This window comes from Girardinichthys multiradiatus, chromosome 6, assembly GCF_021462225.1.
Source record: "Girardinichthys multiradiatus isolate DD_20200921_A chromosome 6, DD_fGirMul_XY1, whole genome shotgun sequence".
NCBI classification, from domain to species: Eukaryota; Metazoa; Chordata; class Actinopteri; order Cyprinodontiformes; family Goodeidae; genus Girardinichthys; species Girardinichthys multiradiatus.
Genome location: NC_061799.1, coordinates 34,456,228 through 34,703,132, shown reverse-complemented (window position 1 = coordinate 34,703,132; position 246,905 = coordinate 34,456,228). Strand labels below are relative to the sequence as shown.

At 39.5% G+C, this 246,905-nt stretch overlaps 2 protein-coding genes across 2 annotated transcripts; both read right to left on the bottom strand.

Annotated features, from left to right (window-relative positions):
• Positions 1–24,612: 24,612 nt before the first annotated feature.
• LOC124869423 (noelin-3-like) lies at positions 24,613–43,684 on the bottom strand. Its single transcript, XM_047367258.1, has 6 exons — positions 43,054–43,684; positions 40,003–40,146; positions 36,051–36,206; positions 31,129–31,348; positions 30,177–30,283; positions 24,613–26,309 (listed from the first exon to the last, which is right to left on the bottom strand). Exons 1-6 carry the CDS (start codon positions 43,120–43,122, stop codon positions 25,632–25,634), a joined length of 1,374 nt encoding a protein of 457 aa, XP_047223214.1. The 5' UTR covers positions 43,123–43,684; the 3' UTR covers positions 24,613–25,631.
• A 16,182-nt stretch (positions 43,685–59,866) lies between these two features.
• Positions 59,867–193,510, bottom strand: LOC124869853 (collagen alpha-1(XI) chain-like). The gene is made up of 67 exons (XM_047368016.1): positions 193,157–193,510; positions 181,000–181,164; positions 177,907–178,120; positions 175,284–175,446; positions 153,869–153,997; positions 151,020–151,109; positions 148,718–148,816; positions 147,623–147,922; positions 145,824–145,889; positions 142,334–142,375; positions 141,901–141,963; positions 137,805–137,879; positions 137,348–137,431; positions 134,989–135,045; positions 132,355–132,408; positions 132,211–132,264; positions 130,560–130,613; positions 130,371–130,424; positions 129,732–129,785; positions 129,586–129,630; positions 127,870–127,923; positions 127,726–127,770; positions 125,021–125,074; positions 124,188–124,232; positions 123,862–123,915; positions 123,725–123,769; positions 121,771–121,824; positions 121,646–121,690; positions 120,805–120,858; positions 120,577–120,684; positions 118,772–118,825; positions 115,103–115,156; positions 113,845–113,889; positions 113,556–113,609; positions 113,280–113,324; positions 111,900–111,953; positions 111,710–111,763; positions 111,062–111,115; positions 110,840–110,947; positions 110,365–110,454; positions 107,194–107,247; positions 103,309–103,416; positions 103,104–103,211; positions 100,858–100,911; positions 99,070–99,123; positions 85,167–85,274; positions 80,741–80,794; positions 76,310–76,363; positions 76,145–76,198; positions 75,851–75,904; positions 74,461–74,568; positions 74,226–74,279; positions 74,073–74,126; positions 73,670–73,723; positions 68,967–69,020; positions 67,583–67,690; positions 66,681–66,734; positions 66,357–66,410; positions 65,723–65,830; positions 65,541–65,594; positions 65,416–65,451; positions 65,239–65,292; positions 63,303–63,564; positions 63,012–63,124; positions 62,772–62,840; positions 62,336–62,569; positions 59,867–61,457 (listed from the first exon to the last, which is right to left on the bottom strand). The coding sequence occupies exons 1-67, from the start codon at positions 193,263–193,265 to the stop codon at positions 61,311–61,313; spliced, it is 5,460 nt and encodes a 1,819-aa protein (XP_047223972.1). The 5' UTR covers positions 193,266–193,510; the 3' UTR covers positions 59,867–61,310.
• Positions 193,511–246,905: the final 53,395 nt, after the last annotated feature.

Genomic DNA, 246,905 nt, shown 5'->3' with positions numbered 1-246,905 from the left:
AAGAGGCGTGTCAATCATGACAGCCCTACAACATCCAGAGACTTGAGGTACTCAGGGTGGATCTCATCCACCCCCAAAGCCCTGCCACCGTGGAGCTTTTTAACCACCTTGGTGACTTCAGCCTGGGTGATGAAAGAGTCTAACCCCAAGTCCCCAGGCTCTGTTTCCACCAGGGAATGCGTGAAGGCAGGATTGAGGAGATCCTCAAAGTACTCCTTCCACCACCCGATAATGTCCCCAGTCGAGGGCAGCAGCCTCCCACCCCCACTGTAAACAGTGTTGGCAAAGCACTGCTTCCCCCTCCTGAGGCGCCGGACGGTTTGCCAGAATCGCTTCGAGGCCAACCGGTAGTCCTTCTCCATGGCCTCACCGAACTCCTCCCAGGCCCGGGTTTTTGCCTCTACCGCAGCCCGGGGCACGGCATGCTTGGCCTCACGGTACCCATCAGCCGCCTCAGGAGTCCCACAAGCCAACCACAGCCAATAGGACTCCTTCTTCAGCTTGACAGCGCCCCTTACTGCCGGTGTCCACCACCAGGTTCGGGGATTGCTGCTGCGACAGGCACCGCAGACCTTACGGCCGCAGCTATGACCAGCAGCATCGACAATAGATGCGGAGAACATTGTCCACTCGGACTCTATGTCTCCAACATCCCTCGAAATCTGGTCAAAGCTCTCCCGGAGGTGGGAGTTGAATACATCCCTGGCCGAGGGCTCCGCCAGGCGTTCCCAGCAGACCCTCACTATGCGCTTGGGCCTGCCAAGTCTGTCCGGCTTTCTCCTCTTCCAGCGGATCCAACTCACCACCAGGTGGTGATCAGTGGATAGCTCAGCCCCTCTCTTCACTCGAGTGTCCAAAACATGCGGCCGAAGGTCTGACGACACGACAACAAAGTCATCGACCTCCTGGCTATTGTGTCCTGGTGCCAAGTGCACTGATGGTCATCCTTATGCTTGAACATGGTGTTCATTATGGAAAATCCATGACAAGCACAGAAATCCAATAACGAAACACCACTTGGATTCAGATCGGGGAGGCCATTCCTCCCGATCACGCCTCTCCAGGTGTTAGTGTCGTTTACCATCTGTGCATTGAAGTCCCCCAGCAGAATAATGGAGTTCCAGGGAGGGGCACTATCCAGCACCCGCAACAGGGACGCCAAGAAGGCCGGGTACTCCGCACCACTACCCGGCCCATAGGCCAAAACGAAAGTCATAGACCTGTCCCCAACCTGAAGGCGCAGGGATGCAACCCTCTCATCCACTGGGGTAAACCCCAACATGAGACGGCTGAGTTGGGGGGCAACAAGCAAACCCACCCCAGCTCGCCGCCTCTCCCCGTGGGCCACTCCAGAGTAGAAGAGTATCCAGCCCCTCTCGAGGAGATGGGTTCCAGAGGTGAGCCCGACTATTTCTAGTCAATATCTTTCGACCTCCCGCACGAGCTCAGGCTCCTTCCCCCCAGTGAGGTGACATTCCAACGTCCCAAGAGCCACACTAAGCATCCGGGGATCGGGCCACCAAGGTCTCCACCTTCGTTGCCGCCCAATCCTCTTTGCAAGTAACCCTAACCTTAGCAGATATATTAAAAGTTAGATGTACATTTTTAAAAACAAAGGCTTTTCTGATTTAATCATAAACATTGAAAGATTCATGAAGAAGTGAAACATCTTTAAGCGTAAAGACTGTCGCTATAGAGGAAGAACTTTAACAACCAGCAGCATGATGCAGAACAAAATCTAAGTATAAAGGTATGTAAGCAGAACAGGCTGGAATCACAGTGTGTCTCAATAAAATCTCAAAAATTACAAGGGGACAATTTTTGAAAAATTTATGAAGATAATCATTTAAGTGAATCCATTTTGCTGCCGAACTTAATGTTATCCAGTACTGTATAATACTATTTAAATTTTACAAGACAGTTATTAGATCAGCTTTGCATATTTTGCTGTTACCTGACACCACATGAAATGTTCTCATTTTGTTAGCTCCATTAGTGATTTTGTCAAATGTAGATTTAGATAAGCTGAATCACTGAAGTAATTGAAGAAAATTGAAAAGACATGGTGCCATTTAAAAGGTCTTTCATGCCTCATTTACAGAACATAATTAAATGATTTGCCAAAGTAATGCCTGTGACTCTAATGGATTTCTAACTGATTTAATTTAAGACAATTACCAAAAAGGAAATCAGAAATTAGGATGAAGTTGAGTTTGGCTAAAATTTAGCACAAACGCTGAGAGAAGTTACACATCCAGAAAATGGCACGTGTTGATGCTGGTTTGAGGCAAAACCAGGAAGCTAAAATCCTGCTGATAGATGCAAATTGCACGATCTGTTAGACTTAGGGTTTTGTTTAGTCATTTTGGTCTGTTTAAGGTCTGGTTTTAGTGATTTTTCTATATTTACATTTTCAGTGATTATAGGGTTCTGTTTTTCTGTATTCCCTTGTTTACTCAGTACTTCTCCTCAGTGCCTTAGTTTCAACCACTCCCACAGCTGTTTCCATTTACTCACCAGTTTAGCATTCAGTAATCTTCCCAGTATTTATAGTCCTAGGTTCAATTACTCCAGGTCATATCCTCTGTTGTCCATATCCTGCTGTTTCCAGTCCGTTCTGTTCATTAAAATCATTGCTGCTTTGTGTCTGATCTTGGTCCCCAACAGCACCAAAACTTGACAGCAAAACTAGAGTGGTTTTTGTTCTTGAATTTCTTTAGATTTGGGCAAAATGTTTTGCACTTTGACATCTTTGAATCTACTTCAGGTTGTCAGACAAGTTCTACTAAATTGATTCCTTGATCCTACTGGTCGGGTCGTAAATAGGTACAGCTGTAACTAGTGAAACAGAGCCAAGAAAAGGTAATTTTACAGAGGCTTCAGAGGAAAAATGTGACACAGATATGTTTTTAGTTTGAATCACCTTGGGAGAGAGTTGGGGTATACCCTGGACGCGGCGTGAGCCCATCACAGGGCAACACAGAGACACACAGGACGAACAACAGTGCACACACACATTCAAACCTAAGGCCAATTTAGAATACCCAATTAACCTAACAGTTATGTTTTTAGACTGTGGGAGGAAGCCAGAGTACCTGGAGAGAGCCCAAATGTGCTCGAGGAGAACATGCAAATTCCATGCAGAAGATGTGTCCATTTTCAATAAATCAGTAACAATAATTCAGAGATTATAGATAATTAGTCAGGATAATCAAATATATGTTTTAAGTAAAATGAAATGAGAAGAGAATGATCTAGAGAAAATGCACATGTACCAAACAGTTTGACAGTGTGTGTGTGTGCTTGTGTGTGTAAACAGAGCCTACACACGTTTTGGAAGTAATTTATAAAACTACCCTCTCTCCCTTCCTCTTTCGCTCTTTTAATCATTGTCTTTCCCTCAGAACCCAGTAGGGTTTTCCCTTGAAAGAATAAATCCAATCTATTTTACAATCTCCACACCAAGGTCTTGACAGGCTGTGGCATAGATCAATCTTTGAGGCTTGAGACTGAAAAAGTCAATCTGGAACAGCAGCCCATTCTTCCATGCCTTGACATGCTCGGCTGCCACTCAAAAGATCTCAAAGCACCTGTCCTGATAAATGTGGGAGCTAACACCTGAACAACCCTCCAAGGACCCATCGACCACCGTCTTTTTATCGCTCGTCAGCACCATTAAAGTTGCTCTGAAAAATTGAGATTTGACAAAGTACTCTCTGTGCTGCTAATGTGCTGTTAAATTTACATTTAGATTTATTGTCTTAGTGCACATCCTGAAGTGTAGATAGTGTACATACAAAACCAGTCCAGAGTTTGGATTTTGGACTGGATCTACCCATTCATTTTGCAATAGCTGATGTTTGTACAATCTCACCAGAATGGCAGACACAGAACCAGATAATGGTTGTTAAATCCTAATTATTTATCTTAATCATTAAAAAAGTAACTGGGGCCTATTTGGGGTTTTCCTCATTTTCTTTAGGTAAAAGATTACCAAATTGCCCATAAAAGATAATCAATAGAAAAAAATATTTATCTGCATTTTATGGCACAACTGTCTTCTTCTGATTGCTTACCAGCTTACCACATGTATTTTGACTATATATCTTGGGTGTTGACCTCCAACTATTTGAGGTTGCAAAGTCTCCTCATCATCATCCTAAACTTCAGCTCCCTCCACAGATTCTCTATTGGCTTCAAGTCAGGATTCTGGTTGGGCCTCTCTAAAATATTAATGTCACTTCAAGTCAGAAGAAATATGTTGATCAAATTAAAAGATTACTTTAAGCCTAAATTTTCCAGGGGTTTGAATGATCCTGAACATCATAATTGTATTCACTGGATGGTAAGATGTACCACTGAAAGCAGGTAATAAATTCAGTACAACCAGAAAGATTTTCACACAGCAGTCATTTTATTCTGACACCTCCCCAGTATTCAAGTTAGATACTAATTGTATATAGGGAACCCGCTTTGTAGCCCTGCTCCTCTAACAATCCAAGAACAAAAAGTTCTGTTCAAAATGAACAGCACTACCATTAAAAACAAATTAAACATAAAAAAGCAGTCAGCGTGAGAAAATGCGGTAGACACCAACACTTATTTGATTCATTTTCTTTCAATTGTTAATACATTTTAAGCATATAAGCAAAGTCCTACTTTTTAAGACTAATTCTTGGTGTCAGTACCCAATTTTTGCTGACTTTGTCTTGGCTCTATACCAGAGTGTACTTACTTTTTTTTGTCTTTTGCAGCCGTTTTTACCTTAAATGTATATAGCACATTTCAAAACATTCATGATTAACAAGTCTATACATTAGAATTAGATTAACCACTTTTTTTTTATGTAACCTGAGTTAATTTTTACTAAACACATCCTGTTTGTATTATTGCCAGAACCTGTTTGACAACACGACTATAGCTAAACAATCCCAAAAAGCAACACATCATGCCCTGATCTAAAATAAATCAGGAACAGATGAAAAACAACATCACTGACATTTATCAATCTGGAAAGAATCACACATCTGTTTCTAAAGTGTTGGGATGGTAGCAGTCTGCAGTGAGAGCCATTATTCACAAATGAGGAAAACATGGAACAGTGTTGAACCTTCCCAGCTGTGGTTGGCCTACCAAAATTTCTCCTAGAGCAAACTCAAGAGTCCTCTAACTAAAGAATCAATAGCAACATCTAAAGCACTCCTTGTCTCACCTGCCTTAAATAAGCTCAGTGTTCATGATACAACAATAAGAAAGAGACTGGGCTAAAATGGCACCCATTGGGTGAAAAACAATGCTGACCAACATAAACATATGTTTTTCACATTTGTGGGAAAAAAAACAAAAAACATCTTGATCTTAAGACTTTTGAGAAAACATTGGACTTAAATGTTTTCAATGTTAACCTTTTTTGAAGCATTATATCTTGCAATAAAAAAAATATAATTTTGTTCTTTTAAAGACTTTTGGCAAAATATTTTGTGGACTGACCAGACATAAGAGAAACTCCTTGGAAGGTGTGCATCTCATTATATCTGGTGTAAAATTAACAGCATTTCAGGAAGAGAACATCATATCACCAGTCAAACTTGGTAGAAATGTGGTGGTATAGGGTTGCTTTGCTGCTTCAGGAACTCAAAGACTTACCAAATGTGATGGAACCATGAAGTTTGCTCTCTGCGAGACATAGCATTACCCTGCTGCTGGAAACAAAGTAGCCGGCTTCCATTTTATGATGCAGTTGGGTCATACAAAAACGACCTAATCAAAGTCTGAATTTAAATCTAATTTAATCTAATTAAGGCATGGCCTTAAACAGACCATTTATGCTCAAAAAGCCACCAATGTGGCTGAAATAAAATAATTCTGCAAGAAAAAGTGGCTAAAATTCCTCCACAGAGATGTAAAAGACTTATTGGCAGTTATCGCAAATGCTTGATGCTTTTTTCCTTTAACAACATGAATCACTGTGTCAAAACTGCATTTGCTTCAGTGGAAATCCCAAGGGAGGTGCAAACCAACATTACAATTTCTGAAACACTTTTACAAGTCGCAAAACAAATTTACATTTAAGAAAACACATTTCAATTTCAGAAAACAAATTCACATTTCAGAAAACACTTTTACAAGTCCCGAAACACACTTACAAATGACAAAATTTTATGGAAAGTGACTGTACCAACTCGGATGCTGACCCGGAAGTTGTAACGGGAGTGCTCATGGCGACCCAAGATGGACAGCAAACGAGTCGCGTTTGCCCTGTTTTCGGAACTACTCCTTCAGTTGTTTAGATGTCATAGTTTGGTTTTTTAATGGACCAAAATGGAGGGAAGAACTCCTGAAGCTCGAGGTTTTCAGGTAAGATGAGTCTTTATTATCTATGGCAGGACACAAACAGGGTAGCCAACACATGAGATTGCACATACACATAACATTAGGAACCAGCGGGGAACAATGGAAACAAATGGGCTTAAATACAAAACTGAACAGCAAGGGGAACCAATGACAAACGTGACAAGATAATCGGGAAAACACAGAACAGGTGTGGTCTTAGGGTGCAGGGAGACAGAAAACAAAATACTAGACCAGGTAATTTACCAAAAACACACGCTCAAGAACTCAAAACACAAGCAGGTATGACATAGCCCCTCCCTTTAAGGGTGGATCCCAGACACCCACAAAACAAAAACATAACAAACATCCGACCAGAGTGGGCGGAGGGGGTCTCGGAAGGAGGGCAAGAACCAAAAACAAAACAACCCGACCAGGGTGGGTGGAGGGGGCCTTGGAAGGAGGGCAAGAGTTCAGGCGGCCGGCCCAGAGGCCGTTCCCGGCAGACCCAGAGTTCAGGCGGCCGGCCCGGAGATCGTCCCGGGCAGATCCGGTGATCAGGAGGCCGCCGACATAGGGGGAGGCGATCAGCAGGCCGGCAACGTAGGAGAAGACGATCAGACGGCCGGCAACATAGGAGCCGATGATCTGATGGCTGGCGGCGGGACCAGAAGAACCCACGGTGGAGCTCAGAGGCGTGGTGCGGAAACCACTGGAACCCAGGCGAGCGGTACAGAAACTGCTGATCTGACCGCCGGCGGCGGGACCAGGAGAACCCACGGTGGAGCTCAGAGGCACAGTGCGGAAACCACTGGAACCCAGGCGATTGGTGCAGAGACCGCTGGGACCTTCAGCGAGGCCGTGGAGATCTGTGTCGGAGCCGCCGAGGAACAACATGCAGAGAGGGTGCTTCCTCGCACTCCTCAGAGACAGGAATGGGAAGTGGAGACAGGTTCTCCACAAACTCCTCCAGAACGGGAACCCGGTATGGAGACAGTTCGTCCTCCAGGACAGGACTGGGTACAGGAGCAGGGAGTGGAGGTAGTCTATCCATGAGCCCCTTACAGACAGGAACAAAGGGCGGCTCGGCTTGGGACCCCTCCGGAACAGAACCAGGAACAGGATCGGGATGTGGAGGCGGTTCATCCGAGAACCCCTCTGGAACAGGACCAGAAACCGGATTGCGGTGTGAAGGCGGTTCATCCATGAACCCCTCCCGAACTGGACCAGGAACAGGATTAGGAGTCGGAAGTACCGGCGATGGCTGATCAGGAGCTAAACCATGAACTGGAAAGCCGCCTCCAGCTTCAGTGGAGAGGCAGGAGGCCTCCTCATTGAAGCAGCGATTTCTCCCAGGGCCCTTTGTCGCTCGGCCTCAATCATGTGGTGAATCCGAGGATAAGGAAAAAAATCTTTCCTCACCTCGAGCCAGTCTTGGAGGCTGCCAGCTATCTCCAGCCTCCTCCATGGGGAGCTGGGTAGCAAGGTGGGAAAACAATTTGACCAGAATCTCACCCCTTTTGAATTCCCTCTCCATCTTCCCTGCTTGGTCCCATTGGCCGGTTCCTTCTGTCATAGTTTGGTTTTTTGATGGACCAAAATGCAGGGAAGAACTCCTGAAGTTCGAGGTTTTCAGGTATGATGAGTCTTTATTATCCATGGCAGGACACAGACAGGGCAGGGTAGCCAACACACGAGATTGCACATACACATAACAGGAACCAGCAGGGAACAACGGAAACAAACGGGCTTAAATACAAAACTGAACAGCAAGGGGAAGCAATGACAAACGTGACAAGACAATCAGGGGAAAACACAGAACAGGTGTGGGCTTGGGGTGCCGGGAGACAGAAAACAAAAGACTAGACCAGGTAATTTACCAACAACACAAGCTCAAGAACTCAATGTATGACATTAGATACTGGACTGCAATAGATGCGGCAGTCGCATACAGTCATCCTTAAAACATATTTCTAGTGCTAAGGAATCACAAATCGGACAGTAAAACATGATATAAATATATTTGGTAACTTTGTAAAAGATAGAAATAAAGAAATGTCTAAAATTGACGGACTTTAATTTTGAAATTCCACAGCAGACCTTGATGAAATTCGATGAGTGGAATCTGGAAGTTTTCTCTTGTCACCCTGAAGTAAGAGTGGAAACACTGGAAACACTTGTTGCAATAAACACAGAAACATGGGGAAAATAAACGTAAAACGACTGTCAAAACGTGTTTGATGATCTGGAACAATTAAGTCTGACAGAAATAGCAAAAAGAGAAAGGTTCTGGTTGGGAGTAAATACTTTTTCACAGCACTTAATGGTGCTGATCATTTGTAAAGAAATTACAGAACAAGTAGCTGCACAGTTCTTTTTGCTTTAAATGTGATACAGGCTAAATCAGCTGAGAGGTACAACAATCATTTTAGGTTTTTATTATGTGTGGCTAAAGCAAAGCCAAAAGGAAGCTAATAAAACGGATTCATCCCTATAACCCGAGTCAATACAAAGTCAACCAGTCTGAGCTGTGACAGGTTTATTGAGCTCATTCATTCAGAGAGAATCCTCAGCTCCTGTGCCCACAGATAAGAGATGAGGGCAGCAAAAAACAAATGCAAACTAGTAACGTTTAAAATGAGTACCACTAGTGTGAGATGAGGATGTGAGGCGCCTAGTTATCTGCATCCATGTATTTCTATGTAGCTTTGTGCAGCAGCAAAAAATCCACTAATTTAAGCAGCGCACCCTTATTTTTCTCCTACTGTGAAACATCTCAGGCTTAGATGGCAGTTGCTGTTTGTGCTTGCAGTAACTCTCTTTAGTGGACCTGCAGACCAGGTTTTGATCTATAATACCACTTTGAACAGATGTGACAGCAGCTCTGTACATTAGCATCTTTGTTGGTGCTTACTGTTAAATTAATCAGGGAGCAACGCTCTAAATTAAGTAGTAATGGTGCTGACAGATTAAAAAGTTGTTTTTCTTATTCTTTCAATTATCAAAAACTTTTTCTTCTTGTATTCCTTAGGTTTAACTAAAAGACCAAGCACTGGGCTGGCACTGTGGCACAGAGTTTGTCTAAGGATGCTTTGCTCCCCAGCTGTGATTCCAATGAAGTAAGGACTGTTATGAATTTGGTGAGGACAGTTCTCAGTCTATAGTAATCATTGTTTATGTGATGTAAATCGCCCAGAGGCACAGATACAGAAATTAATTTTCTAATTTAATTCCAAGTGGATGTTGACAAGCTTGTATCGAAAAGTCAGCTTGAATTAAGATTAGGGTTTAATTTAGTAAAGATATATTATGAGAATTAAAATACAATAAATAGGCAAAGTGCAGAAGTCTATTAACCTTGAAGCTAAATTGTTAAACTAAAAAAAAAAACAGCACTAAAATAAATATTATTTTGTCATTTAAAATGGCTACAAATGACTACCAATTTATGAGAACAAATGTTAACTAGCAATACAGGCTTATATCTTTGTGCTCAGTATGTTTGCTGTATTTGGTGATTCAGTTTATTGTTAGACTTTTGTGATTGAAAAGAGGATCTGACATGTCTTTGTTACACAATGTGGATAAAGGCTGTATTGTGTTTGTAGATACAATTGTTTACAACTCTCTTGTCTTTTCACACGAACTTATTTGGCATTATTATTTTGACAAGTTGGCTTTTTCACAACCAGTGTCTGGTGGTAAAAATGATTAACCTTGACAGGTTTTTGCTCTAAATTAAATTAATCATCAAATATGAAGTGGCTTACGATATTGTTCTTAGACATTCCTGTATGTTCTGTCACACAAATTGTGCGTAAATGAGAATAATTTTCCTCAAGTTCTGTGCTTGACCAGGAAGAACCTTTGCTTGAGGTGGCAACAACAATAACATATTGCTTCTAGCGAAGACATTTCACACTTTACAAGAAGCTCTAGTGCAGTTCTCCTAGTAAATCCTCTTCGGTCCCGCCCACTACAACACACATAGTTGTCAGATAAAACATTTTCTGCCCAGATGATGTGTCAAGAACAAGCTGCAAAACTCCCAAAGACTCCCATGACTGAAGGAACATGATGTCCTTTCTCCTGGGGGGCATAAGAAAGTTCACTGTTCAGGTGGAGTATGTAGAAGCCTTATTAAGAATGCATGAGGACATTACATGAGTTAAAGGTATGAGTACAATGACTAGATGAAATTTCACCAATGTTTTTGTGAAAACAAAGAATTCACGTATTTTGTTGCCACAAAGAGTCGAGATTTAAGAAACCACAGATTGTGCTTTAAGAATCTTACAGTGTAGAATGTATGGATCTGCACAAGCAGATGCTAACTTTAGTGTCATTAGAGGCTAATGGTTAGAAAATTGCTGTATTCTCAGTGCTTAAAACATTGTTTGTATCTTATCTTATCTGTCACTGTTTCTATTTTTCTACAAAAAGAGAGCACTAACCTTCATATGCATGGCCAATAATAACACCTTACATTTATTTCAGCACACAAAGTCACATAATGACAGCAACTGAGCAGGGTTCTGATTTTTCTAACAGGACATGCTTTAGAGGTGCTTGCTTTCTTCAAACAAACCATTAGCTTCAGCCTCTGGAACAAGCTAAACTGGATTTAAAACAAAAGAAATATAAATGGCACTAGTGACCTTTATTGACAGTTACCAGACAGGAAATGGGCAGAGAGAGATGGGGGGAAGACATTCAAAAAGGGTTGGTAATCGAACCCAGAATGGCTACGTTGAGGACTACAGCCTCAGTATATGGGGCGTCCACTCTACTGCCACACCACACAATCAGGATTTATGACATTTGTAGACACTAGCAAGGTCATCTACAGCAGGTAAGATACCAGCTTAATTTCACTTCAAAACTTTTCCTTTAAGTATGTAACATTCGTCCTCTTATTTGGATATTTTTTCTTTGTCAACTTTCTTCCATTGATATTGATCTTACAGACACAAAGTGTCTCAAATCTCAAGGTGTATTTATGGTAAATAAAGGCAGGTTGACAAAAGAAAAGGACTTATGGAAAGGAGTACACAGTAGTCCTATTTGGTAAAATGTTCTGCAACCTGAGGTGTTGAAAAAAAAAGGGTTTTATTATTTGCTTATTAGAAGTGGACATAGGTATAAATAGAGTAAAAAGTTGATGCAGCTTTGCATTGTGGTTTAAAATTTTCCCCCATTATTTTGATTTCAGATAAAAGGAGAAACGTTGCGTTTGTAAACTAAAACCTTGCTTCAAGTTACTTTTAATCCATAAGGGTATAAGCGCAGTGTACAACAGACACCACTGCAATTTTTGCTTTGAGTGGGTCCATGATGCAATAGGAGAGACAGAGAAATGTAAGCACTCAGAGCTTATGAGGAGGCAGTTAATGTAGTTCAAAGCAAAAAACCAAGACTGCAAAAATGAAAAAGCTGAAAATCATTTACCTAGTCTGGTACTATAGGAACAAAAAAAGCTAAAGAGTTAGTGATAGTATACGGGTATACATAATAATAAAGAAATCCTCACCTAATAAAGGTGCTATAGAAGTAATCCCAGGAAAAGAACAAGTTGACAAAGGTTTAAAAATGTTATATCAGTTGAGTTTATTTATAAAGAACTGATCCAGATCCAGTTCTAAACACTTTCAATTCCAGTCAGTCAGTCATCAGTCATTTTCTACCGCTTATTCCATAGTGGGTCGCGGGGGAGCTGGTGCCTATCTCCAGCAGTCTATGGGCGAGAGGCGGGGTACACCCTGGACAGGTCGCCAGTCCATCGCAGGGCAACACACAAACAACCATGCACACACTCATTCATACACCTAAGGACAATTTAGAGTGACCAATTAACCTAACAGGCATGTCTTTGGACTGTGGGAGGAAGCCGGAGTACCCGGTGAGAACCCACGCATGCACGGGGAGAACATGCAAACTCCATGCAGAAAGACCCCCGGACAGGAATCGAACCCGGGACCTTCTTGCTGCAAGGCAACAGTGCTCCTTCAATTTCATTCAATTATAATATATTGAACATGGACTTTGTTTAAACGTAAATGTAAATGAATAAAAGCTAGTTTAAGAGGCAACTGTGGAGAGGAAAGCATCCTTTTATCATGAAGAAAACACAAGCAGATCCAAAGTCAGAATGAATGGCTATCTTGGCTGTGAGTTGAGAAGAGAAAACACAACGTTGATGGCAGCAATAACTGCATAATGTTCATAAATTGTGAGTAAAGAAGAGTGAGGAAAAGTGGCCTGTATGACCTTCAGCAGCCCAAGTCTATAGGTGCTAAATTATATAAATGGGATGGTTTAGAATAACCCAAGACATAGACAGAGGTCTGCCTCACAGACAGAAATTGGACGGTGGTTCCATAGCAGAGGCAAAACAGTGGAAATATCTACTCCCCATTCTACTTTTAGAAACTTTAGGGACTGCCAATACCTGCAATCTGGGAGCACCTGTACTCCTTTATTACAAAACATTACAACTGCTAGTTATTTAAGATATAAAGCTTTATTTATAAGAGGTAGGATTTCAAACCTAATCTGGACATCAAATAACATATTTTCTCACCACAGTTTGTCAAAATTATGCAGGAAATATCAAGCATCTAAATTCATGTCACACATACCACTGGTTTAATCTGCTGAGACTTGTTTAAACCCAAACCTCTCATAATAAAACAACATCTTGGTCCATAGAGTTTGTCAACAAATAGTAGCTGCAACATCGTTGCCTCTCTGATGCTGCAGTTATAACTCCCAATACCAATGAAGTTGGGATGTTGTGTAAAACATAAACAAAAACAGAATACAATGATTTGCAAATCCTGTTCAAACGATATGCAATTGAATATACTACAATTCGGTTTTTATGTACATTTTAAACATCCCAACTGTTTTGGAATGGGGGTTGTCCATAGCTTTATTTTTTGTAAGTTTGCAGCTTATTCATGCTGTTATTAGGCTGTCCTTAGATTATGTCAAATTCTCTATCAAAAAGTGTAATTTCTATAAATGTTTTGTTCCTTAACATTTGTCTCTGTCTTTGTGGTATTAAAGGTATAAACTGCTTTATTAATGATGTTTGTGAGAACACAAATCTGTGTGATGGATGATTTGGAGGTGAAAAGTCTGGGGAAAATGGAAAAATGGGCACATAGAAAGAAACAGGCAAGAATTACATTGACTAACATGACAGAGTGAACACAATAAAACAATTAAAATGATGAGATATAAAAAAAATCGTAAAGCAAAACAATAAAATAATAATGAATAACCCAACCTTAGTAAAGTCAATAAAATTGGATGCCGTGACATTCTGCTCTGTTAATATTGGCTAAACACAAAATAAAATTTTAGTTAGTTGAAAATATTAATCTAAAGATTCTCATTTTGAAGTCTTTCCCATCCCCCGTAGTTTTAATTCAGTATTTAAATAACATTTTATTGACAGTTTTTCCTTATGAAGCATCTGTATGGGTAAGAACGCTGTCAAAAACAATGTGTATGTAAAGACGGAAATGTGTGCATATTAATCAATAGTTGTGCAGAAGTAAAATCCAAAAGAGGTATTGTATATTTTCTCTATAAGAATACAAAATAAAATGTTACAACTTCAAGAAATTACAAACACAAAGTTCAAGTTTACAGTTGTGGTTTATTCTTTATGAATACAATATGCTATAACAGTTTGTGAATACGATTTATTTTCTATGAGAATACAAATTTACATCAGCGACTTGGTGTCACGTGATCTCAGGCTCAGAATATAATGGGTGGAGTTATACAATGATGTACAGTAAGTGGCAGTATGCACCTCTGAATTTGTTGCGAACCGCCAGCAGAAGAAGAAGCAGCACTAGCGCCAAAAGGACGGACCAATAAACTACGGTACAAAGCCAAATAATGTTAAAAAGTTTATATATGTCTAAATGTCGTAAATATATGTTCTTGGTCCGTTCTTTTGGCGCTAGTGCTGCTGCTTCTTCTTCTTCTCTTCTTCTGCTGGCGGTTCGCAACAAATTCAGAGGTGCATACTGCCACCTACTGTACATCATTTATAACTCCACCCACTATATTCTGAGCCTGAGATCACGTGACACCAAGTCGCTGATGTAAATTCGTATTCTCATAGAAAATAAATCGTATTCACAAACTGTTATAGCATATTGTATTCATAAAGAATAAACCACAACTGTAAACTTCAACTTGGTGTTTGTAATTTCTTGAAGTTGTAACATTTTATTTTGTATTCCTATAGAGAAAATATACAACACCTCTTGGATTTTACTTATGCACAACTATTGACTAATATGCACACATTTCCGTCTTTACATACACATTATTTTTGACAGCGTTCTTACCCATACACTTGTGACTGGCTTAAACATACTTCTGTTTTCCACCTGAGAAGTGGAGGTAGATATAGCAATCTGAAATGAAGCAGGTCATGTTGGAGGGATTTTATATCAATCCCTACTCCTAATTAATTGGTCTGAAATGGCACTTGATATGGTGGACCCTCTACACTGGGGCATGCTCAAGACTGTGAGATCATTTTGAGCATGCACCCACAAATTTAGTTAACTTCTTCAGACAAGTGACGCTAGTCGGCTGGACAATATTCTGACCACTTTTCCTCACTCTGATTTTATCATGCTAACTTTGGGTTCCAACATTGATTTCCTTTTAATTTTCAATTATTGTTGCCATTAATGCCCTGTGATGAATAAATAAACTGTTCATCATGTACCAACCCATCGGAGGCCCTGCACTGCTTAATCAGGAAAAGAAAAAAGTTCGATGGCTGAATGGATGAATTTTGCTATCAAATACATGTTTTTTCTATCTGTTTTTCTTCCCATAGAACGTAGCTTGCTCAGTGCTGCTGTTTTTAGTTGTGTCTCATTCCTGGACAAAGCTCTTGATGGGACTATTGTTGCCATTAACATTGTGTTGTCTGTTTTAAGTACTTAAGGCTCAGTTCTTCTTTGTTTAGTTGTGTCACTATCCTGGATAGAGCTGTCGATTAAGCTAGTACTGCCAATACCTTTTTGTCTTGTTGCTTTTTCCCTTAGAAATGCCTCTGTATTTAGCTGTGTTTTTTTCACTGATGGAGCCATTGTTAAAGCTATTGCTGCCATTTCCTTGGGGCTCTCTTTTTCTTTTCGTAGAAAGTACCTCTGGCTCAGCATTTCTGTGTTAAGCTGTGCCTCTTTCCTAGACAGAGCCACTGATGAAGCTAATGATGGATTTACCTTTGTGTTCTCTTTTTGCTTTTTTTTACGAAGAAAGTACTGATGGTCCAGGACGTCTGTGTTTAGCTGTGTCTCAGTTGCGGTAGCTGCAGAAAAATTATGTCGCAGTTTACTGATTTATGGTTGCACTGTTCAGACCACAGAGACAATTAAATTTCTGCTCAAGACCCATCTTTATGCCTTGGGTTTTGATTCTAATAGAGCGTGAGATTTTAGTTGATATGTATTGTGCTCTATTTTTGACTTTTTTGTTTTTTTAATGGAAGTATTTTATTTTAGGTTGACTGTAAAGTAGTTTCATCAACTTTGGTTGTTTTTAAAATTTGCTATAACAATAAATTTAACATCCACTATGGCATTGTTTTTTTAAGAGATTAAGCCATTGACAAAGCAATTGCTTTTATTAATTCTGTGTGTTTTTCTTTTTTCATAAAACGTAATCCTGAATAAGTGCTTCTGTGTCATATCTGACTGTATAATTTGATTATATTGGAATGAATTGGGCTGATTCTAGTTAAATTTGGACTAATCTGGATTCTATTAATAAGAAATGACTTACACATGTTTGTCTTTAAATGTACATTGAGATGACATTAGCTGTGAATTGGTATGACCTATAAAAATAAACTGAATTTTAAAAAACACGTAAAGAAAAATAACGAAAATCTACAGTTCATAGTATTTTACATTAGGCCTATTTTAAAAGTCAACAGTAAAAGTTGTCATGATGATTTATAACATTCAGAACTATTATTTCCTTTTACAGCTTTAAGAAACCTCTATAAATCCGGCAGAGCTGAACATGTGACATGATTCAGACCATTAATGTCTTGAATGATGGTCTCACAAGTTAGTCACCTACAGGTTTGGTCAGCAGCTTTAGTCAGATGCAACAGTCATGACTAAAGCTTCCCACTGCAGACTTGTAAACTGATACTGAAGGGATCATATATGTGATAGTAAATGGTGGCTTTACGTAAAAAGTTATTGTATGTTACAAAGGGGCCCTTTCTTTATCATTATTCCCATTTTGCCCTGGTTTGGTTTATTTATTGGTCCCTTGCATTTTAGAAATCAACATACATGAAATCCAGTTGTTACTTATTTCACATAAAAAAATTGAGAATTTGAGGCTAATCCTTAAATCCAATTATGCCGAGTTTAAGTGTATGGTTTGTTGTGTGGTTTTTGTGTTGCCATTTGAGTCTGTGATGTTTTATTTAAAGAATTTCATTTGAGGCAACTAAAGAAAACACAGAAAGAAATTTAATTAAATGACAATATCAATAATGTAATTTTAATATCTGCTTCAAATCAGACATTTAGCTGAGATTTGTAATAAAAAGCTCAAAGAATAATAACGAGAAAATGGTTGTACAGGTCCTTCTCAAAATATTAACATATTGTGATAAAGTTCATTATTTTCCATAATGTAATGATAAAAATTTAACATTCATATATTTTAGATTCATTGCACACTAACTGAAATATTTCAGGTCTTTTATTGTCTTAATATGGATGATTTTGGCATACAGCTCATGAAAACCCAAAATTCCTATCTCACAAAATTAGCATATTTCATCCGACCAATAAAAGAAAAGTGTTTTTAATACAAAAAATGTCAACCTTCAAATAATCATGTACAGTTATGCACTCAATACTTGGTCGGGAATCCTTTGGCAGAAATGACTGCTTCAATGCGGCGTGGCATGGAGGCAATCAGCCTGTGGCACTGCTGGGGTCTTATGGAGGCCCAGGATGCTTCGATAGCGGCCTTTAGCTCATCCAGAGTGTTGGGTCTTGAGTCTCTCAACGTTCTCTTCACAATATCCCACAGATTCTCTATGGGGTTCAGGTCAGGAGAGTTGGCAGACCAATTGAGCACAGTGATACCATGGTCAGTAAACCATTTACCAGTGGTTTTGGAACTGTGAGCAGGTGCCAGGTCGTGCTGAAAAATGAAATCTTCATCTCCATAAAGCTTTTCAGCAGATGGAAGCATGAAGTGCTCCAAAATCTCCTGATAGCTAGCTGCATTGACCCTGCCCTTGATAAAACACAGTGGACCAACACCAGCAGCTGACACGGCACCCCAGACCATCACTGACTGTGGGTACTTGACACTGGACTTCTGGCATTTTGGCATTTCCTTCTCCCCAGTCTTCCTCCAGACTCTGGCACCTTGATTTCCGAATGACATGCAGAATTTGCTTTCATCCAAAAAAAGTACTTTGGACCACTGAGCAACAGTCCAGTGCTGCTTCTCTGTAGCCCAGGTCAGGCGCTTCTGCTGCTGTTTCTGGTTCAAAAGTGGCTTGACCTGGGGAATGCGGCACCTGTAGCCCATTTCCTGCACACGCCTGTGCACGGTGGCTCTGGATGTTTCTACTCCAGACTCAGTACACTGCTTCCGCAGTTCCCCCAAGGTCTGGAATCGGCCCTTCTCCACAATCTTCCTCAGGGTCCTGTCACCTCTTCTCGTTGTGCAGCGTTTTCTGCCACACTTTTTCCTTCCCACAGACTTCCCACTGAGGTGCCTTGATACAGCACTCGGGGAACAGACTATTCGTTCAGAAATTTCTTTCTGTGTCTTACCCTCTTGCTTGAGGGTGTCAATAGTGGCCTTCTGGACAGCAGTCAGGTCGGCAGTCTTACCCATGATTGGGGTTTTGAGTGATGAACCAGGCTGGGAGTTTTAAAGGCCTCAGGAATCTTTTGCAGGTGTTTAGAGTTAACTCGTTGATTCAGATGATTAGGTTCATAGCTCGTTTAGAGACCCTTTTAATGATATGCTAATTTTGTGAGATAGGAATTTTGGGTTTTTATGAGCTGTATGCCAAAATCATCCGTATTAAGACAATAAAAGACCTGAAATATTTCAGTTAGTGTGCAATGAATCTAAAATATATGAATGTTAAATTTTCATCATGACATTATGGAAAATAATGAACTTTATCACAATATGCTAATATTTTGAGAAGGACCGGTATATCTGAAAGCAGGAATAACAGACCCTTTATTTCTGAAAAAACAAGTCAAATAATACAGAACAAAAACCTAAGAGCATAGACTCATTGTTTATGTTAGGAACTGTGATTTGTGCAAAATTCTACCAGTGAAATATCATCTCTGATTACAGGAACCTGCAGGTATAAAAATGTGTGTAACGCTAGTTGAAGTCTGTTGCATTTGCTCGTGTTTGGTTTGGATGGCCCCTCTGCCTAATTAATGGCTGGCACTGCAACTGCTTGTATCTATGCCAACACAACAGCTTTTACATGCAAATGTAGCTGTATGAGCTTTTAGTCAAACTAATAACCAAGAAAGAAACCTTAATTCCTTTACAGTTGAAGAAGGAAGAACTTACTTTAAGTATCATCATAATGTGGAGCAAGCATGAAAGAGGAAATTTAAACGACGTATTTCCTCAATCATCAAGAGGATTATAATATCTCTGAGTAGATAAATTAAATGAGTTTCGATGTATGGTCTAGCTTCAGTGACAAAAATAATTTACATCATTTATGTCTCACCATCATAACTTTGTCTTCTGGATTTTTCCTTTTCATAAGTTCACATTTGATGACCCATTTTCCACCGACTAAAATTATCAAAGAATAATAAAATCCTATTTTGCCGATTCATAGCTTAATTTAGCAATGAATGAATATAAACTTTATTTCTAACATAAAAGAAACAAATGTTAATAAAAAATAAGTGATGATCATAATAATATGAAGAACAAACTAATTTGGTTAAACTACATAAATTGAGATTATAAATTGTAAAAAGAAACAAAATACATTTGATCTGTAGGAGCAAGCAAATGCTTATTACTCTCTGCCTGTATTTAACTCATCACATATAAATCAAACAAAATAAATTCAAGCCTTATTGACATTCTGCCTTGCAGAGAATCGTAGTGCTGCAAAATGAGAAAACATTTTTCCAGGGTCAGCATAAGAAATTTAAAACTCCTAAAACATCTGAATCAGCTTGTGTGGTTATAAATAATAAAAACCAGAACTAAAACACTGCCAGAGACACTTGGTGTAGTTCGGCATTCTAATAGCAAGTGGGAGGAAGCTGTTGATCAGTCTGGAGGTTCTGCCTTTTATACTGCAGTACCGTTTGCTGGATGGCAAATCGCCCTGCTCTTGCTGTGGTTTTGGAAGATATCTTGGACGAAGGGGAGGGAAACTCCAATGATCTTCTTAGCCGCCCCAACTATCTTCTGCAGGGCCTTTTTATTTGACATACTGCAACTGGAATACCAGACCGATAAACAGTATATTAGAATGCTGTCAACCCTGCCTTCGTACGAAGTTCCTCTATCATGAGCCATCAATAAGTAATTATCCTTATACACAATCCCTTTTATGTATTTAGTCATACATATTTATATGATGATCTTTTATCAAAATGAAGTAATAGTTAACGAAAAAAAAAAAACACCTTCCCTGGAGTGACTGGCCTACCAAACACCCACCAAGAGCACATAAACAACTCATCCAGGAGGTTGTTGAAGAACCCAGAATAACCTCTAAAGCTCTTCAGTCCTTACTTGCCCACTTAAGGTCAGGGTTTATAATTTAACAATAACAAAGAGGGCATCAATTGCACACATCAACAGTTCCAAGGTGGAAACCACAGGTGACCAAATCAAACACAAAGACCTGACTCACATTTGTTAAGAACATCTTTATGACTCTGGGGGAAATATTATGTGGACTTGTGAGACAACAATTAAACTTTTTGGGGGTGTGCAGCCTGTTACATCTTTGATAAAACTAGCAAATTATTTCAGTAAAATGCCAACAGTCAAACAGGTGGTTGTTGTGTGATGCTCTGGGTTGCGTTGCATTATCACAACCTAAACCTGAAACAGAAGGTCCTCCTAAAAGTTTACGACATTATGATCAATGGACTTAGGTATTGCAGCAGGGCAATGAACCAACGTGTAACAGCATTTCCCCCCGTTTATATCTGAACAAAGTTGGTTTTGGAGTGGCCTAGTCAAAGTTCAGACTGAAATACAATGTAGACGCTAAGGCAGGACCTTAAACAGACTGTTTGTGGTGATAAACCCTCAAATGTGGCTAAATTAAAACAATTTTGCAAAGAGGGCTGAAATCCCTCTATAGTCATGTAAAAGGCTCATTGTAAGTTATTTCAAACCCTTTATCACAGACACTGCCTCCAAATGAGGTACAACCAGTTATTAGGTTTACGAGGTAATTCGTTTTTCATATAGGCAAGGAGTAGGAGCAAGCAAATGCTTGGTTTAGGTAGTTTTGTTCCCTTAATAACTGAAATCATCATTTGAAAACGGATTCCATATTTGCTTAGGTTATCTTTATCTGATGTTAAACTTTATTTGATGAACTGAAACATTTTAGGTTGAAAAAAAGCAAAAACTGAAAAATCTGTGAGAGGGAAAAATGTTTTCACAACTGTATACAGTAAATATGTGAACTCCATACTGTATTAACTTCCCAAAAGATTTCACTCAAGTTGCACTCTGATTTACCTCATGTTCGTTGACATCTGTGCTCTCATGACATCAATATCTCATGAGATCTATGCTTGTCTCTTCTTCCTATGGTGTAGACTCAGTGCATTCTTCTTTGACCTTTGTGATGTTTCCGGTCTAGCTGGCATACATTGATCTGACATGGAGAGGAGTTTCTGCATCCAACCTGTAAAAGATGAAGGTATAATAGCTCTGTGCTCACTCTAGTGAAAATACTTTGTCAACAGTGATTTCTACAGAGATACTTGTGTGATGATTGTGTTTGGAATCTACCTTTGCACCACAAGATCTCATCAGTCCTTAAGGTCATCAGGCAATAATGCCCACAAACGATTGAAAATGTTTCCTAAAAAGAAAACAAACTTCTGCGAAAGTGTAGAGTGAATGATATGGAGAGTTTAGTTAGAGTTTTTGATATTTTTGGGCACAAAATTAAGGATTTGTTTTTAGAATTGTCTTGTGAAAGACCTGCCTCCCTCAGTAATCCTAAAGAATTTGTAAAATGTGTATTTGCCAGATAATTAACTTCTATTCTCGGACTTCACTGTGTGCAGAATACTATTTACAGTTAGAACTATTTATCTCAAAATCCATTTTCCAGTTTTCATTTGCTAATCTGTTCATCTTGCATTCATTATTTCTGCATTGCAAAACTCTGATTTGGCAGACGATAATTTCACTCCATCTTTTCAAAGCATCAGCTTGTTTGGCTCAACTAACAGGCAGAAAAGTAGGAGAGAAAAACTTACAATTCTTGTCTTGGATGCTTGTGAGAGAGGATTTGCCATCATGTCCAGGGATTTGCACATATTATCCTCCTTTAAAAACCAAAAATGTTGAAAGAAAAAACAAAAAAAGCATCTTAACTTCTTAACTTCTTATTTGTCATGAAACCGGTAGGAACAAAGGATTTCTCAGTAAGTTAACATCCTATATTTCAAATTGTTATATCATACAAAGACACGTTAAGTAAATACAAAATAAAGTTTACTAATGATGATTTTATTTTTTATGCAAAAAAGATATCCACACCATCCTCCAGACCAACTTGGCCCTGTGTGAAAAGACAATTTCCCCCAAAACTAATAACTGTTTAGGACATACTTGGCTGCAACAACTGTCATCATTCAGTTTCAATACCTATCAATAAGACTTTTGCATTATTGCAAAATAATTTTCAACCAACTCTTCCTAGAAAAATGTTTTTAATTCTGCTGTGCTGGATGGTTTTTGGGTATGAATGGCCTGTTTCAGGTCATACCACAGCATCTTGGTCAAATTTACAACCCTGATGCATAACACCTACCAGAAAGTCCCAGTCAGTTCTAGGTAAGTTGTTGTTGCACATTTGGAGTAATTTTCATAGGTCAGCCAATCCTCAGGAGGCTCACGACTCTTCCATGTTTTTGGTATTTTTTTTTCTTACTCTAATTATATGTTCTTAATTTTTTGGGATCAGGGCATGATGTTTTGCTTTTTGAGATATTTTAGATTGCTTTAGGATGTCAGACATGATTTCTTGATTCTATTGGTCTGGCAGTATTCAGGGCTGGGCTTGGCTAGTAAAAGTGAACAAAAAAATGTGTCTAATCACAGTTAATTCATGATTTCACAAGAGGGCAATTGCATTTTCACTTAGGTCCAGGTTGGTTTGGATAGTTTTTTTTCCCCTAAATCATTAAAATCATCATTTGAAAACTGCTTTTTGCATTTACGTTGTCTATTTTTGTCCAATTGTCATGATTTGAAGGTGTTTGAGTTTTGTTTTTGTTTTTTTGTTTTCTAATCATGACTATGTTCTTTAGTTTCGCCCCCATCATGCCTGCCTGTAAGTTTTCACTTTTTTGTTTAATAAAATCTTTAAATCATAGAACCTCTCCCGCCTGCCTGTCTGCATTTGCGTCCTACTCCAAAAGTGACCACCTTTTTGACACTGATATTACAATTTATTTGAAACATTTAATTGTGACAAAAACACATAGGTTTTTACAGTAATAATAACAGCAAAGAGAACTTCTTGTATAACAACACTGTGCTTTACAGAGGCGCAACAAGGAGTTTTGGCCACAACAGAAAAGCAAATGTGATGACTAAAAGTTGCTTTATTTAAATTTTTTGAGCTTCAATCTTTGCCTGCTTTGGAACATATAGGATTTGGAAATGTTAGCAGCCTGTCGGAAGACTTTGACACAAGGTAGGAATGTTGCAATTTAAAAAAGCACACAGACACAAACAAGTTATAGCTTCAATAAGCATTGCTAATAGCACAAATGATCTTGAATGCTCATAATAGTTGTCAAAAACACTCAGAATGATTTGTTCTTGGCTTTGTTTTACGAGAATAATATAATATTAAGCTGTTTGGTGCAATGGTTATCAATCTCCTGCATACACAGGGTGCACCATGACCTCTGTTCATTAATAAATAATGACAATTAATAGCCCACAGGCTCATTAAATTACTGTTATAGAGTAATTTTGTTAATGAAAGTATATGCTTTTCAGACCATTTCAGTTGCTTTTCCTGTCTAAGAGGCCACAGAGTTAGAAACCTCGAGCCTCCAACACTGTTGCCAACTACCAAGCAAGCGAAGTAGTTATTAGTGCCTTATTGGATGCTTAAGGCGAGAGGAATACAGGCATGTAAGAGACAAAAAATGTGAGTTAAAAAAAAACCCTAAATATGTTTAGAACTTCAAATGAACTTTTTTCTGTAGACTGTTGTTTTTTTATGTCACAGTTCTCCTAGGTTTACTCCTGCAGTGACACAAAGGGGACACTGTAGCAGAGTAATTATTTGTATTTTCTAATAAATTTTTATTTATTGTTACATAGTCTAATTAGGGTCTCATTTAGCACATGTGTAAATCATTGGCAGTCTGGATGCGTAGGGGTGTAACATCTACTCTGACTACAGCTGGGAGGGACTGCTGCATGGCAACTTGGCAGCCTGTGGGTACTTTTAGATGGAATAGGAGGTAAGAGCAGCCCCTGCTGTTTGTTGAAAGCATAAAATCTATAGATTTATTCACTTTAGAGTCTCTAAAAGTCTCCAGTAACACCAGAAAAGTCACTAGAGTCTTTTCTTTTTATGCTAGTTTCTTTTTTGAAACACATTCATTAATGGGGTCTGAATACTCTCTGAATATAACAACTAAGTCACTTATTTGACAACACTACTTTAAAATTAAGATATTGTTGCTGCTGACATTGAATAAGTGTAGGATATAAAATAGGGCATGACAAAAATAGGTATAACATACATTATTCTGAGTGAATTCCAGAGACTACGTAGATGCAGATTTGTTCATAAGCATGAGAGATATCTTTCAAAAAAAATTATAGTAGTGTAGCCAAGTCTTGAAAGAATAGTATATTAAGTCAGTTCTTTTAGAACTGCATCGACCCTTAACACTTGTTGCCATCAGTGTTTTAAAGAAAGTAACCAAATTTTCTTTACCTAAGAAAACCCATTGACCATCCTACGGAAAACAATATTTTTATTTGCTTATGGACACCATCTTATTTACACAACAAATACATAATAAACTGAACTACTGCAGTGTGTAAAATGGATCATGACAAGTATAGCTTCATTGGAGGAAAATGCAATGTTGTGCAAATACAAAATACACACAAATACAGTAAAATGCCTTCAGGATAGCCAACATTCATGCACAAGAAATGTTATCCTTTGGCTTACAGAACATACTACACAGAATAAGGCATACAACTTGCTGCTAAAGTTACAAAAAAGCTACAATATCTCAGAGTACTAAGTTAAAGGCAGTTAGATATTAATGTTCGCAAAGTACTTGACTTGGTACTTCAAGATATCCAGTGACCATGATGGCCACGTAATCCCCACATAAACACAAAAACAGCCAAGTACATTTACTGTACAGGGGCATTATGGTCCCTCCCCACATTTCCTTATTGTCTTGTCACGAGGTCAAGTGCATAAGCTGAGATGGGAAAAAATACAAAGCTAACCGCAGGCAGTGAAAATTAGGAATAATTTATATTAACATAATGAATTAATGGCAACAATTAAATAGAAACAATTAATGATCACAGACCAAAATTTGATTAAATTAGCAAGGATGAATAAGTGGACTTACTGCACGAGAGAGTAATTATTAATAAGAAGAGTTATTTTTTTTTAAAAAGCTTTAATTTTGCTAAGGAGAAAAAGACACAGAAACTACTCACAAAAACTACTCAAAGTATACTTTAGGTGTCTAAAAATTACATTTTTAAAGAACTGTTCTTCATTTTATCAGTATAATAAATATTAATTAGAAAATCAGTGTACAACAATAAATTAAAGTTTAATATTCAAAGAAGTAAGCTGATGGCAGTGAATAAAGGCAAAACTAAAAAAGTTAGAAACTGGGGAAAATAAAATAAATTAAAAGTTGAATGAATTAATCTTAATATTTTTTAGGCACAACCTTCCAGTTTTTTATGCTGTCTTTTTTTCTCTGACTCGCAGAGTGTCTTTAAGAGTCATCCTCAGTTTTAATAATGTGGAAAAGTGTAACGTTAAACAAGACCTGGTGGCCGTTATTCCAGCCGTAAAGGGCCCGGTCCCTTGCGTTGTAGTCCAGCATGGACATGTGGAAGTACTGGTTATGAAAGGGAATGTCTGTGTACTCGTACGTGGACGTTTTGGTGGAGTAGGCGTAGTACACCTTGGCGCCAGTCAGGTGGGAGTTGGTGATGTAGAGAGTCCCACAGATCATAAAAGACTCGCCCGCATTTCTCTTGGAGTATTCCGTGTTCCACGTGTTGAGGATCTGAAGGGTGTCTGGGTTCAGCCGGCTGATGACGATGTTCCCCGCATTCTGATTGGTCGCGTACACGGCCCACAGGCCCAGCTCATCCGTCATGAGGTCGATGTCTGAGAAGCCTCCCCATGTGTACGGGTACACGTTATGGAAGCCCGCTGACTCCAGCGCCCTCTGGGTTATGACACGGCCTGTCTCAAAGCTGTACCTGACAATGATGTTGCTTTGCATCTTGTTGTAGTACAGAGATCCGTTGTACACCACATGGTTGGTTCCGGCCCATTTAAAAGGCAGGTTGTAGGTTCTGGATTCAACTCCTGCCACAAAGTCACTGATGGATTTGTATTCTTTTACTATCTTATTGTTGGTGTAGCTGTCCATGTACCAAACCTGCATACAAATATGGAAAACAATCGTGTAATGCTTGAAATTGGAAACATGGAAGGCGGTTACAGTACATTTTACAGAATAATGGATTTTAAGCAACATCATTTTTGTTGGAACTGACAATACATTGTAAAACTTAAAAAATAGCAATTTTATTGTGTTATCAACTTTGTATTAGTTCAACTGCAGTAGACAAGACTTAGACAACATTAGTTTCATTCTTCCTTAAGTTTGTGAAAAAAAAAATTAACATGTCTGTTAATTGCTTGTTTACAGTGTCTTCCAAAATTACTCCTATTCTTTGAACCTTTACACATTGTGTCACATTACAACCACAAACTTCAGTGTGTTTTATTGAGATTTTATACGATAGACCCACATAAAGTGGTTCATAGGTATTCAGGGCTCTTTACTCAAATATCTCTAAATAAACTCTAATGCAACCACCGGTTTTTAGAAGTCACCTAATTGGTTAATGCATTCCAGTGGACACATGAAATTCACCCTGGATGAATTGAGGGAGCATTAACAATATTGGCTGATGTTTGTTTTCTGAGGCCCACAGTCACCTCCTCTTTCTCAAAAAAGGGAAAGTGGTCTGCCAAAGAAGAAAAGGAAGAATGTAGAAGGATAGAAAATTGAGGGGAAGCATGCGTTTACCATTCCTTTGAGATATAGGTAAACAGCAGAACTGAACAAACACAGACAGTTTGAATTAAATCCAGCAGCAGTTTTCTCAGAGTAAAGACAGCTTGTTAACTCTTTATTTTGACAATTTTGACAACATTAGCTACTAATATAAATTAATCAGCATCAATGTTATTACCGCCAATCATTTGACACTGAGAGGTTCTGGACCTTGTGGTAAAAACAGTTCAACTTATGTATCAATACTTAGCCCTTTCCCAGGGATTATTTTTAGTATCAATAGATTCCCTTTGATCTGAGGATTTTGAAGATGTAATATTGAACACTGACTAAATGGACCTTCTTACAGAGGGTTCAAATGGTCAAAAATATTATATGATATGGCTCAAATGTATTGCCTCATTAAACTATTTGGTCTTGAAAAAGGATTACCTTATAATCATTACATAATTAATGATTGAATTAATTGCATTTACTAGAAAAAACATTGTCAGAAAATGCCATGTACAAGAAGGGTGTGCAGCCTGCTTGGATGATAAGATTCACAGTAGAATGAATTTACAGTGAAACAACAGGTATAATACAAAATATGACTCATGTGTCTTTGTAGACATAGCCTAGCAAATGGTTTCTTGCATTGCAAACATGTGTATCTGACCTTTCTTTGCCACTGAAAAACTGCATAATACTAGTATTATATCATCATGTCCAGATGACACCTAGGATGTGGGAAAAGGTGAACTCATGTAGGCATTTAGGTTATTCAACTTGTTTTCTGCAGAAAAAAATGATGAGTGAAGTTTAGCCATTTGACTTGTTTTTGGTGACAAGTAAAGAAATTACAACCTCTCCCATGTTTGATTTTGTTGTTGAGTAAGTATGCAAAAAAACAAAACAACAGTGCTGCATTAAGTAAAGAAAGCGACAAAAGCTGCTAATGTTGAAACATGGAAACAATGCAAATTTTGTATGATCTTGCAATCAATCAAATTGTTGCCATCTGAACAGCCAGAGTATAGTTGGTATAAGTAAATTAGTAACCTTAAGTTTGCTTCAAGACATTCAACATAAACAACAGAGCATTTTCTTTGAATAAACATTTCAGCATGGCTCAGATGAGGGTTTGTTTGGCATCATAATGACATTCACCACAACATGGAACTTAATGATACTGTTCTCCTCATCCCAGCAATTATGTGCCTAATATTAATATTTGTATATTTGCATCATGTGTGAAGCATTAAAGAGGACATATCATGATTTTAAATTCTTCTTTTTCACCCTTAAATCATTCAGTTGTGGTCTATATAAAGTGGAAGTGCAATGCTTTGGTCTGAATTTCTTGTTATTGTAGCTTCACAGACCCTGTTCTAAGGTACGTCTGAGAGCAACAAGTTTTAATGCAGTCTCTTTAAGTGCTGTTGAGGCACTTCACACCCCGCCTCCCTCAAGGTCGAAGAGCGCTCTACTTTAACCTGTTTGGCTATTTTTTGTAGTTTGATAACAATTATCTACCACCGCAAAAACAAGACAAAACGGCAAAAATAATGCAAAACTGTTTATGTAATAATAACATTTAAAACATGCAGTATGGTTCTGTCCTCAAGGAGCTAGAAGCAGCACACAGCACTAACATAAGCAAAAGGCACAATGGCAAACAATGGCCATGGTGTCATATCAACACATAATAAATTCATAGCTAAAATAAAGTGTTTTATCATTTTTGCGTTATTTGTAGCGTACCGCTTTTCTGTATCCATTGTTTCCATAGACAGAAGGAACTGACCCCTTAATAAGTATTTCAGCAAATCCTTCTTGATACTGGCGGAGGTTGCTGAAGGCACTCATACTTGAAGTGGGGGAAAAAGGAATTTACCCACTGTTGTGGGTATATTTCCATGAAAAATAAAATGTAACCAGGCACTTTGAAGAGGTTCTGATCCTGGGGGACAGTGTAATGAATTGTGTGGGTTAATACACCCAACAACCGAACCGGACTTATCCTCTTTCAGCGTAGGCATACTTGAACTTGGACTACAAAATCACAGCGAGAAATAGATATGATGGATACACGAAACTGATCAGCCAGAAGGCCATGACCGTATTTAGCTATTCCACAGCAAATACTGTGACGTAACAGTTAGAAAAACGTAATAGATGATAGAGAAAACTGAACAGACTGAAAAATATGACCCAAACAGAATATAAAGATATCTCCGCAACACCTGGAGAGACTAAATTAAACATTTCAGCATTCCTACAGACTCCAAGAACACAACAAAATGTATTTAAAGGATAAACAAGTGGATTTTGCATGATATGTCCCCTTTAAGTTCCAGGTTTATGTTTATTAGCCTGCCATACAATAACAAGAGGGTGTTCTGATCCAATTCTGATCCAGGTATTGGATTGGGGTCCCAGTCAAGAGATTCAGTCAAGACATTTTAACTTATCTGCATCAGATTCATTGGCTAAACTCAACTAAGTGACATATTGTACATCCAATTTTCCAAAACTCATGCCTTCTTTTCACATACGTAGTTTGCCAATCTCAACAATATTTGTTGATCTAGCAAATCTGGACTTGCCCTAATAATGTAACTGTTTTCCACCTTTCCCAGTGTGCTTACAGTGACGAGAGACTGTATTGGCTGCTCCACCTTCCTTCCTGTCAACATATGTTCAGTGACCTGTGTGCTGTCCTCAGACATCTGTCCCCATGGAGCAGAGCTACACAGAATTTTACGTTAAAAGAAATCTTCTGACTTCGATTTGTTGAATTTAATTAAATTTAATTAAACATATTAACCGTGTAATAATATTCACCTTTTTTCAGAAACGCTGACTTGAAATGACTTTTTAAAGAGAAAATCTCAGATAAATTATATATACCTTAATCTATGTTCAAGTGTACACCTCATTTTTAATAACTTAACCAAATAAACCAAGGACTAAGCTAAAGATTAGACACTCTAGAGTTGCCTATCACAGCCCCTTATGCATGCAAGGTGAATGCAGTACATCATAAGCTTGAATTTTTTGCAAATCATATAGCACTGAACACATGCTGAATAAACCAACAGGGTAAGATGAAAAAAAAAAGCAATAAATCTGCTTTTCAATCATAAATTATTTTCCTCTATATTTAAAGAAAATGTTAAGTACATTAGACCCTTGACAAATATCTTATAAATGTCCATTTACACAGTAGAAAAGACTTACCCTGTTGTTCTTTGGAGAAGCCACTGGATCAGTCATCCAAGCTCCAAATCTGGTCCCTGAAGTCTTCACTGTCTGCGGCCCAGTGATCTTCATCAGCTTGCCACATGCTGTAAACACGTCACATGGCTCTCATCACTTATGTTCTCATATTATGACAACACTTCAGATCTTCTTATTATTAAAGAAACAAAAGGACAAGGTAACACACACGTGCTGTAGCATAAATACACCCAATCTGTCTGAATTTGGGGAAACATTTTTTTTTGATGGTTTATTATCAGAGGTGCTTGAGTTGTGTTTCAACTGGCTAGACACTTTAATTCTTGTAAATACCAGCAACGCAACACTTGTACACAGGTTTTCCAGTTTCCTATTAACTATTTTACTGAATCAATCAAATACTTCAGCCACACACTATACATAAATAATCCTTTATAAGCTCCAGCTGTTAGAATGCACCAGTTCGTTCTTTATGTTGACACTTTAACTGATATCATGCCAACCTAAAAAGAAGCAAAGGGGAATTGGAGATCTAGTTATGCAAGCCTTTGACAAAAAACAATGCAGCTCTGGAAGCAGAATTGATCTTATTAGCCCAGTTAAACCTCAGCAGGTGGAGTGATGTGATCACACTTTCCTATAGGCCTGCTAGAAATGTCAAAAAAGAGAGAATCAAATCTGAGAACAGAGTTAAACTTTTAGGGAAAATTGTATTTTGTTCACTTTGAATAAGACTAGTATGCACAATGCTATGGTACAAAGTTGCACAATTTTACAGCAAAAAAAGTCCTGTGACTCCAAATGAGTCTTTTCTCAATCAACTAAAATCATTTTGGCTCTGGCTATAGCGCTGCCGTGCCCCCTGCTCTCAAGCTGAAATGCCAATCTGCTCGCAGCAGCAGGAAATGTGCCAGTTATCCTTTTTGTTTTGCCATTGATTTGAGAGACTCACTGAGTTTGTTCATGCAGCTGTGAAGCCTGTTTTCCAAGTTCAGGACCCTCTGCTGTAGCTCATCATAGTCATAGGCTCCCATCTCCTCCTGGATGCCCATTAACACACTGGACAGGTTTTTGATCTCTTCTTTGAACTGAGAGATTAACTTGGCATCCGTCTTGTACTGCTCCAGGACAGGGATCAGTGGCTGCAAGGATTCCATCTTGCCCTTCAGCTCCTGGAATTGTAATACAGCAAAGAACTATCAGTCTTTAACTGCAATTCCTTTTCCATTTGTTGTCATGGCACTTACCGTTTTGTGTCTTCTATAAAATACCAGTTTTACAATATTTCACGTCAAATCCAATTCAAAAATCAGCGAATGTTCAAAACGTTTTTTATTTGTATGTATATATGATATCTCCAAAGTTGGTCCAAGACATGAGGAAATTACCCTGTTCCTTAGGGTCCCTGGGCTAAGAGTGGGGCCAAAATTCCTTGAATTCTCCTGCAGAGTAGATTTAAAAACAACCTATTTTTAGTGTGTCAAGAGTGATCCTACTTATACATTTTCTTGAGTTAATTCGAGTAGAATTTAAGATTCTAAGAATTTATTTATAATTTTTTAGAGTTAAACAGCCAAGACAGAAGAAAAACGACAACAAAAAGTAAACAAAAACAACAAGAACAAAAATCAACAAGACAAAACAGTCAAAACAGTGTCAGCTTAGAGGATAGAATATGAACACATCAGACCGTAGAGTATAATCAAGCGTGAGACAAGAGTCAAAGGGAACAACAGACCTTTCTGGAGACATGGTATCAAACAGTTCACCGTAAAACACGGAATATCAATAAAAGATGAAAGCAATAAATGATAATGACAATAATAACAATAATAATAAAGAAGAAAGAAAATAAAAAAATACAGGTTCAGATGAGTGCGACAGTCATTTTAGCCCATTATTTTGTATGTATCTATTAAAAGGACCCCACACAGTAGAATTTAAGATTCTTAATTAATAATGTATACATTCCCCAAAGATTTACAAGAATTTACTGATGTCTCATTTGTAGTCATACAATTAAACATTCTCAGTGTTTGATAGTTGTTGCAATTATTATGTCAACAGAGACATAATTAACTCCTACTAATTTGATTGTTTCTACAGCTTGTATCTGAGGGTTCAGTGTTTAAGCACAATATAACTGATCTTGAAATGGACAGTGCATTCATGAAACCTTTTCACATTTTGTTGTGTTACAACCCTAAACTTGAGTTGGAAATTAAGTAATAGAGCAACACAAAGCAGGTAGTTATTGATAAGAGGAAGGAAAATAACACAAGTCAAAGTCTGAAAAGTGTGGCATGCCTTTGTACTCAGGCCAACTTGCAGAACCACCTTTTGCTGCAGTTGCAGCTGCAAAACGCTAAAGGGGTTATTTCCATCCAGCTTTGCACATCTAGAGAATGCCATTTTTAACCAGTGTGGATGGGTTGGATGAAGAGCATCTGTGAACAACAGTTTTGAGACAAATTCTTAAGTGGATTTAGATCTGGACTTTGGCTAAACTAATTTGACACATGAAAATACTTTGATATAAATAGTGGTTGTCAGCCCTGGTCCTCAGCCCCACTGTTCTGCAAGCCGTAGTTGTTTTCCAGCTTCCAAATGCCTGACTTAAATGAATGGGTATTTCCATTGCAGCCCTAGCTGTATTTTTAGGGTCATTGTTCTGTTTGAATGGGAACACATGTCCCAAGCTCTTGCTGCCTCTAATAGGTTTTATTCATTAATTGCTTTGTATTTAGTTCCATCCATCTTCCCATTAGCTCTGACCACTGTTCCTATTCATGCAAATGAAAAGCACCTCTACAGCATGATACTGCCACCTGTTATGATTCTGGCCCGTCTGCCTGCTCTGTCTTCATGTAATCGGCTAATCTGCTTCACCTGTCTGCTGCTGCACTGGAGTGCAATCAATCATGCCATGCACCTGTTTTTCTGCAGTTATATTCAGCCCTCAGACAGGCAGATCTTTCCCCCTGTCGGCAATCCGACTTCTGGCTGCGGCGTGTTCTGCACCGATCCTCCCGGTCTGGAGACTGCCAGGACCGCACCCCGCAAAGGAGCCTATTCTGATTCCTCCGTCCTACACGGACTCTGTTAAAGTGGGTGGCTTCTTTGGAATCATATATATTTACCTAAGCTTTTTCAAGCCACTAACCTGCCTCTCCGTTCCCAGTGATCCCGGGTTCCCGGCTGGTGGAGTCCTGAGTATTTGTGCGCTGCTCCTGAATAAATCGTTTAACTTTTATTCTGTTTCTGGCTGAAATTCTGGGTCCTCCGTCCTGAACTTCACAGCCACCACCCTAACATCTGAAAAATTATACCCTAATATTGCTGCCTTCGAGCAATTCTTTCCAACTACGACATTGCAAACACTGATACTGCAATGGCAATTGGGAATACATTGGGAATACATCAGCTCTATCTTTTTTTTTTTTCTTACCGTGTCCTGTCTGGCAGAGTATCGCTCAGAATTGTTGTCTGAGTGCCAAGAAATTGCCCAACAGATTTACTTTCACAGGCGGAGCATCATAGCTAATGTTTTAAAGCTCTGCTTGATATTTATAAAATAAACTTTATTATAAACTTCTTTGGGAATATTTCAATTGTTACAGACACGGAGACTGAAATGAAAAGGAAAAAAGAAGCTAAAAAAAGAGAGAGATGGGGCAAAAGGGAAAAAGGGGAGAAAAGAAGGAAAGAGTGGAGGAGAGAAAGAAGGATGAAGAGAATAAAAGATTACATCCTGCTTGCTTATACACTTGCAGCTGTTTTTTTTGTTTTTAACAAAATTGCACATGGTATTTATGAATGTAAAATGTACTTAGTGAGAGGTGGAGCCCAATATAAAACATCTGTGTATCTGTCAACACCTGAAGCTTAACACCTGTGAGTATGAGTGTGGATGCGCTTTTGTATACAAGGTTTCTCCAGAAAAATATGCAATAGGGAGTTTGAGGACCCACCGACCTGCCCCGTGGTCCCCGGGCGGACACCGAGGAGATCCGAGCCACAGACATCCAAAGGTCCCCAAAGCACAGGAACCCCTGGAGAACCACCGCCGGGACTACCGCAACCCCCCCAGGGAAGAGCAGTGGAGAGTCCCAGGGGAGCCACCCAGCTGCGACAGTGCAGAAGCCCCAGGGAGCCGCAGCGACAAGCCCACAAGCCCCGCCGGCAGCCGTCCACGCCTGAGCAGATCCAGCCATGGACCCAGAGACCCAAGACCCCGGGACACACCAACCCCCAAGCAGAGGTCCGACATAGCCCAGGGGGCCAGGCCCCGGCAAGCAGACACCGGGAGTGAGCCAGCACACACCAAAGCACCCGGCCCCGGACACCAAGAACCACAAGTACACCAGCGGGCAGAGACTCCAACCACCGGCAGGTAGTATGGCGGGGAGGAAATAGGCCCCCCATAAGATGGGGGAGCCTAAGCTGATCCAGGAAAGGGAGCAGTCCAAGACCCAACCTGTCACAAAAAAAAAAAACAGGCACTCACAGTCACAATCACCCACTCCCACCCTCATGCATACACATAAAATCACTCGCACCCAACGTAAAGACAAACAACAATGGACGTCATACACTCATTTACACTCCCCATGCATACTCTATACTCCCAGGTCCAGGCGCCGGTACCCCCTAGGGGCAACCTGCCCTCGGACCCAGGAGGTGGTCCCCTTCCCTCCTGGGGCAGAGACAGGCAGACAGCGCCGGCACCGCCCAGACCCGGGCGGCCCCGGCCCGTCCCCCGCCCCGAACCCAGTCCCCAACAACCCCCATCCACCTCCGGAGAGGGGGCTATGTACAAAAGAGGGGTCCACATGGCCCAAACCAGCCCGCCAACCAGAGTCTCCCCAGGACGGAGCATTCCCGACCCCCCAATGAGCTCCGATCCCAACCCCATGAGCCTCCCACCCCCAGTGAACCCCAACATGAACCTCCCCACAGGGCCACCCCCAACAAGGACACCGATATCTAACACACGCACCCGAACCCAAACGCCACGAATCCCCTCCCCCACAGGGGAACACCCCCACAGGTGAACTCCATAGCCAAGAGGCCGATGAAGCCACACCCACCCAGCGCAAGCTCCACACTTAGCCCCGTTCTAAGCACCCCTGCCACACCCCGCTCCCCCACCACACAGCGCGCCGCAACACCAAGGCAAGGGCCTCGCGCAACCCCACCTCCGCCCACCGGCACAACAGGGCAGACCCCACCAAGCACCGCACCCACAACAGGACCCCCGACCCCGCAGCATGACGGGACAATCTCACCCACCCAGTACCCGGGGCCAGTGTCCCGCCACAAACCCCCCCCCCCCCCCCCCCCCAAACCCCCCCCCCCCCACTACATCTCTGTATATCTGAACTAATTTGTGTTGATCTATGACCTAGTGTTGCCATAAAATACGTAGCAGTTTGTGGCTCTAATGTGATAGAATGTGTACAAGTTTAAAGTTTGCTGATGGTCTCTTACAACCCCAAGCTGGGCATGCAAATGAAAACTGTTGAATTGCCACGTAGTAACGGAAATAAAAAAATAAAAAAATAGCTGGAAAGTAAAAAAAAAAACTTGCAAATGCAATGTAACCTAATAGATAGAAGGTAATTAAGTCAGTAATTTTTCATTCTATGAGAGTGCTCTCCTTGGTCAGTTATGTAAAACATTTGATGTTCTTTTACAAATCAAAAGAATCCCAAGGTTTTAAGGTTTATTGCTGCAGTCAAACTGTCTTACTTTTAAAACTTGTCCTTGTTTGGGCAGAGGTTGACCTTTGATGATCTTTTCAAGGATGTGTATCTTTTCCAGACTGCTCCCCTTTATGTTTCTCACACAGATCAAGATCAAACAAAAATATACCTGAAAGTTTGTGTTGACGAGGGTCTTCCTGTCCGACTCGATCTGCCGGAACTTTGACCGCAGCCCTTTGATCTGGCTTTCCATCCTCATGATGTACTGAAAGTCTCTCTGCGTCCGCAGGTTCAACACCTCGATTGACTGTGACATGTTCTGTACCTTTTAAAAAGAATCAGATGGTGCAGCATTGATTTTTACGTCCACCACCAGATTAAAATGTCCTTCTTCTTCAGCTGGTTAGTAGCTTAGCAGCACGATTTAGCAGCACGATTGCCTTTCAACAAACAAGGAAGATATAGCTTTAGATGTACAATTGAAATCAGATTATATACATTGTATAAAAAGACACATGGCCATTCTCTTCCTCACAGTCTGGCATTGAAAAATTGGCTATTTTTTAAAATAAATGCCAGAATAATGATTATCTTTTTACTTTCTTCAAATTCTATTCAAATTGAAATTGGACTGAAATAAGAGCTCTGCAATGGCCACTCAAAAACATTGACTTTGTTGTCTTTAAGCCACTTTAAGCAACTAATTTAGCCGTGTGTTGAGAGTCGTTCATATGGCAGTCCTTTTTTTGCCCACCATTTAATGTCCTGGCTAATGTCTTGAGATATTACTTCAATATTTCCACTTAATATTCTTTCCTCATGATGCCATCTATTTTGTGAAGTGCACCAGTCTCTCCTGCAGCAAAACAACCACACAACAGGATGCTGCCATTCATGTAATATTTCACTGTTGGGATTGTGCTCTCAGGCTTCCAAGTCTCCTCTTTTTTTGTAACAATAGTCATTATTGCCAAACACTAATCAGATCATAGAACGTTTCTTCAGAAATTAAGGTCTATGTCCCTTAATGCATTTCTTCTCATTCTCTCAGTGGCCTTTTAACTCATGCCGGTATGAATCCTTTCATTTTATAGGCTTCTGCCAACTTTACAAAGATCTTTGCGATTGTTTTGAGGTTTATTCTTTTATTCTGCACCTGAATACTTTCATCAGTAAAACACAGAACCATATTCGTGGAGGATTTTCATTTGATCTTTTTCATGATTTCGCACAAGAAACTGTGTTTGAATTCTATCTTAAAATACATTCACAGGTGTGCTTTCAATTAACTCAAATGTTGTGAATTAACTTATCAGGAGGTATATAGCAAAAAAACATTATTGTCTGATTACACGTCAGATAGTGAGAAAAAACAGGTTTGATGTCTTTCTATACTGTGTGTAAACATTTGATTTCAATAAATATCTGACTTCAGCTGTATTTTTACGCTACATTTTAGTCCTTGTTAAGTCACAGTTTTTTCTGTTTCTGTTGTGCTGCTTTTGTATTTTTTTTTTTCAGAAAAATCAATAAATCTACGGCATTTGATAGCTTATTTTAGAGAAGAAATAGTAAACTGGGATCTTTTTTCTGGTTTAGCAAAGGTTTACTAGGTTTATAGGGCACACAAACAAGAAAAAATTTGATCCTTTCTTCTCTCTTTGGCTCTAATTGTAATAAGGCCTACATTATTGGAGCACATCAGAAGCAATGCAGCACAACCCTCATACACTGTGTTCTTTCCTGGCTTGGGCAGAGGGATACTGAAATGGCCTTTCTGAAACCCTGAGGCAGCTTAGTACATTAGTGTCAGAGGCCCCTGCAAATGACAAAGAGCACACATTGGCTTACAGTGTTTAAATGTAGGCTACATCAGAATATAACAGTCACTTAGGAGAGAGACTCCAGTGCTGTGATATTTGTTTGTTAGTAGATGTGTAAAACTTAAACTATTGTGGGGAAAACATAATACTATACACACATACACACTATGTCATAGCTGGTTTGTAAATAATGTGTAGTATGCACATAAAACTTGAGGAAAATTAAAGATGCAAATTCAAAAAAATCTATGTTAGTAAATATTGTTCTTTGGTTATATGTAATCCGAAGAATGAACATGATCCTCTCACAGTGTAACCCTTCACAGGGTAGTTTAGGATTTTTAAAATAAGGATCTGTAAAAAGGTTGTAAGCAGAATTAGGTTGGTTAATTAGTTGGACCCAAAGCCTGAAGCTAACAGCTAGTCAAAGAAGGGTTAGAACCAAAGTGGAGACCAAAATTGGACAGTTCTGGAAAACCACTCAATGACTAAGAAAGTGTAAACAGGGAGCAACATAGGTTGTGTTTTTTTGGGTTTGGAACTACCCACTTAGAATAAGGACATTGTCAGGCTGGGAAGGGAGTCCATTCAGGCGCTCCCTAATTTAGTCACCATGTCCTCTGTAAAGGAGAGAGACTCAGGAGAATAATGAGAAGGCGATTCCATGTTCATTGCTGAGGTCACAGAGGTTGTTAAAAAGTTCCCCTGTGCTACAGCACCAAGTGTGGAATAGATGCTTCCTGAAATACTTAAGGCTTTAGACATGGTTGTGTTGTTGTGGTCGAAAACCAAGACCCCTCAGGCATTTTGTGTGCTGCAGGATTATAGTGTGAAAGCAATGCTATCCGGTCCTAGAATAATCAAATCAAGAGCTGTTTCTGCACTCAAGCCATGACCTTCACTATACACTAGAGTGGTTGACAGAAGAGTTTGGATTGCCTGGGAAGATAATCAGCTCCTCAAAATCTGAGGGCAAAGACCAACTGGTAAAAGGTGGATTGTTCTCTTTTGGTCAGGGGTCCTTCTTTGCCTCATTTGGAACTGTTCAAGTATCTTAGTGTCTTTTTCACAAGTAATTGTAGGATGGGGCTGGGGATGAAGAGATGGATTTTGCCTCTTCTGCGGTAGTGCAGGTGTGGTTCTGGTCTGTTGTGGTGAAGAAAGAGTTTTTCATGTTCACTCCTCTCCAGTTGTCAAGAGATATGGATCATGACCAAAAGACTGAGATCCTGGATACAAGCAAATGACATCCAAGCTAACTCCAAGGACTAGCTAACTCCACAGTGTGATTGGACTGTACCTTAAAGATATGGAGAGGAGCTCTGTAATTTGGGGACAGTAGAGCCTCTACTCTTCTGCAAAGGATTCGGAGTCATCTAACTATGATGCCTCCTGAGCACCTCCTGCTGAAGGTAATTTCAAGCATGGCCCAAGAACTGATCTACATCCGAGGAACTTTTTCCATTCTGGACAAGAAGTTCTATGTGATACCCCAGAATGAGCAGGAGAGTTTCAATGAGTAAAGCAGTGTCTGGGTTCCCTTTGGGACAGCTGGACAGAACTATCTAATAGCAAGCGGCATAAATGGCAACCACCATAATATTTTTACTTCTTACGCTGCCTTACTTTTGACCAGAAATGTTTTAGATCTTCCATTCTTAGAATGTGTTTCACATTAGTGAAACACATTCTAAATCACATTCAAAATCCCTAGTTGTGAACTGCTACCTTCCCCCATTCCCATTGTAAATAATTACTGGCTTTTTTTATAAAATGATGAGCTAATGATGCAAATGCAATAGTTTTAAAGTGTCTGCATTGACCACTCTAAGCCAACTAATCCTATTAAGTTGTCTACTGCAGGTATGGTGTTAACCATACCGTCATTTCTTTTTAAAGAACCTCACTTCAAAAAAAAAAAGCGCTACCCTTTGAGAATACAGTTCAATTTTCCCCATTGGCTGCAGAACACGGGACACTCCAGTTCTGTTAAGGTAGACTAGAGAGCAATCTCTTCTTCACAACCTGTCATTTAGCTGATCTCATCCATGCAATAGATGAAGAGGTAGAAAACAGTATTGCATATCTGGCTGGTACAATCTATGGGAGGATTACAGCAGCAAAGTGATATGGGTAACAATTGAAAATCAATGTCTGTATGAATTCAGGTGTGCTGATTGGCTAAGGAGTTTCCATGCACTTCAGTGTGTGTGTGTGTTTGTGTGTGTGTGTGTGTGTGTTTGTGTGTGTGTGTGTGTGTGTGTGTGTGTGTGTGTGTGTGTGTGTGTGCGCTCATGCCTTTTCCAGGAGCTGGCGGAGCTGTCTGCCTTTGGCATCTCTGGAGCAGAGATTCTGTTCAGGTGCCACCACTGTGCAGATACAGCGCCCATCTGCATCCTGAGCTGAGCTGTACACCTGCCAACCCTCCTTTGGTCTGATGGTCTGCACACAAACACGCAAAGCATAAATTCAATGCACATACCTCTGTGGAAACAAAACAAAAAAAAAAGAATACTGATGATATCCACTATTATTAAAGTAGCTGCTATGTTTTGTTATTTCTTTCCTCCTTTGTGGCATTTTCATTTATCCACCTTATTTCCCAGAAGCTTTGACATTAACCAGTTCCACAAACCTACTCAGTCTGCCGTTTTGAAAATGCTTTTGATGTAAGATACTCTTTTGCTCAAAGTGCATTGTCTCCAGTGAATTGCTTCTTCAACAATACAACAGTGTTTCCTGGCCTTGATGAATACCACATGTTTAAATTATATTGATATCTGATTGTTTAAAGTAAAATCCTGCAGGGAGAAGCAGAAAAACATGAATTCTGGTATCTTTTTCTTCTTTTTTTAGAACATTCAATATGATCCCCAGAGCAATAGCGTAAATTCTAAAAAAGCAAACATTTGTTTTATGATCAGCCTTAAAAACCTTGCAGTGCTGCACTATTAACTAATACGAAGGGTTTCTAGGCAGTCCAGAAAAGTGTAGAAAAATGTAGAAGAAGGTTTAAATATTTACCAGGCCTGAATGAGAATGTAAAATGAAAATTATTCTATTTCCTGACTTATATTTCTTAGACTTACCAAATCCATTGTTAAAAAGTTCCATCCATCCATCCATCCATCCATCCATCCATCCATCCATCCATCCATCCATCCATCCATATAAGACCTGAACTATAACAATGGAATTTTTACATTAAAAAATGTTTGGAACAGTAGAGGTGACAAACTGATCTAAAGGCAGTGACCAGCATCCTACAGTGTTTCAAACTGAGATAACTCTCAGACCTAAGCCTGCTCTGTATTGTCAGCATGTGTAAAATAGTTTTAATTGTGGATGGCAGATTTATCCCCAAAATTTGCTTTTCTGACAGCCTACAAGTTTCTGTCTGAAATGTGTTCAACATCATGAAAATGAAGCCCTGAGGGGGAATGCAGTGCAAACCATGCGCTGTACTCTAAAGCCTATGGATTGAAATAAAAGTCGAGCGCCCTGATTTTTAAGTGCAGCCATCATTTCACCCTCCCATTCATCCCAGTCTGTCAGCCTGAGCAGTTCGAAGAACATTTGGCACAGGGCACGAGTGAACAAATCCCCTCTGAGCAAGCAAAAACTTCGCACCATGGAGACAGTTCAACCTCTGACTCATCCTTTCACGCAGCAAGCGCCAAGAGGCGACTTTTCGTCTCTGTATACTTTAGTTCTAAACTGAATATTTAGCTTAAATTATATATATATATATATATATATATATATATATATATACATATATATATATGTATATATATATATATGATAGCATTATAAATATGGTAGCACTAAGAAATTCATGTTTTGAACTTAACTCTTTTTGTAACTTTGTTAACACTTCAATCTCACATTAGAAAGGGTTATTTGAATAAAGTATCTTATATTTACATGCAAATTAGAGCTTCTCTGCTAGATGTGTGCTCAATAAAATTTAGAAAACTGCAAAGATTAATTGAAAAATGTGTTAAATGATTACATCATGATACTGTAAATTATTAGGGGACAAGTGCATATACTGAGAAATTGTTTACTGAGGGAAGTGATATAATGCCTATCGTATGCAATTTGTTTGGATAACAGTAGAGAGGAAAAAGAAGAAAAAAAAAAAAACTCCCCAACTCTGATCATTTTTAAGACCTGAAATTAATTGGTGTCAGTAATCTTTTAAAGAGCTCTTTTTCCTGTCTCTTGAGTGACTCACATCATTTCACCCCTTTTCACTCTCACATTTCCTCATATTAAAACTATTCTGATGCCCAGCCAAGCCAGATGCTCTCCCCACTTTAGCTTTTTGTTTAAAAGGAACACTGCACAAAGACCTTTTCTGTTCCCCCATTAAATAATTCAGACAGCTGGTCCCTCCTTTGTTTTGAGCACTCATTATCAGTTTTTCACTCCTTTCTTTAAGGAAGTATTTCTTCAGTCTGAAAATATTTCCTCTCTTTCCAAGCACCACTATTTCTGGAAACGAGACAGCCAGTCATGGCAAGGTAAGGAAACTGCTTTGCAAACAAGGCAGTGCATGGGTGGGATGAACTTAATTGAACATTGTTTGTGTCCAAATGGCTTTGTGACCAGTAAGCTGCTGGTTCTAATATCTGGACTACTCCCAAAAATATTATAAAACGCTGTAACTATATACTGAAATTGGAGTAGTATTGGATTTTTATGTCGCATGAAACACCAAAGTTGATATATGTGCACAAATCCATATTTTGCAAACATGTAATTATTAGAAGTGGTCAATGTACAACATTGCTTTACTGCTAATGTAAGCCATAAAGCAAACGATCACCTAACTTTAGTATTTTTGTAAAATTAGAAGAATAGATTGTAAATCTAATAATAAGTAATAGTATTATTGTTATTATTAATAATAAATATTGTTGTTGCTGTTATTATGAAAGATAGATAGATAGAGATAGATAGATAGATAGATAGATAGATAGATAGATAGATAGATAGATAGATAGATAGATAGATAGATAGATAGATAGATAGATAGATAGATAGATAGATAGATAGATAGATAGATAGATAGATAGATAGATAGATAGATAGATAGATAGTCTTGTTTGTGCTGAATACAGGTAAAAGAAATACACAGAATATTGGCAGAAAGCTGAAGTGACTCATTCTTGTGTTAATGAACAAATGAATCATAACATAATGACATAATTCACCCAAAACAAATGCATGCCAAATCTCCCAAACTTCACATTTCTAACAGCGAATGTAAAACAGGTCCACTCGTGTTAAAATTATGCTTCGGGTGTAAATGTGAGGTAGTTTCGTGTATTGGTAACTCACCACAGTAGGGCAGTATCCGAACAGCAGCAGAAACAGCAGTGGGTTAAGAACCACGGACAGCGACCACATTATGCTCCACCTTCACCTCAACAACTCCTAGATTACAAAAATCTTAAGTTTTGTCCCTTTTTATATCCGTGCGCCGTGACCGCCGAGTCCACTACTCTGTGGGAAAAAACGAGACTTCCAGTGAAGCAGGAGGAGGGCGGCACGTCCATTCACTCGTGCCCATCACGCATGCCATCCGGCCGAACGGTGAGAAACCTTGCATCCAGGAGCAGGGAAAAAGTTTGTGGGCACGCATGCGGCGAAAATCCGAGTTGATCGTTCACAGCACCCTACTCCACGGATGTGACATCATCCAGCCGCCTGGCTTGGCTCAAAATGAACCTAGCTTGCTTGTGTGAGGAGGATCCGCGGCAGCTGCGCAGCGACAAAAGTTGCAGCTGGTTGTATTCTTCGGAAAATAAGAAGGTGGTGCTGAGATGCTGCTGCGTCTTTGCATAGATGGGAGAAGGAGTTGGGGGATTGGCAGCTACATAAAATTCAATTCAATTCAAAAATACTTTATTAATCCCAAAGGGAAAATGTTATAGCTCATTATGAAGGTTTCTTCAAAGAAATGTTGTAGATGCTGATGGTTGTGGGCAGGAAGGATCTCCTGTAGCGCTCCGTCTTACAGCAGATCTGAAGAAGCCTCTGACTGAAGACACTCTGTTGTTGTAGGACAGTCTCATGAAGAGGATGCTCAGGGTTCTCCATAATGTTCTTCATTTTATGAAGAATCCGTCGTTCCACAATGATCTCCAGAGGTTCCAGAGGAGTCCCCAGAAAAGGCATACAAAATAACTTGGTTTAGTTTCAACAAATGTCTCAGAGGTGAACAAGGCTTGGAAACTGGCAGTCTTCAACATTTTAACAAAGTGTTAAACAGTGTATGGAAATCCGTTTTGTCTAGAAAATTAAACAACAAAAAGTAAAGGATGAAAATAGTTATTTATTTATTTTCATATATAAGGCAGCTTTTGGTTATGTCTCATGTTCTGTGGAGCATAAGAAAATACACATCTAAGCCTAATCAAATGAGCACTTTGACTTTGTCTCCTTGAGTAGTGACTTTTATGGCCACATAGCATGATGTTGTGGGAAATGACGAACTGTGTGCCTTAGAATAAAGTTTCGACAACTATATTACTTTAGAGGAAGTAAAACTTCACAAATAAAACACAGACTGATTATGTGTAGAAAAGTGAGAAATTCAGCTGCTTCTTTTTACTGCTCCAAATTTTACAAAATCTCTGCATGGGTCACTGATATAAAGTATCCTGGTGACGTAGTTGTTGGGAGGAAAAAAGAGTACTGATGCCAGACTAACTGTGCTCATTAAGAAACAGAGCAGAAAATTACAACATCTTTCGTGGATTATGCCAGAGTTTTAGTTTTTTGCATTACAATTTTTGTAATTCTCCAATGTTTTGAATTACAGGTAGACTGAGTTTGCCCAAAGAGCGTTTGGATTTCCAAGTAGGGTGCCAGTCTGTTAAGTCATTAAAGTAAAGTACTGCTCTTAAACAACATTTCTCTTGACAACATCTTCCTCATTGGAAAAACCTCAATATAAATCTTTTTCTTAGGAACTCATATTTGAAATGGAGACTTTGGAGCTGCTGCTTTTGTCTTAGGTGGCCATTGTTTTGCATATTGATGTTAAATGTTGGTTTCTCAAGCGTTTCTTAAGCAACTTTCAACTGCGTTCTCACTAGCCTTGTGCTTCATTGTTTTCTTTCTGCTTGTTTATTCACTGTGGCATTTCAAGCAGTAGAAGAACAGACGTTTACCTTGTCTTAAACAATACAGAGTATTAGTGAGAAAATGGCTCACTGAGCACAGTCAAAAAAACTTTAATTCTCCTTAAAAGTCTGTACCTATAGCTATTTATTTCTAAAGACATACTGCACTGTGGAAATTAAATTTCCCTATTTCTTACTGCCTTGTTAAAGAGCAAACAGGAGGACATGAGGAATAGAGCTTTATGTTACTTGATGGATCTGACCTGAATGTAACATGGGAAACATTTCTGATGAGGCAGATCTCATTACCGCATGAAGGGATTTAAAACCTGTCATATTACTGAAACTAATGACACAAAGCTCTTTGTGGTGCAGTGCAGTCATAGTGTGCCTGTCTGGCTAGAGCCATAGTCACATACTCTAATATGACACATTGTTTTCAAATAACCTAGAGATGGTATTAAATAATGTGTGTGGCAATCATTGTGCATACAAATAGAATTTACTGTTTTGTCAGCCTCAGTGCTCAAGCTGTTTCACCTGAGCTGATTTTTTTGAAAATTCCTCAGGCAATTTTTTTTCCTGTCAGAACAATAAATATTTGATTTCTTAGATTCAGTATTTGCGTACATCTGTTTGAATTTGGATTGTGTACAGCTTCTTCAGTATGTGCTATAACATTTTATGCAATTTTCACTTTTTTCATAGCCACATCTTGCTTGCAGAATCACCTGCTGTTTGTGTCAGTCACTGGGACTAATGTATAGCAATCCATCCATCCATCCATCCATCCACTCCATCCATCCATCCATCCATCCATCCATCCATCCATGTAATTTAAGTTCAGTATAAATACATTTGATCTCCAAAGCCCTCAGAGGCTTATTAAAGAACATTACTGAACAACATAATGAAGACCATATAACACAGCAGACAGGCCAGGGAGACAGCTGTGGAAGTTTAGGTTATAAAAACACATAGCAAGCATATCTCACAGTTCTGTTCAGTCCAACATCTGAAAATGCAAAGAGTCTGGCATTATGGAAAACCTATCAAGACTTCCACAGAAACTGACAATCCAGGCAAGGAGATCAAGTCATCATCCAATGGCCTTTGAGTTTTGATAGTTACCTTGGTGTTGCATGTTGATTTTTCGGGGTTGTGATAATTTTGGGTTTTGTTGCCTACAATGTTGCGTACAAGGTTCACTCTTGTTTTGAGATTATTTATTCTCGCTTGTTTTTTTCTTTATGAGATAAATTACATTCATTTTTAGTGTTAGTCTTTACCTTTTCGCTTAGCAGATCCTTTGCTGTTGTTTTATAATCACAGTATATTCAAATTTGTGTTAATTCATATTTTTAACTTAAGTCCTCAGTTCAGGTCCTCCAACATCTGCACTACGTTCTGTTGCATGCACTGTCCTCTTTTTGTTTCCTGGTCACTGATAACCTCACTTGCAGTTATAAGTCAGAAAGTATCCATCGTTCCTCGTCAGATCCTTCCATAACCTGCCATGTCTGTCTGCCTGTCCTTTCCTTGCCTTGTCTGCTTACCGTTGTTCAGTGTGTAAATTGTCCTCACCAGTGTTTTCTAGTTACTGTTATGTGTCTAGCCTCGATCAAAAAATATTTCCATCATAAACTCGCTAAGATTAGCAGGCTGTGAGACACCTCTGTCCTTTCATAAATCACAAGTGGAGACACCAATATCTCACACAGCTGTGAGCATTTAGAAACGACACCAGTGGTGCAGGATGACAGACAGTGTGGTGTAGGATTCGATTTTAGACGACACATAAAATGTGCTTTGGAAATCCCTCCATGTAAATATATTTTTAAAACAGTAATGGTGAACAAACCTTTTTTTCTTTTTTTTCTTGGTGAACAAACTTACTGTAGCCATCATGTTGATCGCTAAGCAGATGCTTCAAATTGACAGGATTTATCTCACATTCTTAGTCTTCTTGTTGAAAGTCTTGTTTACGCTTATAAATCCCCATGGCTGGCTGGTGGCACAGAGCATACATCATCACTACATCACTCTCCTGATATGTGAAACCGGATTGCCACCATACAAGACAGCTGATGCAGTACTAGGACCACCTCAATTGGAGAGTCAGAGGAAAAACAGAGGCGGGCTGACTTCTATCCCCCTCGCCATCACATTCCTTTCATTAAACACATGAATACGGCAAAAAGGGCCTTAATCCCGCTTCAACAACAAATCATGATGGACCATTAATATGAAAAACAGCCAAGATGCACATGGTGACTTCGGGAGAGCTGCACAGATCCATACCTCAGGTGAGAGAATATGTTGACAGGACAGTTGTTAGTTGTGCACCCAAAAAATCAAACCTTATGGAAGAATTGCATGAAAAAAAGGTCATTGCTGAAAGAAACCCATAGGAAATCCAAGTAGTAGTTTGTCGCAAGCCAGGTTGGCGATTCTTTCCTCAGATGAGACCAAAAATGAGTGTTTGGCCTAAATGCAAAAAGCTTTCAAAGATAACTAATGCCCCCCACATTAACCCACAATGGTGGTGAGACTGGAATGCTGGTCAGAGTTGATTTTAAGATCAATGCTGCTAAATAGAGGGTAATCCAGGAAGTTAACCTGTTAGAGGCAGCAAAAGACTTGAATCAGGATAACAACTTTAAACATAAAGCCTAAGGTACAATGGAAAGGTGTAGATCAAAACATATTAATGAATTCGAATAGCCCAGTCAAAGTACAAACATAAATCCAATTGATAATCTGTTAAGACTTAAAAACTACTATTTGCAGAAAATCTATGACTGAGTTTAAAATTTGTTTAAAAAAAGAATGGACAAAAACTTCAGACTCTAGATGTCCAAAGCTGGTAGAGACATACTCTAAAAGACTTGCTGCTGTAATTGCAGCAAAAAGTGCTTCTACACAGTATTGAGTCTGTATGTCTGAAATTTAAGCCTGACCTTTACCTGAATAACTGTTGAAAATCACTTATCATTGTTCTTTCACTTCCTAATTGTGCTGCACTTTAGGTTGGTCTATAACCAAAAGTTCTAAAAAAAATGTATTGATATTTGTTGTGACAATGATACAAGATGTGTAAAGATTCAGGGTATCTTTTGCAGGGCACTCTATCTTCCATCTTTTTATTGGAAAACCCATGCAGTTTACAAACTTCTGAAAATACTCTAGCATCATGTCTTATATCAAATCCACCTTGAACCAGGCTTAGATCTATACCATGACTTCTGTCCTTAGATGTTTTTTTACTCCTTTTGAAGCTTTTCAAAGGCTGCAGCTGGAGCATGGCCTCAACAGCAGGAGTCACCTTCAGCCTTCTGAGTAGCTTGTTTTCCTTTGTCATTGGCAACAGACATATCCTCAGAAAAGGTGTGAGAATCCTGATCTCTCTCTCAGGCTGGGAGAATCGTTACGGTTACAAAAATTAGCACAGCAGTGAGCTTTTTCAGGGTATCCCAGGTGAGGAGAGAAACTGTAGCCAATTGGAACAGGGCTGTCTCCAGACTCTCCCCACATAACCAGTCAGCAGCAGAGTTTATGGGCTGGGTGAAGAATCGTCTAACAGAGCAGCTAGGCTGTTTCCCAATGAAACAATTGATTACTTAAAATGTTCTTAACAGGAGAATGATGGCACATCATGCCCTGAACTCCTTATGAGATTTACCTTAATACTACTTCACTTGCAAGGACCATGTCATAACAAGTTAGTTTAAAGGTTTAATGACACAAGAGAATTGGAGATGAGTCACACAGGATGAGATCAATGGGGAGACTTGCTGTTGGAGCTTTGGGAGAAGGAGACTGAGCATTGGGGTATGGTCTCAAGGAACCACATTTTCCAGAGCTAACTTAGGACCCCCCAGATTGAACCTAGAACAAGGATGAGGGAGAATAGAAGTGAAGATTGAGGCAGATAAGTCGGGGAAGATAAGGATGATAAAGGCAATGAAAGAATGTGACAAATTGAAGTTGATGGGTGAGTCTGATATAAGTGGAATGCTGGGTAATTAGAGGTGTGATTAAAGCGTGGCCCTGCTCCAGAACCTATTTAAACATATTAACTTCATAAGTGGCAGCCTTTTGCTATTTCGTTCACTACAGTTTAAATATATCGTTCAGGATGAGTGCAGCCTCTCTTTTGTAGCTCAAACCAAAAAGTTATGTATTTGCAGACGTGAAGAAAGAATACATGGAGGAAAAACAAGCAATTATCTAGAAAAACACGCTGGTCACTATAAGCTGTTTTGTAAATAACTGAAGATTACACACTTTGGGCTTTACTAAGCAGGCTATCTTACCTTTGTACTGAAAAGACTGCACTTGTTTTATTTTGTCCCTTATATACGTTTAAACACACAACTTTTCCAAGACAACAGCTGTTTTCATCACTTGGTCAATAAGCAGCTCAGTGGAGGAGGTTTTTGATCATTCTTTTTAGCTAAGAGCAGCAGCAACAGATTGATAACATCTTTTTCCAGGTTTTACACCCATCTGTTCATGGCTTTAAGCCCGCTAAATATGCTAAGTTAAATGTACAGTATCAAAGGTTGTATTGTACTGCGTAATGGATCTTTAACAGGCACCAAGGACAAGTTTGAGACATCATGAAATAATCATATTATTGCTACATGTCATTCCTTAGTGTTGTCAGTAATGTCACAGTTGCAATGTTACTTTTCCAGGAGAGAGAATCACTGTTTGCTTGGAAGTACACTCCTGTTCTCTGTTTCCTTACCAAGCTGACTGAACAACACCATTATACAAACTGAAAGTGATTGTTTTGAAAATAGTGAAAAAAGACATCATGAACAATTGGACGGGGTCCTCAAAGACTAACTCAAACTGTTTTGATTTTTCAGCTGAGAGCAACCATATATCAATGTTACTATTTAATGATAAAATATAATTTGTATAATTTTCATGAAAAGAACAACAAAGGTTTATAGAAAATGAAAAAACTTAGCGCCTTGTCAAAATAACCATGAGCCACTTGTCTGTCTGGGGAAGGAGGAACAGTCATGTCTGGGTAGGTTGGTATATGTACCACACTCTTTGCATTTTCAGATGATAGACTGATATATTTTCTGTGAGATATTCAAAGCTTGGCATAAACGAGCTGTAAACTTATCCACAACTGTATCCCTGTGTTCCTCGGTCTTCATGATACTGTTTGTTCACTTGTATTCTTTAAGAAACCTCTGAGGCCTTCACAGAACAGCTGGATTTATAGTAAGACGAAGGCCTAGTTCACACAAAAATGAAAACAATATCGTGTCAAAAGCAATTTTGAAAAAATGTGCATCCACACGAGTGCAAGCAGCAGCACTGAAAACGTATACTTGCTGACACTGTCACAGAAACTCTTTAAAAACAGTGGACATAAACATCTGGGATGCGAGGTAAACACAGCAACAGGGCAGCAAAGAGGCGCATGAGGGTTGGAGCTATGACGTCATCATTTCAGAAAAGACGTGTTTCACATGTACAACAGGAACTCAGAACTTGGGTTTTGAAGACCCAGTTTCAAAAATGATCTGTTTGCCAAAACGCCAAAACGCTGGATCTGTGTGGAAAGAGTGCCTATAAGACAAAATATCTTTGCGGATACACCTAAGCTCATCTCCATGTGGAAGGGGCCTAAATTACTCACACATGGACTCTAGATACGAACTAGGTGACCCTTGAATGCAATTGATTGCACTGGATTTAACTTAGAGGAATCAGAGTAAAATGGACTAAATACAAATGCATGCCACACTTTTTAGATTTGTATATGTTTACAGAGACTCTCCATTTAATCTGAGTGAGCTTGAGCTATTTTACAGTTAAGCTCTTGATGTGTAAAGCTGGTAGAGACATACCTCAAAAGACCTGCATCTGTAATTGCAGCAAAAAGTGGTTATTGAAAGTGTTGACCCTAATGGACTGAAATGCATATTACACTTTCAGTTTTTTAATTGTAATTTTATTTTTCTAAAACTATGTATAATTTTCCTTCCACTTAACAATCATGCTCTATTTAGTGCCAGTCTATCACCTGAACTCCTAACAAAATAGAATGAAGTCTGTGGTTGTAACATGGCAAAATGTGGAAAAGTTCAAGAACAATAAATAGTTTTTCAGAGCACTGTATATTGTTTTCATGTAGTACATTTATCATACGTGTTTTTATATAGGACTGCACGGTGCCACAGTTGGTAGCCCGCGGTCTTAGCATGCTCTCGCTATGTATGCATGTTTTCCCTCCCAATACTCTGGCTTCCTCTCACAGTCCTACAAATCGACTGCTAAGTTAATTGATTTCTCTAAATTGCCCTTTGGTATCAGTGTGTGCTTGCATGGTTGTCTTACCTATGCACATCTGTGTTTTCCTGTGATGGACTGGTGACCTGTCCTTACAAACAACACCCGGGAATCAACAGTGACTGCCATTGCACAATTAAAATGATTTGTGACCATTTCTTTGCTCACTTAATCTCACTGACACCCCTACAGGCATTCTGTCATGAAAACTTTACAAATATGTCATGGTCAGCTTTATAAACTATAATAGAAGGTTATTAGAGTGTCAAAAACAGCGGCATACTGTTGCCTGCCTTTGCGATTTTGTCCTCTCTGCCAGTGTCAAGTTGTCAGCGCAGTTTCCTACAGCAGCCTACCAGTATTCTTATGAGAACACATAGGTTCATGATGTTTTATGGAACATTTTGCCACTATTTCACACAGAGCTTTTAACATTGGGTTGGTTTTTGGTTTGGAAATTTTTGATTTGAGATGTTTTGTGTCTCAGATCTTGGCTATAGAATCCAAATCTCGATTTGAGCTAATTTACAGGCAGCACATGCTGTTTACAACCCTCTGTACCGCTGCTTCACATGCCTTCACATTTTCTAATTGATTTTATACTAAAACCCATGTTTATTGTTGCCTCCTCCAAAACAGTTTTCACTCTGCTGCATGAATCATTGCATCTGTTAGCAGAGATCTCTACTTCTCAATCCTGAAAGCTGTCGCTGTGTAGCGCTCAGCGAAGGCACATATGGAGGTGAGTAATAATCGTGTTTATGTGCCTAATAGTTTGTTAATGCTGATGGATGGTAGCCATTCGTTTTGATGAACGCAGAATCACTTGTTCTATTTTTTGTAGGAATGTAGGAACATATTCTGTGAGCTTCAAACATTTAATGGAAAAGAGTTTTAAAGCTGCTGGAAAGTGTACTGTTGATTTTGTCCTATGAAAGCATCCCAAACTTCTGCCTGACGCAAACAATTAAAAGCTCAGACGTTGGGTAGTTCACACTGAAATACCAGGTCTGCTAAATTGGATCTCCTCCATATAAAGGAAGTGCAACATTCCTTATATACAATCTGTACTCATTCTCTGTCTGCTTGCATTATGAACAACTGAACACCATCACAGAATAAATTAAGCCAGAGGACAAGAAGGGTTTTAACATAATCCCATTCAAGGAAATTAACAATTTCTGACCTTAATGCCTAAATGCACTGAGTAGCTGCCATGTGACTGGCTAATTTGAAATTGGCTTTAACGAGCAGTTGGACAGGTGTACCTAATAAAGTGGCCGGTGAGTATATATATATATATATATATATATATATATATATAGAGAGAGAGAGAGAGAGAGAGAGAGAGAGAGAGAGAGAAAGAAAGAAAGATAGGAAGATTGTGTTCCAGATTTTGGTCATACTTACAAAATAGATTGTTCAAAAGCATTTTTTCTTAAATTGCCTTTCAAGAGTTCCATAGAGTGGTCTCTCTCTGTCTTGCCATTAAATATCCTTATAACATATGTCTAACTTTACTGTTTGACGCCGAGGCTAACTGAACCATAGAGAAGAGCCATTTCTTGGCTTACCACTTGGCTGAGCAGGACAAAAGGCAGCCAGACCAATGAATGCCAGTCATCAATTGTTTTCTGCAGATAACTGTACTGGAGCGACTGCATGCCGATTCCAGTCACACCACAACTGGGAAATGTTCCAGACTGCAAGACACAAACTACTCTCAGTGTAACAGGAAGACACAGCAGACCTTGGGCTGTACGCATGTGTACACAAGGAAACTTTCTATTACAAATATATTTAAAGTGGCACCAAATTTCAGTTAACAGTGTGGAGTTAAAAGAACGGAGATTTGGGAAGATGAAAGCCATTATAAGTTATAAGTTATATAAAGTTAGCCTTAAACCATGCAGGGGAAATAGAAACGTGGAAGAAAACTGTACTTTTTGGCCTTTGTGAAAAACTAGTGAACTAACACTGTGCATCAACATACAGGTCCTTCTCAAAATATTAGCATATTGTGATAAAGTTAATTATTTTCCATAATGTCATGATGAAAATTTAACATTCATATATTTTAGATTCATTGCACACTAACTGAAATATTTCAGGTCTTTTATTGTCTTAATACGGATGATTTTGGCATACAGCTCATGAAAACCCAAAACTCCTATCTCACAAAATTAGCATATCATTAAAAGGGTCTCTAAACGAGCTATGAGCCTAATCATCTGAATCAACGAGTTAACTCTAAACACCTGCAAAAGATTCCTGAGGCCTTTAAAACTCCCAGCCTGGTTCATCACTCAAAACCCCAATCATGGGTAAGACTGCCGACCTGACTGCTGTCCAGAAGGCCACTATTGATACCCTCAAGCAAGAGGGTAAGACAAAGAAAGAAATTTCTGAACGAATAGGCTGTTCCCAGAATGCTGTATCAAGGCACCTCAGTGGGAAGTCTGTGGGAAGGAAAAAGTGTGGCAGAAAACGCTGCACAACGAGAAGAGGTGACCGGACCCTGAGGAAGATTGTGGAGAAGGGCCGATTCCAGACCTTGGGGGACCTGCGGAAGCAGTGGACTGAGTCTGGAGTAGAAACATCCAGAGCCACCGTGGACAGGCGTGTGCAGGAAATGGGCTACAGGTGCCGCATTCCCCAGGTCAAGCCACTTTTGAACCAGAAACAGCGGCAGAAGCGCCTGACCTGGGCTACAGAGAAGCAGCACTGGACTGTTGCTCAGTGGTCCAAAGTATTTTTTTCGGATGAAAGCAAATTCTGCATGTCATTCGGAAATCAAGGTGCCAGAGTCTGGAGGAAGACTGGGGAGAAGGAAATGCCAAAATGCCAGAAGTCCAGTGTCAAGTACCCACAGTCAGTGATGGTCTGGGGTGCCGTGTCAGCTGCTAGTGTTGGTCCACTGTGTTTTATCAAGGGCAGGGTCAATGCAGCTAGCTATCAGGAGATTTTGGAGCACTTCATGCTTCCATCTGCTGAAAAGCTTTATGGAGATGAAGATTTAATTTTTCAGCACGACCTGGCACCTGCTCACAGTGCCAAAACCACTGGTAAATGGTTTACTGACCATGATATCACTGTGCTCAATTGGCCTGCCAACTCTCCTGACCTGAACCCCATAGAGAATCTGTGGGATATTGTGAAAAGAACGTTGAGAGACTCAAGACCCAACACTCTGGATGAGCTAAAGGCCGCTATCGAAGCATCCTGGGCCTCCATAAGACCTCAGCAGTGCCACAGGCTGATTGCCTCCATGCCACGCCGCATTGAAGCAGTCATTTCTGCAAAAGGATTCCCGACCAAGTATTGAGTGCATAACTGTACATGATTATTTGAAGGTTGACGTTTTTTGTATTAAAAACACTTTTCTTTTATTGGTCAGATGAAATATGCTAATTTTGTGAGATAGGAATTTTGGGTTTTCATGAGCTGTATGCCAAAATCATCCATATTAAGACAATAAAAGATCTGAAATATTTCAGTTAGTGTGCAATGAATGTAAAATATATGAATGTTAAATTTTCATCATGGCATTATGGAAAATAATGAACTTTATCACAATATGCTAATATTTTGAGAAGGACCTGTATACTCACAATTCTCAGTGAAAAATGTTGGTGGGAATATCATGCTGTAAGGATAATCTTTCATACACAGGGACATGGAGGCTGGTCAGAGCTGATGGGAGATGGATATAGCTAAACATTAGACATTTTTGGAAGAACATCTGTTATCCTTTGCACAAGTCTTAAGACTGAGGTGGAGGCTGACCTTCAAGCAGGACTAAATAAACATACAGCCAGAGCTACAACGGAATGGTGTTGAAACGGCCATACCTAAATCCAATTGAGATTCTGTGCCAACACTTGAAAATACTTCTTTACAATAAATTTTCAGGGTCTTTAATTCTGGTGGACCTTGAGCTATTTTCCAAAGAAGAATGGGAAAACTTCCAGTCTGTAACAGTAGCATGGACTTTTGTAATTCAAAACAATGAAAAAAACAAAAACATTACTGATAAGCAGCATCCTTCACTTCAACACACTTTCATACCCCGGTGAAAACACCAGGCTCCCATGGAAAGAAAAGATAATTACTGCAGATTTGCATTTTTTATGGACGCTTGAGTGGCACAGATACATGTGTGGGCTATTACTGCATCAACATTATACGATATATGCTCTTAGTTACGCTTCATGCAATCTGTGTGTGTACATCTAACAAAGTTTAAAATGGAAATCAAGATATGTGAGCACAGTTGATATTTCTTCTACCTCTCTTGATGTGGATGAACATGACACCACCATTCTGTTTGAGTTACTGTGGACAAATCTGGCTTTTGGAAATAACTTTATTATTGTTGACAACACAAACTCACAGGCAGCATGGGATTTTCCACTGCAGTTTCTCAAAAGCTGCTGCAGTTCGTGGTTCTCGGAACTAATCCAGGAAGTTGGAGAAAAATAAATGGGTTAAACCTCCACATGCATGTGGCCCAAGCACAATTGCCTCAGTAAAAACTGAAACCAAACCAGGCAGTGTATGGTATTATACACACACTGTCTCGCAAACGTTTTTACACCCCTTGAGCTTTTCACGTTTTGTCATGTTACTACCACATATTTAAACATATTTTATTGGTAGTTTATTTTATAGATCAACACAAAGTAGTGCATAATCACAAATGGGAAAGAAAACAATCCCTGGTTCTCAATCATTTTACCAACATTTTTACAAACCATTCCATTATAGCTCTGGCAGTATGTTTAGTCTCGTTCTGCTGGAAGGTGAACCTCAACCCCAGTTTCAGGTTTTTTCAAGCCTCTAACAGGTTTTCTGTCAGAATTGTCCTTTGTATTGCTCTATCCATCTTCCCCAAACCAGCTTTCCAAACGCACAATGCTACCACCTCCGTGTTTGATGTAGGGTGCGGTGTGTCCAGGGTGTATGCAGAAACTTCTGGCCAGACCACCTTCTTCCAAATGTTTGCAGAGTCCCCAATATGCCTTATGACAATTATAAAGGGAACTTCTTGTGGCTCTCTTTACAAAGTAGCTTTGTAAAAAAACTAATAGTTGGTTTATCAACATATTCTCCCACTTGACATATGGATTAGAGACCTGCATTGGGTGTGGGATCCCGAAGGACCCAACACAAAAGATTTTTGAGGGTCGGGGTGGGCGGCCTAAAATAGAAAGGATGGAAAGTACATCTGAGATTGGGAATAAAATCAAGAATGGAAAAAAACACTAATTGTATAATCAAACACTATAATGATTAAATTATTATTTAAAATAATAAATAAATACTTAAATCTATTGATGAATTTAAATATGCCTAAAAAACTGCAGATTGGAAGAAGATTCCTTGTTCAGTTTAGGCTCAAGGTCCAATGATGAAGAAATAACAAAATACCTCAGCACCCGACCTTCACACAATCCAGCTTTAATCCAGCCTGAAATATGAGAAAAACTCTTCTGTGATATCAAAGCTTGCAAAGTTCATTTTGAGTGTGAGTCCAATACGCTACTAGAGAGAACATTTAGCCTACTGTGCGAGCGTATTTTATAAGAAACCTGCAGTTGAATGACACCAGAGTCTCTCAGCAACTCTTCTTGCACATAAATCTCAAGTAAGACAGCCATTTTTATTTATTTGTATGTTCTGAGCCATTATTTAGTGTTAATGCTCAGCATTTCTGAATCAAGCTTATTTTTTTGCAAATGTTTCTTGGGGGTTTCATCTGTTTTTGTGTGTTACAGATATTATTTTTTTAAATTTCACTATATCGCCAAAAGTATTTGTCTACTTTTTCATGTACATGAACTTTGATGACATCCTACACTTCATCTACAGTGCCTTGCGAAAGTACTCGGCCCTTTGAACTTTTCAACATCTTGCCACATTTCAGGCTTCAAACATAAAGATATAAAATTCTAATGTTTTGTGAAGAATCAACAAGTGGGACAAAATCGTGAAGTGGAATGAAATTTATTGGATGTGTCAAACTTTTTTAACAAATAAAAAACTGACAAGTGGGGCGTGCAATATTATTCGGCCCCCTTGCGTTAATACTTTGTATCGCCGCCCTTTGCTGCAATTACAGCGGCAAGTCGCTTGGAGTTTGTCTCTATCAGTTTTGCACATCGAGAGACTGAAATTCTTGCCCATTCTTCCTTGAAAAACAACTTGAGCTCAGTGAGGTTGGATGGAGAGCGTTCGTGAACAGCAGTCTTCAGCTCTTTCCACAGATTCTCGATTGGATTCAGGTCTGGACTTTGACTTGGCCATTCCAACACCAGGATACGTTTATTTGTGAACCATTCCATTATAGATTTGGCTTTATGTTTTGGATCATTGTCTTGTTGGAAGATAAATCTCCGTCCCAGTCTCAGGTCTCTTGCAGGTTTTCTTCCAGAATGGTCCTGTATTTGGCCCCATCCATCTTCCCATCAATTTTGACCATCTTCCCTGTCCCTCCTGACGAAAAGCAGGTCCAAACCATGATGCCGCCACCAACATGTTTGACAGTGGGGATGGTGCATTCAGGGTGATGAGCTGTGTTGCTTTTACACCAAACATATCGTTTTGCATTGTGGCCAAACAGTTCGATTTTGGTTTCATCTGACCAGAGCACCTTCTTCCACATGTTTGGTGTGTCTCCCAGGTGGATTGTGGCAAACTTTAAATGAGACTTTTTATGGATATCTTTGAGAAATGGCTTTCTTCTTGCCACTCTTCCATAAAGGCCAGATTTGTGCAGTGTACGATTGATTGTTGTCCTATAGACAGACTCACCAACCTCAGCTGTAGATCTCTGCAGTTCATCCAGAGTGATCATGGGCCTCTTGGCTGCATCTCTGATCAGTCTTCTCCTTGTTCGAGATGAAAGTTTAGAGGGACGGCCGGGTCTTGATAGATTTGCAGTGGTCTGATACTCCTTCCATTTCAGTATGATTGCTTGCACAGTGCTCCTTGGGATGTTTAAAGTTCAGGAAATCTTTTTGTATCCAAATCCGGCTTTAAACTTCTCCACAACAGTATCTTGAACCTGCCTGGTGTGTTCCTTGGTCTTCATGATGCTCTCTGCGCTTTGAACAGAACCCTGAGACTATCACAGAGCAGGTCCATTTATACGGAGACTTGATTACACACAGGTGGATTCTATTTATCATCATCAGTCATTTGGGACAACATTGGATCATTCAGAGATCCTCACTGAACTTCTGGAGTGAGTTTGCTGCACTGAAAGTAAAGGGGCCGAATAATGTTGCACGCCCCACTTTCAGTTTTTTATTTGTTAAAAACGTTTGACACATCCAATAAATTTCATTCCACTTCACAATTGAGTCCCACTTGTTGTTGATTCTTCACAAAAAATTTGAATTTTATATCTTTATGTTTGAAGCCTGAAATGTGGCAAGATGTTGAAAAGTTCAAGGGGGCCGAGTACTTTCGCAAGGTACTGTATCTGGTGTAATTTGTTGATGAACCCACCGTTGCCAACAATAGCAACTTTAGCTATTCTTTAAACATGTTCCACAAGGTTTGGGAGTGTGTTTATAGTTAGCTGAGAAAACCAGAATTGCAGCTTTCGCTCTAATTCATATCAAATGCTAAGGTCAGGACTCTCTCCACACCAAACTTTATACACCTGCAGCTACGAAAGTTGTGAGACCGGAATTCATTGATGTGGTGTTGTGACTCAATGCTTTTGGCAATATAGTGTAGTTATATTTAACAGCAGATATGTCATTTTTGCTTTTAGCTTCCGTTTACAAGAGAATTTGTGATTCAAAGCGAAGAGATTTTCATTGAATACTTTTTATTTATTCTGCTCTTGTTCAACTGCAATAAAACATTCAGTGGAAATATTTGTTGAGGTGTACAGTACATCAAAGTGGTGGGTGGATCGGTTGCAAATACTGCGGGAGCGGGCAGGAGTGAAAGACAGGCAGCGGGAATGTGTAGGATTAAATGGATGGATTAGATGGATTGAAAAAATTGCCCCGTGCAGACCTCTAACATGGATCTCTGCCGTTCCTCCAGAGTCAAGTAGGGACTCTTGTTTCTACCCCAATTAATGCTCTCTTTGCCGAGTTGTGAGGTTAGGTGGACGGCCATGTCTTGGTAGGTCCGTGCTTGTAGTCCACTTTTTACCTTTTTTTGATGAAAGACTAATGCTCTGTGACACTTTCAAAGCTTTGGGTTTTGTTTTACAACCGAAACTCTGCTTCAAATCTCTCCACACCTTTATCCCTAACCTGCCTGCTGTGTTCCTTGGTCTTTGTGTACATGCTCAGATTATATTACATGGGGGTATGGCTTGGACTTTATTTAGGGGTATCAGAGAAAAATGTCTTTGATAAAAATATATATATACGATTTTTATATGTGAAAAGAAAAGCCTTTTCCTAGGACTCATTTAAGTGCTACTTTGCGTGGGTTTGTCACATACAATCATGGAATTAATACTTTGATTTGGTCAAAATATAGCATAATGAGCCAAATCCTGAACCTGCACAGCTTTTAGGAAACCATAACCACAGTGGAGGTAGAAATGTTGTCATTCAGCATTGATCTCAGTGTTAACTGGGAAAGTATGCACTTCAGCATTAAAAAGTGGCCCCAGTTTACTCTCAAAAAATTTATATTGCAAGTGAATGCAAAAGGATTGCAGTGCGCACTTGGCAAAGCACCAAACATTTATTGCAGTTGTACATAGGTTGTAGACATACTGTAATTACACAGGTTTTTGCAATAGTGCTTTGAAGCTTTGCTTTTTAGAGCTTTTAAGCTAAGAAAGGTGCAAACAGAACTTGATTGAAGTCAAATCTGAGTCAGAGAGAGAAAGAGGAAAAAAAAAACAAGTGGAAAAAGCTCAAAGAGTCAGTAAATGTACCCAAACACAAAGAATCAATTATCTTTCTTTTTCTATCGTGATAAAGGATGGAGATATGAGTCTTGTAGCACAGAATCACAAAAAGTGAATACTAGTTATTTCTGAGCTCAAACAGCCAACAACACAAACGGTCAACCCAATGTTTTTCAGAACCCAATTTTAATATACATATTTTTAAATGAACAATTTAAAGCACATGGAAACATTTTGTTCATTGCTACAAAGGAAATATCCACAGGGCCTCTTTGGGATTGTATGAAAACAACTGGACATACTTTACCCATACAAAAATATTAGTTTTATTAGTTATAAATCACAGAAAATGTAAACTTGACTGTGTCTAACTTGTTCAGATTTTTAAAGGAAACTGAGGTATATCAGCTGGAAGAATAAGCCCCTTCTTAGAATATTTATATTATAATCTCATTTTATTATGGCTTAATTTCCTACCTGGTACCTTAACAAATTATTTTGTTAGATCTCATGTTTGGATTGATGTCTAAGCTCATGAAAGAGGATAGGAGTCATAATATTTACAAAATGATTGATTCATACGTACAAATTGAAACTTTTGTCAAATGTATGTCATAGATGTTTTCAAACATGTTCTAAGAAACTTTAAATATCTTAATAAAATGTGTTCTACCAAAGTTGACCAAATATTTCATTAAAACTGAAGAAGCACATGCAAGTTTTTAGAGTGGATTCAGAGAGGAACAATAATGTACAAAATTCAAATATTATTAATTACAGTTTCATCAAATGCACTAATTGTAGCACCTTAAGTGTTTTGTGATTCTGCACAAAAGCACCTCTGTGATTGTATTCATAGCATTACTTGGAGCATGCAGAGAGGATCAGGAGGTGGGAGGGCTAAAGAGGAGGGAGGGCGGGGCTTGAGGTGAGTGGATCCTCTCTTCAATGCTGAAAGTATGCCACTGTCCACCATGGCATCAAAAGTCCTTTTCCTGATGTCATTCCCATTACAAGTAAAAGTCACGTGATTCTGGCCCTACGAGGGCAAGGAGGAGTTTCCCCTGGTCAGTGCTTTTAAGGCAGGGTCAAGGTGTGCTCTTCTGCTTCTCCCAGCTTGTTGGGTCTTCTTTGCAATAAAGGAAAACAGGTTTTACTTTGTTGGGGAGAATAGGCGTTGGCTGAAAGCTCTCTTTATGTGGGTGTTACTGTTAACTCTCTGACCCTGTCCTTCAGTAGGGGGAAGAGGGGCGTTTCTAGCCAAGGAAACACACGGGGCCGACCTCAAAGCCAAACCTCTGGTTGGATTGCCCAAAGTCATTCAGCATTACATCAATGATGGGTAACTGGTCGATGCGAGGTGTGTTAATTTCCAACACTGTCCTTGAATAACCCTGCTTCATCTGCACACAAAAACAATGAGAAGAGGTTTTCACCATACAATCCTAGAGCAGTTTCCAGTATCTTTTATAGCAGATTCTTATTCAATACCAGCTGGATTTTTTACAAAACAAGCAGAAATTTCCTGCAATTGATGTAGTTTTGTTGGCTCAACCAACTCATTTAGGAATATCCAAGCTAAGAAGGAATGATATAATGTAAACATTGGTTGCTAAAATCACTGAACTTTAAGAATCCTGTTTTGGATATAACTAAATCTTTATCATGTAACGCACTCTGTACTGTCTTGTTGCTGCAATGTTCTATATAAAGAAACTTGCCTTGCCTAGAGCATGAGACCAAGACAGGTTTGGAGTTGAAGTCCAGTTCCAATTCTTTGGGTGACATAACCAATTTTAAGACTCTTGTTCTATGTTAGGGTTACATAAATGGCATTATAACTTTTTTTTTTCTTCTTTATAAGCTATACTATGTACCTAGGGTAAAGTATAACTAGGGTAAAGTTTTTTACTTTGTGCTTAAAAAGCACATGATCTTTAAAGAATATAATTTTTAGTAACAACAAATTTAACTAAATAAATATGTATGTATTTTGAAACCAAATAATCAAGATTCTTGGAATTTCCACTTATTTATTTCCTTTTAATTTGGATAAATATCAATCATGTGAGAAACCAATTTCTCCCTTATGTTACTCTCTCAAAGCTTGGATATTTCTTATATCGGGGTACTGTTTCTGCAATGTCAAATATGAAACACTTTCTGATACTTTTTCTGTAACTCTCTACATGTCTATGAGGATTAGTGGGATTTCATGGGATTTAGAAAAAAGTTTAATTGCAAACTGAAACTTTGAAAGTGAGTAAAACTGTCTGTTTACCGAGCAGCCATCCATCAGCGACTTGATGAAGGGATTATTGTCATAAGACAGTTCCTCATCATTGGAGCCCAGGAAGCGCAGCGCTCTGTCGTAGTTGTCGGCTTTGGCGTCGTACCAGGCCACAGACTGATGGCAAATGTACGTGAAGTTCTGCCGTGCTGAGGAACTCAGCAGCTTCAGGAAGGTCATCTGCACGGCATTAAGGCTGTTGTCACCAATATCCACATAGTTCAGCTGGGAACAGTTGGAGGAAAACAAAATTAGGGAAGTAACAGAATTAAAAGAAGTCAAGCAGGATGGAAAAAAAAATGAATGATAGATATATAGGTATGAGGTGCAGTGACTGTAAACTTGGGAAGTGCAATCTTCAAAAACTTATTTGGACTTATATCAGCGTATTCTGAAAGGTATAGGAAAATATATAGGTTAGACTCACAATTTTGCCACGCTTAAATTCACTAAACCATGAACCTGGAGATTCCTTAGGCCAGTTGGATATTCTGACCTAGAATAAATACCCGCAAGAAAAATCAAGTTAATACTTGTGATTAATATTTCAATGTCAAAAAGCAACTCTTCTATGGTTTCAAATGTTACTAAACAACCTCATGGGTTAAACACTACAACAAGCACGCTTTAAATGACCAATCTAATGTGGTGTTCACAGTATACTCACTCCTGTTGATTTCTTGTCTGGGTAAATGCATGTTTCTCCACCTGCTGTGAAGTTACAGAACACTTTGATGGCGTCTCCGATGCAGCCCTGGTTCGGATCAATCCAGTATTCACCTGAAAGAGAAAGATCTATGAAACACTCCCAAGGCAATAGTCTGCAAGAGCTTTAATCCTTTTTTGCCTGTCTTGTTCCTCTTTTCATGTTTTACTGAACTAAGTCATTTAAAAGTCTACTAATTACTGCTATTAATAAGTTGCGCTGAAATCACATTAAGGAATTTCTTCATTGTACCATCCGGGATTTCAGGCTGACTGAGGTGCAGGTCATTGCAGGTCCGAGCAGGGTTGTCCTGGGTGCCCATGGGAAACTTCATGCGCTCGATATCCTGTTTGAGGTTGTTGAGGGATCCAAAGACATCATCCATTCCCTCCATGCCTGGCCCCTCCATGCCATAGTCTGCTAAAGCCTCATCTCCCTGCAAGTCAGCCTGCCGCCTGCTTTTTTTGCCAGGCTGCTGAATGGGGAGCGACTGGATTATATCACCAGGTGGACCCTGCAGTACAGAAGGTAAATATTAGTTCCTAATAAATAAAATTGTGCAATATTATCATTAAATGTACTCTCAAACTGAACTAAATGACTCAATGAAATCTCTTGTTGTTATTCCTCACTCTTCAGAGTTCTTTTCTTTCATTTGTAATGCTTTAACAGTTTCAGTTACCTGCATAATAACATGATTGCCACCCACTGCTTTTCCCAATGATCAAACCATCTCGATTTCTCAGTTTTAATTCAGCTTAACTTCATTCATTGTGTGATTTTATATATAGCTTTCTGGTCACAAGCATTGTGCAACTATACAGATTATTTTTTCGGTTACATAAATGCCACAGCAGGCGTCCCTCAAGGCTTTGCGTTTGGCCCAACACTTTTTACAATTTACATCAGTCATAGGGGTCAGAATGTTTCTGATGCATCTCCCCATGGAGATGTTAAAATTCTCTATTGTCATGTAAACACACTTCGCCTGGTGTTTAATTCTCTGCAGATTACATTTGATGTTATTCAGTCTTGTTTGCTCCACTTAAAACTGTACCAAAACAAAACAAAAAAAACGTTTTTAAGTCCCATTTTGAAAATCATTTAAAAACCTTTATATCCAAATGACAACAGTAACATTTATTTTATTGCTTCTGTCTGAACAAAAACTTTTACCAGGTTACAACCACACACTTAAGTTAATATATTAGTGGGATTTCATGTGATATACCAATGTAAAGAGTTACCCAATTGCAAAGTAGAAACATCTTTGACAAATAAAAATATGTGGAACTATCTTTTGCAGAAATTGCCATTCCAAGTGTTTTGGGTATAGGTACATCTAAAGATTTGTTTTCTTTTACTAATCCCTTGCAAAATAGCTCAGACTGTTATATTGGAAAGAGAGTGTCTGTGAACAGCAAATTTGAACTCTTAACACATAAATATGCTTTGGTCTAAATCATTCTATTAGAGCTCAGGCTGTATACTGTATGAAGTGACATTCCCTTGCTTTCTTTCGGGATTGCCCTGTATTAAGCACCAGCTGTCTTCCCATCAACCAAGCTTCCTTGTCCTTACTAAGGAAACACATCCCACAGCATAATGCTGCAAAAACAGGGTTCCACTATGGGGAAGTTGTGTTCTTTGTGATGTGCAGCATTTAGTCGATTTTGAACTTATCTGACCAGAGAATCAGAATCAGAAAAGCTTTATTGCCAAGTACGTTTTTGGACATACAAGGAATTTTTTCCACATGTTTGCTGTGCCTTCTACACGGTTTGTGAAAAACGTTTAATGACACATCTCATGGCTTTCTATCAGCACAGGTTTTCTTCTTGTCACTCTTTTATAAATGCAAAACTAATGATTTTCCTGGAATCATAGATTTTCTCTTGGCCGTGTCTCAGACTAATGCTCTCCTTGACCTAGTTTGTGGTGATAATATGACAAAACACACTGTAACTTCCTACATTTCACTAAAACAAAGTAACTACTCCTTTCACTCAATTGTGTCTTGGGTGCGTACAGAACTGGTAAACAAAGCTTAAAATAACTAAAGAATAATAAACACATTTTAGAGACAACACAAAAATTATGTAAAAGTAAGGAAAAACAAATAAAGTCTCTATTAACTGACTCTTTAAAACTTAAAACCTTTTAGATTAAAGATAAAATTATAACTTACAGGTGGTCCAGGTGGCCCTAAGAGTCCAGGGTCTCCCTTTTGACCAGCTGAACCCTAAAAAAAAAAAAAAGGAAACACATGATGGAGATGCTAAGAATGCTTAAATACATTATTCCAATATCTACACTTATGTAAAAAAGATTCAAAAGATGAATTATTGTAAGAAAAGTAACTTACAAGTGATCCCTTAGATCCTTTCTGTCCTTGCGCACCCTTGAGCAAATAAGTCAATACTAATGTAAGAACAAAGGTGAGGAAAAATGGAGGACAAAAACATTTTGTCAAAAGGAACTACAACTTACAGAAATTCCAGGAGGACCAGGAGGCCCGAGTGGACCTTGTGCACCACCAGTGCCCTTATGACACACAATAGGATGAAATTAAACAGTACTGCAATAGTATATTATGTTACCAAGAAACTCATAAAACCATATCAAAAATGTTCAAATTAATGAATATTCCTTTAAAATAACCGGATACTTACAGATTCTCCTTTGCCACCTGCAGCACCCTGAGGCCCGGGCAGACCTCTGTCTCCCTTCTCTCCAGGTTCACCGGGAGGCCCGATCAAACCAATCAGACCAGGATGACCCTGGAGCAGGGAAAGAAGTATTATTTCATCAAAGATAATGAAACAACATTCTTACATCAACAAATGCTTTCTCTTTGAGTCTTTATCACTTGGGGGGGTAGAGTGAAATAAATATGCAAATTCACATGCACATTATAAAAAGTGTCAGGCCAGCCAAACGTTTGGCCAGAGTCTTGCATCTGCCTATAAATAATTTGTATGTTTATTGCAGTCTGTCTCTGCACCTGCCATTGTGCAGAGTTATGATCATCTGCTTTTGAATGCTGCATGCTGGCATTAAACCAGTGAGAATTACAAAGACGATGTCTTTGGTCATATACATATTCATTTAGTGCATTAAATCACTGAGTAAAAACCCTCCTCACAGAGCAGAGTTGCTTTTTATCTTGCTGGGAGGGGGTAAACAAAGCAAAGATGTGCAGGCATAGATGTCTGTCTGCTTTGGAAGCTTCAGATAAGGTCCATACGTGAATGTTAGAAATGCACTATAAAGCAATATAAGATTAGCATTAGAATATTGTCTTGCCTTTTCTCCTTTGGATCCAGAGTCACCTTTCATGCCAGGAAGTCCAGGGGGTCCCTGAGTAGAGGAAATCAGTGCAAATGACAAATCATGTTTATCAATTACAGGAAATGCTTTTCTTTGCAAAAAATGTGCCTTTTTATGTGTTCTACACAACAACTGAGTTTATAAATCATGCAAAGGCGAAAACACATGACAAAATAGTACAAATGAAAAGGATTTTGGCTTCCAGTGCAGAAATTTAACAGCTGCTTTTGCAATGTGTACTTGTACTGAATTGGATTTAAAAACATTAATGAAGTCTAGTAGTAGAAAAGAATGCCTTACAATAGGTCCTGGAGGACCATCTTGACCAGATGCACCTGGCAGTCCTTGCTCACCCTGAAAAACAAAAAAACAAAACATATTAGTTTTTTTGGCTAAGGCTGGGATTTTCCAAATGGCAAGTTAACCTGGACCAAGTCCCCACCGAATATATCAACTTCGGCAAATTGATTATTTGATCATTGGTTTATAGATGTCTGAAACAAGTGTATCATAAATGAAACATTTGATGTCATAGCTTTAAATTCTGTTTATTTTGTTTATTCTTGTGTTTAAATAAATGAGCTCTATTTGTTGAAGTAGTTAAGTCTTTCAAGTTAAAACTTAATTAAATTAGAATGCTTATTAGGATGGGCTTTTTTCAAATTTTTCTTTGTATCGTTTATCGGTTCTTATAATGATAAGAATTTTGAGTTATAGTGACAATGATGTATGTATGTTTTTATTTATTTATTTACTTCAAGATTTATTTATTTATCATTTATCTGAGGTTTAGTTATGAAAATAACACTCCTTTATGTAACTGTTGTCCTGAAGAAGCCCATTTTAAAATGGATATATTTTTCAAAAGCAGTATTTGTGTTTGTGGCGCTATGATTGCTGTGACATGCAGTCACAGGCACACAATTACCTAGAAAAAGACTTACAATAAGTTTTAAATAGTTTTTAGAATCACTTTTATTTGTACCACAATAGTTCCACAAAATATCTATAAGATTTTAAGTCCATATCGCCTACCCCTAGTGCTCATCTGAGGAGCTTAAGCTCACAAATAATTGCAGATATTATATTTTATTTCCTTTGCTTGTGTGTTGGTTATCACAAATATATTTGTGACACAATATTATGTCAATATTTGGTTATTTCTTGGGATATTAAAATATTTTTGTGTCTTCCAAACTCACAACAGGGCCAGGAATTCCACGCAGACCCTCAGCACCAGGTTTTCCAGGAGGACCCTGAGGTCCCACAGGTCCAGTTTTCCCAACAGGTCCCTCTGCTCCAGCTTCTCCCTGAAAAACATAGAACATGATAATCTGCTCCAATCCCATGGATATAATGCAGAAATAATAAAAAACAAAAAAACATGAAGTATGTACTCAGTTCAGTGACCTTTACCCAAACTTTACAACATTTGAAGCATCACTTTAACAAAAATATTTTTCCATACATGACAATGTTCCTTGCTGCAAATGATAACAGAGAGAGGACTGGAGCATTTGTAACATCCTAAAAGATGAAACCTTTCCACAAGAAACATCAAGTTTCCATGTATTGAAGCCAGAGGTGCATAATATTGACCAGGATGATTGATTGGGGAGGATTACGCTTTTCTGACAACCAATTAGGCCCAGATTTGACAGTCTCAAATCATCACCCAGGCTTTGCCTTGTCTCTGTTAAATCATCTGTAATCCTTTACCTAAACGTTGCTAGAGTGTCGGTGTATGAGGCGAAGTGTGGGAAGAAGTGAAATAAGAGAAGAAAGAAAACAAAGAGTGAAACTATGCCTGAGATTTGTCAAGTTATCTGACTTAGAAGTCAAACATGGTCTTTATGGCTTAAAGAGACATATTCACCTTGATCCTCGTACAAACACAGTGAAATGTTTTGATCATCAGGAGACTTTTCTGCCTCTTATGTATACATAATTTGCAGATTTTTATAAGTATATAGGACACCTCAGCATGATATCGGGTGAAAAGAGTTGGAGATTAGTGTCTTTTCTGCTTTTTGGAACACTATGAGAGTTTTTAGGATATTTTTAAAAAGATCATCCCAAGCAAAACACAATGACACTAATCCAACATAATACTGCTGCTGGTGTTGGAGCCAATATAATGAGCTAAACTTCTAAAGTAATAATCATGAGAAATTAAATAGTTTTTAAAAATAAAACACAATTGCATGTCTTTAACAAAATAAATAATTAAATGTCACCTGGCTTCCTAATTTTTTTGTATCATAACTGATACCAAATAGATACTTTTTCCCATGTCTTCTACATTTTTTTATAGGATGAGTAAAATATGTTTATTTGTTGGTTGTATATTGTATAAGTATTTTCAGAAAGATGCTGACTTTGTTGAAGACGTAGAAGTCTCCAAAATATTTGTATCAATAGTTATACATTTGGAGTTAAAGAGCTGAAACAGAACAAATGCACACAAGCTTAAAGATCCAAGAGATCATTTTCAGTAATATTGTAACAGTCTTAAATATCCAAATGCAAACCCACTAGAAATCCTAATTAAAAATAAATTAGATAATCCAAATTAGTAGAACGTACCTTAGATCCCTTTTCTCCTTGTCTTCCTTCCTGACCTGCAGGTCCAACAGCTCCCTAAGAAGCAAAACAACCAGACACCATTAAACGTTCTTCGTCTAATTCCTTAAAGCAAACTTTTGTAGCCTATTTAAAAGAACAACACTACAGGTAAAGTTTAATCTAGAGTGAAATTATCCAAAATCAACTGAAAAGAAGTGGCTCCTAATTCACACTAATCATTTAGCGAAAGCATGTTCTGACCTTGAGAGAGGGAGAGGTTTGCAAGGCCGGCCAGCATAAGTGCGAGTATTGTCCTACATTCTAAATACACGCTGATAAAAATGCATCAGCATTCTCCCACAATAGCCTCTGGTCAAAAACTTGAAAGTGGGCCGACATGTGGCATTAGAAGCTATAATCGAATGGACCAAACAAAAGCCACAGGTCCTCAATGTAGGTTATGAGTCCTTGCAAATGTGTGTATGCAGGCACTAGTGAATGTGTGCTAATGCAGTCAAGGAGCTACATGCATCAATGGGCACCAAACCAGAGTCATTTTAAGGAGATATTGGGAAGGAGGCTTAGCCAGAATTACCCTGTGAAGGATGAAAAATTATATCACAAAGTCCATTAATATGGACACGGAACCAAAGTCTAATTTATTCAGTGTTAGCCAGAGGAATACAAATTATAGGGATAAAAAGTGCTTACCAACGTCTTTAAAATGTATGATCAACAATACCTGTCCTGCATTTAAGTGAGGCCATAGAAGTACATTGTAAACTAATGTGTATGATGCTAGTCAAACCTCTCAGCTTGGAAAATAAAAAGCACAACAAAGAAATATTTAATCATTGATAATGCAATTAGAAAACACCCACGGTACCCAGTGATCATGTTCAGGTAAAAGCCTCCAAAAGTACAGTACAGACCAAAGGTTTGGACACACCTTCTCATTCAAAGAGTTTTCTTTATTTTCATGACTATGAATATTGTAGCTTCACACTGAAGGCATCAAAACTATGAATTAACACATGTGGAATTATATATTGAACAAAAAAGTGTGAAACAACTGAAAATATGTCTTATATTCTAGGTTCTTCAAAGTAGCCACCTTTTGCTTTGATTACTGCTCCGCACACTCTTGGCATTCTGTTGATGAGCTTCAAGAGGTAGTCACCTGAAATGGTTTGCCAACAGTCTTGAAGGAGTTCCCAGAGATGCTTAGCACTTGTTGGCCCTTTTGCCTTCACTCTGCGGTCCAGCTCAACCCAAACCATCTCGATTGGGTTCAGGTCCGGTGACTGTGGAGGCCAGGTCATCTGGCGCAGCACCCCATCACTGTCCTTCTTGGTCAAATAGCCCTTACACAGCCTGGAGGTGTGTTTGGGGTCATTGTCCTGTTGAAAAATAAATGATGGTCCAACTAAACGCAAACCGGATGGAATAGCATGCCGCTGCAAGATGCTGTGGTAGCCATGCTGGTTCACTATGCCTTCAATTTTGAATAAATCCCCAACAGTGTTACCAGCAAAGCACCCCCACACCATCACACCTCCTCCTCCATGCTTCACGGTGGGAACCAGGCATGTAGAGTCCATCCGTTCAACTCTTCTGCGCCGCACAAAGACACGGTGGTTGGAACCAAAGATCTCAAACTTGGACTCATCAGACCAAAGCACAGATTTCCACTGGTCTAATGTCCATTCCTTGTGTTCTTTAGCCCAAACAAGACTCTTCTGCTTGTTTCCTGTCCTCAGCAGTGGTTTCCTAGCAGCTATTTTACCATGAAGGCCTGATTCACACAGTCTCCTCTTAACAGTTGTTCTAGAGATGTGTCTGCTGCTAGAACTCTGTGTGGCAATGACCTGTTCTCTAATCTGAGCTGCTGTTAACCTGCGATTTCTGAGGCTGGTGACTCGGATGAACTTATCGTCCGCGGCAGAGGTGACTCTTGGTCTTCCTTTCCTGGGGCGGTCCTCATGTGAGCCAGTTTCTTTGTAGCGCTTGATGGTTTTTGCGACTGCACTTGGGGACACTTTCAAAGTTTTCCCAATTGTTTGGACTGACTGACCTTCATTTCTTAAAGTAATGATGGCCACTCATTTTTCTTTACTTAGCTGCTTTTTTTTTTGCCAAAATACAAATTCTAACAGTCTATTCAGTGGGACTATCAGCTGTGTAGTGTATCCACCTCTTGCACAACACAACTGATGATCCCAATCCCATTTATAAGGCTTGAAATCCCACTTATTAAAGCTGACAGGGCACACCTGTGAAGTGAAAACCACTTCAGGTGACTACCTCTTGAAGCTCATCAACAGAATGCCAAGAATGTGTGGAGCAGTAATCAAAGCAAAAGGTGGCTACTTTGAAGAACCTATAATATAAGACATATTTTCAATTGTTTCACACTTTTTTGTTCAGTATATAATTCCACATGTGTTAATTCATAGTTTTGATGCCATCATTGTGAAGCTACAATATTCATAGTCATGAAAATAAAGAAAACTCTTTGAATGAGAAGGTGTGTCCAAACCTTTGGTCTGTACTGTACCTCCTATCATACCTCTACATTATAGCATTATATGCCCTGAGAAATTGGATAGTGATTATAAACACAAACTTTTTCTGATCAGTGAACACATTCTATCCAAGTGCTGTTACTGAGGATGGAAGACTCAGTTCACTATTGTCACTGAGGTGTTAAAAAGGAAGTTAAAGGAATAACAGATGTAAGAAGCCAAGGGAAACTATTTTCTATGGCATGTCGGTGGTTCATTCACGCTGCAAGAGAGGGCGAGACGTAAAGCAGATAACAGGAAGGACGAATGATGTACAACCAAGACACTCTGGTTTACCCTTTTAAGCTTTCAGTATGTGCCTGTCAAAACAAAATCCGTTAGATATGCAAATGTTGGCAGCCTTTTGGATATCTCAGAGAAACTGTAAGGACCTATATACACTAGGCAAACATATGACTGTAAACCACTCAAACTGCAAACATATGGTGTAAAGTGAAAAAAACAAACATTCAAAACACCAAATTTGTGACTACATTGTCTTTGTTTTGAAATAGGAACCACAACAACTCTCTGAAACTCATCTCTGCTTCTAATATAAATTACCAATGGCTCACAGTAAGAAGACTAAAATATACGTAACACCTATAAGTGGGACTGTTGTATTATTTATATTATTTTATGTTTTTGCTCTCATTTATTTTGTGTTTGTTTATTTTGTAACTTAATGTGACAGTAAATCTGTTTGCATGTCAGTTTTGGTTTTGCTGACATGTACTGTCAGTAGGTGGTATGAGGTAATGCGCTATGTGGTTTACATAACAGGAAAGAGGAGTAAAAGAAGAAACCGTAGCAGGCAACAGCACATGCTGTGTGTAAGCTAGTTACGGTCAATGCTGATAAATTCCAGTCACGGCTGGTGGGAAAAAATTACAAGTTATCTCATCCTTATAGTTAGACCAATATTTGTGATTTTCTCCAATGTGTTTTTATAGATTTGCAACCTGCAAATCTACAAAAACTAATGCTAACTGGCATCACTGTTACAGCTCTGTATGTTCAAACGAGGAAAAAAAAACCGGTAAAACCAGAAGTGTGTAACATTAGAATATGATTTTTACTATATTTTATCATGGTTAACATGCAGTGTGTTGAGTATATTTTCTGCTGGCTTGCTACTAGTTTATATTTTTTTGCTAAGGGATTTACGCTCCTGCATATTTTTGGACGTTAATAGTTAATTGAATTCTATATAGATATGCAGGCTGGCTTTTTGAGAACCACATTCAGTTTTGGACATTGCCTAGCTGCATGCATCTGCAGGCATGGACTGAACCCCTGGTTACATCACAGGACCTGGGACCACTGGATCCACTCCTGCCTTTCATTGGCAAGTATTTAAAGCCACAAGGTCAGCAAGAAACTTCCTGTGGCAAACAGCTCCTTTTCATACCCAAAAAGGTAGGGTTTAAAATGACCAAAACAGCAAAAATATTAATTTAAAAAGGATTTCAAAATGTCTTAGGGACTAAACCCTGATTATTTATTATTCCAACAACTTAGGAAAATGTTTGTAGTTGTGCACTATGTACGTGGTCTGCTTTTAAATACATAAATTGCAGTAATATTTGCACTTTCTGAAGCTTAGAAGAAAAGTTTGAAATTTCTGCAAAAAGAAACATTAAATCAATACACTATAAAACATATGAATCAATTATATGAACTTCCATATTCTTTTATCATGTGTTGGTTTTTAAATGGTACAAGAGTTGGATGCTTTATTGTTGAAATCACAATACTCCCAAAGAATTATAAAATGTGTTTTTAGTAAAATTAAATAATCGTTGTTCAGGTTTAACTGACTAAAGGCAATAAGTGATACAATTTTATGTTCACACCAAATTTCCAGCAATAATCTGTTCTCATTACTCTGAGTTAGAATCTTGAAACATTTTGTATTTCCTTACAAAATGATTGCTATCTCCAATCACTGCAAACTCTGGAGACTCTATGCCTTCTCATGGGAATAATTTTCAGTGAAACGCAGGGAAATAAGTTCAAAACCTAAGCATACAATCATAAATATGTATCAGTGCGTAATGAAGTAGCTTGGGGCTTGCTAAGAGCACTTTAAAAATAGAGAACATCTTAAAAGCTGAACAGGACTATCTTATCTGATGCATCACTTCAAGAATTACTCACCCTTTTGCCAGGAGGCCCTGGTACTCCAGCTTCACCAGATGGGCCTGGAGGACCCTACATTAGAGCATATAGGGACACTTAGCTCCACTTTATAGAAATTAAATGCTGTTAGGTAATGAGCTCTGCATGTGATTGGAAAAAGAATAATATTCTCTTACACAGGATGAATATTCAACACTTAAACTCAAAACATTTTCATGCTTTTCTGATTCAACTCATTGCAATTACTGCCAAAAATGTATTTAACATTTCTACTTTAAAGTTTAGTAAATGCTGAAAAGGGAAAGCTTAAAGGGAGAAAATCTTTGTACATTTTTCAAATTGTAAATAAAGCCGAATAGGGCTCTATGGTGATTTTTTCTTTGTACTAGCAAAGAAGAAAATGTCATTAAATTAGACTTACTGGTTGTCCAGCCTCTCCATCATCACCTTTATCACCAGGTAAACCATCAAGACCCTAAAATAAACACATAAGTGAGCCAGACTGGACTCATTTAATTATTTCTGCACCCATAGTCCTGTTAATACAACACAAAATTTAAAATGCAGCACTTACCCCAGCACCAGGCTCACCAGGGGGACCAGGGTCTCCGGGGAAGCCGACAGGTCCCTACAGACAAATCGAGATACTGAGATGAGAGTTTGACTCAGCCGTGTCCGACAGTGTCAACAACAGTTCTGGCAGCAGACAGCTCAACTGAGAAATATGACAAAATCAGGCTGTCGCTGACAGCTCTAATGATGCATCAGGCATAGCTCTGTGTGTGTGTGTTTAAGAGCAGCCCACATACTGGGTTTCCCTTGGGACCATCGTCTCCGGGGGGTCCTCGTCCACCAGGGGGTCCAGCAGCTCCAGGTGGCCCGGTTTCTCCTTTCTCACCAATCTCTCCTCGAAGGCCCTGAGGAAAATTGCATCAAAGCTCTGTCATTGTAGGCTAAATACGTCAATTAAAACCCTGAGCAAGACAAGTGTGGTTACATTTTTCAGCACAGCTGATATCAAGACAAGCACAAGATAATCTATGGAGAGAAAACTGACTAAACTATGTCTAACTATTTAGCCCACATCATCTGCTTCACAAAATGTAACCACATAATACTAAGTGTTAGTAGATTATTTTGGCTCTACTAAAAGCAGAAATGGACACTTAAAGTATTGGCTATGGCTAAGAGCAGTTGCTGAAGCATTACTGCAGGTCTAAAATCATGAGTTTAACTATCGGAGATCAGCTCTTTTCTAGACACTGCCAGCAGAGCACCTTTGATATTGACCTTGATTTGCTCTGCTACACTACGTCTATTCATCACTGTAAACAGATATGAGGCAGCAGGGATCAATACCCTCTGATGGACTGACACACAAGGGACCTCACGTCCATCATTAAGATGAGGCGTTTTTAGTCACAGGCGAACAGTAGGTACCGTTTGCCTAGATCAATGACAACTATGAGATTTACACATCTAATCCAAATATTAAATATCCATTTATAACAGTGAGCTCCTCCTTTTGCACCCAATCCCCACACCCTCCAGGCCACGCCCTCAATCCCTATTACAAAACACTGCAAAAACCAGAATCAAAACTAAGCTAATTCACCTTGGTTTGTGTAATTCATGTAGCATTTTTGGTGGTCTAACACAACTGCAAAATAATAACTATGAGCCCATTTTCAAAATTATGAATTAAACTTGCTTTATATAATTCCCAACGACCACCCCTCTTAAGTTCTTTCACAAATCTTGCTTGACTCCTTTTCTGCAGCATGAATGGAAATCTTCACAAAACAGAAGACACTCACTCTACATAGACTTGACATGCAAATAAGCAACTGAGAACTCATTCAGGGCACAAATGTTTTTTTTTTTCCTCAAACATTAATGTTGCCCCCAATAACATGCAACCCTAGAAGGTGGACTATTTTGCCAATATCAAGACGAGGCCAGATGTAGATAAGAAAAAGTTGGCTAAAAAAATCCAGATGGGTAAAACGTAAAATAATGATATAACATATCAAGTTAAAAATAAGATTTTCAAATTACCAGGAAAACTTTGAACATGTGGACAAACTGTGTTATTGCCATATCATGTGTTAAATATGCAGCAGAGATTTTTTGAGTTTGGTACAAAAATGCTTTCAGTATCATTTAAGATGGAATTTTATTTTCTCAATCTAAACTTACTTGAATACCAGGCTCTCCAGGTGGTCCCGGGTTACCGGCTTCACCAGTTTCTCCCTGTAAAATCACATAAAAAAATGTATTAACATCTGCATACTTACTGTGTCAGATCAGACACCTTTACATCTTTTGCAGCAATGCACATTAAAGGTAGAATGACAAACTCTATAAATATTTTGACTTTTGAGGCATAGTATGCCCTAAGGAAATAAAAATGAAAAAATAATACATTTCTACCGCAGAAGCTGGGAAGAACATCACTTTTGCTATAACAGTCTACGGTTTCTTGGTTCTTACCTTCTCACCAACACCTCCCATTGAACCAATACCTCCAGGGGGACCTTGTGCACCCTAAGGACAAATTCCAACCATATGAGGTGTTACATCTTAGTTTTGTTTATGATTTCTATTTAGATCAAAGTCTAGAAACATTAAACACATCAGAATAAAAATGTTACTTACATCAGATCCACTGGGGCCCTGTGGACCTCTGGGACCGGGAGGACCTGGTGGACCCTGTCAGAAAGAGTGTTCAGAATGATATGCTGCCACTGGACTCATTAGCAGATTTACAGGGGTTGGACAATGAAACTGAAACACCTGTCATTTTAGTGTGGGAGGTTTCATGGCTAAATTGGACCACCCTGGTAGCCAGTCATTGATTGCACATTGCACCAGTAAGAGCAGAGTGTGAAGGTTCAATTAGCAGGGTAAGAGCACAGTTTTGCTCAAAATATTGAAATGCAAACAACATTATGGGTGACATACCAGAGTTCAAAAGAGGACAAATTGTTGGTGCATGTCTTGCTGGCGCATCTGTGACCAAGACAGCAAGTCTTTGTGATGTATCAAGAGCCACGGTATCCAGGGTAATGTCAGCATACCACCAAGAAAGACGAACCACATCCAACAGGATTAACTGTGGACGCAAGAGGAAGCTGTCTGAAAGGGATGTTCGGGTGCTAACCCGGATTGTATCCAAAAAACATAAAACCACGGCTACCCAAATCACGGCAGAATTAAATGTGCATCTCAACTCTCCTGTTTCCACCAGAATTGTCAGTCGGGAGCTCTACAGGGTCAATATACACGGCCGGACTGCTATAGCCAACCCTTTGGTCACTCATGCCAATGCCAAACGTTGGTTTCAATGGTGCAAGGAGCGCAAATCTTGGGCTGTGGACAATGTGAAACATGTATTGTTCTCTGATGAGTCCACCTTTACTGTTTTCCCCACATCCGGGAGAGTTACGGTGTGGAGAAGCTCCAAAGAAGCGTACCACCCAGACTGTTGCATGCCCAGAGTGAAGCATGGGGGTGGATCAGTGATGGTTGGCCCAATACTTGTGCTAGATGGGCGCGTCACTGCCAAGGACTACCGAACCATTCTTGAGGACCATGTGCATTCAATGGTTCAAACATTGTATCCTGAAGGCGGTGCCGTGTATCAGGATGACAATGCACCAATACACACAGCAAGACTGGTGAAAGATTGGTTTGATGAACATGAAAGTGAAGTTGAACATCTCCCATGGCCTGCACAGTCACCAGATCTAAATATTATTGAGCCACTTTGGGGTGTTTTGGAGGAGCAAGTCAGGAAACGTTTTCCTCCACCAGTATCATGTAGTGACCTGGCTACTATCCTGCAAGAAGAATGGCTTAAAATCCCTCTGACCACTGTGCAGGACTTGTACAGGTCCTTCTCAAAAAATTAGCATATTGTGATAAAGTTCATTATTTTCCATAATGTCATGATGAAAATTTAACATTCATATATTTTAGATTCATTGCACACTAACTGAAATATTTCAGGTCTTTTATTGTCTTAATACGGATGATTTTGGCATACAGCTCATGAAAACCCAAAATTCCTATCTCACAAAATTAGCATATTATTAAAAGGGTCTCTAAACGAGCTATGAACCTAATCATCTGAATCAACGAGTTAACTCTAAACACCTGCAAAAGATTCCTGAGGCCTTTAAAACTCCCAGCCTGGTTTATCACTCAAAACCCCAATCATGGGTAAGACTGCCGACCTGACTGCTGTCCAGAAGGCCACTATTGACACCCTCAAGCAAGAGGGTAAGACACAGAAAGAAATTTCTGAACAAATAGGCTGTTCCCAGAGTGCTGTATCAAGGCACCTCAGTGGGAAGTCTGTGGGAAAGAAAAAGTGTGACAGAAAACGCTGCACAACGAGAAGAGGTGACCGGACCCTGAGGAAGATTGTGGAGAAGGGCCGATTCCAGACCTTGGGGGACCTGCGGAAGCAGTGGACTGAATCTGGAGTAGAAACATCCAGAGCCACCGTGCACAGGCGTGTGCAAGAAATGGGCTACAGGTGCCGCATTCCCCAGACCTGGGCTACAGAGAAACAGCACTGGACTGTTGCTCAGTGGTCCAAAGTACTTTTTTCGGATGAAAGCAAATTCTGCATGTCATTCGGAAATCAAGGTGCCAGAGTCTGGAGGAAGACTGGGGAGAAGGAAATGCCAAAATGCCAGAAGTCCAGTGTCAAGTACCCACAGTCAGTGATGGTCTGGGGTGCCATGTCAGCTGCTGGTGTTGGTCCACTGTGTTTTATCAAGGGCAGGGTCAATGCAGCTAGCTATCAGGAGATTTTGGAGCACTTCATGCTTCCATCTGCTGAAAAGCTTTATGGAGATGAAGATTTCATTTTTCAGCACAACCTGGCTGGCACCTGCTCACAGTGCTAAAACCACTGGTAAATGGTTTACTGACCATGGTATCACTGTGCTCAATTGGCCTGCCAACTCTCCTGACCTGAACCCCATAGAGAATCTGTGGGATATTGTGAAGAGAACGTTGAGAGACTCAAGACCCAACACTCTGGATGAGCTAAAGGCCGCTATCGAAGCATCCTGGGCCTCCATAAGACCTCAGCAGTGCCACAGGTTGATTGCCCCCATGCCACGCCGCATTGAAGCAGTCATTTCTGCAAAAGGATTCCCGACCAAGTATTGAGTGCATAACTGTACATGATTATTTGAAGGTTGACGTTTTTTGTATTAAAAACACTTTTCTTTTATTGGTCGGATGAAATATGCTAATTTTGTGAGATAGGAATTTTGGGTTTTCATGAGCTGTATGCCAAAATCATCCGTTTTAAGACCATAAAAGACCTGAAATATTTCAGTTAGTGTTCAATGAATCTAAAATATATGAATGTAAAATTTTCATCATTACATTATAGAAAATAATGAACTTTATCACAATATGCTAATTTTTTGAGAAGGACCTGTATATGTCAGTCCCAAGACGACTTGACGTTGTATTGGCCGCAAAAGGAGGCCCTACACCATACTAATAAATTATTATGGTCTAAAACCAGGTTTTTCACTTTCATTGTCCAACTCCTGTATTTCCTTCCTTACACAGATGGAAGAAAATATGAAATAATGCTGTTGATAGTTGTTTTATTTCTATGTAACAGCACAGCACACTTTTAAGTAAATGCAGGGTTTTTATTTAATATTAAAGCTGGGTTTATTTTGTTGGGACATTTTCATCAAAGAATGGGTCCAAAATACTGACCTGGTTGGTTTGGTTAGAGACACTAGAAATAACATCATTATTCTTCAATGACTGTTATTTTCAACTAACAGAAATAACTTGATCAGACTTCACTGAACCTCTTTCACAGGATGAAATTAGACATGGTAAGAGAAATAAACTACCTTCTATAATAAAATCAATAAAATGTTCTGGTTATGACTTTAGTTGAAACTGGAGAACAAGGGATTTGTTTAACATTCAAAAATTTTGGTTATGATTTCTTTTTTCAGACCACTGTTCTGTAGCCTTTATGTTGCACCATAGTCCCAGTAAACCATTTTTGAGGATAAACATCTAATATTGGTGTGCTGGGTTAAACCCATAACCTAATTGCATTTTGTGAAATTAACCCAGGAATGGATCAGTCCAGGACTGTTTTGGCAAAATACCCCAAACAGGATTTTTAACCCAGCAATTTTAGAGTGCATATGTTGCAGCAACTACAGGTGCATCTCACCAAGTAAATTTTTATTCAAAAAAGCAAATTTGTTTTTGGTAATCAAATTCAAAACATGATCGTTAAACATTAGACTCATTACACACACACATTATGGAATATAGCTAAAGGAAAACCCGAAAGACAGTTTCTGAGAAAGTTTGAAAATTACATAAGACTGAAACTTTCCATTAAAATGATTACATACAAAGCTCTCTGAACAATGACCTTTTGGGGTTAGCCTTCATGTGAAGAGTTTTAATAACTGTCTGTTGGACATCATATCATCATGTCATGTTGAAATTTTTATTAAGAACTTCTACAAGAAGGGTAAGCCCCAAAAAGAGGGTTGCTAAAGAAGCAGAAGGTTTAGAGTGCTGTCTACCAATCATTTTAGCAGAAAGCTTAGTGAAAGGAAAAAGCTTTTCTGGAGGCAAAATTGATCCTAGTTATCAAACAAAAATAGCTTATTTATGTTATAATGTAATAATTTTATTATTTCTGGCTGTAAGTTATTATGACAAATATCAAAAAATAAAAGCTTGAAATTTGCCACTCTGTCTGCAATTAATCTAGAAAATGAGTTTGCCAATAATTACAAAAATCTATTCATTTATTTATATAAATGTACCCATATGTGCTTGCTGTATATGCATACTACCATAAATATCCATCCTATAAATCTCTAATTCAGCTTGCTCTAGTCAACTGTTTGCACCCTCAGCTCAACACTAAAATCAATACATTTGACACAAATGAAAAATGTTTTCCTTGTTGAGTTGCCAAACTCACCCACCAATAAAAACATTCAAACAATCAGCAGTCCTCTGAAGTGGGACTGCATGTAAAGAAGTTGCAGAAAAAGCTGCACTCACCATTGGTCCGACATCTCCATTCTCTCCCTTCTCACCAGGAGGGCCGGGCAAACCCTGGAAAGATGACAATACCGCTTAGTACACAGAAACTAAGGTAAAATGAGGGAGCAGTCCATATTAAAGAGTTCCCGGACAGGAACATATATACATTTGTGCCGCTCATTACCCGGTACTTTTAGATGACACACTTTGAATAAGAGGGCATTGGGATGCAAAGCGATTGAGTGTGCATTAATACTAACAGAGCCCTGGAGCATAAACACACAATTAGTCAAAAGGGACACCTATTGTAATTAAAGGGTATGGGAGAATTGGGTGTAATCAGCCTGTGTAAATTGCAGGGTGGAAACTATCCATCTACGTCCACAGCAGAGTGGAACGAATGCGACTGTGCAGGCGGTACCTATTATACAGCTTTGGGATTCAGTCACGCTCAACAGACAGAATTTGAATGTACCACGGAAAGGTGGATGTGTAGAAAGGATGAAGAACGTGTCACCTTGCCTATTGTCTGTCTACATAATTGCAGTTATTATGTGTTGTGTTATCCAAACCACATTGATGGAGTATGTATAACACATTAAGGTATGGAAAACAGCTGTAATTATTGGAATGCAAAAACAAAATGACGTGGATATCAATCAGTGCTGTAACATATAGTTTCAGCCTATTTTGTTGATTTACAGTAGCTCTGGAATCAATTTATAATGGGCCCTCAAAGGGAGTTCAGTATTGTGGGTTCTTGGCAAGACTGCAGTAAAAATGGGAAAATAAATTAAGCAGAAGCTCATTTCTTGTATACTACTTTCTCATGTATAATGGTAGAAAATATTTTGATCCATTTTATATGTGTAACTGTTGTTTATTAAACACGAGTACTGAAGAATATAAACTAGGAAGAAAGAAAAGAAACATTATAAGTTTAATTATTAAAGACCATATACACAAACAATCCTTGAACACACATCAGAAGAAATCAATAAATGCTCAGACTTGGCATACACTCCATCTTCCACACTAGCCTTGAATTATAACAACATAAATGTGAAAAATTACTTTCTTCTGCGTCCTCATCGTAAACTCCTATTCAAAAGGATTCATCCTCTCAGGGAGGACTCCACTACTCCACAGCAAACTCTGCGCGAATTGACAAAAGGGTTTCAGGACGAAGACATGCCTTCCCTTTGAGTCAAAAATCATTAATGCTACAGATAATTACATTGAAAAGCTGAACTTGCAACAGCTGCTGCTGTGTATTGAAGGGCAGCGTAGCCAAAAAAATAATTAAGAGTTGAGATGGAGTGCATTATGCCTAATTAAAAGCCAATTGCACTTAATAACAACGTTATCTAGCCCTATTGACCAATGGAGCTTTGCTTATCCTCAGTGGGTCCTTGGATAATTGACTTTGAGGTACTGTGAAGAGTGCTGTTCCTTTATTCATTGTCATCAAAGGAAGTTTCTTCCTTTAGCTCATCAACTTAAATGAATCAATGTACTAATGTTGAGCTTTTTGTTCATAAGCCCCAATTTCTTTTATGTTTACAAAGTGAGATTCAGGTAAAAGGTTATTATCTTACTAGGAGTAGATGACTACCTAGGTGCCTTTAGCATAAAAATCAGACTATTTGGTCCCGGATGTTGAAGTTAACTGCAAGACAAGGAAGGGCCACTACCAAAGCAGACTTCTACTGTCATCATACAATTAAATCTTAAGTAGGTTTATAGAAATGCTGTTTTCTGAACTTTGAACAAATTTTGCCATTGCATTGGGCGGTTATTTTTTAAAAAAAAGCAGATGTAACGCATACTGAGAAGAGGACATGTAAAGCATTTCTTCTCAGAGTGAATTGCCCAATTAAAGTATGACAGCAATTTAAAAGTTCATAACAGTGTTTGCATCTAATTTACAGATTAGATTTGTTTTAAGGTGGTAAAAGTCTACTCTGGTCTTAGCTCTTCTGACACTAGCCATTAGCTTGAACCTCCACTTCTATCTAATCTGGGTTTACAATAAATAAAAATAACAAGAGAGATTTCCACTGAAGGTGAGATACAAATGCACCTTGATTAAAAAGGATATAATTGTATAACATATTTTCCTTCAGTAAAAGATTTCAAGAAGTCAAATTCATATTATATATGTGCATTTGATACACAGAGTGATGTATTTTAAGCATTTATCTTTCTTAATTTTGATGATGGGGTTTATATTAGGCCAAATTCCTGGCTGATCAAGCAAAGTGGTGCCATGGTCATTAAAAGTCTCAAGTCTCAATGTATATGGCAGTTGTAGGCCATGTTCTTTATAAGTCTATGTGTGGTAGCTCTTAAAAGCTCTGACTCTAGTTGCAATCCACACGTCTTAAATCTCCCTCAAACTAATGGTTGAAATTTGCTGCACAATCCTAAGGCTGTGACTAATCCCTGCTGCTTGTGTACAGTATTCACAGCAGTTTTTCCTTCCATTCAACTTTCAGTTAATATACTTGAACTATATCTCTGTGATCAGCCAGCGTATTTAGCGGTAACCTTTTTTGACTTATCCTATTTTGTGGAAGGTGACAATAGCGAGGGCAGCAGTCTTCCCCATCAATCTGTAGGCCATAAAATAACATCTCTGCATTAAAAATCCTTTCATATTGGTCTGATGTAATACAGTTTTCTAAGAAACTGAATTTGTGTTTTCATTAACTATAAGCCATAATAGTTAACAATTAAGAGAAATAATAGCTTTAAATATATTCTATGTGGATCTATGTGTTTAACATATTTGAATTGAATTACTGACAAACAAAACCAAAAAAACTTTTGATCTTTTTTGAATTCAACGGTGGCATAAAGCTTACTGCTAACACTTGTTGAATAGTCTTTATTTGAGATACTGTCTTAACTTGAGAGTACATTACAGGTCGAATCCTTAATAGAACCTAAGGCTTAACATTATCCTGCAGTCACACTGCAGTCCATACATACTGAGCATACTCTCTCTGATAGTGGCTATGGCAGATTGATCCAAATATCAATAGCATCAATACTGTAGCTGGTGTTGATCAGTGCTGGTGTGATGGGATCATACTGTAGTTTCAGCTTTACCGCTACTCCTCCTGTGTGTTGCTTGCAGTATCATCCATTAACAGATAACAGTTCTTAAATGTTAGCATTTTTATTTTCTCAGAAACATTTCATTATATTACTGGTATTTAAAATGTCTTTACCTAGTAACATTGCTTAAAAAAACTGTGCAAGATTGAAAAAAAGGCCAGGCATGCATGAGAATTGTTTCAGATTTAGCTCTTTGATTATGCTTTGATTTCATACATTGCCACATTTACTGACACCCTTAATAAAAATGTGTACAAAACCTTTAGATCAACACTTGTGTTATTGAAGCAGCATAACTCACACTGGAAAATGTGGGGGAAAATATCTATGCTTTGAGTATATTTAATCAGTGCAGATAAATCCCATGTAAGGAAATAATTGTTTTTAACAAATGACCTGTTGCACAATTATTGATACTCTTTACTAATAGGACGGCACTTGGCCTTCTCCTATAACTTTTTAGAAGGTTGAACTAATAGTCAAGATAACCTACAGGTCATCTGTATGGTATGATCGTGCCTGCAAAACCCCATAGTGGAATCAATTAAGTCAAGGTACATACTGTGTCTATTGCATCATGCTTTCATTTTCATATGGATAAATGTGTCATTGCTTCTTTGATGACAGCAACAGAAATCAATTAACAGCTGGCATTAAAAAAAAAGAGAACTTCAGCTCAACGTGTGTTGAGTTGGAAAATAAAACTGTGGATTAATTATTGATAAAAGCCCTCAGATCATTCTCCTCTTGTGCATTCAATACAAAAAACTTGTGATGTTTCTGATCCTCAGGGAAATGAACCTTGTGTGTAATTTTCCACCAATCTCAAAATAGCCAACATGGAAAAGTAGATTTGAATGCTTTGAATGTTTTGTCATATACAACCTAGGGTCTGTTTTGGACCAAGGGCACTGCAGCATAGACGTTTACTGCATAAATTTAGAGTAATTTCAATAGAAAACAGAAAACACCAAAATGTTAATGATAGTGAAGGATTTTCAGCCCCATCTATACCAAGGAAAGTCCTTGAGTGGGTAAAGCATTATTTACCCAGAGCTAAACAAAGTGCTATTAGGAGTCAAAGCTGCATTAATAAAATATGCTCTGTTTTGATGTATTGCAAACTGGGAGATGAAATGCTATAGGTTCAAGGAGTTTGGAGGAAATATTATTGCATAGAAGGGGTCCGACAGAAGAGCAACTATATGCATACCCGACGGGATGGTGCTCAACGTGACTTGGGTTTTGTGTGTTTACAAAATAAGAGGTAGTGAACTGAAAATGAGGATCTAAAAAAGCAGCAGATTTGATGGAGACTTGCCTGCAGTCCGATGGGTCCCGGCAGCCCTGGAAATCCTCTGGGTCCTTCATCTCCTTTCTGGCCAAACATGCCCTGCTGTCCTCTTGGCCCAGCCTCACCATCACTGCCCTGTGGGAGGGCAGGGTTCATAAAATCTCATTAGCTGTAGCTGCAGCAAATAAAATCCCTCAAACTTGTATCTATTTATTCCTAATACGTTTCAAGGTTACATAGTATATCTGAGCTCACATGGAAAGGCATGGAATCTGCAAATACATTGTAGAACAAATTAGGAAACACATGACAACATTTTTTTAGAAAGCTATATTATTGATTTTATATAATATTACCTTCAACAACTTTGTGATTGTGTGTTGTAGAGTTTTTTTCATGTAGTCATTCTGACCACATCAAAAGCCTTCTCGAAAATTAAACATTTGCTGTCAAAGGTAATTTAGAGCATACAGCAAAGCAGCACGGTGAAAACTATTTGATCCTTTTGAGAATAAAACATGAAGCCAAAACTTGAATCAGAACTGGACGAGGGTGAGGCAACACCTTAATGATACGTCCTTTGGCTGTGCTACCTGAGGGTTTTCCGACTTGAGACTCTCATCAGGAAAACGCAAGATACAGAAGAGAATTGCCACAGGGTTTTGGTATGTGAAAGATGCTGACTTCTGTGAAGTCAGAGGTGCATCAAGCTGCAGAGGATAGAAAGACGAGGCTGTGGGGAAAGAGTGAATTGCTGACAGACTGGGAGTTTTAAGTTCAAACACGTGTCAGCACTCGAAAGTGCTTGAGGAGCTCTTGCTGAGCCCAGGGACATGTAGTGAGCCTCAGGCGATGGTGCTGAATGCAGAACAGTTTAGAGGGAAATGTTAGTTGATTATGGGGAAAACGAGCACAGCTTTGAAAAGAAAAGTCTCAGACAAAGTGGCCTAAAGCTTAGAGACGCTTTAACAAACCAAGTCGCAAACCTAATCTCATGGATACTGGAAACAGAGTTGTGTCTGAGGTTAGAGTGCTTAGATTTAAACTCTGCTCAATTTGTTAGTCACCTTCAAACAGCATTCATCACTGATTTGTCTGAATTTGCTTATGCAAGTGCTACCTCTGACCCATTTAATGGAAACTTTAAAGGAACTGTCACACTATTAAAGAGTCACCAACACACCATCTTATATATGCAATCTTATATATCTGGGTTTTCCCCTGGCAATGTAAGTGTTTTTTCATCCTTTCCAATGACATGTACAGTAAAACAGAGACTGTATTAGCCAGTGGTGCAGTCAAACAGCTGTTGGTTTTTCGGATCGCTGCATAAAGTGAATATGAAGCACTAGTTATTACCTATATTTAAATCAAAGCCCTAAATTTATAAAGTAGGAAGACAAATTTAAGTCCAAGCGGATATAACAAAAACAAAATGTATTAAATCTAGTGTTATCGTCTTTTGAATTGAACATTAGTAAGAACTTAAAATTTTGTTTGCAGATTAAGTCACAACAAAAAATTGTGTATACATAAAGTGAAGTATTTTTTAGCAGAATCAACTTTTTTTGTTTTCTAAAAAACATCTACTAAGAAACAAAATCCAACTATGGCTAAAATGTGATTTAGCAAACTGCTTTGTTGGAGGCTTTATACAAATTAAATGTAAATCATTGTAACTGGAATAAAATTGGACTGATGTGTACTTATTTAGACTAAATTGGAGTTCATATAGTGGAGCATAAATTAGACCTTTTTTTCCTGTAAAGCGCATCAAGATTGTTGTGGCCCAGCCAGAGATAAAAACAAGCCAGAACATGGACTGAACTGTACACAGACACAGATTCTGATAGAAAACTCTGCACCCTTAAATACAGCATTAGCCTACTCTTGTTCCAGCCCAGGAACAATGAGTCACAGCTGGAATCCTTGTGAAGTCATTCAGCTACGATTTTCCTAGCTCTGCCTCATTCTCATTTACCAGTATCAGCCCAGCTGTAACATTGGAGGGGGGAGCTCGTGAAATTGAAGGTCTTTGAAACTTACTGGCGAGGATAAGACTATACTACTTTGAAGAGTTCATGGATTCCAAGTTGACTATGATTTGATGGTATCCATAGATCGAGAACAACCACAAGTAAGTATAATCTGCTATTAGAGTACCCAGTGATCTTGCTAAATGGGCAATTATGACAACCTGTCTTCAACCTTTCTCTTTGAGTTTCTGCAAAAAAGCAATCTGAGCCAGAGATGCCCCAGAAGAGACTCTGTCTCTCTCTCACGTCGGGTGAAGAGGCTTCCTTCCGCCTTCCCGGAGAAGAGACAGGAATCACAGCTCTGCCTTCCTGTGTGCCAACCCAGCATAAACTTCTTCAGCTGCTACTTAGAGTAGCCACCATGGCTTTTTTGTTTGTGCCCAAAGACACCTTCACTAACCAAACCAGCGCCCTTTGACCTCCTGTCCTCCTTCTGCGGAATGGTTCGCGTAAGAAGTGGTGTTTGGACAGAGAAAGTTAGTTTAGGATGAAACAACTTGAATATTGTTTATTTCATGATGTTATTGCTTTGTATTTGGTTGAACTATTTCAGTGCTAGTAGGCAATCTTCTCCGCCATTATAAACCGACCTCTAAGCCTTGCGGCTACTTATTTGTTCCGGATTGGCCATAAGGGGCTGCCAGGGCACATTTACACCTTTAAATTTGTATTAATGGTACTTCAAGGACATGTAAAACTAAGATGGTTAGTAGAAAAACTACTTTGCTTTGTTAGCTAAAACCGCTAAAGCTAGCGTCAGTCAGGGTGAATTTTTTCATTAGACTCGTCGCCATCTTATGAGAGCCCATAGACATTCCTCTCGGCCATTTTATTAGTCCATTACTTCATGTGTTGGCTAGTTAAAACATTAAGATCCTTGATTTCTGATCTAGCGAACATCAGTTTCTAAATATTGTTTACTAAAATATGGATAGCTAATTAAACAACATTAAACAATTATCCAAAAATATTATTGGTTTCACATCCAACAAATAATATTTCCTCAAACATTATTTTACCAAAATAAGGATGGTAAATTAAACATTAAGAATTAATTATCCAAAAAGGTTGATTTCTATTTTGGTAAATCCTTCTTTAAAATATTATTTTATTGAAATAATATTTTACTTACCTTCTGATTTTGCATTGTTACTTGTTGTTTGAAGACATACCAATTGTTATCCTTAAAACTAATTTGAACTCATTTCCAAATTACTCAATATAAACCTTGGTTCTTAAACATAATTATCCACATATCCAACTGTCATATAATTGCATAATTTGTTCCTCGTCCTCGTCGTCTTCCACTCTTCCACATTATCCGGGACCGGGTCGCGGGGGCAGCAGACTCAGCAGAGACACCCAGACGTCCCTCTCCCTAGACACCTCCTCCAGCTCCTCCGGGGGGAGCCATAGGCGTTCCCAGGCCAGCCGAGAGACATAGTCCCTCCAGCGTGTCCTGGGTCATCCCCTGGGCCTCCTTCCGGTGGGACATGCCTGGAATACCTTCCGAGGAAGGCATCCAGAATAGATGCCCGAGCCACCTCAACTGGCTCCTCTCGATGTGGAGGAGCAGCGGCTCTACTCCGAACCCCTCCCGGATGGCCGAGCTCCTCACCCTATCTCTAAGGGAGTGCCACCCAACGGAGGAAGCTCATTTCAGCCGCTTGTATCTGGGATCTCGTTCTTTCGGTCATGACCCAAACCGACCCAAAAAGGAGAGGGTAGGAACGTATAAATCGGTAAATCGAGAGCTTCACTTTTCGGCTCAGCTCTCTCTTCACCACAACGGACCGGCACAGCACCCCCATTACTGCGGCAGCCGCACCAATCCGTCTGTCAATCTCCCGCTCCATTCTTCCCTCACTCGTGAACAAGACCCCGAGATACTTAAGCTCCTCCACTTGAGGCAGGAACTCCCCTCCAACCTGAAGAGGACAAGCCACCCTTTTCTGGTCAAGAACCATGGCCTCGGACTTGGAGGAGCTGATCTTCATCCCAGCCGCTTCACACTCGGCTGCTAACCGCCCCACCGTATGCTGTAGGTCTTGGCTAGAGGGGGCCAGCAGGACCACGTCATCTGCAAAAAGAAGAGACGAAATCCACTGGTCCCCAAACCAGACCCCCTCCGGCCCTTGGTTGCGCCTAAAAATTCTGTCCATAAAATTTATGAACAGGACCGGTGACAAAGGACAAATGGAGCACCCCCCACAGGGCACCATGACGGACACAGTCGAATGCCTTCTCCGGGTCCACAAAACACATGTGGACCGGTTGGGCAAACTCCCATGAACCCTCGAATACCCTGCAGACAGTGTAGAGCTGATCCAGTGTTCCACGGCTGGGACGAAAACCTCTGAACACAAGGTTCGACTATCGGCCGGACTCTCCTCTCCAACACCCTGAGCATAGGCTTTACCAGGGAGGCTGAGGAGTGTGATCCCCCTATAGTTAAAACACACCCTCCGGTCACCTTTCTTATGTCCCCAAAAGCCACTCAATGTTGAAGAGGCGAGTCAACCATGACAACCCTACAACATCCAGAGACTTGAGGTACTCAGGGTCGATCTCATCCACCCCCGAACCCCTGCCACCGCGGAGCTTTTCAACCACCTTCAGCCTGGGTGATGAAACAGTCTAACCCCGAGTCCCCAGCCTCTGTTTCCACCAGGGAATGCGTGATGGCAGGATTGAGGAGATCCTCGAAGTACTCCTTCCACCGCCCGATAATGTCCTCAGTCGAGGTCAGCCGCCTCCCACCCCCACTATAAACAGTGTTGGCGAAGCACTGCTTCCCCCTCCTGAGGCATTGGACAGTTTGCCAGAATTGCTTCGAGGCCAACCGGTAGTCCTTCTCCATGGCCTCACCAAACTCCTCCCAGGCCCGAGTTTTTGCCTCTGCTACAGCCCGGGGCACGGCATGCTTGGCCTCACGGTACCCGTTAGCCGCCTCAGGAATCCCACAAGTCAACCACAGCCGATAGGACTCCTTCTTCTTCAGCTTGACAGCGTCCCTTACTGCCGGTGTCCACCACCGGGTTCGGGGATTGCCGCCGCGACAGGCACCGCAGACCTTACGGCCCCAGCTACGGGCAGCAGCATCGAAAATAGATGCGGAGAACATGGTCCACTCGGACTCTATGTCTCCAACATCCCCTGGAATCTGGTCAAAGCTCTCCCAGAGGTGGGAGTTGAATGCATCCCTGGCCGAGGGCTCCACCAGACGTTCCCAGGAAACCCTCACTATGCGCTTGGGCCTGCCAAGTGCACTGATGGACACCCTTATGTTTGCACATGGTGTTCATTATGGACAATCCGTGACTAGCACAGAAGTCCAATAACAAAACACCACTCAGATTCAGATCGGGGAGGCCATTCCAACTGTCATATAATTGCATAATTTTTATTGGTTCCTTTGTTCCTTTATTTGTAAATAGTTCGTCCGTTTTCTTTATTCCTTTATTTTGCTCGGTAGTATTAGTTGAATTGTACTAGCCTAGTAATACGACGGAGTATTACAGCCTGGGGATGAGATTTATTTTTTTTTAAATTAAGAAAATAAAGTCGTAATTTTTACCAGAATAAAGTTGTAACATTACAAGGATAAAGTGGTAATATTACGGGAATAAAGTCACAATATTATGAAAGTAAAGTCGTAACATTACAAGAAAAAAAGTAACGGCAGCTCATCTTCAAACAGGCTATTTCATCCAAGTCCGTGTGCTTCTTTCTTCGAAACAGACAGTCATATGCACAATCGTTTCAGTCCTGATATTAGTAATAAGTTGATGTGTAAATGATTAAGAATGTCTTAATTTTTGAAGCCGATACTAGTATAACTTCATAAGATGCTCAACATTCCTCATTTTAATGCATGGAAAACCTTTTGTGAGAATTGTCATATAAATTACGACATTATTCTGCCTTTTGTAATTTTCCGACCTTATTCTCGTAATTTAAAAAAATAATGTTAACCTAGCCCTAATACTCCGCCGTAAAGAGTTTAATTGAAATTTGTTTAACTCTGAGATGAATGGAGCACTGCACAGTGCCGCAGTTGGTAGCACTGTTGCCTTGCAGCAAGAAGGTTCCGGGTTCGACTCCCTTTCACTCTCTTTCTGCATGGAGTTTGCATGTTCTTTCATGCGTGGTTCTTTCCGGGTACTCCGCCTTCCTCCCACAGTCCAAAAACATGCCTATTAGGTTGATTTGTTTCTCTAAATTGCATATTAGGCATGAATGAGTGTGTGCATTGTTGTTTTATCCTGTGTGTGTCAGTGTTGCCCAGCGATGGACTGGCGGCCCGTCCAGGGTGTACCCAGCCTCCGGCCCATAGACTGCTGGAGATAGGCACCAGCTTCCCCGTGACCCACTATGGAAGAAGCAGTAGAAAATGTCTGACTGACTGACATTAAATGGTTTCTATTATGTTACACCACCATCAGAGACGCTTATCACGCTTATCACGCCGTCCCACGTGCTGCACTGGGCCAATCCGACCACATCATGGTCCACCTGATTCCTGCATACAGGCAGAAACTAAAGCTCTGCAAACCTGTTGTGAGGACGTCAAGGAAGTGGAGCAGTGAGGCTGTGGAGAATCTCCAGGCGTGTTTAGGCTGTACAGACTGGGATGTGTTCAGGACTACTACCAACAGTCTGGACGAGTACACAGAGGCTGTGACTTCCTACATCAGCTTCTGTGAGGACAGCTGTGTACCATCATGCACCAGGGTGAGTTACAACAACGACAAACCCTGGTTCACAGCTAAACTCAGAAGGTTAAGACTGGATAAGGAAGAGGCCTTCAGGAGTGGGGACAAAGACATATACAGAGAGGCCAAGTACAAGTTTGGCAAGGCAGTGAAAGAGGCCAAACGACTGTACTCTGAGAAGCTCCAAAACCAGTTCTCAGCCAACGACTCTGCGTCTGTCTGGAAAGGGCTCAAGCAAATCACCAACTACAAGCCGAAAGCCCCCCACTCCATCAACGACCGACGCCTCGCCAACGACCTGAACGAGTTCTACTGCCGCTTTGAAAGACAAAGGGACAGTCCTGCAACCATCTCCCACGACGCCCCCCAACAGCTGCAGCCACAATCCACCACCCCCACCTCCCCAACCTCAAGAGGGGCCTTGGCACCTCCAACCCCCACCAGCCCCCTACCCACGCCGAGGACGGCTCTTTCCATCCAGGAGAGGGACGTCAACAAACTCTTCAGGAGACAGAACCCCCGGAAAGCTGCTGGTCCGGATTCTGTCTCACCAGCCAGCCTGAAGCACTGCGCTGATCAGCTGTCTCCAGTCTTCACAGACATTTTTAACACCTCACTGGAGACATGTCATGTGCCAGCCTGCTTCAAGTCCTCCACCATCGTCCCTGTTCCCAAGAAGCCAAGGACCACAGGGCTTAATGACTTCAGACCCGTCGCCCTGACCTCTGTGGTGATGAAGTCCTTTGAGCGCCTTGTGCTCTCACACCTAAAAGACATCACCGACCCCCTCCTGGACCCCCTGCAGTTTGCCTACAGAGCCAACAGGTCTGTAGATGATGCAGTCAACCTAGCCCTTCACTTCATCCTCCGGCACCTGGACTCCACAGGAACCTACGCCAGGATCCTGTTTGTGGATTTCAGCTCTGCCTTCAACACCATCGTCCCAGCTCTGCTCCAGGAGAAGCTCTCCCAGCTGAGTGTGCCCGACTCCACCTGCAGGTGGATCACTGACTTCCTGTCTGACAGGAAGCAGCGCGTGAGGCTGGGGAAGCATGTCTCTGACTCCCTGACCATCAGCACCGGTTCCCCCCAAGGCTGTGTTCTCTCTCCTCTGCTCTTCTCCCTGTACACCAACAGCTGCACCTCCAGTCACCAGTCTGTCAAGCTTCTGAAGTTTGCGGACGACACCACCCTGATCGGACTCATCTCTGATGGTGACGAGTCCGCGTACAGATGGGAAGTGGACCATCTGTTGGACTGGTGCAACCAGAACAGCCTTGAGCTCAACGCTCTAAAGACAGTGGAGATGGTTGTGAACTTCAGGCAGAACCCAGCCCCACCTGCCCCCATCACCCTCTGTGACTCCACAATTGACACTGTGGAATCTTTCCGCTTCCTGGGAACCATCATCTCCCAGGATCTCAAGTGGGAGCCAAACATCAGCTCCCTCATCAAGAAAGCCCAGCAGAGGATGTTCTTCCTGCGGCAGCTGAAGAAATTCAACCTGCCAAAGACTATGATGGTGCACTTCTACACAGCCATCATTGAGTCCATCCTCACCTCCTCCATCACCATCTGGTACGCCGCTGCTACAGCCAAGGATAAGGGCAGGCTGCAGCGTGTCATTCGGTCTGCTGAGAAGGTGATTGGCTGCAGTCTACTGTCGCTCCAGGAACTGTACACCTCCAGGACCCTGAAGCGGGCCGGGAAGATTCTGGCTGATCCCTCCCACCCCGGTCACAGACTCTTTGAGACTCTCCCCTCTGGCAGGAGGCTGCGGTCCATCCGGACCAAAACCTCACGCCACAAGAACAGTTTTTTCCCATCTGCCACCAGCCTGGTTAACAAAGCCCGGAAACCACCCTGACATTCCCCCTTTCCCCCACACCCCCCCTTTTTTTGCTGACAGGACACCTGTAACCTGTAACTCTATGAGTTACATTAACGCTCAACTTGGACTCCTGCTTTACTTGCACAATGATCACCTGCACTGTTGTATTGCTCTTGCATCTTATACTGCTCTATATTTACTCTCACTCACTTAAAACTGTGCACTTATATTTATATTATATTGTAGATATGTTTGTACTGTTTAACTTGTACTGTATTGCACCAACTACGCCAAAACAAATTCCTTGTATGTCCAAAAACGTACTTGGCAATAAAGCTTTTCTGATTCTGATTCTGATTCTGATTAATACATTATTTTATTTTGGAGAGACGTTGTTGAGAATTTATTCTATACATGTGCAGAGTTTGTTGTTTAAGAATGCCAGTGCTCAAATCATTCTTTCATCTATTGTTTCAATACCACCACCATATTGGGCTGGTATTCCCAGAACAACACTTGACAGACAATTGCACAACAAGACGATCTTTGTTTGCACCAAGTATGTAAAGGAAGTATGTAAAGAAGTTCATTAAATATATCAAGTTCTGATAAGCATTCTATACAAAAACTCCAGGTTTTTAACATTTTCCCACGAGGGTTTGCCAAAATTGAGTTTTGGCAAAACTTGAGTTATATTATTGTTAGACTGTGCACCACTTCTTGAGTGATTGCACTTCAGCAACATTATCTTTCTTCAAAATATGGCTATGAAATGCTTCAAAACATTTTTTAAGAGTGTGATAATGGCAAATACTATAAAACAACAGCTCTGCAGATGGTCTAAAACTCTTCAATTGTGTTTATTTTTGTTGAAGGGCAACTGAACAATTTCTCAACCTGGTTCCAGTGCCTAACCCACCCTGATCAAGACAACGTTGCCCTTCTATAGCATTAACACTCAACTCAATTTGACGGTTTTGAAAGTTTGACATGCCATAACTCTGGTTTATTAAAACTCTTATATTCCTGGCATCCTGACTTTTTCTAAACCTGTGTCTTGTGTATTCCTATGTCTCTATTTAAAAAAAATAAAAAAAGTAAAAAAAAAATCTAAGTATTTCTACCTCTAACTACCACAGCCGCTATTTTGACGGCCCTATTATTTACATTGATATTTTTTTCCCACGGCTGAGTATACGCGCGAGCGTTGCCTAGCAACCGCCACTCTGAGAAAGAGATTGTCGGGATCCTACAAATGGCTTCCAGAAGGATATTTTTTGCTCAAGAGGCATTGGAAATGCTTCAAAAATTACATGATTGTGATTCTGGGGTCGAGAGGGATTCTGACGGCTCTTGGTCAGTATTCAGTTCCAGTGACAGCGGGTCAGAGAGTGAGCCTCCGCCGGCTAAAAAACACAAGTCGTCCCATTAGCAGGAGGTTGTGTCGCATTATTTCAAGATAGTAAAAGACTAGCCTATGTAACGATTTTAGCATTTTAGGCTACAGTTTACAGATTAGTAAACTAATAATATATAAACTACAGCAACAGTGCTACAATCAGCGCAGGTTCAGAGATAGGGAGACGAGCCTGGTGCCCAGTGTCCAGCCATAAACCCAGCAATCCAGCTCACTGGCAGGAGAGAAACTAAAAAACAAGGTACTGATAATGGAAAAAGAAATAAACAATAAGTTCGGTCATAGATATAGTAGCCCAGTAACAACAATCTATTCTGTGCTTTACAGCATTTTCAATGCAGGACGAGCGCACACCTGGGAAGGAGGAGGAAATAGGAAAGGATGGCACTGTGTGGACAGTGGTAGGGGAGGAAGAAAGTAGAGAGAGGCATCAGAGCCACAACACGTTGACAGAGCGCCAGTTCCAAGGTGCCCAGACCACGTTCCTCTGCTTGGTGGATACCAAAATGCTCATCCACGTCCAGGGCTGCAGGATGGCTGAGGCCCGCAGAGTTTTAGGAGATGATTCTTCCTCGGACATGAGTGTGGATGAGCTGAAGGCATTTTTAGCACTAGTTTATGTCCGCGAAGTGATAGGGGGGCGGAACATGGAGCTTTCCAGCTTTTGGTCAGATTAGTAAAGCTTTTTTTTTTAAATGTACCCGCTACTCTGTATTATTTTTCAGTACTGTTTATAAATAATAATAAAACTTAATAGGTTTTGATCAAATACTATTACTAATAATTCTTGTCAAAACCATAATTTTATAGCATGCAAGAAAACCTTTAGTATTCTGACCAATGTAATGCTAAGACGTCATCACTTGACAGGCTTAGGAGTTCTAGTGTTAACTAATGCTTGACCTTTGTTGTAGAGTTACCACATCTTTGCTTAAAAAGTTTAAAATGTTAAGCTTAAGAGAAATTCATTTACTTTCTACTTAAACACTAATGATTTCCTAAATTAAAAATCTGGTCATATAGTACACAGACAGATCTAAAAGAATGTTTTAAAGAAAGCAAATTATGTCAAAACTACCCAGCATGAGTCTGGGCTCACTTGTGAAAACATGAATGCACATAACCAGACTGACTCACCAGGATAAACAACTGTTAAATAATTTTCTATTCAGCATGGGTGCATTTGCTGCTTATAGCAATCTGTCTCACCAGGTCCACTGCAGCCTCCACAGAGCCCTGCAGACAGTACATTTTTTCCTGGAACAGTTGGTAAGGCCCTATTATTTTCAGCAATGAGCTGCTAGTTACCCTGAGGCCACCAGTTATCATAGAAGCAGGACTTTCCTTATGAGTAGAGGATGTTCTGCAGCATTTTCAGCTGGCACATGTGCTATTCTGAGTAATATATGAAAATGATAGTCGGCTGGCAGGTACACCATCTTTAGACCTTTTTGTAAATAGAAGGTCATGTCCTAATTTGTCCTTTAAATGTGACTAATGATTCAGTTTTTCAAAATTCAGAGATAAAAAGTAAAAAAAAATTATCACCAACAGTGATGATAAAGATTTTTATGGTCTATTTTAATAATATTGGACTAAAATAATTACTAAAGGATTAAACTAAAATAATGCAATGAAAATGCAGAACAACTGCATCTGAGTTGTAAATGACTTAAAGCAGTTTACAAGTCAAACAGATCCAATTTATATCTTATACTATAGAACCTAAAAAGGTCCAAATGTATTTCAGCCCGATCCAGTTCATTCCAATACACTAACCTTTTCCTGACTAATAGAAGTCAATGTTTCTCATTTTTTGGTAGAGATGTTCTTTTTCAGTCAGCCTACTTGAACCTATCAGAGAGGTTCAAATTAGGTAATTTCTTGATTATACAGGTTTGACAGTAATTGGGGGTGGTGTGGAAATTGAACTAAGCGTTCCATAAAATGTGGTTAACCATTGTTTATTCATGATTTAACAAGGGGTAAATTAGGGGGGTAGATTACTTTCCCACAAAAGGTCAGGCTGGTTTGTTTTTACTGTTAAATTAGATCCTTTAAAACTATTCTGTATTTACTAAGATAATCTTTGATGTAAAAATGTGTTTCATGATTTTCAACATGTAAGTGTGACAAAAAAGTGAAAATATGTTTGCATGGGAGCAAATACTTTTTCATTAGGTAGATTATCTTGCTTTAAAATAAATGTTAAGACTGAGCTACAAAATTTAGTATGCTTGGCTACATAAATACAAAGAAGCAGGGTCTGAGGCAGGTAACACAGCTTGTTAGGCTCCCATTGGTACTTCACAAAGAGTAGAATGAGAATGGCAGAAGAACTAACATCATGTACACATAATGTTTGGTGATAAATTGTAAACCAAGAGTACAGTAAGAGTACTGAAACATAATTTTAGCATTATCGTTAATGTTATTCTAACAAGCAGGAAGGGAATGATTCGTCTTATTTTATTTGCAGTGGTTCCCTTAAATCCCTCACACACTATGTCTGTTTTCACTCATATTTTCAAACACTGACACGCAGATCGGTTGGCAACTTGGGGTTAAGTGCCTTGCCCAGAGTCACATCGATATGTGGCGTGACGAAGTTGAAATCAAATCCCCAACTTTCTGATTGCAAGATGAGTACTCTTCCTATTGAGCCCTAGTTGTCTGTCCCAAAAAGCATCATGTGTAGCAACAATGTTGCAAAAAATAATTTTACCTGAAAAAACTGTTTTATGGACAATCAAGAGCTTGAAGGTAAGAGGTTCAGTTGTGGTGAAGAAGCTTAAGAGTTTCCAGCAGTACAGTATTACGTTGGCACCAGCAAAGGGCTTGCTAAACATTGGCAGCAGGTGGTTATTATTGCATCTGCACTCACAGTAAAGAGCAGACCTTTGAAAGACTTCCTTTGGGCAGGAAGAGCAGCAAAGACATCACTTGACTCGAAGAACATCATCAAGGGCAGATGAAAATGTAGTAGCTTCTCATCCAAAAAGCAGGCATAGTGACGATAGTGATGACTGACTTCATGATCAGAATATTATAAACTCTGGACCTGTCTGAAAATTTACAAGATCACAACTTCACTGAGAACCTCCAGCCATTGGATAAACAAAGACCCAGAGAAAATGTTCAGCCCAAAGCACCAGTATGTAACAGGAAAGTTGACATGCAACATGCCAGAACAAAATGTTTGAGTCATAAAGTAGAGTCAACACTGTTAATATTGAGTCTTTACAGATACACACACACACATGCCTAAGTATGTGGGCGCAGAAAGTTTTACACTTTTTTTTTTAACAGTTTTCAATATACCATTAGCTGGCAGTAATTATGTTACTTTGTTGGTTTTAAATTCTCTGATTTTATCATAGTATACAGAACCTGAGTTTTATACGTTGCTGAGCAAATATTGCACCTACATAAACACGTTTTACATGAACAGATAGGAGGGCATGATCCCACCTATAAATCTGCCACATTATCTCAGAACTGCATATTTCATAAGTAGCTTAGCATTTTCCAGCCCTTTTGATCCTGTTTTAAATAACACTTTCACTGTCTTGAGGAGGCCATGAATGGAGTAAACATTTCAAACCTGTCTCCAGCAATTCATTGTTTTTCTCTGCAGCCAGAGGCAAGCATTAATAGAACAGCCCATTTTTATGGCATGAGAAACATTTTTTTTTTACATCCAAGATCTGCAAAATAAAAGCTGAAAGCCCTTTTTAAAAATATGAAAAGGATATTTGAAGGGAATACTGATGTACCTGCAAAGTCAACTAGTTCTTTGGAGCCTATTTTAAACTGTATGTTTGATTCCTGAATATAAAGTCCATGAAATTAAAACTTTTAAAGCCAAATAAGACTTATTGTTAATATTTCATGGGGTGAACTTCAATAGCTCAGAGGAAGTGATACTTACAGCTGGACCAGGAGCTCCAATCACACCCTGGAGACCTGTTGAGCCTGGTGGACCCTAAAAGAAAAACAAAAGGCAACAACAATGACAGTTTGCTATATCAGCTGTTAATGTGGTGTTATGGAAGTCAATGTCAGAAATGTTGCTTTCTAAACCTGATAATTATGAAAAATGAAAAAACAAATGCATCCATCACCCTGGAACTGATCACATTTTGTAATGTTACAACGTTTTGTGGTAGTGGGTTGGTATTTGGCTGACCAACACTGCCTAGTGCACAACTATCAAGTGGAAGGTAAAATTAGACGTGGCTTTAAAACTTTCTTACAAACAAAAATCTAAAAAATATCTTTGTACTTAAGAACCTCCAGTCAATCCTTTGTAGAATTGCCTATTGGGGCAATTACAACAGTTTTTACAGTCTTTTATGGTTTGGTGACCTGATGTGCACATCCAAATTAGTACTTTTTTGCTTTTTCTGCAGTTCAAAAAAGATCATGCTCTGTCAGATTAAATGAAGGACTTCTGTGAAGATCAATTTTCATCTCTTCCCATTGACTGTATTTTGATCTGACTTTGACTCTTTCATAGCTCCGGCTGTATGTTTTGGGGGTTTGGTCCTGCTTTAGGGTGAAACCCTGCCCCAGACTCAAGTTGTTTGCAACCTCTTGGTTTCATCTGACTGGAGCACCTTGCTCCTCATGTTTGCTGTTCCTAAACAATTTAGCAAGTGAAGAAACTGCTCTCCAACATAAGTTTGTTCCATTTTTAATGTAGGCCAGCAACTTATGTTTTGCTCCCCCCTTTCTTTGACCCCAAAAACTAAATCCCTGTACAACAAATTCATTTATCTGTTCATTTCATTATACTTCTAGATGCTACATTTTAGTTTCACCCTAATTTACCTGTGAGTTGATTGGATCCAGCTCACCCTGTACTCCAAAGATTGATCCTAGTCCTCCATAGTTACCTCTGGGATGATCTCTGACTTAGGCTGTCCTTGCCTAGTCTGTGAGTTTAGCTAGACATCCATATCCTGGTAGGCTTGCAGCTATTTTCAGATGATAGACTGAACAGTTCTCTAAGAGAGGTTTAAAGCTCAGGATATTGCTGTGTAACCTAACACGGCTTTAAACGTCTCCACAATTTTATCCATGACCTGTCTGCTGTGATCCTTGGTCTTCATGATGATGTTCATTGGTGTCTTCGTAAGAAAACTCTGAGGCCTTCCCAAATCAGCTAAATTTATTCTGCTATTCTTTTTACTAATTGTGTGACTTCAAAAGGCAATTGGTTACACTGGATTTTATTATGTGTTGTCAAAGGGGGACTGAATAAGATGCACAAAAACTTTTCAGATTTTTCTTTTTCTTTCTATAGGCCTATGATTGAAAATCCCATGAAAATCTATTTATGTTTGTGGTTGTAATGTGACATAATGTGAAAAATTTCAAGGGGTTTGAATACTTTTGCAACACAATGAATAAAAAAACATAAGTCAGATACTGCATATTTTTTAACTTTAAAACAAAAGCCGAATGCAGAACAGGGTAAAGAGAGAACACACTGCTATTTAGGCTAAAAAAAGTATCTATTGGGTTAATATTTAATAAAAGCTGCAGAGTAATTCAGATGAGCTGTTGCCATATGCCTTTACTTTATATTAATTTCACTTGAGAAATCAGAGGTAAAGATTAGCTCTCCTTGGTCAATTAACTTTTAGAATGATTTAAAACATAATGCTTTCATAGAAACCTCATTGTAAAATATAATCAAAGTATAAAAACTCACTCGTTCACCCTTGTCTCCTTTGCTTCCCTTCTGTCCAGGTCCACCAACGTCTCCCTGTGGTCCAACACAGATTCACAAAAACTCTCATATCTCTCCTTAATGTTGTAAAAACCTCCTGCCTTTTATGTTTTTTCTAAGTCCAATATCTTCAAGTGTCACCTTTATAAGGATTGGCCACTAAACATTTCTCAAGAGATTCTAATTTGATTGGCCCAGAAAGACCTTGGGCGAGTGTTTTCAATTAATTGATTGGCTCCCTGTCTCACCCCATTGGTACTATGATTGACAAAAAGGTGTGATAGAAGACGTGACTTGAATGAAGGAGCTGTAATGGTTACAAATGTTCAAAATTGCAGATCTGCTGCTTAGTGTAGCAAGTGTGGGTGTGGGATTTGCTAGCCTAAGGGTGAAAATTTTGTGTAAACAACAGGCTGATTCAGCGCATGCCTTTGTTTGGGAAACATCTTAATGCCTGTTCAGTTTACATGAAGCGTAAATGTAGTCTAGGTGAGATAACACATTCAGCAGCAGCATTGTCAAATCTAACCAAATAAATAAAAACAACATTGTGTATGTGCATTAAGAGACTGCATTTAAGAGCTGATCAGAAGTTTACATACGTAAACTTTAATGTGAATGTGATTATAGTTTGGGCTTTTATTAATGGATTTAAAACATTGTTTTTCCAGGTTTAAATGAAGTTATTTTTAAAAACAAAAATAGGGTGTGTTAGTTTAATAATTGTTTTGGGATTTTGTTTCATCTACAAACAAAATCCATAACATCCCAATGATCTGAGAGGGTGAGCACCTATGCTAAAGTGGACATCCTGAAGTCCAACTAAAATTTGCAGCCTCCCCCACAGAATACCATAAAATCTTCTGGAGAAAGGTTTTATGGTCAGAGGAAAAAAAATAGCTATTTGGCCACAACGAGAAGAAAGATTTAATGAAACACTTCAAGGCTTTTAAACCTAAAAACACTGTGCCACCTGTCATGCATGATGGTGGATGCATCATGCTGAGGGTCTTTTCTAATGTCAGTAGTAGTGGTGCATTACACCAAATGGATGGAATCCTAAAAGAGAACCGGCTACTGGCATTTTGAGTTGATGATTTATAGGACCAACTTGCAGACAAGAGTGTGGGAGCCACTTGGTGAGTGAAGTATTTACTAGAAGGACTAAAAACGCACAGAGGAAAAAACAGGACATGGAGCATAGGCAATGAGACCGGCATGACAAACAGTAGGATCCAGTGGACAGCAATGAAACCCAGACAGTTTAAAAACAGAGGCAGTGTAGAGAAAAGACTAATGAACCAGAAGAGCTAATTAGATAAAATGTGGTGCAGCTGATGGCAGGAAGAATGCAGAGCAACTCAAGGAGGAAGGCTAATTAACACAGATGAGCAGGAACATATAGAAGTCCAGGCAAGTAACAGAAATATCTAAACACATCAATGAATCAAGAGCCTAAATCTAGAATGAATGAACTAAAATAACAGCAACAAACAAAACAACAGGGTGGAAACAGATACATAAAGAATCTTCAACACCTAACACAGGCGAATCTTGACAGCTCCAAATTATTTACCTTCACAACACATAGATGACCTCACACCTGTCTTTGCCATGGATAAAGCAGGCTAACATTGAATCTATAGAATGGCCCCAATCTCAACCACATTGAAAATGTATGGACTTAAAAGTCGGGTCAAGGACAGGAAACCAACCAATTTCAATAAGCCTATGCCATTTCTGATAAGAAGAGTGGTTATATATCCAAGCAGAATTATACCATGACCTTGTTAATGGACACAAAAAGCATGCAGTTCTTCTCCAACTTGCTAAAAGACATGCATTAAAAAAATAGCATGTATGTATGCATTTTACCCTCTATGCATACTATTGGCCAAAAGAAATCCACAGTAAATTCAAACTTGTGCACCCAATAACTGTTTTTAAAATGTATTGTACATTACACACGTACGTTTCTAAAAGAAAGCCTCGATATGACTTCTAAACTAATCAGTATTTGTAAACTTCTGACCAGCAATGCATGCTGTACATATAATAGTACGCTATATATTTGTCAAAGAAATTATGAAGCTAATGATTAAGAATACAAAATGTAAGACATAGCCTGTATATGTGTTTGTATTTTGTGTGTTGCTTTGAGGATCTTTGTAAAGTAAGGACTGATGATATTTTGTACCAACAAAGAAAGAGTTAGACTTTTACTTTACCTTATCACCGTCCTCTCCTGGGGGGCCCTGAGGACCAGCTGGACCAGGAAGACCTACCGGACCTTGAATGCCATCACGGCCAGCTGGACCCATGGGACCTTTCTCTCCCTGTGAACAGCATTTATCACAATCATTCGATGACACCATGAAAGCTTTAAGTTTAGGAAAGAGTTTAATAGAGAAAAGGCAAGATAGAAGAACTCACAGGGGCCCCCTTTTCTCCAGCAGGGCCTGGTGGTCCTTGTGGGCCATTGCGTCCTGTCTGACCAATAGGACCTCCAGGACCAGCAGGGCCTCTTTCGCCAGGGGAACCCTGTCACCAAAGATCAGTCAGAAATTAGTGCATGAAATGCAAGCTTTAAAGAAACTAAACATACCATTGAAAACTGCTGCCTTTCTTCTTAAAGCATAAAAAGGTTTGACCTTACAAGAAGGGCATGCTTAATTGAAAAAAATGTTCAAGTAATATAATTTCCTCAGACTTTTGCCACAGGACATTTTAAGGTTATTTCCTGAGATGTGTGCTTACAACATGATCCTTCCTGTAAAATTCAAACATAAAGAAAAAATAACACCCTAACAGGCCATAGTAGTAGTTGTGGAACATAATTTATTTTTGAATGAGTGTGTGTTTATCTGTTAATGTTAAAAATAGTTATTAATCATTAATAAACTCAAAACTCAAAATAAGTTGTGAGGTGAACATTTTTAGATAATTTATTAAAAAATAAGACACGTCATATTTTTACAGTCTTTACAACACTGCTTAGGAACCCCGCTAAATAGCATTACCTGCTTTTTTAATATATATTAGTGTAATGATTAAAATAGTAACTTACTGTCACATTATTTTTAACATTAGTTGTATATTAACGAGGACGACAGCCTTAAACTGTTATTCAACTAATAGCAGACCTGCACAGTCAACTGGCCACTCTTTTCCCACATCAGTATGTCTTCTCTCCTGGCATTTCCCTGGTTGGTGCTAATCTCTATGCATGAGGCCCTAAATCTCTCATATTATTGATCAGTACGTCATCATGACACCGTTCTACCCGGGGAGGGTTTTGAGCTAGCTCTGAACAAAATAAACACAATAAAATGTGATTTGCATGTGTTCGGGGCCAAAACTATGACCTGATTCACTCTCACTGAATCGGCTGCTGATGCGAGCTGCCACCTGGCACTCATACGCCTGGCCCATTTCATGACAGCCATTTTATGGTGACACACATTCACAGCTACAAACTGTCATCCAAAAGCTGCCAACCTACCCACCAGGAATCCAACTCACACACAAGCCTCCACGCTAGTTAGTTTGACTGTAACTAGTTTTCTTTCTGTTTCTCATTGTCCTCGTGTTTTCCTCCCACACATTTGGCCAGAACCAAACAAGACGCATTATGTGTAACACTTATTTTTGTTTTTGTGCGAATGTTTTCTTGTCAAACTCTTTTAGAAACACACAAGTCTTTATAAAGACAAGGAAAAAGCAACACACACACACCTCACTTAGACTTCCCCAAAGCACAACAGCAGCTCGATCTGTGGCAGGAAATCGATAGAGGGAAATATCAGATCTCTTGTGTGCATGCACATTCCACATTGGCCCCTTTTTCCTATTAGAAAAATGCTACCAAGGTAGTATTTCACCTGTCTTCAGCCAGTGACTCACTTTCAACACAATTTAAGACAACCACCTCTCTTTGCAGGGAAAATGGCCTTGCTCATTCAGAGGAATACTCTTTTCACTTTCACCATCTTTTCATCCCAGCTATGCATATTTGCCGTCACCTAAACTGGTGCTGCTCTGTCGCTGGTGAGCAACAGGGCAATTATCGGGAGCCTGCGTTTAACGCTTGAACAAAATGACAGACAGTTCAAAGCTGCCCATCAGTCAGATTATGCACAGCATCTCAGCTCCTGGGGATTTTTGTTGCCTATATCTCTAACTGAGGGGCCAGAGACAAAGGCAGGTGGGAAAAATAGTGCCTCACTTGTTCATGCTTTTGCTCTGCCACCCCACGGTCCAACAATGCCGTATGATAGGAACGTATATGATTTGCCTTGTTGCATTATGCAGAATAATTGCAGCTATGATATCTGAAATTACTTACCTTAAATATGATCTAACTGATTTAGGACATTTTAATATTTCTCCAACCTTTATTTATTGGGATTTTCTGGAATAGAGCAACTCAAAGACGCATATAATTGAGAAGTGAGGGGAAAGGATACATGGTTTTTCATATTTTCCACAAGTGAAAACCTGAAAACTGCTGAATGCATTTCTATTCATCCCCAAAACCCCCCCCCCTACCTCCTGAGTCAATACTTTGCAAAGCCGCCATACAAAGCCAAAGTATCTGTCTGACCTTTGCACATCTGGAGAATGAAATTTCAGTTGTTTTGGCAAAATAGCTCAAACTCACGTTTTAAGTCATTTGCAGCCATTTGCAGCCTCTGGCGGGTTTCTCTGTTCCCACTAAACGCGAAGAATCCTGACGGCATGATGCTGCCACCACCATGGGGATGGGTTGTCCATGGTGCAGTGGTAGTTTTAAACTACAAATAACATTTCGAACATAGACTAAAAAGTTCAATGTTGGTGTCATTTGACCAAATCACTTTATTCCACATATTCGCTGTGGCATCTTATTTATTTTCTTTGAACAATGGCTTTCTTCTTGCCACTTTTCTATAAAATCCCAGCTGAGCTGTAAATCTCTGCAACTCCTCCAGACTTACCATGGGCCTCTTGGCTGAATCTGATTATTGCGCTCCCTGCCTGGACTGGCAGTTTAGGTGGACGGCCATGTCTCTGCAGTTATGACATACTTTTTCCATTTTCATTCGAAGGATTGAACATTGGTCTGTGAGATGTTTAAGGATTGCAGATGATGGATTAATCATTTTCTGTGAGATGTTCAAAGCTTGTGATAACCATGCTGTAAATCTCTGCACAACTGTATCCCTGTGCTCCTCGGTCTTTATGATGCCGTTTGATCACTAACGTTCTCTAAAAAAACCATGAGAACTTTACCTAACAGCTGAATTTACACCAAGCTTCAATTCCACACAATGCCAGACTTCTGGACTCCTGGATTTTATTTAAAGGTATCAGATGAAGAGGGTATTTTATGTTTGCCACACATTTCAGTTTTTTTATTTTAAAGTAAAAGATGTTAATAAACATGTATTATTTTCCTTTCAGTTCCCAGTCATTAAGTACTTTGTGTTGATCTATTATATAAAAGGCTTAGAAAATAAATGTGTTGAAGTTTGGTATTGTAGACTGACAACAGCTGAAAAAGTATAAGGAGTATGAATACTTTTACAAAGCAGATTAGATTAAGAGAAGGTGACTAAAATAGGGTTATTGTTGACCAAGCATAGTTTAAACCAAACATTAAAATGTTGGGATATAAGAAACAAAACGCTTCCATCTGTGCCACAATAGTTGCTATAGGAACTGTTATGTGTGTTTGAGGAGAACATTCATGATCAGTCAAGCAACAGGGATAAGACTAGCTGCTCTTCGATTAGACAGTTAAGCAGTGATTAGGTTGTATTTCACTGAAAAAACACAACAAATCAAGCAGGCTTTCATTGAACTGTGGTTCTTTAATTTTACTTGCTAGTCGTATATTTTTATAAATCTGTGGACTTTGCCTTGCACTGGACAAGATCAATGCACTTTAAAGATAAGTAAAAGACAAACTTTCATAATTTGGACTTAAAGACCTCAAAGAGCTCCATATTGAGTATAATCACTTTTAATAAAAAATATTTGTCTTACTATGACTATAAAACATAAAAATGAAAACTATGAACTTCAAGCAGCACTGCCAAATAGCAAGCAGAACACCTCCTCAAAGCCCTCTATTAAATCTTTGGAGAAGCTGAATCCAATCACACCACCATACTCCATTCAGCTATTCTCTATGCCGCAGTTTACATTGCATGCACCGCTGAATCACAAGAAAACGGGGCTGTGCACAACACGGGTGGCTCAATTATCCAAAAGCACGGGTTACTTTTCCTTGCAATCTTTGTAACAACAGAGTAACCATAGTAACTGGCTACTTACGATGGGGCCGGGGGGACCCTGAGGTCCTTCTCCTCCCTTTAGGCCACCAGGACCCTGAAAAGAGAAGGTTAGATATCACTCATTGTGGACCGCCACTCAGCTATCTAGAGACTGACGATTGCAGATGTCAAATAGCTTTTTAAAAACTTTGAGAATGTACTTCTGTGTGCATTTGTATAGATCTGAACAGACTTAAGTGTGGAAAAATTGGAACTAAACAGACCAAGGGAATTGATATTTCTACAGACAAACTATATCTTGCAGTCCCAGAACTGTTTGGTCTGTTGGTAAAGACATTATTATTTACTTTAATCAACATCTGTTTACCTTCTAGTTTTCCTCCTGGTTTGTTGCAGACAATTTTTTAAATCCCAAAGAAAAAACATGGGCTGCCATACATTTTATCTTTGCTCCATGAAAACATGTAAACGCACCCCAATCATACAAATTAAAAGAAAACAATCAGCACCCTGCATGTGTACCAGGGCAATTATAGTTTGTCTCTCCTGATTACAGTCTTGGACGTGATGGGAATATCAAAAGAGTAATTTGCCTTTGATAATTAATATCTACCCATGGTTGATTTAAAAACAATTCACTGAGAAATTTCTGTATAATCTGGATTCTGGTTATATATTTTAACACACTACGTATTACTTAGCACACTTAAATTGGTTTGTTTCCTGGAGCAGATTCATCTTTTGAGCGTAATCCATAAATTTTAAATAAGGCTGAGGTCACCATTATTCCAGAAGCTAAATGTCAACCTGGTTTAAACATTCCAAATAGTTTTTATGTGCGACTGGATTCATTATTCTGTTAGAATATGATGACCCCACATTTTCAAGCATCAGATCCAATCTTTCACTCTAAGATGATTGACAATAAGTCTGGATACTCAAGAACAACCCTGGAACCACCAAGGGGGCAAGGTTATCATAAACTGTAAGATGCTAGGTCATCACTGTCTAAAGTGAAGGATGTTTCACAACAGCATGGACTGAAAGGGACAGAAAGTTCTAAAATCAGTACCTTCAGCCGAAATATCTTCTAGGAAAATTATTTATGGTCACCTGAGACAACGATTGAGCCACAATGACAATAAGTATGTTTGTAGAAAAAAGTGCAAGACTTTCAAACCAACAAACACTTTGCCAACACACTTTAAATGAACTGTACCATTTCTAATTATCTATATCTCTAATTTTGATCAAATTTGGGTTATCAGTCAGTCTGACTGAAATTTGGGTTATATTTAGTGTATTTAGAGTATTAATGTATCAGTGCAATTAGAGTCACTACATGTGCTTCAATCGGACTGAAATAATGAGAAGAGATGACAAGTTTCAAAACACCACTGTGAGTCACAGGTTGAGGTTTTTTTCCCATTTATCTCTAGCCTGTTGTCTCCTCGTCAAGTTCCTGGTCCTTGAATGGCAACGGCTATTCTGACTCACAGCAGAAAAGGAGATTGGGGCTGCATATGGAAAACAGACTTTTATTATAACAGCTAATTTATAGGTTCCAGTAGAGCCAGGGGGTGTGGAGGCTGCCAAGTAGGCACTGCCACTGGCTGGCTTGAATGATTCTCCACAGTGCAGTAAGGGGCTAGAATGTGTATTTGTTTTATATGTGTGCCCACGTCCACACACTGTGTCCTTGTGGCTTTCTGTTTCTGGATGGGATCAGTTTAAGAAGAAGCAAGAGCACGCATGTGTTTGCTCACATATTGTGTTTGTGCTTCCATTATTAAAAGAAAGTCATCCTGCTGCTCACATAGGACAAACACACCAGCTGTAATAAGTCTGTCCTGTGCTGTCGTATGCTCTCTTAATGGTCAGCCTTGAAATTAGGTTCAGCCACAGTCCCCTAAGCTGATCCTGAGTCAGCGTCTAATAGCCATCTGCTCTCACCTTAAACTTTTTCTCGCTCCCACCCACTGCTTCTGAGAATCAGCACAGGTTTCTCAACAGAAGGGAGTGCACGTGATGAAGTTACAAAAAGCTTAAACTGAAAACAACATAACTCTGACTCACACGTTTGGAAGCAGAAAGAGCCTCCTAAATGATTAGGATATTGGAACAACTTTAACTTTTTTAGAAGGACTACTAAATAACTACTAAATACTAAATAAACAATATATACAAAATGCAGCACTGCCCTGAAATTTTTCTAGCATAACTAATTTAGTCTATTTACAATATTGCTGAATGGAATGACACCTGCGACACCTTTCTGGAGAGGGGCATCGTCCAAGCTTCTGCTGGCAACAACTTAATGCTCACCCTCTACCGATGATCCACATGGCCCTGTCTTTTAGTGTCTCTCTCCTAGAAATGGAAATTGACTGAGCTTTTATTGTGACTAACTCTATGTTCTCTCTTTCAGACGCTAACCTTGAAAACTGGCTCAGAGTTTATCTGTTCTTTCTTTCTAGGTGAAACGACTAAAGGAGCTACATCCATTAACATTTACTTTTCTTTCCTATAGAAAGTACTCCTGGATCAGTGCTTCTTTGTTCTGTTTGTGTCTCTGCTCTGTTCTCTCAAACCCCAGTTGGTCGTGGCAGATGGCCGCTCACACTGAGCCTGGTTCTGCTGGAGGTTTCTTCCTGTTAAAAGGGAGTTTTTCCTCTCCACTGTCGCTACATGCATGCTCAGTATGAGGGATTGCTGCAAAGTCAACACCAGTGACTGTCCACAGTCTCTACATGCTCATCCAGGAGGAGTGAATGCTGCAAGTCACTGACTGGATGCAATCTGCTGGGTTTCCTTAGATAGAAAAACGTTTTATCCAATTTGAATAAATAACTGAATCTGACTGCACTGTTCAATTGTTAGGATTAATTGGAATGTATGTACCTGACTTTTGTGAAGTGACTTGAGACAAAATGTGTTGTGAATTGGTGCTATATAAATAAAACTGAATTGAATTGAAAGACAAACAAACACCAATATGCTATTTGTCTGAGCCCTGCACTAGTTCAATGTAAGCCAGTTCTTTTTAATCTGGTTCACTGTCATCCCTGACATTTGGTTTAACAGCAGGTTGTTAGCCTGGTAATTAGGGTTTACAGCTAAATTCAGTTGGGTGGATGCTGAAAATGGGCATTGGCTTTCTGTGTGTACATGTGAAAATTGTTTTCTGTATAATCATGTCAGAAAATGTTACCATGGCTCCTGGGAGACCTCTTGATCCTTGGAAACCTTTTAGTCCAGCTGGTCCCACTTTTCCAGAATGACCTGAAGGACCTGGATCCCCCTGGAGAATAGAAAAGAATACTCTTAATAACTGGTTTGGATAATTATTACCCGGAGGTTTTAAGGAAAACCAAGAGAGATTATGAAAGGTCTCTGATAATAGCTTAATTAGCTTACTATCTTGGAACAAAAGCAAGTGATTAAGTGGTAAAGACAATAAAAAAGCGATTATCTTTTTAGGAGAAAACAATCCATTAAAAGAGGAAGTAAGTTTGCTTTCAAGTGCTATAGTCTGTCAAAGGGCAAAACTGACCTTCAAGAAAGAAGAAACATTTAAAATTCATGACCATAAATACTGCCAATACAATATGCATAAAACTACACATAATTTTCTAAACTACTTGTGAACTTTGATGAAAAAACATTAGAAATACATTCTTTAGCACCTTTCCTCCCTCTTTTCCTGCAGCCCCAGGCAGACCCTGCTCTCCAGGTGGACCAGGGGAGCCTGGGTGTCCTCGCTCTCCATTTGGTCCTGTCTCTCCAGTTGGCCCCTATCAAGAACAATCCAAGCACATGCAGATCAACCTTAAGTATGTAAAGCTCCTTAATTGAATATTTTTGATATATTAACATGTTTAACGAACACAAATTAGTTGCATGTGTACCTGAGGTCCAACCACCCCTCCAGGTCCTGGAGGTCCAGTCTTTCCTTGGAAACCCTAAAAAGACAAATGGATAGCTTGATAGCTTAATGGACAGATCGTTTGATAGACTGATGGATAGACAGCTTGATAGCTCAACAGATAGAGGTTTTAATAGATTGAAGGGCATATAGCATTGCTGCTTGATGGATTAATGTCTTGATACCTTGATGAACAGATAACTTGATAGCTCAATCGTCGGATGACAGCGGGTTAGTTCAATAGCTTGATACATTGCTGAACAGGTAGCCAATAGTTAACTAGAAAAAGCTTCTTAACATTTTTTTTTTTTTTTTATGTTTTAATGTTTCAATCTTGATTTAGTGACAGTACTGTCGGTTAGTGAGGCATTTATTAACTCTAATCCATATTCCTTTATTTTAGTTCAGGTAAAATAAGATTCAAAGTATATGTCATAAGCTACAGCACTATAGGTTAATAAAAGTAATACAGGTACTACTGACTTACAGAGCTGTATTTTTAATGAAACACCGTCCTTATATTACTTAGGATCCCTATCAATAAAGCTCCTCAGCTTTCAAGGTCACAAGTAATGACATTCATTGTCAATATGGCATAGAAACACATTTACAAAGAAAGCTACAAACTTACTGTTTCTCCCCTCTGTCCAGGGTGACCTGGCAGCCCGTCTTTCCCTGGTGGGCCCTGGAGGTAAAGTTGGACACTTCTTAGAAATTAAGATATAAGATGTAGATTAACACTTAAAAGGCTTATCAAAATAGGGTGTCGACATGTCTGTGAGTAATTGCAGCTCACAGGCAGTTTGACAGCAGCCACTTACATTAGGTCCTTTTGGTCCAGGTAAGCCGACAGGTCCCTGAGGTCCTTGAGGTCCCTAAAAGGTATTTGAAATAAAAGGACAATAAAAAGCAAGACATTATGCATGTGTGAAAGGTTTTTAGTTGGAAATTCAACTCATTTACTCATCCATATAAAAAACAAACTACCAATCCCCTTTAGAGTTTAAGCCCCCTAAGACAACACAAAACATAAAAATTAACCAGAACATGCAGGAACATTTCAAGGTCATGGCGAGGCCTTTTACAGCGCATCCATAATTTTGTACAGATAACATCCTTTGTAGAATCATGGTGCTTTATTATCATGTTCTCAGCATTTCTGGGTCCTGGGTGCAGCATGCAAGAACATTAAAGAAGCAGTGGTAGCTTATCCTTGACATGTGACCCACATGTACCAATGTGCAGGTGTAGCAACACTGGCCTCATGCCTGGGCACCAACTGAGTTATGTCCACATTAGCAAAGCAGTGCTTCAACTAATTTTAGCGTTGTAGCTGATAAATGTATTATGATTGGTGGGTGCTCTGGCTGCACACACAATGATCGCGGCAAGTAGCTAAAACAAACAATCCATTATCTACATGCCATTAAATGCAGTCCCATTATCAGGTTCATTGCACACAGAGATCTCTTTGGATCTGGCTGCCAGCGGAATACAGATGAAGAGAAGCGTGCACCCGTCCAAACTGCGCATACACAGTGCACAGGGAGACCAAAGGAAATATTGTGTTTTTCAGGTTGCAGTTTGAATGCAAAATGTATTTGTCAGACTATCGAAGAGATGTTCTGGCATCGTATTTAATAAGAAGGAAGAAACAGGTGGAGCAGGAGAAAAGAGTGTAACTCAAAACAAAAATAACTTCAGGCTTCACGGTACTCTCAATGGTGCACTGCATCTGTACAGAAAAGCCCCACACCTGCATCCTCTGATAGTGTAGTTGCAGAAACCTCCCATACATACACATATGAGAATAACAAAGATTGTTAGGAAATATCCTAGTCCAGAAGTTATACCCACAGCATTAGCGGTGCGGTAGGAATAAAAAGCGTTTTAGCCAATAATGGGGGTACTGTAGTGCCATAATTGCTGGAAATATGATCTATGAAAGTTTGAAAGAGTGTGGGGCAATCATAATCTGGTGTGAAGGCTTATCTTAGAGAACATATAACAAATAGCACAACTCTTCAGTAAATATTAATCAGCCAACAGGATCAGTGGGGGTATTCCTTTTAATTTGAATGCAACAAAAGACATTCAAACGCCTTTGACTCCCAATTTCAACCCAGTGCCCCTTGCGTCCTTTCGCTGCCAGTACAGAAACTATGAGCAGAAACACAGATGAAACAAAATCTAATACCAACCCGCTCTCCAGGTGGGCCTGGAGGTCCATCGCCACCTGAGGTGCCCTGTGGAGAAAGGAAATCCACAGAGGAAGACTGTGAACTTTCTCAGAACTGACAGACTATAAACTATGAATACATTAAAGCAGTGATACTCAGGTTACACAATGAACTATATGAATGCTCATGCTATACAATGTCAAAGAATGTGTTTTACATCAGACACATCAAGCTGAAGATTCAACTTATTAATTTTACTTGTACTTTCTTGCATCAAAATCATGAAAACTGTTTCACCTTTGCACCTGGCTTTCCTGTTGGTCCTCTTGCCCCGCGTCCCCCACGTGGACCCTATTGTTCAGTGTAAATTTATGATTAAATGAAAATAAGGCAGTAATGCAAGGAAGACTAGGAGTCAGGCACTGTTTCTGGATCTCTCATCAATTTTCCACCAAGTGAATATCTTCTTCAAAACACACAAATCAGAACTTATACACAACTAACAAAGCTGATATCTTAATACAAGCCCTATAAATAATTTACGTGAAGGACTTTTGCTCAGTTATCAGACAAATGAGATGCTTACTGTTGGTCCACGTTGTCCTCTTGGGCCTGATTTGCCAGCGATTCCCTGAAAATAAAACACAAAAGCTTTAGTGTGGAACAAAATCATTAATTATACCATCAAGGTTGTTTTTTCTTAAGTTTTTTCTTCAGAAGTTTAAGCGGAGCCACCTTTGTATTTTAAATTACAGAATACACTTTAACACCAGACAGGGACAGCTGCTCTGGGAGTCTTTGTCACAGATTAAATAGAACCATCTGAGCATCCTTGGACAAAAAATAAATAATCAAACTGCTGTGATAAGCGGCTACCCAAAGGCACTTGACAGCTTGAACTACCTGTCAGCTCAAGCGTTCTGAGGCCACGCATGTCTGCCTCTCTATGTGTGAGAGAGCCCAGATAAGCTTGTCTTGTCTATAGCAACCCCAATCCTTCAACATTCCTCACTGTCATCCCTTTAACTGTAACCCTTTTCGCCCTGGTGACTCAACAGCTTTCTTCAAACAGCAGAATTAAGTCGTCAGTCCACCCTCAAAAGTTACTTCTTCATGGAAAACCTTGAGAGGACCTTTCAAAGTAGTATTCCAACTGTTAAGAAAACCTTTACTCTGCTAGTAATACTCTTACTGAAAATTCTAAAGCTCACTATTAGACAACTTCAGCAAAGAGCGGGATCTTGGGTCATCAAGTTTCCAAAACTACCATTAGACACTATCCGCATGCCAAGAACTTATTTGGGAGGCGTACCTGGAAAAAATCTTTGTCCTGTCATTCCAAATGTATACGTGGAGTTTGCTAAATTCTACTTGAACTTTAACAGGAGGTTTTTTGGGAAGAAACACTCCAAGTGTTTCTGACGTAAAACAAAGGGTGGGTATGTGAAAAGGCGCTGCGCGCCCACTGTTCAGTGCAGTGTGGGACCTGTAATGCCATGAGCCTGATTATCTTCCCAAATCCTTGGAAACATTCTCAGGGTGCATGGTTTCATTGACTCTTTAAAATAGTATGAGATTCTTTTAGGCTCCATCAGTAAAATGAAAATGGGTCAACACTGCAGGATGATGCCTCAAAACATATGTCTAAATCAACACAGAAACTGATTAACCAGAACCAAGATCAACCTTTTTTCATGGCCATCCCCGTCCTCAGACCTAAATCTAACAAAAATCGATTGTAACGTTTCTGCTTTGCCATATTCAAGTAGCTTAAACCAAATGTGTTATGTAGGAAAGCTCTAAGTTGCTTATTGCTAGTGAGTTAGCTATTTAGTTTTGCTTACTCTTGCTCCTTTATCACCATTTGCTCCAGGGAATCCAGGGAAGCCATTCGAGCCCTGCAATACAAGTGAAGAAAAACTAATTGAGGAAGATACTTTACTGGGTTTTTCATGCTCTATAACAAAATAATAAAACAGTCTGTATGTTAGCAAGACTAAAAAATTCCCATCGGTTGTCTGGAACGAGGCTATATAACAGAGACACACACAGAAAAGGCTTAAAGAGCAGAGGCTGCCAAGCAAGACAGGACTCTGCTTTCATCAAGCCTGGAGTTAACATTTTTTGACTTTTCACAAAAACCTGAACTCTTTCAAAGGTGACAAAATGGAAAGTTTTGTTATTTACTGACTTAAAAGGAGTCACAGGTTAGATTGTTTGTATACATAAGAGGTATAAGTGAAAGAAAAAAAAAGAGATGGTGGGTACAAATAGGGACAAAGTAAAGGAAAATAGTGAATCCCCTTTGATAACTATCAATCAAGTTACTGGGCTTTTTTAAGGCTGTGCTTCCAGATAGCATTAACAGCGCCAGTCAAACAAATACCAGGTGAGTAATCACTGTTTGCCTAATAGCAAGAGAACCAAGCAGCTCATGAACATAACCTCACTTTATGCTGAATTAGGCAGCATAAATAAGCTCAACCCATCTAGTTTAAATATGCCTTTGCCTCAGCTGCAAACCAAGGTCATGTGCTTATATAATTTAGGTCTCAAAAACATTGATGCAGCGAACACTCATAGTGCTCATTACCCTTCATGTGCATTTGTGTATTAAGCATAATACTGTGCAGAATAGGCAAGTGCACAGCAACAGAGTTGCAAGAGCAGAAATGCCAGAGCTTAAAGAGCAGCAAAGGGAAATCTGTTGTGCGAAATTTGTTTTTCACAGATGTGCAATCACAGTAAACCGAAAGGAGAAGTGCTACTGGACATGCACGACTTGCAAAACGGAGATAAGACAGACCGCTGAAGCTTTTGCAAATAGCAACCACAATTAACGATGTGGGAAAGCTGTTAACAGAGAGTGATGGGCTGTGGACGCCAAAAACACAGACAGTGGAGGAATTCCAGGGCGTGCTGATGGAGAGGAGATAAAGTCTGCTTCCGGGCCAAGATTGTGACCCTGAAGCTACTCATGAGGACAACGTGACATTTGAGACGATACTTTACAATGGAAATATGGGATTCTTTTTCCCCAGTGACTCTTCTCAATCTACAAACCTTTCCCGGTTACAAACAGCTTCACAGCTTCTTTGAAGTAAAAAGAGTGTCAAAATTTTCATATGATGGAAATTACCTTTTTTATGTTGGAGGAAATCTCTTCAAATACAGGTAAAAGAGACGAACTTGAACATTTTATGCAACACCACATGCATGTAGCAGTTTTTGTCTTTCTGATGGTTTGATCTTGGCAGCCAGTTGGACGCTTTGCAATTGTTAAAAGACTGGTATCACTATATAGCTCCTCATTAGTATCTTTTGCACCGCTTTGAATTGAAAATGTGCTGGGATTAATGTTGTGCACAGAAACACTTTTGCAGGTCTCTTCAAAATATCCTGGCCCATAGGTCAGATCCAAAGATTTTGTCAAAAAATCTTCCTTTTCCACATATATATTATTCAAGCGTCTCAAAATGTGAAGAGTGTATGACCTCAGCAGTTGTCATCCTTGAAAAGGTTTGTCTAAGTTCCTGTTAATACATGTCAAACACCTACACATAACTGTCGTTTGCTAATTAGGAAGTGAAGGAAAGTTTAACAAAATCCATAATTAACTGTTATTTCGAAATTCTGCCTGTGATTGTGTCAAACTTTGAATGTGAACATGTCTTTTATTAAATCAAATGATTAAGTGTTTTGAACAAGGAATATCAAACAGCCTCAGTCATGAGATAGTAGTATGACTATGGTGATAGATTATTGACAATTTTGGTTGATCTGAGTTAAAGAAAAGTTGTTTTTGTTTTGTTTCTTTTTACTTTAAATGCTCCATATCATGTGTCTATTTTGTTTTAAATTTCTGCAAGATTTCTAAATATCTAGAAGAGACGTCATTTTAATATTAGTAATTTGGTTCTCCTTTGCACCAAGCTGTCCAATGACCTCATTTATTTTAGTTATATATTACATTTGTTTAAAAGGAGTCAATTAAAGTACAAACTTATATATTCCTATTCCATTACATGACTCAATTTAAAACTACTTTGCTCTTTTTTAAATTATTTTTAAAACTATTTACACTAATTACTTTTTCAAATAGTTTTCTTATTCACTAACAAAAAAAGAAAAAAACAAAACCAAATAATATTTCTGTATTTTTTACTTTCATTACCTTCCTGGATTAAACAGCTGCTCTTCATCTTCATAGCTAGTCCAGAATTAACAGCATGCCTTAGAATTATTCAAAGAGCTGATTAAGGTGTTTTCACCTGTTCTGTTGTTGTGGTTTTGGTCGTAAAAGCTGGTTGGTCCAAGTCTTTGCATTTACCCTCCATTTCTTCCCTTTTCCCTTTCTGATTAAAGTTAGACATTAGACTTTATAATTAGGTCATAAAACCTATTTCTTAAGGCTCAGGAGAGACCAATAAACCTTTGATAAATGCAGGATCTTTATTCAGTTTAGCTAATAATGCCCCCTAGTTTAAATGTCCTCGTTTAGTTAGCCTCTAGAGCAGAATTATTGTAGTATCTTTGTTGTTTTGTGTTTATGTGTTTCTTTGCCTAATTAACTATTAGTGAGAAGTTCTTAGTATGTTTCATAATTTAATGTATACTTTATTTAAGTTATTAGCTCTCACTGATTTATATTATTATTCTTAGTTGATTATGAAGAAATATTAATTCTGGTAAATATACAGCAATTTTCTCATGATTCATTTTGTTGGATGTAAATCACTCGGGGTGGTCAACAATTCAGCCTTCATATTCATTTTAAGAATAGTATAAAAATACTTTTGGCTGTATTATGAGACTAATTGCTCTGTGAATAAAAATATAATAGACATGGCTTCACGTCACTACATTATGAAAAAAAACATTTTGTTACAAATTATTGGAATCTATTATTCTTTATCCCTGTAATTTAATTTGTGGGACATACTTTGGCAAAGCTGGAGATTTGCCAATCTAGATGTGTGAGCAGGCCCCATCAGTGCCAAGATGTCAGTGCTTACAGCAGCAAAGAGGAAGCAGCTGCAGCAGCACATCCAGATAGTGGAGCAGTAGCAAAATGGTCAGAGCTACAGTGCAAGCAGAGCCAGATTCTTAGATAATGGTTTCAGTCTAAGGAAGGAGGACAGCTGATGACTAAAGCAGGCGACCATTCCAGTTAGGCTTTCCTGTAAGAGTCATGGAAGGAGTGCAGTAGGTGTCTACTTGGGTTTGTGGGACTTAGCATTAATCAGCAGGTATCAGAAAGGCATGTAAGAGCAGAGTATAGGTGTTGAGCAAGAAAGAAAAAGTGATCTAATTAATTATGTAAACTATTTGAATTTGGTTTATCATCTTTTTATGTGAACAGTTTTTGATCGTTTTAACACAGGTCTTGGTAAATAAAATAACTTACTTTTTTATGACTAGATTAAATAAAAACATATTTTGTTATGACTATATTATGACTATATTAGTTCCCTGCCTTGCCCAGGGTTTTTGATACTACTCTTATCACCCACCTTTGGACCTTGTCTTCCAGGGTACCCAGGCAATCCAGGGACCCCAAGTTTTCCCTAAAGATGAATAAAGAAAAAAAAAGCCAACAGATTTAAATCATTTTTGTACCATCAGGGACCTCATTAGATGCAGCACTTAAAATTGCATTTAAAATTCACAAAGGGAAAAAAACAAAAACATTCTGTTTACACTTAATCTTTGCTTTGATGGTGGGAAGGTTTGCAATACTTTATTTGTGTAAATTGCATAAATCACTTAAAGTAGTCTCCTCCACTTCAAACATTGTTTATATAAGTACCAATAATTACATGTTTTACTTTGGACATGCACATGTCTAAGGTATGAGTCGACAGATGTGAACATATTTTACAATACTGCTAAATGCAATTTAAGCTATAATGGGGGAGAATTCAGTTAGGTCATTTCTGTGATAGATGAATGAAATAGCATTTAATGTACAAATACTTGCAGCTTTTTTATAGCTTTTACTTTTTTGACAGAGCTTATACTGTTCAGGGTTGTTATTGGAAATACAGTAAATATAGGTTAGATCAAAGCACTGAAAGATGCTATAAAGATGCTGCTTTATGAACTTGAATGTAGCGGATCTCTCGCTAGTATAATTAAAAAGTACTGTACTTCAGAATGAATAAAAGATGTACGCCGAGAAACCTTAAGGACAAAGTTTACCTTCTTTAGGCAGAAAGAGTCGTAACATTTACTCTTAAAGGTAAGAGCTTGGTGACTGCTGTGTTTTTGTTGCTTGAGTGTGAGCAGATGTACATATGTCTCTATGTGGATCTGTTATTGATAATGTTTGCCTCTTCTCTTGCTGTGAACCTGGCTTTAGGACATTCCTCTTTGTTTTGAACCTAACAATATAAATTAAAGGCATGTCCCCAACCCACTTTAAACAGTTGTTACTGTGCAGCAGTCTGATACAGGCTGGTAGTGAGACTTAAACTGTCAGACTTAATGCATTTCATCATTTGTAACTTTGGTCTCTGACTATCGTAGGGTTAAATATAGCTGAAACAGATATGTGCACAAATTTTCCATACACATTTTGTGAGGTAGTATTTTGTGAGCTGATGTGTTTAGACAGAATCAGGATTTTATTAAAGAGGAGCACCAGCCTCAGTGTTCTAAAGGTGGTCACAGTTAACAACATAGTCTTAATGGGCACATTTTCTATAAAATTTTACTTTTTTGTAACTAATACATTAAAACTTCTAAATTACAGTAGCTTTTATGAAAGGTCAGAAACATAAAAATAAAACTTGTGTGAGCAAGGAGAGAAATACATCAATAGAAATAAGCTGGCGATGGCAAGTTTTAATGTTTTAGCTGTCAAAAAGCAAAATGTGGATCAAATGTTGATAGAACATTTGGCCATTAAGGCATTTTTTTTAACTGTGGCCATACTCCAAATACTACTAGGTTGGTGTCAAAAAAATGTCATGTGACCAAATCTTCCTAAAGATCCATATTCTATAGAAGACATCAAAATATTGATAAATCGATCGGAACGTGTTTATTTTGGGACTATGACCTTATTTCAGAATATTTAACACATGAACTATGGATAAAACTTTAACAGAGTGAAAGGAACAGGGAAATTGTTCTTGAAAGGGGTAAACAGGCACAACACTGTTCAGAACTATACAGCAGGATAACTTTAATGATAGAATGAAAGACTTAATGTCCAGCTCACAAAGGTAAAGAAAAATGTACACTTTATTTTGTGTAAAATTATTAATTTATATGTAAAGGACATTTACAGTCTTATAAAGCACCAACTATTTACCTTCTCTCCAGCTAAACCAATGGGTCCAGCTTCTCCACCTGGTCCTGCTTTCCCCTTTGGACCCTCAGGACCATCTTCTCCTCTAGGTCCATGTATGCCATCCTCACCCTGAATAATTCAGAGACCGTCATTTTACATGTTACATACACATTTTTTGTTTCATTCCTGTTATACTTTATGTCTTTGCAAATGTAAAGACATGCCTTCTCCCTAGACCTGATGACCTACCTTGTCCCCCTTGATTCCCATGTCCCCTTTGAAACCAGGAAATCCATCTTCTCCCTGGAAGTGAAAGTTGTTTTGTGAAACGGTGTTATTAGCACCTAGATAACACCAATTACTTATACTAATATCTGTTGCAGCAAAATTTTGTTAAATAGTAATAAATTAAAAATATGTACAAAATTAAATAAACTGGCAAAGTACAACTGAAAAACCAGTAAATATGAGAGGATTACTCATTCTTACAAAAGCTAAACAGGGACATCTACTGGCCATTTAGGAGAAGCTCTGTTGGCAACCACTTAAATTCATTGCTCTGTTGTCTTGTGTTGTCTGTTTTCCTCTGCTGACATCTGGTGGTTTTAGTTAAGAATTAAGTCTTGAAATTAATTTACATTTTTTTTTTAAATGAAAATGGATTCATCTTCATAAAAAATAGAATAAAATAACATTTGTTTTATAAAGATCCTCATCTAGATAAACATCAAATTAGAAGATGCTTATATAGTATGCTCATAATGTTTTTTAACAATTTATAGTGCCTTAATGCTATAATCATTTTCTGTAAAAAAAACAAAACACTATTACTGGAAAATTTACCCAGCAGTAACAGAATATGGCCAGTCACTGAAACCACAGCTCAATATTATTCCAGCCCGATGGTTCACACTCCATTACAGCTCAATGGTATAAGGACTTAAGCACTAGCCTGATAGACATTTAAGAGGTTTTCCACTTTCCAGAATGAGAGGAAGCCCCAATTCAGGAAGAATTACAACTCTGAGGGGGCCATTTGCAGAGGACTGACATCTATAAGCCATGTTGGAGAGGCCGGAGATGATTTTACCTTTTCTCCTTTGTCACCTCTGACACCTCGAACTCCCTCCGCGCCCTGCAGGATGTGGGAGAATACAGTCAGAGCAACATACACAAGAAGAGGAAAAAATATCTACAGCCATTGCTTTAGCTTACTTTTACACCACGAGGACCAGGATAGCCAATGGATCCTATAGGACCAGGAAAGCCCTGCGATTTAAAAACAAACACAAAATGTTAAGAGGCGACTGTGGCTCAGTAGGAAGAGTAGTCGTCTTGCAATCAGAAGGTTGTGGGTTTGATTCCAGCTTCCTCCTGCCATATGTCAAATTGCTCCTGGGCAAGGCTCTTAACCTCAAGTTGCCTACCGATCTGCGTATCGGTGTATGAATGTGTGAGCGTTAGTGAGTGCGATTGGGTGAATGTGGCTCTAGTGTAAAGCGCTTTGAATGGTCTGCATGACTGGAAAGGCGCTATATAAATTCAGTCCATTTACCATTTAAATATCCCTGCTAGTTTTTCCTCATTTTTGGACATATGCAAAGCAGAACTCAAATAATATGAGTGAATTTTAATAAATTAAAATGTCAATAAAAAAGTTATTCAAAATGTATTTAAAATAAAGTCAGTAACTGAATTCAAAAAGTCTAGCTCATATAAATTAATTACATGCAGTATTTTAAGGGTTTATTTCTGTCAAATTTGATGACTATTGCTTCCAGCTAAAGAAACCCTAAAATAAAGTTTTCCAGAAAATTATTGTATAAGACAAATTAAAACAGGTGTATGAATGAGTTTGTGTATGGTTGTATGTGTGTTGCCCTGTGATGGACTGGCGACCTGTCCAGGGTGTACCCCGCATCTCGCCCATAGACTGCTGGAGATAGGCACCAGCTTCCCCGCGACCCACTATGGAATAAGCGGTAGAAAATGACTGACTGACTGACAAATTAAACACAAAAATGTTATATTAAGGCCTTTTTAGTCAGACCTTGTCCAGCAGACAGTCACTAAAACTAATCTCATTGCTAAAGAAGCTTACAGTTCCCAGAGTGGCGTGTCCAAGCATATTAATGGAAAGTTAAGAGGAAGGAAAAAGAGTGGTACAAAAGTATGCACAAACACTTTCTTCTACTGACAGGTTTTATAGACATGCTAATCCAGCCTACTGCAAAAAGTACAAAGTTTGGTTTTAATGACAGTTGTATTACTGTGCTTGATTGGCCAAACTGGCATGACCTAAACCCCACAGGGAATCTACGGAGAAATGTCAAGAGGACAAGCTAAATGCTGCAGTAAGCTGATGTTGCTGTACCTTTTCAAATGATACATGGGCGGAAATTATATAGCATTGTCTTAGTCATACCGACGAATCAAAGTGCTTTACCATAGAGCCACATTCACCCATTTATTACGATCGGCGAGTAACTGGGGATTAGATTCCTTGCCAAGGGGCACATCAAAGTGCATAAGGAAGAAGCCAGAATCAAACACACAATGTCCAGACTACAAGATGACTACTCTACCCACTGAGCCAAAGTTGCCCCAATACATTTATGTTGATATAATGTAATATTCTAATGTTCAGAAAAACTAAACTTTAGACTTCCATTGGCCGCATGCCATAGGTGTCAAATTTAACAGAAATAAATGCTTGAAAAAGGTCACCCAGTGTGCAGTGAAGTTATATAAGTTTGGATTTTAATTCAAATTACAGAAATAAAGGTCAGTGTAATTCATTGAGCTGCACCTGTACTTTTACTATTGTTGGAATAAATTCAAATTATACTCACCACGTCAAAGAAAAAATATTATGGTGTTAAAATGCTTTGAATAATATTTGGAAATTTCTGTTCCCACTTTGTGAAGTCTTGTTAACAGAGGTCCTGATTTACTTTAAACTGCCACCATGTTTATCACACAGGCAAAAAAACATGTATCACTAAATGTTTGGGTAGAGACAGTCTATTTACATTTATTTTGCCTCACATTATTTCATGCGTTAGGTGTTCTTTAGAACTCAGTCGTGTCCAGACCCACCGTCTACCTTGAACAGTACCACTTTTGAACAAATCCACATTACCAAAAAAAAAACACAATTTAAACTTACTGTGGATCCTTTCTCTCCAGGGGGTCCCTCTTTCCCAGGGTGACCCTACAGAAGCACATTTAACTGCTGAATATATGCCAATTAACATTTTACATCAATGAGTGACATATGAAAAGGGACCAAGAACGGTGGCTTACAGGAGGGCCATCGGCACCGGCAAGTCCAGGCAGACCTTGCTTTCCTTGAGGTCCCTACAAAAGACAGGGTAATAAATAGGGACACATTTAGACAGACAGAATACTTTTAACATACTGAAATACATTTTTAAAACCACAACCAAAATGCTCTGCATCAGCCAAACTAAGCTCTTATGCTTATAAAATGTATGATCCTGTGAGTTTTTCTGCCTTTACAGGAGCAAGGTAAGAGCTCACAGCTCAGCCACAAATCTGCAGAACCAATTGACTGAAACATGCACTTATCCGCATTGTCCTAGAGGAGCTTCGATTCCCACTTTACTTACTTTTTCACCAGGAGGACCAATTGGACCTTGAGGACCAACGAGACCCTAGTAGATAAAGAAGAGAAACGTGTTATGAAAGCAAAAGGAATGAGTCCAGTTATGTTAAGTTAGGTTATAACAGAAATGTGATTGGATGTGATGTAGATGTTGATCATTCTACTGTTCACATTTGCTTCTTAAAACGTTTTGAAAATTCAACCCATAAACAAAGATTTGAAACAGTTACTTAAAAAAAAACATTTCCAGAGGTCTTGACCTTTTGCTGGCAAGCATTATTATGGATCTGGGTGTGAATAAGTTATGCTTTCAACCTGCATTCCATCTTGCAGGTTACCACTAATAATTTCTAAAGTAATGACGCAGTTCTGTTCACACAGTGATTGTCAGCAGGACTCAAAATTATACCTGGCAGAGGTCATTCAGCCCTGGCTAAAATACTAAAGTGTCATGTTTCACATTAAAGCTGGCTCAAAAATGGAATTAGGTGTCTAATATGTGACAAATTTCATTTGGATGCATGTTTTGTTGCTTCTTTTAGCAGAAACAATGATTTGCTCCTTTCTTGTGTGAGATTTGTGTGACACAGGAGTAAGAGCTCAGCTGGAGGAGAGCTTTGAGAAAATATGTGCAAAGAGTTTTTGATTTAAAAACCAGAAATGTGGGGGATTATTCAAGATTATACTGCTCCCAGTTGCACTGTCAATATGGCAAAGTGGATATAGAATGATGATAAAAGGAGCAGAGCAGGGAGGAAGAGAGTGAATGAGAAAATATACATTAAAATGGAGAGAAAGTGATCGAAAAGGGCTAATATAATTAAATAATTAACTTACATGCGGACCAGGTAGGCCTTGTTGTCCAGGAGGACCTGGCTCTCCTTGTGGACCCTTAACAGAATAAAAATAAAACAATCCAGCTTTTTTTTTTTTTGTGCACTCCTAACATTTCAAAAAATCAGTAATAAAGAATGGATAAATTAAGAAAGATAACTAATAGTGGTGTAAAGAACAATATATCATGTTCCGGCATTGGCAGGGATCCATTATCAGAGGGCAAACTGACAAAAATCCTAAATACCCTTTTTTTAAACATGACACTGTTGCATTTAGACTTTCACAAAAGAACCACAGTGAAGATGTCAATTCCAGCTGTTACAGCTGACACGTGCAAACAAAGGAAGACTTCGAAGAGATTTAGAGTCACTGACAAAGAATAAAAACACAGTTGGTAAATACAGTACCACAAATAAGTATCAGACCCCTTACAGATTTCTTCTGTTTCTGCTTTTTATCATACCTAAATGCTTTAAATACATTTTGATATCAGATCAAGATAACTTGTATAAATAGAAACAATAGTTTGATGATTTAATTTAATAAGTAAAAAATGATAAATAAGTGAAAAAAGAAAAAGAATTTGCCCCCTTAAACTAATAACTGGTTGTGCGACCCTTGGAGTCAGCAACTGCCATTAAGTGTTTGAAAATACTGGCAATGAGTCTTTTACATTGTTGGCTAGCAATTTTGGCCCATTTCGCCCCACTTCTTGCAAGATTGTCTAAACTGAGCCAAACTGAAGGATTTTCTTACATGAATGGCCTGTTTAAGATTATGCCAAAGCATCTCATTTGGATTTAGGTCTCGAGGTGAACTTGCTGGTGCATAATTTAGGTGTTCGAATTTAAAGTAGCAAACGGATGGTTGGACATTCACCTTTATGATTGCAGTAAAATTAACAGTTCCATCAATTACTGCAAGTTGCCCAGGTCCTGATGCAGAAAACAGCCCCTGGCCATGACACCACCACCACTGGCAGTGTTTTTCTTTTATTTCTTTGTTAGTTTTACTTTGTTCTATCTGTAATGTTTAGGCAAACAAAGCAAAAACAGAAAATTTTAGTTTATAGTCTTTTTACTAAAATGTAATTAGATTTTAGTGCAAATTTTGTTATCTGTAATCATTTTAGCAAAGGGAGGGACTGAGTCACTGTTATGTAAGTAACAAAAAAATCTCAAGTCTTTGTACTCAAGTCTAACGTTAAAAACATGCAAGTCCCGAGTCTGGCCCCAAGCACTACATTTGAATTTTTAATTGTAAATAAAAGCAAAATATGATGGCACAAAACTTCCAGGCTTCCGCTAGAAAGCTAAAGATGAACAACAGCCACCCAAAGCACACATCTAAATCAACAAAATAATGGCTTCCCCAAAAGATCTAAAAGTTTTCAACTGTCAAAACTGAAAAACTGAAACAAAACTGAAACTCAGATAACTATCTGTGGGGTCATCTAGAGTGGGCTGTGCACAGGAAATGTCCACACAATCTGACAGACTGGGAGTGTTTTTGTAAAGAAAAGTGGACAAATAGACCAATCTAAAAAGACTGTGTGCTGTGATAAAATCAAAAGGTTATTTAACAAAGCATTAGTTTAAGGGTGTCCATCACGCAGCTACATTCTGTCATTTTATTTTATATTCTGTTATTTTATTTGACTGTTTACTTTTACTGGTAAAAACCTTTAGTATCTTTTTCAATAGAGTTTAGGTCACAGTTAAGGTAAGAAAAGTCCCAAAATGTATTTGTCTTAGCTTAATTATTTTTCTTAACAAAAACCGGATACTTTAACAGGGGTGTGCAGGCTTGTAATATTTATTGTATTGAGGGCTTCAGATTCTTTAAATCACAGTCCCTCTTACAGTATAATGCTGTCACCACCCTCCTTTACAGATTAGGATGGTGCTCTCAGTATTGCAAGCTTCCCCTGTTTTCGTCCAAATGTAACAATGGTATTTATGGCCACGTGTTTCATTGTTTAGTTTTAGTTCAATCTAACCACAGGACATGTCTCCAAGAATTAGGTCTCAGTCTTTGAGTCTGTTGGCAAACTGTGATCTGTCTTTCTACGTTGGTTATGGCTTCTTCTTTTGTCGGTGGTCTTCAAGCCCATGGTATTAGACTCATTTAGCCTGATTTATGTCAGCAGGCGAGAAAAAAAATGACACTGTATTTTTATACAGTGTATATTAATATGCAGTATCAACTGCATGTGAAAGATTTATATGACTAAAATTGTTATTTTTTTGCGATGCACAGGCTTGAGTATTTTTTTAGTGCGAACAACGCTTTTCATCACTCTGTTTCAGTTTTTTTTTCTGTTTTCATTGGACTTTTTCTAGAAAAAAAAACCTTTGGTGAAAGTTGTTTGATAAAAAAATACCAGTGCCAATCTTATCATTTAAATAAAAAATGTGCAAGTATTGTGTATTCTGTTAAAATCGCAGTAAAACAAAATAGATGAAAGCAAGATAAGCCTTTGAACATACTTTGTGTTTTGAGGGTAAACAATAGTTAGATGAAATAAATGGTGCTTTCATCAACAGCTAAGTTTTGACCTCCTCCCTTGCATTGCTGCACTGGAGTCAAAGGTCACTGGCCTTAAATGAGGTAAGCCTCAAAAACAAACTAGCTGTTTAGGTGGTCCTAAAAAAATTAAATTTTCAACTCTCTGTTCAAACCAAAACAACACAAATATTTCTCACCATGTTTCCTTTGGGACCAGGTTGTCCATCCAGGCCAGAAAGACCCTAAAATGAACAGAATAGGCAGATAAACATTGCTTTTTAGGAAAAAATACATCGTACCACGTAGGATAACTCTGTTTAGAGCAGAAATATCATATTTACAGGTTGTCCTGGAGGACCTGTGGACCCTCTAGGGCCAAGCAAACCTCTGGGGCCCTGTTTATAAAGAGAAATACATATATTTTTTTAAAACATAAAATTCGACCTCAAGACAAATTATTAATTTGCAACAGTAAAAAACATCAATATACTAAAGAAAACACTTAAGCTGCTTTGCACTGAATCCAAATGTTTCCCTGATTATGTGAAATACAGACCCCCATGTGGCCATAGATGGACACTGCAGACACAAAGTTAGGATAAAAGTTGTTTCTCCTTTTAAAATCTTAAGATATGCATTTAATGTAATTTTAAATACTTTGCTCTTTTACCTACTTGCTAGTGTGTGATGAAACACTGTGCAATATTTTTTTTCTCAAAAGGACACTGCTAATTTGGGTATAACAGGGGGCAAATTATTCCTCATGCTACTCTATGGTCCATTTGACCAGTGCTTGGCAGAATTGGAAACTTTCTCATGGATAATCACAGGAAAACACATTTCCCAGTCCTGTTTTTTGGTCTGTTATGCAGAAACTGTTCATTGTAAGGTCAAGATTAGAAAGGCAATAGTCTCTGCATACAGGAATGTCATTATAGTTGCAAGTTAGTGAGGATGGTCTCACTTAAAAAAAGGACTTAAAAAACTAAAGTAAAACCTTAGGAAGGGATTAGAAGGGGATCTTCACACTTTGATTTGGACTGAATGGGATTTAATGGAAAAGATCGACACAACGTAGGGCATAATTGTGAAGTCGAATGAAAATGACAGTTTTCACAACTGAATGTCTGACGAATGTGGCCTGGTTTTGTATTCAGGACCCTTTATTCCGATACACTTACAGGGCATTAAGTGCAGCCAGCTGCCTTCAAAAATCTACTAGTTTGCAAGTCCACAATTAAAAGAGTGGCAAAATCAAAGCTATACCTAAAAGAAACTCACAAGAAATATTCCACAAGCCATGTAGGGGAATCACAGAAATCCAAAACGACAAAACAGGCGAAAACTTCCACATATCAACCAGAACACACGGTCTTCACTATGAAACATGGCGTGAAGGCATCATGTTGTGCTTATTTCCCCAGTATGAACAAAAAAGTTGGTCAGAGTTGATGGGTAGATGGATGAAGCAAAATACAAGACAATTCTGGAAGAAAAGTTGTTCAATTCTGCAACAAAGACTGAGGTGAAAGTTCACCTTCCAGCAGGATGACACTAAACATACAGGCAGAGCTGTAAAATAGAATGATTTTAATCAACGCATATTCCTGTGTTACAATGGGCAAATCCAGTCCTAAATCTAACTGGTAATATGTTTCTGCCAATATGATTTGAAAATTGATGATCACAGGTTCTCTCTATCCCTTCTGACCAAGCTTAAGCTGTTTCACAAAGACGAATGGGCAGAAATCTGAGTTTCTACATATGGAAGAGTCATACCTCAAGAGACTTGGAGCTGTAATTACAGCAAAGATAGTTCTACAAAATATTGAGGGCTGAATAAAGAGGAGCACTACACATAAGATTTTTATATTCAAAATGAAAAAAAAAATCTGAAATAACTCTTCATATTGGTCTATCACATAACAATCACAATAAAATACATGAACGTTTGTTGTGATGTAGCATGACAAAATGTGAAAACATTGAAGGGCTATGAATCCTTTTGCACAGTGCTGTACTTTCAGTTTAATGACCCTGCCACTAAATATACTTACACTCTCTCCAGCCACTCCTCTCTGTCCAACCTGACCATCTTCACCCTTGGATTTAACAGGAAAACATTTGGATAAATCAGAATTAGAATAATTTAATGGACATTTGAGAGTGATACAAGACAGATGGTAAGCGATTCCCAACTCACTCTTGGCCCGTCCTCTCCTGGAGACCCTGGAGGCCCAGTGGGGCCATGTTCTCCCTGGAAAAGATCACATCGGGAAAATATCAACAAAGATTAAGAGTACTGCAATCACAAGACAATCTACAAGCTTGGCTTGGCTGCTGAGAAAAAAAGACTGTAGTATAAATTAGAAATATGACGTTGGTCAGAAATGTGGAAAATTGAGGGTGTAAAAAACACAACGAAAACAAGCAGAAACCGCCTTTAATCTAAAGTTGGCATAGGCACCACAATGGGCATGGACCTGCAATATAAGGTCTGCACTATTCATAGTGCTCTATAAGGACTGGCCTAACTCTGTAATTATCTGGTATAAGATGAGGTTTAAAATCCAGTCTAAAAATAATAGCCTGTGCTTCCCGTTGGTTTCTCTACAACAAACACTAAACTCGAAACACGCTAAATGCATCATTTGCCTCCTGGCCTGGTTATACAAGGCTTAGGTGGATCTGAAGCTGGCCCCACCTTTCATAAGTGGGTTAAATGGCCTAACGAGTTACAGCATCAGAAATGGCATCAATCAGCTTTGTTTCACACATAAATCTTTATTGATGTTTATTTTAAACGTTAACCAGACCCTAAGTTTTCTATTTTCACATTTACCCTGTGTCCTTTCTCTCCAGGAAGACCAGGGAGGCCATCAAACCCTCTGTCGCCCTGGAGTGAATAAACAAAACAAACAAGGCATCTTAAGACAGTAACCTTGTCAGTCAGAACCAATATGTTAATTCCTTAAAAAATGTACGCAAAAAACTTCATTTGATGCTTTTCTTTAGGAAAACTGCACATCACCTTGGCGCCTGATTCTCCTGGCATTCCTCGTGCACCATCAGCTCCATTGCGACCCTAGAAGAAGATGTTCACACACCACTTCAGTTCACTAGTTTACAGTTAAATAAACATGACTTTAGGCATTTAAACACACAGGGGCAACCACTGAATGCACCTAAATTATTTGAATCAGGGCAATGCCTAGAATGTATTGTCCTTCTATTCAGGCACTGATTTTAAAGCTCTGACTAATTTGAAAGCTTGCAAATATGCTAAATTGGACCTAAATTTAAAAAAAAAGATATATAAAAAAAAAAAAAAGAAAAAACAAATTTTCCTTACTTTCTGAAATTAAATCAAACAAAACTTTTCATATTCCAGGTCAGTTAGGATTAGCAGTGTTTTTTTAAGGTGACATGCATTTGATTTGTCTTTGGTAGAATTTCCATTTAAACTGTATGAATTAGGTCAAAATATTTTAGGTATCCTTCCACGGGCGTTCCTTGCTGACATAACTGGTGTTACTGAATAAAGGTTTATGGGACAAGGATCCGGGCTCTGTGATGGCCACTCCAAAACCATGAATTTGTTTTTCTGAAGCCACTTTATAACTCGTTTGGTGCTACGCTTAGGTTCATTGTCCATTTGGATGACCTGTTTGTGCCCAAGCTTAAACTTCCTGGTTGCCGTCTTTAGATGTTACTGCAATATTTCCACATAACGTTCTTTTCTCCTGGTGCGGTTTATTTTGTAAAGTGCACCAGTCCTTCCTGCAGAAACACATTCACACAACATGAACAGGTTTACAAGATCCCCCTATTCCTCAAAATGTAACAGTGGTCATTATGCCCAAACACATAAATTTTAGTTTCATCAAACCACAGAACAATCATCTATCCATTGTCTCGAGCAGTCATTGGGCACCTCTAAAAATGTATATCATTTCCCCTGACTGCATTTATAAACTGTAATCTGGCTTTTTTCTGTTACTTTTGGATAAATGGCTTCTTCCTCTTTGAGTAGCCTTTAAACTCATGTCAGTACAGGACTCATTTCACTATGGATAATGATACTCCCTTACCTGTTTCAGCTAACCCTAACCCACCTTTTTGCCACAAAACCATTCATTTCTGGGACACATAACCTTTCTTCTTTCTGAAGGGTATGATGGCTGGACATTCTCATGCTGTTGATACTTGCATATAACTGTTTGAACAGATGAATGTGATACCTTCATGCATCTGGAAATTGTAGTCAAGGAAAAACCAGGGTATTGATATCATGCCAGATGTTTCTGTTATTTTTCCATGATGTTACATAAGGAAGCAGGGTGTTTGAGGTGGTCTTAAAAGACATCCACACTTGGGACTCAGTTTCACTCAGTGTTATGAATTAAACAGAAACTTCAGAAGCCAATGCATTATAATCTTTGCTTTCACAAATTATTTAAAAGCATAGTAGTCTAAGTGTAGTTAAACTTCTGAATTTGAAGAACCACATTTTCATTACTCTCATTATGCTGACATGTAGGAAACAGAAATAATTTTGGCAAACCTAACAGACATTAAAAGGAAAAGAAATGGTTGTGTTTTCAGGGTATGTATGTTACCATTACAGTGTTTCATTGGAGAAGATTAACCACTGAATAAGTTCTAACTTTAATAACTCTTACCCTCTTTCCTGCTTTCCCTGGGGGACCAGTTGGACCTTGGAGACCTCTTGGCCCCTATAATGATTATGTAAATGTTTAAGTTTTCAGGCAACGAACATCAAAAGTATAATTAGACAAAAACGAACAAAAAGTTACTCCTCTCACCTGTGGCCCAGAGTCACCGCTGTCACCTTTGAGTCCAGCAGCCCCAGGGGATCCCTACATTGAAGCAGAAACCAGAAAAATAAATATTGTGCGTGTATATAATATATATAGATAGATATATATATTTAACCCTTAGATGTACTTTAGAACAGAAAAATGCCTAAAGTTGAAACTGAAAGATGGATGGATTGTGCACAAGCAGCATGGCCAAAGACTAACCAAACTGGTTATGTGGACGACAAACAAATTATTTCTAATACTGTAAAAAATCAGTTGTGAAAAGAAAATTTTTGTAAAAATGAAATTGTCTTCATTTGTTTGTTAATCATTAAATATTAATACCTGTTGCGTGTTTTGAGTAGGTTTCTGTCAACCTTTTAGCAAGTGGATTTTAAATAGTCATGTGTGTATTGGGCTGTTGATGTGATGTATTGTCTTGCGTCACCAGCTACGGACTACATGTACATAAATTAAATGTTTTGGTGACCAATTTTTTTTCAATCAGTGAAAGCACCATACTATGAATTACCAGGTTTCAATGACCAAAACAGCTTTCAGTGTGCTGTCAGGTCTGTCGGTGAGGTGTTTAAAAGGAAGTCAAAGGATGCACAGAACTGTAAGAAGTAATTTAAAGGAAGCTGTACTTTCTAAGACATGTAGAAAATAGGTTGCAGCTCATTCAGGCTATAAAGAACAGAAAGAGAGCAACACTTTTAGCAAATAATAAATAGGCTCAAAAGAGCTTCTAAGCTCTTTCTGTCACTGTCAAGCTAAAGAAGGAGACCTATCGGCTGTGGTTGGCTTGTGGGACTCCTGAGATGGCTGACAGGTACCGTGGGGCCAAGCGTGCCGCGGCCCGGGCTGTGGCAGAGGCAAAAACTCAGGCCTGGGAGAAGTTCGGTGAGGCCATGGAGAAGGACCACCGGTTGGCCTCGAAGCGATTCTGGCAAACCGTCTGGCGTCTCAGGAGGGGGAAGCAGTGGTTTGCCAACACTGTTTACAGTGGGGGTGGGAGGCTGCTGACCTCGACTGAGGACGTTATTGGACGGTGGAAGGAGTACTTTGAAGATCTCCTCAATCCTGTCATCACGCATTCCTTGGTGGAAACAGAGGCTGGGGACTCGGGGTTGGACTCTTTCATCACCCAGGCTGAAGTCACCGAGGTGGTTAAAAAGCTCCACGGTGGCAGAGCTTCAGGGTTGGATGAGATCAACCCTGAGTACCTCAAGTCTCTGGATGTTGTGGGCCTGTCATGGTTGACACACCTCTTCAACATTGAGTGGCGGTCGGGGACATAAGAAGGGTGACCGGAGGGTGTGTTTTAACTATAGGGGGATCACTATAGGAGGATCACACTCCTCAGCCTCCCTGGTAAGGCCTATGCTCAGGGTGTTGGAGAGGGGGGTCCGGTCGATAGTCGAACCTTGGGTTCAGACGTTTTCGTCCCAGCCGTGGAACACTGGACCAGCTCTACACCGTCTGCAGGGTATTCGAGGGTTCATGGGAGTTTGCTCAACCGGTCCACGTGTGTTTTGTGGACCCAGAGAAGGCATTCGACTGTATCCCTCGTGGTGCCCTGTGAGGGGTGCTCCATTTGTCCTTTGTCACCAGTCCTGTGACAAAGGACACAGGAGGGGGTCTGGTTTTGGGGACCAGTGGACTTCGTCTCTTCTTTTTGCAGATGACATGGTCCTACGGCCCCCTCTAGCCAACACCTACAGCATGCACTGGGGCGGTTCGCAGCCAAGTGTGAAGCGGCTGGGATGAAGATCAGCTCCTCCACGTCCGAGGCCAGGGTTCTCGACCAGAAAAGAATGGCTTGTCCTCTTCAGGTTGGAGGGGAGTTCCTGCCTCAAGTGGAGGAGTTCAAATATCTCGGGGTCTTGTTCACAAGTCAGGGGAGAATGGAGCGGGAGATCAACAGACGGATCGGTGTGGCTGCCGTAGAAATGGGTACACTGTACTGGTCCATTGTGGTGAAGAGAGATCTGAGCCGAAAAGTGAAGCTCTCGATTTACCAGTTGGTCTACGTTCCTACCCTCACCTATGGCCATGAACTTTGAGTCATGACCAAAAGAACGAGATCTCGGATACAAGTGGCTGAAATGAGCTTCCTCTGTAGGGTGGCCAGCCACTCCCTTTCAGTTGGATGAAGTGGAAGACGAGGAGTATGTGTAAATAGGCTCAGAAGAGCTTCTAAGCTCTTTCTGTCATGGAACGTCCGGGAAATCTGACATGTTTAAGACATTTTGAAATTACTGTTCTTTAACAGTCTTGTTTTTGTTTTAAGAAAATAGTAAAACCATGTTTTACACTCCTGCTCTCTCACAGCAGCATTATGTTCAATGTTCAGTAATGTTCATATATCATTTTATATAGTAGTTTTTAAAACAGAAATGCTTTATAAAAACTGGAGAATGGAAATTGGCCACAAAATTCTGATCAGTTTATCGTTATGACATAGCAAATGAATTCCAGGTGGTCTTTTGGTATTCATGATTAAGAATTGAATTAACTTGATCTTTTAATATGTCTAAAGAATTTACAACGAGAAGCACTGTGTTTTTTACATGAAGAACTTATCAATGGGAACTTCCTTGCATGTTTACATTTTAAATGTATGAACATACTCACCAAAGGTCCAGATCTTCCCGCCATTCCCACTGGTCCTGGGGGTCCTCTCATTGTTAGCTAAGGACAAATCAGAAATAAAATATAAACAATCAGTTACTATCCATCTATCCATCCATCCATCCATCCATCCACCCATACCCACCCACCCACCTACCTACCTACCTACCTACCTACCTACCTACCTACCTACCTATCTATCTATCTATCTATCTATCTATCTATCTATCTATCTATCTATCTATCTATCTATCTATCTATCTATCTATCTATCTATCTATCTATCTATCTATCTATCTATCTATCTATCTATCTATCTATCTATCTATCTATCTATCTATCTATCTATCTATCTATCTATCTATCTATCTATCTATCTATCTATCTATCTATCTATCTATCTATCTATCTATCTATCTATCTATCTATCTATCTATCTATCTATCTATCTATCTATCTATCTATCTATCTATCTATCTATCTATCTATCTATCTAATTTTATTCACATAAAGAGCTCCGTTTTAACACAGAAAGTTAATGTTGAAAGTTAATTTTGCACTCAACTTTTTTAAAGAACTTCGACCTTCACAATGCTGTTTTTTACATGACAAACTGACAACAATCACTATCATTCACAAAATAAATGTCTTTGTGGTGACCTGTTATTGATGATATAAGCTCTCCCCTCATCTTAAGCCTAATTATATAAGTTGAAGGCACATGCCTTAAGCTTTCTGTTGTTACCACACAGAGTCTGCTGCAGACAAGACTGAGGTGGGGCTTTGTAAGTACAGTAGAGACTAGCAGGACAGCTGATTGCATTCTGCCACCTCTGTTATTTCTCTCCAACCATTGTACAGATCAGTATACCTGATATAACAGTTTAGATGTTGTCATTTATTTGCCAAACAGGCAGGCTTGTTGATGTGGCTAAACCGAATCAGGATTAAATCAGGATTAAAGAGGATCATTAACCTCAAATTGTTGAAAAAGTGGTGATTGCAAGTAAAAACGTGGTCTTGAAAAGTGACATTTTATTTAACAAATTTGGCCTGTTTTTCTTTCTGACAGTTAAAGGAGCAAAATATTTTAATGAGAATGGCTGCAGTTTATTTGAACTAAGAGAATAGGACAGAATTAATCATATATACATGAACTGGCAAAGGCCAAGTTACAAATGCCTCCATGAAACTATGACCTATACAAATTTTTTTCACTTTTATCTCATAAAACAATGTGAATAAACAAGTTAGTTCATGTTGGAGCTGCAAATTTGTTGACAATGTTCGGATGGTGAACTGTGAACATGAATCACTAGTTTTAATCTGAGTGGACAGAACTTAGAACCAGTTCTTGCTTGGGTGAACTGGTCCAAACTGCTGACAGTGCTTCATCCATGTAAAACCATGCTACTTTTACAGCTACTCACAAATTAAAATATAAAAAAAAAATTATAAAGTTTTAAAAAGAAGGCTGCATGTAAATGTTTGCAATTTCTTAGACGTCTGTTGATAGTTAAAAAAAACACACACACAGGATACACACAGAATAATCCTTTTAGCCTCTCTGAGAGTAGGACTCATGTCTTGTTCACAGTTTACCACTTCAGGGTTTTTTTCTGCTCATGGCTGACCACAGTGTAGAACAGCCAGAAACATTGTCTGGCATTTATTTGTAGTGTGATGACAAAATCCTCTAAGAAAGAACCCCATTCGTGGCCCATGGTGTCCTAATTTATGCACAACTGAACCCCAGGAAAGAATGAACAAATATGTACTGTATAGAAAGATTAGAAAGAACAAATCAATACAGAAGTATGGAAAAGTCTTTTTTTTTCTTTTTCTTCCTGCCAAACCAAATTGTTGGCATGACAAGTTCAGTACTGAAAGGTGACAAATGCCTTCTAACCATAAATAAACACCAGTGGTTGAAGCCAATGAGCTCAGCAGAGTTCTACATGTTTAAGTATTCAGTGTTTGAGTGAGGGTTAATCATCTCCATGTGCATGACAATATATCACACCTAGATGAAAGCAGCAAAGTTTAACCTGTTTTCAACAGTGCTATGGTTGTCAGAACTGAGTGGGTATGTACATCTGTTGTGTTGTGCTTTGTACACTACTTGACCTGGGTCCAAAACGTTTTTTATGTGCTGATTGGGACTTCTGCAGTGTAATTTCTTCTATGTTTTTCACTGATGTACTTGCTGATTTGAGCATTTTAGTACTTACAGAAAAGTAACATGCACATTTGGTGCATACTTTCACCTGTGCAAATTAAACCACAGCATCACAGGGCATCTGAGAAACAGTGAGAAATTAAAAATAGAGTTTCAGGATCAACTTTTTTTAATGATACTTACTCTAGTTTGAGACAGGATAGCCTGAGCCTGAGCTTCTTGGGCTGTTATCACAGGTCCCTTATGTGCCTCACCCCCCGCACGGAACTGTAGGCCACAAAAAGTAAAAGAAAAACACGATTAAAAATAAACTAACTTCTCCTTGCTTTTATAGAGTGAGAAATCTAACAGTCACCCTCAGAGGGTATTTTCACATTTGTGCTGTATTCTACTAAACCTGTTAACCCCACACCAAGCATTTCAAAGCCTCCATCACTGGTTCCACTCCATTGAGCTGGCTGACATTTACACGGCAAATGATTTGTTACCCAAAGAAAATAAGGCCACAATCCCTGCCCTACTGCTGGTGCAATGTGGTAAATGTACCCACTGAAGTCAATTTATGGGCAAGTGATCACAGTTACGCAACATTTAAGGAAATAAGACAGCTAAAAGATACATGAAAATCAGCAGGACTTACTGGTAGCATCAGAATGGTACCCGGAGGACCAGGGATGCCATCTGAACCTGGAATACCAGGACGGCCTGGAGGACCCTGCAGAATGAAAATAAAAGATAAAGAGAGGTTACTTCTATAAATATAAGGATAGCATTTCTCAAAGAGGACACAACATAACTGAAGCCATAAAATGAAATCTTGTCATGGCAATATCAACAAGTGCAATGTTAAAATTGCAAAAGACAGCTTAATGGTGACATCGGCTTGGTTTTTACATCTAAAGTAGCCTACTATACATTAGAGTTCTGCATGATAATAACTTGTAAGATTTATCAGTTACAACTTTCTCATACCAGGTTGGACCCCCTTTTGATTTCATTTGGTCCATATTGACCAGATTTCAGAATCAGAATCAGCTTTATTACCAGGTTTGTACATACAAACATACAAACAAGGAATTTGACTCCAGTACACTTTGCTCTTTGGTTTTGTTTTTGCATTACAGAATATACATATTTACAATGTACAATATACACATATATAATGAAAAAGGTGCATTTGCAACATCTGTATGCTGTTGTTTTGTACTCTATTGAATGTTCAACAGAGAAACAGCCTGGGGGAAGATTTGCACAATATATTGACACAATCGTGAAGTGGAATGAAATTTATTGAATGTGTCAAACTTGTTTAACAAATAAAAAACTGAAAAGTAGGGCCTGCAATATTATTCGGCCCCCTTGCGTTAATACTTTGTAGCGCCACCCTTTGCTGCAATTACAGCTGCCAGTCGCTTGGGGTTTGTCTCTATCAGTTTTGCACATCGAGAGACTGAAATTCTTGCCCATTCTTCCTTGCAAAACAGCTTGAGCTCAGTGAGGTTGGATGGAAGCGTTCGTGAACAGCAGTCTTCAGCTCTTTCTACAGATTCTCGATTGGATTCAGGTCTGGACTTTGACTTTGCCATTCCAACACCTGGATACGTTTATTTGTGAACCATTCCATTGTAGATTTGGCTTTATGTTTTGGATCATTGTCTTGTTGGAAGATAAATCTCCGTCCCAGTCTCAGGTCTCTTGCAGACTCCAACAGGTTTTCTTCTAGAATGCTCCTGTATTTGGCCCCATCCATCTTCCCATCAATTTTGACCAGCTTCCCTGTTCCTGCTGATAAAAAGCAGGCCCAGACCATGATGCTGCCACCACCAAGTTCGCTTCACCACGTCTAGCACTAAATTGCTACCATATGACTGGCTAATTAACTGTTTTTATTTACAAGCAATTGAACAGGAGTACCTAGTAAAGTTGTCGGTGCATGTAGATAAGGATGCTTAAGCTCAGGGAGAGTGGTTAGAACATTGTGATAATGGAAAAAGAGATAAAGGAGCCAGCAAAATGTGGATAAGTCTTCATCAAACTACTCAACAAAAAACAAATCTCAATTAACTGTTTTTGTAATATTGTGCAGCCCTGCCCACAGTTGGATGGAAATTCTAATGTTGAGTTTCATCATTAAATCTATTTTTCCCAAGCTATTCCCTCTTCACTATTGCTTCAATTACAAAATCATTTAAATGTTTGTTTTCTCTGTCTTCTTGAAGAGAAGTGCAAACCATGTTAGAAATAATGTTAGTGATTGATGAATCACATTAATACCAAAGCTGGTGTCTCACGTTTTTAGCAGAGAATGTGGAGTGTGAAGAATGAAGAACTGCAGAAATGTATTAAAAAAACTTTCCTTTAAACATTAGTTTCAATGGGAATTTGTTTTTCATTATAGTGTTAATTAATACTGTTAAACTAAATACTCTAAACAGACAGTTACTTAATTCAAGAGGAATTTAACAACTCGATTAAAGGTGAAGACAAATACTACATTTTATTTAGCTCAACAAAGGATGTAGCCTACACAAGACAACTGACTTTATAATTAGGCTATAAATCCAGAAAAACAACACTGTCTCTATAAAACTGGGTAACAATGGAGGGCTTATGCTGGCAGCAACTGACAACCTTATTGTATGAAGGTCATTTAATATGGCTCCAAACGTAAGTCAGGTTACATGGAACTAAATGAAACTAAAACGTTGACAGTCGTAATAGCAATCCCTTGATAGCTTGATGCAAAAGGGAAAAAAAATGTTTTAGTCTCTTGAGTGATTGCTGATTTTATCCTGTGCAATAACATCGCATCCCAGCGTGCTTCAGTTAGCTCCATCCTTCACTTCTGGCTGCCACAACCCCAGAGAGTGAACCAAGATGGCACCCAAATGCTGAGCTTAGAGTTACAAAACACCTCCTCCACCAATGTGTGACATCCCCATGCTACATCTGTCTTACATATAAAGTCAGTGGTTGACACATTGTTTTAAAAGAAACACATTGTCTGAGTTTAGCTACTTGAGGCACTCCCAGAATGTCTGTAACTAATGACATGGCTAACAATCCAGAAGTTGTTGAGATTTTTTAGAGAAACTCCACAAAATGTAAAACTGTTGCAAAAAAATTCACCTTTATAATGGATTATGATCTTAATGTTTAAACAAATAAATACCCAAACATCAGAAATTAATTGAACACTTAAAGCAGTGCCTACTAGAAACAAGGAACTACTTAGCAGTCTCGGCATGTGGTGTAAGCTCTTCCTGGCTTTGATTGATGCCATGTGTTTCCATGTGCTTTTTTCCCAGTAGTAGTGAATTTTTCCCACCCGCAGTTGTGATCATGAGCATAGCGGCATCTAGTGTTAATGTCGGCTGGAAGACAGGGGTTTCTGAAGCGCTTAGGAGAGCGGCGGAAACTGCGTCACGGAAAACCACAAGGAGTACACAAACCATTCAGCTCTAACGTCCCTGTCATTCCTCACTGATTTGGTCTCATGGGAGGAAAGAGAGGAGGGAGGACAGACTTGTTGGATGACCAAAAAGTTGTTTTTTATCACTCTGAGTGTGTAACAATAAAGCTCTTGTACTGATGAAAACTGCTGAATGCGCTAGCAAATGGGCCCTTTGGTCAGCAAGTTGGCTTTTAGAGAGCAGAATAGATTTTAACTGGAAGCAGGGACATATTCTGTAAACCAGTCAATCAAATATGTGATTGGATTCCAACTGTGCTGGAAAAAAATTGACATTCTTTCACAGAAAACTCCAACTTCTCAGCAACCACACTGCTCAGCAGCACAACAGTTTTTTCAAACCTTCTTGCACTGACATTCAGCAGGTGTCTAATTTTCATCCACCCACTAACAACCAGTTTTACAGCACAAAGTCATTCTGGCGGTTTATCAGGATTTTCTTTCAATCCTGATCCAGCATTGTAATACACTAGTATCTAATTCAGGAATTCACTTTAAAAGGGGAGACATAATTCAGTTTCCCCAGAAAATTTAATTTAAAGTAAAACCAATAAATCAAGTATGTTTAACACTAACATGTCATTGCCTGAACACTACAGACTTGACAGTTGTCCAGCAGAGAGTTTGTTGACACCCTCCACAGGTATAGTAAACAACAAAAAATGCCATTAATATAGGAGCTGGCTGTTCACAGAGTGCTCCATCTAAACATTTTGATTAAAGGTTTAGTAGAAGGACAAATGGTGGCAGAAAAAGATGCAAATGCTACAGGGATAACAACCTTGGGAGGACTGCATAGTGAAGCCTGTTCAAGAACTTGGGGCAGCAGGACATTGGCTACAAGTGTCACAATGCTTGTGTTAACCCACTCCAGAACCAGAGACAATATTAGAAGTGTCTCATCTGTGAAAAGGACTGAAATGACTGGACTGGTGCTCAAAATCATTTCAGACAAAAGTAAAATCTTGCATTTTATTTGACATTCAAGCTTCAAGAGTCTGTCGAAAGAATGCACAGGCACAAAATCAAAACTCTAGAAGTCTAGTGTGAAGTTTCCACAAATGGTTAAAGATCAATGGTTATTAAATATTTCCACTCCATTCAAACTAATTTGGAAGCTGAACTGATTGCTTCGAATGCGTTTTATTCTTATTTCACAATATAACTATTTACTTGTCACTATCATGAAGAGAAAAAAATGGCAATCAGAGCGTCTATAACTCAACTGCAGTGAGCTGTAAAATGGGGTCCAGCATTCACTCACCCTCTCACCAGGATCTCCTGGGGTACCTGGGGGTCCTTGCAATCCTGGATTACCAGAAACACCCTGAAAGCAGACGTGAATACATTTAATATGCTACCCCAAAACCACTGCTAACCAGCATTTCCACAGTCAGCGGCGCACGCAGACGCCAACAGAGACAGAGGCAAAGCCATCATTTTGAAAGAAATAAACCTCAAAATAAAGTAAGGGCCTCACCTCACCCCATACCCGCCGCCCCTCGTCTTTCCCCAAAACACACACAGAGTGAGAGACATACACACTACCATGCACATATACACACTTTGACAGTTTGTCTCAGCTCAAGCTCCACTGACAATCCATGCTGACGTTCTTTCCATAAAACATTTTTCCCTCTTTAGCTGTTCTCCATCTGTGAAAGGCAGACAGGAGTGTGGGAGAACGTGATACTTACTGCTGGACCAGGGGCTCCTTGGGGTCCTTCTAATAGCATCCCCTGCAAAAGGAAGAAAAAATTGTGTGTGTGTGTGGGGGGGGAGATACAGTAGCATTAATGACAGCCTGTAAATCATGAGAGAATTAAGAGTAGGTGGAGAAACATAGGCACATTTAGGTTCCTTGGGCTTAAGGTTAAAGAGTTTACTTGCTAAAGCCTCAGGACAGTAAAAACAATTAAGCTATCTGATTTATGTATTTAAACTATTTGAGGTGCCACAAGTGGTACAACTGCTTGCATAGCCAATGTAAATTTTGCTGTACAGTGCTCTTTTAAGCCCTTCTTGGGGATTTTTATATTCTTGTTAAATCACATTGTGGACAAAGATTGATTTAAGTGAAACAATCAGCTCTAATTAGCTTCAAATGTGTTAACTGTGCGGCTGATTTAAAATGTGATCGTATTCAGGTCAGTAACTACAAGCGAACTGGTTGTGTTAAGTGGTATGGAATTTGTTACTGAGGCAATATTTAAAGTTCCCTAGTTTCTCTATCAGTAGGTTGTTTAAAAATAAAGCAGGAGAAAGCACAAAAGAAATAAGAAACTATTTAAAAGAAACATTTTTGTTATGGAGGCACTTTAGCTTTTCAATCATGAAGTTGCTTTTAAGCAGGGAGTAAGACTTCTGTAGATAACAGGAAGACTTAATGAGTACTACATTGCTTTGTTTAATCCTTTTGATCGGTTATGGGACACGCTGGATCTGGAAATGATGTCATCCTTTTGGAAAATCTGAGATTTTTGCTTTAGTAATGATTACTTTGCTCACCATGCAAACCACTGATCTGAAATGATAAAGATAACTTAAAATGTCAACTCCTTAATCACGGCTTTATTTTAAATTGGTAAAACCCTGTTTTACAGCAACTCCTCTCTCACTCATATGAAGTAATGTCACAAAATCTGGAAGGAGATTTGTAAGATCAGGAATCTGCAACAGATCTGGGGTGGGTGCAGTGCTACACTAAATTGTTAAGTAATTGTCTGACTTTGCAATGCTTTTTTCCCTTCAGTATTTACTTGGGCAAGACTAGCTAAGCATAGAACATTGGAGATGGAAATTTACCTTGAAGTAACAACTTTTTAAGTGCATTTACCCTAAGACAAAACAATGATTCTTTTGGTTCTTTTTAGGCTATAAATCCAGAAAAACAACACTGTCTCTATACAACTGGGTAACAATGGAGGGCTTATGCTGGCAGCAACTGACAACCTTATTGTATGAAGGTCATTCAATATGGCTCCACAAGTAAGTCATCGTACATGGAACTAAATGAAACTAAAATGTTTACAGCCGTAATAGCAATCCCTTGATAGCTTGATGCAAAAGGGAAAAAAAATGTTTTAGTCTCTTGAGTGATTGCTGATTTTATCCTGTGCATTAACATCGCATCCCAGCGTGCTTCAGTTAGCTCCATCCTTCACTTCTGGCTGCAACAACCCCAGAGAGTGAACCAAGATGGCACCCAAATGCTGAGCTTAGAGTTCCAAAACACCTCCTCCACCAATGTGTGACATCCCCATGCTACATCTGTCTTACATATAAAGTCAGTGGTTGACACATTGTTTTAAAAGAAACACATTGTCTGAGTTTAGCTACTTGAGGCACTCCCAGAATGTCTGTAACAACTTTTTAAGTGCATTTACTCTAAGACAAAACAATGATTCTTTTCACTTTGTAACACATTATTTTTCAAGCCAGATTTTGTAAAAAAAGAGATAAAAAATAGTCATACATTTAATTAAAGTAACAAAATCATATTAATCTGACTGCTTCTGGTTTAAGCTCAGACATACACCACAGGACCAGAATTTAGGTTTCACAGCCGAACCATAATTTTTCTTCTGTATTAAAGGATGTTAGCTGATTGTCCATAAGTACTTTCAATTGGATTTTAAGATCTTGACAAGGATGAAAAGGGAGCGGTGTAAAAGTTTCCTGCTGGTCACCTCTAAACTCAGCATCAATCTCCAAGCACACTTCATTCTGTGCATTCTTAGTCAGCCCAGTCAGCTGGTTGCTGCCTCTTCAGATGGCCATGCTGCTTGTCCTTTATGACAAGCCACCTAGTATTGTCAACATATATTTTATGCTAGCTCAGATAATAAATGAAAGGAAAAATAATAATATGATGATAATGCATCATGGAACATGGGAACATATTCTGTCTTGAGGAAGCTGCATAAAGCCATTATCAAATCCAGGCCATTCCTTGTAGTCCCAGCTCTGGAACATCTTTAACAAAACATTTCTGTCATATTTCCATGACGAGCCCCTTTCCAACCCTCCCAATGGTGTTTTGTTCTGCTCTTTATAGTGTTATAGCATACTCAAAAACACCCAGTATTACTGAATAACTAGATACTAAAAGTTAAAGTTGTCTTGGGAAAAAGGGTAGAAGCACAAACTCATTGCACAATATTTTCATAGTTCTTCCGTTGTAAAATCATAATAAATCCAACTCTGGTCATAAGAAGGTTAAGCTATCTATGGTTGTTCATTAGCCACTAATCAGGAAAGCCATGTCCCATGCAAATGTAGGCTTGAATAAATGAAGCTGGTATTGTGGCGCCACAAGAGGCATGGAATCTAACTTGCTGGGAATAAAACCTCCCCAAAACTAAATTACTTGGCTCAGTGCTCAGTTCAGTGTTGTCTTGGAGTATTTCTGAGCAAGTCGTCCAATGTGTGTTAATAGAGAGGATTGAGTAACATAAATGATACATTGCATTGCATCCCAGTGTGTTTTCACCAGCTGGTCTCACTGACCATCTGTCATTGCTACATTAGAACCCAAAACTGCAAAACTAGCACAATGTAAAAAAGTCAATATTTGTGACAATGTGGGTTACCTCATTTGGCAGCTCACAGCAGCGAGTTGACTTCAACCCCTCGTTGCCTCATTCATGCTTTCACAAACTCCACAAAGAACCCAAGAAAATATCAAAGTCCTGGCTTATAATGTTTTGTGAAAGTGGGCATTTTGGAGGTCTCATTCAATTACTTGATTTCAGGTTCACTACAGATGAAAACAATTTTTTTTCACATTTTTGTTTAAAATATATTCCTAGTGGGCTTTGTCTACCCAATAATATCCAGGCTTTGGCATCCTCACTAATGTTTTAGCAATCGCTTGTGTAATGCTGACTAAACATGGTTTGGATGGGTTATGCAAATTTGGAAAATCTCCAGCTAAGATTTTCCAAATTTGGCCTTGGTTGAACTAAATGTAATGACTTTATTCTGGGACATGCATCAAATTTAATGCAGGTGAAGCAGTCAGATGTGGGCTAATGAACATAAGCAGATTCTAAAATTTCCATCTGCAGTGGCCAACTTGTTTCACATAGTCTAAATTAGTCAACTGCAGCAATTATGGATACAAATCATTTCAGACATCTAATTCTTTTTAAAAATAGAAAAAGGGCACATTAGAGTGATACTTACAGGCTCAATGACAGCAGGTTCACCTTTCTCTCCTTTCTGTCCCAAGTAATTGTGACCCCCACTCACCTGAAGATATAAAACAGACAATGGGAGTCCCAAAAACCATAATACCATTGTGGTTTTATAAGGAGAAACATCACAAACTGCTGGCTATTATAGTGTGCTTAATAGTAACATTTTTTAAAGGTTTTATAAACAAAAAACATTTCTTTCTCCCTATTTGAAAATTGAAACTCAATGTTCATTCATTTTCGGAGATCCTATAATTTTGAGATTAGATACATCTCTGTATTAGGCATCTATATATTCTGTATTTGCAACAAGAAACGTATAACAGTGCCAAAACCGAAAAAAAGGACTCCAACTGTGGACTAATATAGGGGTTGTTAACTGACACTATTCATACAAAGATTTCAGAAGAAAAGAATTCACAAAGCGACCAAAGTTCTGAGTCCAAACCTCAGTAGACTGTTACAGTTTAGATAAAGAGGAAACCAGAACATGATGAGAAACTCAGACAGTGCCTAGGACTAAAAAGCAATTCAGATTAGTCCTGAGCTGAGATAAATCAACACAATGTTCAGATAACAACTATGACACTTCCTGACTCTGCAAATTAGGATTTCCAGTCAGTGGAAAAATAGACACCAGGCTCAGCAGCATTTTTCCAAATGTGAAAACGACTTTGATGGAAACAAAAAAAAACAAAAACAATTGCCAAGAATTTAGCCATTAGATAAAGCAAACAGGGAATATCCAGGGTGGAAAGGCTACAAAGGGCATGGTAAATGCTGACAGCTGTTTATCTGGAGAAGACAAGGTGTGTGTTTGTACTCGCTTGCATATATTTGGGTTTCTGGCGTGTGAACGTAGGAGGCCTGAGGCTAAAATCATTACAAATCACAAATAACAAAAATGGTACCACCATGTGAAGCTAATAGAGATGCACTGAACATTGGTTTGTGATGGGACTGGCCAATTTTTAGTTTAAATGTGTGATCTTTTTCTAATCAGCTCCACCAGGTTGTGAGAACACCACTTTTCGGTGTGGATGGTGTTTCTGATGGAAGATGACTTGAGGCTTTCAGTATCAGTGAGGTGTTTAAAAATAAATTTAGAGGAAGAGATGTAAAATGAAACCGACATGACTATGGTCCATTCAGGCTCCAAGAGAGTGAGAGAGAACCAGACTTTAAGCAGTAGTTATGAAAAGTTCAACATCTTTCTAAGATTTGGTTTTTGCATTAAAGCCTTTTTCCTTTAAGATTTTGAGGCCCTAGTGGCCTTTTATGACAGCAATCAGATGGGATGTGGACAGAGAGAAGAAAGGTCTCAAGGTCGGATCCCAAACTCCTGATGGCTGACTGTAGTCTGTATGGGGCTTCAGTGCTACAGCATGCCCCACCTCTACAGGGCTTAGTTTTAAAGATTTCTTTGTTACATAAATGCAGTTCCTATTGTTTAATATTTTAGTCAGACCTTTAAAGAAACAGCTGAACACATAACCACACATATCTGTTGCTGACCCTGCTCTGATGGATGCTTTAATTTTAGAAATTCTGCACTCAGCCATGCTGTAAACAGTACAGCCTAATGTTGCTTTGTTTTTGGTTTTCACTCTTTTCTTTACTTTTCTAATGTAAAGAAAAACACGGAATCTTATAGAATAGGTTTTAAAAGGTCAAAGCTTTACAAAAACAGAAGATCGGAAATCTGCCACCCAGTTCTAAGTACATCTCTACGTAAAGTACCTCTAGCACTTTCCACATTCGGTCACGTTCCTATTCATAACCACTTACACTGAAGTCTTTCTCCGCTGGAACACCAGCAAACTCATCCTCATAAGCTTCAGGAGTTGGCTTTGCATCGGTGGGACCGTAATCACCATAATCCCCATAATTGCCATAGTCAGGTTTCTCCACAAACTCCTTGGTATCGTATTCTTTCACGTCGTATTCCTTGAATTCTTTTACATCAGTTTCAGGATCCACTATCACTGTGGGGTCCACAGGAACAGCAGCTTCCACAGGAACGGTGGGGTCCAGTCCGACCTCATCAACACCAGTGATGTAATCATCCACAATTTCCGTATCGTAAGTCTGGGATCATTCCAAGTATTTAAGAGAGGTAGGGAGACATGGAGGATTTGTTAGTGCAACAACTTTAACTTTATTAGCAGATTCACTAAAGTTTTTGTTGTTATTTTAGCAAAATTACTCAACATCAACACTTCAAGCTTTCCAAAGTTTCAGCTTAACTTTGGAAAGAAAACTATGTCACCACCCAGACACAGGTTTGAAAATCAGAATATATTTAGTAAAACAATGCACATACGTATGAATTTCAACAATCACAGCAACCAACGTGGTTTAGACTAGGACAAACTGTGGATTTTCCACACACAAAGTATAAGGTGACCATGCATAGGCCAGTATGACTTTTTCAAGATTTGATCACATTGATCTAAAAAACCATGATTTTGTGCCAAAGACAAACATTTTGAACAGAAATTGGTGATCCAATTACTTTTATTTAAAATTTAAAGGTATATTATTTTTACCAGGGCTGTCCAAAGTGTGGCCTTATAAATTATTGTGTGTGGCCTGTGTCCCCAATACAAGAAAAATACCGATACATACTAAAAGAATTTAGGGTGAGATTAAATTAGAAAACACTGGGAATAAACTAATGACACAGGTGTATTATGACATAAAAAAGTTGCTATCAGCAATCACATAAATCGAATTTAATTTCTGGAGGTCATCTCAGCAAAATTCCTTCATGATATTGCATGACCTTCAAGGAGGTCCCAACCCTAAATTTAGGAATAATGACATGTTCACTAAATGAATACTTTTAAAGCAGACTGAATAAAAAGAAAGTAGAAGGGTTACCTCGCCTTGTTTGGAAGATTCAATCGGAGGTTTAGGCTGACTACCATCCACTATGGTGTAGTCATACTCGTCAGTGTAATATTCTCCACCAGTATTTGTCTAAAATCAGAGCAGGAAGAGTTCAAAAAGTAAAGTCAGAGGTGAGAAAAATAGTTGCTCAATAGGTCTACAGCATCTACCCCCACATCAAGCAAAAAGAAACAACTATACTAAGTATTTTAAATAATACTGATTCTGACCATGATGTTTGGGGTGGCATGTATATTGTGCAGAAATAACAACCCATTAATACAAGAAATTACGCAATCAATAAAGTAAAAGGAGAAAAGACACACATCAACAACTTATACTGCTCAAAAAAATAAAGGGAACACTTAAACAACACAATATAACTCCAAGTAAATCAAATTTCTATTAAATCAAACTGTCCACTTAGGAAGCAACACTGATTGACAATCAATTTCACATGTTGTTGTCCAAATGGAATAGACAACAGGGGGAAATCTTTGGCGATTAGCAAGACACACTCAATAAAGGAGTGGTTCTGCAGGTGGGGACCGCAGACCACTTCTCAGTATCTATGCTTTCTGGCTGATGTTTAGGTCACTTTTAAATGTTGGTGGTGCTTTCACACTTGTGGTAGCATGAGACGGACTCTACAACCCACACAAGTGGCTCAGGTAGTGCAGCTCATCCAGGACGACACATCAATGCGAGCTGTGGCAATAAGGTTTGTTGTGTCTGCCAGCGTAGTGTCCAGAGCTTGGAGGCGCTACCAGGAGACAGGCCAGTACACCAGGAGATGTGGAGGAGGCCATAGGAGGGCAACAACCCAGCAGCAGGACCACTACCTCTGTCTTTGTGCAAGGAGGAACAGGAGGAGCACTGCCAGAGCCCTGTAAAATAACCTCCATCAGGCCACAAATGTGCATGTGTCTGCACAAACGGTTAGAAATTGACTCCATGAGGATGGTATGAGGGCCTGACGTCCACAAATGGGGGTTGTGCTCACAGCCCAACATCATGCAGGACGCTTGGCATTTGCCAGAGAACACCAGGATTGGCAAATTCGCCACTGGCGCCCTGTGCTCTTCACAGATGAAAGCAGGTTCACACTGAGCACATGTGACAGATGTGACAGAGTCTGGAGACACCGTGGAGAGCGATCTGCTGGAGTGTGTCAGCAGTTCTTGCAAGATGAAGACATTGAAGCTATGGACTGGCCCGCCCGTTCCCCAGACCTGAATCCGATTGAGCACATCTGGGACATCATGTCTCGCTCCATCCACCAACGTCACGTTGCACCACAGACTGACCAGGAGTTGGTGGATGCTTTAGTCCAGGTCTGGGAGGAGATCCCTCAGGAGACCATCCGTCATCTCATCAGGAGCATGTCCAGGCATTGTAGGGAGGTCATACAGACACGTGGAGGCCACACACAATACTGAGCCTCATTTTGACTTGTTTTAAGGACATTACATCAAAGTTGGATCAGCCTGTAATGTGTTTTTACACTTTAATTTTGTGTGTGACTCCAAATCCAAGCCTCCATTGGTTAATACATTTGATTTTCATTGATGATTTTTGTGTGATTTTGTTGTCAGCACATTCAACTTTGTACAGAACAAAGTATTCAATGAGAATATTTCATTCATTCAGATCTAGGATGTGATATTTGAGTGTTCTCTTTATTTTTTTGAGCAGTGTATATTTCCCAAAGTATTAGGAGGTACACTACCGTTCAAACGTTTTAGATATACTTTCTCACTTAATGGGTCTCCTTATTTTCATGACTATTTACATTGTAGATTCTCACCAAAGGCAACAAAACTGTGAATGAACACACCTGGAATTATATAGTAAACGAAAAAATCTTTTATGGTTTAGATTATTCAAAAAAGCCACCCTTTGCTTTGATTACTGCATTGCTCTCTTGGCATTCTCTCCATGAGCTTCATGAGGTGGTCACATGAAATGGTTTTTGAAAGAGTCTTTAAAGAACTTCCCAGAGTGCATTGAAAGACGGCCAAAGGTTAATATTTCAGTCATCACAGCAAAGGGCGGCTACTTTAAGGAATCTAAAATATAAAACATATTTGAAGTTCTTTTACAATTTTTTGTTTGCTACATAATTCCATATGTGTTCATTCACTGATTTGACGCCTTCAGTGAAAATCTATGTACAATGTAAATAGTCATAAACATAAAGAAAACCATTCAATGAGAAAGTGTTGCTAAAACTTTTGACCAGTATACATTATTCATAGCACTAATCATGATAACTTTATTAATCACGATTTACCTCAGTCTTTGCTCCAGAGGTAGGGGGAGCATCAGTGGCTACCCCCCCTTCACTGTAGTCATAAAATTCACCATAGTCATAGACTGGATACTGTTAGAAGAAACAACAGATGTTAATAAATCTTGTAAACAAACTGATATTATGCATAATATTCTACAATTAAAACAGTCTGACACTCATGTTTGAACCTTATAACAAATCAAAGATATACTTATTGATTAACATATGCTATGGTTAAATAATAAGGGATAAAGCTTCACATCGAAGAAAAAAAAAAACTGCTTTCTGTATGCATGACTAAATTTCTTTGTTTTTCCATTTTCCAAAACTCTAAGCTTTATGTTTGAGAAACATTTAATGAAAGCAAGTAAACATCATTAGGCCCCATGTTTTTATTTGTTTTTTTCAAACAGTATGTTAAGGCACTCAAATTCGAAGCCAGTGAAAACGTATCTGTCGTTGCTGCTTAATTTTATACACCAAAAAAAGCTGTTATTAATGGCTTTTTAAAAGAAAATTCTTATGCTGTCCTGTATCCCAAATTTATTGAAGTAATAATACAGAGTTTATAGAGCAGAAAATAACACTACTAGTTTAATAGCTAGAGCAATAAAAGGGAAGAGGTAATAAAAGGCTCACTGTGTAATTATAATTTCTATCTTGCAAGACGTAATTACAAGGCATAATGTGACCTTTACTGATCAAAACAAAAAGGGTAAAAATAAAAACAAGAACAGTGCAGTTTAAAGCATTTCCCCTGTTAGCAGTTTTGAAGTGAATAAGGTTAGAGGCAAAGAAACTGAATGAGGACACTGACGTTTGATTCATCCATCCATCCATTGTCTATACCCACTTATACCTATGGGCTGCAAAGGGGCTTGTGCTGATCTCCAGAGATCAATGGGAACAATGTTGGGGAACAGCCTGGACTGGTCAACAGTCCATCACAGGGCAACTCAGAGATACATGCAACAAGAATCATTCACCCACACACGCTCTGAACCTGGGGCGTTCCTTGTTGTACTACCGACATTTTTTTAAGGACCCATACTCGTGTTACTTTCATGTTTGAACCTGCTCTATTCAGAAGTGTTTCAGAATGTGTCTGATAAAACCGTCCATGCCTGGAGTCCAGTCATTTTTTTGTCTCGACACACTTGAGCATGGCCTATCTAATGTGTTTACTCCGGTACACTGATGTTAGTGCCCTTTAATTCCAGATCGTCTAAAATTAAAATTATAATAAATTTGTTAAAGACATATCTGAGTAATTAAAAAAACAAACAAAAAAAAACTCACTACTCCAACTAGTTCTGCCAGTAGCAGACAGGACCAACAATGATGTAACACAAGGAAGATTATAATAACAGAGCAGCCCCTGATATGCAATACCCAATCAGCAAAGGGATAAATATTAGCCTCTAGGCAGCTGTTAAGCTCATAAAAATAATACAAGCTCCAGCACTTGGTGAAAAGCTGGCCTCAGTTATGTGGTCTGGAGGGGGAAAGGTCACATAAAAGAAGCTCTGGCCTTAACATCCAGACAGGCTCAGAGGGAAACAAAGAGTATTTATTTATGGTGTTGAAGTACTTGGCCAGGCTGAATGGATTTACAATGGGGCGGACTGAAAAACATAAATAAATAAGTTTGCTTTTGCACATAAAAAAGATGGCTTTGACTTTCTCTTCTTCCTTTTGCCCAGTTGCAGATATGCTGATGAGGACAGCAAAGTCAGCAAGCTTCATTTGATGAAACATCTTCTTAAATGTATCAAACACATTTTATTTTATTCCGTAAGGCTTTGTCATTACAAAACAATTACTACCTTGTAGAACCTGCAGATTTTAACAAACTGAGCTGGAGTGTAGGAAGAACATTCCTGTCTTAACTGTACAGAATGTGACAATAAATAAACCAGATTTACAATGTCCTTGAAGCCAAACTGCTCCCAGCTGTTTATTTGGAATTGACAATCTCCTTGTGTTGGCTCAAAAGAGTAACTTCATGATGAAGCAATATGTTCCAGTGCTGGTGCCCTCTGTTCTGCCAGTAGCTTTGAATAAAGAATCAGCTTCTCATTTTTTTTTTTTTATTGTAAACCAAAGATCCAAAGTCTGTTTTTCCAGGTACTGGAAGTAGTCGGGGAAGGAAAAGCTTAAATTTCCCTGTGAGTCTGGGCAGAGCCTGCTGAGCTCGTTAGTGATATAAATCTCGGGGCCACTCCAAAGTGGGCTAAGACTTCGAGGCAGGAAAAAATGACAAGTTTCCAAACTGAGTTCATCAGTTATTTAGAGCAAAAAACAAAGGACAATATCAACCATTAGATAAACTGTAAAATAGCACAAAGAGTCTATATGAAAAGAAACACAAGCCTTTACACAAATCTGGCTCTGAGTGATGGTTGGGAGAAAATACTAATAAAACTTTAATTTCAAACCGAGCCATGTATTTTGATATCTCATTGTTTTTCCACCAGTAAAAAAAAGACTGGAGAAAGAGGCGGATCTGACAGTTTTACATAAGCTTCTCTGTATCAAAGTTTTCAGACAGTAGCCGCAGGACTGTTGACATGGCACAATTTCAAGGAAATAGTTTGTGTTTTTCTTTTATTTTATTTGTCAGTCAAGGTTTCTGTTGTTGATCCAAGCCATTTCTAGCAATCTAAGCTTTCTGCTCATTTTGTCAATCGTGATCATTTCTGTTCATGCCATATAAAAGTAAGAAAATGAAAGATTATCTTTCCTAAAACTCCACCTCTCACATCCCTTTCTGACTTATTCTTTTGCAAATCACAATAACCCTTCAAACCTGATCCATATTTTACAAAAATCAAACAAGTGATGCTGACCTCTTCCTCTGGTTCCTGGGCCTGTGGGGTGTCATGGTGGCTGGGTGATTCACAATCAGGGCTGTAGTGTTCACAGTAGTCGTAGGCTGCCCTGGGGTCTGCCGCTATCAAAAGCTGCTGAATATCACCCTGGAAAAAAGAGAAACGAGTCAGTGGAAGCGGAGTAAAGATTCCCACATCTTGGATGTCATTTATCCTGCATGGCTGTTAAGATAAACAGGTAGTCTGCTGGATAATTTACAACCAGTATCCAACAAAAGTCTATAAGATGGTCTGTGGTGTGATTTATTTAAATTTGTTCCAGCCTGGTTTGGTTTGGTAAACGTTTTCAATATGAAGCTTGGAGCTTTTATCACATCAGCTACATGAGAAACAAGTTATGGGTAAAAATGAGCGACTGTAACTAAAAAAGAAAACACCAAGACATTTATTTCTGCTCCAAACACAGTTCTAACATTGCTTTAAACTTTAGTATTAGGTTCCTGCATGGATAAACCTGTAGGACGTTTCAGCTTTTATTTAGAAATGACTGTCAATGACAATAGTAGGAATTTTGCAGTTACCTTTCCTTTCACCAATAACGATTATACAATCATTTATTAGGGTATTTTCATATTCATGTTTTTGATGGTATGTTTTATAATATAATTTCACATTTAAAAACAAAGATTATCCTACACTATACAATACTTTGCAAAATTATTTACACCTCCTGGACCTGTACACACTTTTCTACAAGGTTAAATGTGTTTTATTTGGGGATTTTATGTGATTTATGTGATTAAAAATAAGAAGAATTGTGCACTGAAAAAGAAAAATGATTGTTTTCAAATGTTTTTGCAAATACAAATTTCAAAACTATGACCTGCATTTGTATTCTGTCCATCTGAGTCATTACTTTGTAGAACCACCTTTTGCTGCAGTTATAGCTGCAAGTCTTCTGGGGTTTATTTACTGATTATAAGAATAAAGACAATTGGTTGAACTGAAATTAAATAAATACATACAGTTTATGCTTGTAATGTAATGTGATGAAATGTGAAAAATATGAAGGAAAATGAATACTTTTTAAGACACTGTTCTTTGCTTCATGGCTTCTGGTCAATTACTGAAAGCCTCACTCTATTTCAGTCCAGTCTGCTCTGACTGGTCAGCCTGCTGGTGGAGTACAGGCAGCTCTTCTTTCTCTCTTTGACCTGTGCCAAATTAACCACTGGGGAGTTATTCAATTCAATTGAATTCAATTCAATTATAAAGCGCCAATTCACAACACATGTTGTCTCAAGGCACTTCACAAAAGTCAGGTACATACATTCCTATTAATCCTAACAATTGAACAGTGCAGTCGGAGTTAGCTTTTTATTCAAATTGGATAAAAAGTTTTTCTATCTAAGAAAACCCAGCAGATTGCATCCAGTCAGTGACTTGCAGCATTCACTCCTCCCGGAGTTATCACTGAAATGCGTATGCAGGCATGTAGATTAGATATGTAAAGCTACAGAACAAAAACCAAAACTACAATACAAACGATCTGATTCACGAATTCAGGAACAGTGTTTCAGCCGGCGACGATAACTGCTTCTGACATGGATATTTTAACTTTGCAACTCCACAGACATTGTCATGTCTCAAAAGCTATAAATTGCTGAAGAAAATGGAAAACTCTGAAAGCATAACAAGGATTCTTTAATGCCAATAAAGTGTGCTCCCGTTCCCTTCGGCTTGACGGCCCAAGGTCTTCACCAGCATGATGGTAATAAAATGAGACAATAAAAAACCCAAGGTGGATGTTGAAAAACCAAAGACAGTAGTCTCTTGACAAATAATTAGATGAAGCTTTATAGAATGGTTCTAGGCTGTAGGGGAGTCTGAAAGCCTTTAAAAAGAACTATTCTACAGTTACACTTTCTCCATCATTAAGGTTGGCAAGTTCCTGTACTCAGCAGACAAAAATCCAAAGTCTGTACTTATCTGAAGTCGTCTGTTTTTCATGAGTCTATGGAAAAGGAAATTAGATCTCTTCTCCCAACTGTTTGAAAGGCATATTTTCCATGATACTATCGTGTGTATTTAGGGGAAAACTGGGACATGCCATGCCTCTAATTTTGAAAATGCTATTAATATCTATCTACCTTTTTCAGATTTTTTGGATTCCAATTTAGTGGAAAACTGTGCAAAATAACTTTGAGAAAGTTAAGAGAGTGCACAATCAGGGTGGCCCCTTCAAGAGGAAGCACATACATGCAGAGTGCATTAAATTACAGGAGGCAACATCTGTATAAGCTTAGATCTCTGGAACGCATTAAATACCCATCGCTCTGCACTCCCATCATATGTTACCAGTAAATCTGAGCAGTATTGGAGTAACCTAAACTAAACATTGGCTCATTAAGCTTTTGGGTTTATAGAAGGGTAATCAGTTTGGATCAGTGCTCTTTGGTTGTAAACAGATGTGTCATTTTATCATTTTTAACCTATAGGTTACTTTACAATAAAGCAGCCTCTGTGTAGTACGATTGTTTATGAATCTCTATAGTTCCAGTACCTTGAAAACGTACTTACTCTGGTGGAAACGTTTAACATTTAGTCACATTACAACAAAAATGTATGTATTTTATTTACATTCTATCTGATAGACCAACATAATGAAGTGGGTTCTGTAAAGTTGAAGGAAAAACACACATTACATTTTCAGCTTTTTGCAGCCTCTTTCTTCTCAGATTGCCCTGTATTTAGTTCCATAACACTTCCATTAAATCTGACCTACTTCCGAGTGCCTGCTGAAAAAAAGTATCACCACAGCATGATGCTGCGATCACCCCAATTCATGTTGGCATGGTGTGTTAAACATTGCGTTTTTTGCTCAGATTTGTCCTCTACATGGTTTGTGAAAAACTGCAAACCAGACATCTTTCGGATATCTTTTAATAATAGCTTTCTTCTTGCCACGCATCCATGAAAGCCAGATTTTTGGAGTGCACGATTATTAGTCGTCCTGTCAACAGATTATCCTACCTGAGCAGTGGATCTCTGCAGCTCCTGTTGAATTACAGTGGGCCTCTTGACTGCTTTTCTAATGCTCTCCTTCCACTGCCTGTCAGTTTAGTTGGACGGCCACGTCTTAGTAGGTTTGCCATAGTGCCCTTCTCTTTCCATTTTGGTACAATGGATTGAACAGTGCTTTGTGAAATGTTCAAAGCTCTGCAAATCATTGTATAACCTAACCCTGCATTAAACTTTTCCACAACTAAAATTCCTGACCTGTCTGCTGTCTGTTTCGTTGGTCTTCATGATGCTGTTTGTTCACTAAAGTTCTCTAAGAACCCTCTGAAGCCTTTACAGCACAGCTGAAATTATACTGCAAATAAATTGCCCACAGATGCAGTCTTTACTAATCTGGTTAAATTTGAAGCCAGTTTGTTGCACTGGATTTTATCCAGTGACATTCGAGAAAGAGAGCTGAAAACAAGTCATCCCACCGTTTATTCCCTAAAAATATTTAAAACAATGTACCATGTTCCTTCTACTTCACAATTATACAATACATTGAGTGGCGGCCTGATTGGACACGCATTTTGTTCACCTCCACGCCCATTTCTTTTTTTTATGACGTGCGTCCTCCGGCAAAAAAAAAGCGTTGTTTTCCGGTTGGAACGCGGCTGGGAGAACTGATGCGTGACAGTGGAGTGTGTGGTATTGACAGTTTGTGAGACAACAGAAGCAGATCTTGGATTACCTGAGAGTTCGTCTGGCTCACATCAGAAGCTCACCATTTGGATCGAGTGTTTCAAAACGCCGGTACCGTGAGTGACAAAACAACCTATCAGCTTAAAGATGCTGATACAAGTTGTCTAACTTTATGCGCCGCAGAGCACAGTGTTTGTTTTGCTTCCTTGTGCGTGTATAAAAACCATGAAATGGAGTTTTTTCTTCTATTAGTTTTTTTGGATGGATTGGACTGGCGAGAGGAAAAGCCTGGACTGGCTTATTTTTGTTTGAACTGAAATTGACTGAACTGAGTTAATTCTTATTGTATAGACTATTATTGATTTTTGTTGTTTTTTGCTGGGGACAATTAAATTGTGGCTGTTGGGTGATTCTCCATCAATGTTTCGGGTGATGAGCATGTCTCTGCTTTTTTTCCCTTGTGCGGGATTTTGGATTGCAGAATAAATATGTCAGGAGAGAGACGTGGCTGGCATCCCAGAAAGAATATTTCAAACCTTGACTCCATAATACCGCTACATAAAAGAGTGGCACCCCAGATGGGACACATAAATGAAGAGAAACATTGAATGAATAAACCCACTAAATAAAAACAATAAGAATGTTTGTACTAATACTTTGGGGCGCAGTGGAGTCCTCACACATAAGGTTTTTCTCACTCAGAATGTGCCTATCAAACAAAAACCTTACCGGGTGTCACCCATCAAACGTCAGACCATCAAGGAGCATGTTCAGGAGATGTTGGAGAAAGACATTATAGAGCCATTCACTTCTCCATATGCTGCTCCAGTGGTCCTTGTGCCAAAAAAGCAAGATCCAAAACCAAGATTTTGTGTGGATTACAGAAAACTAAATGCTGCCACACACACTGATGCATATCCCATTCCTAACATCCAGGAAATATTGAAATCACTGGCTGGAGCAGCTATTTTCACAACTTTAGACCTCAACAGTGGCTACTGGCAAGTTTTAATGGACGAAGACAGCCGTGAGAAGACTGCTTTCATCTGTCCCATTGGGTTATACCAATTTAAAGTGTTGCCCTTTGGACTTAAGAATGCTCCTGCCACCTTCCAGCGGTTAATGGAAGTAGTTCTAGGAGACTTAAGAGGAAGTAATTGTTTTGTCTACCTAGATGATGTCATCATCTATTCCACCACACCAGAGCAGCACATGTTTGATCTACAAGCTGTTTTTGACAAAATACAGATGGCAAATCTAACAGTAAATATGAAAAAGAGACAATTTTTCCGTACCTCACTGAGGTTTCTGGGTTACATTGTTTCTTCTGCTGGAGTAGGAGTGGATGCAGAAAAAATAAATGCTGTTCAGGACTTCCTGATTCCACAGAACATCAAGGAGCTGCAACGATTTCTCGAAATGGCCGGATGGTACCATCGTTTTGTGCCAAGATTTTCACATTTCACTGAACCTCTCAACGCTCTTAAACGGAAAGGGGCAAAGTACATCTGGACTCCTCAATGTCAAGCAGCTTTTGAGGCTCTTAAACAACACCTTGTTTCACCACCAATACTTGGACATCCTGATTTTAACCTTCCATTTATCGTCTACACAGATGCCAGTGAAGTTGGTTTGGGTGCTGTCCTCGCTCAGCCAACAAGACTTGGGTCAGAACATGTCCTTGCTTTTGCCAGTCGTACATTAAACAGAGCAGAAATAAATTATTCTACCACATAACAAGAGTGTCTTGCGGTGGTATGGGCTCTTGAAAAATGGCGATATTCTCTAGAAGTAGACACTTTACTGTTGTCACTGACCATTCTTCTCTTGTCTGGGTTTTTAAAACCACAAAACCCAGTACAAGATTGATCAGATGGGCTCTTCGTCTTCAGGAGTTCTCCTTTACAGTAGAATACCGTAAAGGCAGATACAATACAGTGCCGGATGCTTTATCAAGAGCGCCAGTGGACATCAATCAATTCTCCACCTGTGCTGCTGTGTTACATTCCGTGAAGGATACATCACGACAACTACAAATAACAGATGAAGATATCTGGAAAGCACAGCAGGAGGATCCCGATGTGCAGAGTTTTTATGAAAAAATTGTTGAAACCGGAGAAATCAGTGTAAGCCCCACCACCAAATTCACTATTGTGGAAGATAAAGTGTACAAAGTGACGCAATTGCCTCATAAAACGCAGCATCAAATCTACATTCCATCACTTCTTCATCAGGAATTACTTCATTACTATCATGACAATCCGTTATCTGGCGACCTTGGACGATATAAAACCTACAAGCGATTGCAAGCACTTGTGCATTGGCCCAAGATGAGCTTGGACGTAAGAAATTACGTGCGCAATTGTAAGATGTGTCAGCTTTACAAACCTGAAAACCGGAAACCGTATGGGAAGCTTCAACAGACTCTTGTCAGCAAGCCCTGGGAGATGCTGGGGGTAGATCTCATGGGACCATTTCCCCGCAGTACCAGGGGAAATCTGTATTTAATAGTCTTTGTTGATTATTACACTCGCTGGACAGAATTATTTCCTCTTCGCAAGGCAACAGCGGACGCCATATCTCATATCCTGACAAAAGAAATACTCATCCGTTGGGGTACACCAACCTACATTCTCTCGGACCAAGGCCCACAGTTTGTATCTTCTGTGTTTGAGGAAACCTGCAAACGGTGGAATCTCCAGCCGAAGAGAACATCGCCCTACCATCCTCAAACCAACCTAACGGAAAGGATAAATCGCAACTTAAAGACAATGATTGCATCCTATGTAGAAGAAAAACATAAAACCTGGAACATGTACTTATCAGAGTTTCGTTTTGCTCTCAACTCAGCTGTACATGAATCTTCAGGAGTGACCCCTGCTGAAATCAACCTTGGACGTTCTTTGAGGGGACCCCTGGATAATGAGCTTCACCCACACCTTTGTGATCCAGATTCACTTGCTTATCCCACAGCAGTACGACTGATGGAACTCAAACAACTTTTTACCCACAATTTGGAAAAGGCATGCAAGAGGCAGAAGAAATATTATGACAAAAGAAGGAGAGAAGCTGACTTCAAGGCACAAGATCGTGTTTGGCTCCGCACTCACCCCAGCTCAAGAGCAGACATGTTTTATTCTGTCAAACTTGCTCCACGTTGGAAAGGACCATACCGGATTGTCCAGAAACTAGGACCTTTAAACTATGAAGTTGTCATGGAAGACACTGGGGAGAATCTTCGTGTAATAAAAGTGACACAAATTAAACCTTGTTATCCTACCGCTGACGAAATCGACAGAGAGCAGAAAAATGAACAGCGATGAGGAAGAATTTCCTGGATTTTCAAGTGGATGATATGATTTAGCGCCTTCTCAGGTTTCAGCTTTCTTCAGGGGAGGGGGAGTGTGGCGGCCTGATTGGACACGCATTTTTTTCACCTCCACGCCCATTTCTTTTTTTATGACGTGCGTCCTCCGGCAAAAAAAAGCGTTGTTTTCCGGTTGGAACGCCGCTGGGAGAACTGATGCGTGGCAGTGGAGTGTGTGGCATTGACAGTTCATGAGACAACAGAAGCAGATCTTGGATTACCTGAGAGTTGCTGATACAGGTTGCCTAACCTTATGTGCTGTCGAGCACAGTATTTGTTTTGCTTCCTTGTGCGTGTATAAAAAAACATGAAATGGAGTTTTTTCTTCTATTAGTTTTTTGGATGAATTGGACTGGCGAAAGGAAAAGCCTGGACTGGCTTATTTTTGTTTGAACTGAAATTGACTGAACTGAGTTAATTCTTATTGTATAGACTATTATTGATTTTTGTTGTTTTTTGCTGTGGACAATTAAATTGTGGTTGTTGGGTGATTCTCCATCAATGTTTCGGGTGATGAGCATGTCTCTGCTTTTTTTCCCTTGTGCGGGATTTTGGATTGAATAATAAATATGTCAGGAGAGAGACGTGGCTGGCACCCCAGAAAGAATATTTCAAACCTTGATTCCATAATACCGCTACAATTGTGTTTATCTATCACAGACAATTCAAACAAAATAAAATAAAGCTTGTGACTGAAATATAACTGAATGTAGGGGTACGAATGCTTTTGGAAAGTACTGAAGGAGTTGGGAATAAGATGTTGTCCAGTGGAGTGGAGTAAAACATTTGTGAAAGAGGTGCACCGGAAAAATCTCCTTAAGTAACACCATTAACAACTAAGAAACAAAATGTTTCAAAGTAATAACAGCACCCCTGCTACAGCATATCGTTTTTTTCCCATAACTCATAAGTAAGAGACAGGCGTGCTAAAACACAGACACAATGAATCTGGGTTGAGCTATGTCTGCTTCCTTCTCTAAAGCCTGTCCTCTCTGTATGTCTGGGAAGAAACATCTTATTCTTAACAGTTTCCTTTTTTAAACAAGGTTTACTGTGCTAAGCAAACATGCAGTCATTACAACAACAAAATATGCTAAATAAAAATTACACAGAGATGTCGTCAAGAGACCACACGCATTAGACAGTTTAAGCCTCGCAATGATTCAGTCAATCCCGCACTCCTTAATAAAACCCTCATTCCATGCCTCCCTCTGCTTTTCCTTTCATCCTTGTGACTTCCTTGCGCATATCTTAGTTCGATTTGTTGACGTTCATGTCTGGGTCAGGCCGCACTTCTTTTTGGCATCTGTTCATGTTCCTCCTCAGAATCCCAGGAATGATCTAGGGCAATTTGCTCAATCTGCTCAGCACTATTCCAGACATAATGGGATACATTATCCTGTCAAAGATGCTCAACAATAAACCTTTTGTGTGCTATTTGTGCAAATACAACATGTCTTTAAACTGTCAACTCCCATATAAAGAATAAACAAACAAAAAAAGAATGAATTGATTAATGAATTGATTAATAAGGCTGCTCTATTTATATTTCACTCAAAGAGAAAGTAATTGTTTCTTATACAAAAGAGAATAAACAGAAGAGAATAAACAACTCCCTGTTTCTCCCTGAAGCTCATTTCACATTTGATTGTAAACTAAGAAATTTATAGAAGTGGATAGACACTGCTTTGTTCCCGCTGGACTGACGTCTGCTGAGGAGTATCTTTCCTGGCTCACAAAGCTGACCCAAAAGATGCATTAATCACAACGGGCGGAAAAACAACAAGCAGATTTCTTTTTTCCCTTTAACTGCACAGCTGACCATAAAATTTGTCTTTGGAAATGGATCGTTAATAAGGAGTCAAATATATGATTTTGATTGTGAGCAAGAGGTTTGCGCAGTTTGTATTACAAAAAGCAAATCATGAGCCTCTACAGTCAAGTAAACCAAAGCAGAAGAATGAAGATTTGACTTTGATTGGATACAGACAGCTCCTGCTTGCACCACATCCAGGGGGTGGAGGTGCATGACTTTCCTAATCATGTCTTTAAGGGACTTATTTAGAGGCATAAAAAAAATGTAGTTTCTTCTTTGAATCTAGAAAATCAGAAACATGTTGGATTAAGAAACTCAATCAACTCAGAATACTTTAACTGAGACTGGAAGAAATTAAAGCACCTTTCTTTGGCTTTCACAGTGTTTGTCCTACATTTGTTTGTATTGTGGAGGTGTTTGTGTTGGTCTATAGCCAGGATAAATAGAGTCATGAAAGGACTTCCAAAGGGCTTTCCCTTCCATTGACTTACATATAGTCCTTTCCATGAGTTAAATTAAATTACTGACCTCAACATTGGTGGTGTTAACTTTAGGGCAAAGGTGCCCCCAGAAAACAGTGGTAACTGAAGTCAGACAATTTTATACTTTACCAGTACTGATCAGTAGTCAGCCAATGAGAAACTAAAAATCCAATCTTTATACCAATCCTTGAACACACCATACGTAAGTGTGAACAGATCTAACAGCAAAACTCTTCAGTAGTGATGTAGTTATTGAAAAAAGAAGACTCATACAACAATTTTTAGTAGCTATACATATATGTGTAATAATAGGGTTAGAGTAAGTACAAATGAATTAATAAGAAGTAATTTAAAAGAAATCGTATTTTTACACAGGTATATTGGCTGTTCTTTCCGGATGCCACAACAGAGAGTTGGACTTCAGCCTACTACCAGCTCCAAGCGAAAGAGTTTTTTTTCAGGTCAGAATTAGACCACAGAAAAAAAAAAAAACAGTTTATCGGTACGGTTGCAACTTCTGCTTATTGCGAGCAACTTTTACACTTGTTTTTTCTGTAAATTCACTTGAAAATATTTATAGTCATTGATTTTTGGCTTTTTTATTAAAAGTACATGTTTATATAGGCGACTTATTTCCTATGTGCCATGTCTGTCTACTAAATGAGTACACCTAATATTTATGGTTGCAGCCTCCGTTAAAAACCCAGCAGGATGACAAATGTGTGCATGACCTACATCATTCTGCTTCTGACTGCCAAAAGAGAAATGCATCTCCTTCTCTCTTCCTCCCATTTGTAAACACAGGTAATACAGCCAATCACTTAAGTGATTTGGTGACCAATGGGTAAATAAATATATGCTCATTGTGCAAGCTTTGGAAATGGTACAAGAAAGTACAAAAAAGCTTGGCAAAAAGAGGCCTCTTTTTGATGAGCTGGACATGGCTGTGTGATTTTAGCATCCTTTGAAAGGCACAAATAACATTAGTTTATTGTGCAGCTGATGCTAAGACAGGTGATTAAGCAGCATCTACAAAGTGCAACAATTCACTGCAAAACAGTTTAACTGTATTAAGTTCAACTGATGCTGCTGCCACTATTGAAAGAAGACACTGACTGACATGTGGCTAAGCTAAAATAAAGCTATAATAATTTAAATATTCTATAATTTTACTTCTACAAATTGTACCAAATTCACATCATGCATCTGCTGGCAGGCACAGATGTCTTAAAGATCAGTCAGTCAGTCAGTCATTTTCTACCGCTTATTCCATAGTGGGTAGCGGGGGAGCTGGTGCCTATCTCCAGCAGTCTATGGGCGAGAGGCGAGGTACAACCTGGACAGGTCGCCAGTCCATCGCAGGGCAACACACAAACAACCAAGCACACACTCATTCACACACATATCTTAAAGATATTATGATAAAAAGTGTTAAATAATTGTAAGGCCGCAGGGGTGATGGAGCTTCTTTAAGGCTTAGTGTTGTAGGCCTTACCTTAAGAAGTAAGAATTATCTCCAGAATCACTAGAATACAAATATTTTCTTCTGACCAGAAAAAAAGAATGGTCAGTTTTTCAAATATCCAGCCATGTGGCACAGCACGGTGTGAGGCAAAGCGGTAGGGCTAGCGATCCATGTGCAGAGGCCCTCAGTCCAGAACACAGATGTCCTGGGGTCAAGTCCCGACCCAGTGAGACCTTTCCTGCATGCCTTCCCGCTCTCTCCACCCTATGTCAAGATTCCACTAGTGCCACAAAAATGTAATAAATAAATAAAAAATATCCAGCTAAACATGTTTGCAGCACTTTAAAAAGTTCTTTGAAAGAGCTGTTAGTGTTATGGCATCTTAAAATATACTAGAAAAAATTCTAAAAAATGTTAATGCAACATCTGTACTTCCCACCATTACAATAAAGTTTTTGTTGCTTAATATGCATAAGCTTTGAGCTTTGAGGCCCAATAAGAATGTCAAATGCATATTTGTATTAATTATTCAAGCATTAGCTAAAATGCTACAAATAGTGTGCTAGGTAAACTAACATTATCTGCCATGCTAACAGCAAGCTAAATGCAGTGGTGTCAATGCACTGCTACACATTCACTGCTGTGGAAGACACTAACAATAGAAATACATTGCATATGTATTTAATTAAGACTGTAAATCACAAAAAATAACATGACATGTCATCAGAAAAATCCTTCGACTGTCCCACTCATCTTGAAAGAACAAAGAGACAGATGGAACTTAACAGAGAAACTGTATAACTGTAATATTCTCCAGATTTCTTCCAGTGTTTTGTCAATTTCAGCCTTTGCTGTCAGCACAGGGATAACATTTCATTTGGAGCACCGTGGGTGTACAATGTCTTGCAACTTTTGAATGTTTAAACCTATTCCCTCCCAGTAGTAGTCCACAGGACTGTTGATCTACTTGAACCACCTGCTTGCTGGTCTGGATTCTTTTTCTTTGCTTTCTCAGCAACTTAATGTCAGCAAAAGGTTTTGGGAATCATCTTGGTTCTAATATATCTCAACTATTATTTATTACAGTTGAGATATATTTATAATTAAGTGAGGTTTAAAGTAAAACAAATACATTTAGGTCGGATGAAAACAAAAAATTATAAGTAAACTTTACAATTAGACTAACTTTTAAGTGAGCTTTTAGAAATTGACTGAGTAAAAATGTTCTGTAAAGGTATCAGAGGTTTGTTAGAGAGCAGTAGTGAACAAACATCATCATGAGTCCAATATGATAATGGAAAGACTATCGCACAGCTTAAAACAAACTAAAACAATGATGTTTAAGGACTGGAAGAAGACAAGGCTTTTCATAGCTTTCTTTTAACAATGACTTTCTTTTTGCCTTTCTTTCGTAAAGGCCAGACAGTGGATTACACAAATTTTACTTTTGTCCAACCTCACGACCAGGGGTGAAAGTAGTTTTAAACTCTTGCCAGTACTTAGGGGTGGAGCTAGAGGGGGGGCTGGGGAGGCACTAGGGGCATATATACATATATATATATATATATATATATGCATGCATATATGACAATGCAATGATGAGCATATATATGCTCATTTATATATATGTCCATGCATATACAGGTCCTTCTCAAAATATTAGCATATTGTGATAAAGTTCATTATTTTCCATAATGTCATGATGAAAATTTAACATTCATATATTTTAGATTCATTGCACACTAACTGAAATATTTCAGGTCTTTTATTGTCTTAATACGGATGATTTTGGCATACAGCTCATGAAAACCCAAAATTCCTATCTCACAAAATGTGCATATCATTAAAAGGGTCTCTAAACGAGCTATGAACCTAATCATCTGAATCAACGAGTTAACTCTAAACACCTGCAAAAGATTCCTGAGGCCTTTAAAACTCCCAGCCTGGTTCATCACTCAAAACCCCAATCATGGGTAAGACTGCCGACCTGACTGCTGTCCAGAAGGCCACTATTGACACCCTCAAGCAAGAGGGTAAGACACAGAAAGAAATTTCTGAACGAATAGGCTGTTCCCAGAGTGCTGTATCAAGGTACCTCAGTGGGAAGTCTGTGGGAAGGAAAAATGTGGCAGAAAACGCTGCAAAACGAGAAGAGGTGACCGGACCCTGAGGAAGATTGTGGAGAAGGGCCGATTCCAGACCTTGGGGGACCTGCGGAAGCAGTGGACTGAGTCTGGAGTAGAAACATCCAGAGCCACCGTGCACAGGCGTGTGCAGGAAATGGGCTACAGGTGCCGCATTCCCCAGGTCAAGCCGCTTTTGAACCAGAAACAGCGACAGAAGCGCCTGACCTGGGCTACAGAGAAGCAGCACTGGACTGTTGCTCAGTGGTCCAAAGTACTTTTTTCAGATGAAAGCAAATTCTGCATGTCATTCGGAAATCAAGGTGCCAGAGTCTGGAGGAAGACTGGGGAGAAGGAAATGCCAAAATGCCAGAAGTCCAGTGTCAAGTACCCACAGTCAGTGATGGTCTGGGGTGCCGTGTCAGCTGCTGGTGTTGATCCACTGTGTTTTATCAAGGGCAGGGTCAATGCAGCTAGCTATCAGGAGATTTTGGAGCACTTCATGCTTCCATCTGCTGAAAACCTTTATGGAGATGAAGATTTCATTTTTCAGCACGACCTGGCACCTGCTCACAGTGCCAAAACCACTGGTAAATGGTTTACTGACCATGGTATCACTGTGCTCAATTGGCCTGCCAACTCTCCTGACCTGAACCCCATAGAGAATCTGTGGGATATTGTGAAGAGAACGTTGAGAGACTCAAGACCCAACACTCTGGATGAGCTAAAGGCCGCTATCTAAGCATCCTGGGCCTCCATAAGACCTCAGCAGTGCCACAGGCTGATTGCCTCCATGCCACGCCGCATTGAAGCAGTCATTTCTGCCAAAGGATTCCCGACCAAGTATTGAGTGCATAACTGTACATGATTATTTGAAGGTTGACGTTTTTTGTATAAAAAACACTTTTCTTTTATTGGTCGGATGAAATATGCTAATTTTGTGAGATAGGAATTTTGGGTTTTCATGAGCTGTATGCCACAATCATCCGTATTAAGACAATAAAAGACCTGAAATATTTCAGTTAGTGTGCAATGAATCTAAAATATATGAATGTTAAATTTTCATCATTACATTGTTGAAAATAATTAACTTTATCACAATATGCTAATATTTTGAGAAGGACCTGTATATATATATATATATATATATATACACAGTATATATTTTTTATTTATTTATTTTGTCAATTGTTAAAGAACTGCCATGTATGAGGTTTTTATCTAAAAGTCTGTAGATGGTAAGTGATTTATTGTTCGTCCTGTCCTAATGCAAGCGGCGTTTTTTTATGTCTGTGCACCACCTGTGTAAAATCTCCCCGTCCATTAAATCGAACGCACCGATCTCCTTGGCAACCGCTCTGTTTTGGAGGTAAGTGCGCATGCGCTCTTGTGTAGTGTATGTGAAATCTCTGGTCATATGCGGTGTTTTCGAGCTGTACTGTGTTGTTGTAACTCAGCAAAATAACATGAAACACAACTAGTTTCTCTCCCTTTACTTTTAACTGGGCTATTTAGCAGCGAGCAGACAGACATTGAATGGAGCAGTGCTCGTTTTAAAGGCTGGCCGTTCACAAAAGCCTCGAGCTCCGAGGAGAGAGAAGCAAAGCAAGAGCATTGAGGCTCCCGCATAGCAGAACAGTTCAGAAACTATTTGGAATGAGGGGAAAATAACTATATTTATAAACAGATTAAGTTGTGTTGTAGACTGGCTATTAGTAGCGGATCTGTTCTTTGTGTGCTCGTGAGTTTTTGCAGCTGTTCTGGATGACTGCTTCGTAGCAGACAGCCGTTGTTCCCTCTTCCCGGTATAGCGTACCGGCGCAGAATCTTTTAGTGGTACGGAGTACCGGACCTTACCGGCTCACTTTCACCCCTGCTCACGACCCTATGTGTGACGGAAACCTAACACTGAATATTATCCTCAACACATAATCCCTATTGTGAAAAAAAGTGGTAGCAGCATCATTTGGTGGGGATATTTTTGTTCAGATGGGACAGGGAAGCTGGTCAGAGATTGATGTGGTTAAATAAAGCCCAAAACTGGAAAGAAAACTGTTATCTTCCAGCAGGAAAGCAACTAAAAATACAACCAGATATACATTAAAATGCTTAAAATCAAAGCATATTGATGTGTTAGAACGGCCTTATCAAAGCTAACTCCTAAATCCGACAGATGATCTTAGGCAAGACTTTAAAAATGTTGTTCAGATGTGCCATCTATCCAATCTATTTCTCAACTAGGTGACTTTGAGTTATAATCACAGGATTATATGAACATTGTTGCTTAGATGTATCAGAATAAAGGGGGCAGGAAATAAATACATGACGCATTTTTCGGTTTTTACATGCAATACAATTTGAAAACCATGTATTGTAATCCTTTCACTTCACACACAAATAATGCACTTATTTGTATTAAACTCCCAAAAATACACCATAATATAAAATTGTGAATACTGACATTCTCAACTAAATCATTAAATTTAATTATTTCAATAAACTGTATCTAAAACAAAAGAGTGCCTGAGGCATGTGAGAAACAGTCATTATGTTTATCTTCTTTCCAACTCTACTATAAACTGCAAACAATGATTCATTTAAAGCTTGGAGCCTATCAGACTCTTGCTGTTCTCCTGCCAGCATCTGTCCTGCTCGAGGGACAGCATTTTGGAACGACCCGCTCTGCAGTAATAACAGGCACATGAACAAAATACATCCACCTCCCTTTCCTCCTCTTCTTCACCGAGACATACAGACTGACTTTTACTCTTAACTCCTCCTAATTCTGAAAAGTAGCTTTGATTAAAATAAGAATTATGTATTATAAGTATATGTAATAGCACTTAAGGAATGGGTCAGTAAGTATATCTCTTAAGCATCTGTGCACCTCAGGCCAGGACTAAGCGTTCTGCTCATATTTTCCTCTAGCCTTCACTGTTCCCTTCACTTCCAGCTTTGACACCTGGATCTGCAATCGATTGCAGTAAGGTAGACACGTGCTCAAACTAGTAAAGCCAGAGGACATTTTAGAGAAAAAAAATACCTCAATACTTCAATAATTAGAGCCAAACAGGTGTGTAAAGGCAAGTAAATGTTTTTTTTCTTATGGTTTTTAATGACAAAACAATTCTTCCAGAAAAGAAGCTTTAGAAAAGTTTAAAGATTTGTTCTTATTTACAGTATTTGTATTGACTAAAGTCCCATGATTGCTTCAACTAAAAAGCTAACAACTGTTTCAAGCTTAAAGTAATAAAAATAAGCCTGACTAATGCCCCTTTTCCACTGGGTCTATTTAGGTTTCACTGTTCCACTCTACCCGGTCTCTTCACTCGGCACAGAACCTGTTGTGTTTCCATTGACCCACTGACAGCTGGAGCTATGGCTTAAAGCCCCACCTCCAGCCGTCAGTGTAATGCGCTGTGCCACTATTAACATTACTGTGTGACATTGTCACATAAGTAAAGGAATCTGCATAGACAGATAAAAAAAAAAACAAATAAATAAATAAATAGAAAATAAAAAGATAAATAAATGAAATACAAATAATGTTTGTCTTGTACATGCAAGAATGTCTTATATGTGTATAAAACCTTCCACTGCCAGAACTTTAAAATAAAATAAGGCACAGGCGTTTTGGTGTGAGGGAGGTGTGGCAGGAGAAGCGGATAGAAGCAATGCCACTGTCTCGACTGGTAATGCTCCAAAGTTTGCCAAGTTACGATTTTAGGTTTTATAAGGAAGTTCTTTTCTCAGCTATTGCAATAAGGAAGACAAGGACTTTAAAGCGCAAAACTTCAGACTTTTAACCGTGGTGAATGTAGTTTTTGGTTGGATATTGAATATTTGTGCTCAGCGGATTCAGCAGGACTTCCTCCCATTAGGCCCCGATGCAGGAAGTCTGATTACGGGCAGCTACTCTCTGCCTGCTCCCTCATCCTGAACACGCTGGTTCCCTTAAGGACTTTCAATAAATTTCCAAACCAAACATGCTTTTTCCTGGTGTTATTATTTTGTACGTTTTGGGGGAAATGTATGTGTGTCTGACTAGCTGCTTTTATTTTTGATCACCTGGTTTAAGACCATTGTAGTCCTTAAAATTATTGTAGTCGCTCTTGAGTTTTATAAACTTTTCCCTGCATTACCTCTTTGAAAAACGTTTCATTTCTCCTTGTCCCATGGCCAATCAGTGAAAAGCAGTCTGTTCCCGTCACATGTAGTCCCTACTCTGCCCACCGGTACGGAAAAAACAGTAATGGAAACGCTCACAAAGTGGGCCTAGTGGAGGAGTGGAGCCGGGTTAAATAAAGTCAGTTGGAAAGGGGCATAAGAGTAGAGTAGTTCACCTTTAATAACCTTAAAGATATATAAAAGTGTAGAAATGAGCGTTTTACTGGGTGATACTGGATGAGGATGCACCTACTGATACTGCAATGTATACAAACACCTTTACATAAAACCTTTTCAGTTCAGCAATTAACTATGACAAACACTAACTGTAAGACATAAATGTACTGGAGGTCTTTTAATATAGTTCTGGTAACTTTCACTTCAACAGAAAAGGAAGACATTATAAGACAATTTCTAATTTATGTATCAAAGCATATGTCCATAATATTTTATATTTTCACAAAACTTAAAACCAAGTCCACTGAATAGTGAAACATTTGTAAGAACTGTTCAGCATTTCATCATCCAGTCAAGGGAAAATAAATTGGTTTTGATTAATTTTGTGACTGATTGATGCATCACTACAAGGGCCAATTTAAACAAACATCTAAGACTACAACAAGTATAGATGTGAAGGTCAAGACTCTGATCTGAATTTTTCCACAATGTTTGCTCCAGGAATTTATTTAAAAATGCTAAACAGAGCTTATTAAAGGTTGCAATAGGCCTGTTTTGGAAATTTATTTAGGAAATGAGAATCCTTTAACTTTTCAACCAGCATGACAGATAAAACAATTTTTCTCGAAGCTGACAGTAAATATCAACATGACATGAATTGTGTCGTTGGCATAATGGAGGATGGCAACATAAAATGCATTATTCTCTGATAGAGGTAGCAATCTTGGATCCAACAGAAAATAAATGAAAGTATGTGTCCCTTACCTTCATCTGACTTTGTCACACACAAAAAAGTGCATCAAAGCACATGCGGTTACAGAGAGAGTTGTTGGTTTTGATGTATTTGACAAATATGTGCTAAAAAGTCTAATTTTTCACATTCTTTTCATCTGTCAATCACTGATCAGAGCCGATGAAGTGAAAACTGACCAATTCTGATTTCCTTTCAAGCTTGGAATGAAATAATGCCAACTTACTATCAGAAAAAGTAATGATAACTAAAATACGCTGAATTAAATTCAATTTGTGGTTATCTGAGTTGCATATGAAGGCATTTTATACATACATCTGGTCTTTGTCCGTCAGTTTTCATAGAGATGGATATACAACAATTATCTTATAAAACATAAGGAATAGGGCTATGGCTTATTCACAAACAGACCTTTATTATCAACAATTCTAAACATTTTCTACTTGAAAATAATTTAGTTTAGGATTTGTTGGGATATACGTGGTTGCTTTTTTCAATCCCCAATTACAAACATTGTGCAATGAGTGAAATTACCGGACCTTTGGATCAAAAGGTACCACGTTTTAAGATTCTAAAAGGGGCCAAACAAATTACACTGTAATTTAACACTATTTAGTGTAATGGGTCTTTAAACAATGAGCTTTCACAAGAACAAAACAGCTCTTACCTGAATAAAAAGTAGTAACCGCAAGCTCTGCTATTATTTTTCCATCTTCTAATTAGCTGAATTACAATTCAAGTTCTATTCACTCCAATTTCCTGTATGTAATTTACTTTATTATAGTAAATATGTACATTAAGCAGAAAACAAAGATGTAAATAAAAATTGAATTTGATGACCTCATGTCGTCAGTATGCTTAATATCCCTGGAAACTATTTTGACTGCCAAAAACCTGTTCGTGATGAAAAGTCTCTTCAATATTTTCAGCTATCTTCACAGTGGAAAGTCTTCCCTGACCTGGAGTCAAACATCTTGCAGGCTGCTCCACTTTGCATGCACTCCATGTGCTGTGACATCAAAGAAAGCCTGTTTCTTATGGTAGCATTTAGCTTACATTTTCCACACAGCAAGACGCTACCTGTACAATCCTCAAAACTGCAACCTCCATCAGAAAACTAAATGAATAATCCTGCATGTTGTAATTCTACATTCCAACTATTGTGCTGTAAATGTTTAAAGAATATTATTATATATTCTCAAAGCAGACTTCTGTCTTCAATATTTGTCAAGTATTTAAACCAACTCAGTCTGTGCTGAGGGTATAATAACATAATGAATAACACACTGTGCAAGAAGCCTTTTAGGAGACCTGCAACCAAATCCAACATTGTTGTTCTGGCCAATAAAATTCACCACTGAGAAGTATTCAAAGCTTGATCAAAGAAAAATCTAAAATCTATGGCCTTGAAATGTGTCACTGAAATGTTTGGAGCACAAATGTACAATATCTCCTTGTCACAACTGGTAACTGCAAATCAAATGATAAGAACAATTATTCTGCTTACAACTGTGTCCAAGATTAACGAGCATCTAGAAACAGCTAGTATAAAGGCCAACTCCAATTTTAGTTTTGGATCAGTATCCAAAACTCCCTAACTGCAGTCGCTTGAAAGTGTTACACATCCACACATTAAGAATGAAAATAAGTTAGCTAATCACTTTTTAGTTTATCATTTCTATTTTATAATTAACAAAGAAAAACCCTTAAACCCAACTGTAGAAAAAACATATTTCCTTCAGCATGTAAATAGGTTGCTAGCAGATTATCTTTGCAAAGTCGTCACAAATATACGCATTGTTTTCTTCAAAAGTCAAAAGCACTCCTATATCCACACATGTTATTAGTTTCATCTTTATAACTTAATACGTCTTAAAATAAAACTAAAAATAAAATGAACAACTTTAAGTCTTTAAACCATAAACTAAGTAAAAAAGGGCATCTGTCAGATGTACCCAAAATGCATCTTCTGTTGTTTAATTATATTTTATATATATTTACAGTATGACAACATGACAGTACACTCAGTAACCTAGTGCCTATGCAAGTATGTCATTTAAAGTACCTATAATGTTCTAAAATTAAAGCGATGTTTTACAGTTTTTTAGGAATTTGGAGTGCATTTAATCCTCTTTAGTTAGAAACCTAAAATACCGGTCAATCCTGAGCTGAATTATTCTACACTCAACAGAGATTCTTTAAACTACATTTTGAGAGTAATTGAACCGTATTTCTTTTAGATAACCACAAAACAGGCCACTGTAATTTTTTTGACATTAGAAGATTACATTTTGTTATGCATGAAGCTTTATTTATGCTGATCTAAACAAATCTGAACTGAATTAAGTAACAGCATAAAATAGCTTTGTTTTGTCATGTGGACTGTAATTCATTAACCAATCTCTACATGGTTTTCATTAATATGAGGAGAGACATAGCCAATCCAGTTGTGGATATATCACTCATTACTAAAAATCTCTTTTAAAATCTTATACCATCTTTTGAAGAGGTGAGGGACGTCTTGAACCCCCAATGCTATAATGTCACATGCTTCAAAACCAGCACAGTCCAAACATATGTATATATATAAGAAAAGCAAGCATACTTCAGAAAACACAAACATATTATTCAACACATGCCTCGATATGCCAACAATATTGCATAGTTTGGCCAGATGAATTAGATTTTTTCCTCTTTTTGTTAGAGAACTGTACTTTGTTTTTCCGAGAATGAGGAAGTATCTTCCACCTCTCCAATCTCAAAACCTTTGCAGCCTTTCTTTTAGGACTAAAATGTATTTAATTAATTTATCCAATAATTCTGACCAGCTTCCATGTCCTTGCTAAATAAAGCATCCCCATAGCATGATGTTGCCACTACCTTGCTTTACAGTGGAGATGCTGTGTTCAACGTGATGTGTAATGTTACTTTTCTGCCACACATAGTGTATCTCTCCAAGAGCTTAGAATCTTTCCATGACTTTTCCCTAACTTGTCTGCTGTAAACTCTTGGTCTTCATGAGGGTGTTGTTCACAATTGTTCTCCAACAAACCTATGAACCTTTACCAAAACACCCAAATTTAATATATACATAAATTACACACTAACTAGGTGACCTCTGAAGGAACTTGGCTGCACTGAATTTTATTCAGGGGCATAAGAGTAAAGGGGTTCAATACAAATGCACACCGCACTTTTCAGATTGTTATTTATCAAACATTTTTAAAAATCTACATCGACAATGAGGAAAAGTTATGTTTTACATAATACAGATTTTTCCACAAAAAAAAAATTGATATATATATCTATATAGATATATAGATATATATATATATATATATATTTAGATCAAGAGTTACCCCATAGATGTTCAAACTTACCTCAAAGACCTCGTCATCCAGGATTCTGGTGCCGAAGACAGTTATGCCATCAGTGTTGATCATGGCTTGGTCGCTTCTTTTAAGTGGTTTGGTCACCTTCTTCTTACAGTCCACAATGATGGTAACGCTCTTCTTTTCAACGCTGATGGCAACTCTGTGCCATCTGTAGAATAAAAACAGGTCAGAAATCATGGACTATAAGAAATACCTTTCATTCTATGTTTATGGGAATTGGTAGTTCAGGGAAAATTCCAATGCTTTTTTATCTTCCTATGTACAGAAGTAGTTGGAAGGATATGGCCATCTGTCTTATTTTTTTTAAATATAAGAGCCAGTCAGCAGATGATGAAAAACAGCCTTCTAATTGTGTGAAACAAAATCTGCCTGCTAGTTTGTCTAAAGCTTGAGATCAATCATAGGGTCATCAATACAGTCTTGTGTACAGACATGAATAGATTTTTTTTATAGGGACATAGGGAGGGATAAGCCTTAAATTTGCCCTTTTTAAGTAATTATGCCCATTTTGTTTTTTTTATTTCAATAAGATAAGTGATAATGTGACTTTGCATTTTTTAAGACAGGGTTTAACTTTTCCTTAAAGTTAGCTACATTTGGCAGAATGTAGAGATTTTTTCAACATTTACCCTATCTGGATAACCTCTTTCCACCTGCAAAACACCTTAAAGACAACTTAATATTTCCATTAAGTCAAGAGGAAAGTCGAGGGGAATAATGCATCAGTCCTGAAATCATCTCTACAACACAAAAAAGACTCTTTAGTATAGTTTGTTGTTGTACAGTTCTACAATTTCAGAAACAGGAACTGGCTGAAGTTAACACATCAGACAGTGGTTGGTCAACCCCCTGCTGTCAAAACAGCAGTGGACACAGTGAGGCAAACTTTATATTACCAGCTTTCATGTTGTGTGTCACGCTTGTCCGGCAACTTTAGACAGAGTCTACTTCTGCCATTATAAACTGGTGAGGGTAGATCTTGTTTTGTACTCCAGGTATTCAGCTACGAGCTGTAGACTCAGTCCAATTACAACAAGGATGTGAGTCACAAAGAGAAAAAATTTTATTATACTGAGAAGTGGTCTGACCAGACAACAGTAAGGCAATTATAAGAAAAGAAAGCATGCAATTATTTGTGGCATTCAGTGTCTATATATGTAGCAAGGAAAGAGACAATTTTCATTATTCTAAACCTGTCCCTTAGACATTAAAGTCTTTTATTAATATTGTGTTATTAATATTGTACATTATTGTTTTGTTTCTTCAAAAAAATTTTAAATAAACCCAGTTCAGAATGACGTGTGAAAAAGTATAACCTCATGCACAACTACTTCAAAATATAATGTGTAAGTTCTGTGTGTACTGTAAAGAAACCATTCTATAGCTTTCATACCTCTTGAACTTTCATGATGTTTAATTGTTGATCTCATGCAGACTAACAAAGACAAGTGTATGAAATGCATTTGCATGAAAACAACTGGCTTTCTTTTCGCTGTTGCTACATCATGCTGTTCCTGTCCTAGCAGGTGCTGGTCATGTCGTTCCTTTGCCATTTTGTACTTTTGCACTTTTGCTTGTTTCATATTTGACTATTTCCAGGTGTAAAATGGTGCCGTCTTTACCCTGGGATGTTTTGCACCTACGGTACACTAATTCATACTCGTCAGGGGAACCTTTTGCTGGTCTTCCCCTCCTTTTCTGTCATCTTTACCTGCATTAACTTTAAAAACCAAACCGCCTAACATGCTTCAGATTTTGAAAAAGGTGGACAAGCATCAGTCAAACAGAACTTGCAAAAACAATGATTTATGTTGAATGTTTAGATCTTTTTGTGATCATTTGGACCCAAAAATCAGAATTGTTAAAACAGTCAAAATTGAAGGATAAATCCACTTCATTAGGTACAACAATTAATTACTATGGATTTTTTTTACCTCTTCTCTGATTAAAGGTGTCCTAGCATTAGTTTTCCCAAGGCACTGTCTTTACACAATTTTTGTGATGTAATTTAAACTGTACAATATCTACACATGGAAACATTTATATACATTTCTGTTATAATTTATGGAAATGATTAATGGCAACTTTTAACCGTGGTTTGTATTTGCTTCTCGGGAGAGCTATGAAGTTCATAAAGATCCTCAACATTGCTCCGTAACGCTGCACCACGGCTGTAAATTATCAAGAGAAAACAAAGGCTGTCATGATATTGTTAGCTACAATTTATTTGCCATCACTGTCTGACTTGTTCCATGTGCTATTAATGACTAAACAAAACACATGATAATAATTCAACTGCAAAGTAGTAAGTTACTTTAGTAGGCCAAAGGAGCTTGAGAAAATACTTTAGGCAGGCTGGCTTTGTTTAAAATAAAAAACGACCTATCAATCTTATTAAAATTGTTTGAGATGAGGTTTGTATTGAGCTGCTTTCATTGTGAGATAATCCCACAGGATTCACAACAAACTGTGGTATCTAAAATTCAACTCTCAAGACCAGGTTAGGGTCTGACTAAACCATGGGACAGAAGATTCATAAAACACAAAAGTCAGCCACCCACATTATACCTCCTGTGTTTAAAAGCCTGCTGTAAAGGCAGTCACTTACTTGCCATCAGCAAGGTTGATGGAGCGGAACAAAGGGTACTCCTCTGGGACGGGTTTGCCATGCTGGTCCTCATACAGCAAGACGGGGGCCCGGCCCACCTCAACTCCTAGCTGCTGGATGCCTTTTTGGTTGTATACAGATAAAAGGAAAGACTGGAGTCCAGCCTTGGGCTTGATGGTGAACAGAATAGAAAAATCTTCAGGGAAAACCCCTCCTGAAAGTGACAAAAGAAAGAAGGAATGGAGGCTGATATACTGGTAAGCACTTGCACATGTGTAATTACAAAATCAGAGTAAATATTAAAGCTTTACAGCACTGCTCTGCGACACATTCATTCAATAACAGGAATGGCTTAAACTGATTACATTTCATCAAGTTATTCATGGTGCTAAGCTGAGAAAAGATTATTTTGTTCTAAATTCCTGATCCTATTGCTTGATGGAGTTTGATGTTTCATGAAAAATATTTTTCTTTTTTGAAGTTAGATTCTGCATACTTGGCTTTTTGTAAACATTTAACAAAAGGGATAAAACTAGAGACATTTAAAGAATAATTTCTGCTGTAACCATCTTTATACCTAAAATGAAAATGTAAATAACAGGTGGTGGATGGGACAAAGAAACACATGAACTGTGTACTCTCATTGCACAGAGCACTAACCATTAATACACAGTTACTGTTTATAAATGGCAGTTTTGCCATATCACTAATAACTCTAATTACCAATAACTCAACCCTATTGAATACTTGTGGGATCAGTTTGGGTGTACTGTTTGAGAAAAGAATGATAAACAGAACCACACAGGCTAATTTGCATCAAATGCTGGTTGAAAAATGGGATAACATCCCACATCACTGTGTGACCAAGCTGGTGACCAGCATGAGGAGGGGGTGCCAGGATCTTTGATTTGTGCATGGGATTTATTGCCAAGAAGCATTGTTGTAACAAAGTAAAATTAACCAAACAAAAAATCCTTACTTTTTGTGCTAAGTATGTACAGTATGCATCTTCTTCCCTTGCATTACATTTGAAGTTGTTTTGAAGTAATGGAAACAACGGTAAGTCTCTCACTTTTTTCTTTTTGCATCAAAACCTAGTCTAGACCACGAGCTCCCAAACTTTGAAGGTTCTGATCAACTAAATAACAGTAGAAAAGACTTGAGACCGAACTGTCAATTGAGTAAACTTGGATGTAATGACAAGACAAACAGCATAAACAGCCAATATGTTAATATTTATCTTTTTATTAGGGTTTTAATCTCTACAAAGATTCAAGTTAAAAATATGCTTTGCTATTATTATTTTTACTAAGTAGGATTTCTAAAAAGGACATAAGACTTCACACCTGTTGACGTGCAACCCGATCTCAACCTTCATAACCAGTTCGTTTTTTCTTTGCTGCTGGAAGCAATGGCTCTATCACCAGTAAACTGGTGCTATCTCAACCCCAACCCTGAAGTAAACCAAAGAAGTGCTTTCATTGAGACCTGGAGGTAGACTCATAGAGACCAGCAGAAAATCAGAATCCCATGTTTATAACTTTTTAGTTGCCTTCATTTTGATTTACCCAATGTAGGAAAAACAAAAATACAAGGTTTCAACATTTTTAAAAGCCAGATTACTAATGAATTAAGGCAATGATGTTTCCTGTGTTCTATTATTTGCCACAGAGGGTGAGTAGATAAATGGAACATATGGAGCTGCACTAGCAGTTGTTGTTTTCACCATTTCTGACTCAGTTCTTTAATATAATTTATCTTAAAATTACAATGTAATATTTATGTGTTAATAATTCCTGTTCCAAACGCTGTGTATGATTAAAGTTTTTCCAGTACAACTGGTGCTGATCTGGGCTTGACATTTATTGATGCTTTCATGGAACAATTGAAAAAGCAGTTCAAGCAGCAGATGCAATAACCCCCATCATACTATCCATTTTTTGGGGGGGTTTTCAAACATCATCAGATGATCCTCAATGAAAATTCAAACATACACAACGGAACAAGCGTATTTCTTCTTCTTATTTAGGCTTCATTGGGACCCACTGAGTTACATTCTCTTGAGGATCAAGCATGTACTGGATAAGATGTTTGTGGTAAAGAAATAAGGTGGAACTAGTAAAGAACTGGCTCAACCCGTCGGTTAATTTGGTTAACTCTGTTAATCCCGGTTAGCTGCTGGAACTGCTTTAGTTTAAAACGTTGAGGAAGCTCTGAAAGACCATGACAGTGGTAACATTCACATACAAGGGTTGTCAAACAAAACAACTTCAGAAAATTCACATTATGCATATAAAAGTTTGGTTTGATTAAAAAAACCTGAAATAAATAAATGTAAATGTATTCTGAATTGGGTCATATTAATGGCAGCTCAAGTCTCAAAAATATCCACTTTAACTATTCTTCTCAATTATTTTCCATATATAAAAGAAAAGCTGTACCCGCAATTTTAAACTTATGTATGTAATTTTATTTATATACATCATGATCCATAATATCTAAGCATAAAACCATGGTTTTACTTCAATGTCTTAGCTCAGAAAAATCTATTAGTACTTTATTTATTATTGCATAGAAAGTACTCCTGGCACAGTAATTGTGTGTTTGTGAATCTTTCCTAAATGGAATCACTGTCTATGCTAATTGAGCCATTACCTTTTTGTGCACTATTTGTTTTTCTTCATACTGCTTGACCAATAATTCTGTATCTGTGCCTCTTTCAAAGCCATTGACTGAACTATTGCTGCTATTACCGACGAATACTCCCTTTGTCTTCTTACTTATAGAAAGTACTGCTTGAACAGTGTTTTTTTTTTTTCTTCATCTACTTCCTTTCCTCTCAACTCCCACCCAGTCAAAGCAGATGTTCATTTATACTCAGTGTGGTTCTGATGGAGATTTCTTCCCATTAAAAAGGAGCGGTTCCTTTCCACAGTCACCACATGCTTGCTGAGTGTTTGCTGTTATTTAAGTGACTAAATGCAGTTGAGCGATGCACTTTCTGCTGTCTTAAAGCACTCTTGAACAAAAGTTGCTCATAGTTTTGTGAAATTGCTGACCATCCAGAAAAAGCTGAGAAGTGTCTTTACAAACCTGGGAAGAGCTGTTTGGTTGGAGCACTGATCTGAGCACTTTTGGCCACTCTATAAGCTACGTCAGGTTTAGATCCTCTCCGCACTGTGCAGAAACCTTGTGTTTTCCGGACTCCTTCAGGAGAGCTCTGAAAGTCCAGCGCTTTTAGTACATCGACAGGATCAGCTGAGGTGACAAAATAAAACATTTGATTAAATATAAATAATCCATCTACAGCAAAATTAAATAAATGTATTAGAAAATATGCGCTGTTATAAATATTTTGCTATATAAAACACATATTTATTTTCAAAACACACACTTGGAAAAACACTTAAAAATAACATCAACACAGGCTTAGACTAAAATGGAATCCTTACCCCTAATATAATAAATGTTTGTCAGAAAACTCAAATAAAAAAATAACTGTTTTATGGATGCTTTTAATAAAACAAAAATGTTTTTTTAAACATAGGCTTGTCTTTTTGAGTTTGATAAGATGATGTTAAGGAAACAAAGAAATGCTTTTCAAACATTGATTTTTATCATAAATTGTTATAAAGTATAATTAAAATATACTTAGCAACATATTTACATGATACTGCTGATTTTTGAAAAAACAACTAACTTTAATGCTGTGTAAAGTGTTACTATGATCAGAACCAACATTGTGTATGATATATATTATAATTTCCCAATTACCTTTTACAATTCTAACTCTCAGTCAGCAGAAACACATTGTGAGTGTGTTTGTACAAATGAACAACAAACTTACTGCTAAAGGCATAATATGGGGATGTTTTACTCCAATACCTGTTAAATGGAGCAATTTAAACTGGACAAAAGTCAAGTTAAACTAGTAATAACCAAGTCCCAATAAATTAAGGTAGATATGATGGAAAGTGGAATACTACATGCCATTTTTACTGTGCAATGTAAGCATAATCAGACATGGCAAGTTGATGATAAATCAGCATTTGCACCAATTATACCCACTGCTGGACAAATTTGTGAGCAGACCCTTTTTTTATTTATGAGCTGTGTTGGTAAGCAGTAAAAATGGTAGCAACCATTCAACAGGCCTAATTGGTCCCCTGCCTAACCTCTGCTGTTATCCCCTGCAGCTAAAAGGCCTCACCATGTATGTGATGATGACACTAGTTGCTGTTGACCACCAAATCTTCAGAATAAGGAGAACACAGAGGGGGGTTGCTTTACAGGCTTCTAAACACTCTTTTACACTCTCTTAATGCACTTTTGTAACATTGGACCTGGATCAAACAACTTAACAATCTTAAACACTGGTCCTTACTTGTTTTGTTCTCTACTGCTGTCTGTAACTGTCTGTAACTCATGGACAATAATTTTGATTTAAGATGTATGAAGGTTTAGGAGGAAATGGGGACACATTTGTTATTGATGCAAGTGCTGTCTTAAGGTTCGGACCCTTATGATGTCTCACACTAGTTCTGTAGTAATGACAGCAACAGTGTTTATGGGGGTTCTATGATGTGGGTAATGAGTTAAGTAAAAATGTTTGGCAGGTTTATTGAAATATCATCGTGGCTGCATCTTGCTTCAAAGAAAACTTATCATTTTCCATACTGATGTTTAGATATGGGCCAGCTGCTGCTATCAGGGTACACCGAGTTTTTAAAACGCTAGTGTTTCAACCACTGTAATTTTCCATCATACTATGAGATCCCACAGAAAGGACCTGAGTGATGAAAGTCTTTCCTGGCTGTATGTAGCACTCCTCTTGCTGCACACAGCTGGTCAGATGGCTGAAAGAAGGCAAGAGTACTTTTGTCTTGGTTATAAGAAAGGCAAATGCAGCTGTTTGGAAATATTTATGGGAATTGAAAGAGCACCACTATCTCTCTTACAAGGGTAACGTTGTTTTAGAACTACAGTTGGAGAACTGTAAGCGGCATTTCTGTTAAGCATAAGACTGCAGGCTGACAAGCTGGGCAATCTTTTGTTTATCTATTGTGAATCTAATCAGAGCTCTAATAACAACTTGCTACACTTGTGATACTATATAAAGATTGTAACCACAAAGGGGCATAATATTGTGGAAAATAAGAATGTTAATTTGAAAACTACCACTAAATATAGGTGGCTTTATTCAATATTTTTGCATTAGTCTATGTGTCACATTTAAAACAAAAATACACTCTACACATATTATTATAACTCTATAATCAAGACATAGTATTTCAGAAAAACAAGGAATATTTTTTGTTCTTCTGTGTTAAATGAAAGTGGATCATGCACTGAAACCATTTTACTCAAGCTTATCAACCATGAGACTCTCAAGCCAGATCATGTCAACACAGAATCCTACTCAGACAACTGGCTTGAAATGTTGAACAAAGGAATGACGGGAAGCATCAGTATCTGGCCGTCCACTAAAAGGATACCTTATTTCAGATTTGAAACTCATTACTTTTTTTGCCGCAATCCTTTCCCTTCTGGAGCTGCACGGTGGTGCAGTTGGTAGCACTGTTGCCTTGCAGCAAGAAGGTCCTGGGTTCAATTCCTGACCGGGGGTCTTTCTGCATGGAGTTTGCATGTTCTCCCCGTGCATGCGTGGATTCTCACCGGGTACTCCGGCTTCCTCCCACAGTCCAAAGACATGCCTGTTAGGTTAATTGGTCTCTCTAAATTGCCCTTAGGTGTATGAATGAGTGTATGTGTGGTTGTTTGTGTGTTGCCCTGTGATGGACTGGTGACCTGTCCAGGGTGTACCCTGCCTCTCGCCCATAGACTGCTGGAGATAGGCACCAGCTCCCCCGCGACCCACTATGGAATAAGCGGTAGAAAATGACTGACTGACTGACCTTTTTAGCAATTTTTTTAAACATCCCGTATAAAGTATATATGTTACTCAATATATTTTACATAAAAATGTATTTAAAAAAACATGGACAATTGTTTATAGCTTTAGTTAAGCTAGCTACTGTACATGATAGCAAAAGCCTAATGTATCAATGATGATGAAAAAGATATTACAGAAAACCAGCCGATGTTTAAAAAAATGTTTTTGGTGAAACTATCCCATAAACATTTTTCTGACAATTATTTCTTGCATCAGGTTTTTAACAATTGAGAATCTATGTTTTCCTTCAAGTGTCAATATGTTAAATGTAAGGCTTTTTAAGATGATTATTATTTAAAATTTAAGACACACGTAAATTAAGAAAAACAATGCAAGGTAATTCAATAAATGATCTTTTATTTACTTCATAAATTAAGCAAAGTAAATATTTCCTTTTCAACTTATGTTGTTGTGTTTTAACTGGTTTAATTGGGGTGCTTTTACAATAACAAAACCTTAGTGTTTTATTCCAGTAGACCTCCTAACAGTAAGATAACAGATTTTAGCCAATTGTTATAATCTCCATCTTCACTCCAAACATTCTTAAATATACATTTTCCATTAACAAAAGAGCTACCTGTGGATGACATAATGTATCAATTTTAACTGCTTTAAACATGCAATAAATCAGTTTCAGGAACACAAATCTAAACATTGTAAAAAAACAAAACAGAAGATGAACAAAACTACACATTTAAGATGTAAATGAATGTAACTTTAAACATGGACAATCTGGGCATACTTAAGACTGTTTAACCCGAAAACTGAGATTATTAAATTGATTTAAATTGATTATTTAACAATGTTAAAATGTCTACTTTTAATGCTAGGCTTAAAACTTTCCTTTTTGATAAAGCTTATAGTTAGAGTGGCTTAGGTTATCCTGAGCTATCTCTGTAGTTATGCTGCTATAGACTTAGGCTGCTGGAGGACATAATGACCACTTTCACCCTCTTCGTTACATTCTCACACTACTCTCTAATTGTGCATTATTTGCTGTTATTTCAGTTTTTAACTTTATGTTCTCCCTCTTTTCTCTTCCTAGAAGCTACACCTGGCCTGACTCTGTCTACCTGTGACACCTTTCTGGAGAGGGGCATCGTCCAAGCTTCTGCTGGCAACAACTTAATGCTCACCCTCTACTGATGATACACTTGGCCCTGTCTCCCAGTGTTTAACCCTATGTTTCTCCTAGACATTGCTACTGACTGAGCTTTTATTGTGACTAACTCTATGTGCTCTCTTTCATACTCTAACCTTGACAACTGGCTCAGAGTTTGTCTGTTTTTCTTCGTAGATGAAACGACTAAAGGAGCTACATCTATTAACATTTACTTTTCCTTTCCATAGAAAGAACTCCTGGATCAGTGCTTCTGTGTTCTTTTTGTGTCTCTGCTCTGTTCTCTCAAACCCCCAGTCGGTCGTGGCAGATGGCCGCTCACACTGAGCCTGGTTCTCCTGGAGGTTTCTTCCTGTTAAAAGGGAGTTTTTCCTCTCCACTGTCGCTACATGCATGCTCAGTATGAGGGATTGCTGCAAAGTCAACGCCAGTGACTGTCCACTGTCTCTACATGCTCATCCGGGAGGAGGGAATGCTGCAAGTCACTGACTGGATGCAATCTGCTGGGTTTCCTTAGATAGAAAAACTTTTTATCCAATTTAAATAAATAACTGAAACTAACTGCACTGTTCAATGGTTAGGATTAATTGGAATGTATGTACCTGACTTGAAATCTATATGATTCGACTGAATTGAGTTACCCCATTTTAAAGTTACCCACCTTTCACACAATGCAACAGGAAACAACACTCCAATTATTTTTAACGCTGCCTTCCTCCATTCCTGTTGGATGGAGTAAGGGGGAGTCAGGTTTAGCCTAAACCGGCTCAGTTATGGTTGAGGTGCAAACACACCCTCCATTTCTGTTCCTGTTTCTGTCCCCTTCTCTTTTCCAATGGTTATAATCAGTCTGACAGAGAGGTACCCCCAATTCTTGTGGTTTTTAGTATAACAATGGGCACCAGTGGGCTCTACATAGACAAACTTTATCAGTTTATTATTTTACCTAGTACTTCTACACATAGCCCATTTTAAAATGGCCAAACTCTAACACTCAGTAGTTTAATCTAACCTACCCAACAACCCTACACCATTCCAAACCCTTTGTGAAATGCCTTGAGACAAAATGTGTTGTGAATTGGCACTATATAAATAAAATTGAATTGAAACTGAATTGAATTAAATTCAAAACGTTTTAAGAAATGTTAAGACACTGCAGATACCATCCATAATCAGGGTTAGAAGTTAAAAGTAAATGGTTACATGTTGTTGAGATGTGATCATTACAGGCCCATTTTTGCTAATGCTGAAATAGCAGAGGGCACATTCTAGCTCTGGAGTAAGATTTATTTATACATCTACGGCCATGACCATGTCCTGGAATTTTTAAAGCTTTGGTCACACACGCTCAATTAATTTTGAATTATCGGTTGTGACCAAATCGTCCAGCTTTGCAATGCATAATTGCATTCCTCCTCTCTCGCTTCCTTACAGTCCCTTACTTTATGTACTACAGTACTGCAGCTGTTTTTATTCGGCAACTTAAATCTCCCCTTTTCTAGGAAGCCCATCATCAGCTACAGTGTGATTAAGAAGGTACTGCAGAGCCCTGATAGTGTATGTTTTAATGTTCTAGTATAAACAATAACAGTGGTTTCATCTATGATTAAAGCATTTCTGCCTGAGGCTTTGTTAGGTTCTGATTGTGTATTTTCTATCAGTTAAAGATAATTGTCCTGCTGCTGTAAACCGAACTAAAAATGCTGCTGAAAGTGTGACTACAGACTTCATTGTCTTGCATACAATGCCATGCAAAAGTATTCACAGCCTCTCAACTTTTCAAAGTAGTGTGTCATTGTGAAATGAAAGAAAAATAACACGATCTTCGCACTTTTTACAAATACAAATCTGTTGTCAGTCTCCATGAGTCAATACATTTCAACCTTTAGGTACAATTACAGCTGCAGCTATTTTAGCATATGTCTATCAGCTTTGCACATCGAAAGATTGAAACATTTGCTCACTCCCATTTGCAGACTACATGAAGCTCAGTCAGACTGGATGGCAGGGACCTGTGAACAGCAATTTTCAAATTTTGCCACAGATTCTCAATTATAATTAGGTATTCACTTTGACAGTGGCATTCTAACATATTAATATTTTTAGATCTAAATCATTCCACTGTAGCTTTGACTTTATGTTTCAGGTTGTTGTTGAAAGGGGAACCTCCACCCCAGTCTAAAGTCTTTTCCAGTTTCGAACAGGCTTTCCTCTAGGATTGCTTTATTTGGCTTAATCTTCCAATCAAAGATAAACATACAAACTTAACTCAACGTCATAGTTTTTCCAGTTTGTTGAACAGCAATAATGCACTGAAATATGTCTAAGGCAGATCAATACAACAGTTTGACTCAAAGCATTACCTGGCCAATAACCATTAGTTAAACCTCAACTCCAAATCAAATTCTTTCCACCAGCTGTATGTTTTCACAATTACAGAAAGCAAAACAATGAAAAATCGTAACAGCTGTGTCTAGACATGACTTGACTCATTTTTCTTTTAACTGGATTAAGAAACAGGATGTGTCTTTTTCAAGGGCCCACCAGTGATAAACAAGGGTTTGACTGGTTAGTCTGAAATTCCAGAAGACTAAAGTGAACTCAGAGAGATAAGTGTCCATGTTCCCAAAAAATGCAAGATTTACTGGTTTGATACCATTAAAAATACATGTGCATGTGTAAACTTTGAAGGGTTTGAGACTGGATTGTCTGGACAGAAATCGGACTGAAGTGCTGTGTTGAGACCTTAAAACGTGCTATTGATGCTTTCAAACCCTCCAATGTGCATGAATCAAAATAATTCTGCAAAAAAGAGTGGGCTAAAATTCCTGCACAGTGATGTAAATGACTCATTACCAGTTATCTCAAGGATTTGATGGCAGCTCTTGCTACCAAGGGTGGCGCAACCAGCTATTAGGCTGAAGTTGCGATTCCTTTTTTGACATAGGATAAGGTTGGTTTTAAGAGCTTTTTTACCTTAATAAATTAAATCATTATTGAAAAACTGTATTTTTTTATTTATGCAGGTTATGTTCGTCTGACAATAAATGATATTTAATGATTTCAAACATGTAAATGTGACAGATGGAAAAAAATCTCTGACGATGGGCAAGTACCTTTATAGCACAGTAGTATAGCATAAATCATAGCTTATATTATAATGCAATTCACCTTTTCCAAAACCTTTTAAAGTATCAAAAAGTGTAAAAAAGAAATCTTAAATCTCCTCCAGTCAATTTACAGTGCCTTGCGAAAGTACTCGGCCCCCTTGAACTTTTCAACCTCTTGCCCCTTTCAGGCTTCAAACATAAAGATATAAAATTCTAATTTTTTGTGAAGAATCAACAACAAGTGGGACACAATGGTGAAGTGGAATTTAATGTATTGGATGTGTCAAACTTTTTTAACAAATAAAAAACAGAAAGTGGGTCGTGCAACATTATTCGTCCCCTTTACTTTCAGTGCAGCAAACTCACTCCAGAAGTTCAGTGAGGATCTCTGAATGATCCAATGTTGTCCCAAATTACTTATGATGATAAATAGAATCCACCTGTGTGTAATCAAGTCTCCGTATAAATGCCAGGCAAGTCCGAGATACTGTTGTGGAGAAGTTTAAAGCCGGATTTGGATACAAAAAGATTTCCCAAGCTTTAAACATTCCAAGGAGCTCTGTGCAAGCAATCATATTGAAATGGAAGGAGTATCAGACCACTGCAAATCTACCAAGACCCGGCCGTCCCTCTAAACTTTCATCTCGAACAAGGAGAAGACTGATCAGAGATGCAGCCAAGAGGCCCATGATCACTCTGGATGAACTGCAGAGATCTACAGCTGAGGTTGGTGAGTCTGTCTATAGGACAACAATCAGTCGTACACTGCACAAATCTGGCCTTTATGGAAGAGTGGCAAGAAGAAAGCCATTTCTCAAAGATATCCATAAAAAGACTTGTTTAAAGTTTGCCACAATCCACCTGGGAGACACACCAAACATGTGGAAGAAGGTGCTCTGGTCAGATGAAACCAAAATCAAACTGTTTGGCCACAATGCAAAACGATATGTTTGGTGTAAAAGCAACACAGCTCATCACCCTGAACACACCATCCCCACTGTCAAACATGGTGGCGGCAGCATCATGGTCTGGGCCTGCTTTTCGTCAGCAGGGACAGGGAAGATGGTCAAAATTGATGGGAAGATGGATGGGGCCAAATACAGGACCATTCTGGAAGAAAACCTGCAAGAGACCTGAGACTGGGACAGAGATTTATCTTCCAACAAGACAATGATCCAAAACATAAAGCCAAATCTACAATGGAATGGTTCACAAATAAACTTATCCAGGTGTTGGAATGGCCAAGTCAAAGTCCAGACCTGAATCCAATTGAGAATCTGTGGAAAGAGCTGAAGACTGCCGTTCACGAACGCTCTCCATCCAACCTCACTGAGCTCAAGTTGTTTTTCAAGGAAGAATGGGCAAGAATTTCAGTCTCTCAATGTGCAAAACTGATAGAAACATACCCCAAGCAACTTGCAGCTGTAATTGCAGCAAAGGGTGGCGATACAAAGTATTAACGCAAGGGGTCCGAATAATATTGCAGGCCCTACTTTTCAGTTTTTTATTTGCTAAACAAGTTTGACACATCCAATAAATTTCATTCCACTTCACGATTGTGTCCCACTTGTTGATTCTTCACAAAAAATTGAATTTTACATCTTTATGTTTGAAGCCTGAAATGTGGCAAGATGTTGAAAAGTTCAAAGGGGCTGAATATTTTTGCAAGGCACTGTAGCAAAGAAAGGCAGGAAGTGCTGATTGTGCAGTTCCTCTTTGCTTAGACACCAGGAGCAGTTCTGATGGGTGGAGCTAAGAAGTCCACATGCTGAAGCCATTATGGTGCTGGCGCCACTCCCTTTACCCCCTAACTAAAACATACATACTTACTAAAAAAAAAGCCCTATCCCTATTGCTACTTCCACTATGAATAACTGCTTTAGCTCTGATTTAAATATGCTGAAAATATCATGTGAAGTAGTCCTGTGAAAGGAGGAGTACAGAATCTATACTGGTCCAGAGAAACTGGTTCTCTCCAGTTTTATCAGAAACACTGCTGAGAAATCAAGCAGTCAAGAGGTTTATCTTTCCTTTCCATTTCAGAGAAATTCAGAATGAATTTAATCGACTGAAGGTCTGAAAAGGTCTCCTTAAGTGACGCCAAAGAACAGTTTAATAGGCCGTTTTTATAAACAGAGAGAGAATAAAAAGACAAACTCGAGGCATCAAACGGCAGGTTTGAAACCTCTCACAAAATGCCTCATAAAAAGGAAAATAGTCTGTGGCTTGTCTGAAAATAGTCCCAAAATCTGAGCTACTGGTTCTTGAAAAAAGACTGCTTGGACTGAAGGTCTCTTTGTGAGTTTTAGAATGCCTTTCTGCATTACTGCATACCTCAAGGCCTCATATATTCCAGATGTGCTGAATTAGCCAAGAACCCCCCCCACACACACACCCAGACACCCCTGACTTTTCAGCCCCCTCTAGTTCCACAGTCATTGCTCCACAGAAGCCCTGGAGAAATGGGGCACTATCCCAAAACTATTATGGACAAAATGAGTAGGCATGGCTTTTAACTTTTCAGCCTTCAAGGAGGTGAAGTCAATATGCATTTCTCACAACACATCCCAAAAAAACTTTCATCCTTGTACCCGAAAGAAAAATACAACATATTCTAATGATAAGGATGGAAAGCCACATGAGAAAGCAGATAGTTCTCTAATGGTGAAGGTACTAAAGCAGTCTCTCCACAGTCTTGTCTGAGCGGTAATTTGTCAGTCTCAGATTTTAATGACACGCTGCCAAGGACCTATGATATAGCATCTGCCATTTTTACAAGCCATCCCTATGTAACACGAAGCATGTGTTGACATGATAAACCCCTGTTTGTACATCGTAAAACATTAAAGCACAACTTTATCCTTGACAGGCAAAAATTCCATATACACTTCATCTATTTCCCCATCCCAGCCACACAGTTTGATTTTTAGGGTTAGTCTGTGATTCCATTTCAAACCTGTAAGACTAGCTTCATGTCTCTGCGGCTCTGTGGTTGTGCAGCAGCATCTAGGGATGTCTCGTCTGTCTTTTTTTGTGTCACTACCATCCACAGAGAGTTGGCAGTATAGGCAACAATTAGGTACGCTGGAAAGCCTGTAAATGTTTGCTAGCACATCATGCAATTATGGCCAGCTTAAATATCTGTCAATATACAGACATATGGGCATTTAAGCAAGTATGGTACTGCAGACTTTGCTCTCATGATTCTTTTACCTGGTTTCTGTACTATGCTTATGTATCAGAGAAATTATCCATTACTTTGAGGAAGATGATGATGATGCTGAGCAAATATATTGCAAAATATACTTTAATCATTATGAAAAGATGATCTTTTTTGGATATGTTAGCTATATGACCACAAATATCTAATGAATCAAATATTACACAAAATATTGGAGAAAAGCACACAATATTTCAGTTATTTGTTTTGTTTTGTTAAAGGCATTCAATAAACAGTTCAATTTCCTAACAATTATTCCTTGAATCAGATTTGAAAGTGCTAATTACCCCAGACAAATAAGCAATGGATCCACATTTTGTAAAAACATATTAAATACAAACATTAAACGATATTTTAACTTCTTGCTATGAGAAAAAGTAAAAAAGGGGCCGCATTTAAGTATATAAAGTCTGGTAAAAGATACACAACAATATGTCTATTACTATGATTTCACAAAGGAAAGAATCTGTGACCCGCATATGTGTTCTTAAAAGCACAGAAAATATTCCAGCCTTTTTTTCCCCATCTTTTTTTCCATCATACGCCCCTTCTTGGACTCAGTGGGAGCCTGGATAATGTGGAAAGATGGTGATCTTTCAGGCCAGAATATAAATTTCCCTCAAAGAATTCCAGTCTCGTGCCCAGGTATTATATAAACTTTCAAAACTCATCACAATACCTGTATGTTTAAAGTTAGACTGTGCAGTCCTGCTGTCTGTATACAGGTGTCAATTTATAATACCAAAAAGAATAGTGGTGCACTATGAAAACAGTATGTCAATTTTAATCATTTAGTGAGTTTGACTCAGTTGCAGGGATCCATTTAGGTACAAATTTAGTAAACACTTGATTTATCATCTATGGTCAGTAAGTTATTGCTAAATATTGTGAGTAATAGTTATGTTTAAAACCAAATCTGTCTTCCAAGCATTGAGGAAAGCATTGCCTTTAAGTCAATCAAAAAGAATGTGAAATTTGACAATAAATGGGCGTTATCTTCGTTGCACTGTTACCTTTTACCAATACTCCTGTTGATGAACACATCTGGAAGACTGGTCTGATCTACTAATTCATAAACAATGAAATGGTCATGAGCATAAATCAATTTATGAGCTGCTCAGCATGTATGAACCATCAGGACCTCTCTGAGACCTGTTGATTCAATTTATCCAGAACCAGAATTAAACAAGAGGATGCTGCACTCAGCTTCTAAACTATTCAGGTCTGGAACCAACTCCCATGAAAACCTGAGCTGTGCAGAAACTTTCGGCTCATTTGAATGCGTACCTTTCATTCTTCTTATAATAAATTTCATGCTTTCAATGTACTTCTCTCCACCTCGGTTCCTATATTTTTCTGTAAAGCACTTCAAATAGTGCAAGGTGCAATAAAATAAACTTGTCTTCCTTTGTCTGTCCATGTCTTGTCTCAGGGGACAAATCTAGCATATCTGTATTCAAACCACACCTTCTTATATTGACGATGGATGGGTGGAAAGTAAAGTAAAATTTAATTAAAAACTGAAAGCTTATCACTAAAGCTTTGCAGCTGATGTTAACCCACATTCTCAGCATTTGGAAAATTGGTCTTTGAAAAGTCACATGATGTACAATTTTTTGGTTCGAATAAACTTTTGAGCATTTATTTTTTTTAGAAATATGGAACCAAAGAAAGATTTACAAAAAGGTAAAGTGAGGTTAAAGTCACACACACAGGTAGGCTATTTATTGGAATAAAAGTTGGGACCCAGCTCATTTCTACCACGTAGGATTCGTTGACCCCGCTGCCACATTCAGGCGGTGTGCCAGATCCTTTCCAGTCAAACTCAGCAATAAATAGCCTCTTACCTGCTCTGACACTTTGTAGAATTAGAATTAAAGTGCCAACAGCGGCTAGCGTTGAATCTAATAGACGCCTTTTCGTTTTCCACCTGATGGTCCATCTTTGCATCTCCATGGTGAGCGCCCGCAGCTGCTGCAGAAAAAAAAAAAAAAAAACGGGCGGCTTTATCTTTATTTAAAAAGTTCGATCCTTTCCCAAATCCTCAGACAATGTGCTTTTTTACTTAAAGCGCCATGTGTGAAAGTATAGGGAATTATCTCAGTCAAACTGGGCCCCTCGGTTCCTCTCTCCTTAAGCCCAGATCTCAGACTGTTTGTAAAGGGCTTTCGTGGAAAGGGAAAAAAAAAAGATACTTTTGCTCCCTAAGAGCTGCGCGGCGTGAGGAGGCAGGACAAACCTCGGAACACTAAATCCGAACCCACTGTGACATACAGTGGGAAATCCGCAGATCATCAAATCAAGAGTTGAGAAAGTTAGCCCTTAGCCCGCCTCTCTGGGCGCTCCAGGAGAAAAGTAATAGCATCAGCCGGAGCATCGCTGCATCCCGATGCTATGAGCAGAGCCGACCCAAGGTTATACAGGGCCCTGGGCAGAATTTGACAGGGGCCCGACTTTCAGTAAAAGCCAGTTAAATTATATTAATTTTCATATACGAAAAAGAGAAATATGAAGCATAAAAAAAGGGAACCTGAGAGTGCTGAAGGTTGCCAGAGACTGATGAGATCATATTTGGAACACCAAAACACAATTTCCAAGGCAAAAGTAGAGATGGGGAAATCACCTACCTAAATTTGAGTTCATTTGATTGATCATTCATTAAGTTAGAGGAAGGAGACTGTCAGTCAATGCTGTATACATTCAATAGTTTGTTTTTTTTTCTCTCACTGAAGATAATACATAATTGGTTAATTAGAATCTTGGAAACAAATCAAATCGGAAAACATCATGTCATGTTTTTAAGACACTGAAATTGATAAACTCTGAAAAATGTATTAACATTTTCACTAAAACTGATTATTAAATGCTCACATGCTAAGTCTTCTCAGATGCTCAGTTACCTTTTAGTTCCTCTTAAAACTATTTTGTTTAGTGACTCTTGGAGCATCAATGGGAAATGTAAGGTGGCTTTGCGTAGGAATTCTCTGAAATGAACAGCTTTTTCTGGTGAAGGGAGATCAGCCACCCTCCAAAACACATGAATGCCAAGAAAAACTACAAATCTGGCAATATTCAGGTATGCATGCTCAGTATGAGGGATTGCTGCAAAGTCAATGCAAGCGACTGTTCACTGTAGCTGCATGCTCATCCAGGAGGAATGAATGTTGTAAGTCACTGACTCGATGCAGTCTGCTGGGTTTCCTTAGATAGAAAAACTTTTAACCAATAAACTGAATCCGACTGCACTGTTTGATAGTTTTAGGATAGGTTTAATTAGAATGTAAGTACCTGACTTGAAATCTGTATGATTCAATTGAATTGACTTTGTAAAGTGCCTTGAGGCAACATGTGTTGTGAATTGGTGCTATATAAATAAAAACTGAATTGAATTGAATTCACGTAGAGGTATTTTATGCTCTGGTCATGACCAGAATTGCCACTCTGATGTGGACGGGCATCAACTACTCATTTCTCTCAACAGCCGTGTGACCATTATAGCTTACCTAATGTGAGCATTGATTGTGCAAGTCTCACTTTTCTCCATATAAATAGTGTAAGTGTTACTCGTGGTGGTTTCACTGCACCAGAGTAATGCAGCTGTAAAAACAGTATCACTAGGACTTGATCTGAATCCCCATTCAAACTCTATAGGTCTCTCTGCCTTTACTTGTCCCTGGAAAAACATCTAAATTGACCCTAAAAGAGGTATTGTTGTTGGTGAGATTTGTAGCTATTGCTATACATCTAATAAATGCAAGGAGATTACATTACTTTGATGGCATCTGCTGTCAAATGTTCTTCATTTGCCACTGAATAAACAAGTCACATGGCAGCTAAATATTTTGGCTAATAATGCATATGGAATGTTTGGGGATAATTATTGACTGATTTAATCAGGGGATTAGTAGCTGTTTTGTACTTTCAGAAAATACATAAAAACTGCTGTAAAACATTTTTTTTTTATCTGATAAATTTGCTTACTAAAAATAACTGCTGTCAGCTCTGCGATCAGGCTGTTGACGGCCTGCTTGAGGTGTCAGTTGTAGCAGCTCTCAGCAAGTAGTTGTTTCTTCTGTTCAATCCAAGACTTCAATTGTCTCCTGATTTTGGTGAAAAACAAATATTCAACCAAGAGACTGCTTTTGGTGGCTGAGGCAAATCTGTACTCTGACCTGTTTTCTTATGCAGAGCTCCTCCAGATTTCCTGCGTAGATGATCTTTGAAGCTGAAGTGCTCACGCCATCCTTTTTTCATTGTCACTGCTAAGGTGTCACGCCTCAATTCTACATATTCCTCCCAGAAATTCATTTTTGTTAAAGGAAACAAATAATCAGTTATCCAATTACTGCAACAGATTTCCAGATGGTGTTGTTAAAATACACTATATTACTATAACAAAGTCACATATGGAAGTGCATTTCTGGTTTTGAAACCATGACTCAGCGACATTTATTGTGATTCAGAAAGCTGTTTTAAAATTACTTATCCACATTGAAAGGAAATGTCCTATTGACATTTTTAGGTATTCTGGCTCTACAATATGATACTTAGCCTTCAAGCTCATTGACTACACCACAGCATCACTAATGTCTATTTTATATTGTTCATACCTGATAATTTCTGTGTTCTAATTTAGTATTAATACAGATGAAATTTTACAGGAGGCTGACGCTGGTTGCTATTGAGAGGTAGGACAAAAGCAAAGTGGACTTCTCCCATCATAAAACGGCAAATCTAAAAATTTCATAGAGCCTTAAAACAATGCTATTTTTTTTAACTATCAAGCTACCATAATGTTTGCATGTCTAAAAAAATAGAAGATTTGTAAATCTGCCTTGTATGGTTTCAAGTGCTATGAAGATCATCAGAGCAGTAGGCCTCCCTAACCATTTACACATACTGATTATGCCTTAGGCTGGTTTTGGCAATAAGTCACAGAGTTGTACCTTGGAGAATGCAATCCAAGAAGCTCACCTTACAAAAAACATCTACTTAACAAGAAAGATGTACAAGAAAACAACACCAACACAACGTTTACCCAGTTCAGGATGAAATAAAAACCTGAAGGAGTCAAACAGAGATAGCTTAAGTAATTTTCACACAAGAGTCACTAACCTAAATCCAGCACAATACAGGCAAATTAAGGAGGGGGTGGAGTTGTTATTTTATACATTTCCTGAAAAAAGTACAAAATTGCCCCAATGCAGGCCAGTGGCAAATATAAAAGGCTCACTTGCCAAAATGAACTGTTTTCCAGACCCTGGGAGTTTCCTGAAGATGTCAAACTTTTGAGTCCTATTTTTATTTTCCTTTTGAAAGGAAGACTTCAGGGGCCTGATAACAATTAATGTTAAGAGATGACTAAAGCAAAGATTGGAAGCACAGGTGGTAGATATAGAGTTCTTCTCGTTTTGATTTTGCAATGACAGATGGTTTTAATGGGGCAAAAGAGTGACAAAACCAAACCAAATGTCTGAAAAGTGGTTAAATGTAATACAGTATATCTGAGGATCTTACAGCAAACATGAAACGCAAGCTTTTTAAGCTTTTATTCGGAGCACCGTATACCTTTCTTTTAATTAAGATATTACCTTTGGGGACCAAAGGTGCTTCAACAGAGATGCAGCCATGATGCCTATGGTGTCTCTGGAGGAGCTGCACATATCTACTGTTTGTGTGAGAAAACCGTTGATAGAACAATTATTAGTTTTCCAGTCCACAAATTTGGCAGTCATGGAAGAGCGGCAAGAAGAAGGCTGTCTTTGAAGGAAAGCCATAATAAGTTCCACTGCACAAGTCATTTAGGGGGCATAGCAAACAGGTGGAAGAAGGTGATTTGGTAAGTTGAAACTAAAACTTAACTTCCTGGTCTACAAATGTAGCTATGAGTGCTGAAAAGCTAACACTGCACATCACCCTGAAAACATTATTATACAACATATTTAGCATTTTTGGCCGTAAAATTAAACTGGATGAGAAATAGTCAAACAGACCCAAATGTAGCCGAAAGTTGATGACATAACTTAAAGCTTGTGTTACTGAGTGGGTGCAAGTAACTGGATTCAAAGAGCAGAAACTTTAACATATTGATTGAAGCAAGTTTTATTCCCACCTATACAGTACACATTAATATTAAAACAAGTTCAAAGTAAATAGAAAATACAAAGCTTGGACTATTCAGAAATTATTCATAGTGCTTTGCTAGTGCACTAGCAAAGCACTAGCACTAGCACTTTTGCTAGTGCTTTCCACATTATGTTACAGCCTTATTACAAGATTGATTAAATTATCTTTTCCCTTAATATTCTATTAAACAATACCCCATGATGATAAAGTGATAAAACATTTTCTTTAAATATCTGCTAATTTATAAAAAAACAAAAAACAAATCACATATATATTTGTGGTCATACCCTCTGCAATGTAACTCAAAAAAAAGACTCAAGTTAATTTTTTTTTCACTGATCATCCTTCAGATGTTGATTGGAGTCCAGCTGTATTAAATGAATTTGAATTAAGAGGATTTGGAGTAGAACACATTTGTCATTATGACGTCTCACAGTTGAAAGTGCATTTCAGAGCTCATACCAAGTAAAGAAATCAAAGGAAATAGACTGTAGACGTCCAAGACCGCACCAAGCACGAATCAGAGGAAGGACACAAAATACAAAGAATGGAAGAAGTCTGGATGCACCAGGACCCTGCCAAGATCTGGCTACCTTAACAATCTGGGTAATTAGGATAAAATGGCCTTGGTCATTGAGGTGAACAAGAACACGATTATGGTAGCCAAAGTGCACATTAGAGAATGTCAGACCCAGAGAAAAAAAAATCTCTGATGAAAACAAAATAGAACATTTGTTCTGAAATCCAGGCGTCATCTCAGAAGAAAAACAGACACTGCTCATCTCCTGGTTAACACCGTCCCTACTGTTAAGCATAGTGGATGCACATCATTCTTCAAGAAATCCTCATCCACATGTGGACCTCACACTAAGGCAATGATTCATCTTTCAACACAATAATAGATAAAGTAGTAGCTGCAGGAGCTGTCTGTAAATGTCTCTCAATGGCAAAGCCAGAGTCTGGTCTAAAATTCAATTGAATGAAACAGCTGTTAAACAGATTATATATATGTATATTTATAAAAATGTGTGTGTGTATGTATGTCTCGCTGAGATGATGACGATAACCTTGGATAGAGAAGAGAGTTTAATCAGGTGCAGTCTGACTGATACAACAAAACGAGAATCTAAACAAAACAGCAGCACAATTCAACCTGGACAGACTAACATAACGGAGAAACAACAAGAAGACGGTTAAAGAGTTTATTAATGAAAGATTATTTCTTTGGCGCTTGGACCCCTGAGGAAGACGTGAATGCTGAGGATGAAATGAGTTTGAATAAACATCTTATGATTATGATTAGGTACGTCTTCCCCCTTGGGATCCGATCCTGGTGGTGGTGTAGGACTTGGTATTGAAGGAGTTGGGAGCCTATGGTGGAGAAGGGGTGGAGGAGGGTCGAAGCTCAGCAGAAGAGCGATGTCTTCCATGCAGATGGTCTTTAAAAGTGATGCCCTGGGAGATGATTGGCCGAGGAGGAATGCGGACCTGCCGTTGATTGGAGCAGCCAGTGAGGAGTGATTGGACGAGACGGGATGGTGAGTCCTTCCATGTTGAATTTTCGTTTAATCTCCATTTGAAATTATATTTTTTTAAATGATGAGCTCAATATTTTGCTTAAGCTGTTAAATGTGATCGAATATATTCTGTGGCCAACCTTTGGATAAAGGGCTCTGTAAAATGCTGGCAGTTATCTAATACTGATCTGAAAACACTAGCAGTTTGCTGCTCTGGTTTTAGGTAGATTTCTTGGCCTCTTTGTTTTGTCTTGCTTTGTTTCAAGTTCTTTGGTGGACTATGTCGGAACGTCTTGTTTACGTTGCTTCCTGGGAATGCAGCCCAAAATTCTGGTTTAATTTCAGCAGAGGAGGAAATGGGATTAACGAAACATGAAATGTTCAGTTTTTCTTTTTAAAACAGGCTGGCTCAGTCAGCAGGGCATTATGCAGTTCCTGATGACCAGACTTTTGTACAGTGTACAATTTTCAGACATGCTTGGCTTTAAAGTTGTCCTTTGTAGTTGGAATCATATGATTACAACTGGTGCAAGATGACCTTATATAATTATTCTATAATAGGTCCATACTCTTTGCATGGGTCAGACAGGGGCAGCTTTGAAAATAAAAATGTCTTCAAAACGTGGGCCGGCTGCTTTGTTTTTCTATAAGAAATGGCTTTTATTCAAAGCTTTGAAATTTCAAACAGAAACTCTTTTTACTGCCATCCAAAACCATTATGCTGGCTCTGCTATCAAAGGAATTTGAGCTTAAATGAGCAAAATAAAGTCTCTCAAGTGAATGTATGTTTCTGTGCCTTGTAATAAATTTGACATGTAGTGATTTGCAGCTAGTATTTTTATAGGTGAAGACAATTTGTTTAAAGTTTGCACTGGGTTTACTGCAATGTTAATGGATGTTCAGAAACTTGATCATAGACACAGCATTAGAAATGGAGAAATTAAAGGAAATAAGCAAGCTATCTCTGCAATATTTTAACAGTAGCATTTGTTTTTTTCCAGTGAGATAAAAAGGTGTTTTTGAAAATGGAGACAAAAACATATTAGTTAAACAAACTTTATCCAGTACAAGAACAAATCGCTTAGTCCCTGTTTTGGAAAGCATGTTGTTTGTTGTGAATATCTATCTAAAATGTTGTTCTCTCAGCAGAAGTGGCATCCTAGATTAATTTAGCAATTAAGAAATAGAGAGATACAGATGCATCTAAATAATTTTAATATTGAGAAAAAAAGTTATTTTTGTCTGCAATTTCAGAAAGTGAAACTCATTAAATAGACTCATTACACAGTCACAAAATATTTCAAGCCTTTATTTCTTGCATTTTTGATGACCGTGCCACAGATAATGCAAGCCCAAAAATCCATGCCTCAGAAAATTTGAATATCGGTTAAAACTCTGTCTAAATATCTATTGTATTATGTTTCACTTTCTGAGATGAGAAAAAAAAAAATTAAACTTTTTCATTACATTCAAAATGTTTGTGCTGTACCTGTAGATAGCATAAAATATACACTTTTTGCACAGCTAAAACCTGAGAGCCTATACAGCAATCTACACAATTATGGCACTGTTGGTAAGGACAAAGCCTTAATAGTATGTTCTTCATTATATTTTGTTGGGATTTTGTGGTAGTCCAACAAACAGGGTTGCCTAATTATAAAGTGCAAAGAAAAATAAACACAATAAATACATAGACATAAAGCAGACTATTCACATAAGAAGGCAAGAGGCCATTAACAACTCTGTAGGAGCTGCAGAGATCTTTGGCTTAAGTGAGAAAATCTGTTGATAAGACAACTATTAATAAAAGTCACTGTGAATGGTGAAACAGTGGTGGCAGCATTATGCAATGGGGATGCTTTTCTTTATTAAGGCCAGGAAAACTGCTGACCTTTGGTATTATTAGCTGGCTAAGCAAGAATGTATGGCACTTCAACTATAGGATATCAATTATTGAATTTAAGCAGTGTTTTGAGAGGTTGTGTTCCAACTACAGGGGGATCACACTCCTCAGCCTCCCTTGTAAGGCCTACGCCAGGGTATTGGAGAGGAGAGTCCGACCGATAGTCGAACCTCGGCTTCAGGAGGAGCAGTGTGGTTTTCGTCCCGGCCGTGGAACACTGGACCAGCTCTATACCCTCTACAGGGTGCTCGAGGGTTCATGGGACTTTGCTCAACCGGTTCACATGTGTTTTGTGGACCTGGAGAAGGCATTCGACTGTGTCCCTCGTGATGCCCTGTGGGGGGTGCTGCAGGAGCATGGAATTGGGGACCCTTTATTAGGGGCCATCCGGTCCCTGTACGAGCGGAGCAGGAGTTTGGTCCGCATTGCCGGCACTAAGTCGGACCTGTTCCCGGTGCATGTTGGACTCCGGCAGGGCTGCCCTTTGTCACCGGTCCTGTTCATAACTTTTATGGACAGGATTTCTAGACACAGCCAAGGGCCGGAGGGGGTCTGGTTTGGGGACCAGTGGATTTCGTCTCTTCTTTTTGTGGATGATGTGGTCCTGCTGGCCCCCTCTAGCCAAGACCTACAGCATGCGCTGTGGCGGTTCGCAGCCGAGTGTGAAGCGGCTGGGATGAGGATCAGCTCCTCAAAGTCCGAGGCCATGGTACTCAACCAGAAAAGGGTGGCTTGTCCTCTTCAGGTTGGAGGGGAGTTCCTGCCTCAAGTGGAGGAGTTTAAGTATCTCGGTGTCTTGTTCACGAGTGAGGGAAGAATGGAGCGGGAGATCGACAGACAGATCGGTGCGGCTGCCACAGTAATGGGGGCACTGTGCCGGTCCGTTGTGGTGAAGAGAGAGCTGAGCCGAAAAGCAAAGCTGTCAATTTACCGGTCGGTCTACGTTCTTACCCTCATCTATGGCCATGAGGTTTGGATCATGACCGAAAGAATGAGATCCCGGATACAAGCGGCTGACATGAGCTTCCTCCGTAGGGTGGCCGGGCACTCCCTTAGAGATAGGGTGAGGAGCTCGGCCATCCGGGAGGGGGCTCGGAGTAGAGCTCCTCCACATCGAGAGGAGCCAGTTAAGGTGGCTCGGGCATCTATACCGGATGCCTCCTGGACGCCTTCCTCGGGAGGTGTTCCAGGCACATCCCACCGGGAGGAGGCCCAGGGGACGGCCCAGGACACGCTGGAGGGACTATGTCTCTCGGCTGGCCTGGGAACGCCTTGGGCTCCCCCCGGAGGAGCTGGAGGAGGTGTCTTGAGAGAGGGACGTCTGGGCGTCTCTGCTGAGTCTGCTGCCCCCGCGACCCTGGATAAGCGGAAGACGACGAGTACGAGTTTTGAGAGTGAGACACAGCACACCTTGATATTGTGATGATGGTTGAGATCATATATACACTGTACAACCCTACATGGCAATCAAAATGTTTTAAAATTCCAGATTTCAAATATAATCTGGTGGACTGTGCCAGAAAACTGAAAATTGCACATTAAAGAGGTACAAATATTCCCAAACAAATACAGCCATATTAACAGATAGGGTGTACAAAGAAAATTGTCCTTTATGGCTATCTTTTTCCCAAAACACAAAACCTGTTGAGTGAGATGAGGTAAAGAACATACACACGTTGACAAAATTGTTGGTAACCCTCGGTTAATGAAAGAAAAACCCACAATGGTTGCAGAAATAACTTGAAACTGACAAAGGTAATAATGAATAAAATTTTTATGAAAACGAACAAATGAAAGTCAGACATTGCTTTTCAAACATGCTTCAACAGAATTGTTTTAAAAAATAAACTCATGAAACAGGCCTGGACACAAATGATAGTACCCTTCACTTAATGTTTTGTTGCAAAACCTTTTGAGGAAATCACTGCAATCAAACGATTCCTATAACTGTCAATGAGACTTCTGCACCTCTCAGCAGGTATTTTGGCCTACTCCTCATGAGCAAACTGCTCCAGTTGTCTCAGGTTTGAACTGTGCCTTTTCCAGACAGCATGTTTCTGCTCCTTCCAAAGATGTTCAATAGGATTTAGGTAAGGGCTCATAGAAGGCCACTTCAGAATAGTCCAATGTTTTCCTCTTAGCCATTCTTGGGTATTTTTAGCTGTGGGTTTTGGGTCAATATCCTGTTGCAAGACCCATGACCTGCAACTGAGACCAAGCTTTCTGACACTGGGCAGCACATTTCTCTCTAGAATCCCTTGATAGTTTTGAGATTTCATTATAACCTGCACAAATTCAAGACACCCTGTACCAAATGCAGCAAAGCAGCCCCAGAACATTTTTGTCTCATCTGTCCATAGGACATTCTCCCAGACGTTTTGTGGCTTGTCAACATGTAGTTTGGCAAATTCCAGTCTGGCTTTTTTATGATTTGTTTTCAACAATGGTGTTCTCCTTGGTCATCTCCCATTAAGTCCACTTTGCCTCAAACAACGTTGGATGATGCGATCTGACATTGATGTTCCTTGAGCTTGAAGTTCACCTTTAATCTCTTTAGAAGTTTTTCTGGGCTCTTTTACTGCCATTCGTATTATCCATCTCTTTGTTTTGTCATAAATTTTACTCCTGCGGCCACGTCCAGGGAGGTTGGCTACAGTCCCAAGGATCTTAAAATTCTGAATAATATGTGCAACTGTAGTCACAGGAACATGAAGCTGCTTGGAGCTGGTCTTATAACCTTTACCTTTAACATGCTTGTCTATAATTTTCTTTCTAATCTCCTGAAACAACTCTTTCCTTCGCTTCCTCTGGTCCCTGTGTAGTGTGGTACACACCATGTCACCAAACAGCACAGTGACTACCTGTAGCCCTATATAAAGGCCAACTGACTGATTACAAGACTGTAGACACCTGTGATGCTAATTAATGGACACACCTTGATTTGACATATCTATGGGGTAAGAGCGCTGTCAAAAACAATGTGTATGTAAAGACGGAAATGTGTGCATATTAGTCAATAGTTGTGCATAAGTAAAATCCAAAAGAGGTATTGTATATTTTCTCTATAAGAATACAAAATAAAATGTTACAGCTTCAAGAAATTACAAACACAAAGTTCAAGTTTACAGTTGTGGTTTATTCTTTATGAATACAATATGCTATAACAGTTTGTGAATACGATTTCTTTTCTTTGAGAATACGAATTTACATCAGCGACTTGGCGTCACGTGATCTCAGGCTCAGAATATAGTGGGTGGAGTTATACAATGATGTACAGTAGGTGGCAGTATGCACCTCTGAATTTCTTGCGAACCGCCAGCAGAAGAGAAGAAGAAGAAGAAGCAGCAGCACTAGCGCCAAAAGAACGGACCAAGAAACTATTGTTGGACCACTTGTTGCTGAATATTGGACTACTTGCACAGACACCAGGCCTCCTGGTGCTTTCGGCCATTTTGTATCCAGGACATGGCGGCTGATATGACACGCCCCAAGTCTGACGTCACAGGGCGCTATATATGGAGGCCTCCATGTTGAGCCTTCAGCTGGAGACCTTGACACGGTTACCACGCAACTGAAGCATCCTCTGGAGAAGAAGAGGTCCCACGTGGAGTCTTCATTTATTCTCCTTTGTTGGCCAACGAAAAATTCATGAAAGAGGTTTCTGGAATGAGAAGGCCAGAAATTTCACTTTGCCGATCGAAGACATGAGTTTAACACGTAACCAAAACCACGGAGTTTCAAGGAGACGCAACTTTCCCTCCTTGCTTGGTTCTAGTCGACTGCTGATGGTCAGATCCTATTTTTCCTTTTCGTCAAGAAGGCCAAAGGACGGGGACTGACCGCTTTCTTGGAGTTTAACTGCGGACGCGCAGCAACGCTTCAAACACCCCCCCTCCCTCTTTCCCTCTCACTCGCTGCCCCAGAAGGAAGCTTCACCAAGTAAAACCCACCATTTATTTTAATCTTTTATTTCTTTATTAGAAGGCCTGGGCAGGGTCAGAGGTGGTAGAGCGATCAGAATCGCTAGTTAGAATCACATGTGTTCTGAACAATATGTGTATGTAACCTTGTTTATTGAAACTTTGATGTGTTGTGTTGATGTCTGGAGCCGCTGCGTTCCTAGTTTTGTGCATGTTTTACCATCTGAGAGTCAACGCAGGTGCGCGGTAAGACTGGACTGTTAAAATGACCTCATGGTGAAATTCACCATTTTCCTTTGTCTCCAATCTCACTGCTCGCTAGCTTGCTGCCAAAACGTTTTATAACACTTTGTCTGCTCAGGAGTTGGGGGAAGTTTTATGATCGGACATCAATGAGTACAAGGGAGCTGCGCCCCCCACTCACCACTCACCACCACACCCCTTTTTCATATTCTCTTTCCTTCTTTTTGCCATAACTGCTGGTTGATTCAATACACACCCACTGCTGTTTGCTTTATTTGCTTAGTTAGATGTGTTACCCTTGTTATGTAGAATTTTGCATGTTGAGTAGGTGAAGATTAATAAATATTCACATAGATAAAAAGAGAGCGTTTTGTGTTCATTGTGTGCAAAAAGTGATTCGACAGTCAAGATAAGGTTAAGAGTTCCACACATTTCGGCAGAAACGGTCGATTAAACAGTTACATTTCCGGCAATAGTTATTAATTATTACGGAGTATTTAACGGTTGTAATTGTCAAAGGCGTTGAGCCACAATTACAACAACAGAAACATCTCTGGTCTCGATTCATAAATGAGGATTTTGGTTAAGAAATTGATTTTGTCAAATTATGATTTTTAATTATAATTATTGATCAAGATTAATCAATCAATAATCATAACCCCCAACACTATGGTACAAAGCCGGGTAATGTTAAAAAGTTTAATGTCGTTAATATATGCTCTTGGTCCGTCATCTTGGCGCTAGTGCTGCTGCTTCTTCTTCTTCTTCTCTTCTTCTGCTGGCGGTTCGCAACAAATTCAGGCCCTGTCCCAATACCCACACTGCACCCTACGCCCCTCTATGAAGTGTTTACTATGTACAAGTGCATGTAAGGGTTCAAGTGCGCAGGTTACAAGCGTGCAAAATTAGAGAATTGGGACAGTAGGGGTGACGTCATCGACTTGCACCTCTGCACCGTAACTGCAACATCAAAAAGGGCGGGAACCAGCGCTGTTTCCACTTGCTGCTAAAAAAAACTATTTAAAACTGCAACAAGCAATTGTTTTGAGGAGAAGAAAGTGCAGGAAGTGACGGAGGTTTATACAACAAACTCTCGCCGTGTCAGTGTTTGTTTGAAAGGTAACTTCAGTGTTATGGCCTACTGACTGCCCAGACTCACTCTGAACCCAGTGGTTTCTTACAATGTTGAGCCTGGAAAACCGGTTAAAAAAATATATTTGCTGTCTAAAGTTTACGCAGTTCTTATTATTCTGATTTGATGGCTGGTTACGTTGACGGTTGTGATTGGTTTTTGCTCAGAACCTCATCTGCAGCAGTGAATTGTGGGTAATATACTTCGGTGAAGTCCACTTAGATGCGGGCTTCGCTGAAGGGCGGATGTGGGGCACAAATGGGGCGGGGCTAAGGACGACTCTGGAGAATTGGGACACACTACGCACCCGAACCCATCAACGGGAACACGCAATTCAGGGACACAAGGGTGGAAGTGCTGGTATTGGGACAGGGCATCAGAAGTGCATACTGCCACCTACTGTACATCATTGTATAAATCCACCCACTATATTCTGAGCCTGAGATCACGTAAATTTGTATTCTTATAGAAAAGAAATCGTATTCACTGTTATAAACTGTTATAGCATATTGTATTCATAAAGAATAAACCACAGCTGTAAACTTGAACTTTGTGTTTGTAGTTTCTTGAAGCTGTAACATTTTATTTTGTATTCTTATAGAGAAAATATACAATACCTCTTTGGATTTTACTTATGCACAACTAATATGCACACATTTCCGTCTTTACATACACATTGTTTTTGACAACGTTCTTACCCCATACATATCCCTTTGGTCACATTATTTTCAGGGGTACCATCATTTTTGTCCAGGCCTGTTTCATGAGTTTATTAATTTTTTTTTATAATTCTGTTGAAGCATGTTTGAAAAGCAATGTCTGACTTTCATTTGTTCATTTTCATAAAATTTATTTTCATTATTACCTTTGTCCGATTCAAGTTATTTCTGTGACCATTGTGGGGTTTTTTTCATTAACCGAGGGATACCAACAATTTTGTCCACGTGTGTAAGATGTGGACTCAGGACTCTGGACAATATAGAGAGGTTGTGCAAAGTTCCTGAACTGCAATCCCCTCATATAGAGATAAGAATCCGGTACTTACATTTTCTGGAAAAGACCCACGCTGGTACAAGCTTTATAGAGTTATAGGATTTATCCACACAGAAGTTAGTTTGTTTTACACACATTAACTGTGAACTGTTCTATTGAAGTTCATGCAAATGATGGATTGACAAAACTGTTAAATCAGTCAGAGCAGTAATTTAGTAACCTTATGCCGGGTTCTAAGAAGCCCTTGAACCTAAATGAAATAACTTTGAGCAATCTTTTCTGCCTTAGGCAAGAAAGATGGTCTGCTTCAACAGAAAACACAGTCAGCAGAAGGAACAAAATCACTCGGCCCCTCTGAACTCAGACATGCGTTACCAGAACACAAGTTGATCTAACCTCAAGAACTCCTTGTTACTATTAATTATCCAGCCAGAACATGCCATGCAGCTGGATGGGGGTGGAGAGGGCTGCGTACTAGACGCTGCAGACCACAGAACCACTGACTGGAACGTATGTTTGTCTAGGCATACTTATTATAGGAGCTCATAGTACCCAGATAAGTTACCCTACTAAGAGTTTTTTACCATGTGAGAAAGACTCACTTTTAATCTTTGTAAAAACCATTAATTTCCAAAGTGTGAAGTTATAACACAGTACAAGACAGAGAGACAAAAAGAACAGCAAACAACATCAATGGATTGAAGATCATACATACTTGGGTACATGGGCTTATTGAGTGTTCACGGTCTGCAATGATCAGTATCTGTCAAAAGTGGCCCAAGGAATTAACAATGATGAACCAACTACATCTACCATAAGGGCAAAGTGGCCATGGGGCTCTTCTCTCAGATGGGCCCTGTCTAATAGATGAACAAATTGGTAACATGAGATTTGACTCAAGTAGAATCTAATCAAAGATATCTGTCTACAGAGCATTACAAATCAAATGCATGATTTACATGCAAAGTAATCACTAGTGATCAATGAAGTACTTTGTATTGACTGGCCAATGTCCAATAGGGGGGACCACAATGAGCAATAGCCTAATAAAACTAGTAAAACAATACCTACTTCTGTTTCATCTAAGACCAGGTGAGAAAAATCCAAGGAAAAACTGAAAGACAGCACAGCTCGAGCTAAAGAGAATTAGTCACAAATGCAAGAGTGCCTTGGATAAACATGCGTCCTGTTTATAACAAGGTTAAGATGGCTCGTCTGCAGGTGCTGGGTGCCTCCCTTTGGAGATTTTCCAGGCAGGAAACACTAGAACAGACCCAAAACTAACTGGAGGGATTATGAATCTTATCTGGACCGGGAATGCCTTGGGATCCCAGAGAAGCTAATGCTACCTGATGCTAGCTTGCTATAATAGTGCTCATAAACACAATAAGGACATTGTAAAACCATTTAACAGTTTAAGATATTAGTTAATGAAATATGCACTGATGCCGCCCCTACTCAATCAATGACAGTCTTCTGACATTGCATTTTCAGTGCAACTTGGAATGGTTGCAACCACAAGCAAGCAGGTACTAAAAATAGTTTCATGATTTCACGTACACTTTGCTAAATGAAAAGCCAAAAAGTGAGTCTACACATAGTAAACTGTTCTGAGTTGGTACTAGTGGAACAAGGGCATAAGTGTAGTTGTTTTAGCTTGGTAACTGAATTTTATTAAAATTGGATACCCACGTATAGGTGCCTATGGGGCCCTGTTGGATAGTTGTTGACGTATTTAATTTTGCTCCGAATAGTGGCATAAACACACACCGAATAGAAGTCAAAAAATAAGAAACTACATAGAAAAACATATACCATAGCCTAGTGTTTATGAGTGGAATTAATCAAATAATCAAAAAAGGAAATTCTCAAGAGCGCTGTACAGAAAGGTTTGTTGTTACCCAATCAGTAATCAGATATTACTTAATATTACTTGCTTAATCTGCAATATAACAAAAGAAGTAACATAATAGAATAGAGTCAGTATTATTCTATGTTTATTGTCAAGCTTGTGAAACAAATGCTTCTCCTTTCAGCAGTCAAGCTAGTGTTGTGGTGTGTTAAGTGGAGAGGTCTGTGATTCTCTAAACAAGCCCCAAGCATCTCATATTTCACAGCCAATACTCTCCCTGAGACCTGTCTCCAGCAGTCAGTGGTAAAACTGATAGAAGATTGGAGCTGGCCAATGCTGAATGTGGAGGCTGCCAAATGTAGCAGTGGAGGAGACAAAACGTGTTGCTACATAACATCTTATAATACTTTGAGAGACAGTTAAAGGTTGTTCAAGAGCTTAGTGTGCTTAAAAGTACAGATACGTAGGTCGTTACAGAGAGTACTAGTGCATGTCAAAGAGAAACAGATAAAGGTAAAAAATAGCTCAAGCGAAGGAGTTGGCAGACGTGCTTTGTATTGAATATACTCAACTCCTGATCCCTCGTGGATTTGGAGCATGTTGGGAGACTCTTTTGTCATATGCCATGAATGTTCCTCGTTATTCTTGTTTGTTGTGGTTGAGCATAAATCCCTGCACCCTCTTTGATGCTCTGTAAACGTTCATGTAGAGAATGTAGTTTCACTCTGCCTTTTGCACAAACGCAATTGTTCTAAATTACTCTATTCTCTCAGAAGACTGTGAGAACACACTGATGCTCCAGTGTCTCTAATGTGTGCAAATGTTGATCAATAATTTTGAAAGCTGAGTCTGGGAATTTAAGGAGGTAAACTCAAAGTCACAAAATTAGCTAAATCAATCTATAATGAATGGAGCTCAAGTCAGTCTTTGCAAACACAACTCTTTAATTTTCACAACTGGTAAATTACTTTACGTTGCAGCCTCATTCATAAAAATGTACAATCGGTGTGTCAACAGATCAGGGACATAACTGAGGCCCTGTGACAACGGAGAAAAAAATGGTATTGTTTCAAAAATGATTTAGAAAACATTTGTGTCTACACAAGCACATGAAGCACGAAGGATGGAGGCTGATACTTCCAGAATCACAAAAGGAAGGACTTTATAACTATTAACGATTTGCTGTTTACAGAGAGTGTCACTAATGCAAAAACTGGCTGCAGTACAAACCATGCTGGCTTAGACCATCGACTTCATGACTTTGTTTCCATTCTGGACCACAGAGACAATTGCGGCCACAGATATGGAAAAAATTATGAAGTAAAATATGTTGTAATGCAATCATATCATCTGCAAGTCTCAGTATGAATGGACAATTTAAACTACAGGAGAGTCTGGTCAGTCATTGAAATCAAATTGTAATTTACTTTTCAGGGCATCTTTGAAGTCAGAATTTTTTGTACATCTCCCTCTATCTTCATTCTATTTTTTATAATATCATAACAGGCAGTTACAGTAAAAGAGTTAACTTGGTTGCAGCTGCAGCAGCCAACTATTATCCATGTGCACCTCCCACATTGTATGGATTGGGTGATTTCCAGGATGGTGGCTTAGGGTTAAAGCAACCACCAGTTGGAAGTAGCGTTGTTTCCACTGTGCCTGTAATCTGTGGTGCCTTTGCGTCCCTCCACAAGCTCCTTTAACTAATCAGACAAAAAACAAAATCCCTACAAAGAGCCCCTCTGAATACAATATCTGGGATAAAAGAGTTATTCTGTCAATCATCAAGTTTTCCTTTCAGTGTATTTCAATTAGTTCCATCATCTAGCATCTTGTCAGCTGAATAAGATAAAAAATGTTTTATGTGTTTTCCAATTTACAAAACCACATTAGCATTGTCAATTTAAATAAGATGTTTGACCACAAAGTAAAATTTAACTTTCAGTTCACAACATGATGTTCAACTTGAGAATATGTAGTGCAAAGTCAGTTTACTTTATAGAGCACTATATAAAAACAATAACCATCCCTGCACCAAAGTCTTAAAACGGCATAATAAAAAATGTGAGATAAATATTTGAAAAGTTAAAAATTTTCAAAAAAGGCATGAGAAAACTGCAGTTGGATTTGTAACCTATACAGTGCCGTGAACATTTTCACAATTTGTCACATTGCAGGCACAAACACTTATATACTCATATATTTTTTATTGGGCTTTCCACACAAAGTACTGCCTAATTCTGAAGTGGAAGGAAAAGAGTGAGTAGTGCATATATATTCAACCCCCTGGCTAAAAACTAATTGTTGAACCACCTTTTGGTGCCATTACAGCTACATGAGCACAAGATCAGTTGGATAAAATGTAGACCATCTGTAAACAGCAACTTTCAAAGTTTGCCACAAATTCTCAATTAGATTTACTGTGCTTAGAAAAATATTTGCTTCCTAATTCTTCTGCTTTGTGTGATATTTAAATGATAAATAAAATAAAATTTAAAAGGAGAAATTATCAAGGAGAAAAGCTATCCAAACCAACCTGGAACAAATGTGAGAAGTACTTCCGCCTAAACTCAAAAACTAGTTGCACCACTCTTGCCGCCGGTAACGGCGATCATGCATTTGTATTAACTGACACTGAGTCTATTAATTGTCTGTGGAGTAATTTGGGTCCATTCTTCTTCATTTTGTTTTTATTATTTAGCCCCATTGGATGGTTTTCAAACAGGAAAGGTCACAGTTCTCTGAATTCAATTAAAATGATTTTCCTATCCATAATCTAGTAGCGATCACTACTGATGGAGCACCGGTGATGGGGGGCCTGCACTTGGGGTTTATAGAGCTATGCTGCAATTATCCCGATTTCCCAAACTTTATGAGGTACCACTGTATGATTCATTAACAGGCCTTGGTTGGGAAAGCATTGCGCTTTTCTCATGTCATGACATTGGTAGTCAAAGTGATCAACTCTTTTGAGCAAAAGCTCTTCAACATTACAGGTCCTTCTCAAAATATTAGCATATTGTGATAAAGTTAATTATTTTCCATAATGTCATGATGAAAATTTAACATTCATATATTTTAGATTCATTGCACACTAACTGAAATATTTCAGGCCTTTTATTGTCTTAATATGGATGATTTTGGCATACAGCTCATGAAAACCCAAAATTCCTATCTCACAAAATTAGCATATTTCATCCGACCAATAAAAGAAAAGTGTTTTTAATACAAAAAATGTCAACCTTCAAATAATCATGTACAGTTATGCACTCAATACTTGGTCGGGAATCCTTTTGCAGAAATGACTGCTTCAATGCGGCGTGGCATGGAGGCAATCAGCCTGTGGCACTGCTGAGGTCTTATGGAGGCCCAGGATGCTTCGATAGCGGCCTTTAGCTCATCCAGAGTGTTGGGTCTTGAGTCTCTCAACGTTCTCTTCACAATATCCCACAGATTCTCTATGGGGTTCAGGTCAGGAGAGTTGGCAGGCCAATTGAGCACAGTGATACCATGGTCAGTAAACCATTTACCAGTGGTTTTGGCACTGTGAGCAGGTGCCAGGTCGTGCTGAAAAATGAAATCTTCATCTCCATAAAGCTTTTCAGCAGATGGAAGCATGAAGTGCTCCAAAATCTCCTGATAGCTTGCTGCATTGACCCTGCCCTTGATAAAACACAGTGGACCAACACCAGCAGCTGACACGGCACCCCAGACCATCACTGACTGTGGGTACTTGACACTGGACTTCTGGCATTTTGGCATTTCCTTCTCCCCAGTCTTCCTCCAGACTCTGGCACCTTGATTTCCGAATGACATGCAGAATTTGCTTTCATCCGAAAAAAGTACTTTGGACCACTGAGCAACAGTCCAGTGCTGCTTCTCTGTAGCCCAGGTCAGGCGCTTCTGCCGCTGTTTCTGGTTCAAAAGTGGCTTGACCTGGGGAATGCGGCACCTGTAGCCCATTTCCTGCACACGCCTGTGCACGGTGGCTCTGGATGTTTCTACTCCAGACTCAGTCCACTGCTTCCGCAGGTCCCCCAAGGTCTGGAATCAGCCCTTCTCCACAATCTTCCTCAGGGTCCGGTCACCTCTTCTCGTTGTGCAGCGTTTTCTGCCACACTTTTTCCTTCCCACAGACTTCCCACTGAGGTGCCTTGATACAGCACTCTGGGAACAGCCTATTCGTTCAGAAATTTCTTTCTGTGTCTTACCCTCTTGCTTGAGGGTGTCAATAGTGGCCTTCTGGACAGCAGTCAGGTCGGCAGTCTTACCCATGATTGGGGTTTTGAGTGATGAACCAGGCTGGGAGTTTTAAAGGCCTCAGGAATCTTTTGCAGGTGTTTAGAGTTAACTCGTTGATTCAGATGATTAGGTTCACAGCTCGTTTAGAGACCCTTTTAATGATATGCTAATTTTGTGAGATAGGAATTTTGGGTTTTCATGAGCTGTATGCCAAAATCATCTGTATTAAGACAATAAAACACCTGAAATATTTCAGTTAGTGTGCAATGAATCTAAAATATATGAATGTTAAATTTTCATCATGACATTATGGAAAATAATGAACTTTATCACAATATGCTAATATTTTGAGAAGGACCTGTATGTCTTCAAATCGTTAGGATCAGATAGAAAACATTTTAACCAATTTGAATAATAAACTGAATCCAGCTGCAATGTTTAATAATTAGGATTATTTGGAATGTATGTACCTCACTTGAAATTGGTATGATGTGTTGTGAATTGGTGCTATATAAATAAAACTGAAGTGAATTGAATGGATGAGCTTGATGCTGGGTATGGAGACCTAATTCTCCATGCTGATGTTTGCTGGCTGAGTCATGGCACTTAACCTGGATGGCATTAAATTGACCTCCAGTAATAAAGTAAAAAACCTTGGTGTTACTTTTGACCAGGACATGTAATTTAAATCCCATATTAAACAGGTTTCTAGGATTTCCTTCATTCATCTCTGGAACATTGTCAAAATTAGAAATATCCTGTCCAGGAGTGACGCTGAAAAACTAGTTCATGCATTTTGTACTTCAAGGCTGGACTATTGTAATTCTTTACTCTCAGGATGTCCACAAAATGCAGTTAAAAGCCTTCAGCTGATTCAAAATGCTGCAGCAAGAGTTCTGATGAAAATTAAAAAGAGAGATCATATTTCTCCTATTTTAGCTTCCCTTTATTGGCTCCCTGTTAAATCCAGAATAGAATTTAAAATTCTCCTCCTCACATATAAAGCCCTTAATGATCTAGCTCCATCATACATCAGAGATCTGATTGTTCCATATGTTCCTAACAGAGCACTTCGTTCTCAGACTGCAGGTTTACTGGTGGTTCCTAGAGACTCTAGAAGTATAATGGGAGGCAGATCCTTTAGTTATCAGGCTCCTCTCCTGTGGAACCAACTCCCAGCTTTAGTCCGTGAGGCAGACACCCTGTCTACTTTTAAGGCTAGGCTTAAAACTTTCCTTTTTGATAAAGCTTATAGTTAGAGTGGCTTAGGTTATCCTGAGCTATCTTCCTTATTTTTTACCTCTGTCTTCCTCCCTCCTTGTTGGATGGAGTAAGGGGGAGTCAGGTTTAGCCTAAACCGGCTCAGTTATGGTTGAGGTGCAAACACACCCTCCATTTCTGCTACCTGTATGACCCCTTCTCTTTTCCAATGGTTATGATCAGTCTGACAGAGAGAGGTATCCCAATCCTTGTGGTTTTTAGTATAACAATAACCATCAGAGGGACCCTTTGTGGGGTGGCTTGTGGCGACATTGTTGTAAATAAGTGCTATATAAATAAATAAACTGAAACTATCTCTGTAGTTATGCTGTTATAAGCTTAGGCTGCTGGAGGACATAATGACCACTTTCACCCTGTTCGCTACATTCTCACACTACTCTCCAATTTTGCATTATTTGCTGTTATTTCAGGTTTTAACTTTATGTTCTCTCTCTTTTCTCTTCCTAGAAGTTATATGGAGGACCGATCCTGACAAAATTAAAAATAAAAGCAGAAACATATATATTTTCGTTTTCCTTTTCCTTACACATGCGTTTTCATTAAGAAATGTAAATATTTTCCTTTTACTTACACATGCCTTTGTTCTTTTGACATTTCCTCGTCTCTCGTTTTCCTTTACCGTATGCATTTCTGCTTCATTATGCAAATGAGGGGGGGCTGCCTTCTTCTCTCCTGCTCCTCTACTATTGGTCAATATACAGGAAGGAGGAGGATCTATGTGCAGGCTGAGGGTGTGGCCCAGTTCAGGGGCTGGATCCTTCCAAGTCTGTACTTGCGGGCCGATTACGTCACAGCGCCGACAAATGTGTCCTTCTATTGCCCGATTTGAAGGATGACTTATGAGTGTCCTTCGCGGTCCATCTTTTCCTATGATTCATTGCGGGCCGAAGCGGTTTGGTCAAACAGGGGCAGCCATGGCGGACCACACTGGCAAAAGCTGTGAGTAAACTGTGAAAAATTACACTTTCTGTGACACAAATGAACTTTTACAATGTTTTTAGCACGGGAATATAACTGTAGATGTGAAAAATCTGCTTGATTTATCAAGACATCACTTACTTTCAAACGTGCTCCGACGTGTTCTGAGTTTTCCGCTCCCACCGTAGTAGCTGCCGGCTTGCCTTGCCAGCCCTACCGGTGGTGGGGCGAGCTAGACCCGGTAGAGATCTGACCGGACTATCGGCACTGAGCTCCTGCTGCCAGTCATCACAGTGAACGTTAAACACAAGTGATTTCTAACAGTTTATGTTAGTATTATTTTAATGCAGTCAGTTTCTGTCCAGTTTCAAAAACTCATATCTTTTTAACTTTCAGAAATATCCATCCAGTGATTAACATACTTCTATAGGTTTTCCCTCTTTCCTTTTGCTTGTTTAGGACAATTCTGGAGAAGATGGGCCAACAGGGGAAGGTCACCCCCTTGCAGGCCAAAAAAAAGTGGGACAATATGAAAAAGAAATATAAAGTTTGTTCAGAAGTTCTCATGTCACACACAAATAAAAAATATTTCTAAAAGTCTTATTGGTTTCTCTGTTTAGTCAACTCTTTTTTTCTTCCTTCTAACTTTAGGATTGCAAGTATCCAGGGTCAGGAGAGGGAGTCAGTGAAAAGCCCATTGCTGCTACTTGGCCCTGGTTTGTCCGTATGGATGAGGTGTTGGCACAGAGGTCTTCCACAACACCTCCTGTCCTAATTGCCTCCATCCCTGAGGACACTCCAGGGCCAAGCGGAGCGGTGGGCAACCAGATGGAGAAGGAAGACAGTGAGCCAGCAGGAAGGGGTCAGAAAAGAAAAAGGGACAGAGATGATGGATTTGATCAGGGATAAAAGGTGGTCATTCTCACCCCTGAGCTTAATAAACTGGCCCGTCTGCTCCTTTGTCCCTAAACAACAACAAAAAAACCCATCTTGCTTAATATCACTGTAAAAAAAGTATTTTTTTAAATTTTCCATTTGTCTTAATTTGCAGAACATATTAAAATATTTCTTCTCAAATGCCTAAAACAAGCTCTTTCAAACTTTTCACTTCTTTACTGAGATTTGCTTGCATTTGAAAGTGTATTTCTCTTCAGCTGTACCTGGAATCACAAATTATAATGCTAGCTGAATTATAAATACACTTTTAAAAACACATGTAACACATTTCTTCATCAAAAATGAATATTTAAAAAAAAAGAAGGACACATTTGTTGGCAGCATTTGACAGACATTCCGCCCGGCGCTGTGACGTAATCGGCCCGCAAGTACGGACTTGGAAGGATCCAGCCCCTGAATTGGGACACACCCTCGGCCTGCACATGGATCCTCCTCCTTCCTATTTATTGACCAATAGGAGAGGAGCTGGAGAGAAGAAGGCAGCCCTCCTCATTTGCATAATGAAGCAGAAATGCATAAAGTAAAGGAAAAAGAGAGACGAGGAAATGTAAAAAGAACAAAGGCATGTGTAAGGAAAAGGAAAAAGAAAATATTTACATTTCTTGATGAAAACGCATGTCTAAGGAAAAAGAAAATATTTACATTTCTTGTTGAAAACACATGTTTAAGGAAAAGGAAAAAGAAAATATATACATTTCTTGATGAAAATGCAGGTCTAAGGAAAAGGAAAAACAAAATATATTTCTGCTTTTATTTTTAATTTTGTCAGGATCGGTCCTCCATACAGCACCGCCTTCAGGATGCAATGTTTGAACCATTGAATGCACATGGTCCTCAAGAATGGTTCGGTAGTCCTTGGCAGTGACGCGCCCATTTAGCACAAGTATTGGGCCAAGGGAATGCCATGACATGGCAGTCCAAACCATCACTGATCCACCCCCATGCTTCACTCTGGGCATGAAACAGTCTGGGTGGTACGCTTCTTTGGGGCTTCTCCACACCGTAACTCTCCCGGATGTGGGGAAAACAGTAAAGGTGGACTCATCAGAGAACAATACATGTTTCATATTGTCTACAGCCCAAGATGTGCGCTCCTTGCACCATTGAAACCGACGTTTATCATTGGCATGAGTGACCAAAGATTTGGCTATAGCAGCCCGGCCGTGTATATTGACCCAATGGAGCTCCCGACGGACAGTTCTGGTGGAAACAGGAGAGTTGAGGTGCACATTTATTTCTGCCGTGATTTGGGCAGCTGTGGTTTTATGTTTTTTGGATACAATCCGGGTTAGCACCCGAACATCCCTTTCAGACAGCTTCCTCTTGCGTCCACAGTTAATCCTGTTGGATGTGGTTCGTCTTTCTTGGTGGTATGCTGACATTACCCTGGATACCGTGGCTCTTGATACATCACAAAGACTTGCTGTCTTGGTCAAAGATGCGCCAGCAAGACGTGCACCAACAATTTGTCCTCTTTTGAACTCTGGTATGTCACCCATAATGTTGTGTGCATTTCAATATTTTGAGCAAAACTGTGCTCCTACCCTGCTAATTGAACCTTCACACTCTGCTCTTACTGGTGCAATCAATGAAGACTGGCTACCAGGCTGGTCCAATTTAGCCATGAAACCTCCCACACTAAAATGACAGGTGTTTCAGTTTCATTGTCCAACCCCTGTATGTCATCTGTTACAAAATGGGTTCATTTTTCCCTATCTGTTAAAAAAAAAAGTATGAAGAATAGCAAATGTAGTAATTTTCATGAGACAGGTTAATAAGCCTCAGTGGCACTACATATGTACTGTCAGAAATAAACGGATTCTCTAATACATTTTCTCCACTATGAACAAATGTTTGAGCAAGACTAAGTGTAGTCACCTAAATGAAACATGTTCATGAGCTTCACTGTTAACTTATATCATTACCTAAATACAAGTCCTAAGGTTGGAAAAAATTTGTTGTTTTGGTTCAGGACCAAGTTCAGGGATCTAAGGCTCAAAATGTTGGTGACCACTGTTTTGCCTATTTCATGTTTTCAGACAGATTTTTGAAGTGGTTTCTTGATTCTCTATTTTTGTCACTATTTAGGCGTAGATGTGGCTAGTGAAACTGAACTAAAAATACTTTTCACAGCACTTTAAATCTAAATGACATTGCATCTCATTGTCAAGAGAAATAATATATCACTTGTATAAGAAAGTGTTTAAAAAACAAAAATTGAAACATGTAAATAAATGTAATCAAATCATAAAGCTCTAGATAAAAGATGCCATCAAGCCCAAGAGTACTTGTACATTTCAGGTACCCTGTCTCCAGCAGCCGTTCCCTAATGAGGCAACCTCAATGAGCTGGAGCATTGTGGTCCAAGAAGATGAAATTAAATATAGGCTTCTCACTGTACCATTCACAGAGTTTAGGGCAGTTCTGTATTGACTAGACACACCTACCCACACTGGAATACCAAAAAATATTGTTAGGTGTCGTCTTGGTCTCATGATGTCAAAATGTGAATCGCATGATGGGGACTATTTAAATACCAATTGCAATTGAACCGAAAAATGTATTGGTTGATTGAATGAAACACCTGCTGAGAATGTTGCCATTAGGTTCCTTGTTAGAGAGCAGCTAGCTGTGCAAATACTGCTGAGACATTGAACAGGTGGACATATACATTCAAAAGTTTAGAGAAGGTCACATTGAGTTCACCTGTAAAGGTTATACTGCATTTAAGGTTCATTCTGGAATTTCACCCAAAAGCCAAATATCCCAAACTTTTTGTGAATAGTGTATATTTATCCAAGTGAGGGAAAAAATTAGCATTTTTACAAAAAATATTAAAGCTAGAAGTAATTTGTTTTTTATTAAATTGTTTTTCACCAACCGTCATAATGTCTGCTAGTCTACATTCTGGGTTCGTCCGTTCTTCAAGCCCTAATGGTGCGTTCACACCGAACGCGGATTCTGCAAATATTTCGCGTCATTTGTGTGCTGTTGCCCGCTTCGCATTCCACGTGAACTCCGCGTTGCCAAATGGCAACAAACGGCAAAGCTTCGCCGCGTCATCAAATAGGAGGAGCTTCTATCTGCTGCTTACTGGTTTCAACTGAACATGGCGGACATGGATTTTACGGACCTAATTACGGTGTTTCACCTGTGGAGAGCCGAAAACCGCCAACGTCCCTGGGTTCACCAGACTCTTCAGGGACGGGAACAGTTTGGAGAGTACCACCACCTACTCCAGGAGCTGCATCTGGATGACGGTCGATTTCAGCGGTACTTCTGTCTATCCAGGACCCAGTTCGAAGATCTACTGTCCCGCGTTGGGAGATGAATCGGCCTCCGGGACACCAAGTACCGGCGCTATATCCCTGCTGCTGAATGCCTGTCCATCTGTCTTCGGTGAGTAAATAAATGTCAGCTCAATAAAAAAACAGCCGCTTTTTAATGTCCACATCTCCTAAATATAAGATATTTGTCCCTAAAAATAACCAGGCCAGGTCCTTTCTGTACTTGTCTCGGTAAAAGTAATTAGTTGAGTCATACAATTCTACCTTGCCGCACACCGCCACTATGATCTGGTCCTCCATCTTCACTGACAACCGCTTCTTCCTCCACGCTGTGGTCCTTCATCCTACGTCACAGCCACATCCAGTCCCTGATTGGTTGACGTGGCACGAATTTAGGAAAAAGTTCAGATTTTTCAACTCGTCCATTGCTCTCGCTCCGGTCTCGCTTCGCTCAGCGCACCTTCCGCACCGCGTCCTTCGTCTCCTTCACACCGCCTCGCGCTGCTCCGCCCCTGAACGCGCCTCTACATAGGGATAACGTGTAAATCGGCCGCTCCTATTGCAGAATCCGCGTTCGGTGTGAACGCACCATAAATAAGATTTTGTATATTTGAAGGAGTGAAAAGCTGCCAAAGTGTAAAGTTAAAATTATTACTGAAGTGCTTTAAATATGTTAACTTTATTTTGGTTCTTTTTAAATGTGGGTATTTTCTACTTAACTTGTACTAGTCATCTTCCACTTTATCCAGGACCGTGTCGCAAGGGGAGCAGACTCAGCAGAGACACCCAGACATCCCTCTCCCCAGACACCTCCTACTGCTCCTCCAAGGGGAGCCCAAGGCGTTCCCAGGCCAGCTGAGAGACATAGTCCCTCCAACGTGTCCTGGACTGTCCCCTGAGCCGTCCCCTGGACCTCCTTCCGGTGGGACGTGCCTAGAACACCTCCCAAGGAAGGCGTCCAGGAGGCCTCCGATATAGATGCCCGAGCCACCTCAACCGGCTCCTCTCGATGTAGAGGAGCAGTGGCTCTACTCTGAGCCCCTCCCGGATGGCCGAGCTCCTCAACCTATCTCTAAAAGAGTGCCCTTAATTAACTTAATTAATTAACTAGTAACTTCAAAAATATTTAATTTTGGGGTTATGTTAGTTGATTTTGGTTTATTCTGTTACATTTTCTTGAATCCTTTATTTTCTTGTTTATTTGCTATGATTTTTCAACTGTTTTGTCCTCAAACTTTTAAAATAAAAGCTTCCAGCTGCTTTTTCAAGTGGAAGAAACTGCAGACAAAACCCAAAGAGTTGGAACCACTTGAAACTATTTACCTATGCAACTAAACAGGCCCTGCAGTGCAATAGGATTGCCGGATTTGAACAGATGTTACAGTTGCATGTAATCTGCTTAGCAATGGTACAAGACTTTTTGAGGCCTGAACCAAAACAGAAAAACACAGATCTAAGAACAAATTCTTGTGGAACACCATACAATAGTCTCAGATGTGGACCACAGTACTGTACAAATCTTATACACCATACCTAATTTCTTTATACTTTCTTTAAAGGAGCCACACTTTCTGGTAAACTATCAATATGGTCTTGATCAAAACGTCTTCAGCTTTTTGAAGGCATTTGTGTCATGTTTTGGTTGATGTTGGAAAAACCCAAACACAAGTGGGAGAGAGGCCGTCTTGAGGTAAGAAATCTATTTTAATGAATAACAAAATAATCTAGAACTTAGAACAGTTACTAGAAACTTATGAACAGACAGATGAACACATCAAGTGGACTGATGGACATGGAGCCACATTGAAAGCTGAGAATCAAGCAAAGAATGATGGAAAACTAGGTGTTTGAATACCACATTGGAGGGAATAGTGGAATGCATCACAGATGTGTTAATTGAATGTGAATTGAGGATTGAAAGGGTGACTTAAAGTGAATACACGAGGATCTATGGAATCTAATACAGAAAAAACAGATGTTTACAAACCAGAAACAACACAACACACGCCAACACAAACTGAGAGATGATACAAACACTGACACAGGAAAACCAGAAGTAAACAAAACACAGAGCTAAAACAAAGACAGTTTCCCAAAGTAAAAAGGGAGTATTGTCTACAAAAGAGAAACAGTCACACTGCACCCGGTGGTGTCTTACAATGCTGAGCCTGGAAAACCAGTAAAACATATATATCGTCGGCATCCTGTCTAAATGATTTGATGTTTGATTACATTGATGGTTGTGATTGTTTTTTGTTCAAAAGGGGTCAGGGCGAAAGACCATTCTGGAGAATTGGGACACTCTACGCACTCCAAGCCATCAACTGGAACACGCAAGTGAGTGACACAGGGATGGATAATAAATAATAGAACAATAATAACCATGAATAAAAAGTGACAAAAATTACAAACAATATAGTACGGAATTATTTAAATATTTACAGACTGTAAAATTATTTTAAAAAAATACATTCGGAAAAAATTGGAAAACTTGAAAAAATACATTTACATAAATAGAAACCATAGACAAGATGAAGTACAATAATCTAAGCACTATATACATAGAAGGAAGATGTAAATGAGATGAATAGGTATTTGCTGTATCGTACATGATGTCAGCAGTCTAGCCTAAATGGTCATCAACAACGCTCCCTGTCTGTGGAGAAGTTCTTTGATGTGCTGCAATCTCCTCTAGCTTCTGATTCCAGCAGGAACCAGAACTGCTAACATTCCAGGTTGGTGCTGAAAGCCGAGGGAACGACGCATTGATCTGCTTGGGAATGCCTGTTTGTTCGCACCGTGATCCCAGGACCTACCTTTCAACACTCCTCTATACTCCATCACCAGCAGGCTCTCCATTGCAGTGTTATAAAACCTGAACCAGAAAATATTTATACAGAATCAAAGCACTAAGGATCACGACACTTAAGGTTTATCTTTGGAAGCTTTTTTAAAGTAGAAGGTAAATTATGTTTTTTCATAAACACTTAAATAATCTGAAAAGTGGGCCAAGCATATACAAGTGCTGGTCATAAAATTAGAATATCATAAAAAAAAAATTTTATTTCAGTAATTCCATTCAAAAAGTGAAACTTATAACGTATATTATATTCATTCATTATATTCATATATTTATTATATTCATTCATTACACACAGACTGATATATAAATGTTAATTCTTTTCACTTTGATGATTATAACTGACATCTGATGAAAACCCCAAATTCAGTATCTCAGAAAATTAGAATATTACTTAAGACCGATGCAAAAAAAGGATTTTTAGGAGGCCAACTAAAAAGTATGAACATGAAAAGTATGAACATGTAGAGCATTCAATACTTAGGCTCCTTTTGCCTGGATTACTGCAGCAATGCGCCGTGGCATGGAGTCGATCAGTCTGTTGCACTGCTCAGGTGTTATGAGAGCCGAGGTTGCTCCGATAGTGGCCTTTCAGAATTGTTGGGTCTGGCGTATTGCATCTTCCTCTTCACAATACCCCATAGATTTTCTATGGGGTTAAGGTCAGGCGAGTTTGCTGGCCAATAAAGTACAGGTATAACATGATCCTAAAACTAGGTACTGGTAGCTTTGGCACTGTTTGCAGGTGCCAAGTCCTGTTGGAAAATGAAATCAGCATCTCCATAAAGTTGGTCTGCAGCACGAAGCATGAAGTGCTCTAAAACATCCTGGAAGATGGCTGCGTTGACCTCAGAAAACACAGTGGACCAACGCCAGCAGATGACATGGTACCCAAACCATCACTGAAACTTTACACTGGACCTCAAACAATGTGGATCATGTGCCTCTCCTCTAGGAATCTGGGACCTTGATTTCCAAAGGAAATGCAAAATTTACTTTCATCAGAGAACATAACTTTTGACCACTCAGCAGCAGCCCAGTCCTTTTCATCCCTAGCCCAGGCAAGATGCTTCTGATGCCGTATCTTGTTCTAGAGTGGCTTGACACAAAGAATGCGACAGCTGAAACCCATGTCTTGCTCTAGTCTGTGCATGGTGGTCCTTGAATCACTGACTCCAGCTGCAGTCTACTCTCTGTGAATCTCCCCCACATTTTTGAATGGGTTTTGTTTCACAATCCTCTCCAGGGTGCGGTTATCCCTATTGCTTGTGCAATTTTTTTTTACCCCACCTTTTCCTTCCTTTCGCCTCTCTATTAATGTGCTTGGACACAGAGCTCTGTGAACAGCCAGCCTCTTTAGCAATGACCTTTTGTGTCTTGCCCTCCTTGTGCAAGGTGTCAATGGTCAAGTTTTGGACTTCTGTCAGGTTAGCAGTTTTCTTCGTGATTGTGTAACCTACAGAACTAGACTGAGAGACTGTTTAAAGGCTTTTACATGTGTTTTGAGTTAATTAGCTGATTAGAGTGTGGCACCAGGTGTCTTCAATATTGAACCTTTTCACGATATTCTAACTTTCTGAGATACTAAATTTGGGGTTTTCATCAGTTGTCAGTTATAATCATTAAAATTAAAATAATTAACATTTGAAATATATCAGTCTGTGTTTAACGAATGAATATAATATACAAGTTTCACTTTTTGAATGGAATTACTAAAATAAATAAATGTTTTCACGATATTCTAATTTTATGACCAGCACCTGTATATTCACCTCACTTTACTCTGAAAGCCGGAAATAAAATCATGGCCAAAGTGCTACACACCAAAACAACCAATTACAACAATAGCTCAAACTTAAAAACAATTAATAAAAAAGCAAAAAAAAACATGGCAAGAGAAAAAGCCTGTGACAACAAGTGTTTTAAAAAGAGACTTGAAAACAAGAGTTAAAGCTTGTCTGATTTGAAGGAGGAGCTTCTTCCACAGTTTAGAAGCTACACAAGAAAAGGCCCGATCATCTCTGTGGAACAACCTTGACTTCGGGAAAACTAAAAGCAAATGATCACTAGATCTAAGAGATCTAGATGGCACATGAGGCTGCAGGAGGCTAGACATGTATACAGGTGCCTGCGCATTCAGGGCATTATAGGTAATCAAAATTTTAAAACCAATTCTAAATCGAACAGGGAGCCAGTGAAGGGAAACAAGCACTGGGGAGACACAACATGTTCCTGCTTTATTTCAATACCAGAGTGCCTAAAGATCAAATTTTAAGTTGACCCTTTTGTACTTTTTTTCTTTTATGTAGATGAAAACTGGTTAATGTCTTGAATTTGAGTCTAAAGGATTTATGGTTTAAAGTCAATTGGTCAATCCAAAAAAAAAAAAAAAAATGAACATGATCGCATAGAGAACTGAAACTGAAAGAAAAGTCTTATTCCTTAGAAGCAAAAGTAAATAAATAAAACATGAATAAAGACTTGCATAGTACTGCATACCACATACATTTGTACTCCAAGAAAGTGTAAGTATAATGGTCATCAGCACTTGACGTGCAGCAGGATTTTCAAGTACTTTAATTTATTCTTATGGACGGGGTGTTATATCAATCTGCTAATCCAACATCCCTGAGCTACAATGTATGCCTTTCACTTTCTGCAGTGAACGTAATGTCACATCTTACCTTTGGCCTGCCACTCGATGTCTCCCTGGGCGTGTCTCACAGTTTATAAACCACTGCTCTACAGGAGTTCCATTACCTGTAAAAAAAAAAAAAAAAAGGAAGACACTTATTGGCTTATATCTAGTAAAATGTAAAATTTTTTAACCTGCTATGTTCCACTTAAAAAAGTCAGGTTGGCAACACCCAAGTCTTTATTCCAGGTCCAATATCTGGCTGTCAAAGAGGGCCGAATCCTGCCTTTTAGAGAAGGAAGCTGCTGGGTGGACCTGCAAAAACATAAAAGAGCATTAGGAAAATTTTTGAGTGACAATGATTTATTGCCTTTTCAAGTGTAGGTAGTTAAACCCTGAGTGAGACCCAAACAAAAACATGACATAACAGCTGGTTTTATTTTTTGTAAAACCATATTCTGGTCTCTTATATGTAGTGCCATAACAGGTCAGTGACAAGTAACGCAACAATGACATCATAAACTCATGATGTAGATGAAAAAAGAGTGGTGGTGGTGTGTAGCTATAAATGTGTCCATCTGAGAGTGCATTCAAAGGACTCTTGCTATCTGTGCACTCATGTCAAACAGATAGGGCGAGAAGAACATCTGCAATCATTTAAAACGGAGCAACATTCCCACATGTGGAATCATTTCTCCCAATAGGACTGTCATTGTTTCCAAAGACAGTTTTCCTTTCACCATGATTCAGGTAGAATTCTTTTCCTGCACGCTTTAATTTTCCTATAAGCTTTGCAGATCTTCACTAAAAACTAAGAAAGGGAGTAATGTCATGATCCAAGATGTGGCATGAATGCCAAATCAGACAAAAATGAAAGAAAAATTCAACAGTGTCATTACTATATGAGTAGCAAAACAGGTGAAATAAATCCCTGAGCTAGATTATTGATGATATCCAATACACAGCTCCCATGAAACAGTCATTTTTTAGTCTCTCAACAGTTTCTTTTTTTTAAAAGATCGGATTTGACCTGAAATATCTGAAAGCCCATACATTCATTTAGACTATGTTGATAAGATTGAACTTTCAGTGGATATTTAAAGGTAAAAAGAGAAAAATGTTTTGCAGCGTTGAAAATCTTTCAAAAGCCTAATTTAATATGCTGTAAATAGTGGATCTGTTGGTGAATAGTGTCAGACTTTTGATGTGCCAGTGATTATTTACAGCTGCAGGATGTGAGTTTGACCTCTGCAGTTTCTGTGTTTATAGTAGCAAATGGATGTGTCACACAGCATAACAGTGTTGTTCGTTAATGTGTTTTTCACTTTCACGGCAGGGGAATAAACTACATCTGGTACTATCAACACAACGGGATTGTGTTTAGGATTATGTCATCAGCAAAGTCAGCCTTTTTGTTCAATTCAAAATCTATTGTTTCTTAAATGTAGTTAATATTTTAAATACTGCTGGATAATCCCATTCCTATTTTAGTGTGAATTATTTTGTTAAGACAAGACTTCAAATCTCAATTTGAAAAAAGGTATTTGCTTTGTATCTCATGAATTGCATTGTGTGCAAAATTATAAGGCAGACTAAATTCTTAAAAAAAAAAAATTCACATTCTGCTTTTGGTAAATGGCTTGTACTTGTATATTGCTTTATCAAGTCCCCAAAGACCCCAAAGTACTTTACACTACAATAAGTCATCCCTCCATTCATACACACAGCTGCACACTGACATTGGTAGGCTACATTGTAGACGCAGCTGCCCTGGGTCAGAATGACAGAAGTGAGGCTGCCACACAATTAGCGCCACCGAGCCCTCTGACCACCATCAGCAGGCAAGGCGGGTTAAGTGTTTTCTCAAGGAGGCAATGACTGAGACAGACAGAGCAGGGGTTCGAACCGGCAACCCTCTGGTTACAGGATTAACCCCTATCACCATTACCGCGGTCGCTCCAAAGCATTTTATTTCACTTGACCCTTTATTTACCAGATAAAACTATAGAGAACTAGTCCTCATTTATAATGTTGACCTGGGCAAGATGTAGCAGTAAAAGCAAATAACATCACAAAGAAACACTTGTGATTACGGTAAAATGAAAAAACCAAAAAGATCACCCATTTTTCATCGGTTTTTAGATATTTAAGAAATTTGTTACAAGTTAAATGCAAATGCTATTTTTTTTCTCCAAACCAATAGTTCTCAAACCGATGGTATTCCAGGGTTTTCTACTGGTATTCACCGGAAATTCTTGTTTTGATAAATAATGGACACACTGTCCTTGTAAAGTAAATAATGAAGGCAAGAATAAAAACTAAGACTGATCTAATACAGTGACTTGGGAGTCGATTTAGACCGGGAGTGTCCAAAGTCAGTCCTAGTGGGCCGGTGCCCTGCATATTTCAGATGTTTCGTTGCTTTAGCACACCTGATTTCCATCGATGACTGATTAACAGGCTTTTGCTGTTAAAGAAGAGAAACATCTAAAACATGCAGGACACCAGCCCTCTAGGATCGACTTTGGACACCCTGATTTAGACTCACCTTCTGAAAACTTGAGATTTAGAATCAAGCTCTACAGACATGACATTTCATTACAAGAGTTGACCAGTATGTATTTATAATACAAATGCTGTATTTTGTGTCCATCTGCAGTAAAGCAATGCTTTTCTTGATTATATTGCGATTAATCAACAGACTAGACTGACAGAACAAATTCATGGGATGTCTTTGAGATTGCACATAGTATATAAAAAGTTAAATAAAACAGTGAGATATTTTTAACTGAAACTCAGTGTAACTACAGTTTAACAGCTGGATGCCCCTCTTTTTTCTGTTTCAGAATTGTAGTAAACCCAAGATGACTCATACCAGTCATATGTTTGACTCCCCCTGTGGTGCCAAGGGCAGCTGGCCACATAGTTGCCTGTGGTGAAGGCCACTGCACAGGGAGCTTTGCAACAGGAGCTTATTACTGGCCACCAAGTCAAGCCGTGCACAACAAATTGATGCTTAGGAGCAAATATAACATAGAAAATCACATAGAGGGCTGAAATGTGAAGCATATGGACACCCATGCACTGAGGAGGGAGAGTTAATTACTATACTTTAAAAGTTCCTGTTTAGGTGTAAGTGGGTGAGAAATGAGGGCACTTTCTTCAGTCTTCAAGAAAAGTTTGTTAAGGTTCACAGGGAAGAACTTTCTAAAATAAACTGAAATGGGAAGCTTCCTTTAAGATTGTGAGGAAGAAGAAACAAAACAATTTCTCTGCTGACCTATTTACTAAAGGATTAAATGAGTCTTTCCAAAGAAAAAACATTTCTGGGCCTTAAGGGAGAAAAAAAACAAAGAAATTGGAATTTCAGAGAAAACTCACTTCTTTGAAAAATGATTATGTTAGCCATACAATCCAATGATAATTGAAGAGACTATGTCACATATGTGCATTTGATTTGAAGCTGTGTTGTAAACACTTTCCAGAATTGTGTGGTTTTGTTAGACATCTATGAAGAAATCTTTGAAGATTTTGAAATGTAAATCAGAAACAAAAACAAAATTCAGGCAGACGACCAGGAGGTCGTCCCGAGCAGGCACAGAGTTCAGTCAGGTGGCCAGGTGGTCGTCCAGAGCAGGCACAGAGTTCAGGCGAGCGAAGGCGTGGAGACCTAGGCGACCAACAGCGAAGACCTGGTGAACCCTCAGAGGCTGAAGCGGAGCCTGGCGAACCCTCAGAGGCTGAAGCGGAGCCTGGCGAACCCTCAGAGGCTGAAGTGGAGCCTGGCGAACCCTCAGAGACTGAAGCGGAGCCAGGCAACCCTCGGCTCTGGGTTCAGAGGCCAGAACGAGGACAAACTGTTCCTTGAACCCCTCAGGAACAGGGTTATACAGTGCTTCCTCCTCACTTTTGATTTGGCCGTCATAGAACCTGCTGCTCCAGCTCGTCAGGTGTTGCCTCAGAACACCGGGCTGGAGTGAGCGAAGATGGCATGGGCGGAGCTGCAGCGAGCCTGGGAAAATTTGCTGTGGCAGACGAAGATGCAGGATTACTCGTTGCAACCCTCCCGCCAGCTGGCAGAGAAAACAGCTCCGGACGTCTCAGCAGCGGCCGTGGGAGACTTCTCCTAGCCGGCTGAAACACAGGAAGGTGCTGCACGCCGGCGTTTCTTGCGACGGCCGGAGGATGACAGCTTTGCTGCCGGCACGGAAGCAGGAGGGGAACGTTGGAGCTGAGGCAGAGCAGCCCTTCCGAACTCTCTGGGGCTGGGCCACCTCACGCTCCATTTGTTCCAGCAGCAAAGGAGACGGCAGAAACTCCAGGTCGGTCGGCAGATGTTTCATCGCCTCCTCCATCTGCTGCTGGACCCATCGATCCCTGGCGCTCTCCTGCCTACTGTCCGCAAGGTCCATGTGTGGCGGAATCATTCTAGTATGGTGCGTTCACACCGAACGCGGATTCTGCGACAGGAGCGGCCGATTTACATATTATCCCTATGTAGAGGCGCGTTCAGGAGCGGAGCGGCGCGAGGCGGTGCGAAGGAGACGGAGGACGCGGTGCAGAGGGCACGCTGAGCAAAGCGGGAGCGGAGCGAGAGACGAGTTGAAAAATCTGAACTTTTTCCTAAGTCGCGTCAACCAATCAGGGACTGGATGTGGCTGTGACATAGGGTGAAAGACCGCAGCGGAGAAGAAGCAGTTGTCAGTGAAGATGGAGGACCAGATCATAGTGGCGGTGTGCGGCAAGCCAGAGTTGTATGACTCAACTAATTACTTTTACCGAGACAAGTACAGAAAGGACCTGGCCTGGTTATGTTTAGGCACAAATGTCTTATATTTATGAGATGTGGACATTAAAAATCATCTGGACAGGTGTTCAGCAGCGGGGATACAGCGCCGGTAGTTGGTGTCCCGTAGTTGGTGTCCCGGAGGCCTCCTCCCAACGCAGGACAGTAGATCTTCGAACTGGATCCTGGATAGACAGAAGTACCGCTGAAATCGAGCTCCTGGAGTAGGTGGTGGTACTCTCCGAACTGTTCCCATCCCTGAAGAATCTGGTGAACCCAGGGACGTCGACGTCGGCGGCGTTTTTCGGCTCTCCACAGGTAAAACACCGTGATTATTCGTGAAATCTATGTCTGCCATGTTCAGTTGAAACCAGCAAGCAGATAGAAGCTCCTCCTATTTGATGACGCGGCAAAGCGTTGCCGTTTGGCAACGCGGAGTTCTCGTGGAATGTGAAGCGAGCAAAAGCACACAAATGACGCCAAATATTCGCAGAATCCGCATTCGGTGTGAACGCACCATTAGGGCTTGAACAACGGACGAACCCAGAATGCAGACTAGCAGGCAGCATGACGGTAGGTGAAAAACGATTTAATCAAAACCAAAAACTCACTCTCAGAAGAAGCAGGAACAAAACAATAAATGGGCTGGCAAGACAGACATGGCATGACCCGAAAAACAAGACATGAGCAAGATCTGAAAACTAGCAGACAAGCATGACCAGAAAAACAAACAGAGACATGATTCAAAAATCTAACAAGAATAATAATAATAATAAACAGAAGAACGATTCAAAACCTTAACTGTGAAAAACATAAAGAATAAACCCAAAACCAAACAAACCCAAATCATAACAGCGTGATCTCTTCTGCCATCATCTGCTGGGGTAGCAGCATCAGGGCAAGGGACAAAAGTTCAACAAGCTAATAAAGATAGCTGGTTCTGTTCTGGGGACTCTTCTAAAACCTCTGGAGATGATTGTGTAAACAAGGATTCTTCATAAAATGAAGAACATTAGGAGAACCCTAAGCATCCTCTTGATTAGACTGTCGTACAACAACAGAGTGTCTTCAGTCAGAGGCTTCTTCAGATCTGCTGTAAGACAGACCGCTACAGGAGATCCTTCCTGCCCACAGACATCGGCATCTAAAACAGTTCTTTGAAGAAACCTGCGTAATATGAGCTATAACATTTAATTTCCTTTTTGAATTAATCAAGTATTTTTAAATTTGATTTGAATTGAAAATGATCAATTAAATAATAATGAAGCCTCTAAAGATATAGATGCAACATAAAATTAAATTATCTGCTAAACCCATGCAAAATGCTCATCTCAAATAATAACCTAAATTACAACATACAACTGGCAGGAGACAGATGCTCATTCAGCTGCTTTGTCAGCCCAATCTTCCTGGTTTTGTGCCTCATACACCCCTTCAAATATAATGTCAGGGTTCATGGTGGTAATGATGCTTTTCAGACCAACAAACAGCTGCGACAGTGGAGACTGTGTATTTTTCTAAACAATGCTCTGCTTTAGTAATGCATTGAAAGACTCTTGAATATTTTCTGAGTCAAATGTGAACCTAAAGAGAGTTTCTAATTGTCAGAGAAATTTTGCCTGTCACTCAACAAATTCCTAAAGAGACCTCTAGTGTTCAACGCCTAAAAATGGACTCATGAGACCATGTGATCTTCTGTGACTTTGATTTGTTTAAGATAAGCTAACACAACATTGATACCAGACACCTAGGCCTGTGTCAAGGGCATGGTGAGTTTTATTCAGCTGCAAACTCTCTCATAGCTCTGATGGTTTAAATTTGATTTGCCTTAAATAAGGTCTTTCCAGAAGGGTTTGTGGAAATGCTCCAAAATTAACTTCTTGGATATTCTACAAGGTCTGTGTGTCAACATCCATTCTCATACCCAAATGTTCCTGGAAACTATTTTATGGTAGTGCTGATTGTAAAGGTATTTGTTAGGGATTTACAGGAGCATAGGAAGTGGAAAATAAAACTAAAAGTGTTAGTGATAAATGAGAGGGTGTTCCAGGAACAAAATAAAATGAATATAAAACATCTGAGGTAAAATATTGAGTATTGGAGGTTTTTTTCTTCTAAATTTTAGCATTTAGTCTGTTTGACCTACATTTGGCAGCTCCCAACTTTGAGAATGCTCAGCCAACCTCCAAAAAGGATTTGCATAACATGTTTCAGGGAAATAAATAAATAATAAATGTATTAGAACTGAAAATAATATATTGAACCATGAATTTACCCAGAACAAAAAAAATCAGAAGCCTCACCATCTGTAGGATCTGAACGGAACATTTTTTAATTATTTCACAAAAATAAGTCTTCAAACTTTAAATCTTTCATGAACATATCAGTACTGTTCTTGTAGAAACCACTCAGTTTTTTTTTTAGCGAGTGCTGGTCATTTCAGCTGCTCCCTAATTTATAGGTTTTATTTTTTTGTACCCAGAAAGATGTTCTGAGCCACGGGATATATCATGATGTGTCACTTAGTATCAGCATCAAGGTGTTTTATACATCTAAAAGTGGCCATTTAAAGAAATGTTCTATATTCTATTCCTGCTCTACTATTAAAAATAGGGGCTATGTGGCATAATCAATAAACTCTACCTGCAGGAGTTGCTCATAGTTAATTAAGGTTGATCATTTGTCTTAAACTGTTATTTTTCTAAAGAGTCAACTGGCACAAATGGGATCAGAAGCACAGTCAATGCCGAAATACATTCAGAAAATAACACACAGCTGATTACTCCTCTCTATAATTTTTCTAAATTTGTAATTATCAAGGAAACTAAATTGATATGCATCGGTTTAGAACATGCGTAGAAAACAGTTAACTTACCATTACAAGTGGTAGGATGTTAGAATGAAACAGCAACAATTAGACAGAAAATGGGAAAGGGACAAACTGGCTTAGGCGCTTTTGATAATGACAATATGGCTTCCTGCCAAGTGTGGACTGGCATATGGAACTACCTGGGATATGACCAAATAATCTAGAAAGAAATTGAACTGTCTGTATTTAAAAACAACATCAAACCAACACAAGCATGTGAAAAGGCAAATAAAAAAAGGTTTTAGGGTTTAGTCAGCAACTATGCTCATTTTTCTCTGACAATGTGCATGACATGCTAATGTTTCTTTTTTTAAATATTGTTGTTACCAGAAGTAATCTAAAGCTACAAATAGCGTCACTTGTGCTAACCAGATGCTCATCCGGGACCCCCGATGCCTTAAGCTGAGGCGTCCCTCTTACGACGTCCTCTGCAACGTGTGGAGGAGGTTGAGGCAGACTTAGGGTCAGGCCCTGAGTCAGGTAGTGGTGTGTCAGGCCCTGAGTAAGCCTGTGAAGTGTCAAGCTGTGGAGTGTCAGGCTGTGGACCTGACGTGGGCTGCTCTGCAGCAGCGCTCTGGAGACCTGACGTGGGCTGCTCTGCAGTAACAGCTTCCTCTAGTCCTGGCGTGGGCTGCTCTGCAGTAGTAGTACCACCGTTCTGGAGACATGACGTGGACTGAGCTGCAGCACCGCTCATGTGGCTTGGTGTGGGTGAAGGAGGACGGCAGTAAAACTGCCTTACTGCTGTTTCATAATCCCTCTCCACCTGCCTGATCCTCTCCACCAGCTCAGGAGAGGAATACATGAGGCTAGTCGTCCTGAAACTTTTGATTTGGCCTGCATAGAACCTGCTGCTCCAGCTCGTCAGGTGTTGCCTCAGAACACCGGGCTGGAGCGAGCGAAGATGGCATGGGCGGAGCTGCAGCGAGCCTGGGAACATTTGCTGTGGCAGACGAAGATGCAGGATTACTCGTTGCAACCCTCCCGCCAGCTGGCAGAGAAAACAGCTCCGGACGTCTCAGTAGCAGCCATGAAAGACTCCTCCTAGCCGGCTGAAACACAGGAAGGTGCTCCACGCCGGCGTTTTTTGCGATGGCAGGAGGATGACAGCTTTGCTGCCGGCACGGAAGCAGGAGGGGAACGTTGGAGCTGAGGCGGAGGGACAGAGCAGCCCTTCCGAACTCTCTGGGGCTGGGCCGTCTCATCTGTTCCAGCAGAAAAGGAGACGGCAGAACCTCCAGGTTGGTCGGCAGATGTTTCATCGCCTCCTCCATCTGCTGCTGGAGGTCCATGGTGGCGGAATCATTCTGGTATGGTGCGTTCACACCGAACGCGGATTCTGCGATAGGAGCGGCCGATTTACATGTTATCCCTATGTAGAGACGCGTTCAGGAGCGGAGCAGCGTGAGGCAGTGCGAAGGAGATGAAGGATGCGGTGTGGAAGGCGTGCTCAGCGATGGACGAGTTGAAAAATCTGAACTTTTTCCTAAGTCGCGTCAACTAATCAGGGACTGGATGTGGCTGTGACGTAGGGTGAAAGACCACAGTGTAGAAGAAGTGGTTGTCAGTGAAGATGGAGGACCAGATCATAGTGGCGGTGTGCGGCAAGCCAAATTTGTATGACTCAACTAATTATTTCTACCAAGACAAGTACAGAAAGGACCTGGCCTGGTTATGTTTAGGCACAAATATCTTTATCTTTATCTTTATATTTATGAGATGTGGACATTAAAAATCGTCTGTTTTTTTATTGAGCTGAGATTTATTTACTCACCGAAGACAGATGGACAGGCGTTCAGCAGCGGAGATACAGCGCTGGTAGTTGGTGTCCCGTAGGCCGATTCGTCTCCCAACGCAGGACAGCAGATCTTCGAACTGGATCCTGGATAGACAGAAGTATCGCTGAAATCGAGCTCCTGGAGTAGGTGGTGGTACTCTCCGAACTGTTCCCATCCCTGAAGAATCTGGTGAACCCAGGGACGTCGACGTCGGCTGTGTTTTTCGGCTCTCCACAGGTAAAACACCGTGATTATCCGTAAAATCCGTGTCTGCCATGTTCAGTTGAAACCAGCAAGCAGATAGAAGCTCCTCCTATTTGATGACGCAGCGAAGCATTGCCGTTTGTTGCCATTTGGCAATGCGGAGTTCTCGTGGAATGTGAAGCGAGCAAAAGCACACAAATGACGCCAAATATTCGCAGAATCCGCGTTCGGTGTGAACGCACCATTAGGGCTTGAACAACGGACATACCCAAAATGCAGACTAGCAGGCAGCATGACGGTAGGTGAAAAACGATTTAATAAAAAACAAAAACTCACTCTCAGAAGAAGCAGGAACAAAACAATAAATGGGCTGGCAAGACAGACATGGCATGACCTGAAAAACAAGACATGAGCAAGATCTGAAAACTAGCAGACAAGCATGACCAGAAAAACAAACAGAGACATGATTCAAAAATCTAACAAGAATAATAATAATAATAAACAGAAGAACGATTCAAAACCTTAACTGTGAAAAACATAAAGAAAAAACCCAAAACCAAAAAACCAAACAAACCCAAATCATAACAGCGTGATCTCTTCTGCCATCATCTGCTGGGGTAGCAGCATCAGGGCAAGGGACAAAAGTTCAACAAGCTAATAAAGATAGCTGGCTCTGTTCTGGGGACTCTTCTAAAACCTCTGGAGATGATTGTGCAAACAAGGATTCTTCATAAAATGAAGAACATTAGGAGAACCCTAAGCATCCTCTTGATTAGACTGTCGTACAACAACAGAGTGTCTTCAATCAGAGGCTTCTTCAGATCTGCTGTAAGACAGACCGCTACAGGAGATCCTTCCTGCCCACAGACATCGGCATCTAAAACAGCTCTTTGAAGAAACCTGCGTAATATGAGCTATAACATTTAATTTCCTTTAATTTGCCATGTGATCTTCTGTGACTTTGATTTGTTTAAGATAAGCTAACACAACATTGATACCAGACACCTAGGCCTGTGTTAAGGGCATGGTGAGTTTTATTCAGCTGCAAACTCTCTCATAGCTCTGATGGTTTAAATTTGATTTGCCTTAAATAAGGTCTTTCCAGAAGGGTTCGTGGAAATGCTCCAAAATTAACTTCTTGGATATTCTACAAGGTCTGTGTGTCAACATCCATTCTCATACCCAAATGTCCCTGGAAACAATTTTATGGTAGTGCTGATTGTAAAGGTATTTGTTAGGGATTTACAGGAGCATAGGAAGTGGAAAATAAGACTAAAAGTGTTAGTGATAAATGAGAGGGTGTTCCAGGAACAAAATAAAATGAATATAAAACATCTGAGGTAAGAAATTGTGTGAATTCATTCCATATATGTGCAGAGTTTATGCTGTTCAATAATGTCAGAGCTCGTCTCACACCTTTCCACTTTGCCCTAATACCATCGCCTTACTGGTATGGTATTCACAGGACAACCCTTAACAGACCGAAATATTATTTGATAAAATATTAAAATATTAATATTAAATATTAAATAATATTCTCAGATTAATAATCACAACAATTAATAGGCCTATATTTTTCAGGAACTCCCGGGTCAGTTTTTCAACCCACTTCGTTTTTGCGGTGACTGCGGAGACCAGGTCATCTGGCGCAGCACCCCATCACTCTCCTTCTAAGTCAAATAGCCCTTACACAGCCTGGAGGTGTGTTTGGGGTCATTGTCCTGTTGAAAAATAAATGATGGTCCAACTAAATGCAAACCGGATGGAATAGCATGCCACTGCAAAATGCTGTGGTAGCCATGCTGGTTCAGTATGCCTTCAATTTTGAATAAATCCCCAACAGCAAAGCACCCCCACACCATCACACCTCCTCCTCCATGATTCATGGTGGGAACCAGGCATGTAGAGTCCATCCGTTCACCTCTTCTGCACCGCACAAAGACATGGTGGTTGGAACCAAAGATCTCAAACTTGGACTCATCAGACCAAAGCACAGATTTCCACTGGTCTAATGTTCTTCCTTGTGTTCTTTAGCTCAAACAAGTCTCTTCTGCTTGTTGCCTGTCCTCAGCAGTGGTTTCCTAGCAGCTATTTTACCATGAAGGCCTGATTCACACAGTCTTCTCTTAACTCTGTGTGGCATTGACCTGTTCTCTAATCTGAGCTGCTGTTAACCTGCAATTTCTGAGGCTGGTGACTCGGATGAACTTATCGTTCGCAGCAGAGGTGACTCTTGATCTTCCTTTCCTGGGGTGGTCCTCATGTGAGCCAGTTTCTTTGTAGTGCTTGATGGTTTTTGCGACTGCACTTGGGGACACTTTCAAAGTTTTCCCAATTGTTCGTAAGATGTAAGATAGTGACATAAATATTCCAAAAGATGGTGCTATTGTTCTGTGGGTGTTCTTTGGAAATGCAGCAGTTCTGGGTGTTTGTCCTAGTAGGGACACCGTAGCTCTGAGGTTTTGCCGCAAAAGCTACCATATCCTACACAGTTTGCTTTTACTGCCTGTAAGGTGAAAGAAGAGCGACTGGATGAAATAAATGCTTCAAGGTCTCGCCACAACTCAGAATCCTGTGTCTGGTGCTTCTGTTTCCACATGGAACACACCTCACCTACATCCAAAACACAACGCAGAGTTCACGGAGTGTCTTCCACAAGCCACGGACGCACAGAGGGACAGACTGGGTTACATCTTGGTGCCGTGACCTGGATTGTGGTTCAAAGAGGCCAACAAATCGAAGGGGCTCCTGGTTATCCAGTAGAGTGACGTTATTGCTGTACACTGGAACTTCATTCTAAATGTGGATGCAACATGCTCATGTTTTCCATCGTATCCTTTGAAGATCTCAGTGAAATGTCATGTTGATGCTGTGTTTTGTGACTCTAAGGCCTCAGGTGTAAATATTGTTTTGGGCTAACTATTTAAAGTAGTGGTCGAGTATTGAGACATACTTTTAGCTGTAGCTGGTGGATCTTTATATTCTTTTGTCTTTGAGATGTGCACCAAGCTGTGAATTTATTTTAATTTATTTTTGGTTTGGTTCACACTATAGTGAATGCTCTGTGAATTCTGCACATATACACAAGGTGGTTGTACTCATAATTCCATCAAAGAGCGAATGAGAAAGTGAAACATGTGGCATAATTACCCAGCTGATCCACTGAACCCAGAACCTCTAACGGGGACCCAACTGAGTGACCATTTTGTCACCCCAGGGTGACACACCACACCAGACATGGACCCACGAAGGGCAAGGTACCCCTTCACCCCCTCTTCTGTCCGTCTATACTGACCGATTCCCTATCCCAACGTCATCAGCCTACACTGCCACTGAAAGCCACTCCAATGTTACTCACAATGGAACACAATATGCACAACAGACTAGCACACTCCTTCCTGCTCCTATCAACCAAACTGGTCAGCTGCTGGGACCAAGCCCCCAGACCTACCCAGGCCACCCATATTCCACTCCTCTGTCCCAACCTCTTCAGGGAGGTTTCATAATTCCATCCACAACCAATTATTTATCCTCTTTGCCTCCCTCCAGGGCAAGAAATGTCAGATCAGCCCAGAGCCATGCACCGGGTTCTCAAATTCCACCATGGTTGAAAATGAGTAACTCTGTTCCTGCTGGGCAGACCATTAGAGCACAAACCCACCTTTCAGTGTTCCCAGCCTACTACACAGAACTATCAGAGCCCCGCTCAGGGGGAGACGCCATCACAAAACATAACTGCTGTCCCCACATGGGCCCCAAACCTGACTGTCCCGTTTTCTCAGGTTGCCTCACATGCAGCCCCTGACCAGATTGGTCCCAGGCATAGCAGTGGATTGCAGCCTCTGAAACCACCCCTACCTGCTGCTATGGTCTCGTGTCCATACCTCCCTGACCCTCTGTTAGATGTCTGTGGAAAAGCCATCCACAGCCAATGCCCCACACACGCTGCATATGGTGGTTTGATGCAGACTCATCAGGTGAAGAATGTGCAAGTATTCAGTGGTAATTCAGACAGTAAGATGCTGATGGAGGACTGGATTTGTGATATGCAGTACCTTCTAGATGCTATAGATCTCCCTGCCCATCTTCTTTTTTCCACAGTAGTACGACACCTCAGTGGTGAAGCCAGGAAGCTAATCCTGAACCTTCCACCTGGTGAACGATCCCCAGAGAGGGCATTTGAGGAACTGAGGGCTGAGTAGGGTGACGCACAGGGCTCTTTAGACCCGCTAGCTGATTTTTATGAGCAAAGTCAGAGGCCATGTGAGTCTGCCTGCTCCTATGCCATAGCACCAGAGGCAACTTTACGAGCAGTGGAAGAAAGCCAGGAAGGGGGTAGGCCGTTTCCAGATCGAGACAGTAAATTGACTCGACAGTTCCTAAGAGGGCTGGTGGATGGAGATGTACAGGTCCTTCTCAAAATATTAGCATATTGTGATAAAGTTCATTATTTTCCATAATGTAATGATGAAAATTTAACATTCATATATTTTAGATTCATTGCACACTAACTGAAATATTTCAGGTCTTTTATTGTCTTAATACGGATGATTTTGGCATACAGCTCATGAAAACCCAAAATTCCTATCTCACAAAATTAGCATATAATTAAAAGGGTCTCTAAACGAGCTATGAACCTAATTATCTGAATCAACGAGTTAACTCTAAACACCTGCAAAAGATTCCTGAGGCCTTTAAAACTCCCAGCCTGGTTCATCACTCAAAACCCCAATCATGGGTAAGACTGCCGACCTGACTGCTGTCCAGAAGGCCACTATTGACACCCTCAAGCAAGAGGGTAAGACACAGAAAGAAATTTCTGAATGAATAGGCTGTTCCCAGAGTGCTGTATCAAGGCACCTCAGTGGGAAGTCTGTGGGAAGGAAAAAGTGTGGCAGAAAACGCTGCACAACGAGAAGAGGTGACCGGACCCTGAGGAAGATTGTGGAGAAGGGTCGATTCCAGACCTTGGGGGACCTGCGGAAGCAGTGGACTGAGTCTGGACTAGAAACATCCAGAGCCACCGTGCACAGGCGTGTGGAGGAAATGGGCTACAGGTGCCGCATTCTCCAGGTCAAGCCACTTTTGAACCAGAAACAGCAGCAGAAGCGCCTGACCTGGGCTACAGAGAAGCAGCACTGGACTGTTGCTCAGTGGTCCAAAGTACTTTTTTCGGATGAAAGCAAATTCTGCATGTCATTCGGAAATCAAGGTGCCAGAGTCAGGAGGAAGACTGGGGAGAAGGAAATGCCAAAATGCCAGAATTCCAGTGTCAAGTACCCACAGTCAGTGATGGTCTGGGGTGCCGTGTCAGCTGCTGGTGTTGGGCCACTGTGTTTTATCAAGGGCAGGGTCAATGCAGCTAGCTATCAGGAGATTTTGGAGCACTTCATGCTTCCATCTGCTGAAAAGCTTTATGGAGATGAAGATTTCATTTTTCAGCACGACCTGGCACCAGCTCACAGTGCCAAAACCACTGGTAAATGGTTTACTGACCATGGTATCACTGTGCTCAATTGGCCTGCCAACTCTCCTGACATGAACCCCATAGAGAATCTGTGGGATATTGTGAAGAGAACGTTGAGAGACTCAAGACCCAACACTATGGATGAGCTAAAGGCCGCTATCGAAGCATCCTGGGCCTCCATAAAACCTCAGCAGTGCCACAGGCTGATTGCCTCCATGCCACGCCACATTGAAGCAGTCATTTCTGCCAAAGGATTCCCGACCAAGTATTGAGTGCATAACTGTACATGATTATTTGAAGGTTGACGTTTTTTGTATTAAAAACACTTTTCTTTTATTGGTCAGATGAAATATGCTAATTTTGTGAGATAGGAATTTTGGGTTTTCATGAGCTGTATGCCACAATCATCCGTATTAAGACAATAAAAGACCTGAAATATTTCAGTTAGTGTGCAATGACTCTAAAATATATGAATGTTAAATTTTCATCATTACATTATGGAAAATAATGAACTTTATCACAATATGCTAATATTTTGAGAAGGACCTGTATATGCACAAATAGCACCCATGAAGCCCCTATTGCTCAGCTTTAGAGAGCTTCAGGTTGAGCTTTGAAGCATTGCTAGGGAAACAAAGAAGTTTCAGCCCCAACAAAAAGTAAAGAAGACGTTTGCTCAGGTGCATGCCACATCAGAGAACACAAACGCAAAGGCTGAGGGGAGAAATTGCACTTCAGAACTCACTGAACTGACTGAGATGGTCAAGAAATTGGCCATCAGCCAAGAAAATGGCTAGACTGTCCATACTGGAATCAAGCATAAAGTCCCCCAGTGTCTCCCCAAATGCATCCCTGCCAACAGCACGAATGACAAATCAGAGTTCGGTTGTCGTATGTCATCGCTGTGGAAAACAAGGGCACATTGCCAGATTTTGCTGAGCAGTCCTTCCTGACTTCAACTCGACCAGGACTCACCACTTTCAGCCACCAACCTCGGCAGAAGAAAGCGGCATGACCCCATCCCAGTCTTTAAACGCCTGAAGCCCATGGTAGCAGGGGAAACCATGGGCAAGCAGCAAGCCCCACACTCAGAGTGCACAGATACTGCAAACAGAGAGGAGGGAACTCCACTGCTGGTGGGCCCTAGAAATGAGGGTGAAGTGGAGATAAACGGCAAGAAATGTAGGGCTCTCATTGACTCTGGATCCCAAATTACAAGCATCACCCATAGTTTCTGGCACACCCACCCAGACCTCCAGAAGCAGAAGCTGCAGCCATCCAACATAATGATAGAGGGGGCAGCAGCACAAAAAGTGACCTATTACGGGGTCTTGACTATCATACTTAAGGTTTTTGGAGAAAACTTTTGTTGTCCCTGACTCTGAATATCGGTCATCTGTGCCTCTGCTCATTGGAACAAATGTCATTCGTGCATCAAAAAGCCACTTGCAAGCAACCTATGGCACCGAATTCCTCCACTTGATAAAAGAGAGCCACCCAGAGTGGTATTCTGCTGTGGTGGAGGTTGAGAGCACCAAAAAAAGTAAAACCCAGGACACAGTGGGTCCTGCGATTTTCACCGGCCGAACTATCTGTATCCCTGGTGGCAAAGAGATGGATTTAAAATGTAAGATTAAATCAGGCCCACAAAGAAAAACCTATACAGCCCTGATAGAAGGCCGCCCTTCACTCCACCTCCCACAAGACCTCCTTGTGACCAAAATTCTCACAGATGTAGAAAAAGGGTATGCCCCAGTTAGAGTTATGAATCTCTCTCAGAGAAACATCACTATTAAACCAAACACCCAACTTGCCACAGCATTCTTGGTGGACGAAGTTGTGGAGCGCTGGGACAAAGATGGAGGTGAACATCACAGTAGAGTGAAAGAAGGGGTGTGTCTCAGCCTCGGTCAGGTGGCGGCAAGCTATGAAGTGGACCTAAGTGGAGCAGGAGTGGAGAATGAAAACCAGCGTACTCTCCTCAAGGACCTGGTAGGGAAAAATCTGGATGTATTCTCACAGCATCCTATGGATTATGGACACACAAAAACTGTTCAACATGAAATTCCTCTGATGGATTCAAAGCCATTTCGACTCCCATATCGTAAGATCCCCCCTTCTCAGTGGCAGGATGTAAGGCGCCTACTGACAGAGATGGAAACTACAGGAGTTATCCGACCTAGTAAGAGCCCGTATGCATCACCAGTGGTGGTGGTTACCAAGAAAGATGGATCATTAAGGCTCTGTATTGACTACTGGAAACTCAACTCCTGTAGCACACGAGACGCATTCCCTCTCCCCCGAATTGAGGAGGCATTGGAGGCCCTGGGGCAAGTCAAATACTTTTCAACGTTGGATCTTACCTCAGGTTACTGGCAAGTGGAGGTGGCTGAGCAGGATAAATACAAAACTGCATTCAGTACCCCCATGGGGCTGTTTGAGGCCAACAGAATGCCCTTTGGGCTCCAGAACGCTCCATCAACCTTTCAAAGACTCATGACCTGCTGCTTTGGGGATTTAAACTTCACTCACCTGCTTATTTATCTTGATGACCTTATAATTTTCTCTAAAACATTTGAGGAGCTGGTGTTTGATCGACTCAAGGAACATGGCTTGAAGCTAAAGCCCTCAAAGTGTCGACTTGTGAAGGAGGAGGTTTGTATCTTGGCCACATTGTATCTGCTGAAGGAATTAGGACAGACCCAGAGAAGATCAGCAGGGTTAAAGACTGGAAAAGGCCCACTAATCGCAAGGAAGTCCTGCAGTTCTTAGGATTCGCAGGATACTACAGGCGTTATGTTATGGGGTATTCCACTCTGGCGGCTCCCTTGTACCGTCTCACCTCTGGTGACCCCAGAAAAAAAAAAGGGGGGGCACAGAAACACTCTGATGCCAAACTGCCCTTTCTGTGGACTAATGACTGTGAGGTGGCGTTTCAGTGTTTAAAGGAAAGACTGGTGTCCGCTCCAGTACTGGGCTATCCAGACTGTAACTTGCCATTCGTGCTGCAGACCAATGCATCTGGGGAGGGACCGGGTGCTGTATTGGCCCAGATCCAGAATGGGGCTGAAAGTGGTACAACCGGTACACTTAGTGCAATGTGGGTGCATACTATTGTCTGTTGTATGCTGTTGAACTGAAGAAGACAATTACTTTATTTTATTGTTTTATTTTGTTCTAAACGACTGAACGTGCTAAGGACTGTTTGCTTTTACTGCCTGTAAGGTGAAAGAAGAGCGACTGGATGAAATAAATGCTTCAAGGTCTCGCCACAACGCAGAATCCTGTGTCTTGTGCCTCTGTTTCCACATGGAACACACCTCACCTACATCCAAAACACAACGCAGAGTTCACGGAGTGTCTTCCACAAGCCATGGACGCACAGAGGGACAGACTGGGTTACATATATATATATACTGTATATATATATTGTGTTTATATATATATATATATATATATATATATATATATATATACTCGTGTCCTCGTCGTCCTCGTCGTCTTCCGCTTGTCCGGGACCGTGTTGCGGAGGCAGCAGACTCAGCAGAGACGCCCAGACCTCCCTCTCTCCAGACACCTCCTCCAGCTCCTCCAGGGGGAGCCCAAGGCGTTCCCAGGCTAGCCGAGAGACATAGTCCCGCCAGCGTGTCCTGGGCCGTCCCCTGGGCCTCCTCCCGGTGGGACGTGCCTGGAACACTTCCCGAGGAAGGCGTCCAGGAGGCATCCAGTATAGATGCCCGAGCCACCTCAACTGGCTCCTCTCGATGTGGAGGAGCAGCGGCTCTACTCCGAGCCCCTCCCAGATGGCCGAGCTCCTCACCCTATCTCTAAGGGAGTGCCACCCTACGGAGGAAGCTCATTTCTGCCGCTTGTATCCGAGATCTCGTTCTTTTGGTCATGACTCAAAGTTCATGGCCATAGGTGAGGGTAGGAACGTACACCGACCGGTAACTTGAGAGCTTTGCTTTTCGGCTCAGCTCTCTCTTAACCACAACGGACCGGCACAGTGCCCCCATTACTGTGGCAGCCGCACCGATCCGTCTGTCGATCTCCCGCTCCATTCTTCCCTCACTCGTGAACAAGACCCCGAGATACTTAAACTCCTCCACTTGAGGCAGGAACTCCCCTCCAACCTGAAGAGGACAAGCCACCCTTTTCAAGTCGAGTACCATGGCCTCGGACTTGGAGGAGCTGATCCTCATCCCAGCCGCTTCACACTCGGCTGCGATCCGCCACAGCGCATGCTGTAGGTCTTGGCTAGAGGGGGCCAGCAGGACCACGTCATCCGCAAAAAGAAGAGACGAAATACACTGGTCCCCAAACCAGACCCCTCCGGCCCTTGGCTGCATCTAGAAATCCTGTCCATAAAAGTTATGAACAGGACCGGTGACAAAGGGCAGCCCTGCCGGAGTCCAACATGCACCGGGAACAGGTCCGACTTAGGGCCGGCAATGCGGACCAAACTCCTGCTCCGCTCATACAGGGACCGGATGGCCCCTAATAAAGGGCCCCCGATTCCATACTCCTGGAGCACCCCCCACAGGGCATCACGAGGGACACAGTCGAATGCCTTCTCCAGGTCCACAAAACATATGTGAACCAGTTGGGCAAACTCCCATGAACCCTCGAGCACCCTGTAGAGGGTATAGAGCTGGTCCAGTGTTCCACAGCCGGGACGAAAACCACACTGCTCCTCCTGAAGCTGAGGTTCGACTATCGGTCGGACTCTCCTCTCCAATACCCTGGCGTAGGCCTTACCAGGGAGGCTGAGGAGTGTGATCCCCCTGTAGTTGGAACACACCCTCCAGTCACCCTTCTTATGAAGGGGGACCACCACCCCAGTCTGCCAGTCCAGAGGCACTGTCCCCGACTGCCACGCAATATTGAAGAGGCGTGTCAACCATGACAGCCCTACAACATCCAGAGACTTGAGGTACTCAGGGCGGATCTCATCCACCCCCGAAGCCTTGCCACCACAGACCGTTTTAACCACCTCGGTGACTTCAGCCTGGGTGATGAAAGAGTCCAACCCCAAGTCCCCAGCCTCCGTTTCCACCACGGAATGCGTGATGGCAGGATTGAGGAGATCCTCGAAGTACTCCTTCCACCGCCTCAGTCGAGGTCAGCAGTCTCCCACCCGCACTATAAACAGTGTTGGCGAAGCACTGCTTCCCCCTCCTGAGGCGCCGGATGGTTTGCCAGAATTGCTTCGAGGCCAACCGGTAGTCCTTCTCCATGGCCTCATCGAACTCCTCCCAGGCCCGTGTTTTTGCTTCTGCCACAGCCCGGGCCGCCGCACGCTTTGCCTCACGGTACCCATCAGCCGCCTCAGGACTCCCACAAGCCAACCACAGCCGATAGGACTCCTTCTTCAGCTTGACAGCATCCCTTACTGCCGGTGTCCACCACCGGGTTCTGGGTTTGCCGCCGCGACAGGCACTGTAGACCTTACGGCCGCAGCTACGGGCAGCAGCATCGACAATAGATGCGGAGAACATGGTCCACTCGGACTCTATGTCTCCAACATCCCCCGGGATCTGGACGAAGCTTTCCCGGAGGTGGGAGTTGAATACATCCCTGGCCGAGGGCTCCGCTAGGCATTCCCAGCAGACCCTCACTATGCGCTTGGGCCTGCCAAGTCTGTCCGGCTTTCTCCTCCTCCAGTGGATCCAACTCACCACCAGGTGGTGATCAGTGGTCAGCTTAGCCCCTCTCTTCACCCGAGTGTCCAAAACATGCGGCCGAAGGTCTGATGATACGACAACAAAGTCGATCATCGACCTCCTGCCTAGGGTATCCTGGTGCCAAGTGCACTGATGGACACCCTTATGTTTGAACATGGTGTTCGTTATGGACAATCCGTGACTAGCACAGAAGTCCAATAACAAAACACCACTCGGATTCAGATCGGGGAGGCCATTCCTCCCGATCACGCCTCTCTAGGCGTTGAAGTCCCCCAGCAGAATAATGGAGTCCCCGGGAGGGGCACTATCCAGCACCCCCGACAGGGATGCCAAGAAGGCCAGGTACTCTGCACTACCACTCGGCTCGTAGGCTGAAATGATAGTCAGAGACCTCTCCCCAACCCGAAGGCGCAGGGATACGATCCTCTCATCCACTGGGGTAAACCCCAACACGAGACGGCTGAGATGGGGGGCAACAAGCAAACCTACACCAGCCCGCCGCCTCTCCCCGTGGGCCACTCCAGAGTAGAAGAGAGTCTAACCCCTCTCAAGGAGATGGGTTCCAAAGCCCACGCTGTGCGTGGAGGCGAGCCCGACTATTTCTAGTCGATATCTCTCAACCTCCCGCAAAATATATATATATATATACGACGATGTATATATATATATATATAGTATATATATATATATATATATATATATATATATATATATATATATATATATATATATATATATATATATATATATATACGACGATGTATATATATATATATAGTATAAATATATATATATATATATATATATATATATATATATATATATATATATATATATATATATATATATATATATATATATATATATATATATACTGTATATATATGTATATATATATAGTATATAGTATATATAGTATATAGCCATGTTTTATCATGTCTT

Bases quoted from the DNA above. Each gene is read 5' to 3' on its own strand.
- LOC124869423 (XM_047367258.1), bottom strand. From the start codon at position 43,122: ATGTGGTCGCTGTCCGTGGTTCTTAACCCACTGCTGTTTCTGCTGCTG. The intron at 36,207-40,002 runs GCATGAGCGCAC...TCTTTTTAAAAG, and splicing joins TCCGCCAGCTCCTGGAAAAG to GTACAGAACATGTCACAGTC. The intron at 31,349-36,050 runs GTATATTTTTGT...TTACAATTCCAG, and splicing joins TCGTCAACACAAACTTTCAG to GAGCTGAAGGGCAAGATGGA.
- LOC124869853 (XM_047368016.1), bottom strand. From the start codon at position 193,265: ATGGAGATGCAAAGATGGACCATCAGGTGGAAAACGAAAAGGCGTCTA. The intron at 135,046-137,347 runs GTAAGTATCATT...ATTTGTCCTTAG, and splicing joins CTATCCTGTCTCAAACTAGA to CTAACAATGAGAGGACCCCC. The intron at 85,275-99,069 runs GTAAGTATCACT...GCCCTCCCACAG, and splicing joins TTGGAGCTCCTGGTCCAGCT to GGCAGTGATGGTGAGGCTGG.